We start from the raw sequence: 270,202 nt of genomic DNA on the forward strand, positions 1-270,202 counted from the left end.
TGGGGTGGGGGGGACAGCGTGGAATGGCAGAGAAAGTTTCAGGGTGGTCGTGGGGGGCAGCTTGGGAAGGGGGGGGCAGCCTGGGGTGGGGAGACACTGGGGGGACAGCATGGGATAGGGGGAGAAAGTTTCAGGGTAGTGGTGGGGGGCTCAGCATGGGTTGGGGCAGACATTGGGGGACAGCCTGGGATGGGGGGGACAGTGTGGGATGGAGGGAGAAAGTTTCAGGGTAGTGGGCTGGGGGGACAGCCTGGGGTGGGGGGACAGTATGGGTTGAGGGGGACACTGGGGGACAGCATGGGATGGGAACAACAGCGTGGGGTGGGGGGAGAAGGTTTCAGGGTGGTGGTGGGGGAGGTCAGCATGGGATGGGGAGGACAGCATGAGCTGCAGGGGGGACATGTCAGGGTAGTGATGGGGGGAAAGTGCGAGTTGGGGGACACACTGGGGACAGCATGGGATGGGGGGGACAGTGTGGCACAGAGAGGGACAGCATGGGACACTGGGGGACAGTGGCATGGAAGAGGAAAGTTTCAGGGTCGTGGTGGGGGACAGCATGGGATGGGGGACACTGGGGGACAGCACGGGATAGAGGGGGGTGGGATGGAGGGGGAAAGTTTCAGGGTAGTGGGTGGGACAGCCTGGGGTGGAGGGGGACAGAGGGGACAGCCTGGGTCGGGGGGACACACAGCATTAGGACCATGGGGTACAGATGGGGCAGGGGGTGCAGCTTGGGGACAGCAGGCTGCAGGGAGGGGACAGTGAGGGACAGCTTCGGGTGTAGGAACTGGGCTGGGCAAGGGGCACAGCAGGGACACTGGGGTACTGCTGGGGGACAGTGGGGGCCAGCCCGGGGAGGTGGGGTACACCCTGGGGTAGCGGGGGACAGCCCAGGGACATGGAGGGCAGCCTGGGGACAGCAGGGTCCAGCCTGAGACACAGCGTCCTGTTGGGGACACGGGGTGCAGGACAGGGGGCACAGCCTGGGGACACCGAGGTCAAGCCCAGGGGCACAGCCTGGGGACACCGAGGAACAACCTGGGGACCCTGGGAACACCAGGGCACATCCCAGGGACCCTGGGGGCACCAGGGCATCTCCTGGGGATCCTGGGTCACACAACCTGGGGACCCTGGGGCACATTCTGGGGACCCTGGGGCACCTCCAGAGACCCTGGGGTGCGGCCTGGGGACCCAGGGGCACCTCCTGGGGACACCTGGGGACCCTGGGGCACAGCCTGGGAACATTGCCCCCCCGCACCCCTCCCCCCCCTCCCCAGACCCTGGGGACACTGGCGATGCGGTCCGTGTCCCACTGGAGGTGCGGGGTGCTACGGGGACGCACTGAGTGCCCCCAAGACAGTGGGACACCGAGTGCCATCAGGGTTCCATGGAAGGGGGACCCCCCCTGCTTGAGGCTGGACCCCCGTCGCTGAGCCACCCCCCTGCTGCTCCAGGAGTCCTTGCTTGTCCTTGTCCCCCAAGCTGAGGGGGGTTCTGCGAGGAGGGGGGGACACACAGAACGGCTGGGGTTGGCAGTGCCACCACCCCCATCCCACCCTGGCGCTGTCCCCCCCGCTGCCACCCTCCCGCACGGGGGTGGGGGGGTGGGGGGCTGCCATCCCCACCTCCTGGCCGTGTCCCCCCCGTCCCCGTCCCCCCCCCCTTGTCCCCGCAGCCGAGGCAGGCAGCTGCCTGCAGGACGGGCAGAGCTATCGCGATAAGGACGTGTGGAAGCCGGAGCCGTGCCGTATCTGCGTGTGCGACACGGGGACCGTCCTCTGCGACGAGATCATCTGCGAGGAGCTGCGGGACTGCCCCAGCCCCGAGATCCCCTTCGGAGAGTGCTGCCCCATATGCCCCACTGACCAGCCCAGCGGTTGTAATTTATTTATTCCCTCCTCTCATTAATAAATAAATTACCCGCCCATGGATGGGCTTTGGGGGGGGGGAACATCCATGGGGACCCCAGGCGAAAGGCAACTTGGCCCCCGCAAAGGGCCTCAAAAAAACTCATCCCAGGGTGAAAAAAAGTAGGTTTGTTTTTTTTTTCACCCCAAATGGCAGCGGGATTCGCAGCCCGGATGGTTTTGGGGTGTTTTTTGGAGAAGCGGCTTGGGGGTGATGCTGGGGGGTGACCGTGGCCGTGGACCCCCCAGGGCATCCTGGCAAAAGGGACATTCGGGTGGTGTTTCCGTCCCCAAAGCCACCATAATTCACCCAGAATGATGGAAAAGCGCTGCCCGCCCCCCCCCCAAAAGCTGCAACCCCAAGTCCCAAACCCCCAAAACACCCCAAGTTGCCTTTTTTAACCCTTTCCTGCCCCCTCCGGGGGGTGTGAAGGGTTGAGCACCCTCCCAGCTGCCTCCCCCCCAAGACGGCACGGCCCCACTCCCGCATGCTGCACCCCGCTTTGCCCAACCCCACCGCCCTGCTTCGGGGGAGCCCCCACACTCCTGTGCCCCCCGGTTTGGCCCCACAGCCCCCCCAGGAGCATCACCATCCCTCAGGCTGGGGACAGGGGTGCCTCGTGTCCCCCCCAGCCCATCCCCCCTCTAATTTCTCTTTATTTCTTTTTTTTTTTTCTCCCAACAGGGCAACCTGGCCCCAAGGTGAGGATGATGTGTCCCCCCCGCGGTCCTGATTTCCCAGCCCAGGGTTTTCCCCCAAAATGGGGGAGGTGGGGGGTGTCAAGGCAGGACCCCTGCACATCTCCCTGGGGCGAGTAGCCCTGGGGTTGCCACCTCCCTGGAGGGGTTGTCACTTCCTGGGGGGGGGGCGTTTATCTCTTCGGGGGGGGGGTTGTCACCTGGGAGGGGTGTGGGATTTGGGGGGGGTGATGTGCCCCCCTGTTGCTCACCCCATGCTTTGCCTTGCAGGGGCAGAAGGGCGAACCCGGTGACATTAAAGATGTAAGTGTAGGGGGTGTGCTGGGGGACCCCCAAAACGGGGGGCCCTGCCATTGCAGGGATGGCCTGGATGGGGGGGGGGGTGTCCTACACTCGTCTCACCTCACCTTTTTGTTTACCCCCCCCAGGTTGTAGGACCCCGAGGGCCGCCGGGACCGCAGGTGGGAGCACGTTTCTCCGGGCGCATTGTTGGAATATTTGTGGGAGGGGTTTGGGGGGGTTGGGGGGAGAGCTGACCCCCCCTCCTCTCGCAGGGTCCGGCAGGTGAGCAAGGACAACGAGGGGACCGTGGCGAGAAGGGGGAGAAGGTGAGAGCGTGCCCCCACCCCCGGCAAACCGCCCCCCGGCAGTGGCGGGGCGCTGCAGAGAACTGTCACGCTCGCTGCATGGGTGACCCCCCTTTCTGTCCCCGCCACAGGGCGCTCCCGGCCCCCGGGGCAGGGATGGGGAACCCGGCACCCCTGGAAATCCTGGTCCCCCCGGCCCCCCCGGCCCTCCCGGCCCCCCCGGCCTCGGTGGGGTGAGTATCGGGGGGTTTGGGGTGAAATGAGGGGATTTGGGGGTGGGCTGCGTGCTCAGCCCCCTTCCCCCCGCAGAACTTCGCGGCGCAGATGGCGGGCGGCTTTGACGAGAAGGCTGGAGGCGCGCAGATGGGCGTCATGCAGGGACCCATGGTAAGGGACCCTCCCGGGGCCAGGGACCCCCCCCCACGCCCCAGGGGGACCTGGCAGCCGGTTGCGTCTTGGGACATGGAGGAACCGGGTCACCGAGGGTGGGTCCCCATTTTGGGGGGACCCCCTGGTTTGGTGGGGGGGGTGCCCCCGTGACACTGTTGTCTCTCCCCCCAGGGCCCCATGGGACCCCGCGGCCCCCCCGGACCCTCCGGCTCTCCCGTAAGTACCAACCCCCCGCCAGGCTCGGGGGTCTCTGGGTGGGCACCCCGCCACCCCACCGATGCCACCGTATCTCTTCCAGGGTCCCCAAGGATTTCAAGGCAACCCCGGTGAGCCCGGCGAGCCCGGCGCTGCTGTGAGTGTCCCCCCTGCCCCCCCCCCCACCCCGGGCTCGGGGACATGCCACCCACCAGCTCCCACTCACCCGCTGCCTCTCTGTCCCCTTTAGGGTCCGATGGGTCCCCGGGGACCACCGGGACCTCCTGGGAAACCCGGCGATGACGTGAGTCCTTCCCCGCTCGGGCTGAGAACAGGCAGCTCATTGCAGCGGTGGCCCCGGCCAGGCGGTGACTTTATTTCCCCCCAATCTCATCTCTCTGCAGGGCGAGACTGGCAAACCTGGGAAATCTGGCGAGCGCGGCCCCCCCGGCCCCCAGGTAAGGCACCCAGGCTGGATCGGGCGCCCCTGGGGCAGAGACCCCCGTGTCACCCCTTCGCCCCCAACCCGCTTTTCTCCGCATGCTCACAGGGTGCTCGTGGCTTCCCCGGGACGCCCGGTCTCCCTGGAGTGAAAGGCCACCGGGTGAGTGTGTGCCCCCCTCCTTGCACCCCCAGTGTCCCCATCACCCGGTGGCACGGAGCGTGACCCCCCCCATCTCTTTGTCCCCAGGGTTACCCCGGCCTTGACGGTGCCAAAGGAGAGGCAGGGGCTCCTGGAGCCAAGGTAGGTGGTGGGGTGTCGGGGCGGGGGGAGGTGACCATCTCTGTGGCATCGAGGCTGGGGGGATGACAATCCCCACGGCATCAGGGCTGGTGGGGTGACCATCCCTATGGCTTTGCAGCTGGCCCGGTGACCACCACCGTGGTGTCAGGGCTGGCCAGGTGACCATCCCCGTGGTGTCGGGGTGACCATCCCCGTGATGTTTGGGCTGTTGGGGTGAACATCCCTGTAGTGTCGGGGTGACCGTCCCCATGGCATTGGGGCTGTTGGGGTGACCATCCCTATGGCATTGCAGCTGGCCCGGTGACCACCACCGTGGCGTCAGGGCTGGCCAGTGACCATCCCCGCGGCGTCGGGGCTGTTGGGGTGACCTTCCCCGTGGCATCAGGGCTGGCCAGGTGACCATCCCCCTGGTGTCGGGGTGCCCATCCCCGTGGCATTGGGGGACCATCCCCGCGGTGTCGGGGTGCTCACCCCGGGACTCACCCTCTGCCCTTCCCCGCAGGGTGAATCCGGCTCCCCCGGCGAGAACGGCTCCCCTGGCCCCATGGTGAGTCTTTGGGCTGGGGAAGGGGCAAACTGAGGCGGGGGGGTGTCGCCCACCCCCAGCCCTTCACCGGGCAAGACGGAGCCCAACGTGCTTCTGTGTCCCCCCAGGGTCCCCGTGGGCTGCCCGGAGAGAGAGGACGTCCCGGCCCCTCCGGCGCTGCGGTGAGTGTGACGCTGCCTGGGTCCCTGGTGGCACCGCGGTGGCTGGGGGGTCCCCAGCCCCCCACCGTGCCCCCCATGACGTCTTGTCACCGTCTCCCCCCAGGGTGCTCGTGGCAACGACGGCCTCCCTGGCCCAGCTGGACCCCCGGTGAGTAACGGGCTGCCGGACCCTGTGTCACCCCGTGGGGGACAGGGGGGTCCCCTGGGACCCCCCAGAGCCAGGCAGATCCTCACCCCCCTCTCGCCCCCAGGGACCTGTCGGCCCAGCCGGAGCCCCCGGCTTCCCCGGCGCCCCCGGCTCGAAGGTAAGGGGGGGGGGGGGCTGCTCCCAGCAGGGGAAACTGAGGCACAGCGCCAGCTGCACCCCCTCACCCTGTTTTTCATTCCTCAGGGTGAAGCTGGTCCCACCGGCGCGCGAGGTCCTGAGGGTGCCCAGGGCCCCCGCGGTGAATCCGGGACCCCCGGCTCCCCCGGCCCTGCTGGCGCCCCCGTAAGTGCTGTCACTTGCTGTGACACCCCCCCGGGTGGCTTGTTGCCCTGCCTGTCCCCAGGCCTGGGAGCCACAGGGATGGGGCTGATGCTGTGAGCAGGGGGGAAACGGGTCATCCTCTGCGTGGCCGTGGGGAAACTGAGGCACAGGGGGGCTGCGGACCCTCTACCCCTCCAGACCCCCCCCAAGGGGAACTGAGGCTGGGGGTGCAGAGTCGGGCTCAGCACCGTCTCCCTCTAGGGCAACCCAGGGACCGACGGCATCCCCGGCGCCAAGGGCTCGGCGGTGAGTGTTGGGGGACGGGGTCCCCAGCCCCAGGGGGCTGTGGCTTGGGAGGGGGCTGGGGCGGGGAGGAGCTGGCATCTGGGGACACTTCGGGACACATGGGGACCCTGACGTGGGGACACCAGGATGTGGGGAGGATGCTGGGGGATCGGAGGATGCGGGATGCTGGGAGATGCTGGGGGATGTGGAGGGATGCAGGGATGCTGGGGGATATGGGGGGCGTGCTGGGGGACATGGGATGACAGGGGATGCGGGATGCTGGGGGACACGGGGGATGTGGGATGCTGGTGGGCACTGGGGGGATGCTGGGGGACACTGGGGATGCGGGATGCTGGGGAATACTGTGGGGATACTGAGGGATAGGGCATGCTGGGGGACACTGGAGGGATGCTGGGGGACACTGGGGGATGCTGGGGATGCTGGGGGATGTGGGATGCTGGGGGACACTGGGGGGATGCTGGGGGACACAGAGGATGCTGGGGGAGGCGGGAGGGGACATGGGGACGCTGGGTACCGTGCCCCCCTGATGGCGGCTGGCTGCCCGCAGGGTGCCCCCGGCATCGCTGGCGCTCCAGGCTTCCCCGGACCCCGCGGCCCACCCGGACCCCAGGGTGCCACTGGCCCGCTGGGACCCAAGGGACAGACGGTAAGACCCCGGAGAGCCCCCCCGATGGGAACCAGATGTGCCCCGCCCACTACCACATGCCACGCCTGTTCCCACTGACCACGCCCATTCAACCACAGGCCACGCCCCTGCTCCCAGCCTTGCAGGTCCCCTCCCTGTCACCCTTGGGTGGCTCCTGCGTCACCCTGTCCTGGTCCCCAGAGGGGCCACCTGGGACGGGATGGGGACAGGATGGGGACGGGATGGGGATGGGGACAGGATGGAGATGGGATGGGGATGGGGATGGGGACAGAGATGGGAGGGGGACAAGGTGAGATGGGGATGGGGACAGGGATGGGATGGAGGTGGGATGAGGTGAGGATGGGGACAGGGAAGGGAACGGAGATGGGATGGGGATGCTGTGAGGGTGGGGATGGGAATGGGACGGGGACAGGGGCAGGTGAGAGGGCTGGGCTGGGGGTGAGGAAAGGGATGGGGAGAGGCTTGGGAACAGGGATAGGGTTGAGGTTGGGATCAGGAATGGGGGACAGGAAAGGGGCTGGGGACGGGGTGGGGACAGGGGTGGAGTGGGGACAGGGGAAGGTGGCAGGATGGCGACAGGGATGGGGACAGGAATGAAGGTGAGGATAAGGCTGGGTTGACGACAGGGGTGGGGATGGGGACAGGGGTGGGGATGGTGACAAGGGTGGGGACAACAAGGTGGCGGACGGAGGGATGGGGCAGGGCCCAGGGACGGGGACAGCTGTGGGGACGCTGCGGCCCCGTCCCCCAGCACCCTCTCACTCCCCCCAGGGAGAACCCGGCATCGCGGGCTTCAAAGGCGAGCAGGGACCCAAGGGCGAGACGGTGAGTCCTGGGGGGCCACATCCAGCGCCCCCGGCCGCCGGGGGTCCCGGGGCCCCTCGCTCCCCACCGGGGCCGGAGCGTCTTGTTGGCGTCTAACGAACCTCTTCCCCTAACGAGGCCCCTCGAGGGGCAGCATCCCCCCTCCCGCGGGGGAACAATAGCTGCTGTGTTCGCCCCCCCCCCCCCCGCCCCCCCCCCCCGACATTCCCCCCTCGCTTCATTAACCAGCCTCAATGTGCGGGGCCGGATCCCCGCCGGTCCCCGGCGCCAGCGGGACACGTGGCACGGCGAGGGGCTCGCCCGGCACCCCTGGGGTCTGTGGTTTGGGGGGGGGCAGAGGATGCAGGCAGGGCTCCCCCAGGGTGCAGGGGGAGAAGGCTCCTGGTGACCCCTTTTCTTCCTCATCCTCAGGGACCCGCGGGACCCCAAGGTGCCCCCGGGCCGGCTGGTGAGGAAGGCAAGCGAGGAGCCCGCGGTGAACCCGGTGCTGCTGGCCCCGTGGGACCACCTGGAGAGAGGGTGTGTGGCCCCCCCTGCACCCCCCAGTGAGGTGCTGCCCCCCGAAACCTCCCCCCACTTCACTCCTCCTCCTCCTCTTCCTCCGCAGGGTGCTCCTGGCAATCGCGGCTTCCCCGGGCAGGACGGGCTGGCTGGACCCAAGGTGGGACGTCAGGGTCATGGGGTGGGGGGGACCCAGGGGGGTGATGCCCCCCTGAACCCCCAGACTCACCCCTTCTCCCCCCTCCCACCCCGCACAGGGTGCTCCAGGCGAGCGCGGCCCCGCTGGCCTCGCAGGTCCCAAGGGAGCCACCGGTGACCCCGGCCGCCCTGGCGAGCCTGGGCTGCCCGGAGCCAGGGTGAGACACCCCTGCGGGGGCACAGGGGGGCTGCTCGGGGGGCTCCCTGCTGCACCGGGGGGGCTCGAATGGGGCTGGACCACACAGGCACAGCGGGGATGCTGGTGGGAGCAGCAGGGAGGCTCTGTGGGGTTGACAAGGTGCTTTTGGGGTTAGTTAGGACGCTTTTGGGGTCGACAAGGTGCTTTTGGGGACAATAAACTGCTTTTGGGGCTGGTTAAGGTGCTTTTGGGGTTGGCCAAGATGCTCTTTGGCATTAGGATGCTCTTTGGGGTTGGTTCAGTTGGGCTTCGGTGCAAATGAAGTTCCTTGGGGTTAGTTAAGATGCTCTTTGCTTGTTCAGATGTTCTTTGCGCTTATCAAAGATGCATGTGGGGTTACTGAAGGTGCAATCTGGGATTAGCAAAGATGCTCCTTGGTGCTAATTAAGTTCCTCAGCGTTAGTTAAGATGTATTTAGGGTTAGTGAAGATGCTCCTTGGGGTTAAGATACTTACTTGGTGCTAATTACGATGCTCTTTGGGGTTAGCGAAGGTGCATTTGGGGTTAGCAAAGGTGCTCTTTGGGGTTCACCACCACGGGCAGGGGGTTAGGCAGACCCCTCTGCGCCTCCTCTGTGAGCCCCAGGCCCAGAGCAGGGGCTGAGAGTCAAGCAGGATGGGGTGCCCAGCACCCCCCACCTCGGTGCTGGCCCCCACAGCCCCCCATTGCTTCCCTCCGCTGCAGGGTCTCACCGGCCGCCCAGGCGACGCTGGTCCTCAAGGCAAAGTTGGCCCAACGGTAAGTGATGCTGCACAGGGGGTCGGGGGGCTGGGGGATGGCGCAGCCCCCGCTGATGTCCCCCTCCCCGCAGGGTGCTCCCGGCGAGGACGGCCGCCCTGGCCCCCCCGGCCCGCAGGGTGCTCGAGGCCAGCCTGGCGTGATGGGTTTCCCTGGTCCCAAGGGTGCTAACGTGAGTATGGGCCAGTTTGTAGCCGAAACGGGGCTGCAGCCTGGGCACGGGGCCCACTGCCACCCCCTCCCCCCTCTCTCTAGGGCGAGCCTGGAAAAGCCGGCGAGAAGGGGCTGCCCGGCGCCCCGGGGCTGCGGGTGAGTTGTTATCCCTCTCTTGCCACCCCCCCAAAAGCCCACCTTGGGGTCGCTCTGGCCTCGCAGTCTGCTGAGGCACCTGCAGGCTCCAAGTGGGGAAACTGAGGCACGGGGGCCGGAGGGTGAAGCGGGGTCGGCAGCGTCGCGCCTGGTGCTCAGCGGTGGGTTTTCTCCTCCGTAGGGTCTTCCCGGCAAGGACGGCGAGACGGGAGCTGCCGGCCCCCCGGGACCTGCCGTGAGTGTCCAGCCTGGTTCCCCCAGAGCCAAAACCCACTTGAAATTTGTGTGTGGGGGGGTGTGTCGGGGGTTGTAGCCCCCCTGGATCTGGGCAAAGGATAAGCCAGGTCTGCTGGGATGGAGCCTCTGCGCCCCCCAGCCCTCGCAGCAGATTCCCCCCGTGATTCTGGCTCTGCCCAGAACCCTGGGGTGGGGGAAGCCCACGGGGTCCTTCACCACCGTCCTTCCCACAGGGTCCCGCGGGCGAGAGGGGAGAGCAAGGAGCCCCCGGCCCCTCTGGCTTCCAGGTGAGCACATGGGGGGCGGTTTGTGGTGCCAGGGTGGGGGTGATGCTCGTGGGTGACCCTGAGTCCCCATCCCTGGGGGTCTCGCTGCTGCCGTGCTCACGCCGCTGCTTTCCCCCCCCAGGGGCTGCCCGGGCCACCAGGTCCCCCTGGAGAGAGCGGCAAACCCGGAGATCAGGTGAGACCCCATATTTCCCTCCTCTCAGGCATCCTCCAGCTGCAACAGGGGGGTCAGGACCCCAGCGGCCCCTGGGGCTGACCCCCAACTCTTTCCCTCCGCCACAGGGTGTTCCTGGAGAAGCTGGTGCCCCCGGTCTCGTTGGTCCCAGAGTAAGTGTCACCTGTCCTCCCGGCCGCAGGGACAGGATGCCTCTCCCTGTCCCGTGGGGGGGGTTTGGGGGGCTCAAGGTGGTTGGCAGGGCCTGGCTGCCCTCACCCAGGGCCATTGCCTGCCCCAGTCCTGGTGGCTCAGCCTCTGCTGCAGCCCATCCCCTCTTCTCCCAGTACATCCCAGTCCCCTCCGGGCAGTGTGGGATGGGTGCTGTGCCCACTGTCCCTGGGGACACCCATGCAGGGGACATTGTGACCCTCACCATGGCCTCGTCCTAACGCTGTTCCCCCCACCCCAGGGTGAACGCGGCTTCCCCGGTGAGCGTGGCTCTCCTGGCGCCCAAGGGCTGCAAGGTCCCCGTGGGCTCCCCGGCACACCGGGCACTGACGGACCCAAGGTGGGTGACAAGGAGGGACACGGCTCCGTGGCTCAGTGCCACCAGCAAAGCTGTGACACTGGGGGTCACACTGGCACCCCAATAACTGCACCTTCACTCTGCTTTAGGGTGCCACCGGACCAGCTGGCCCCAACGGCGCCCAGGGCCCCCCCGGGCTGCAGGGGATGCCCGGTGAGAGAGGAGCCGCCGGCATTGCTGGTCCCAAGGGGGACCGGGTAAGTGATGGGTGCTGGAGGTGTCCTGAGCGGTGTCAGGGCTCAGCTCGGCTCACACCACCTCCATCTCGCCTTGCAGGGAGACGTCGGAGAGAAGGGCCCTGAGGGAGCCCCTGGAAAGGACGGCGCACGCGTAAGTGGGACCACGGGGACACGGTGGGTGTGGGGTGGCCGGGGGGGGATGCTCATGGTGACCTCATCCTCATCTGTCTCCTCTGTAGGGTCTGACAGGTCCCATCGGTCCCCCCGGCCCCGCTGGCCCCAACGGCGAGAAGGTGAGAGCCCGGGGAGCCCCTTGGCTGCTCCCAACCGAGGGGGGTTCCGTGGACACCCCCCAACTCTCCATCCTTCCTTTTCCAGGGTGAATCGGGACCTCCTGGTCCATCCGGTGCTGCCGGTGCCCGCGGTGCCCCCGTAAGTGCCACCCCTGCAGCCCCCCGGGTGCCGGCGGTGCCCCCGCTGGCCTCGCTCCCCCTGTCCCCCCATTTAACTCCCACCTCCCCCACAGGGCGAGCGCGGTGAGCCTGGTGCCCCCGGTCCCGCCGGATTTGCCGGACCCCCGGTGAGTATTTGGCCCCGCGCCCCCCCAGCACGGCTCCAGCGGCAGCACAGCCTGCTCACGGCCGCTGCTCCCCGCAGGGTGCCGACGGGCAACCTGGTGCCAAAGGCGAGCAAGGAGAGCCCGGCCAGAAGGGTGACGCCGGCGCTCCGGGTCCCCAAGGTCCCTCCGGCGCACCTGGCCCACAGGTGGGTACAGTCGGGACCCCCGCAAAGGGGGATGAACCCCGCGGGGGTCCCAATTCCTGAGCAATCTGGGGCATCGCCTGGAGCAGGTTGCAGCCCCCCCGCCGTGTTTCTAACCCGTTTTACTCCTTTCCCCAGGGTCCAACTGGTGTAACTGGTCCCAAAGGAGCCCGGGGTGCTCAGGGCCCCCCTGTGAGTATGGAGGGGTGGGATGCAGGAGGGGGCACTGGAGGGAGCGGGGCAGCATCTGAGCCGCCTTTCCCCTCTCCTTCCACAGGGAGCCACTGGATTCCCCGGCGCTGCCGGCCGCGTGGGACCACCTGGCCCTAACGTGAGTTGGGGGGCAGCCAGGATCGCTCGGGGGCAGCTGGGATCACTGGGGAGAAGCCAGGATCACTCGGGGGCAGCTGGGATCACTTAGAGGGCAGCTGGAATTGCTTGGGGGGCAGCTGGGTTCACCCGGGAGCAGCCGGGATTGCTCAGCCCCGGGGCTGGGGGCTCAGAAGATGCTGGTTGTGCCGGGGCCAAGCAGCGGAGGGTCCCCGCTAACAGCCCCCAGCAGCTCACCAGCCCCTAAAAGGGGCTTCTCTGGGGGTCTTCAAGCCCCGGAGCCCCGGCTGGCACCAGGATGCGGGCGATGAAGGTGGAGGAGCCCCCCCCGTTTGCACTAACCCCGTCTTGTCCCCCCGCAGGGTAACCCAGGCCCCCCCGGTCCCCCCGGCTCCGCTGGCAAAGATGGTCCCAAGGGTGCTCGTGGCGACGCCGGTCCCCCGGGCCGTGCTGGTGACCCCGGTCTCCAAGGCCCCGCCGGTCCCCCTGGCGAGAAGGGCGAACCCGGCGAGGACGGCCCCGCCGTACGTGTTCTGGGGGTCACCTCCCTCCACGCTCCTCCAGTGCTGTGCCACCCCCCCGTGGGTCTGACCCCACCTCTGCCTCCCCGCAGGGTCCTGATGGTCCCCCAGGTCCCCAGGGCTTGGCAGGACAGCGTGGCATCGTCGGTCTGCCTGGACAGCGCGGCGAGAGAGGCTTCCCGGGGCTGCCTGGGCCCTCGGTGAGTCGGGACCCCCAGGCTCAGCCCTCCCGGTGCCCCTCCGCGGGCTGTCGGGGAGGCCGTTTGCCTTCCCCGAGCTCAGCACCCTGAGGTTGGGAGCTTTGAAGCACGGGGGGCAGCTCGGGGGCTGCAACGAGCTGCTCATGGGGACGGCAGCCCCCCAGGTGCAGGTCAGGCGCCCCAGGGACCCCCGTCCTGGGTGCAGTTTGGGGTTTTGCAAAGCCACCAGGATGCCGGTGGCATCGGGGCTGGGCGATAACTGGGGTGAGGTGGGCACGGGGGTCTGGGAGCCTTAAAGTGCGGCTGCTGCTGGGTGAAGGGATGCGCTGGGACCCCTCACTCACACCTGTTGTCTTCTCCCTTCATTAGGGCGAACCTGGAAAACAAGGAGCACCCGGCTCTGCAGGTGACCGAGGGCCCCCTGGCCCTGTGGGTCCCCCCGGTCTGACGGGTCCTGCCGGTGAACCTGGGCGCGAGGTAGGTGGGACCCCGGGTCCCAGTGTGACCCCGACGGCAGTGCTGGGCATCGCTGGTCCCGTGGCTGGGGGGCCTGGCACTTAACTCGGCTCCTGGCAATCGCCGGCACCTTTTCACTGACGGTTTTTGCTTTGAGAGGGGGGTTCATGCGTGCCCTGCTCCCTCCGAAGGTCAAGACTTAATTTCTCCCCTTCTCCCAGGGTAACCCTGGCTCTGACGGACCCCCGGGCAGGGACGGCGCGGCCGGCGTGAAGGTGAGCGTGCCCACGCACCTCCCCCGGCGCTCACTGTCTGTGCGCCCCCTCATCTGGCCAAACCCCCCGTGGGTCTCACCACCCCCTTGTCTCGGCACAGGGTGATCGTGGCGAGACCGGTCCCGTGGGTGCCCCCGGTGCTCCCGGTGCCCCCGGCGCTCCTGGCCCCGTCGGTCCCACTGGGAAACAAGGAGACAGAGGCGAGACGGTGAGTGCCGGCGCATGGGCGAGGGAGACGGCTCGTTGGGTTTGAGGTCTTGTTAGGGGAGACAGGAACCACCCTGAGTGCAGATAAATGAAGAAATAGCAGAGCCCCTCCAGGAGCAATTAGCTACTCGGAGTAATTGGGAGAGCCAGGCAGGTGCCGTTAGCTGCTGTCGCTAATTTGGCGGCGCCTTGAGTGCCGTTACCCGCTCCGAGCATCTTCCCCGGGATTCATGAGCACCAGGAGCCCAGTTCAGGCTCTGCCTGCGCACAGGCGCTGGCCGGGGAGCCGTTGGCACTGGGAGCCTTAACCGGGCCGGTTTGTTTGCAAGGGTCGTTACTCGGTGCTGATGCTCCACCTGAGAGTATTTAAAGATGCTGTTCGGCGCCGCAGCTGCTGGTCCCTGGTGCTGCGAGCAGGGCAGCTGGCAGGCGGCGGGGTGGTACGGGCACCCCCAAAGGCACAGGGCGCCCCCCCCAGCACCCTGCGCTCCTTTTGACTCCCCTCTTTTCTCTCTGCAGGGTGCACAAGGTCCCATGGGTCCCTCCGGTCCTGCTGGCGCTCGAGGCATGCCGGTGAGCAATGCTGGGTCTGTCGGAGCGTCCCCAGCGCAGCGCACGGTGTCCTGCGGCTTGTTGGGCAGGGGTCTGCCACCCTGAGCCCAGCACGTCCCCTTCCCCCCTTCCAGGGTCCCCAGGGGCCTCGTGGTGACAAGGGTGAGACGGGAGAGGCTGGAGAGAGAGGGCTGAAGGGCCACCGTGGCTTCACCGGGCTGCAGGGTCTTCCCGGACCACCCGTAAGTGTTATTTTTGGGACTCCAGCACTCAGCACCCCCCCAGCATCTCACTGCAGAGCTGGATGCGGCTCCTTCCGGGGGGCTGCGGCTGCGGGCAGAGCCCCAAGCCCAGGCAAAGGCTTTGCTAGGGCTGACCACCCCTCGACGCCGGCCGCGGAGCTGTGACCACCCACTCTCGCTTCCTCCTTAGGGTCCTTCTGGAGACCAAGGCGCTGCTGGCCCCGCGGGTCCCTCCGGTCCCAGGGTACGTCCTGCCCGTGGCACCTGGGGAGACGGGAGGAGAAGGAGGCGCCTCCGTCCTCGAGCCCCGCCGCCGGCCTCGCTGGCCGATGGCAGGAGCCAGCAGCTCCCCAGCACCGTCCCTGCCACCTTGCCACGACCTGACGCCCCCCCCCATGGGGCTCTCTCCTAGGGTCCCCCTGGCCCCGTTGGCCCCTCCGGCAAAGACGGCTCCAACGGCATGCCCGGCCCCATCGGTCCCCCCGGCCCCCGCGGACGAAGCGGCGAACCAGGTCCTGCGGTGAGTGAAAACGCTGTCAGTGGTGGGGCAGGGGAGTCCAGCTGTCAGCACAGCCCATCAGCGTCGCATCTCCTCCCTCCTGTAGGGTCCTCCTGGAAACCCGGGTCCCCCCGGTCCTCCCGGCCCCCCGGGCACTGGCATCGACATGTCGGCTTTCGCCGGGCTGGGTCAGACGGAGAAGGGTCCCGACCCCATCCGCTACATGCGGGCGGACGAGGCCGCCGGCAGCCTCCGGCAGCACGACGTGGAGGTGGACGCCACCCTCAAGTCCCTCAACAACCAGATCGAGAGCATCCGCAGCCCTGAGGGCTCCAAGAAGAACCCGGCCAGGACCTGCCGCGACATCAAGCTCTGCCATCCCGAGTGGAAGAGCGGTAGGAGCCCCCATCCCGCCTCCTGCCCTCCCCTCCTCCCCCCCAGCCCAGGAGGACAGCAAGGTCCGTGATGCCTTTTGCTCCAACCTCCCAAACCTCGTGTTCTCACACCGTTCACCCTCCCCACCGCAGGAGACTACTGGATCGACCCGAACCAGGGCTGCACCTTGGACGCCATCAAAGTTTTCTGCAACATGGAAACGGGTGAGACCTGCGTCTACCCCAACCCCAGCAGCATCCCCAAGAAGAACTGGTGGACCAGCAAGACCAAAGACAAGAAGCACGTCTGGTTTGCAGAGACCATCAACGGCGGTTTCCATGTAAGCGTCCCCCCGGGCTGGTGCTCTGGAACGGGAACGGGAGTGGAGGTTGAGCGGGGAAAGGTGCTGGGTGTCCAGTTGGAGGGCTGGGATGTCCACGCTGATGGATGTTACAGGAGGGACCGGCTGTGTTGGAGGCCTGGAGGTGGGTCAGTTGGGCTGGGATTTTTGCAGGCAGCTGGGAACGTGAAGCCTGGAAGCCCCCCCAAAAGGCGGCTGGAAATAGGGTTGTTGCGACCCCCGTAGGCTTCACCGTCTTGCCTCTTCCCCCCAGTTCAGCTACGGCGATGAGGACCTGGCTCCCAACACCGCCAACATCCAGATGACCTTCCTGCGCCTCCTGTCCACCGAGGGCTCCCAGAACGTCACTTACCACTGCAAGAACAGCATCGCCTACATGGACGAGGAGACAGGCAACCTGAAGAAGGCCATCCTCATCCAGGGCTCCAACGACGTGGAGATCAGAGCCGAGGGCAACAGCAGGTTCACGTACAGCGTCCTGGAGGACGGCTGCACGGTGAGTCCGTGGGTGCCTGCGGGGAAGACGTAGGTGATGAGTTGGGGTTCGACCCCTGAGGTTGCTGCTGGTTTGGGGGGGGCTCGGGAGCATCTCGTAACGCCCCTCCTCTTCTTTCCTGCCCAGAAACACACTGGCAAGTGGGGCAAGACAGTCATCGAGTACCGGTCGCAGAAGACCTCGCGCCTGCCCATTGTAGATATTGCACCTATGGACATTGGTGGAGCCGATCAGGAGTTTGGTGTGGATATTGGCCCAGTCTGCTTCTTGTAAAAATAATTGTTTTATTTGTGTGTGTGTTTGTTGTTGTTGTTTGTTGGGTTTTGTTTTGTTTTGTTTTTTTTTAAAAAAATCCAGCCCAATACTATAAAACTAAAAAAACCCAAACTGCCCAAGCCCCCCAAGGACCTGAGTACTTCCCCATTGCTCGTATGACTTCTGCACTGAATGGCTGCGACGACCTCTCGAGTCACGCCGTCCGTCGGGGACCACCGCCTCTTTTCAGCGCCGGCCGGGCAGGCTGCGAAATCAGAAAACCCACGGTCTTATTTATTTATTCTCTTCCCGTAAGACCTATTTTTTAGGTCAGGTGGAGGTGGGAATCTAACTGGCAGGTACGATGGCCCTTCCCTGCAAAAGGGATCTCACAAATCCAGGTATCACAAATCCCCTCCCGCCCCCCTCCCTCCCCCTCTGTATCACCAGCAGGAGTGCTAATGTATAATACGATAAAAAAAAAAAAATGGTGCTATTCTTGTAAAACAAGTCTGTATTTTTTAACATCCGTTGATACAAAAAACAAAAAAAAAAAACTTTTGGTGGAAAGTAGAAGTCGATCTGGGCTTTGCTTTTGTCGCTCTCCGGAGGCGGTTGCTGCGGTCTCGCTCCCTTCTCCGCGTCTCTCAGCCATGATAAAGGAAGGGTTTGGGTCAAATCTGCAGCTTTTCTGGGTTGAGGCTACCTCATGCTAAGGGAAAAAAAAAAACCCCAAACATATCAATTCCTCAAAAAGGCAAAAAAAAAGGGAGGGGAAAGCCATCTAAATTGACAGATCTTGGAACACCAGGAGCCGATCTTCTGTCCCGCTGCTCCCCTGAACAAAACAGGGGCAAGCACTGGGGACACCAGTAAGGAAACCAGTGGGGAGGGGGATGCTGAGACCAATCGTGATGCAAACCAGTACACCCATGGCCAGGGCCTGCCTTCCAGCCCCCCTCCCCACAGAATTTGTCCATTTTGTGCACGTAAAAATCTCATTCCAGGGTCTATTTAGCAATACAAAGGGTGGCAGAGCTGGCAGCCATCACACACTGACGTCTCGCAAGGCAGTTGTGCCTTTAAAGTTTCATAAAAAGTTACATATTTAAATTCTTCTCTTAAACAGGCTTGCTAATTGGAGAAAAAGCCTCAGTAGTTGAGGGGTTTTTTATTATCTTAAAGAAAATTAGCCCACTGACCCCACAGGAGTTACAAATGTGCTTGAGCTTTACGTGCAGGATGCAACATGCAGCTGTTGACTGGGGAAGTTTATGAGTTTCATGACAGTGCTTTTGTTAAAGCCTCGGCTTTTTGCATCCATTGATAGCCTGGGCGCTGCAGTTTTTCATTAAGAGAAATTACAACTTTAAAGGATTAAAAAAAAAAAAACACTTTTAAAAATGCTACTTTGGGGCCCTCATCTCAATTTTAAACACTCACAGCTGGCAACACAGCAGCAACTGTGCTAAAGCACCTGAGGCAGCCTCCGCAGGGCTGGGATCCTCAAAAAACATTGGCAGAAGAAATTCATTAAAAAGGATTGGGGGGATTAAGAAGGATTTTCAAAATAAAACGCCCTTTAAAAGGCCAAGTGCTTTGCCACATGACCCAGAGGGCACCCCTAATGATTAGTGCTCCGGCTCACCGCTGCCAGCTGCCACACAACTAACTCGGGGCAAAGCCCTTCCCCTGTCTAGCCAAGCAGCGGGAGCTTGTGGGAACCCCCTGAGCCCCCCAAAATCACCCGGGTAAAAGGCCCCCAGAGGCGGCTACTTTCCCAGCCTGTAGCAGGAGAGGCTGCGTCACCTCCGGGGCTGCAGCCGAGGACAGTGGCGCAGGTGGGAAAGGCAACGTCGGGGGGGGGTGGGGGTGGCGGGGCAGGAGGCAGGAGGCAGCATCACCCCACGAGGAGAAACCAAAGGGGCCAGGACTGAGCGGGGAAGCTCATGAAACCAGATGGATAAAGAGCAAAGTTTGTGATTTCCTCATTTTCCTGAAGAGTTCAACTCATAAATTGGGGAAGGGTTATAAGAGTCATGCGAGCAGCTCGTGATCGCATCACCCAGGACTGCACAGTGTGACAGCCACCAAAGCCGGGGTCACCCGTCCCACCAGCCCTGGGGGGGAAAGGAACTGCTGCTCTCTGGGCGAGTTTCTCAGCCCTCGTTCCCCCAAAGCCAGCAGCAAGAGGGCACGATCCCACCCAGAGCACCAGCTCCAGGACAAGGAGGAAGCCAGAGCTTTGTCCGAACAAAGGATACCTCGCAGTACCGGGCAACTCGGCTTTAACGAACAGAAATCAGTCCTAGAAACCCTGCTAGGCGCAAGTGCCACTTCTTAAAAAAAAAAAAAGCAAAAAAAAAAAAAGCAAGGGGTGGCTTTATTTCAAACTCACGCAAAATAAAGATCCTTCATTGAAAAGCACCAGCCCCCGTTTCCCTCGTAGCCTTTACCTGCGCTTTGTTTCCACACACACCCCCCCCTCCGCCTCCCACAGGCGCAGGCAGAGAGGAAACACGGGTGGCTGTAGTGATCACCTTCCAGAAAAATTACAAAGGGCAGAAGCAGAATTAACCCCTCCGAGCTGCAAACGGCGCGAGGCCGCAGTGAGAGCATCAGCAAGTGGCGCTTTCACATCTTTTTTGCCTTAAGAACATGCCAGGAGGCCGGCTCCTGGGAGGGAAGCCTTCCAAAGGCCCAACTCCCACAAAAATCAGTTCAACTCCGCGCTTGTTTGCGGCAGGCACAAGTACAAAGCAACTCCGAGCTACGAGCCCCCTGGTTCTGAACCCCTGAGACCCTGCAGCTGCCGAAGAGGAGGAGAGGAAGGTTTGGAGCAGTGCGGAGGAGGAAGGTCCAGTTCACCAGGAGCCTTCACAGTTCCCCAGCAGTGCTGCACTAACTGAGGCTGCCTTCATCGAGACGGGTGTGTTGGTAATGGTTTGCTGTAGGTGGCCTCAGCTGCCAGCAAACAAAATCTGCACAATAAAGCGTGTTTCAAAGGTTTCGCTTCCTTTGCCTCCTTCTAGTGCAACTCAAGGGATGGAAGCCTTACCTGTGCGCTCCTGACAAGGACTATCCCTTTTTAATCAAGGTCTGCTTTGAAACAAGCCAGTGACATGCTACCACAGAACAAAAGTGGAATAAATTAATTGCACAGAACTAATTAGTTTACCCTGAAAGGAGCTGACACGGTGCTAAGCTTCAAAACAGCTGCAAAAAAGGATCTTCAGACCCTAAAGCAGGAAGCTTGAGAGTCCAGTTTCCCTACCAAAAAGGTTCTTCAGAACCAAAGAGGAAGGTGGGCCGAGCAGGACCCTGGCTTTGGGGAGGGACCTGCCTGCTCATGCGTTAACAACATCCCAGGCGGGTTTTGTGGACAGGCAATGCAGCCCAGCTGCATGGGGAAGAGCGAGAAAGGGACACAGAGCTTTCAAATATCTCCTGCTAAAGTCACTTGCGATCCCTCTGCTTCCTTTTGAAAGTTCCTGCTCCCTTCTAGAAGTTCATGTGCACAACCATCTGCCCACGGAAAACATCAGCTGCACCCTCAGGGCTTGCTCTTGGCTTCCCTGGCTGCGCCTTGTGTCGAGAGGGACTGCAGAGGTAGCGGGTCCAGGGCAGCCGTGGAGTTGGTGCTGCAGTCCACGTAGTGGTACGTTTCCAAAGCGCTCTGTGTCATGTGGCCGATGTAAGAGAGCTTCACTGACGTCCTGGGAGGGGGGAAGAGCAGTTTAGTGGGGACAGAACCCGCAACAGCAATCCCTCTATCAAAATAAAAAAGCCCAGTGGGTTCTACCCTCATCATGTAACCCCTCTTCCCCCTCGAAAGCTGCAGATCCTCTCAGATCTTTGCTCAGGATAGATCACTGCAGTGGACAGGGATATGCAGAGCAGGCGAGCGCAGCCTCTGGTGCAACCACCCCTCACGTGAAAGCTCAGCGTGGAGCAGCCTGGTGTCTTCTCCTCCTCCCTATCTTACATTTCACCCAACTGTGTCAACTGGCCTGGATTAAAAGCTGACACTGTGAACCAGGCTGGGGTGCTTGCCAAGCGGAATTTTCTTCGTGTACCCTAGATTTGCTGTGGCAGCACTTCCCTTTTGAGTCAGGAGCCGAACACTGAACCACCTACCTCATGAAGATCACGATGTTATGTACCTTCACCTTGGGGAATGTGCAAAAGTAACTGGAAGAGACCAAAACAAAGAAATAGGTCAGCACAGGCTAAGCAGGGTTGTAGACACACTCGCGTTTCTTGGTATCTTCTGATGATATTTTCCCTGCAGTGCTAACTCAACTTGAGACACGGTCCAAAAGCCACGTCACAACATCCCGACAAAGTGGCCTGTCAAGTCATTTCTAGCAAACAGTTTCTTGCCAGGAAGTTAGCAGAAAACAAGTAATTTCCAGAACAAATTCTAATTAAGTGAGCTTAAACTTTCCCTCTTCCCCAACTATATACGAAGAGTAGTAAACCCTTACTACACATAAGAGAAGGGTCCTCCCAGCTCCGCCTTCACAGTGAAATTCACCTGTAAAAGAGAAAAATATACTCAGACACAGCTTTAGTACTCTGTTAAATCCACTCCTCTCAGAATACTCCCTGCTGGCTGCTGCCTTTCAGCTGGTGTGCATAAAGCACAGGCTGCTCTAGCCATAAGGCTGTTTTGCCAAGCAAAGGTGTAGACAGACTAATACCAGGTTAACTCACAGTGGTGCACAGGTTTCGTATATTATAAGCATCACCAAAACAAGTTAAGTGCAATGAAAGAGGAGTACCAGTTTGTCACTCAGCGGCTGGATGCTAGAGACGTTGGTGATCTGCTGGGTGCCCACCACAGTGTTCATGTACTGCACCTGGCTGGTCAGGCTGGTCACTGTCACCGAGTAGAAGTTGGAGTTCCTGATCCGTAAGGTGGCCTGGATGGAGAGAGCAGGAAGACACGAGTGGCAGCGACCTTCCTGGAAGCTCAGCACATTATTTATTCCCTCAGGAACACAAACACATGAAAATTTTACCGTGATGGCAAGAATAACAACGGAGTTCTTCTTGTCGAACCAAACCTGAACCACTTTAATACCGTCATCGTTGACCAGGACGGAGTGTGGGAAGAGGAAGAAGACCACCAGCCCTGATATCAGCAGGCAGAGCAGCACGGAGAGCAGGACATACAGCTTCCTGGAAGAGGCAGGGAAGGGTCACCTCCTTTGCCCTAACGCAGCATCCACGGCTGCAAGAGACATTAGACCTGAAACCCAACCTAGCCAGCACACAAGGCGTGTTTGTTCTTCCTTGGAAGAGACGCAGAAGTGCTGCTCTAACATTTTCAATATCTGAAATTGCTCAAAACCGTCACCCTTTAAAGAGGTTATTTTTCGGTAATGAGTAACCCAGCAATCATTTTTGCCCCCATAGACTTTTCGCTATCTGCTATTTTTGCTATTGTTAAGGCAGTTTCTTTCTGAGAGCTTCAGTAAAGGGTGTGGGGATGGATGAATGGTGTGAGTAGGATCATTGTTTCCACATTCACCCCACAGTGGGATTTCACAGGATGTATTTAAAGTTACACTTTAAATTGTATTTGTTGGCATACTCCGATGAAAACAAGCCACGAGATGAAGGGGAGGCTGCAGAACGTGTGAAGTGTTTAGCTGCAGCCATAAACGACAAAAGAGCCCTGTTCACTCTTTGCAGAGACATAATTACTCTCTTACTACACACTTACGTTCTCTGCGGACGAAGCCGTTGGTCACTGTAGGGTATCAGCGCCACCAGCTCATTTACCTGCTCTGGAACGCAAAAAGAACGCATTAACCGATGGCACGTGTGTGCACGGTCGCTCACGTAAATGACATTTGATTTTTGTATTTAAGTCACCTGTGGGAATGCAGCCAGTGCCTTGGCAGGTGGGGCAGGTGATGCTGTCCTGACCTGTGAATTCAACATACGGAAACTTGGCGATGTCTTCCACACGGCCTCGGCTGTTGAGTAAGTCATCATCATCATCCTCAGGCTTCTGCCTCTGCCTTGGGGGGGCACCGCTAACAGGGAGGGAAAGCGCAGAGCCCATCGTGGCCACCGCAGAAGTGCACGTAACCTGTGACAGAGTAAAAGGTTTTGAAGGAAACCCTGAACTGCGGCCATGGGGAACAGCACCCCCCCCCCCCCCCCCCGAGACCCGGCCCCAGACCCCTCAGGGGAACACCCCCACACAGAGACACCCCGGGGGGGTCCGGCACCCAGCACAGGGAGCCTGCCCCCAACTGACTTCCACAGCACCCTAGGAAGCGAGACACCCTACTTAGGGACACCTCAAGGGGGGGTTGCTGCCAGGCAGCCCCCTTAGAACAGAGGCACCCCCTCCCCGAGACAGCCGCCCCCCCCAACAGAGGTGGTCTCCCCCCCCCCCCGAACAGACCTACACCCCTGAGGACCCCCCAAGAGGGAGACATACCCCTCCTCCACAGCCAGCCATGCCTAGTAGACACCCCCACCCCCCAAAAACCCCCCAGGCACACGCCCCCCAACACCACCTCCTCAAAACACGCGCACACACAGACACCCCCACACACAGACACCCCCCAGAACGAAACTCCCCCCTCAAACGACCCCACAGTGACCTGCCCCCACGGGAAAGCCCCCCGCAGGGACAGCCACGAAGGGTGCCCCCAGCCCAGGCCCCACCCCCCCGACCCACGCAGCCGCTCAGACCCACCACCGCAGCCGCCACTGTGCCACCCGCGCAGCCGCCGTCGCTATGACAACGGCGAGAGGCGGCGGTGGGCGGAGCCAGCGCCGCCTCCACCCTTCGGTCCCGGCGCGTGCGCACAGCGCAGGGCGGGACGCGCCGGGCACGCCCCCTTGTTAACCCCGCCCCTGCACGCCTGGGCGGGGCATGACGTCACGGCGGGGCTGCCCCCCGCCGGGGAAATGGGCGGGGCCACTAGAGCCCCGCCTGGCCCCGCCCGGGCGTGCCCCTGTCTCAGTGCGCATGAGCATCCCGAGGGGGGCGGAGCCCAGGTCCCCGCCCCTTTGGTGGGGCCGCGGGGCGGGGCCGTGCGGCGCACGCGCCACAGCTGCGCGGGGGAGAGGTGGGCCGGGCGGGGCGGGGCTTTGTGCGCATGCGTACTGCGGGCTGCGCACGGCCCCGCGCGGCCCCTCCTCCCCCCCCTCGCCCCCGCCCCGCCTGCGCCTGCGCCTGCGCACACGCGGCTCCGGGACAGATGCTGGGCTGGGGGCTGCGCTTGCCGGTAGCGGGGGGCCCGGGCCAGTACGAGCCCTGCCCGCACCAGTACAGGGGCTCTGTACCAGTATGATCCCTGCGCGCACCAGTGTGGGGGGCTCTGTACCAGTGCAAGCCCTGCCCGCACCAGTACGGGGGCCTCTGTACCAGTACGAGCCCTGCCGGCAGCGGTATGCGGGCTCCATCCCAGTTCAAGCCCTGCCTGCACCAGTATGGGGGGTCCAGATCAGTACGAGCCCTGCCCACACCAGTATGGGGGGCTCTGTATCAGCATGATCCCTGCCCACACCAGTATGGGGGACTCCACCCCAGTATGATCACTGCCCACACCAGTATAGGGCTGTCCCAGTGCTTGTGCAAGCTTGTGCAAGCTTGGACCTGCTTGTGCAAAGCCACGCGTGTTTGTGCGAGACCCCGTGTGCTCGTGCACACTTGTGAGTGCCAGTGCCAGGTGGCGCGGCCACAGGAGGCTGCCCCTGCTGCTGCCAGGCTGTGCGGGACTGCATGTGCTTGTGCAAGACGTGCAAACCCGTGCACATGTGTGCGAGGCCGTGCCAGCCTGGCACGCTCCATCCTTTGCCGCAGCCTCACCGGGCGCCAGCTCACTCTCCCCTGGCGCTGCCTGGGGGGGGTCACTCCGGGGGTCTCGGCACTCCGACCCCAGGGTCTGCATCCCGGGGGATGCTCCCGCCCCAGGGAAAAGCTGCGGGAAAAACCCAGTTTCCCCTAGATCCCCCCAAAACACCCTGCGGGGTCCCTGCCCTGGTGACAGCAGTACTGGACACTCAATCTTGGCTCTGTCGCCTTTATCACACCCCCCCCAACTCTCCTGATGTTTTTATTTCTTGTTTTTTATCAGTTTTATGGCTCAAAGGCACTGGTGCAGCAGCCGGTTCAGCCCAGCATCGCCCCCAGCACCCTGCGACCCAGCCATGATGCGCTGCAGCATCTTGGGCATCTCTAAACCTCTAAATTTGGGGGGAAAAAGGGCCCAACCAGCCCTTTCCCCCCACCACCCCCAGCCCCGATGGCTCTGGGACCAGAGCAAGCAAAACCGCCCCGTTTAGGGCAACATTTATTTAATAAGCTCGCTCCTGTGCAAACACTGGTGGTTTTTTTTCTGCTGGTGGGTTTTTTTCTGCTGTGATGAACGTGAGAGCTTAGTGGAAAAATGAATTCCTTCCCCTCATAATCACCCAAACCATCAAAATAAAGTTTACAGCAAAATTAAATATTTCCACCGGCCCCGCGCACTCCTCCCGTGTGGCCGTCAGAGCTGCTCTCCCCTGCGTTGCCGATGGAAACTTTATGGATCATTTATTCTCTCCTTCCCAGGAGCAAAATGTCAGGGAGGGGGACGCTTCCCAGCTCGCCTTCCCCCCCTGCACTAATTGCCACCTCCTAATTGAGGGCTGTGCATCTCCCATCGCTCCTGAGGAGGTTGTTGGGTGCAGGACTGACCCGTGCGGATGGATGCCTGCATGGGTGGCACGGCAAACCACGTTGAGAGGGGATGGGGAGGGGGGAAACTCACACTGAGCCCCCTGGGGATGGGCTATGGGGTGAGCTCAACCCTATATTAGACCACAGAGAATCCCCAGAAGGGAAGGGAAGAAGCTGCCCCCAAAGACAACGGTGCAAAACCCCACAGCAGCCCCTCTTGCCATGTTGCATCCTGGGTGTAATCCCTTTTTTTCCCATTTTAAGCCTGTTCTCCCACCGAAGCCAGCAGGAATGGAATGGGATGGGGGACGGGGGGGGGGGGGCAGGCCGCACCCCACCGGCGCATCGCCACGTCTGGGTTTTGCAACCACTTCCCAAGAAACCTTCACTCACAGGGGGATGGAGCAAGCATGTGAGTCACCCCCGGGAGAGCCGGCTCCGTCCCCCCCGCCCGGGCGAGCAGGATGGGCTGTCACTGCTCCCGGGAGCCGCTGGCATGCAGCCCCTTCCCCAGAGCCGGTGGCATTTCCAGCCCCCTTGTCTTTGTGCTTTTTGCCCTCGTCCGTGTGTCCATCAGGGTTATCTGGGGAGGTGACGTGACTTGGCTGCACCCTTGGCTGAGGAGGGCTTCAGTTCCTCCCACTCAGCATCCCACCCTGCTTGCTGAGCCATCACCATCCTCCCCCAGCCCCGCTGATCCGCAGCCCCGACCCACCGGGCTGAGCGTCCTTTTCCCCAGGCTGGAGCAGCACAAAGGTTCATGGCTGCAGCTCCTGGCCACCGTCCCCACCCCAGAATTAAATCCTCCTGCATCTCTGCGCACCCCCTGGCTCCCACGTGGGAGGGATTTTGCAGCCCACGTGCACAAGGATGTGCAAGTCACGGGGGCACGATGGTGAGCAGAGCAGCACCTGGATTTGGCCCCGATTCCCTTGTGCAAGGTGGATCAAGGCGGGAGAAGCAGCGGGAGAGCTGCTGGAGAGCAGCTGTAACCACCGCAGGTCACGATGGAGCAAATAAAACCTCTCACCAGCTACAAGCCTCCTCTTAGCTGGGGGCACCAACCCAGTGGCGGTGGCAGGGGAAGGGGCTTCAGCAGAGCGATGTTTTACGGGGTTGAGGAGCACGTCACACCGGTCCAGGCAAGGCGAGGTCGGGGGGGTCCCCCTGTGCCGAGGCTTGGGATGTATTTTAACATTTAGGAGGCTGCACCGGTGCCCAGCAGCGGTGGGATGGGTACGTGCAGCCTCTCCCGTGCCAAGTCGCCCGACCTCCCCCCACAGCCCCCTCCCCAGCCTGCTGAAAAAGTTCTGCGCCACTAAATTGTCTCCAATGAACTCCCATTTCTTCCCAGACGTTGTTTTTTCTTCTTGGCCTCATTAAATCAATTTGAAAACAGTTAGCAGAACGCTTTCCCCACGCACACAAGAGCTGTTGATCCCGGTGATTGCAGCAGGGGGCGGTGATTGCTGTCTGCCTCCCTCGTGTGCACTGGGGGCTTATTTTCTCAGGGGATTTTGGGTTTAGGGAACACTTAATAAACTCTGGGAGCATCACACAGGCCTTTCTTGAAGCATTTCTTGCTGCTTTAGTGGGTGTTGCTGGTGGCCACACCCCGGGTGGGTTTTTGAGGATGGAAAGGGAAAAACTGCCAAGTGTCCTGAGTTCTCTAGACTGGGGGCATAATGTGCCCAGGCAACAGAGCAGCTTTGGGCTGGGGCTGTGACAGTGGCTGAACTGGCTCAGCCCAAACCCCTGTACTCGGAACCTGACTCACGTCACCGGCGAAGGAATTTTGGGTGGTCAGGGTCAGTACTGGCAACCCAGCTGGTTGCAGTATCCCAAATACCTCCAGGTCCCACGGGAGCAGCCGAACCCCGGTGTCCTGCAGGTCCCCGGACCTGCGAGGGCTTCACACAGGCTGTGTCCATGCTTGGTCCGTGGGACCCCGGGCTCTGCCACGAGCTGAGGGGGGCTGTGGGGCCGAGCAGAGGCTGCCAACAGCCACGGCTCTGCCAGGAACCTGCCGGCACTCGGAACCGCACTGAGGCCCTGCCTGCTGCCTGCAGTCCGGAGGCAGGGGATGAATCAGCTCTCTGCCCTTAATCTGATCTAAACACCAGGAAAGCACAAGGCAGCCATAATCAGATGGAGGTTTTGCAGTGTGCGATAGGGCTCTCGGGTGTCACCCTGAAAACAGGAGAGGAGGGAGAAGCCCAGCAAACGCTACAGCTGCCTGAGCAGGATGTTTTTTCTTGCCAGGCTCGAGTACAGGGTGGCTTCTTGCTTGGAAATCCAGGAGGGCAGCAGTCTCCAAACCGCCGCCAGCCCCAGGCACAGAGCTGTGCCATGTCCAGCTGCCAGGAGGACCCGGAGCAAGGGGAGTCTGGTGGGGGCACCCCAGCATGCCCAGGGCTGATGCTATCGGGGGACAGTTTGCCCGGGAGTGCTGGGGGGGGGGCACTATTGTACCGGTGGTGTTTGCCCTGCCCCAGTAAGGCACTGACCGCAGGCCAGCAGGACACGGGTAAGCTGCCCAAGCCCACTGGGCCTTCTGTAGGGGTTATGCTCCCCACAATTCCAGGCGGTGGCTCTCCAAAAGCCCCCAGCAGTGCCCCTGGAGCCCCCGGCAGACCACAGGGCTCCCCACAGGCCCCGGAAGCGGGGCAGCACGGGCAGGCTCAAGGGGGGCACCGGGCCGCGCAGCGGGGTCGCGGCGGGGGGGGTCCGCCGGTCGGGCAGCCCGGGGGAGCCCCGCGGTGCGGCGGCCACGTGCAATCTCCCGCCGTCCCCCGCCACGCCCCTAAGGGGCGAGGACGCACGCAACACAGACCTTATATGGTGCTGGTGGGCGGTGTCGGAGCGGGCACGCCCTCGAAGGGGCGGAGTGGAGGTATTGCCGCGCTGTCACTGGCTGGGGCGCGGCCCGGAGGCGTGGCCCCGACGAGGGGCTGAGCGCGGAGCCGGCCGGTTCCCGTCAAAAGGCGGCCCCGGGGCGGCGGGGGAGGGAGGGTTGGTCGGCGCCCGGAGCGCAGGTACCGGGGCCCGGGCTGGGAGCACCGGGGACCCGCGGGGACCCCGCTGTTGAGGGAAACCCCCCGCTCGGTGCCCACTGTGGGCCGGGTCTTGGGGGTGGCAGTGGCTCTGGTGGTCGCTGGGATGTGGGCGGACCTGACCGGGGGTGGGTGGGGGGCGGCTGTTGCTGTGGTGAAGCCCTCAGTGCAACCCCGCGGTCCGGGGGACATGGGTGTGGGTCGCCCCCGGGTACCCTCTGCACTTTCCCTGCCGGTTAGAGGGTCCTGTGGGGGTATGGGGGCGTGCTAAGCCCCCCTGAGATGTGGGGGTGCTGGGCCTCCCCGGGTGCTCTGTGTGCTCCCTGGTTGGGGGTCTCACGTGGGCATGGGGGTCCCTGTTTTCCCTATCTTGAATTGGGGGTCCTATGCATGTTTGGGCCCCCCATACTCTTTGCCCACCCCCAGGTTGGGCGTCCTGTGTGAGACCCCCTGACAGCTCGTGTCTCCCCTCAGCTGGGGGCTCACAGGGCAGACAGAGGCTTCCCCTGCCAAAACTGAGGTCCCTCTAGGGTTGAGGGGGTCAAGAGCCCCTCTCTGTGAGTTGTGGGGGTGGCTCCTGGCTTTAGGGGGGCCAGGGTCCCCCCAGTGCTGCTCGGTCTAGGGTCTGACCACCCCTTGCTGCACTCAGGAATGAGGGTTCAGCTTGGAGCTGGGGGGTGTCCTGGGGCTGAATGTGACTGTTGGGGGTGCTTTGCTCCCCCCCAAAATTCTGGCTGACTTAACCCTTTCTGGGCTGGTTGGCAATTCCCCCGGGGTCAGCATGAGGGTGGGGAGAAGCTGGACCCAGTCCATTGGTGTGAACCCTCCTGTTCCCCTCTGCGGCCCTGAGCCCCTTCCCCTTCTGTCCCCTATCATGGGATGTCACCCCAGTTCCCTCTCCCCATGCTCTGTCCCTCTCTGGGCCTCCCCAAACCCTTTTGGGGGGCCTCTGAAGCTGTTGAATTATCTGGGTGCTGTTGGGGTGCCAAAGTGATGTTTTAAGGTTTCCAGCCTGTTCCTTATCAACAGGTTTCTGATTCAGATAAGTGCCTGATCAGTGATCAGCTTTAAAATGCGTCTTAAACTTAATCTCTCAATTAAGTGTTTTTTGAAGTGGGGTGAGGAGAGATCTCAAAGGCCGGGCTGAGACCCCAGCGTGGCAGTAATTGCAATTGTTTGTAATTCCCCAGTGACTTTTCATCTGTCTGTGAGTGATCCCATTGGCCGTGTTGGATGTGACTGCCAGGATCTTTCATCTGCGAGTTCCCAGCATAAAGAAAGCGAAGGTACCGGGGATCTTCCTGCAGCTCCCGTGTGAGGGAGGGGGGTTCTTTTTCCCTGGGCCAGCACTGAGCACCCAAAGGGACCTGGTGGTTTGCGGGTGGCCGGCATAGGGCAGGTAGAGGTGCCTGCTCTCTGGGGTAAGCTGCTCCTTCCCCTCTTTTCCCCCTTACTTGAGCCTGGGGCTGGAGCCTTCAGCATTAAAAGTTTCTTCAGAAACTGGTTTTCACGAGAAGCCAGCCCTGGCTTTGCAGCATTTTGTGGCGTGCTCTCCTCCCACGTGAACTGGGCAGTGACTCATCTTCCTCCAAGGACTCGATTAAAGGAGCACCAGCGATTCGGGACAACGTGCCTCCTCTCCTGAGGGGAGGCAGATGTCTGCTCAGGGTCCTGCTCTGGTCTGCAGGCCCTGTTGGTGCCACTTCCATGTCTGCTGGGGAGTGACAGCGAGCCGGGCTGCCTTGGGTTAGCGCTCTGAGTGCCCCTGTGACAGGAGGGAGGAATGTCTAACCTGTCAGCTTTGGGGAAGGAAGTTAAGGCTATAATTGCTCATTTGAATGAAACCTCTTTTGCCTCCTCCAAAGCAGCCAGTTAAAACTGAGTCAAATCAGATCGGGTTGGTGGCTGTCGACTGCGCTGCAGCTTCCGGATGGGCCCTGTGAAAGTGCTTAACTGGGAGCAAGGGCAAAAAATATAACGTGCCAGGCTGAGGAGCCATGTGTTGGCATGGTGTGGCTTGGACGGCTGTCCCCTGGCACCACATGCCCTGAGGAAGAGGGTGAGGAAGGCCTGTCAGGTGCAGGAGGCATTGGCAGACGTCTGCCAGAGATCTTGCTTGTCTGTAAACAGATGGGGTGTAAGATCTTACAACAGGATTTTTGAATAACAAAGGCACAAATCACAAAAATAGGTTTTTCATCGGGCAAGAATTTGCCTCGGGTCAGTTAGTCTTTCACTAGATGTTTGTTTCCCGAGTCCCACTGTACTTAAGACAAAATAACTGGATAATCTAGCCTCTTTTTCCATTTAATAGCTAACTGTGGAGAAGCGGCTGTCCCTCTCTCCCTGTGGCTAGAGGTGTGCTCAGAAACAATTTTTAACCCGCTGTTGCTGAGCCAAAGCGAAGTCAGTCTGGCCCGAGCTTCCTGTGGTGTGCAAAGGGGAAATGCTGAAATGTCAAGTGATTGGGAGAGGAATAATTGGAGTTAAAGGTGGCTGGAAGTGGGTCTGTCTCGCGTGGGATGTCCCAGCGTGAAGGGGTAGGGGGGAAGCCGTCAGCCGAGCTGTGGCACATCTTCCCCTGCTTGTGCAAGGGAGTGTGAGCCCGTGACAGCGTGCCGGCTCCAAGGGGAAGGGGATGTGCACGTGGGGTGCAGGGTGAGATCTGATTGCTCCGCCGTGAACCTCCTCAGTCTAATTATGGTCACAAATGAGGGCAATCAGCTGATGCTGCAGCTGGAGAGAAGACATGCGTGGCTGCAGCAGGCATGGGGGCTGTTCTGTGGGTGGGCATTGGACACTGCTACGAGGGACTTTCCTAAAACTAAGTTATGTGGGAGGAATTAAATCCCACTTCTGTGGAAGGAGACGTCATGTGTGGGGTGTCCTGTTTTGGCAGTGTCTTGTGGGCAGTGGGTTTTATGTGCTGCCCTTCTGTATTTGAATATGACGCAGGTGGCAAGTGAATAAATGCAGGTGACATCTAAATAACAGTATCACGTTGGTGGGGATGTGTCTAGGTGCTGGGTACGGTCTTGTCCCATCCCACAGGACTGACCTCTCCCAGAGCTGTCTGCATCGCGGTTCCTCCTCGCAGCTGGAGATGCCGGGAACCCGTGATCCAGGCAGCATCCACCACAGTTACGGTTATCAACGGCAAGCCACTTCTGCAGGAGGTGGCTCTGCTTCCATCGACTCTTTCATATAGCTAGAAGGGGGTGGTTCCCCCTTTGGGTAACCTCCTGGTTACGTCTCTTGGGTAAGAGATGGCAGCGGAGCGATTCAGTGCTCTGCTCCGGGGCTTGCGTAACTCATGTGAAACGGCTCACACTCACCATGCATCACTGAGGCAGACAGATCGGGGGGCAAAACAACCGCTGCGTTTTCAGGCGGCGGGTGAAAGTTGTTGCGACAGCTGGCTGCTCACCTTGCAGCCCACGGAGGGCAGGCATGGAGCATCTGGTTTCTGTTGACTGTTTTCTTCCCACTCATGTGAGAGTGTGTTTCAGGAGACCCTGAGGTGACAGCTTCTTGGTTGCCTGCTCCAGTGTCATGGTGAACACGTTCCTGCACATGAACACCCCCTGCTACCTGCCAGCACTCTGTGGTGGGGAGGAGAGGCAGTGGTGTTAATTTAGAACCCTTTTGTGAAGGTGGGGATTAAAATGTAACCCCAAAATGAGAGAAATGCAAATGGAACGGCTTCATAAAATAAATACATAGACCTACAATTTACTGCTGACCATTAATGCAGCAATTAATTATGGAAAGCATCCTTCTGATTTGGGCTGTTTGTGTTAAATTTTGTCTCTGAGGTTGTACCCCCCATGGAGGAGGACAACGGAAGAACCAGGCAAAAATGGAGTTGGGATAGGTGATTGTAGGTCCCTTCCAGTTGAACTATGCTATTCTAAGAATGAAAATACCTTTTTTTTTTTTTTGGACAAGACCTGCGTGCCGGTGTTAGGCTGACAGCCTGTGGGGACAGCTTGTGCCCCTGGGGTTGGGAGAGGGGAGGACGGTTAAACCAGGGCTTGAGGAACATAAATGGCAAAGGGAGCAAAAGTCCAGGGAGATAAGGAAGGCCAGAGGTTCTCCAAGGCTTTAAAATGGAGCTTCTCAGCAGTGACCTGGAGAAGCAGATGTGATGGCTGGGGAATGGGTCTGTTACAGTCGAGAGACCTTGGTGTGGCTTGGCTGAAGGACCCGTGCAGCAGGGCATTTGCCGGTGCCACTCTCGCCTTCCTTTTAAGTGTTTGCTGAATCAGTTGCAACTCAAATACAGTTTTCTTGCCTGTGGTGTTTAACGGCAGTATCAGTGTAAAGCTCGTATGTGTAAGTGAATTTTTGCTACTAATAAATGGTAACGGGATGTAAAAGTGATGAAAAACAATACCTGGAACCTTTTATCTGTATATCTAAAAGTAGTTTCCTCATTGCCAGGAATACATGCTGCCTGCCCAAGGCGTCAGGACCTGCTGACGTGACTTCTGAGCTGTGATTATTTTTTTTCCTGGTCAGTGGGACACTGGTGAGTGAATCTTCTGTCTTAAAAGTCCTCTGTGTGTTCATGGTTCCCAGGGGTTTTTGGTGGGAGCATTGGTGTGCTGGATGAGGTGAGTTGTGTTGAAAAGGGCGTTCTTGGCACATGATGCCTTTCTGCTCGCTCTCTTGAAAAGTCTGTGCCTCTTCCTAAGGGTTTGCACGCCTGACGCCGGTGCTCCCCTTTGCCATGAGCCTTTCCATCCCGACTCCAGCCAGCTGGCTGCCCAGCTCGCGTAGGTGCTATTTCAGTTTCTCAATACCAGGCTGCAATGCACAACACCTCTTGCTTTATCGGTGCTCTTACTCCTCCAGCTCACTTGGGCAAGAAGCCTCCCACAATCGGCTGGTGCGATGGGCGAGGTGATCGATGGTGGGGGCAGTGATGGTTCCCTTCCCTCCCGGCCGTGCTGGCATCCTGTGCTGTCCCTGACCCACTGCCAGGTGCGGGATGGGGCTTGGGGAGCTGTGTATCACATCAGGTGAAGTGACGTGTCTGTAAAGGCTTCGCTTCTCTCTGCTGCAGGGATGTGGATAGTGCTGACTTGGAGGGTTCCGTTATAAATAAGCACTCATAGCTCCATAAATACACCCGTTCAACAGAACGCAGATAAGATACAAATGAGGTCTATACTTAGATTTGCTTAGTTTTGCGGAACTAAGCGTCCTTGATCAGACCTGGGAGTGTTGGCTCACCTTTGTGTCCCCAGAGGGGTGGTCAGTACGGGCTGCCATGTGTGGAGCTTGAACGTGATGCCCTGGGAGACACAGACCGAGAAGCACTTGTCTCTCCTCAGTTTGTGTCTTCCTGAGGTCCTTGTGCCCTCCTGGACAGGACACTGCGCTTGGTGCTATTGTCACCAGGAAGAGAGACTTTATTTCTGTAGTCTGGCTTATGCTGTATGTGGAGATGCTGCTGACTGGTTCCCAGTCCTGAGCTCACACCACTGTTCTGGGGACTCTTCCGTGAGGAGGAGAGCCCTTCCCAGCCCAGCAGTCCTGGCACGTTACTTTCCTCTGCCCTTTTGTCCTGGTGTCTGGGTGCAGGCAGTTCTTGAAAGTCCATTTATCAGACACAGACAGGTACAAGTTGTGCTCTCACTGGCACACTCAAAGGAGAGGCGATGGTTTTCAGAGGTCTCTGCTTCCTGCTCAGACATTCGAGTAATTCTGTGGTCTGGTCAGTGTTGGACAGAGGAGAAGAAACCTGTTTGTGCTCTGGGTGGCCTCCCACACTGTCCTCTGTGTTGACACTGCGTGTCACTGGGAGAGGGCACAAAAACCAATGTAGGTGGGTTGCCTGATGCTCTTGAAAGATAAACTGTCCTTCGCCATCGCAGGGTGGGAGACCCTGTGCCTGTACCAGAACCACTGACAGGCATGATGGGGCTACTGCACTGGAGGAAACACTTCCTTCTGTTTGTTTTACTTGTCATGGATGACAGAATTTCAAGCCAGTGAAGTATATTGTGACACTGTGACCATGGTTGTGTGATCCCTGCTGCGCAAAGTTGGCAGGGGAAAGGATGAGGTGGGATCTGAGGCAACGCACCAACAACACTTCTAATCATAGGAAGGGTGATGCTTAACTTCTGGCAGGTCAGAGGCAGCACTTAGTGGGTTCCTCTGCTCGCGGACACCGCAGTTGCAAGTGCAGAAAATGTAATTTCTGTTTCTTTCTGCAGCCCAGACATACCTGGTCGGAGTGCTTTCTGGTCCGGGACAAGCTGAACTGAAAATGGCTGATGTGGGGGAATGGGATTGCTACAGCTCATCTCTGGGAAGGAGAAAAGCAGAATTACCCACAGATTTCTTAGTAGAGGGAACAATTTTAACCCTGCTCGCTCACTTCCTTAAGTAGCAGTAAAATTGCTGGAGAAGGAACTGCTTGTCAAGGGCAGGGCATGACTCTGCCTTGGCATCACGTGCTGCGGCTGTGCTTAGCTCTGAATTTACCTGTCTGCTCGTCCAGACAGGCAGGAGGAGCAGAGACCTGGGAGCCAACTGCTCCCCGCAGGCTGCCCGGGCACCCGCTGCAGGTAAACAGCTGTCCCGGTCTGGGGGAGCAGCCTGGCTGGCTGGGGGTGGGGCGGGTGGGTCTGACCTCTTCTTAGGGCCCCTGGTCTGCAGCAATAGGCTGTGATTCTGACCAAAACTTCACTTCAAGGGGGAAAACGGCAATTAGTGCAAAGGTTTAATGGTCACTGGGCTTGTTTTAGCTTTTATCTCCTTGGTGAGAGATGATGTGTGGATGTCCTCTTAGTTTTGTCTGACTCCTGGTTTTCCTTTTGCTCTTGCACCCACCCCTTTTAGCTTGGTGCTTTTGCCTCTTCTAACCTGTGGCTGCTGCATTTCTACTTCTCCTTCAGTCAGCTGATAGAGATTGACTGAGAAATCACTGCTTTGCCTGTGGCTGTTCAGGAAACTGAAGTTTGCCAGGAGTGCCTGGGCCGGAGAGAGGTATGGGTGCACGGGCTGGACTTCAGCACGGCTGAAAGGTGAGAGACAAGAAAGAAAATAACCAAGTAATGAATGAGGAGGCATCGCTACAACAAGCTGAGCCTCTGGAGCTCGTGCACAAGACAGATCCCTTCTGAGGAGCTGGTGAGGGTTAGTCTGGTCATGGGGATGTTCACTTGTAGCTCCTATCCTTTTGCATCTGCGTGCATGCAAATATTCCTGGCTGTGGGATGGCCTCAGAGATGACATGACTGTGTTCCGGGTTTTTTTTCCTCCCATAAACTGGAAATACCCACTGTGATGCTCCAGCTCTGTCCCTCTGGTGCAAGCAGGCCCAGGGATACACTGATTTTTGGGTCTCATCTTGCCCAAAAGCTGGCAGTTTCCATGGTCATATTGTAACTTCCTGCTTGATTGCAGTCATGAGGCTTGCAGTCATGTTATGCTGTGTATTGGGAGCTACGTTTTATTTTCTAATTAACAACAGGATTCTTGTAATGCCACTTACTGTCTGTTGTAATACCAAATTCCTGGGAAATGTGCTCGATGGTGAAGCTGGATCGCTCTTAAAAAAGTGGGGAAGGCTTCTGTGTTTATCTAGGTCTTGTAATGAGGGCTGGTCAAGGCTTGTGTTTCTATGGTGTTGTTTTAGGGTGACTAATCCATCACAAATCAACTCTTCTGTCACTTGCTGCTTCTTAGACTGCAGCTTTCTCCAAGTCAGTGTCTTTCCCCACCCTAATAAATAATGGGAATAATAAATATTTAGGAAATAATGCAGCTGAGTAGGAAAGCTGTAACTGGAGCAGCTTGACAAGCCTAGATGGATGCAAGGGGCTTTAAAAGTTATTTTTCCTCTTTCATGAGAGGGTTTTGCTTGCCCCAAGGTAGATTTGTGAGTGTGGCTGAGTGGCACCTTGCAGCAAACATCTAACATAATCTGCTTCCAGAACAGGTTGACCAAAGCCGCCAGGTCTCTACTTCTGGGAATGACCTCAGACGTTGTCCTCTATCTCCAGGAATCTTAGTAAATTAGTTTATTATTTCAAAGGCCACTGGAGCAGATCAGCAGCCTCAGAAGGGCCCTATCTTTTCCATGTACGTTATGACCTCGTGAATCCCAAGACCTTGAATTCTGGACCCTTCCTGCAGAGCTCTGGGTTGGTGCCTTGCACAGAGGAGCTGTTCTGCAGCCCAGCCTTGATATCCGAGTGCTGCTGGCGTGGCTTGCCTGGCTTCATGCACTTATTTCAAGCAAGTCTGGGGAATGTGTGTTGTAATATCTGACCTGGTTGTGTGGGTTTAGCTGTGGTGTTAAAAGGATCTTGCATGGCTCTCCTGGGCAGTCTGAAACCAGCCAGGAGCCACTTCTGCTGAAGAGTGGACATCCAGCTCCTGGCACTTCCTCAGAGTCGGGGCATGAAGATTTAAACTCTCCTCTTCAGCAGAGTTTCAGTTCCTCTCCCAAATGTAGGGCATGTCTTCAGCAGATCATTATGTCTATGCAGACTTCAGTAGCATTTTGCAGCTTAATCAGCTGAAGTTTTTCCTCCATCTCTAGCAAAAAACCCTCAAGGTAGGCTTGATACAATAAATGAAGTATTTTCAGTATTGAAGTTGCTGGGGAGTCCCTGGGGGTTTGTGTATTCTTGGTGCATTTTCTCTCTCTGGTGGAGAGTGATCGAGCAATTTGCATTCTTAGCAAGAACCTGTTTGCATATATTTCGAAATAAGGGATAAGCTTTTAAGGAGTGTGGTATTTGCCACATGCAGGGACAGCTCCTTTCTGTTGGCCTTTGTCGAATTTCTGGAATACGAGCAGAAGGGTTCCTCATCTGTTTTTACCCTGGAATTAGTGGTTGGGAAACAAAGGCACAGATGAAGCACACAAGTGATTTGGAGCAAGAGGGAAGGGATAATTGAAATCTAGGAAGGGTTCAGGTGCCACTAAGTGTCATAGGGAGGCATCTGTGGAAATAATTGTTGTTCTGAATTTGTTTGAGCAGAATATTCCCTTTGACTTGTCCTTGCTGTGCCCTGCAATTACCGGGTGCGCATGTGGTGGTGTTACTTGGAGGCACAACGGTACAGGCAGAGCAACAGTGATATCAGCATGGAAATCATGTTGACTAAGCTAAAGACAGGCTTTCCATTGGAAGCATTAGCTTGGAGAAATAACTCTTCTAGATAACAAGTGAAAATGTGAAAGGAGGAAATAGCTATTATGTGCTACTCCTGTCTGTAGTTAAAATTATAAGCCAAAGGGGTAGGAAAAGCAGAGACATCTGCTGCCGATAATTTGTGAATGGGTTAGGGTTACAGCACCTTAATGCCAAATACTGCACAGTACAGCTGGTGTAGATTTAATTTAGGAGCCTTTTCTGCGGTTGGAAATGCTTCCCGCTCTGCGATCCTGCCGGATTGCCATCCAGGAGCCCGGGGTGAGCAAGAAGCAAGAGCTTCTGCATCCCTTGGCTGAGGACACAGACGTGCACGTGGAGGTTGCCATCTTTAAATGTCAATAAAACCATAGCAGGCCAAAGAAGTGCCGGCTGCACTGGCTGTGGTGCTGGAGGGAGAGGCTGTGTCGGTACACGTGTGCTTGTTCACTGCATCCATCCGAAGAGCAAACAAAGTTCTGCTGCTTATGGCTCAGCAGCAACAGCCCTGCAGTGGCCTCAGCTTGCCATGGGGTGCCTTCGGTAGCTCCAGACTTGATTTTTCTTTGGGATTTTTATTGATAGCTTCCCATAGCTAACTTTATTCTACAGCTCGTGAGTGCCTTAGGACAGTCGAACAGGATGTCCTGCAGTCAAGGATCAGGCTAAGCATGACTTTTCTCCACTTCCCCAACCGGCAGTAAGTCATAAAAGACGGGGGTGGGGGGAAGGTCTTAGTGGGACTAATTATTTTCTGTACTTTGTCCCTCTGTTTCTCCTGAGCTAATGAATACTTAGGGTAGGGATGATACTGGCTGATAGCTGGCCTGCCTGAAGCGGTGTCTCCCAGAGAAGCAGGTGGGGAGCTCCCTCAGCCTCCTCGGGAGCAGACCTGCCGTAGCTTTGCAGGACTCACGAGGAGGTCGGTTGGGTGTGCCGGAGGCTCTTCCCCCAAATCTGGGCAGAGTGTCTTGTGGGCTGCTTTGGTGAGTCAGAGGGGAAGTTGGACGGGGCTGAATCCTTCCCGTGAACTGGCATTTGTGCATCTATTTTCCTGGTAGCTTCAAAGCTGAATGATCCTCTTCCAGCATCTGCTTCAGCCCCTGGGTCACAAGAATGAGCGAAAAGTGGGTTTCGGCGCTGGTGCCAAACCAGCTGCAGCGCAGTCAGCGTTACACGCGTCCATCTGCGGTGGGAAGGAGCCTGTAGTAACTGCTTGGCTGACGTGTGGCATGTTCATGCTTGCACGTGTTTGCTGTGTCTGCAGACCAGTTTTGGCAAAGGGGAGCACTTGGGGGTAAACACACACAAACCAAACCCCTTGGCTGCAGCAGTGTTGACCATCTCCACCCCTGTGGTGGTTGCAGCACCTTTGGGCATAGTGACGCAGGTGCTCTGGGAAAAGCTGTGATGACTGCAACTTGTCACACGAAGCAGTCTGTCACCCAGCCTGCATCTTCCCTGGGCTCTCCATCTTGGCAGAGCTGCTCGCCAGGACGGCAGCCCACCGCAGCCTGCTGCTGGGAAGGTTCTAGGCTAACCCAGCTGTGCTGGAGAGCTGGAAAGCGCTCCTGTCAAGCCTCACATCAACTAAGCTGCTGAGGTGGTGTGTCTCCCGCTGCTGGGCTAGGTCTGGGAGAAGGTCCACGTGCACTTTCAGAGTGTGGAGTGGAGTGGGGGGGTCAGTAAGCTGGGAAAACCTGGTGTCTTTCAGGTTTTTCTAGCAGAATAAAAAGTAAAATGGCCCTGTCCTGTCCTGGATGCAGTGTAACAGGATTTGGCAGAGATCAAGGGACCATGTTTTAGGTAGTGCAGACAGGCAGTTGTGCCAGAATTTTAAACTCCGCTTGTAAATTCAGTGCTATACTAGGGCCCAAGCTGTTATTGGGGTAATCCAGTTTAACATCTTACAGCTGCCTTTCCCCTTAAATCGCAAACACATGCAGCAGCTTCAGAGCAAAAGAAAACCAACGCAGCTTCCATTGCGTGGACCCACCAAGCTTCCTGGCCCGTGAGGCGTGGGTTCGGCGGCCGCCGCTGCGTCTCAGTCATGACTAACATCCTCCCGTGGCACGGCTCAGGAAATGAGGCACTGTGCACCCGCTGGGCTGCAGGCACGGTGTCCCCGCTCCGGGAGATGCCTCGCGAGCTCTTTTCTTCGTGAGGTTGCTGTTCAGGTGGGGTGTGTTGAATGGGAAAGGGCTTTTGCTCCGTGTGGGTTGCGTACTGGGAACGCGGTCCCAGGAGGTGCTGCTTGCCTCAGTGAAAGGCTGTGGAGCAGACACCGTCTGCAGGCAGGGGGTCCTGGCTGGCAGGAGAGGCGTCCCTTGCCAAGCACGTGCCTGCACAGTTGGCTTTTTGCTCCTGCAATATGCGCAGGTTGGGCAGGGAAATCGTGGTCCATGGAGATGCCCTTTCTCATCTGAGGCGCCAGGGATGTCTATCAAATGGTTAAATACAACTTTTTTGAAGCGCCGGCTCCTAGGAGGATCTAGTGAACAAGGAATATTGCTGTGTTTGTGTGATAGAGAGGATAACGGGCTCTGTGGGGGCTGAATACCGTGCTTGGCCTCATCCAGCACGTGGGACCGTCGTCTCCTCCGTGTCTAACCTTGGCTTTGTGAGGGCCAGGAGCTCCGAAGCTGCCAGGCTTGTTTGTTCCCCTCTGATTTCCTGCTCCCTGCTTTCCCACTCCTGGGGTGTGCTGCCCTGGCACGGGTATGTTTGATCTGCCTTGCTGTTTGCTCTATCGGTTGGCAAACTTTCACCCTTCCCTCTCCTTATTTTGCTGTTCTTATCTCAGGAGCAGCCAGAGCTGCTGTGAATTGCCTCTTCCTCTGTGTCAGGGGGATCTTCTACTGAAGAACCATCTCTTGGGCATGGGGCAGGCAGCCCCTGTGGTTTGGGTACTGAACGGCAGAGAGGGTAGGGAAGGCTCAGATGAGGCTGGGAGAGGATTCTCCCACTTTCCTGTTCCACCTGAAAGCAGTCGTGGTTTCCCGTAACAGGGGAAATAGAAATTGTTTAGCCCATTCCTGGAACCCAGCCCTGCTGCACACTAATGGAAAGGGATGCCAGCTGCCCTGAGCGCCCACCCCCTCCCCCTCCCCGGCATCGTGGTGCTGCTGGAGCCCAACTCTGGGGTCACCAGTGCTCCCCAGTTTGGACCCAATTAGACCTGCAAAGGGAAAGGAGCCATTGCTCCAGTTCAAACTGGAGGTGGCAGTGGGGTGGGGAATGGCCAGTCTGTGGGAATGGTCGGTTGGTTTTTTTGGGTTTTTTTTTTTTGGTCTGATTGAGTAGTTTTGGATTTTTGTCCTAGAAAACAAAAATTCCTACTGCTGCGGTTGGTGTAGCTCATAGCCATGTATCCTTAAATAAATGTGTGGTACTTACAGGGCTCTTTTGCACGATGACAGGTTGTGAATCATTGCTCGCCGCTTTCTTTGAAATCCAGGTTCATGAGAGCAATGCTTTGCTGAAACCGTTCTCCTATCTCTAAGCTTGTTTTGGTTAGTTTTACTTTGGAAATGTTTTTGGGCTCTGAATTCCTAAAGGAATCAGTGTTGCAGATGTGAAGTGTTAAAATGCAGCAGCTCCTTCTCCGTGTGATGTTACAAGCAGTTTAGGGCCTTGCTTTATTTTTTTTTTTTAGTGATTGTGGGCATTAGGAGCTGGTTTAATCTAAAGAGGGAGTTTCAGACAAGGAGGCAGGGGTCTTGGATCAGGAGGTCTCTACTGAAAAGACTGCTCAGGAAGGTCAAAAGTCTGATGGAGCCCATGGTGGCCCGTGACTCAATGCTGAAGGACGCTCCACCCTTCCCAGTGCATGTTTCTAGTTCCCATGCTGCAGCGCTTGCAGGTCCTTCACCACATTGAAACTCGCTGTGTTCCAGGCTGGCTCTTGCCTCTTTGCTGTGTTTGCTCCTTGGGGCAGGGACGGGGGGGTCTGTGGGTGCTCCTGCAGTGCTGCAACTAAATGCTTCTCTCTGTTACTACTCTTATCAGCGACCAATGGCCCCTGCTCCAGGTGAGGTGTGCCAGGCTTGCTCATCCCGGTTGGCAGGCGGTCTTGAGACCTGGCTCTGTGTCTGCAGACTCTTACATCAAGCTGGTCCAGAGAGGATGCATGCTTGGATGAGGTTCATCGGTTGGGAATGAGGGCAGAGGCTGAGCCAGGCTGATGCCAAACAGCCCCTTTCCATCTTCCTGCAGCCAGCCCAGACAACATCAATAGGTACTGGCTTCTGCTGAAAAGCCACAATACAGCAAAGATGCAAAAAGGGACACTCTGCCAGCCTGCATCAAAGCTGCGGCTGTATGAAAAGTTGCTTTCATTTATTTGATGAAGGAGAGTTTGAGAAAGGGTGCATCACATAAAATTCCCTTATTAAAGTGACCCAGCTGCCACTAACACTGTGCTGGTGGGGTCTCCCTTGGTGTGCAGATCCAGATGTGTTGCTGCAGTGAGTGCTCAGTCTAATTTTTGTGGCTTAAATGACAGTGGTGTGCCAGCGAGGAGTCAGGTTGGAGGCATTTTTGATGCAGTGCCCGAGCTGTAATCTGGAAAACTGTTTACTTCGTTCCTTCCAGTCAGGGGAATGGCACTTAGAAGTATTTTCTCCTTTTTCCTGCACGTGTAAGGATTTGTTGCCTAATTTTAATGTAAGACCATTTAAAGATCCTTGGCTAACGTGTTAGAAGAGCTTGTAGATGGCCAGGTGTTTTTTCTGCTGCCTCTCCATGTTAGTGAAGCTGCTGAGGGTTTGCACTGTGGTGCTTGTCCCTGGCCAGCCCTCGTCCCTGCTGTACACCAGCTCCCTTGGCCCCTTTCCCAGGTCAATGAACAGGCTTCTCCTGCGCTTCCCATCCATGGTTGATGCAATTTGTGCCTGGGCTCCAGCCCCCGGCTCCTGCCTTGCAGCAGGTGAGAGGAAGCACGTCCGCCACCCTCACACCTGCCTTGCACACGTGTTTGCTTGAGGACTCCTCGCTGTGCCTTTGGATGCGGGAGGCTGGACCTGTTTTGCAGCCTCCCCGGAGGGTTGCACACTCTGCAGCTCCTGTGTGCCTGCAGGCTCTCCTGGTGCTGCTTCGACCCCTTTGGAGAACAATCATCCTTCACAAGAGTCGAGAAGGATAGTCCTGTTGTGTTGATGACCTTGGAAATCCAAACCTGGGAATCTGGGGCTGGCTTGTGCATCGCCTCTCCTCCCATCTGGCTTCCCAGGTTCTGGATGTGATGGCAAAGATGCCCAGATGCTGGAGCTCCAGGGTTACAGTGCGGCTCCAGGGGGCTGGTGAGAGCCCTGCTGGGCTGAGAGCAGACCCTGGTCTTGCTCTGTCAACACTTATTTTTTTTAGCTTTGCTGACAGGGAGGTGGCTGCTCAGATGTCTGTTCCTAACCACGTTACTGGGGAGCGCTGGGGGCCGTAATAGAGATCAGTGTGTCCCTGGGCTTGTTCTCTTCCATACCACAAAGCGTTTAGGCAGCCCACAAGTGCCTGATTCCTCACAAGAAATTAGATTAGCATCCTGTTCCTTACAGAGGGATTTTTTCTTTAAGTCTCTCTGACCTTCTTGAAACTCGTATTTGTAGCTTCTTTGGTTGTCACGCAGCTGGACCCTCCTCTGAATGCCTCATTGCAGTGACATGTTGTTTGCAGACTGGGAGTGTCTGGGCTCTCTGGGGCAGGAATTGTCATGCTTACGTGTTGCCTGGCATGGAGGAGCCTCCAGCCTTGGTCTGGGGGCGTTAGCAGAGGCTCCAGGAGGGTTTTACATCTAATCAAATTAATGGAGGAAGGGGTGGCATGAGCTGACTTGCATCAGGTAATAAATAGGTGCCAGTCTCGTGACACTGCCAGGCTTGCCAGATCTCCTTGCCTGGCTCCCAGTAAGTTGCAGCCACTCTGGGTCTCACAAAAACAACCAAACAACAACAAAACACACACAAAAAAAATAAACCCCCCGACCAAAAACCATCCTTCCAAACTAGAAACAGAGGTGAGCAGCAGCAAGAGGAATCCAACCATGCGGCAGCACAGGGAGCTTCACCTGCTCATCCATGCACATGCAGCGTGTAGAGCCACCATCCAGGCACGGGGTTGGTGCTGGGCTCGTGTAGGAGCAGTGCTTCATCTCCCTGGGAGGCTGTCAATCCGCTGTGTAATAAATCTCATGGAAAGCAGCTAAATAACAGGCCTCCCTGGAGCTACACAAGGATATTATTTCATTGTCTTTTTAATAGAGAAGGGGGTTGCTCGCATGCTGCAACTAGATGTTATGAATAGGCTGATTTGTACTGGAAAAAGCTTCTTAAAATGCAAGAGTGTTGCCAGAGGCTCTGCAGAGACTGTGGAGCATCGTTTTGTTTTGACATGTCAACAGTGGTGTTAATTGAGTGTGAGCCAGGAAAATAGTAAAACCTCCATGTTAATGAATGGGTCTCTCCAAGACAGCAGAGTCTTCAGTAGCAAGTCAGAGCAGTGCCAGGGGTGAGGATTTACTTAGACTTCAAAAACCAGCCTGTTCTTTTCAGGCCATGTGGGTAAAGTTGGGTTTTTTTTGTTTTGCTTGGCAAATGAATTAACCAAAAAAATACATTTTAATGGAGCAACAAAGATGCTGAGAATGTGACAAATACTTTCACAGTATTGTAACAGTTTTATTTTCTGCATCCTGAAAACGTTTGACGATGGTAGTCTCAAAACACCAAGGACTTATAAGTCTCTTTAATGAAATGTCAGTCTTGTTTTCTGGGAATGTTCAGCTGTTCCTTAACTGGCTTGGTTTCTTCCCCAGATTTCAGCAAAGCCTGAACCTCCTGGGGAGCAGCTGGCTGAATACAAACCCATATCCTTGGCCAGGCAAAGCCCTGGTCTGGCTTCTAGCTATTTCTTACGCTGGATGTTCATGTTAAAATGTATTTCTGGCTTTGCACATCAGGAAAGTGTGGGGCATCTGAAGCCCAGCTGGCTGCTGAGCAGCAGCCCTACAACCAGTGTCCCATCAGCCTCCAGCGCCGGCTTCTGGCTCTGGTTTTGTTTTGGCTTGTGTGTTGTTATTCCCAGCTCTGGTTATTGCTGTGGTTAGTGGGAGGCAGGCGGTGTTTTGGTGCTGCGATGCTCGAGGGAAACCTGCTGCTGTACAGATGCTGGATGCGGATGATGAGGCTTTCAGCGGGAGCAATTGTCCTCCGAAGCCTTTTCCCTTCTGCCAAGTCCTGGTGAGCTGTGAGGGGGACTTTTGCAATTCTGTGAGAGAAAAAGGAAAGTGATAAAGCATGAGAAAACGCTTCGGCAAAATACTTCGTACCGGTTTCTGAGAGGTTACTTAGAGATAAATACAGAGTCAGGATCCTCCTTTGGGCTCAGTATAAAGGAGGAAGAAGAGCACACGCTGTGCCTGCTTCCCTGTACGGGCAGGTAACTTTCTGGGCTCTCATTCCTTGCCCTGTAGCACAGGTGCCCCTCCTGCATCCCATGCCAGTGGTCCCAATGCTCCTGTAGCCACCCCATGGGCACTGGGCGATGGTTTCAGTGGCTGTTACGCCAATTTCAGGATGACTAGCTCAGTTTCATTTACTCTGGTTTGTGCTTAGGGAATGGCAAACCCCTCCAAGGGATGCTTTCCCCTTTCTACGGTTGTTTTGCTTCCAAGAGATGTCTTTTAGCTTCCCGACTGCCTGCTGCTTTCCCTGAGCCCAGCTGTTGAACCGCTGCTCACACCGGGCGCTCAGCCAGCAGCGAGCGGCTCCGTCCGTGCTCCACCACCAGCCACCTGCTCTGGGAAGCTGCCGCCCGCCCCCAGCCCACATCTGCGAGGCTCCGGTTAGTCAGGGGGGGCTGGAGGCCAAAGCTGGGACGTTTCCTGCCCAGGGTTAATGACTGTTCCAGCTGCAGCGGCGGAGGCTCTGTGTGTGTGTGTGTAAGGGTTGCGTCACCAGCCCATCGAACGCCGGTGGGAGACGGGCTGGCTGTGCCGTGGGGATGTACCGAGGGGGAGGCACGGCACCACCTGGGGCTGGGTCTTCCGGGCACTGGTGGCCAGCAGAAGTGAGTCAGCCCTCTGGGTACGGCAGGGAGAGGGGTGCGCAGGGGCAGCCAACTCCGGCCTCTGCCTTGCCACATCCTCCCGGCTTCCCAGGTACGAGGGATATTGCAGCCCTGGCCTGAATAACAGCTGCTGGCAGGGAGGCTGGGGGTGAGCCGCCGGCTGCAGCCCTTGCACAGCATCAGCTGGCTTATTTGTGCTGTTCTGCCCTCGCAGGGTGTCCCGCAGGTGAGCTTTTCCCATGTTTTTAAACCTTGACCGTGGTGGCTCCTTGTGCTGCTTTATCATCTGGCAGCTTCCCAGCGGAGGGCTCTGGTTGCTAATTACAATCACGCAGCCTTCCCTGCCAGCATCTTGTGGCTGTTTGAGCTTTGCTGCTGTGACAGCTCCATGCAAATCCCCAAAAAACTTGAAATTTCATGACCTGTGCATGGATGAGATGATGGGAAACATTAGATTTAGCGGAGCATGGCTGCTAGGAGCCAACCCCAGAGCTTCGCTGGGGTGACAGCTGGGATGCTGCAACTTTGCTATAACCAGCTACGAAACTGGTTTGACCTTTCTGGTGCCTGCTCAAAAAAGAGGTCAGCGCTTCTAACAAATTATTTTGCTTCTTCCAAGAGATGAAGGCTAAATGTCAGGTTTGATGAATGAGCAACCTTTCAGGGGACAGAGGGAAACTCCTATGCGTGCTCCACCCTGTGCACCAACGTCATTTCCATTATGGGGCTGAGTAACGTTTTCCAAGAAGTCAGAGATGGTAGGTTGAAGGAGTGCCATCATCCATGTGGGAATTGTATCTGGCACAGACTTATTACTCTCTAGTGAACATCGGTGACCAAATAATCTCTTGTTTCTTTAATTGAGAGCTGGAGAAAGCAAGAGGCATGACAAGGGTGGGAGACACCCCTCCAAGGTTGACAGGTTGCCATCAGCACCTGCTTTCTGCATCCTGCCTCATGATGCTGGGAGTGTCAGTGTCCCCGTGTGCGGTCCTGGGAAGGTGTGGGAGAGCAGGGAGCAATACAAAGCACTGGAGAAGTATTCAACGGTGCATTGGGATGCCTGTATGGCAGGGAGGAGGTTTGCCGAGGTCTCCACAAGTGTCTTCGCCCAAAAGCAGCCCCGCTGCTTGCTGGAGAGATGCCCTGTGTGACAAATGGAGCAGCTTCCAGCTTGGATGCTCAGCAGGTGTTTTGTTATGGCCTGGTATGCAGCGGCTGGCGGCACTCCTGGAATCCAGCCCTTCAGGAAGGCAAGCCTGCTCAGGGCTGTCTGCGCCCTACTTCCCCCCGAAGACCTCAAAACCTAGTGGGACGGAGGCGGATGCTCAGCAGAGTGCTTGGGAGCTGGCCTGAGCAGGTTTCTGCCAAGCCTGGGTGAGTCTTGGGCTTATCCTAGATCCAGAAGCTCCACCGTACGCTGCTTTCCCAGGGGAGATGCCCAAGTGCTGCTCCCGGCCGTTCACCTCTGCCGTGGCCCTTGGTGGTAGCTGCGGCACCATCCTGCAGTGCAGCACTCGGGGGAAATAAACCCTCTGGCTGGAGGCACGTGTTGTGAGCTGGCCGCTGTGGGACGTGGCTTGCACCCACGGCTCTCCTTGCTTTGGCCCTACATCGTGGCATCCTCATCGTTTAGGGTCAGAGTTTGCGTTGAACGGTGGGGTGATCCACAGGGACAAGCCAGCCCCTTGCCCTGCTGCTAATGCAGGTTAGCCAGGCCTGGGGGAGAAGCTCAAGGAAGGCAAAGCACCCGAGAACCTTTTCCTAGCTCTGTCCCAACACTGTGTTAGCTGGTGCTGGTGTGGCGTTTCCCATCCGTGAGCAGAGCTGCTGAAAGAACAAAATGACATGAGAAGGGAGGAAAAAATTCCACGTAGTCAGTGCTGCAGTGTTCCCATTGACTTTGAGCGTGCATGCTCTGTTGAATGAAGACCCGTGTTTATAGCAGCCATTCAGCTCTGCTTTATGCCATCCCACGCAAGCAGACAGGTCTCACGCTGCTGCATGCTTGACAGGCTGAATTGTGAAATTTAAATTTATAGGAAAATATTACTGAGGCTAAAGGAATGAGCTGAGCACCTCTCGCCGCCGTCTTTCCTTCCTGTGCCCTTGCTCTCGCCAAGGGTGGCTGCCGTGTTCACCGGTGCGTTCCCCCGGCTCCCTCGGCCAGCGCGCAGAGGGTGGCCGGCCCGTTGCGGTATCTCCTCCTGGATCTGCAGGGAGGAGGTGGGGGAGGTGGGGTGGGAACCAGACAAGCGGTACCCCAGCTGGCAGGCTGTGTCGAGATCACCCCACCCCAGACATGGTGTTCACATCTTGCCAAGGGGCTGGAGCGAGCCGTGACCAGGCTGTGTGGTTGGACACTCTCCTTTGACTCATCGACCTTGATCAGTTTTAAGCTGTCTCAGACTGTGTCCTGTCTGCCTCTTTAATTGCAGGTGGCTCCATGTCCCAGCTCCAGAGCTCCTGGGAAATGCACCAGCAGAGCGTGGCATATCTTCCTGATACAGGTAAATGATAACCCTCCTCTGCAGAGGATGTTCTCCTTGTGGTTGTGTCTGTCTCTTCCTGGGAGCTTTCTCCAAGCAGCATGGACAGCTAGGACTCCTACCTAACGGAGCCTGGTCCTAGTGCTATCTAAAGGTGCTAGGACTGTTGGCTGTGTGAAGTTTCGGGTGAGGTACAGGTGAAACCAAGGTTGGAGAAAGCTCCCAGTCCTGGGTTGCTTTGGGAGCTGTGCATCCTCAGGTGCTCCAGGGGCATCGCTGGCTGCCATGGGGCCTTTGAGCCTCGTGTGCGAGCTCTGCAGAGTTGCTGTCCCCTGGCAGAGGATCAAGAGGAGTCCAGGCTTTACTGGGATCGAGCAGTAGCAGTCTGGTAAACTTTACAGCGAGACTTAAATTGTAGGGTTGTCCTCTTGCTTTTTTCTGAACTCGCTTTTGCTCCAGTCTCACTGTCTGGAGTTCCTGGGTGACTGATGAGTATTTTACACAGCACAGCACAATTCCAGCACCTGCTGAAAACCTCGTGAAAGCAGACTGGACACAGCCAGGCAGCAGCTATCCGCAGTGCCTCTTGAGAAAACATTGAGCCATGCTTCAAACAAAAAAGCTTGTTTGAAGCTCTTGAATCAACTTAAAATTTCTCAGTCTGAGGTGTGCAGAGGGGATAACTCTGTCCCATGTGTGGGGAGGCTGAGGCACAGGAGCCGCTGAGAACGCACACACTGTCCTACCGAGCTGCTGGATGGTGCCGCCTGAAACCGCAGCCTTGGCGTGGCTTCACCAAGATTTGGCACCACGAAAACTTCTAACCTTTATTTGCCCCGTGCTTCTAGATGCTTGGTGTTTCTAATAGCAAACAGGCTTCTACCAGTGGATATTGGAAGCTAGGGGAAGCCTATTAAAAGCTTCATCTCGCTATTCATTTTGGGGATGTGCATTAGGAGCACTATTTCCGCCCTCCCTTGTTTAGGTCCCTGTTGATTTTTTTTTTTTTAAACAATGTTCACTTGACTCACGTTTGGGATTTTTCTCACTTACGGGAGCCGGTGCGAGTGTGCCGCTGCTGCTTCCTGTCTGTGCACGAGGGAAATTCTGCATCAGCGTGTCGGTGCTGTGACCTCTTTCCCTGTGGGTTCGCAGCATCAGTCTAGGTGAATTCTGGTCCCTTCAGGGCTCCCTGAAAACAAACACAAAGGAGTGGGGGGTGGGGGTGGGGAACCTATCTGGGTTTAGGGTAGGCTATGGAAGCTCTCCCAGTGAAGCACAGCGAGCCTCTGTGAGCATGTTCTGTGGTTTGTTTAAGGCTGGGGGCATAGGAAGAGGGGATCAGTCGTGGCTTTACTTGGGTAGATAAGCAAATGTGTACGCTTACTAAAAACGAGCTAGAACCTGCTTTTTGGTGGTGTGGGTACACAGAGCCAACGGGAACACAGAAGCTTCTCTTGCCAAATTGTGGTGAAGCCAAGGAAGAATCCTTTATTTGCATCTAATTTCCTTCTTGTAAAGCTGTGACAGTTTTACAGAATAAATACCTGGCTTTCTCTGCTCTCCCAGACATGGAGACCATGGCTGCTAGCACCTCGCTTTCCGACCCAGCTGGTGAGTTCGACAAGAACATGCCCCGTATCTGTGGCGTCTGTGGGGACAGAGCCACTGGCTTTCACTTCAATGCCATGACCTGTGAAGGCTGCAAGGGCTTCTTCAGGTGAGTGAGGGTCTCTGGGGAGGAGGACTCTTACCCCATGACCAGCAAGCCTGGAGGATGGGACCCCCAGGGTGCTGCCTGGCTGCTCTTCCAGTTACCTGTGTCCCTGCCCAGCTGGGCTGCGGACAGCCTTGCCAGACCTGTGCCCGCATTGCAGACAGCTGACATGCCTGCAGATCTTGATAATGGAGAGATCACGTACTATTTCCCTTCTTGTGGCTTGCTGTGGCACCCTGCTACTGGGAAATAAGTTGTTTTCTCCTTAGCCAGAGATTTCCATCTGTCTGGGAGCCTTGCAGACCTCCATGTGCAGGAGCGTAAGAGCCTCTGGCACACTACAGATGGTACCTGGGAAAATACACCTGAAAATATCAGTCTTTGAAAACTAAAACAGTGTTATGGCCACAAGCTTCTTTTCTTGAAAGCAAACTGCCCCCAATGTCTGTTCCGTGCACTTGTGTATGGAGACACATGTGATCCTCTGCCCACTTGCTGGAGTGGGCACCAACCTCTTCCCAAAACCAGGCAGTGGCTCAGCCACACCTCTCGTTCCTGGGGGTTTAAGGTAGCTGTAGGCTGTGTGTGCAGCTGCCTCAAGGCTTTTTTTTCCACTGTCAGGTGGAGGTCTTGAGTGGCCTTAAGCTGGACAGCAAGGCAGAAACCTCTCTGAAAGCTGCCAGGCTCCCCAAGTCTGGAGAGTGGCAGGTTTGCGGATATTTGTTAGAGGCTCGGTTTTACCCCTGCATTGCCCAGGTGATGCTCCTGTGCAGACAGTGCTGAACCATTCACGTGGGAGTTCAGATCACTTGCACCAAGCGAGAGAATGACTAAGCGCTGGTGAAATGAAGCAAGACAGTGACTGGCGTGGGACTGGCTGGGAAAAGCCTTGCTCAAGTATTTTGCGCTGTAATGAGATGGTGGCACAGGTGGCTGTGGGATTGCAGACACCAGAGTGCACAGCTTTACGCCTTGAACTGGGCTGTTACAGCAACCAGAGCTTGAACTTTCACAGCAAAGTCATAACTCCTCCTCTTGCAGGAATTTCAGGGCTCGATGGGGGTTTTCACATACCACAGTCTTGCAGTCTGTTTTTGAACAGGGCAGCTTCGATGCCGGGCCAACCTGAGCAACAACATTTTCCTCAATTACTGCCGCTAAATGAGTAACTCTTCTTTCAGCTGCTCTCCTCTGCGCTTTGGTCTGGTGCCCCTGACCTTCCCCATCCCTATTGTGGCTGCAGAGGCAACAGTCTGGCTTTTAACATCTGAAATGTCCAGGGCTGCTTGGCCAACCCTTCCTGGGTGTGATGTGGCTCTTGCACTAATGTTGTGAGCCCTGCTGTTGCGTTTCCCCATCTCGTATTGTCACACCATTGTAATCATGCAAGACGTACAACTATGACAGTATTTCTGAACAGACACCTTAATGATGCGAAAAGCTCTCATCTTCCACTAGCCCTTCATGCCCCATATAAAGCCTTTATTTTCAATTTAAGAGTCTTACTACATTTTTTTTAATCTTGCTTTCTAGGCACGCTCTCCCCAAGCTAGGCCCTGGTGTGTTTTCTCCTGCTTATATAGCCTTGTTTACATGCCACTTTCAATCACTGAATTAATTAATGCTTGGTGCTGCCACGGTATCTAAGTGCTTTCAGCATTAAAATATAGCAGCACTGGCATGGAGGAGCCTGGACCCCTAACACTACTAGAAAAGCTACGTGCCCCTTTGCCAGCGCCTCGGGGTCTGTAACAGGCTGTGCCTGTGTGTGCTGGCTGTTTTTCAGCTTTCAGCTTGTGCTCCCTGAGCAGATCTTTGAAAAAAAATCACTGTGCTGGTGACTGCTTACAGAAACAGGGAGGTCAGACTCACTGCCTTAGCTGGAAGGGGCTAAAAGAGAGCGAGCAGCTGTGAATATCGGACTGCAGCAGCAAAACCTTGGGAAGGTTCCACAGATTTTCTTAATTGCGCTCAGGCTGTAGACATGACTCTGTGGGCTGGACCAGGACCAGTTCTCCTGTACCCAGAGCCTTGGACACCGTAGCAGAGGGATGCAGCAAAATGCAGCCTGAGCCTTGGCTGGCTGAGGTGGCAGCAAAGCTGCTGGGGGGCCCCTGGGTGACACTCACCTACCTCTGTGACATGGCTCTCTGGTGTGAAGTCCTCCAGGAGGTCCTGGGTTTAATGACTCTATAAATGGGATTTGGCATTTATTGGCACCTCTGAGTGCTCAGATGTGCACGTAACCTGCAGCACAAACAGACGTGAGGCAACCTTTGGCTGCTGGCTTCAGAGTCCGCTGTTTACTAATGATGCCAATGGCAACAGGGGCCTTTTATTTGGCTCTGCTGTTTGCTCAGGAGCGCTTAAAAAGCAACTAAGCCAGAGTAGTTTATTCTGCTGTGACTTGGCTGGAGCATCCATGGTTTTCTCTGGTTTCTCCTACAGTCCTAGCTTTGCCCCGGTGCAGTGACATCGGGTGTTAATAGCAGAGCTGCTCAGAGGTTTTGAAATACCTAGAGCCCTTCTGAAGTTCCCACCCATCCTGTCTCCGTCACTGCATCTCCCACTCCTGTACTTTTCCCCAGTTCTTTGCCATGTTCTACATGAAATTTTAAAAAATCAATCCATCCCCTTTTCCTGCATACCCAGGGTCTCTAAAGATATTTCAGGGCAAGGTGCAGTGGTCTGGAGGGTTCCTGGCATCAGGAGTGGGGGATGGAGCTGGAAGGATTTGGGGGAGAAAATGCAAATGGATGCAAAATGAGTGCCAGAGAGCTGCAGCTCTGCTCCTGGCATTGACTTGGCCGTTGGCTTACCACGGGGCTTCCCTGGGCGGCTGCGTGTAGGTGTAACGGGGGAGAAACGGGGGATTATCCTACCCCAGGCAGTTTGCGATGGCTGTGCGAGGTGGTTCTGCGGCAGCCTCGGTGCCAAAATGACTCATCGTGTATTACCCATGTGGCGGGTGACGGAAAGGATGTGCCAGGGAGGTCGCTGGGGGGTCTGGTAATGAGTAGGGCAGCTGTCAGGAAACGGTATCGCACAGGTCCTGCGAGTGGGGGAGCTGGGTGTATTTAAAGCCCACTTCACCAACAAAAACTCAGAAAGAGTGACTTTGAAGATCAGCCTTATGTGGTGAAGGACTGAGCGCACCACTGATACCGGCCACACGATGCCGGTTCGGGCTGGGCTTTGGGGGCTGCCAGGCTGCTGTTCGCCATCTGGCTTTTCTGCAGCTTCACATTTCTGATAACCTAAAAGCTGTTTCATGGAGGCGCTGGGGTTTGCTTTCTCCTCGGGGTGCTAGGTCAGACCATCAGGTGTATGTCTACCAAAACCCAAGGATGGAGCTCAGCTGTTGCAGTTGGGGGGTGGTGGTGTGGGTGGTGGTTAGTGGTCAGGTTTCCCAGCTTGTGGAGCTGCAGTTAGGCGAACGGCAGCCCTCGCCGTGCCTGGAGCGCTCCTCCGATCTCTTGGGCAAGATAAAGCCAGGTGGGCTCAGATGGGTGTCCTGCAGGCACGGCTGCGCGGTGGACGTTACCCCTGGGTGCGCAGCAGCCTGTCCTTTGCAGTGCTGCACTTGCACACAGCAGGGGCTACATCGGAGAGCGGACACGGAAAATGCTGCCCCTGTTCCCCCCCCCCAGGTACAGCCACCCTGACCTGGGCACATCGCCCCCTGCTCAGCACACCCCCCTCCCCGGCTGCTGCCCGTGGCCGTGTTTGCTCTCACCCATGGGCTGGGCTGGCGCGGGGAGGGAGCTCGTTATTTTTAACATTTGGCAGCCTGCCTGGGACATGGATCTTAAATGAGCCTTGAAATGGCTAGTTCTGGAGCTTCGTAAAAATACACCGGAGCCAGACAGTGGGACATCCCGCTGCGGGTCGGACGGCTGCTCCTTGGGGCCCCGCGTAGCCGAGAGCCATGGACCCTTGGGGCAGCAAAGCGGCTGTTGTGCCCAGCCACCCTGTATTCTAATAAACTGCAATTTTCATACCAAACCCATAATGGTGGCTTGCCCTTGCACATGGGACATCTTTCCCTGCCTGAGGGCCTCCTATTTCTCTGGCTTGTTTGTGCATTCCCCAGCCTTGCCCTGTGCTGCGGGGGAAAAGATGAGCCGCCTGCCTGCCCCAGATGCTCAAAAACAGAGTCAATCACCAAAACTGGGGGGTTTTAGGCTGTTCAGGTCCAAATCTTGACTTGCCCCTGAGCTGAGCAACGTTTGTCCCTGTTCCTGGGAGATCAAAGGTCTTGCTGGAAGGGGAAAAACTCAGAGAAAAGTGATAAACTGAGAGCCAGCTGCTGGGTGAAACAGGAATTTCTTAGTGTAAGGCAGATTACGGAGGGCTCTGCCATCCGCCCCTCCTGTATTTATTTTCCTAAATACATTTATTCATGTTAGGTGCAGGGAGAGTAAAGCCTTTCTGTTTACATCTCCCTTTCTAAAATAGCCTCTAATTACATGCTACGTGCCCCTTGGGTCTGCAGCCCAAGAACATATTTTATATTTATACCCTATAAGCGCAGGCTTGGCACTCTTCCTGGGCTGGAGGGGCCCCTCGCCCTCTCAGCCTGGGGTCGCCCATACGTCTGTGGTGTTCACCTATGGAGCACGGGGGTCGTGTGCCATCAGCTCGGCATCCCGGAGGGGTGTTATTGCAAGGAGAGCAACTCTTCCTAGCAGGAGCCTCTTCATCCCAGTGCTGAAATACAGCATTAACTCGGGGGTGGATTTCTCACTGTTGTACCTGAATTGCACCTGAATTTACCCCTCTGAGCACCCTCACGCTGACTTTCTAGCCTGGAGGCACCCTGGCCTTGGTCTGCCTCCCTTCAATTTTCCTTTTCATTTAAACTGAGTGGCACCTTTAGAAATACTTGCAAATCCAGAGATAAGCTTCTCTTGCTGATGGCAGAGCCTTGAGTAACTTTCTCCAAAGCCAAGACGGGGCATCTCCCAAGGCAGAGGAGAAACCGCCCTGGATGGACCAGCTCAGCTATGCCTGTAACATGTCATTACCGTGCATCATGCCGGACAGCCCCGCAGAAAGGCCAGTTTTCGCTGGGAGCTCTGGCTTTGACCCTTTGTACTTGGAAGATGTACAGACCCGACTGCCACAGCGGATTAATGTGGCACGGTGTGGTTTTGGTGGAAGAGGGGGTTATTATTTTAAGTGTTGTTCCTCTCGTATCCTGCAGTGAGATTTCTTTCTCCTGCACACGCAAACATGTGCTCCAGCCAGTTATTCTAGCAAAGCTAGGCTTTAAAGGCTGGTAAATGTTTAATAACACGCACTGCTTTGGTACATGCCTGTCTCCACTCTGGTTTCTTCTGGTGGGGGGGGGTCTGCAATCCTTCCACCTTTCTTATGGCCTTCAAAATATCTGTTCAAAACCGGAAAGCTGCTTAACCTGTGGCTGAACCCCTCAGCTGTGTCCTTGTAAGAAGTCCTCCTTTTCCCTGCTGTGCAGCAATGCCTGAGCCCCTGAGCCCAAACCCGCAGATGCACGCAGCCGGGTACACCCTCTCCAACTCAATGCTCTCAAGCAGCCAGCTGAGCTGAACAGTCAGGTCAGGGATGCTCCCAGCACCCTCTTAGCCATCTCTCTCCAGCAGTTTGCGGCCAGAGAGCTGGATTTGTGCTGGTGTCTCCTCCCGATGTTCAGAGCACACTCAAAATGGTGTTGATTTGACCCAAGGCAACTTGAGGGTTTTTTTTTTTTCCATTCCTCTTCAGGAGAAGCATGAAGAGGAAAGCGATGTTCACGTGCCCGTTCAACGGTGACTGCAAAATCACTAAGGATAACCGGCGGCACTGCCAGGCATGTCGGCTGAAGCGCTGCGTGGACATTGGCATGATGAAAGAGTGTGAGTACACGGACACGCGTCGCGTGGGGAGCAGCGCAGCCGCCTGCCCTGCTGGCCTTTGGCTGCTCGCTTAACGTGCGGTGCGGAACGCAGGCACGGGAGTGCAAAACCTGAAAGCCCTACGAGGGTTCAAAGAGGATGCAAAGGGCAAGGGATGCGGTGAGCAATGATCGAGAGGAGCTCGTTTAACGATTAAGGCTGCTCCTGTGGTGATTAGTGATCTGAGGAGTTGCTTTTATGGGAGCCAGGTCACCTTTGCTGGCTCCTGGGGGGCAGCAGCTTAGCGAGAGCATCCGGGGCTGTTTCTGATTAACTCCCAGTTGCATCGACTGAACTTAGTCCCGTCCTGCCTTGTGCAAAGCCGTTGTCCTCTCCGACGCGTTCCTGCTTGCTTCCTCACTCCCTCCAGACAAGGAGGGTTGAACAGGCTTCCCGCAGCACCAGTAGTTTTCATTAGCATGGAACTGGCTCGTGTTTCTCGGCCGCACCTCTCGGGCTTTTTTTTGTTGGGGCCTTATTCATGCAACGTGGGTCTGCCCATCCATCCAGCCACGTGCACAGCAGAGGCTTAAGTAAATAACAGAGGGAAGTAAAGTAGTTCTTAACCCAATCCAAACACGCTAATGTTATCCAAATATTTATTTTCTTCTGCTATATTTATAGATAAGCAGCTTTTAAAAATAAAATCTGTTTGACATGCTTCCTCCTACATACACACGCTTTCCGCGTCCTAAGTCTTTGGGAGAAGGCTGGTGTTCGCGTAGTGTTCAAACCAAAATAACAGCCTTCTGCTAGGAGACACTGCAAACAGGAACTCACGTCGATGATTGATGAACCTGAAAATTTGGAAAATGGAAGTGATGCTGGTTTCCTTATGTGGTGAGCAGAGAGCAAACAGCGTCAGATGTCACAGGGTGCCACAACAGCTGCTGGGTCCTCCAGAAAATCAGAAATTGTAGGTGTTTCCAGGAAAAAATGCCTGATTTTCCAATTGTCCCAAAGATCGAGAAGATCCCTGGATCTTCTTCTTTTAAACTAGCAGCTGTGTCCCTTAAAGAGGGAGAAAAAGACCATGTAATGCAAGATACATATCCATATTTTGGGCGAGTTATGAGGACATGTGAGCCCATGGTAGCCAGTTGATGCGGTCCGTTTGGCGTACCCATTGCTAACGAGGGAAATGTGTTAAATTGCATCAGTTAATTACCTGGGAGAGGCCAGAAAATTCAGCAGCAGTGATGCACGGGGTGTTCGCACCCCGGCTGGCACCAGGTCCCAGGGATGTGCATGCTTTCCACAGGAGTTAACTTGTAAGCGACCCTGTTAGCGAACTGTTACTGGATTAACAAAGCCTAACCTGAGGAGACTAAAAATAGCCTTCCTGCAGACTTTGCTGTTGGTTAAATGAAGAAGAACAAGGTGTGCTGCTGTTATTTTTAGGTTGAATCATGGATCTTGAAGCTCTTGATGGGGGGTTGTGTCTTCCCCAGCCTGGCATCGAAGGCAACGAGGAGCCCCGTGGGCAGGGCTGGGCCAGTTTGACCCCAGTGCTGATGGGACCCGAGCCTGAAGCAGAAATGGGAGTGTGAGGCGGCGGTAAAGAGGAGAAGGAAGAGAGCAGACCCCAGCAGACCTTGTGCCTGTGTTAATTTGGGGTCTGGCGCAGGCAGACTGTTCACCATCCCCTGAATGTGGGGTGGTTGGAGGGCCTGGATGTATTCAGACATCACCTGCAGCCCAAACTATGCAGGGCTGGGACCTGTGGCAGTGTGGCCGTGCTGAGGGTCCCTTCCCCAGCACACGGTCCCAGTTTGAGTGCAGTCCCAGTTTGAGTGCAGTCGGACCTGCAGCCCAGACACTGCAGTGGTGGGCTGGAGGAGCCAGCGCTTGTCTGGGGCGCGCAGCAAGGCAAAGGGATCGTGTGTGTTCAGGCTCGTACAGAGCAAAAACCCTGAGCCAGCAGCACCCCCCGGAGAGCTGGGGACAGTGCCAGGGCGGCCACTGTCCGCTGAGAAGGGACCAGGAAGGGGAGGAGGTGGAAGCTGGAGGGCAGCCGAGGTTATGGTATGGAGCAGGATTTATAGCCCTGCCGCAACGCCTGGGTTCACCCCGCGCTGTCCGCAGCCAGCGTTAGCAAATATTTGTGGGTTTCCATCTGTCTTATCTGAGCAGGGTAAAGCACAGGGCAAGCTTGGGGGGCTGTGGGGCGCGGCAAAGTCCACCCCACACCCAGGCCGTGGCATTTGGGGAATGCGCCTTGTGCCATTCCTGGGAGCAGTTTCCCTTCGGATGGCTCCAAGGAGGGCAGGTCTCCAGCCTAGGGACGCCTTCGCTGCCCTGTCTGCTTGCTGCTGGGTTCTGCTAGGATGATGCTTAACACAAGCGTACTTTAAAGTGGGGTGAAGAGTCTGTTGCTGGACTATTCCACCTGGTTTGGCAGTGGTTTGGGTGACCAGAAGATGCTGCGGTTACCTCTTCTGCCCTGCAGAAAAACTTTTTGCCAACTGCCTGGAGCTCGAGAAGGGACATCCATCCCTCGGGGCTGTGTTGGCCAAGGCACAGGGCATTAGATGGACCTGGGCTCTGCAGCCACCCTTAACCTTTGGGTGATTCACCTCTTTTAGTGTCTCTGCCCCTTCTCCCCCAGTCTGTAACATCTCTCCAGTGTTCACAGCGCATTCACGCAGGGACGAGGGACAGGTCGACTGTCCTGCTCGGTCTAAAGGTGTTCCTGCAAAGCGGGAAGATAAATTATGCATCACCAAATCAAGAGGCTGGAGGGATCCATGGACTCCCCAGAGCTGCAACAGTCTCACAGCACTGAATTTCTCCTCTCCTTGCCACCTTATTTTCTGCTGGGGAATTTTTTTGTGCTTGACATGGTGCCAGTCAGCTGGGAATCAGTGAATCTCCTTGGGAGGGTCCCTAGCCATGTCCTGGGGCAGTCTGTCCCTCTGCAGCTGGGTCCTTGGGCATTGGGGAAGGTGGTTGCAGCTAATCCCCCTCTCTGGTGCCACAGCAAGGTCTATAGCTTGCCTGGGGTCAGCACCCCATGGATCTTCTCTCCCTTTTTCCAAGGAAGAGGCTTGCCGGGATCTGGTTGTAGTCACGGGCAGCTGACACTCAGCATCCTCGCCACGAGGCTCAATTTATGATCTCAGTGCTAAAAATCCCCAAGAGGGAGGAGAAAAATAAACCATCATCTCGGAGTCAGGGAGAGGAGCAGAAACTGGAAGGAGATTGTGTGGAGAGAGGGGGGGAATTTCCCGAATCGGTCAGGAGAGGAGCAGTGGCACTCAAGGGAGTGGGCAGCGCAAGGGCAGTAGGAGCTGGCAGGGTTACGGTTGTTGAGGGTGGGACTATGGGATGAGGGTGAGCAAGGGGGGAGGTGGCCTTTCCAGCTCTGCTCCACTTCCCCGAATAGGCGGTGATCCTCCAAGCAAAAAAAGTCCCTGCTGCTCCAAACATGGAACATGTTATTCCCCGGCCCGGGAGCTGCTGCAGCGCGGTGTTGTGCAATGCCGGCCTCTGGGACCCGTGCTGACGCCGGGCACTGGCCGAGAGGCAAAGCAGGAACACGAGAGGGAGGGAAGAGTCCAGGAAAACGTCACTTTGTGGTGGCCAGTGTTTGCACAATGACCGGGAAGCGTCTCTGCTCCCGGCAGGCTTGAAGCACATGCTATAAACATCCAGCGTCCTCTGTAATTAGAGCAGGCTTGGAAGCTGGCAGGCACTGAGCATCTGGAAAGCCCTCTCTGAAATCTGTGCAAGCATCGCCTCAGTTAGCCGTGGCTGAGCTGCGTCGGGGGGACGTGACCCTCTTGGTGGGGAGAGCAGTAGCCAGGGGCCCTGCAGCTGTTGTCGCTGCTCCAGTTTGCTCCGGTGTGGGTCCAGGACCTGAAATTTCAATTGCTGCTGCTTGCCTGTCGCTGCAAGCTTTCCTCCTCTCCGGTCTCCATGCAAACCCAGGTGCTCCAGGAGAAGCAGGCTGTCCGGCCAGCCCGTAGCACCTCATGACCCCCCACTCCAGCCATCACGGTGTTGGAGTGTCTGTTGTGCAATTTGGGTTTTTCTGCCCGTGCCACCCCTTGTTCCATCCCTGTCCCTGCCAGCTGTGTTGCCAGTTACACCTGCCTTGAGAAACGCTCCGTCTTCTGATGACAAAGGTGCCTCAGGACAGCCGCAGCCGGGGTGTGGGGCAGGTCAGCGGGGCTGAAAGGTGCGGGTTTGGGAGAGGGAGCAGGATGAGCTGGGCTTCGCTCCCTGGCTTTCAGGGCTGCATCTGGGGCGTTCATTCTGCGAGCTGGTGCAGAGTGATCCTGGGCATCCTTGGCCGTTAAGTGGGGTCACAGCACCCTGCCGGGCTGCTCCTGACCTTGATGTACCTTGTCCCCACGGCGTGCCGCGCTGCTGCTCTTGCTGCTTGACCCTCATCTAGCCATGCGTTCCCCCAAAGCTGCTGCTGCGAGGGGTGTTTCTGCAGCCCCTTGTCAACAGGGGACACAAGCTCGGCTTCGGATCACCACCGCTGTCCCAGCGAGATCCCAGATTCCACCCTGCCCTGATGGCCCTGTCAGGCTGGGGGAACAGCCATGGGGCCTTTTGCACCCCTGGGGCTGGACGGTGTCCCCGGCTCCAGCGGGGCAGGCAGAAGCAGCCACCATTCAATCTTCAGTGAAATGTTCAGACTGCATCCAGTGAATGCGTATCGTGCCTGACATTTCCTAAAATTTCACTTTTGCTTTATATTTGGCAGCTCTTTCCTTGCCTGATGGAGCGAGTCTGCCTTCGTGCTGCCCCACGCCGCCCTCCAGCATGGCCAAGCCCCTGGTTGTGGCTGGGGCTGCAGGTTTGGTGTCGTCGCCCAGCTGGCTGGGTCCTCGTGTGCTCGGTAACCTCGGCGCTACCCTCGGTGTCGGCCGTGGTTTCCCTGCTGCCCTTGTGGCGTCTCGCAGAGAGGGCCAGCGTCTGTCTGCAAGCGATGGGCCGAGGTTATCTCAGCCTCCGCGCGGACGTCGGGCCAGGGCAGCCCGCAAGCACTCAGCCACGTTGCCGGTTGTGCCAGGAGTCTGTGGCTGGACGTCTCCAGCTTGGTGTTTGGAAAGAGATTGGAGCTGGGGCGTGAGCTGGGGTCTCGAGGGAAAGGTGCAGGCGCTGAGCTGCCTCCTGGTGCCGTATTCCCCCTCCTGGTGCCGTATTCCCTCTTGAGGCAGGCAGGTATGTGCTGGGCAGCATCCATCCTTCTGCAGGTACAAACAAGGGTCGAGTCCTTTTCCCCAAGACTTCATAAAACAGGCAAGTCACTAGGCAGGCATCCCTTGTCCATGTTACCCCGGTCCTACCACAAGCCCGTTCCTCCGGCACGGCCAGGCAAGGTGCCGGGCAGGTTTACTGCTCCCCGGTGTCACCAGGAATGCCGCGGGTGGCTCTCAGTCCGCAGCGCTGATGCTGAGCTGTGCTGTGGCTTGCACGAGTACTGCTGTGTGGTGGCACTGGCCTTTGCAACACAAGACAGGCTGGAAGGGAATCACAATTTACCTCGATCTGCTGGCTTTTTTAAACACCTGCGGGGCTTCCTCTGGGTCTTAGTCTCCTGTAGGCTCCAGCAAGTCCTGTCAGAGCATTAAACACCAAACCCGGGCCCTGCTGCCTTCTGTTTCTGTCTGCATGGCTGGCAGCGGGCTCACAGCAACGTGCAGCCAGCAGCCCTGGGCTGTACAGCGGGTCCGGCTGCTGTGCTGCATAGATCCTGTACTGGGAAATCCTGACTGCCCGAGGTGGTGGTGCTGGGGGGAGCAAACTCTGCCAGCGTTTGTTCCCCCACCGAAGTAATGCTTTGCAAAATCCTCCTGGTTTTCAGCTCCTACCAGAGTGAGAAGTGCTGCTGCCTCACTGTTTCAAATCTGTTTGAGGCCTGAATTTCCTGAAGGCGGGTGGAAATCCCAAGCTGATTTCCCTTGCAGTCTTGCCCCAGCACAGAAACATCTTTTTCTTTCCAATCAGTTCTGTAGGTGCTTCCTAATTTTCATGGAATAGTTTGGGTTAGAAGGGACCTTTAAAGGTCATCTAGTCCTTGCATGATTGGAATTTGGCGTAGACACCTGCAATAATCCCTTCCGAAGCCCCGGTGCTTGGGGAAGACCCTGTTGGCAAAGACTTTGAACACCATGGCCACAGCTCAAGTGCTTGGCTGTTTGCCCCATCCTCGTTCCCAGCCCCACGTGGCTCTTTCCCCACAGATGCTGCCTCATCTATGAACGGTTTCCCTTCTTGCATGCAGCACCCAGATGGATCCGATGCTTTTGTAATAAGAACCAGGACGGGAGATGGCAAAATCCTAATTTTTCTCCCCAGGCAGCCTGCGCTGTCCCCGGCACAGCTGCCCGTAACGTGCCAATCGTGGGAGCAACCTTTTGGCCCGAGCCAGTCATTCCCCTGCCTCCCAGATCTTCAAGTCCCTCTGAGATTGTGCAAGTCTGAAAACGTATTGGAAAAATGCCGTCGGCTGGAGGTGGCGGAAAGGAGCAGGGACTGCAAAGGGTTCCTTGCCTCGAGCCCTGCGACCGTGGCTCCCGCTGCCCTTGGCCAACCTCAGCCCAAACTGCACCTCGACTCGCCCGGCATCAAACCGCTGTGCAACCCAACTGGTCATCAGATAACGTGCCTGGGGTTTTCTTTAATGACTGGGTCAAGGGCTAAAGGAGTAAGAGACGTTAAAGGGCAATGTCCTGAGGAGTGGGCATGGCTATTTTTAGAACCTGCCGGTGGACGTGTATTAATGCGCACTTTTGTGAATGTATGACTCTCTTACGAGGGTGAGGGGTTGCTACCCCAAGAGATTGCTGCGGCTCCCTGTCGCTTTTCTTTTCTTTCAACCCTGTGAGGCTATTCAGGTCTTTAAGTTCTTTTCCTAAAGATAAGATTTGAGCCCCAGTCGCCTGTGGGTGCTCCCCTTCCCTAAATAAACGGGAGAAGCCTTGCATATCGCCTTCGAATCCAACCCTTGGCCGCTGCCAGAGGCTGTCACCCATAATACAAGCCATAAATATGCAACCCTGGGATTATATGTCCCCTTAGTTTAAAAATACTTGCGATGCTGCAGAAGCGCTGCTGGGTACCCAGACTACGGCTGCTGTGGCTGGTAGCTGGACACGGAGGCTGAGCGGTGCCGCACCGGGCTCCCTCTGTTGTCAGGCTCCAAAAGTGGCACTGGAGCAGGATGAACCCACAGGCCTGAGTCCTGCAGGATCAGGATTTCTTTCACCTGAAAGCACAGAGCAAACAGCAAGTTTGCAGCACAGAGCAGACACGTGGCAGCGCCGACGTGGCCTTATCGCGCCCGGTCCTTGCCTAAAAGCACCCAAGTGGGCTCTGAACTGCGCTGGTCTCGTAGCGGGAAGCCCTGACCTGGCAGTTGAGGACAGGAGCAGGATGGGCTTGATGCAGGTTTAATACCTGATTAGCAAGGTGATGGGGATACTGGCTGCAGTGACCCAGGGTTGCTTCAGTCCCTGTTTCTGACACTTTCCCTGTCCCTGCAGTCATCCTGACGGACGAGGAGGTTCAGAGGAAGCGTGAAATGATACTGAAGCGCAAGGAGGAGGAAGCACTCAAGGAGAGCCTGAAGCCCAAACTCTCAGAGGAGCAGCAGAAAGTCATCGACATCCTCCTCGAGGCTCATCGCAAAACCTACGACCCCACATATGCCGACTTCAACAAGTTTCGGGTACGTCTGGGGCACGCCAACCCCCGTCCCCGTGCACGGGACCAAGCAGTTCCTGCCCAGATGCACCAAACCCATCTCATCCCATGACTTCTTGTTAGAGAGGATTTTAAAATCACAGTGCAGGAACCTTGATGCTGTTGGCAGCAGGCAAACGACTGCCGCCAAATTGCTCTCCCAGCCCTGTTCCTCATGTCCTGCTCTCTCTTCCAGCCCCCTGTGAGAAGCAACCCTGGCAACAGGGGGGCAGCAAGGTCCTCCTCCATCCTCACCCAGGACTTGTCGTCAGAGGACTCCACCGACCTCTTTGGCTCTGATGCCTTCAGCACATTTCCAGGTACCACGGCCGCTGCTCTGTAGGTGACAGGGGCAGGAGCGCAGCAGCTTTACCTAAGTCTGGCCGTTCAGAGCCCTGTTTTACCTCTGCTGGGGAGCTTACTTAACTGTAAGACCCTCCTGGGGGTGCTGCAAAGCCTTTTTGTGAGCAAAAAGCAGTAAGTGCTCAGCTGGATTGTGGCCCTGCAGACCGCTGTGTGTCTGAGCCCTCCAGGATGGCCAAGAGGAGGGCGAACACGAACGCTGGGCTGCGCCGTCACTGCTCTGGCTGCAGTTAGACTCAAGCACAGCACAGGAGAGGAGTTCAAGGCCCCAGTGCAAAAATCGTGGTGCTGTTGGCAGCCAGTGAATGACTGCTCTCTCCCTGCCTCACGTCCTGCTGTCTACATGCAATGCAGAGCCCTCCTGGCAGGATGGATGCCATTCCTGCTACGGGCTGGCGTTGTTCCCCTCTCCCGTAATGTCTTGCCTACAGCCGACGTACCCTCTGACCATCTCCCTCTCTCCAGAGTCTGTGGAGCCCCAGATGTTTTCGAACCTGGTCCTCTCTGAGGAGAACGATGAGACCACCTCCATGAATATCGACTTCTCCCACCTCTCCATGCTCCCGCACTTGGCCGACCTGGTCAGCTACAGCATACAGAAGGTGATCGGCTTTGCCAAAATGATCCCGGGATTCAGGTGAGATGTTTGCTCTCAGATCCGATGTCCACGGCGGTTTTCCACTCTCAGGAATCCCGGCCTACCCTTCACAGCCAGGTCATTTCTCTCTGTTTCATCTTCACAGCTCTCCTTCGGGCTTTGTTCCCTTCCCAGGTCTGTTCCTACTTTCATGTTCTCTGTCTCTCCTCCTTCCTGGGGTTACTCCTCTCCTATCTTTACCCTGATTCACCCAGACTCTGTCATAGAATCATGGAATGGTTTGGGTTGGAAGAGACCTTAAAGATCATCTAGTATCACCCCCCCACACCATGGGGACACCTCCCACCAGAACAGGATGCTCCAAGCCCCGTCCAACCTGGCCTTGAACCCTTCCAGGGACAGGGCACCCACAGCTGCTCTGGGCACCCTGTGCCAGCACCTCAGCACCCTGGCAGTGAAGAATTTCTTCCTAATATCTAATCAGATTTCCCCCTCTTTTAGTTTAAAACCATTTCCCCTTGTCCGTCACTACAGGCCCTGCTAAAAATCCCATCCCCATCTTTCTTATAAGCCCCTGGTAAGTGCTGAAAGGCCACTGCAAGGTCTCCATTCTGTCAGCACAACACTTGAGCTCCAGAGATGCTCGAGGCCATGTGAGTGGTCCCCATCCTGGTTTGAGAAGGATCTCAGGTCCCGTTTAACTCCAGGGTGCTGCCCGGGGCACTGCGTGGTGCCACCTGCAGAAATACCTGCTGCTTCATCCCATCGCAACCCCGGGTGAGGGAGAAGCCGGGGTGCCCCCAGGGAAGGGACTGGGCTGCTGATGGAGACCCCGATGCCTGGGTGGCAGGTTTCTGTTCCTTTCCTCACTGCACTGTTCTCACATCACCCCCTTGTCCCCCCCTGCCCAGGGACCTGACAGCAGAGGACCAGATTGTCCTGCTGAAATCCAGCGCCATCGAGGTGATCATGCTGCGCTCGAACCAGTCCTTCACCCTCGAGGACATGTCGTGGACCTGCGGCAGCAACGACTTCAAGTACAGGATCAGCGATGTCACCCAGGGTAAAGGCCACCAGCCACCCTCCTGCGTGCTGCGGGAATGTGGTCCCAGCCTGCAGCTCAGCCGGCACCCCCGTCCCTCACGGCAGCACCAGCAGCTTGGCAGTGTCATGGCCGGGCTGAGACCCCTGTGCCAGCCCCAGCCGCGCTCCTGCACCGCCCTGGCCCCGTGCTGGGACCTGTGCGTCCTGCAGCTGGGCTGGATGGCTGGGAAGGGCCAGGAGCTCCCAAAGAGCAGCGAAGCCAGAGCATGGCCGTAGCTCAGAGCTGTCTCCCACTCCTCCGCCTTGCCACCAGGGTTGGGTTCAGTTTGCTCCGAGCTGCCATGAGGGCCAGGACGCTGCTGGGCTGTCCCAGTGCCACTGCTTTGCAGCCAGGGAGCCCTCCTGCCAGGAAAGGTGGTGACTCCTGCCCTAGACCTCCCCAACCTGAGGCTTTGGGGACCAGCACAGAGAACAGGGTGTGCAGATGACACATACGGACCTTAAATCTTTCCCTGGGCTTGGAAGAGCCTTAGAGTAACCCAGGGATGCTGAGCTCGCCCAGTGAGGTCCCGAGGGAAGGAGGCAGAGCGAGTGGCGTGTGGGGAGCATGCACGGGCAGCTGGCACCCACTGGGTGCAGGGAGGAGATCTGCGTGCAGGGAGGGCTCTGGGCACGTGAGGTGGTGTTTGTGAGGCTTGTGCAGGTCACAGTGCAGCATGAAAGTGATGCTAAGGAAGCGAAGTGACCGTGGGTTCATTGTCTTTATGGATTTCAAAGGCAAATTCTACTCCGTAATCTCCTGCTTTAGAGAAACTACTAGGGAGAAAAGTCCAATTAAAAACCAGCGTGCTTTAAACTATATCAGAAGTCCTCTTCTGCTGTCCCGGGTCTCTGCTGTGCTGAAAGAGGAGCTGCTGAGCTCCCCGCCTGTCCCTCAGCTGCGGGAGCTCTTGCTCCGGAGCAGGCTGTGCTAAAGGTCCTTTCTCTCCCCAGCCGGCCACAGCATGGACCTCCTCGAGCCGCTTGTGAAATTCCAGGTTGGCTTGAAGAAGCTGAACCTCCACGAAGAAGAGCACGTGCTCCTCATGGCCATCTGCATCCTGTCCCCAGGTAGGAGCACGCTTGTCCCTCAGCGTCACCAACCTGCCAGGTTTTGGCTGCGTCCCCAAAACCATCACCACCTTTCCCTGCCCCTCTGTTGAGGAAAAGGGTAGGGAATCACGCTGTGTCCGTGGTGTTTTCTAGATCGCCCAGGCGTGCAGGACACCTCACTGGTGGAATCCCTTCAGGATCGCCTCTCGGAGATCCTCCAGACCTACATCCGCTGCAGGCACCCTCCTCCTGGCAGCCGCCTGCTCTACGCCAAGATGATCCAGAAGCTGGCCGACCTGCGGAGCCTGAACGAGGAGCACTCCAAGCAGTACCGCTGCCTCTCCTTCCAGCCCGAGCACAGCATGCAGCTCACGCCGCTGGTGCTCGAGGTCTTCGGCAACGAGATATCCTGAGTCTGGCCGCGGGGCCGAGCACCCCCCAGTAAAGGGATAAGTCAGCCTGGCCGCCCCGAGGCAGCGAGCAGAGAGATGTGGCCCTGGGCAGGAGTTCTGTGCACGGGCAGTTTGGTTTCACACTACTGGAGGCCCTGCTTTGTCTTCTCATCCCCAGCAGCCGAGGTTTCGCTTGCTTCGGAGCACTGACAGACCCAGACCCCTGTGGTTCCCCCACTCCCTGCGCAGCTTTTCTGCTTCCCTGCCGCCTGCGAGAGCTGACTTATCCCTTTATGGACAGCGTGAGGCTGGGCCGCCTCGAGTCACTTAGTTCTTGAGCTGAAAAGTCGGGCTGCTTGGAAGGGGGTGGTTTGTGTGGGAGACGGACTCGCTGCTCCCCTGCAGCACCTGCCCCTCTCCGTCCCCAAAGGGAGACGCCAACTGAGCTGCATGTGCCGAACGCTGGCAGGGACGGCCGCGGGCCATGTCCCCACGCCTGTGACCAGCTCGGTCTGCGCCGCTGTGAGGCCAGAGACACCCGCGTCAGCCCCGAGAGGGGAGATTTGCCCTCAGCCCCCCACGGAAGGTGCTGAGGGAGCCGTGACAGCCGTGACTCACGTTCCCCAGGCCACAGCCTGGTGTGGGGCAGCCGGGCTGGCTCGGGGCGATGCTGGAGCCGAGCCCCGTTGCCCGCGACCGCCCCACAGCCTGCAATGGCCTTGCAGTCCCGACTGCGGTCCCGGCTTGGCTTTGGCACCTTGTGGTGTCCTGTGCCCTGCTGGGACCGGGCACCATCCCCCCTCGGTGCCGCCACCCCTGCTCGGTGCCACCGTACCCACACAGTGCCACTGTACCCGCTCGGTGCCCCCCGGGGCTGGGGGTGGGAGCCCCCCGGGCCCTGCACCGTGTTGGGGAGGGGACCCAGCTCCTCGCAAATAAACTCTTGCTTGGGAACAGCGCCTGGGCTGGGGGTTTTTCTGGGGGGTGGGGGGCTGCGTGTCCATCTGACCCCCCGTGGGCTGCGCAGGACTGTGTCCATCTGTCTGGGGGGGCTGGCGGAGGTGGCCGCCTGGGCTGGGTGGTCCCGGTGCTCACGGACGCGTCGGTGGGTGTCCCTGGGCGTCTCCGCCCTCCCACCCCCGTGTCCCGTCGCCCACGTGTGAGCGGCGCCGGCCGCGGGGGGGCGCTGCCGCCAGGGAGCGCGGGCACAGCTCTGCGCATGCGCAGCCCCGGCGGGGCGGGGCTAGGGAGGGGGCGGGGCTGGCCCGATCGGCGCGGCGGACGGGGCATGCGCAGAGCGGCGGGGCGCGGCTGGGGAGGGGGCGGGGCCGGGCGGACAGGCAGGGTGCAGCGGCGCATGCGCAGGGCGGCGGGGCGGGGCCGGGCGCATGCGCAGGCGGAAGGCGGCGGGCGCGCGGGGGCCTGCGCGCACGCGCCGCGCGGGGGGCGGGGCCGCGCAGGCGCAGCGCGATGCGGAGAGGCCTTCGCCTCATGGCCGCCGCGCTGGGCAGCAGGAGCGCGGCCGGGCCTGCGCCTGCGCCTGCCTCTGCTCCGCGCATCGGCACCCACGACGGCACCTTCCACTGCGATGAGGTGCTGGCGTGCTGCCTGCTGCGGCTCCTGCCCCGCTACCGGGTACGGCCCCGCGCCACTGGGCGGCGTCACTGGGATTGCGGCCTGCTCGGCCCCCCCCGGAGCTCCCGCCCGGGGCCCTGGACCCTGCCCGCCCGCCGGCCCCGGGGCCTTCGGGGCCTCCCCTAGGTGCCCAGCCCTCCTTCGGGGTGCCCCCTTACCTGGAGGCATTGCTCGGGGCTCCCCTAGATCCCCAGTCCCACTTGGGGGTCCCTGCTCCCGCCCAGGGGCCACCTTTAGGTCCCCAGTCCCCCCTCGGGGTCCCAGCTCCCACCCAGGGGCTATTCTTAGGCCACCAGTCCCCCCTCGGGGTCCGAGCTCCCACCCAGGGGCCACCGTTAGACCCTCAGTCCCACTTGGGGGGCCCTGCACCCGCCCAGGGGCCACCCTTAGGCCCTCAGTCCCACTTGGGGGGCCCTGCACCCGCCCAGGGGCCACCCTTAGGCCCTCAGTCCCACTTGGGGGCCCCTTTTCCCAGCCAGGGGCTGCCCTCAGGCCCCCAGTCCCACTTGGGGGTCCCTGCTCTCACCCAGGGGCCACCCTTAGGTCCCCAGTGCCCCCTCGGGGTCCCTGCTCTCAGCCAGGGGCCACCCTTAGGCCCCCAGTCCCATTTGGGGGTCCCTGCTCCCGCCCAGCGGCCACCCTTAGGCCCCCGGTGCCGCCTCGGGGTCCCTGCTCTTACCCAGGGGCCACCCTTAGGCCCTCGGTCCCGCTTAGGGGTCCCTGCTCCCAGCCAGGGGCCACCCTTAGGCCCTCAGTCCCGCTTAGGGGCCCCTGCTCCCAGCCAGGGGCCACGCTTAGGCTCCCAGTCCCCCCTCGGGGTCCCTGCTCCCAGCCAAGGGCCACCCTCAGGACCCCAGTCCCACCTGGGGGTCACCCTTAGAGTTCTCAGTCCTTCCTCAGGGTCCCAGGTCTCACCAGCAGCAGCTCTCAGGGGGTCCCGGCCACTCCTGGGGACCACCCTAGGCTCCTCAGCCTCACTCCACCCCCCGGCAGGACGCAGAGGTGGTGCGTACCCGGGACCCCCAGCGCCTGGCCCAGTGCGACGTGGTGGTGGATGTAGGGGGTGAGTACGACCCCGAGCGACACCGCTACGACCATCACCAGAGGTGAGGCCCCCCAGCACTGGACACCAGGTTCCCCTGGATCTTGGGGGTCCCTCGGAGCTGACTCTGTGGCCCTGCAGGTCCTTCACACAGTCCATGAGGAGCCTCCGGCCTGACAAACCCTGGACCACAAAGCTGAGCAGCGCCGGGCTGGTCTACTGCCACTTCGGCTCCCAGATCCTCGCGGAGCTCTTGGGGCAGCCAGAGGACGGCACTGTCGTGACAGTGCTCTATGATAAGGTACTGGTGAAACTGGGAGGGTCTGGGGGGGGCTCTAACCCTGCCAAGGCTGCATAGCTTTCCCCAGGGCTTCTCCTTGGCAGGGGTCATCCCATAAAAGAGCATTCTGGGGAGGGGGGACCCCATAAAGGGTGGAACCAGTTTGTTTGAGCTAGTGGTGTGCCGCTGGGCTCCCAGCCAGGCTGACCCCCACTGTTCCCAGCTGTATGAGAACTTCGTGCAAGAGATTGACGCCATCGACAACGGCATCGCGCAGGCGGAGGGGGAGCCCCGCTACGCCCTTACCACCACCCTCAGCGCTCGTGTGGGCCACCTGAACCCCCGCTGGAACGACCCTGACCAGGACACCGAGGTGGGGACAGGGAACATGGTGGGGCTGCCCCGCTTGGGGCCACCCCACTGGGGGCCACCGCTGACCCCTCTGTGTCCCCAGGCAGGGTTCAGGCGGGCGATGGAGCTGGTCAGGGGCGAGTTCATGGACCGGCTCGACTACTACCACCGTGCCTGGCTGCCTGCGCGGGTACTGGTGGAGGAGGCCATCCGGCGCCGCTTTGAGGTAGTCACTGTGCCAGTTTTGGGGGGGTCTGAAAGTTTGGGGGAGGGCACTGGGATGAGGGGAGGCCAGGTCCCCTCGCATAAACTTCCCTGCGTGGCCCAGGGTGCCCCTTGCACCCCATATACCTACACACAGCATGCACCCCCTTCTCTGCCCCTGGGTACAACCATGCAGCCCCTCCTGTGCCCCTGTAGCCTTGCGTGTGGCTGTGCGCCCCCATACCCATGGCTCTGCGGCCCCCGTTCTCCCCTACGCATGGCCACGCACCCTCTCTGTGCCCTGTGTACCTGTGTATACTTGCAGACGCCCATATCCCCAGGCATGGCCCTGCACCCCATATCCCTGTGCCCCTCCCATGCACCCCCACATCCCCATGCGTCATCACACACCGTCCTGTGCTCCCCCCCCCCCTCCCTCTGCACCCCAGTATCCCCCCGCACACTCATGCACCCCCAGAGCAGCGCGCCCAGGCTCGGCAGAGCACCCAGCAGCAGACAGACATGGTGGGGGGGCACAGGACTGGTGTGGGGGCTGGGGGGTCGGACCCCCCGGGTGCTCAGCGTGTGTGTGTCCCCCCCTCAGGTGGATGCCAGCGGGCTGGTGCTGGAGCTCCCACAGGGTGGCTGCCCCTGGAAGGAGCACGTCTTCAGCCTGGAGCAGGAGCTGGCGCTGCCGGAGCCCCTCCAGCTGGTGCTGTTCCCCGACCGCAGCGGGCAGTGGCGGGTGCAGAGCGTCCCAGCGGGGCCACACACCTTCCAGAGCCGGTGAGACCCATCCCCTCACCGTGTGTCGTCCGTCCCCCCCGCCCCCCCCGCAGCAGCATCCCCCCAGGGGCAGGTTTTCACCCACCGCCTCCCTCTCCCCCCGCAGCCTCCCTCTGCCCGAGCCCTGGCGAGGGGTCCGGGACGAGGCGCTGTCCCAGCTCGCCGGCATCCCCGGCTGCGTCTTCGTACACACCAGCGGCTTCATCGGAGGCAACCGCACACGGGAAGGGGCCTTGGAGATGGCCCGGCAGACGCTGGCGCAGCAGCACGAGGGGGGAGCGCAGAGCGGATGAGCCCCCTCCCATCATAGCCACCCAGAAGGGACCCCTGGCCCAGCGGGGGGGGGTTCCAGGGATGCCCGAGACCATCCCCACTCAGCACATGTAATGGGATCGCACTGGGACACTAGAATGGAGCGGTTTGTCCGGCAGGGGGGCCAGGCTACCCCCAGCAGTGCCGCTGCTCCCCCCCCCAGCGCTGGACTGGTGTGAGCCCAGTCACAGCCCCAACCAAGAGACTCTGGACCTGTTTCTCTGAAGATTGTCCCCATTCCATTTGTATCTGCTGGCCGGTGGGTTCCAAACACCAGTAAAAAAAAAAGTGTGTTCCCAGTGCGTTTGTTGCTTAGGCAGTGGGGTCTGGGGGGGGGATGGGAGGGGTCCTTGGGGTGCCGGGGGGGCAGGACAGGACTGTGTGTAGTGATGTGGGGTTGCAAAGGGCTGTGAACTGGGGGTGAAAAAGCAGGTGCTGGCGTCACCCCCCTGCACGCCTCCCTGTGCTGGGAGACTGGGAGGGGAACCAGGGGCATCCTGCTGCCCCCCCCCGCCACAAACCTGTGCATCTGGCAGGACGAGGAGGGGGGGGGACACGGAGCCCCCCCTCGCTCCCAGCCTCCCGTTGCAGGGCGATGCAGGCAGCCTGGCTGCTCCTGCTGGCACTGGGGCTGCCCGGCTGCCCCTGGGGCTCCCGGTGCCCGGGGGGGGCCCCCCCGATGCTGCCCCCCACCAGCAGCCGCAACGAGACCTTGGTGGGGGGCAGCCGGCTGCGGGCACCAGATGTGGCGGTGCTGGTGGCTGTGGGTGGGTGGCTCGGTGCCGTCCTCGTCTACGTGGGCCGATACGTCCGGAGGAGCCGAGCCGAGACCCAGCTGCACCTGGAGTACCTGCGGGCGCTGCCCTGCGAACCGCCCAGCACCCAGGAGGAGGAGGAGGAGGAGGAAGAAGAGACGCTCAGCACCTTCCTCTGAGGCACCACGGGCACACCAGCAGTGAACCGGGGAGCCCGGAGGGGGTGAGGCCCCCCCAGACCTGCCCCAGCAGCTGGAGAAGGTTCGTACCGTGGTGGCTTTACCCCGTACCCTCGTGCCAGCCCTGCCCGGGGTCGGCTCCACTCATGCAGCCCCCGGAGGCGCTCGCTGCTGCCGTCCTCGCCCCTTGCACAGGGTTTTCCCCGCTGCGCTGTGGGGCTCAGCTCTGGGGAGGATTTTGGGGGTCCTGGGGCTGTTTGCAGAGGTGAGGGTGTGGGGACCCCCCCTGCTCTCCCCGTTGTATCTGCACCAGGCTCCAGCAGAGCCATTACAGCGTAATCCTGGGGATTAACCGCGTGTAATCCCAGGGTTTAACTGCGCTGCCCCCCCCCCCCCCCCCCGTTAATCCCTGCGCTGGGCAGGGGGTGGGTGGCCCATCTGCTCCCCCCACCCCTCCGGCACTGGGTGGGCTCACATGGGCCAGCACGAGCCCCCCGGGGCTCGGCCCGCAGCACCGCTTGCTGCCCCGCTGCAGCCCCCCATGGGCTCGGTTGGTCTTTGTGGGCCCACAGGAGTTTCTGGCCCACATTGGGTGGTCCTTCCCCGCCCCCCCCCCCGCCCAAGGCAAAGCCCCGAGGCTGCGCTCATGGCCGAGGAGCCCCCAGCCTCGGGAGAGCAGCAATTCACCCCCAGAGCAGAGCCCCGCAGGGGGCTCCTGCCCCGCAGCGCGACAGGCAGCCTTAATTCAATTAACGTAAGGCTCAGGGAAGGGCTGTTCTGCAGGTTCACCCCGAGCGGTTCCTGACACCCCAGAGCAGCCCCACAGCCCCCCAGACGTGGGACTTGCCCTACACAAACCTTCCAGCCCCCTGGGGTAAGGAAAGGGCAACCACGGAGACAGGAGGGGAGAGGAGCCCGCCTGGATCCGTCCCCAGCTTTAATCCCTCTGGCACCGGCCCCACGGACCCGAGGAGGTATGGAAGGCACTCGAGGCCACGCGGCACATCCTGGGAGGATGGTGGGAGCATCATCAGGGAGAGGAGCTGCCGAGCCACCGGCGGGTGGTGGAGGACCCCCGGGTGCTGTCACAGCTCGGAGAAGAGGGGCTGCTCCCGCACGCTGGCGCTGGCCGCCACGGGGCTGCGGCTGGGGCTGGCGTGGGGGGCGTGGGCACTCGTGAAGAAGAAGGGGACGTGGCTGATCTTCCCCGTGGACCAGCACTGGAGGGAGAGGACGCGAGGAGAGACGTGTGGACGGGGGTGACAGTCCAGGCATCGCCCTCTCCTCCTCCCTGTGACCCCAGCAAGGACGCCTCCCCCCCCCTGCTCCGCGGGGACGGGGCGGGGGGGGTTGAGGCTTTCCCACTCCCGGGCACCAACAGGGAACACCAAGACCCATTGACAAAAGCGGGGACCCCACTCACCACGGTCAGCAGAGCCCCTTTCTGGAAGCAGGGGTGGAAGGCGATGAGCTGGGGCTGCGCGCCACGCTCGCCCCGCAGGAAACCGCTGCGGGGAAGGGAAGAGCCGGGTTAGAGCGCGGCTGCGGGCACCGGCAGCGCGGCGCTTGGGGGGCAGCCTGAGTTAAAGGGGTGGAAGGTGGGTAACGGGCAACACGGCCAAAGTACAACCGATTCTGGGGTAAAACAGTGACCCTGCCCGATGCAGGGGCGCAGGATGGCAGCGTCCCCGCTCCCCCCGGCACCCCTCGGCGCCGCTGGCGTTTGGCCAAGCCCAACCCAGCGCTACGCACCACGGCAGGAGCTCGAACACGGGGCTGTTGCGGGTGCGAAACACAGCGATGACCGTCTGGCTCCCGGGAGCGTCGGGATTCCCTGCAGGATGGAGGAGGGGGAGAGGAGCGGTGAGGGTCCTTCTCAGCGTGGGGACTCCTGGGGCAGCCACCGAGGGGGGAGCTGGCTGTGGAGAACATTTCTCCGGCGCTGAGGCACACGGGATCCCGGGATGGGGCTTTCAAAGACCCTCCCATGATCTGAAGCCGGCTCGAGGTCCCGGGGCACCAGGCTGGGTTGAGGAGGGTTTGGGCGAGGATGAGGTGACTCCGTGGGAAACACCCCGGCCTGGCACGGGGCCCCCCCTCCAGTGTCAGGGTCGTTTTCCATCCCACCCCGGACCCACCTGGATGTGCAGAGGGAAGGGGAAGCCCTGGTACCCCCAGGTTTCCCCACCCAGCTTTAAGCTCAGCAAAAACCCCAAGACTGTGCCCGGCGGCGGGGGGGCGAGCTGGGGGGGCCAGCCCCAGCGCCACGTCCTGCTGCTCCCTCCAAGTCCGTTCTGTCCCGGAGTGAGGCCCATCCCGCCGCATCCAGGAGAGCCTGAATGGCACGATTATCCCAGGGGCTGCTGCTAAATAACGGAGCCAAGAGGCCCCGCCGGGCTCCGGGCGCGATGTGGGCACTGCGGGAACGCAGGGACCTCGCGGCGGGGCTGGGAGAGGGGATCCATCCCGTGGGACGTGGGGAGGGAACTTGGGCACATCGCGCTCCGGGGGATACGGAGAAGCGGAGTGGCAGGGAGGAGGGATGGAGGGCGAGTGCTGCCTCCCCACCCCGGTGGGGTTTGTGCCCCTTCTGCCTGTGGGGGGTGGGGGGGATGCTCGGGCAGAGCTGGGGCGGGGGGCAGCACCCACCTCTGATGATCACCGCGAGCCTCTCGCCAGTGGGGTCCCACACCATGGAGTGGACGTCACCTCCGATCCTGGAACGGGCAGGAAGGCCAGTGAGCTCCCCCTCGCTCCAGCCAACATCCCCAGCACTGGGGGGTGCTGCTGGGGGGGCACAGACCCCCGCTGCCTGCCGGGTGTCGCGTCAGGGCAGGGGGCACGGGCAGACCCACCTCTCCTCCCCATAGAGCGTCTCGAAGGTGGTCTCGGACAGATCGGCCACGATAGAAGCGGTTTTCGAGCCTCCCACTTGCCCTTGCATCTCCCCTGAAACAAACAGCCTGGTCACGTCTCGGCTCTGGCCGGAATCGCTCGGTGGGTCACCTCGCTCCGTAAATCACGTTCCCATTTGCGAAGTGGCACGTAAGTTGTGTCTGTTTCTTCGAGCCGCTGCCCCAGCAGCACCTGCCTGCACCTGGGGTGGGGGATGGGGAGGTGTCCCCTCTACACATCAGGACCAGCAACCTTCAAGGAAAAACGCCCCACGAGCCGGGGATTTAACCCACGGTAGAAGTTTCCCAGCAAACCATTTGTGGCTGTAGGATCGGAACTGGGAGCAAGAAGCAACGTGAGGGGGGAAAACTTTGGCCCCACAGAGATTCTGAGCTTTGAGACCCCTGGGGGCCCCTTCCCCCTGCGTGTCCTGGCTTTGCACAGCTGACGAGCAGAAAGCCCGTCCGGCCAAGCCCAGCCGCAGCCGGGGTCACTTGGGGACCAGCTGCTGGCTCCTGGGAAGCTTGAGCAGACTCACCCCGGTATTCTGAGAAGGACAAGGAGTAGATGACGGATTCCCCCAGCACCGTGAAGAGCAGTCGGCTGCCGTCTGGGCTCCAGCACCCCGTCTGCGGGACAGAGTGCCACGGTGAGAGCCAGCACCCCGCCTGGGAACGGGGCAGTGCCACTGCCACACCACGGACACCCCGACGGCCCCAGGGGCACGGGGCGGGGATGCCCCCACCCTACCTGGCAGCGTCCTTTGATGGTGGGCCACCGCTCGCACGTCCACATCTGAGCCTCCCACACTCTGGAAGAGAGATGGGCCGAAGCGAGCGGGATGAATTCCTGGGATCTGCCCCAGTTGTGATGCCCCAGGAGGAGCCCGAGGCCAGACCCACCCGTTCCCCTCCCCCCGATCGGATGCAAGAGGAACGGGAGCAGTTGGGGTGCAAAGAATCCAGACGGGTTTGGGGAAATGGCAACAAGGGCCAAAATACACCTGGCAGGTGGGAAGCTCACCGGAACACCGCCGAGGGGGTGGCCGCCAGGACCTTGCTGCCATCGGGTGACCAAGCCAGGTAGGTGACACCACCGCCCCCAAACCACTGCAGCTGGACACAGTTCTCGGTGGACACGTCCCACACCTGGGGGGACAACGTGGAGGGTAACGGCACCCGAACGCTGGCCAGGCGGCTGCCGCGGCTCGGGGGAAATTTTCGCCTGGATCAGGGAATTCGGACCGATTCTTTCGGATCTAGTTCAAGTTCGGGAGCTGCCTGATCCACCCTGTGAGGGAACGCTGCCGGTCCCCCTGCTGCAGCCAAACGGCCCCTTGGTGCCCCCGCGGCGCGCTCACGGACCCCCAGGGTGGCACCCCGGGACTCACCAGCATGGCCGTGTCAACCGGTGAGGCCGAGAGCAGCAGGTCCCCGCTGGGAGCCCAGGCCAGGCTGGTGACGGGGCTGTGCCCGGGGTAGGACAGCACCTGAGCGCAGCCGGACGATGGCCTGGCAGGGAGGAGAGGGAAACGGCCGCGGTTGGTGGTGGCAGGGCTGGTCCCCGTGCCACCGGCAGCCCCGGCGTGCCCGCTGGCAGGATGGGCGCCTGCCCGGGGACGGGGGCGGGGGGCGGCTGTCACCTGGTGGAGAGCGAGGTGGGGTCCAGGTGCCACACCAGGACGCAGCTTTGGCAGGCGACGGCGAGGATGGAGGCGCAGAGCGGCTTCCAGGCCACAGCGGCCACGTTCCGCTGCAGGCGATGCTTCAGCGAGGGGATGGTGGCGCTGCCGGGGGGGGGGGGCAGCGTGACAAGAGGGAAAATGGGGGATCGGGAGCCCGAGGTGGGCCAGGGGCCGTCTCCCAGGGTCCTCTCTCCAGCTCTGACCGCAGTGGGTGGGAAGGGGGGATGTGCCCCATGGTGACCCGCTTCCCCGGGGGACACAGAGGAGACCCCAGCCAGGTGACACCGGCGCTGTGCAGCAAGCCCGAGCGCACCGAGCCCACCTCGTGCGACCACCCGCCGTGCCCCGCGCCGCCCCCAGCCCGGCCCCGGCGTGGCAGAGGGCACTCGCTGGCCTGAAGTCCCAGCCGGGGCAGGACGCCGCAGCGAGGCGGCGCGGGCAGGGCCGCAGGACCATCCGGCAGAGCCTTCTCCTGAGGAGGGCTCGGCACGCCGCGGGGGAGCAGGGAGACCTGGAGGGGAAAGGGGACTCAGCGACGGCTGGGGCACGGCCGTGCCACGCCGGCTGCCCCAGGGCTGTGGGGCAGGGGGGGGAAGGGAAAACCAGAGCCTGGGCAAGGCCAGAGCTGCAGGGCGTCCAGGACAGGGTCCTGCTGGGGGGGCTGGAGCCCCTCTGCCGCGAGGACGGGCTGGGAGGATGGGGACAAGCTGAAAATCCCGTCCCCATCCTCCTTATAAGCAGGGCCTGCAGCAACAGGACAAGGGGGAATGGTTTCAAACTAAGAGGGGAGATTTAGATGAGATATGACGAAGAAATTCTTCACTGCCAGGGTGCTGAGGTGCTGGCACAGGGTGCCCGGAGCAGCTGTGGGTGCCCTGTCCCTGGAAGGGTTCAAGGCCAGGTTGGACGGGGCTTGGAGCATCCTGTTCTGGTGGGAGGTGTCCCCATGGTGTGGGGGGGTGATACTAGATGGTCTTTAAGGTCTCTTCCAACCCAAACCAGTCCGTGATTTCTGCTCCTGCTGTGCCGCAGGAGGCTCTGGGCACAGGCGCTGCCAGCGAGACCAAAGCCTGAGCGAGGACCAAGGCGGCGCAGGGCAGAGACACGGGGGAACCCTGGCAGGGGCTGGAGGGGGGGCGAGGGGGCGAGATGGGGAGCGGGGGTCTGCACAGGTGCCTCCGGGGGCAGCGTCTCACCTGTTGGAGTTGTAGACCCGGACGGAGTCATCGAGAAGGGCCACGGCGAACTTACTGGTGTGGGGGTGCCAGGCGAAGGCGCGGACGGTGCAGCCGGCCCTGCGGGAGCGACGGGCAGCGTGGGGCGCGGCGGTGACGGGCTCCGGGGTGGGACATGCCCGCCCAGCACCACAGAGGCAATTCCCAGAGTCACCAGTGAAATAAAACTTCCTTTTCGCTGCTGAGTGGGGTCATTTGCTCTAAAAACTTCCCATCCCCGGCAATTACCCGCAGCCCAGAGGCCGGTAGCAGCCCGGGGTCGGCACTGGAAGGACTTTTCCAAGCGCTGATGCGGTTTAACGCCATTTCCCCCGTGCGCGGGGCGTCGAGACACACTGCACCTCTCACCGCCGTGCAGGGGCTGGGGCAGCCGGAGGCAGCGGGGAAATATTTGCCCCAGGGTCTGTCTAATAGGGGGGCTACACAGAAAAATGGGGTGACGCTGGCCTCGCACCGCCACCACCCAGCACCACGACCCCGCTTTGTGGCACCCGGGCACGGGGGGCTTCACGACATGGGACTCACCAGTCCACGGCCTGGGAGAAGGCGGCGATCATGTCCTCGCTGGCGAGCTTCGGGGGAGAGTTATCAGTTATCACTGTGCCAGCTGTAGTGGGGACCCCCCCAGGGTCCAACCCCCCCCCCCCATTCCAGCCCCTCTCGCCGCACTCCCTGCCCCAACAACTTCCAAGTGCCCGTTCTCCTCCCCCTGGCGAGGGAACTGGCCGGGCACCGCCGGGAGGAAGCTTTTGCCGTTTCCAGCTGGGAAGCGCCCACCTACCACCCCAACCAGCCCCCAGCCGGCGTCCCGGGACGTGCCGCATCCTCCCCACCTCGCCAGGTGAAGCCCCCCGCCCCTAAAGACTCACGGAGAGGTGGGGGAACAAGGAGCCGTGCAGCGAGGAGAGCCAGTGGCACAGGGCCAGCGCGTGGCTCGAGCCCACCTTCGCCCACCGCAGCCCTGCGGGGAGCGGAGCAGCATCGGTGCCTGCGGCCGCGGCGAGGGACACGGCGGCGGCAGCGGCACCGGCGATGGGCCCCAAGGGAGCCGAAGGATCAACAGAAGGGCCAGAGGGACCCGGGGCATCGCCCGGCCCCCCGGCAGCAGCACAGACTCACCCTCCTCCTCGGCGCTGGCGATCTCCCTCAGCACCCCGCTCAGCCCCACGTCCCGCCTGCGCAGAAGGGTCGCTCAGCCCCCTCAGCAGGGACCCCTCAAAATCCCCCTCCCCTGCTGAGGGCCCCGCTGGGGTCTCCCAACCGGATTCCCCATCACCTGGGAGCACTGAACCCCCAGGTTCTACATCGTGCCCCCCCAGACCCTCAGAGGGAGCCTGGGGTGGGGTGGCAGCACCCCGGGGGGGTGACAGCAGGCTGTACCCCCCCGCCTCTGCCGTGCCCCAGGGTGGGGGGGCTGCCAGGCAGCCACGGAGAGGGGGTTTGAGTGCAGACCCTGAGTGAAGGGGCAGCCCCCGGCCCTGCCAGCCCCCACCCAGGTTTTGGGGGGGGGGGGGGGCAGCTCACCAGGCACTGAGGCAGCGCTTCCAGAGGGCCTCGCGGTGGTGGATGAAGGCCGGGCGGGCGCTGTGCTCCAGCCGGCTGTGCGCCTTGAGGGTCTCCTTGGGCAGGCTCAGCACCGGCAGGTCTGCCAGCTGCCAGCGCACGGGGGGGCACCCGGGAAGGGCCCCCCGCCGCAGAAATAGCGATGTGGTAAAAGGAGGGGCGCAAAGATGGGGGGGAAGGGTGAAAGAACGGGGGGAAGGGATGCAGGAAAAATAGGAAAGGATGGGGGTGAAGGGTGCAAGGACAGGGAAAAGGAAAAAGGGGGCAAAGGGACTGGAGGGGCGGCAAAGGGACCGGGAATGGGGGGGCGAAGGGACTGGTAATGGGGATGGTGGGGGGGGACGACAACTGGGGATGGGGGAGGCGAAGGGACCAGGGACAGGATGGGGGACAGGGGGGGTCAGAGGGACAGGGATGCCCCAGGCACGAGCCTGCACCTTTCACTGCCCAGGGTAACCGGGGTGGGGGGGGAGCCCCCGGGGCCGGGCTGGGGGGGCAGCGTGGCGCCCCCCGCCCGCGGGCTCACCTGGCTCTGGAGGGCGAGGGGCAGCGGCTCGGGGGGGCGCCCGCAGACCAGCGCGTTGCTGAGCTCGTAGAGGGTGACGGCGCCGGGGGGCGGCGGGGGGGGGAACAGCCCCAGGGAGCACATGGCGGCCGGGCCTGGGGGGGGGGGGAGGCGCTGGGGGGCTGCGCGGTGCGGGCACCCCGAAGGGCCGGGGTCGTCCCCCCCCCCCCCCGGTTAAGCCTGGGCACAGCAAAGGGGAGATGCTGGGGGGGCGGGATGCTGGGGGGGTCCCCGTCCACACCCTCCGCCCCCGGGGGGCGCTGGCTCCAGCCCCAGGCCCTCTCCCCACAGCCCCCCCGAGGCCTCCCCAGCCCCTCACACACCCAGCGCACCCCCCCCCAGCCCCCCCGTGCCCCCCACCCGCAGCCCCCTGTGTGTGCCACCCCCACACGACCCCTCCAGCCCCCGGGGCCCCCATGCCGCCCCTCACCCTTTCCCGAGTCCACAGACGGGTCCCGGCGAGGGCCAAACCCCGCCGCGGCCGCTCCCGCCGGTTCCGGGGGGGTGGGGGGGTGGAAATAAAAGGGGCCGCGGCTCCCGGGGGCGTCGCGGTGGGCAGGTCGGTGTGTCGTCGTCCCCCGCCCCCAGGCTGCGCCTTCTGTGGCTGCGGGACTCGCTCCGCGCACACACGCACGCACACACACCCCGCCGTGCCCTCCGCTGGGTGAGGGGCTTCTCCGCTGGAACGGGGGGGGGTGAGCGGGGGGAGGGGCCCCGGCGGACGTTGCCCCTTTAAGAGAGGCGGAGCGTGCCCCGCGCGGGCGGGGGGGCGGTGGCGGCGTGCAGTGGCTGTTGCTCACGTGGTTGCCGGGACCGGGACCGGGACCGGGACCGGGACCGGGACCGGGACCCCCCCCGGACACCCCCAGCACCGCCTGTCCTGCACCCCCCTCCCCCCGACCCTCCGGCGCACGGCCCCATGGGGGGTGCCCACTTCCGTGGGTGCCCCCCCCACCCCCGTGTGTGTGTCCGTCCCGTGGGTGCCCGTGCCCCCCCCCCCCCGCCCCATACCCGGGTCCCATGGGTGCCCATGTCATGTGTCCCCCCCTCGTTCCCGGTGCCGTGGGTGCCCATGTCCGTCCGTCCCCCGCCCCCGCTCCCGGTCCTATGGATGCTCAGGTCCCGTGGGTGCCCATGTCCCCCCTACCCCCGGGTGCCCATGTGCCCCCCAGGCAGGGCAGTGGGTGCCGCCACCCCCCCAGCCCCCATGGATCGTTCCACCACCACCCCCCCCCCCAGTCCCCCTTTTCGGCTCGCTTTTATTATATTTATCTCTGTGTTTTCCTTAGCGGCCGCAAAAGTTATTTTAATTTTTTCAGGATATTAAATCAGGGCTGCGGCGGGGGGGGCGCGGGGGGGCCCCGCATTCCTCTCCCGTTACGGAGCGGGCGGGTTCGGCAGGAGACAACGATTTGGACGGCGCCGCCACCGGAGCCGCCGCGGCTTCCCCGGACCCGGCGGCGGGAGCTGAGCCCCCCCCCGGCGGGACAGCGCGGCAGGAGGGTCTGGTGCTGCTGAAGCGGGGGGGCGGTCCCCGGGGGGGCGCTGGATGGGGCTGGGTCCGTGGTTTGGGAGGCTCCGGGCGGTCGAGCCCTCGGTTTGGCTGGGGGCTCCTGGGGGGCACTGGCCCACCCACGGCGAGCGGCAGCGGGGCTGGTGGTCTGGGGGGAAAACACCCCAAAAGGAGCAAATCGGAGGGGAGGGGGAGCAGAGGGGGGGCTACGCGGGGAGCTGGTGCCCGCCATCCCAGAGCCCCCCGGGAGCGTCTGTGTCGCCTCTGGCACCGGGCTCCGGCCACCCCTTGAGGCGGGGATGCCGCCGTGCCTCAGTTTCCCCTCCCTGCATGGGGGGGGCGGCGTGTGTCCCCCCCTCCCTGGGGACACCTGGGCGCTGGCCAGCCCTGCGGAGCCGTGGCCGACGTGACTCACAGGGCTGGCACGTGTGGCCAGGGGTGGCACCCAGGGCCCCGCCACGCTGGCACAGGGACCCACTGCTGGCCCTGTTCCCCCCGTGGGGCGGTGGGCGCTGGCAGGCCCCCCCCCCACCCCCCCCCCGCCTCGTGCTGGCACAGGAGCCTGTTTCCGCCTCCCTTTGCCTTTTTCCGTGGCTTTTTTGGTGTTTTTTTTTCAGGAAAATCCCCAAACCAGAGCTGGGCGCATCAAAGGGCTGGCGGGAGCCCAGGGATCCGGGGGGGTGCTCGGGGGAAGGGGGGGCCGGGTCCCTGCCAGCCCACGGCGCCCAAAATTGGGGTGTCCTTGGTAACACGTGGCCCCGCCACATGCCCACATGCTGCCACGTGGCTCCTGGCCACGATGCTGCTGTGGGGAAACTGAGGCAAGGCTTGGCTGGGCAGGGGCTGTGCTCACACGTGTCCCTGCGCACACGTGTGTGTGTGTTCCTGTGCATGGGTGTCCTGGGGACACACGTGTGGCTGGCCAGGGCGGGTGTGCGGGGCTGGGGCACATGCGTGTGCAGGGTGAGGCTGGTGTAGGTAGGGTCTCGTGGGGACATGGGGTCATGGGGACACGGAGCCGTGGGGTCCTGGAAATGGGATGACACAGGAAAAAGGGACGTGGGACCACGGCTACCCAAGGTCTTGGGGCTGTGGGGACAAGGGGATGCAGGGCAGCAGAGTCCTGGGGATGTGGGGACACGGACAGGGGACCACAGGGATACAGGGCCGCGAGGAGCCGGCAGCAAGGGGCTGCGGCGGGGACCCAGGGATGGGGGGCAAGGGGACAGAGCCAGATTGTCCCCAACTCCACTGGGCTCCTGCCACCCCCAGAGCTGGGGGGGGGGGGCACAGGGCCGTGTCCCCTCCGTGCCTCAGTTTCCCTTTGAGTGCTGAGAGCTGCCGCAGGGCAGGAGCGCGGGAGGACGCAGGACCCATCCCTGTGATGAAGCCGCCTGGTCTCAGCCCCACTGGTGCAGGAGAAGGGGGCACGGCTCTGCTATCACGCCTTAGCAATCCCTTTATTGCTTTTATTTTTGGGGGGGCAGCCAGCTAAAAAAAGGGGGGGGGGGTACATTACATTAGCGCCTAACGAACCGGGCGTATTAATGAGGCCGGAGGCGGAGGAGAAGGGGCGAACCCTGTCCCTGAGCTCTGTGCGGGAGTGCGAGGCGGCCAGCGGGGTTTTGGGGGCAAGAAGATGGGGGGGTGAGGAGAAAGAGGGGAGGGGGTCTCACCTCACTAACCCCCCCCCCGGTGAGCACCAGAGTGCTCGGAGAGGGCCCCCATAATTTAAGACATAAATTATAATTGCTAACAAGGAGCTGCCGCCAGCCCCGAGAGGGGATGCGGGGTTTGGGGGGGGCAGGGGGGGGCAACACCCCGTAATAAATATCCCCGGCAGCACACAGGAGGATGAGGATGACGGACGAAGGCTCAAATCTCCAACAAGCTGCCGGCCTCGGGACTGCCGGCGTCTTTCCCGGGAGAGGCCGGCGGCTGCCGGGGGGAAGCGGGGGGCTGCTCCCCGCCGGTGCCGGGGGGGGCTTTGGGGGTGCCGCTTTCCGCGTGGGTCTTCTGGTGCTTGCTGAGGTGGTCGCTGCGGGTGAAGCGCTTGCTGCAGAGGAGACAGGTGAACTTCTTCTCCCGCGTGTGGGTGCGGACGTGCCGCTCCAGCTCGTCGGAGCGGGTGAAGCGCTTCCCGCAGAAGAGCCAGTTGCAGACGAAGGGGCGCTCGCCCGTGTGCCAGCGCAGGTGGGCTTTCAGGTGCGAGGCCTTCCCGTACACCTTCCCGCAGCCCGGGATGTGGCAGCTGTGCACCGGCTTCCTTCGGGACCCCGCCGGCCCCCCCAGACGCTCCAGCTCTTGGCAATTAGGACAATCGCAGGCCGGACGCCCCCCTAACGAACCGCCGCGGGGTCCCTTCGGGGTTTCGCCCGGGTTGGTTTTAGGGGTGGGGGGTGCAGCGGGGTTGCTGGTGTAAGGGGGGGGGTTGAGAGCCCCGAAATCGGAGCCGTAAGTGGGAAGCGGGGGGCTGAGGGTGGGCTGGCCCTGCAGCGAGCCCTGCAGCCCCTCGGCGCCCGCCGGCCCCCCCAGCCAGCCCCCGTTAGGGTGCACGTCCCACCAAGAGGGTGCTGCCGGCCCCGAGCCCCCCGGCAGCCCCCCACCGATGCCACCCTTGTACCAGGAGCCGTAGGGATGCGGCATCTCCAGCGAGGGGTAGACGCCTGGCAGGCAGTCGCCTGGTGGGTGTCCCTTGGCCGTCACCACCACGGGGGCACCCAGCACCTCTTGGGCACCCGTGGGTGCCGGGAAGGGGTGGCCGAAGGGGCCGTAGTCGGGGCCGTAGGGGCCGGGCGATGCCTGGGGGCTGGCCGAGGGCGAGAGCAGCCCCGGGGCGCTGGGGAAGGCGGCGGTGTAGGAGTCACCCATGGCGCGGTGGTGGGGGGACGATGGCTGGGAGCACCCCGAGGTGGCGGGGGTGGCGTCAGCGGGGGCACGCGGCCATGGCGCCCAGCGGCCTGTGGGAAGAGGGAGGTGGGTGTCAGGGTGCTGGGGGGCACCCGGTACAATGGGGTACCCAGCACTGTGGAGCACCCAGTACCAGGGTGTTGAGCACCACGGGGCACCCAGCCCCGCAGTGACACCCGTCACCTCCCCCTCCACCCCACCACCCCCTAGAGCTCCCCACACCACTGTGCCTCAGTTTCCCCCCCCCCAAGCTGAGAACAGCCCATCTCCACCCACAGGGCACCGGCATCCTCGCAGGGACTTCTCTGAGGGCTAATAGCAGGGTTGTGCTGGGGGGGGGGGGGGCCCTCCCCGCTGCCCCCCAGCCTCCCCCCCCTCCCAGTCTCAGCTCCTTCTGCCTTTATGGCCTTTTAATCGAATTACGCTGTGGCCTCCCCCCTCCCCAGGCAACTTCCTCTGCTTTTATGCCCTTCATGGCTTTCAGCTGCCGCGGGCTGAGACCGGGCGTCACAAGCTGCCCCCCACCCCCCAAAACCCTCCAGTTTTTCCCTTTATTTTAATTTTTCTAAAATTTATCCCTCCCCTTCACCCACACTGTGGCTTTTCCAGCTTTTTTTTTTTTGGGGGGGGGGTGCCCCCCCTTTTGCCGTGGTTATTGCGCCTATTTTTAAGCCGGCCGGGGCGGCCGCAGCATGCTCCCGGTTTTCCAAGGATAACAAGGGCCAGGCCTGTGCCCCGGGAACGCTGCCCTGCCGCGAGAGCCGAGGTAATTAAAACCAGGGCGAGCGTCTAACGGAGGCACGCTTAAAATAGTGTAAACCTCCCATAAATCAGCTCCGCTTGCGCCGGGAAATTAGGAGCAAGGCAGGCGCGCGGGGAGCCGGGAGCTGCGGGCTGAGGACGCGCGAGCTCGGTGCACGAGTGGCAGCTGCCGGGGTGCTGGGGGGGACAGCTGGTGGCTTCATGGCCCAGCGTGGCTGCTGCTGTGTTGGGGACCCTGACCCTGCCTGTGTCCCGCCAACTCCCGAGCAGCCACTTGGGGTGGGATGGGTCCAGCCCCTGCCCTGGGGGTCCCCAATTCCCAGTCCCTTGTCCTCGATCCCCCGTGCCTGACTCCTGGTCCCCAGTCCCTGTCCCTAGTCCCAGTCTCTTGTCTCCAGATCCCAACCGTGGTCCCCTGACCCCCAGGTCCCCAAAGCCCAGCCCAGTCCCCAGCCCCTTGTCCCCCACCCCAGGTCCCCAGACCCCATCCCTGGTCCCCAAACCTTGGTCCCCGTCCCCAAAGTGCTACTGACCCCAGCCTTGACCCCAGCGGGTGGCCCCCCCCAGCCCATGCCTCAGTTTCCCCCTGCCAGCTTGCCCATAAGCCCCCAGGCCACCCTGCCACCACCACAGCCCCCATCCTCACCCAGCCCTGGCTCCCCCTTGCCCCGTCCCATGTCCCCAGGCATCCAGGACATCCCACCACCCTGGGCCCTGGCTCCCCCTGCTCACACTGTGAAGCTGTCCCCAGCGAGGGGACAGTTTGGGGCAGAGGTGGCACTCAGTGCCATCCCCGTGTCCTGGTCTCCCCCCGGGATGGCAGGGTGCAGGTCCTGCTGGGGTGGGGGACACCAGCGTGTCCCCTGTGGGCACAAGGACAGCCAGGGGGAAGATTAGGCCCCACGCAGGGATGGGGGACACCAGGTCCCCGGCTCCTGGTCCCCGCGGCTCCCAGGGACCATGGTGGCCTCTGGTGTCACAGGGCCAGGGCATGGCCCTGCACCGAGGGAAGATGTGGCCCCATCACCGGGGCCTTGGGGACAGATGTGTCCCCAAGAGGTGCTGGACCCCTGGGGATGGATACATCCCCATCAGCTGGTCTGGGGGTGCCACGGCCCTGGGGACGGATGTGTCCCCATCCCCAGGTCTGGGGTGCAATGGCCCTGGGGACAGACGTGTCCCCAGCAGCAGGTCTCAGGACACCACAGCCTCATCTAGCACCCACCCAGGGCTCAGCACCCTGGGGTGCCCCGGTGCTGCAGGACCCCAGCGGTCCCCAGGCTGGGTCCTGGTGGCCAGTGTGGTGGTGGCAGTGGTGACAGGGTGGGGCTGGGGGGGGACGCCGATCTAGAAACAGTCACGAAGTCCTGGGGCTGAAAATATCCTTGCAGCCACCCACCCCCCTGTCCGGACACCTGGGTCCTCTCCAGGCCGAGTGCCAGAGGGGGGTCCCCCTTCCCGGGGGGGTCCCATATCCCAGGGGGGGTCCCATATCCCAGGGGACCCCTCTTGACTCGAGGGGGTCTCCTTTCCTTGGGGGGGGTCCTGTCCCAGGGGGATCCCCCATCCTCAGAGGGTCCTGTATCCCAGGGGGGTCCTCCATTCCCGGTGGGTCCCTGTCCTGGGGGGAGGGGGGTCACCACCCCAGAAGGTCGCTGTCCTCGCAGGTCCCGTGCCCCGGGAGGCTTCCCCATCCCGCAGCAGCTCCCCCCACCCACCGAGTCCCATATCCTGGGGTCCCTGTCCGGGATGGGGGGTCCCCCATCCTGCTGGGTCCGATATCCCGGGGCTTCTTACCGTGCTCCGGGGCTCCGCGGGTGCGGGGGTGCCGCGGGTGCCGGCGGTGCTGGGGTCAGGATGCCGGGGTCGGGGTGCCGGGGTCGGGATGCCGGGGATGCCGGGGTCGGGGTGCCGGGGTCGGGGTGCCGGGGGTGCCGGGGTCTGTGCGGGAGGAGGGAGCGCCGCGGCGGCCGCCCGCCCCGCTGTGCCGCTGCGGCGGGGCTGGGCCGGGCCGGGACCGGGGCCGGGAGCCCAGCCCCGAACCGCCCCTCGCCGGGGGGGCCGGGGGGGGGGTCGGGGGAAGGGAGGGCAGGGCAGGGGGAAGGGGAAGGGGAAAGGGAAAAGGAAAAGGAAAGGACGGAAAAAGAGGAAGGAAAAGGGAAAAGGAGGGAGAAGAGTCTGAGCAAAAAGAACAAGGAATGAAAAGAGGGAAAGAAATGAGAAAGAAAAGGAAAAAAGGAAGAAAAGATAAGAGGGAAGGAGAAAGGAAGGGGAAAAGGAAAGGAAAAGATGTAAGGAAAAGAAAAGTAAAAAAAAGTTGCAAAGGGAGGAAGACAGGGAAGCTGAAGGCTGGGGTGGGAGGGGGGCTGGAGGACAGGGATTGGGGGGAGGGAAGTGCAGAGGGTCTGTGCTGGTGGGAAAAGGGAAAGGAAAAGGAAAAGAGTGAAAGGAGGCTGGGAAGGAAAGGGGGAAGCAGAGGAAGGAGAGGGGGGAGAAAGGGCCAGGAAGGAGGAAGGGGATGGAAGGGGGAAGGGGAAGGAGATGGGAAGGGGATGAGTGGGAAAAAGGCTGGAAAGGAGGGAAGGAAAAAGGCAAAACAGAGAAGAGATGGACAGGGAGAGGAAAGGCTGGTGCAAGAGGGAAGAAAGGGACGAAGCGGGCAGGGAAACCTGGGGGCACCCAGGGGTGCGTCACCCTGGGGTCTGCAGGGGCAAGGTGGGGTGAAACCACTCCAAAACAGAGAGGGGATGCAGGGGACAAGGGATGGGGACAGGGGGAGGAGAGGGATGGGGACAGGATGGGGACAAGACAGGATCCAGGACCCACTTCGAGGTACCAGCGATGGGGACGGAGCAGATGGGGACAGAATTGGATCCAGGATGGAGATGGGTGGACCAGGATGGGGATGGGATAGGGATGGGGATGGGATGGGGACAGGGATGGCATAGGGACGGAGCGGGGATGGGGATGAGAGGGAGCCAGGGATGGAGCTGGAGGTACCAAGGATGGGGCTGGGGAACCAGGGACAGGAGTCATGGACCGGCTGGGACTGGAGCGGGGATGGGGGGGGGGGGGGGGGGGGGGGGGGCGGAGGGCACCAAGGATGGGGCTGGGGGAGAGGGACAGGGGAGAGCAGGGAGGGAATGGGCTGTGGGGGGCCGACTGAGGACAAGGACAAGGGGCACTTGCAGGGGAGCAGGGTTGGGGACAGGGACATGAGCAGTGACAGAGATGGGGCTGGGGATCCCCCCATGCCTCAGTTTCCCCACTATGAGGGGCTTATTCTTTGCCCCCACCTTTTCTTTTCCCCCTCTTTCCCCCCGGCTTTTCTTCCTGTTTTCCCTTTCCTTTTTCTTTTCCCCCTTTCCTATTTTTCCCCCGCCCCGGCTGTTTGGGAGCCAGCGGGGCCCTTTCCCAGCCCTGAGTCAGGGCTTTCCGCTCCGGAGCCGCCGGCGCCGCGGCCGCCCGCCGAAGGCCACAACCACCAGCCCGCCCCCCCCCGGTTCCCCCCTCCACCCCCGGCTTCACCAGGGCTTCCACTGCCCACAAACTGGGAGCAAACTGGGACGGCGGCTCCATCCCTCTTCTTCCTCAGCTGGCAGGGTTTGGGAGGTTTTTCTGGGGGGTCACGGGGGGCTTGGCTCCCACTGGCATCGACTGGGGGGTTTGGTTCACTGCGGGGGGGTGGTTGGGAGTCACCCAAACGCCTGGGTCCCTGAGCTGGGGGTGCAAATTGGGGTGTGGGCCTCCCCCACTGCCCGGCTTGGGGGTGGTGGGGACCCCACCGTGTCTCCCGGGGCCCTTCAAAGGTTGGCGGTCACCCGGCGAGGGGAGCGGGGGGCTGCGGGGGCTGGCGGCGGCGGGGGCTGATTACAGGGCGGCACCGGGGCCCCCGCAATTACCCGGGTATTTATACCCGGCCGGACGCCTGGGTTTGCTTGCGGGGGCGGGGGGACACGGGGGGGCTCCTGCCCCACGGCTCATCCTCCGGCTCCACTTCCCTCCACTGGCTGGCACCCGCCAGCCCACCTCCCTCCCTCCCTCCATCTCTCCTTCCTTCCCTCCCTCCCTCCCTCCCTCCATCCCTCCTTCCTTCCCTCCCTCCCTCCCTCCCTCCATCCCTCCTTCCTTCCCTCCCTCCCTCCATCCCTCCATCCCTCCATCTCTCCTTCCTTCCCTCCCTCCCTCCATCCCTCCATCCCTCCTTCCTTCCCACCATCCCTCCATCCCTCCTTCCTTCCCTCCCTCCTTCCATCTCACCATCTCTCCTTCCTTCCCTCCGTCCCTCCCTCCCTCCCTCCCTCCATCTCTCCTTCCTTCCCTCCATCCCTCCATCCCTCCATCCCTCCATCTCTCCTTCCTTCCCTCCCTCCTTCCATCCCTCCATCTCTCCTTCCTTCCCTCTGTCCCTTCCTCCCTCCATCCCTCCATCTCTCCCTCCACCCTCCATCCCTCCTTCCCTCCCTCCACACCTCCCTTCACCCCTTCCTCTCCATCCTTTCTTCTCTCCTTCCCTCCATCCCTCCCTCTGCTCTCCTTCCCTCCCTCCTTCTACCCTCCATCCCACCCTCTCTCCTCTCCATCTCTCTTTCACTCCTTCCTTCCCCCCCTTCCCTGATTCATTTACCCCCAGCTGTCAACCCAGCTCAGCCCCCCAACACGAGTTTGGGGGGGTCCCAGCCCCATGGCATGAGTAGGGGGGCTCAGCCCCTATGACAGGAGTTTGGGGGGGGGTCCCAGCCCCATAGCATGAGTAGGGGGGCTCAGCCCCTATGACAGGAGTTTGGGGGGGGTCCCAGCCCCATAGCATGAGTAGGGGGGCTCAGCCCCTATGACAGGAGTTTGGGGGGGTCCCAGCCCCATGGCATGAGTAGGGGGGCTCAGCCCCTATGACAGGAGTTTGGGGGGGGTCCCAGCCCCATAGCATGAGTAGGGGGGCTCAGCCCCTATGACAGGAGTTTGGGGGGGGTCCCAGCCCCATAGCATGAGTAGGGGGGCTCAGCCCCTATGACAGGAGTTGGGGGGGGTCTCAGCAGGGCGGAGGTTGCTGTCCCCAGGCAGGGCTGGCAATGTCCCCGTCCCGGGGGACCCCCCTGCTCCCGTAACCGCGGCCCCCCCCTGCGGTAAGTGCCGGCAGCTGGGCCGGGGGCACCGCGGCCCTTCAAAGGGGAGCGAAAACCAGCCCACGAATCGCTTCCATGTGTGCGCTGGGGGCACTGGGAGCGGGGAGCACGGGCGGTGGGGACTGGGAGCACTGGGAGTGGGGACTGGGGCGCTGGGAAGGTGGTGTTGGAGGCAGTGGGGATGGCGGTTGGAGGTACTGGGAATGGGGAGCACTGGGAATGGGCACTGGGAGTGAGAACTGGGGCCACTGGGGCTGGGGAGCACTGGGGAAGAGGATTGAGGGGACTGGAATTGAGACTGGGAGCACTGGGAATGGGGACTGGGGGCACTAGAAATAAGGAGCACTGGGAATGTGGTACGCCACCCCCCCAAAACACAGTGTCTCCCCCCAGTATCCCCCCCAGTGCCCCCAAGCTCCCCACACCAGCGTCCCCTCACCAGGTGTCCCCACCCCCCCCCCGCCCAGTGTCCCCTTGGTGTCCCCAAGCCCCCCAGCCCACTGTGTCCCACCCCAGTGCCCCCCCCCAAGCCCACCAAGCCTCCCAGCAGGCCGCCAGCTGGGTGACCCTGGGGGTGGCCCCCACGCCCCCCCCTCCCTGCCTGGCAGCGGCAGCCCCCCACCCCCCCACCCCCCCCACCCCACGCCCCCCCGCCGCGCTCCGGCCCCCGGATGTTTCTTTTGCGGTCGGAGGCCCCAAAATAGCGGCGGCCCCAGCGGTGGGTGCGCCGGGCACCGCTTGCCAGCGCCCGCGGGCTCCAGCCGCCGGGGGGGCACCGGGGACTCTCGGAGGGCTCGTAGCAGGGTTGAGCATCCCCCCCGCCCTGGCACTCTGCTGCCTTGGCCTCCCCGCCGGGGTGGGGGCCCTAGGCGTCTGGGTGGCCCCCGGTATCCCCCCGGCCCACCGAGTCCAGCCCGCCTCCCCCCCCCCCCATGTGTGTGTGAGGGTCTGGGGGGACCTGGAGGGTCTGGGGGGACAGAGGAGATTGGGAGGGACCTGGGGAGTCCCGGGGGGGGCTGGGGGAGATTGGGGGGACCCAGGGGAGACCAGAGGAGATTGAGGGGGACCTGTAGGGACATGGGGGACCCAAGGGGACATGGGGGATACTGGGGAGGACCCTTGGGGACACAGGGGAACATGGGGGAGATTGGGAGGACCCAGGGGGACATGGAGGAGACTGGGGGGACCTGTGGGGACCTGGGGGAGATTGGGAGGTCCCATGGGGAGACTGGGGGAGTCCCAAAGGGATATGGGGGAGATTGGAGGGGACCCATGGGACACAGGGTGACCCCCAAGCATCACGAGCACCTGGGGTGAGCCAGTGGATCTGGGGGGGACCCAGGAGACACTGGGGACATGGGGGGACCCATGGGGACACCGGGGATGTGGGACAACCCAGGGGATCTGGGGGGACCCCTGGGGACGTGGGGGGACCCGGGGGTCCCCGGGCTGGGGAAGCCAGGGGCAGAGGTTGCCCCGGGGCCGAGCCGTGCCCACGCCCGCGGCACTTCCTTCCACCCTCTAATTATCCCCCGGCCGGGCCAGAAATAACTGCGGTGGCCCCGGGGGACAGGCCTGGCCCGCTGGGACGGCCAGGGGGGTCATGGGGATGGCCCCCCCTCCATGGCCAGACCCCCTCTGGGGTGACAGGGATGGAGGCTGGGGGCCACGGCGGAGGCCCCAGGGCTGCACCCCATCTGCCTGTCCCCCGCTGCCGTCCCCCCGCCGTCCCCCCCCGGGCCCCCCCCGGGCCATGTGTCTCTCATTGCGCTGCGGTGCAGAAGCCGCATCAAAGTGGTGGCGGTGGCCATGGGGGTGGCACTGGGGGGGTCTGACCCCCCCCTCCAGCTGACAAAGGACCCCCCCAAGTTGCCAAGAGACCCCCCCAAATCCTGCACACCCCTACCACCCACCGGCTGTCATGGTGCCCTGCCCCCCCCCCCAGTCTGCCAGAGAATCCCCCAAGCCAATCTGGGTGTCACCCCCCAGGTCCCCCCAACCCCTGGGACACCCCCCCCCCCAAGCTTCCAAAGACCCCCCCCTTGCCCTGGGAACCCCTCCAAGCTGCCAGGGACACCCAGTGGCCCTAAGCCCCCCACCTTGATGCCCTGGGACCCCCCCAAGCTGCCAGAACACCCCCCACCCAAGACAATTTGGGTGTCTTCCGCCAGGTCCCCCCAAGCCCTGGGATCCCCCCCAAGCTGACAGGGGCTGCAGGTCCTCCCAAGGTGCCCCCAAGCCCTGGGCCCCCCCCGGTGCCCCGGGCCCCCCGGCATGCCCTGCCCCGGTCCCCGTCCCTGTCCCCGCGGTCGGCCAGGGCTGGCTTGCGCCACGCTGCATTTCTGCGGTTCCCAACCCAAAATTGCTGGGAGTCGCCCGGCGTCGCCCTGATTCCGCCGCGGCCGCGACCTGCGGGGGGGCCAGGGGCCGGGGGCCCCAGGCTGCTCCCACTGCCCCCCACTCCCCAGGGCCCCCGGGACCCACCCCAGTGCCCCTCTTCCCTGCCAGACTGGGTGCCCAGTGCCCCCATTCCTCATCCCAGTGTCCCCATTACCTCCCAGACTGTTCCCAGTGGCTGCGTTACCACTGCAGTAGCCCCATTCCTCATCCGGGTGTCCCCATTCCCCCCCAGACCGGTCCCAGTGCCCCCTTCCCTGCCAGACTGGTCCCAGTACCCCCAGTACCCACCCCAGTACCCCCTGTCCTCATCCCAGTGTCCCCCTTCCCTGCCAGACTGGTCCCAGTAGCCCCATTCCTCATCCTACTGTCCCCATTCTGCATCCCAATGCCCTCTGACTGGTCCCAGTACCCACGTTACCCACTCCGGTGTCTCTGTCTCCCCCCAGACTGGTGCCAGCGGCCACATTACCCAGCCCAGTGCCCCCTTTCCTCATCCCAGTGGCCCTGTTCCCCCATAGATGGGTCCCAGTGCCCATGTTATCCACTCGTGTGTCTGTCCCACCCCAGACTGGTCCCAGTGCCCCCGGTCCCCCTCCCAGTTTGCCCCCATACTAGTCCACCCCCTTGGTCAGAGCTGAGTGCTCCTCAGTCCCCCATCCTGTGTCCCTAGCGCTATCGTGGGTGGTGTGAGGTGGGGACAGGGATGGGGGCAGGGAAGAGGGGAGGGGACAGGGACAAGGATGGGGACTGGAACTGGGTTATGGACAGTGTTGGGGACAGCAACAGAGGACAGGGTTGGGGAAAGAGTGAGGTCTGGGTACAGGGACCAGGCTGGAGATGGGGATAAGGACAGGGCTGGGGACAGGACAGGACAGGGCCAGAGCTGGGGACCCTGCTGGGAACAAGGCAGAGACAGGGTTAAGGACAGGACATACATGGTTGAGGACACTGTTTGCGACACAACAGGACAGGGTTGGGGACGGGACAGGACAGGACACTGCTGGGGACCCTGCTGGGAACAGGACAGGACAGGGTTGAGGACACTGTTTGGGACACAACAGGACAGGGTTGGACAGAACAGGACCCTGCTGGGGACAGGACAGATATGGGGACAGCGAGGCCAGGCGTCCCCGCCAGGCGGCAACAGAGACCCGCACGCGGGGGCGGCACCGACCCACTGCGGCCACAGGGGGGCGCCAGAAGGGGGCGGGACTGGGGACACGGGCGGGAGTGAGGGGATACTGGGGGGGACTGAGGGGAACTGGGGTGCTAAGCGGGAGGCAGTGGGGGGCTACTGGGACGGGGGAACAGTGGGATTCATGGTGAGCTACTGGGGGGCATCCCGATGGGGTAATGGGGTGGGGGTCCAACATGGTGGGGTACTGGGGGGCTACCAGAGGGGAGCCCAGTGGGGGATAATAGGGTGGGGGGGCGGTGGGGTGCTAACAGGGTGACGGTTAATGGGGGGCGTCCTAATGGGGTGAGGGGGTTACTGGAGGGGGCCCAGTGGGGTGTAATGGGGTGGCAGGCAATGGTGTGCTAATAGGGTGGGGGTTCACGGGAGGGGGGCTATTGGAGAGGGTCCCAATGGGGGTAACTGGGGGGGGTTAATGGGGGGGGGGCTACGGGAGGGGGGTTAATGGAATGAAGGTCCTGATGAGAGTCATGGAGTGCTGGGGGGGTGAGGGGTGCTAATAAGGGGGAGCCCTAACAGTGGGGTAAGGGTTTGATGGGGTGGGGGCCCTGCAGTGGTTCTCTCCAGCTCCCCCAGACCATCCCCAGCCCCCCTGTGGCCCCCCAGCCCCATGGCAGGGTGGGATGGGGACAGGACTTGTCCCCCTTCGTCCCCCCACAGCAGAGCAGGAGGAGGAGGAGGCGGCAGCCTTCACCCTGGAGAGGCGTGGGCTCTGTGTCCCCCTTGTGTGTCCCCAGGTGCCACCACTGCGGGTCAGGAGGGGAAACTGAGGCACGGTGGGGGACCCATCCCATCCGCATCTGCTGACGCCACAGCCAGTGGGACATGGGCCCAGATGAAAGAAAATGCTGCGTTCGCCCGGCACGGGGGGCACAGGGACATCCCCCTGTCCCCCACCAGCTGCGGCAGAAGTGACTCCAAGGCCACAGCAGGCTCTGGGGTGAAGTGGTGGCCGTCAGCCCCAGGGGGACAAAAGCCTGACAGCAAAGGGACCGCGGGCAGGACGGCTGTCCCCTCCCCGATGGCAGGGTTTTGTGGGACAGGTTCCATGCAGCGTGACAGCAAGAATGAGGGGCCATCCCCAAAAACCGCCAGCTGTGGCAGGGTTTGGTTTTATTTTACCTCCCCAGGTCGGTCTCTGCTCTTCGGCGTTGTTTTAATGACACCAGGGGTTCACAGCCGGCCGGTGGGGCCGGTGCCTCACCAAGAAACCGAAATAAAACAGTTCTGCTGGAAGCGGGGTGAGGTCGCGGTGAGCGACGGCGATTTTCCAGCTGCGGGATAAAGGGAATTAGGCCAAAAAAAGTGGAAAATAAAAAGGTCACGGCAAAGACGGCATCCGGGCAGCCGGCAGGGTGCTGGGCAAGGGGCTCACCGGCCTCGGCAGCGCCTCCAACATCAACAGTGGGGCCGTGGGGGGTGCTGGGGTGGGGGGTCCCTGCGGTGAGGCCCACCGTCACCGGGGGACATCAAAGGGTGGTGGCCGGCGGGGACAGGCAACGGGTGGGACGGCGGCTTCAGGGGCGGCTGGCGCCGTGCGAGGCCGATGGCTTTGATGCTGGAAAACAAGAACAACAACAAAAAAAGACATTAAATGTCATGTCTCGTCCTCCCGTGTCCCTCCCCGGCTCACGGCTGCCCGCGCCCGCGTCCCGACACTGGGGTGGCTGCGTCCCCGAAGCCCCTTGTGCCTCGGTTGCCCCCCAAAACCCCCTTTTTTTGTAAACCGGAGGGGGTTTGCTGTGAACCCCCCCAAAAACCTGCCACCCCCTATTGCCCAGAGCAGGCGTGACCCCAGGCCTGAGGGGGGAGAGGCTCAAGCGTCACAGCGGTCACAACCCCTGTCACGACATGGCTAGGTGGCGTGATAGGACATGGGACATGTCGCGGCAGGGACCCCAGGGCCAGCTGCGGTGACAGCGTCCCGGGGACATTTTACACAGCAACAAAGCCCCGCCGCAGGCCTGCGGCGACGTGTCGCTGCGGGATGGCAGCTGTCACGACAGCGGCTGGGGTGGGTCGTGACAGGAAAAGGTGACGGGGGGAGGGGGAAGAGGCGCTGTCGTAACACGGCCCGGCTTACCGAGCCGGCGGGACCGTCCCGGGGCCGCCGCTCGGCCTCAAGGGCCTGCACGGCTACGGGGAAAGCGGCGGCCGCGGCTGGGGCGGAGCCAGCGCCAAAATGGCGCCTTTTCCGCCACATTCCCGGCGCTGCCGAGCCGTCCCTCCAAGGGCGCAGCCCAGCCGCTCGCCCCGCCTCCCCGCGGCGTCTATTGGCCAGTTTGAGACGGATCGTGGGTCTCATTGGCGCGGCGCCCCGCCGCGGCCGACGCCTCCGAGCCACCATTGGGCGGCGCGCCCGTCAAAGCGCCAGCTCGCCTTCCCCCGCGGCTAGAACCGCGCAGCCGCTTGGCGGGTGCCGCCGCCAGTCACTACTTCACCCCGCCTCCCATCCCCCATTGGCGGCGTGGCGCGCCCATCACGCCGCAGCCCACGCCGCCGCGGCCGCTCCCATACGGGGTCTCCCTGCGAGCCCGCGCGGGCGCCGATTGGCCACGGCCACCACCGGCCCGCCCCCTCCGCTCCCCCATTGGCCTCCGCCCGCGGCGCTCCCCCTCCCCCACGGGGCGGGGCGGCGGGGGCGGAGTTCCGCCCTCCTCCCTCCCCCCTCCGCGGGCCCGCCCTCGCTTCCCACTGGCCACGCCGCCCGTCACTCTCGCGCAGCGGCGGCGGTCTATTGGCGGAAGCGGGCGCGGGGGCGGGTCGCGGGGCTGGGGCCGCGCCGCGCGGCTCCCTCCCTCGGCAGCCCCTTGGCGGTCACCGGCGGGGTTAGGCCGCCTCGTCAGCGAGCCGGGCGCGCCCGCCCCTCTGCCCCCCCGCCCCGCCGCCGCTCGGGCTCGCCCCCCCCCGGCCACCATGAGCGGTAAGGACGGGCCCGCCGCGCCGGCCAGGAGGAGGGAGGGGGACGGCGAGGGGCGCACGGCCGCCCAGGCACACGCAGAAGACGGCGCCCGCCCGCTCGGAGGGGCCAGAGGCGGCCCCGCCCCACGCCGGGCCGGGCCCCGCCGGGCCGGGCCTCGCCTCGCCGCGCCGGGGGGACCTGCCGGGGGAGGGACCCGTGGGAGGGGGAAGGCCTCGGGGGAGGGACCCGGGCCGGGCCTGGCTGGCAGCGGAGGAGGGGGCGGCGGGGGGGGGGGGCGATGGGGGAGGCCCCGGTAATCAGCGGGGGGGGAGGGGGGGAGGATCCCGGGGGAGCGGGCGCGGAGTGGAGGTTTTTTTCCGGGGGGGGGGGGGCGGCTGTGAGAGCAGATAACGGGGGGGGCGGGAAGCGCCCCCCCCCCCCCTCCCCTGCCAGGAAGGCGCCTTGCGGCGGGGGCGGATGCGTGAAGAGGGGGCCTCGCGGCGTGGGGGGGGCGTGGGTGGGAGGCAGCCGTGCGGGGGGGGGTGCGTGGGAGGGGGGGAGCCGGGGGGGCGTGGGGAAGGTGTGACCTGCTTGGGGGTGTTTCGGAGGGGTCCAGGGAAGCGGTAGGGGGGGGTTAACGGGGCCCTGGCGAGGGGTAATGGGGGGCCGGGGGGCGCTAGCGGAGGGTGAGGAGGGGCCGGGGGGTGCAGGGCTCCCCGCGCGGTGGGATCGCGGACGCGCCCGGCCGGGGCAGCCCGGTACCCGGCTCGGCGGCGGGGAATCCCGTGGGCAGGGCAGGGGGAGGTGGCCGGGGGGTGCGCGGAGGGCCGGGGCAGGGGGCGTGCTCCCCGGCCGTTGGCGAAGGGAAGGGGGAGGCCTGGGGAGGACCTCGGCGGGGGCCAGGGAGTGTCCCGGGCGGGTGGGGAGGGAGGAGCTGGAGCCTGGAGCAGGGCCGGGTCCTCCTCCGCTGTCCTGCTGCCAGCTCCCCTTGGCAGCTCCCTCCGGTTCCCAGCCCCTTCCCGAGCAGCAGACGGCCCCCCCGGGCGCCTGCCATCCCCCCTGCCTGCCCAGCCCTGCTGCCTTCCCTGCCCCTGACTCCCCCAGTGTCCTTGTGCTCCTCGTCCCCTTCTCCTGCCCAGAAATGTCTTTAACTCCCGCTGTCGTTTCCCGCCCGCACAGACCAAGAGAGTCCCGAGGAGATGGTGACAGTGAAGCCTGAGAAGGGCGAAGGAGATGCCAGCAGTAACAGCAGCACAGGCGGTGGGGAGGGCCAGGTGAGTGCAGGGAGGAGCAGCCCCGAGCTGGCGGCCCGCTGGCTCCGCTTGCCCTGGGGAACTCGCCGTCCCCGTGGCAAAGTCCAGGGCCGGGCTGAAGTGTTTGTTCGGCCCAGCCGAGCATTACACCGGCTCCTCTCCCCCGGGAGAGGAAGAGGAGGGCGAGTGCATGCCGGGGGATCATCATGATGCCAGACGACCCGCTGGAGTGCCGACCTGCAGCGCCCGTGGCTTCCCCTCCTCCCCAGCCCTGCACGGTGCCCCCAAAAATGTGACAGCTCCCCCACTCCCAGGAAACACCGCAGCCCCAGCTGGCCCTACTCCACGACGGGATGCCCAGAGACAACTGTACTTCCCCGGGGTTGTTCTCCTGTGGGGAGGTAACACCCACTTTGGGGTGGAGAAGAGACGTCTCTCCTTGACTTTCACATGCAGACTCCCTCCCCTTTCCTCTCTCCCGGAGGGTTTTTCCCTGTGGGTTCAGTCTGTCCCGGCCTGACAGCCCTGTGTCTGGCAGTTGCATTTTTCCGGCTGTGGGTGGGTTTTCTCAGGAAGGAGTGTTTATCTTTTCCAAGTACACTCCTCCCTGCTTTCTCTTTTAATGTTCTTTTCCCCTCCACCCCCCCCCCCCCCCGTTTTTTTATATTTGGCCTGCCCATCGGGCTGCCTCCTACGTCCTTAACTCCTCCTCTCCTTCCCAGGAATCACAGCCTTCCCCGCTGGCTCTGCTGGCAGCCACCTGCAGCAGGATCGAGTCTCCCAATGAGAACTCCAACAGTTCCCAGGGCCAGCAAGGCGGGAGCGGTGAGCTGGACCTCACAGCCGCCGCCGCTCAGATCGCCCAGTCCGCCAACGGCTGGCAAATCATTTCTGCCGGCTCCAGCACGCCGACAGCCTCCAAGGAGCAGGGCAGCAACGGCGGAGATGCCTCCAAAAGCCGGCCCGTGAGCGCGGGGCAGTACGTGGTCACAACCGCTTCCAACCTGCAGAACCAGCAGGTGCTCACGGGCCTGCCGGGAGTTATCCCGAACATCCAGTACCAGGTCATTCCCCAGTTCCAAACCATTGATGGGCAGCAGCTCCAGTTTGCCACCACTTCTGCCCAAGTCAACGTGCAGCAGGATGCCTCTGGTCAGCTCCAGATCATCCCCGGCACAAACCAGCAGATCATAACGAGCCGAGCAGGGACGAGTAACCTCATCGCCATGCCAAACCTGCTGCAGCAGGCCGTCCCCATCCAGGGTGTGGGCTTAGCCAACAACACCCTCTCAGGGCAAACTCAGTATGTGGCCAACGTCCCCGTGGCTCTGAACGGCAACATCACCTTGCTGCCTGTCAACAGCGTGGCCACCAGCCTGGCCCCCACCTCCCAGACGGTCACGCTGAGCAGCTCCGGCTCACCGGACAGCAGCTCCCAGCCAGCCACCTCGGGCACTGCCATCAGTTCCACCAACACGGCCACGTCTCATGCCAGTTCCAGCGCCTATTTTACCAACGCAAACAGCTACTCCACCACCACCACCACCAGTAACATGGGCATCATGAATTTTTCCACCAGCACGACGGTGGGAACCAACGTCCAGGCGCAGACGCCCCAGAGGGTCAGCAGTGTCCAGAGCTCAGACTCTCTGCAGAGCCAAGTTTCTGGGGTGGCTTTGCAGCCAGGGCAGCAGAAGGAGGGGGATCAGAGCCAGCAATCGCAGCAGCAGCAGCAGATCCTGATCCAGCCGCAGCTAGTCCAAGGAGGGCAGGCCATCCAAGCCCTCCAGACCACCCCTCTCTCTGGCCAGACCTTTGCCACTCAAGCCATCTCCCAAGACGCCTTGCAGAACCTGCAGCTCCAGGCTGTCCCAAACTCCGGGCCCATCATCATCCGAACGCCTACGGTGGGTCCCAACGGGCAGGTGAGCTGGCAGACCATCCAGCTCCAAAACCTTCAGGTTCAAAACCCCCAGGCTCAGACAATCACCTTGGCCCCCATGCAGGGAGTGTCACTGGGGCAGACGGGCAGCACCAGCACCACGCTCACCCCCATCGCCTCCCTCCCCAGCGGCACTGTCACGGTCAACGCTGCCCAGCTCTCCTCCATGCCAGGCCTCCAGACTATTAACCTCAGTGCCTTGGGAGCGTCTGGGATCCAGGTGCATCAGCTGCAAGGGCTGCCACTGGCCATAGCGAACACTGCCGGTAAGTTGTTTTGTCTCAGTTCCTTTTCCGTCACCGGGTGGAGGAAATTGAAGGCGAAACGATGTCACCCAGGCTGCATGCAGCCGGCTCCATGCGCCGTCTGGACTCTGGGGGGATTCAGGGTGCTGGCAGAGCTGTGCCAGGGCTGTGGCTGGGTGTGGTCGATGCCAAAGACAGTTGGCAAGCAGGCTGGCATTTGTGCTGGCCCTGGGAAGGAAGTATTAAACCTCTGCCGATTGCCAGGATGCACTGAAACTCGTTCTGGGGATTTTCTGATCTGATTAACTCCTGGGCAGCTGATTGCGTGAAAAGAAACGGAGGAGATGCCAGTGAACGAGGAAGGAGGGAGATGTGCAGGGAGGAGAAGCAAGGGAGGAGGGAGACACCGCATGTGGCATGAAGGGTGAAGGTTTTGTGCGAGGCCGCTGTCCTGCCCCCATGGCTGTTGGGGAGGGGGGGGGTCTCGGCTTGGGGTTGGGGCATGGACCTGAGTCCGGCTCAGCTCCTCGGCTGCGGGAGCCTGCAGAAAGAGTCACAGCCTTATAAAACTCAAGAATAACTGAAATCCCCCTGTCCTCCCCCTAGGAAACAAACAAAAAGCCTTGGGGAATTTCCTTGCAGGGGCGGAAGAAAGGGCTCTTTAAGTGTATATTTAGCCTCAAGTTGGGTGCTGGTGTGGGACACTGTGATCTCATTGTGGTCCAGACGGTTCCATGTTCACGGCTGGTGCAGGGCACCGTGCTCGGTCCCACCTGGATCAGTCCTGTCATCTCCCAAAAGCTCCCACCAGGCCGGGGATGGGACACAGGGGGGTGTGGACGCGAGGTTGTGTGCTTGAGGCTGCGTGTCTTCCCCTTGGAAATGCTGTGCCTGCCTGCACGAGGGGGCTGTAAGCTCCTGCTGTGGAAGAAATCGGTGCTGAAAAGGAGCTCCACTTGCTTTTCCAGTGTTTTTCTTCTTCTTCGTCTTTTTTTTTTTTCTTTTTTTCTTTTTTTTTTTTTTGTTCTGGCTCTGGCTAAAAAGGCAGTTGCTAGATTTAGTCACAGCTGAGAGGCAGCAAAAAATGTTGCTCAATCCGACTCGTGCTTCCTTCTCGCGAGAGGAGGCGGCTGCTCTCCTGGAGTTGTTTTGCAGCATTATTTTGGGCTGTTGCTACAGCAGCTTGGCTTGCAGGCATCCACGGGTTTATTACAGACTGCGCTGCAGTCGGGATTAGCCTGATCCTTGGACTTCCCTGAGTAGAGAGAGACCCACTTGTGCTAAAACACGCTCGTTTTTGCACCCAGAGGGGAGCTGACAGCGTGTCACCTCTTTTATACGTGGAAGTGCAGGTGGCAGAGGGTCCCTGTGGCCTCTGCCCACCCGAGTTCGGTGGGATCCCCTTGCCCCACAGCCCCTGGGGCTGCTTGTGTCGAGGCGTGCTTGTTTCTTGTTTTGAAGGTGCCTGGAGAAACGCATGGGCAACTCCTAGTTCCTGTATTTGTGCCTGACTCTGCCCTCAGAGGTGGGGCAGGGAGGAACGTTCCAGAGACCACCCATCCAACGAACTCACACTGGGAAGCCACCTCCTCCTCCTCTTTTTTTTTTTTTTTTTTTTTTTGGCTCAACAGCACATTTAGCTCTTGATCCGCGGTGACGAATTCACCATCTGATGCTGGCAGCCGCACCAAGAGCCGCAGCCGAGGGCCTTGCTCTTCCTTAGCTTGGAGGAAGTGACGTTCAGACGACGCTTTTGATGTTGTTCAGTTTGAAAAGCCAGAGCAGAGTTCAGGTTTCAAAGGGCTGGTGGGGACTCACTGAGAGCCCCATCTCGAGGGAACCGTAGGTTGGGCTTCCAGGACGAGGCCCCAGAGGCTGCGGCTGGGACAGAAAGCTTTCTGGCGCTGATCCAGTCGTATGGTTTGCGTGGTGTAACTCCGAGCTGGAGGAGGTTTTTTCTCTTAGCTGGGTCTGTCAGGATGTGGTGATGGATCTGTTTGTCCGCCTTGCAAATGGTCCCTCTTCCGTGGGTGCTGAGCCCCTGTGGACCCTACACTGGGTGCATCACCTCCATCCACAGCATGGCCTCGTAGCTGAGCCATCCTCTGCCGTGCTGGGGGGCTGCGAGTGTGGACCCCTCCCGGTCCGAGCTCTCCCGATGGCAATTTAAGGGAGCAGTTTGTTGCCAACTGTGCCTGTTGTCCAAATCACTGAACATTTTTCCATGAGGAGCCTCCTCTTCAGCTGCCGCCGGCTCTGTGAGTGCACACCACGTGTGCTGGAACTTTCTGTGCTCGCTTTCTGCTCGAGGCTAAGAGTTGGGAGGGCTTTCTGTAGCAGAAAAAGCTCCTCTGCTTCCAAGGGAGGTGGATGGGAAATAGAACCCAGGTTTGCTTGGGAGGAGAAACTGGCAGCTGGTCGTCCCGGCCCCTTGGGTTTTGCCACGTGTGGCAGGGAGAAGGGGGTGTGTGGCGAGGGGTTTCGGTAGCAGAGCATGTGCCCCAGCTGCCTCCCTGTTTCGCAGCCGCCGTGTTTCCTACCGCTTCCCTGCAGATCTGCTTTAGTGTAGCTGCCTCGAAGAGCTCTGCTCGGCTTCAGGGCTGACAGCCGCTCCGCTGTCCTGGCTCGGCCGCTGCCAGGCTGCAGGAAGCTCCAGGCCGTGGGCAGGGGGACTTCTCCGGGCTGTGGCCTTCAGCCCCTCGTGAGGTCTGAGGGTGAGTTGCTGAGGAGGTTTCTGCTTTTCACTTTCCATTCTGCAAAGTGACAGGGGGAAAGACCCCCCTGGAGAAAAATGACACCTTGAAAAGGTCTTCAAAAATCAGATTTTTTGCTCCTGGGTGTGAGGCAGAGCTGGGTGCTCTGTGCAAATGTAACTCGGCCTGTGTTTGTATTAATTAGGTGGTTTGCAGGCTGCCACCTCCGCCACTGCCGCCTCCTCCTCGGCCTTAGATGGGCTGTGAATTAGCCCTCGTGGCAGAGGCATGAGAAGGTCTGTGACCATCATGGGTTGGTATGTGGGCCAACAAGCCTTGTGGCCGGCTCTGCTGCGAGGGGAAGGCAGCCCCGGAGCGGGTGAGGAGACGTCCTCGGCTGGCGTTGCCCAAAACCTGTGCGTGGGCTTGCACGCCGCTGCTCCCCACGCAAGTGGGCAGCAGGGCTGCCCCTGGGTTGAAGGGGAGAGGTTTTTGGGTGCTCTTCTGTGGGTGTACTAGTGCAGAGGTGGGTGTTGTGACACAGACGCCTCGGTGGGGTCCTCACCCCAGAGAGCAGTGTCACCCAAATGTCACCCCAGCACTGGCCTGCTTGGGGGGGTGACGTCGTGCATGAGGCCCCTTCGTGTGGAGGCTTTGTGGCAGTCGGGGTGGGGGCGATTTCAAGAAGTTTGCGACACTGGGGTTTCTCTTCCCCTTTTGACTGAGCTCTAGGGAGGAGGAGAGGGACTTTTTTTAGCTCCGTGTCCGTGTAGTTTTGCCAGTGAAGTGGCTCTGCCCCACGTACCTGTCCCTGGCAGCGTCCCGCTGCTCGGAGCCACGTGCCTTGGAGATGGAGCCCTGCCTGGCTGAGGTATGTGCTGGGTAAACAGGCGTCTGCCTCTGCCTTCCCATTAGGTCAGCACTGCAGTTCAGCCCCTCATCTGAGCCCCTTGTTTTGTGAGCGCTAAAGGATGTTTTATTCCAGGGGGAGGATGGATGGGGCTGGTAGGGTGTCTGGAGCACTGGTGGCACCAGGGAGATGTGCCAGCCCCAAGCCGTGCTCCTGCCCGGGGCGTTTTGGCAGCACCAGCTCCCTCTCGGGGCTCTGTCTATCATTTGGATGAAGCTTGTGGTCTAATCGAGCAGTGGGGCATAGCAAGGACATCCTCCTGAAAAAAAGCCTTCGTGGGGGAAGTAACCCTTCGAAATCTGTTTACCAAATGCATCCCCAGCTCTCTGCTGTGACTTTGTTCTTACAGGGCTTTTCCCAGCCGTCGGGGCACTGACACAAAGACCTGATTGTCTCCTATTTTCTGTTTTTAAGGGAAGCTTTGTAGCAGGGCCTTGATGAGACATCCACATGGCATCGTCTGCAGAGGGGAGGGGAAAATCGGAGTCAATCGCAGGCCAGCAAGCCCTGACAGGATCTCTCCTTAACACGCTGTAATTGTTTGTTTCATTACACCCATGACATCGCGTCACAAAATAATTATATTGTGAAATTTCCTTCTCTAAACTCTAGCTGGGCTGGACTTTAGATATGCTCCCAGCTTCCTTGGCTGACCTCTCTCTTGGCCATAATAAAGAGGGTGGTTTACTGAGGAAATTACACAAATCCCGAGAGATCCTGGGGTCTGCTTGGCAAAAGGGAGCGATCCCAATACAGAGCTGCTGCATGGCTTCGTCCCAGCGAGGTTGTGCCCCACACAAATCTGCCGTGGGCCTGGGACTCCATGGGGTGGCTCTGCTCCTCCTCCTCCTCCTCCTCCTCCTCCTCCTCGAGGCTGGGGCTCGCCCGCCCAGGAATGGGAGCAGGTTGGCAGCCGTGCTGGTTGGACTGGTTGGGTGCTGTGTACCCTGTGACTCCCTACAAAAGGGTTTCCTCGCCCAGCCCCGGACCGTCTCGCTGGGCCCTAATCTTCCCCTTCCTTTTATCTGTGCTGACCTCAGCCCCGCCGCCTCCTCGCCGGGGAGCATAGTCTTTATCGCCCCTTCGCAGGAGCTGGAGCCTGGCGCCCGAGGACCAGGGGTGGTTTCAGTGTGGCTCCTTTCCCCAGCATCGGCTCTCAGGGCACTGGCTCCCACCTCAGAGTGGCTCAGGCCATCCACCCATCTCCCCATCCCAGCGCAGGACATCTAGGATAGATGCCGCGAGCGATACGGGCACGAATTCCCCCGCTCTGCAGAGGGGCGTGATTAAAAACACGGGCTTTGTGACTCGGAAAAAGCATCCGCCCTTGACTGCGGTGGGGAGGGAGACAGACAGAGGTTCAGGTGCAGCGAGAGATGCCTGCGGGGATTTCCCTGTCTCCTGGGTGTGCTTTGGGCTGGGCTCGGGCTGCAGCTCTCCTCCTCCTCGGTGGTCACGGGGATCGCCCTTCCCCATCTCAGCTGGGCACTTTCTTCCTTCCTGTGCTCTTGACACATCATTGGGGACTTCTCTTTTTAACTAACCTGATTTCTTTTCTGGAGTGGTTTGGTAGGACCTGCCTATGCGGCGGGGTGATGGTGGTCTGGTTCACCCTGGCAAGGCCACCCCAGTGAAGGCTTTGGCAGGTCTAGAGGCTTCATCCCAGTTTTGCGGCAATCCAGATGGGAATTAAAAGGGCAAAGGAGATCCGTGTTTCAGTTTGCAGCGCGACAAAGGTATTTAGCAAGTCCTGGGGGGTCAGGGATCACGCAGGTTGGACGGGGTGATTTCCCAGCTCGCCTTTGCCTCTGCCCGTGCGTCACAGGGCTAGGAGATGCAGCTCTGGCTCCCCTTGCAGCCCACCTCGTTCTTGACCCAAAGCTCCGTCCCTATTTATTTCTTCTCCAAAGGAAGTGTAATTTATTGTGACGCACAGAAACCTCTAACAATTAAAGGATATCACAGAACTTGCCGTGTGGCTTTTTAAGTCATTAAACTCCAGATTAAAACGCAATTACTCAACGTGCTGCAGTCAGACTTCAAAACTGCACCATCTTACGCAGCCGGGCACCGTGTGTTCCCTGCTCCACCGTCCGTAACCTGCCGTCCTAACTCCGAAGAATTACTGAGAGCTCAGCTAATTTACATGAATGACTTCCTACTGCAGATTAACTCATTTTGCAAATTAGCAAGGAAATCAAACGAGATAAAAATCAAGGGGACTGCATTACAAAACCTGCTTTGTTCCTTTGTATGTAGCAAGTGCAGCTTAATTGTCTTTGATCTGTCTGGAGCAGAGCTGGTGTGTTTTGGGGAGAGCAGCAAGCACCGGCGAGGTGCTGCCACGCTAAAGAGCAGGAGGGAACAGGGAGAACTTGAGCTGTGAGCTGGAAAGGTTTGATTTTGGGGTGGTTTTTTTCAGGCGCATGCCTGCTGTCTGTTGTCTGCTGCAAGAGATGTGCCGAGAGGATGGGGGAGCCCCAGGGCGGCGTGCCGCTGGGTTTTGCTGCCCTTTCTTTTCGCCTTAAAACTTCCTCTTGCCTCTTTTCATTGCGCCTGGAAGCTGACACCGGTTTGTCATTCGTGCCCCACTTTGCGTGGTGACGACTTACCCCGCTCTTCCTCTCCTGCCTCTGCAGCGTTGCAGCTGCCAGTGTTGCAGAATTTGCACAAGAAACTGCGTTGTTTGATTGGGTTGGTTTTTTTTTTTCCCTAGAACCTTCCTAAAAATGAACATTGAGTCTGTTTCCCCTCTCCTAAGGTCAGCTGGGGTGGATCTAAAAATGCTCCTCTCTTCTATCCACAGGGCATTTCTCACCTCATTTTAGTTTGCTAAATAAAACGACTAAACTGAAGTATTTTTTTCTCCAACAAGCAGTTAGAAGACAAGAAACACCTTGTCTTGAGAGAAGTCGCAAGCCAAGACTTGGGTGCTTTGGTCTTTTTAGTGTAAGACCAGCAAATGACTCCCCCTCTTCTGGGGAGGTCTCGGCAGCCGGTACCCCCACCCCGTGCTGCTGGAGCAGGGGCTCCTTCGGGCAGAAACAAGTCCGGTGCCGCGGCCAGGCACGGCAAAGCAGGGTCAGCTCCTGTCGCCTGTCTTCACAGGGAAGTCCCACTTTGCTCCCCAGGGTTTTCCAAGGATTAAATCCCCCTCCTTGCTCTATTAATGTATTTTTTTCAGGACTTCAATGACCTGAACATGGACCAGGGGCTTGGCAGCCTTCATGAAAGCTTTAGTCTTAGAAGTAATCTATATTAGTGGAGATAATAAACATAAATTATCCAGATGATTTCTCTCTGCCAAGCTTTCCCCTGAAACTGCAATATTCTGGAGACTTCGGCGCGTCCTGATATGCGAAGAATGAAGCGTGTATGTACAAGATCTGTCTTCTCTCGCCGTAATTTATTTATACCTTAATTAGATGTGAGCCATAGATTACCAGAAGGAGGATTTGGGTTTTTTCCCCTCCATATGACATGCCAACAGACTATAAAATGCTGTGTAGGCTTTTGCATGTTTGAAGGTTGAAGCCATTCCAAGACATCAGGGCTGGATTCTCCCCCTCCCAAGCGTATTTTGGGGAGAGCGTGTGTGTCTTCTCCTTCCTTTTTACAGCAGCTCTCCCTGGACAGCGCATACGTGACAGGGAAATCTCTATAATCTGTCGCTGTAATGCAAGCTGTTGTCGTTGGCTTATAAAGCTTAAAAAAAACCCCCAAAGCCTTCCTGGTTCCCTCCATGCTGGTTTTAGACTGTAAACATATGTTGCAAGAGCTGGCGGGGGGGACCAACTGAAAAGGTTTTGTCCTAAAATTGCTGGACTTTGCAGGGAGCGCAGGAGTTTTGCTGATGAGGTACGGGAGGACCTAGCCAAGATTTCCGAGCGGTGCTTAGAATTGTGTCCCCTTTGGAGGGACAAACAGTTTCCTTCCTCCTGTGCAGTAGTGCGCCAGAGCTGGCCTGGTCGCTGCTGCTTGTTGGCCAGCAATATTCCTCTCCACTTTGGTGTCCCAGTGCAAGGGCAGACACAACCTACGCTGTTGCAGTTACTAGTGCTACTGCCGCGCGGGAGCCCCGTGCCGGGGCTGGACTGGTCCAGGCGTATCGGTCATGGGTGTTACCTGCAGCATCTTTCAGCCATGATACAGCTGAGCATTCCCTCCTGCCCTGGTGCGGACCGGAGGGGACCATCCGTGGGGTTATATCATCTTTGGGGCCAGCACCATCCTTTGACACGTGATGCTGGGGCCCCGACATGCCGGCACAGCCCCTCGCCACACCACAGATGACATCCTGGATTCTGCCTGGGATGGCGGCACGTGCCTCGTCCACCTGCGGACAAACGGGCCCCAGCGTGATGTAAGTAGAGATGAGGCGAGCAGATGAGTCAGGCTTCGTTGCCTCGATTGCAGCCCTTCTGGTTGTTGCTTTGGTGCTCTGGGTGTCTCGGTCCTCAGTGGCAAAGGCTTGCCTGGCACTGCCCTCTCCCAGGAAATCTGGACCCCTGCGGACGTGGGGGGCAGAGCAGCCAGCCCTAATCCCGAGCCTCCCTGTGTGCGTGCTCCTGCCTGGGAGAGTGAAGCTCCTGTCGATGCCGCTGTGGCCCAAAGGAGTGGGATCAAAGCTGTTCGTCTCGCTGGAGGAAGCTCAGCGGTGGAGCACAGCTGGGCTGTGCCATGCAGGTCATTGGCAATGCCACCGCGGAGCTGTTGGGCATCGCGGCGCGAGCTGGCCGGTGGCCCAGGTCGCCAGGGATCTCTTCCAGGTGGCTCTGGTCCCTTCTGGAGCGAGGGCCCCTGCCCCAGCCCCTCCGTCGAGCTCTGCCAGGGTACCACTGACACCTGCTGGTAACAGCCGAGCCGTGGGGCCGGGGAAGGCTGCCAGCTGCCAGAAACTTCTCAGGCCCCCCTCGCTGGCTCCAGGCTCTCAAAAACTCCCTTGCAGCCGCAGGAAGAGCCCAGCGTGCGGCCAGCGGATGTTTTGGGCCAGTGTAAGCCTAAAGTTTATCCTCCTTCAGCGCCTCTCCTGTGGATGCTTGCTGTGCTGCCTCCTGCATGGCTACATGGAAAAGCAGGTTTTTAAAGCAAAATTTCACCGCTTTGCTGAAGGTACTTGTCCCAGCAGGGCTTCTCAAAAGGCTGTGCAGACCTCCTGCGGTACCACCACCAGCGGCAGCATCTCGGTCCCCATGCTGGGGAGGTGGCCTTTGTACCTGCAGCCCTGTCATCACACGGCTCTGGATTGTATTTTGGGAACGCCAGCTCTGGAAACCACAGCTCTGTGATGTTTCTGCTCCCTGTTTAAGAAGCAGCTTCCAGGTGCTGGGAAGAAGAGATGGAGCAAGTGAGCCAGTGTTCCCAGGGCAGCACGACATCCCTCACGCCCCAGTGTCCCCATCAGCCTTTGGCAGGGCTGGCTGGCACGGTGCTTCCCCTTAACTCATCCTCGCTGGAGCCAGCCGGGCAGCTGCTGATCAAAGCAGCATCAGGAAATCCCCCAGATGGGTGTTTTTGGGCAGGACTCGCCCTGACACCCTCGTTTCCCAGCCATGGGAGAGGATCTCTGGAAGGAGCAGCAGAGCACGGTGTCGTTCGCTGTGGGGGACAAGCGCACCCATGTATGTGTTTGCACCCACGTGTGTTTTTTCTCAGCCCTGTGTTCAGACACCACCGTGTTTGGGCAGCGGTCTCAACCCTGGCTGCCTGCTTGCGAGGGAGTTGATAGGAAAAAGGTGAATTTTGGGCTTGAATCACAGCCTGTAGCCAGCCAAGGATGCTGCCACCCATCCGGCGGAAGCGTCTCGGCTCTAAATCTGCTGTTAGACCTATTGGCATATGTTAATTGCAGCTGAAAAGAGATTACTCAGCCTGTCATCTCTGCGCCCGCTCTGGCTTTTCAGCATGAAAATAATCAAGCAGCGGAGCTTGAAGGGAAATAAAACACTTGTGAAGTGTAGATGGGGTTATTGGAGAAGCAATTAGATGACAGCATAAGCGTAGAGCAATAAAATGGCAATGAAAACTGATAGGCTTAAAAACTTCCTACCCCTCAGCCCCCCCGTTACGAATGGTTTATGTTTGTCTGCATTTGGGAGCTCGTCAGCACTACCCTGCGGTTCCTACGGCTTTTGTAATTGGGAATTGCTCCTCGAGAGAGGGAGGGACCATGCTCCGCCAGCAGCGCCAGATGATTTTTCAACTTTATATATATATTCCTTTCTGTAATCGCAGTAATTAACCAGTGAGCGCGTGCCGATAATATCTTTGCTGATGGATGCTGCTGAAGACTACGGTCTTCCTGCCCACTTTATTTATCGCTGCCTTTTTTTGGGGGTGGGGGGAGTGGTTGGCAGGAGGGTTCACATCTGCTCTGTAGATTTGCTCCTGGATTGTTGCTTTCGTCAGGTTTAAGCCGGAGAGATGTTTGCAAAGGGAAATCTGCCTCTTTCAGCCCAAAAACACAAAGAGGGGGGGGGAGGAGGGACCCTGGTGAGGTCGGTGACACAGTGTGATTTGGAGAAGCCCGGGGTTCCCTCAGCAATGTTTTGATGCTCAGTTTAGGTTTTTGCTGTTTTCCGTGCTAGGTGAGCTGGAATAGCCGGAATAGCGGGCAGGCGGCTGGGGGGCGCAGGGGGGGCTGTTTCTCCTGAGACACAGCTCTCGTCTCTCATCTGGACAAAAGCAGAGGACACAGACCAAAATGTGGGGCGACACTGGGGGGACCCCACTTTGCTGGGGGCTGTGGAGAACACGGAGAGCTCCAGGGCTTTAGGGAAAGCTCAGCGGGGGATTCTCGGGGCTTGAAAACACCGGAGCCGGTGGAAAGCCAAGGGAGAAGCTGGAATTAATGACTTCCTACGGCTCGATCAAGCTGAGACCCTCCCGGCTTTGCAGCTGCAGTGGGGAAAGGCTGGGAAAAGCCCCTCTTGCTTCCCTCTTGCTGCTGGGGGCTTTGCCGATGAGGACCCACAGTAACCTCCTGTGTTTTCTTCCAGGTGACCACAGCACTCAGCTGGGTCTTCACGGCACGAGCGGAGACGGGCTGGGAGACGAGAATGCAGCTGTGGAGGAAGGAGAGACGAGCCCGGACCCGCAGCCTCAGCAGGGACGGAAAGTGCGGAGGGAAGCATGTACCTGCCCCTACTGCAAAGACAGCGAGGGAAGGTAAGGCTGCTCCACCACGGATCTGGCAACCTCCGAGCCCCTGGAGAGGGCTGAAACCCCAGAAGTGCCTTGTTTGGTCCCATTTTCCCTCCCTCCAGCCAGCTGGAGCTTTCAGGTTTGTTTTAACTCTTACCCTTGGACTCTTGGTTTTTTAGGAGCTCTGGGGATCCAGGTAAAAAAAAGCAACACATCTGCCACATCCCGGGCTGCGGGAAGGTGTACGGCAAAACCTCTCACCTGCGGGCTCACCTGCGGTGGCACACCGGGGAGCGGCCCTTTGTCTGCACCTGGATCCTCTGCGGGAAGCGCTTCACCCGGAGTGACGAGCTGCAGCGGCACAAGCGCACACACACAGGTAGGGCCTGGGATGCTGCTTCCCCTGGGATCCTTCATCCTCCTGCCGGCCTGGGCTGTGATGGGAGCCAGCCTGGCCACCGCCTCACCCCTCTTTCCATCCCTTCTCCCAGGGGAGAAGAAGTTCGCCTGCCCGGAGTGCCCCAAGCGCTTCATGCGGAGCGACCACCTCTCCAAGCACATCAAGACCCACCAGAACAAGAAGGGAGGCGCGGCCAACAACGTGGCCATGAACGTCTCTGCCGTCCCCATGGACACGGGGGCCTCAGCGGAGGGTAACGGCGGGGCCACCCCCTCGGCCCTCATCGCCACCAACATGGTGGCCATGGAAGCCATCTGCCCCGAGGGCATCGCCCGCCTGGCCAGCAGCGGCATCAACGTGATGCAGGTGGCCGACCTCCAGTCCATCAACATCAGCGGCAACGGGTTCTGAGGGCGAAGCGGGACGTGGGCACCGGCGGGCGACACGGCGGCGCCGGGCGGCACAGGGCCGAGAGGCAAGCGGAGACGGAGACGGGAGCTACTTTCACCACGAGGGCGGCTCTCCCTTGTCGCCCTCCAGCACTAAAGCCCAGCTCCTCTTACCTGGGATCGCAGCCCTCGAGCTGTCCAACCTCCGGGGCCCGGTGACCACACACGAAGGCCAGAGCTATATATATATTTTTTTTTTTTTAATTTCGGCTTGACCTTATTATGATTATTTCCACTCCCCCTCCCTCCCTTCCTCCACTCCCCCCCCCGAGATCCGTCTGCCCCTCCGTAGCTAGCCTTCAACGCCATCATGCCTTGGTAAAAGTATACAATTCTTGAAATACTTTTTAGCAAAAAAACCACAAACAAACAAACAAAAAAACCAAAAAAAGAAAAAGAAAAAAAAAAAAGAAGAAAAAAAGATTCTATATTATTATTATATATATAAAAATATAAAATGTGTTTGTTTGAGAGAGGAGAGATTTTGCTGCGACCATGGCTTGGTCTCTTTGATGCCTTATTTTGGAGCAGGTTGACCCTCTGGGGCAGTTCAGACAGTGCCTGAGCTGTCTTTCAGACCTTGTATTACATTTTACATTGTAATCTTAAAGGAAAGAAACCACCCCAACTCCCCTGGCCTTTTTTGTACGCTTTGCTTTTAGGTTGTTCTTTAATTTCTTTGTAATTATTTGGGTGAGGGTTTGTTTTTTTGTTGTTTTTTCCAACACCCCCCCCCCCCCCCATCTGCCCCTTGTAAAAACAGCTGCCCTCTCCTTGCTCTTCACTGGACTTTTTGATCTTTATTTTCCAGCCATCTTCTTTGCGAAGATCCTTTTCCTTTGGCTTTTCTAATCCTCGCTCTGGCAGGCTGAGCGGTGACTCTACACGTGGAATCGATTTGTTAAAGGGTTTCGTGCAGGTTCACTCAAACTATTCAGCAGAGGGTCTGGGACCCGGTACGGTGGGAGACGGCTCGGGAGGTCCTTGGGGAAAATGTCTATAGTTTGGGGTTTTTTTCCGGCCGCTGTTGGTCTTAAGAATAATAATAATTACAGAAAATCAGCGCCCGCAGAGCTGGTCAGTGGAAGACGATGCTCTTCCACCCCGGAGAGGTCCCAGTGGCGAGGGTGAAGCATGGAGGGGACACACGATGGGGCCGTCACCTCTTGGGTTTTGCTGTGAGGCTGCTGGAGGTGGCTCCTCATGCTTCCTCCTTAAAAAAAAAAAAAAAAAAGAAAAAAAAAAAAAAGAGGAGGGGGTGTTGGAAATGGGGACGGTTCCAGGAAAACCCTTTTGGTTTTCCAATGCCCAGCTTTTCCCACCCTGGGAGGACCAGGACGGCTCAGTCCTCTTCCGTTCTTCCTCCACACCCTCCTCTTCCTGCTCCGCTCGAGACAATATCTGCCCTTTCCCCTCTGGCTGTAAGCAGGCAGGGGCTCCCTGCCCGCCGCGGGGGGGTCCTGCGCCGCCCCCCCGACACTGGGGGGGATTTCATCTCAGGGTGACGCAGAGCTCATGGGGAACCTTCACCTCATCCCCGAAACAAGGCAGCGGTGGGACATGGGTCCCTGCTGCCCCCTCCCCGGCTGCAGGGAGGTCTCCGGTGAAACCTCTTCTTGTTTTCAAGCAGAAATTTTGGGGTGAGACGAGCACGAAGCGGGTGTGAGCGGCCAGGAGAGCGCCCGGGGGGGCTCGGAGGGGGGCTGAGCCGAGGGGAGCAGGCTGCGGCGGTGGGAGCGAGGTTCACGGGAGGAGAGGGTGCTGAGCTCCCGGTCCGCGCAGCCGGGGCACCGCATCTCCCTCGCCGCCCCACCTGGGGGTCTGCCCTGGAGTTTTCTAGAAGCGTGTGATTCCCCTGCCTGGGGACAACCAGGAGGCTGCTCCGCCCGGGGGGCTCCAGCGCAGCCGGGACCACCGGGAGGGAGGTGGCAGCTGGCAGCGGGGGGCCAGGGTTGCTCAGGGGGGCTGGGAAGCCCCTTGGAGAGGAGTTCAACCTGCGCCCCCCCCCCCCCCCCCGGGCCCCCCCCCAGACCCCCAGGGGCCCAATTTTCTACCAGACTGCTCGGACGCTTCCCATGGCAGGGTGGGCTCGCCGGAGCCGGGGACTCCCCCCCGAATCCGAACCAGGACCCCCCGGGGCTGATCCATCACGGCAAACCCCAGCCAAACTGTGAAGCGTGAAGGTGTTTTTACCTTGTGGTTGGTTTGTTTTTTTTTTTTAATAGAAGAAGCTCTGCAGGGAGGGAGGCGGCGAGCCTGGCAATTCCTCCGGCCGATCTTTCCGCGCTCTCTCTCTCTCGATATATATTTTTGCATTTGTATATTTTTATATAGGAAACTTTAAGCATTTGTATTTTAATAATCTGTGAAGCACTATGAGTTCCCCAGCGCGTCGTGTCCGTCTCCTCCCCTCCTCAATACTGGAAGCTACAGAGAATTGGTAGAAAATAGGATATTTTTTTTTTTTATTTAATTGTTGATAATTTCTTTTGGGTTTGGTTTTGGTTTTTTTTTTCCCCTCACCCCCGTTAACGTGGGGGTCCCCGAGACCCCCCCAAGCCCCCTGCGCTCACCGGCTCTGCTCCGTCCCAGCCCACCCTGTGCCGAGCGGGAGTCAAGTGCCAAACCCCGATCCCGAGACCCCGCCGAGGGGACGGGCTCTGCGTGGGGTTTTGGGGTGTCCCGTGCTGTGTGTCCCCCCCGGTGATTTCCCTGTTGTCCCTGATGGAGCTTAATTTTCCTATGGAAACGCAGCTGGGAGGGAGGGGGAGCCCTTGGCGGGGTCCCCCCGGGGTGGGCTGCGCACAGAGCCTGGGGTCTTCACCCCCCTCTCTGTTTTGGGGGGTCAGAAGATCGGGGGGTGGGGGGTAGGGGGGAGCAGCTGGACCACCCAATCCATCCCCATTTTGGCTCTGCAGCTTCCGGGCCCCTCCCCTGCTCTGTGCACCCCAACCCCCCTCCCCAAATTCCCCCAGCAGCCCCCCAGAACACCTCCAGCCATTCCCGGGCTGGGGGGGGGACACGAAAACGTGCCTTGACGAGGGGGTGACAGGCTGGGGACAAGCCCCTGCTCCGTCCCCACCTCCCCCAGACTTTTATAGGTGTTGGGGGGGCAGGGGGGAGAAACTGGGGGGGCCGGGGCCATCCCCAAGGCTTCCCCCATCTCCCAGCTTTAATCCACCGTTGTCACCCGTTAATCTCGGGGGGCTGGGGCCAGTTGTCTATGCAGCGCGGGGGGGGGGCGGGGGGTCCCGCAGGATCTGGCCCCTCCACACCGGCAATAATTTCTCTCTCCTTGTCAAGACTGTTTGATCTTGTCATGTCTGTGCTATATATAATTTTTTTTGGGGGGGGGTGGGGGGTTATTTTTTTTTTTTTTAAATCTGGTGGCTGATGTAATAGCATTCAAAACGTGTTTTTGGGGGGTTTGTTCAGGTTTGTTCTCTCCCCCCCCCCCCCCCCCCCCCCAAGTGCTATTTTTTTGTACAAAAGAGTTAGATTAAAATGTTAGTTTTTTGGGGGCTCCTTTGTAAATGGGGAATGACGATTTCTTTTTGTAATAAACACGAGTCGCTGGCATTGTCTGGAGATCTGCGGGGGGTCACCTGGGGGAGCACGGCCCGGGGGGAGGGGGGGGTGCGCTGTCTGTCCCGGGTGGGGAAACTGAGGCACAGCACCAGGTAGAGCTGGGGCGGAGGGGGGGAACTGAGGCAGGGTGCTCAGTCTGGGGGGGCGGCAGTGCCTTGGGGGGGTGCTGGGGCTCTGGGTGATGCAGGGTGGGGGTGGCTGCTACCCAGGGTACCCCATCCTGTTCTCCTCCCTGCTGCGGGGGCAGCACCTTCCTCCTCCTCCTCCTCCTCCCCGGGGGCTGCCTCCGGCCAGGGCCTGCTTTCTTCTTCCCACCGGCCCCCGCACGCATCCTGCCAGCTCCCTCCTGCAGCCGGAGGCACCCATGGGGCTGGCGCCGGGGCCACCAGGTGGGTGCCGGGGACCCCCCACCCTAGGGTGCTGCTGGTGGTTGTTGGGGGGTGGGAGGGGAGGAGAGGAGGATATTTTTGGGGGGTGGGGGGCGCGGCTTGAAGCCATCATCACCGTGTTCTGCCCCCCCACCCCAGGCCCCCACAATCTCAGCTGCGTCTCCTACAAGCATCCCAGCGTGCGGGGTGGGTTGGGGGGCCCAGGGGGGGCCAAGGCTGGCACCGTCCGCTGCCCCCCCGGCCAGTGCTGCATCGGCATCTGGAACCAGAGCCACGCGCTGGTGCAGGGTGAGACCCCCCCACACCCCCCTGGGGATGTATCCCGATATGGGGGGGCCTCGTCCTGTCCTGGGGGGGAGAAGGGGCCTGATCCTGTCCTGGAGCGTTGGTGGGAGAGGGGCAGGGGCCTGATCCTGCCCTGGGAGGGTACTGGGGGGGGCAGAAGGGGCTGGGGCAGGATAGAGGGGCCTGATCCTGCCCTGGGAGGGTAGTGGGGGGGGGGCAGAAGGGGCTGGGGCAGGATAGAGGGGCCTGATCCTGCCTTGAGGGGCCGTTGGTGGCCGGGGGGAGGTGCTGGGAGGCCAGAGCCTGGGTCCCTTCCCAGCTGCTGCGCTTGACCTTGGCCTTGAGAAGCAGCTACAGAGGCGCTGGGACGGAGCAGCGCTGCGGGGGGGGCCTGGGGAGGGGGGTCCAGCCTGGCCCCCTGCCCCTTCCCTGGGCTTGGGGGTCCCCTTGCCAGCACCGTGGGGTGCCCCAGTGACGGTTGCGGTGTCCCCAGGCTGCTGGGGGGGTGGGGGGGCCACCTGCCCCTCTCCCACCTGCGCCCCCAGCCCCGCGGGACCCCCCGGCGGTGCCGTCCTCGTCTGCCTCTGCCACGGCCACCTCTGCAACGGCAACGCCAGCGGGACAGGGACGGGGCTGGGGGGGCCCCAGCATGGCCCAGGTGCTGGGGGGCACTGGGGGGCTGGATATGATCCACCAGGAGGCTGGGGGTGCTGGGGGACGCTTGGGGAGAGGGGCTGGGGCTGCATGGGGGACTGGGGGGACCCATGGGGACCTTCAGGGGACACCTAGTGGGCTGTGGGACCCATGGGGGGGCTGGAGGCCTGGGGGGGAGCGACTTGGGACACATAGGGGACCTGGGGGCGGACTGGGGGACCCATCGGGGGGACCTGGGACCTATAGGGGACTGGGGAACCTGTGCGATCCAAACAAAAGGGGGCCACACACCCGGCCACCTGCGTCCCCACCAGGCGTGGGGGGGCCCCGTGTCACTGCAGCCTCTGTCCCCAGTGCCCGGCCCTGTGGGGGCTGTGGGGCCCCTGTGGCTGTGGGGTGCTGGCCCCCTCCTCCTCCTCCTCCTCACCTGCCTGGCCATCCTCGGTAGGGATGGGGACATGGGGTGGGATGTGGGGACCCCCAGGCACAGCCCACCCCCTACCCTGTGCCCCCTGGGTGTGGGTGTCTCCAAATGCTGCGTCCCTGGTGTCCCCAGGGTGCAGGTTTCCCAGGGTGGGGGTGTCCCCAAGCATCATGTCACCCCTGGGGCAGGGGGGTCCCTGGTGTCCTGGGGAGCCCTGGGAGGAAGGTGCCCGGGGGGTTGTCCCCGGTTTCCCCTGGATGCAGGCGTCCCTGGGTGTGGGGGTCCCAGGGTGCCACATCCCCCCTGTCCCCAGGGTGGGGGGGCTCCTGAGAGTCTCTGGTGTCCCGAGGTCCCCCCGGGTTATGGGGGGTCCCTGGGGGGCGGGGGGGGGGGGCTCTGTCCCTGTGTCCCACATGTCCCTGTGCCAGGGCTGCGATGGGCAAGGACCCACGCAGAGCAGCCACCCCGGGGGTGCCAGGGGATCGAGGCTGCCCCAGAGCCCCCCAGCCCAGACCTGCCTGCACTGCGCTTCCTGCAGGTAACAGGGCACCTGCGGGACGAGGGGCACCCATGGGGTGGGCACCCACGGGCTGAGGGACACCCATGGGGAATCCCGGGGGGGCCACCCATGGGTGCCTGGGGCTCCCTGGGTGTGGGGTGCCAGGGGACACCTGGGGCTAGGGACACCCATGGGTGCCTGGGGATCCCTGGGTGAGGGGGTACCTGGGGCTGGGGACACCCATGGGTGCCTGGGGATCCCTGGGTGTGGGGTGCCTGGGGACACCCATGGGTGCGGGGGCATCCCTGGGTACGGGGGCATCTGGGGCTGCTCAGGAGTGGGAGGCACCTGTGGGTGCCCAGCACTGAGGGTAGGAGCTTGGGGCTCCGGGGGTCACCCATGGGTGCCCAGAGCTGCTTGTCCCTGGAGCTGGGGCCACCCAGCCCCGGATGGGATCCCACCACCCAGCGGGGACACGCTGGGTGTCATGATGGGCACCCATGGGTGCTGTGTGCACCGGCAGGTGCTGCAGGCCGGACGCTTCTCAGCAGTGTGGCAGGGCACCCTACAGCAGCGGCCGGTGGCCATCAAGGCCTTTGTGGCCGGGGCGGCCGGGCGCTTCGCAGCCGAGCGAGCCGTGCACGGGCTGCCCCTGATGGAGCACGACAACGTGGCACGGCTGCTGGGCACGCGGGCGGCCGGGCCTCGTGCCCATGGGGGGCTCCTTGTCCTCCAGCTGTACCCCGCCGTGAGTGAGGGGGGGGGGGGGGGCACGGGGTGCCGGGGGTGCCCATGGGTGTGTGGGGGGGGCTCAGGGTGCCCATGGGTGTGTACAGGGTGCTGGGAGCGTGCATGGGGTGCTGGGGTTGCTGAGGGTGCACATAGGGTGCTCAGGGTGCACTTGGTACGCACAGGGCGCTGAGGGGTTGTGCATGGTGTTCTGGGGGTCCTCAGGGTGCACATGGGTGTGCACAGGGTGCTGGGAGGTTCTGCATGGGGGGCTGGGGGTGCACATGGGTGTGCATGGGGGTGCTGGGGGGAGCGTGCATGGGGTGCTGGGGTGCACATGGGTGTGCACAGGGTGCTAGGGGTGCGCATGGTGTTCCGGGGGTCCTCAGGGTGCACATGGGTTGCTCAGGGAGCACACGAGTGTGCACAGGGTGCTGGGAAGTTGTGCATGGGGGGCTGGGGGCGCTCAGGGCACACACTGGGTGCTCAGGGTGCATACGAGTGTGCACAGGGAGTGCAGGGGGTGCTGGGGGTGCTCTGGGGGTGCATGGGTGCTCGGGGTGCCTGTGGCTGCAGCGGGGGTGCTCTGGGGTGCACAGGGTGGTGCGTGGGCTGCTGGGGGTGCTCACACAGGCCGTGCCACGGCCACGCACCCACCAGAACACGGGGTGCCCCCGCAAGCAGCGGGGGGCAGCTGGGTGCATGGATGGGGGGGCGGCTGCCCTGTGTCCCCACGTGTGTCCCCACGCGTGTCCCCAGGGCTCCCTGCGACACTTCCTGGGGCAGCACGTGGGGACGTGGGCCGGCAGCGTGCGCCTGGCGCTCTCCCTCGCCCGCGGCCTCGCCTTCTTGCACCAGGAGCTGTGGCGCGATGGTGAGTGCAGCCGCTCCTGCACCCGCCCAGCCTCTGCAGGGGTGTCCCCCTCTGGTGACCCCCCACAAATTCCCCCCCCCCCCAGGCCTGTACAAGCCCAGTGTGGTGCACCGAGACCTGAGCAGCCAGAACGTGCTGGTGCGGGAGGACGGGACTTGTGCCATCGGTGACTTCGGGCTGGCTCTGGCGCTGCCACCGCGCGCCCAGGCTGGCGCCCGCCATGCCATGCCCATCCGCAAGGTGACAGGGACAGGGACACGGGTGGGGCGGGGATGGGACCCCCTCACACTGCTGGTGCGTGTGCAAGTGCAGCCCTGGTGCAAGCCAAGCCCTCGTGCATGTGTGAGGACAGGCGCAGTGCTGGGGGGGCTGGCAAGCACACGCACGGCCCTGGTGCAAGCTGGGACCTGGTGCACCTGCAAGTACAGCCACGGTGCAAGGCTCACCACGGTGCCTATGCACGCATGGCCCTGGTGCAAGCCTTACCCTTGTGCATGTGCACACAGCTGCGGTGCCGGCTGGGACCTGGTGCACGTGCAAGCACCACCCTAGTGCAAGCCTTACCCTGGTGCCCACGCATGCACGGGCCTGGTGCGAGCCTCACCTGGGTGCAGGCCTTACCCTGGTGCATGTGCAAGCACAGTCCTGGTGCAAGGCTTACCCTGGTACATGGGGCCTTGGTGTAGGCTGGGACCTGGTGCTCATGCAAGCACGACTCTTGTGCAAGCCTTGCCCTGGTGCCTGTGCATGCACGGGCCTGGTGCGAGCCTTACCCCGGTGCCTGTGCATGCAGGCGGGCACCCAGCGGTACCTGGCACCCGAGATCCTGGATGAGAGCCTGGACCTGCGGGCATGGGGCCGGGCGCTGCGGCAAGCGGATGTCTACGCGCTGGCACTGCTCCTCTGGGAGATCCTCTCACGCTGCCAGGCCCTCAGCCCTGGTGAGCACCCATGGGTGCCCCCCTGCTCCCTTGGACCCCCCACATGCCAACTGACCCCCACCCTCTCCCGCAGGAGCACCCGTGCCGGCATTCCGGCTGGCGTACGAGGCGGAGCTGGGTGCCAGCCCCACGGGTGCCCAGCTCCGGCGCTTGGCCGTGGAGGAGCGGCGGCGGCCACTCATCCCCCCCGCCTGGCACTGTGCCCCCCAGGTCAGCCCTGACAGGCACCCATGGGGGGGGTGTCCTGCCCCAGGGGGGTCCCTGCCTGGATGCCCAGGGGTGTTTGGGGGGGTCTGGGGGGGGTTCCAGCCCTGGTGAGGTCCCTGCCTGGGTACCCAGGGGTGTTTGGGGGTGCCCAGGGGTGTCTGGGGAGAGTCTCTACCCTTGGGGGGTCCCTTCCTGGGTGCCCAGGGATGCTGTGGGTGCCCATGGGCAGTGGTGACGCGGGGTGTCCGTGCCCAGAGGGTCCCGGGGTGCCTTCGGGTGCCCATGCCTGGGGGGGTGTCCCTGCCTGGGTACCCAGGGGTGTTTAGGGGTGCCCAGGGGTGTCTGGGGAGGGTCCCTACCCTGGGGGGGTCCCTGCCTGGGTACCCAAGGGTGTTGGGAGTTGTGGCTGGGGGTGTCCAGGGTGCCCTGGGGTTCCCCTGTCTGGGGGGGGACACGACAGCCCAGAGGGTCCCAGGGGTGCCTGGGGGTGCCCTTGCCTTGGGGGGGTCCCTGCCCAGGTCCCCAGGGGCACCGAGGGTGCCCCTGCTCGGGGTGGGGAGGGGTGGTCTGTTTGGGGGTTCCATGCCCGGCGTGAGGGTCCCTTCCCGGAGCTCCCCACGTGGGGGCTCCGCGCTGAGCGGGGGTCCCGCAGCCCGGGGGGGCGCTGCCGGAGCTGCTGGAGGACTGCTGGGACCCCGACCCCGAGGCGCGGCTCTCGGCCGAGCGGGCGCTGCAGCGGCTCCAGCGCTTGGCAGCCGCCCCCGCGCCGCCCCCCGGCGCCCCCCGGCAGGTGCGTGCGGGGGGAAACTGAGGCACAGGGGGGCGGGCGCTCCCGCCCGGCAGGGCCCCCGCCCCGCCCCCGCCCCGCCCCCGGGAGGAGCCACTCGGCGCCCCGCCCCCCCGGTACCCTCGGGCGGGGCCGCGGCCGGAGCGCAGGCGGCAGGTGGGAGCGGAGCCCCCCGGGACCCCCAACTCCCCCCCGGGACCCCCAACTCCCCCCCGGCACTCCCAGACCCCCCTGCTCCACCTGTGCACCCCCAGATTCGGCCTGCACCCCCCTGGCACCGCCCCGCACCCCCAACTCCCCCCGGCACCCCCCCCCGCGCCCCCAACTCCCCTCCCGGCACCCCCAGACCCCCCTGCTCCGCCTGTGCACCCCCAGATCTAGCCTGCACCCCCCTGTCACCCCTCCGCACCCCGAAATCCCCCCCGGCACCCCCCCAGCACCCCCAAATTCCCCCGGCACCCCCAACACCCCCCAGATTCTCCTACTCCGTCTGTGCACCCCCAGATCTAGCCTGCACCCTCCTGGCACCCCCTGCGCCCCCAAATCCCCCTGGCACCCCCCAGATTCCCCCTGCACCCCTCTGTCCCCTTCTGCACCACCAGGTCCCCCTTGTGACCCCCCAAATCCCCCCTGAAGCCCCTGTGCACCCCCTGTCCCTTCTGCACCCCCAGCCCCCCCCACCGCAGCCCCTGTGCATCCCCCATTCCCCCCGGCACCCCCAAATCCCCTGAGCCACCGACCCTGCAGGCCCTGACCCCCAGAGACCCCTGAGCCCCCCCAGCCACCCCCCGCACCCTGCAATATCCCTCTGCCCCCCTCTGCTCCCCTGGATCCAGCCGGGGGGGGTCCCCAGGGACCCCTCCTGGGGTGTTCGGGGGCCCCCACTCACCCCTGTGCCCCCCCAGGTCCTGGAGCTGCCAGCTGCCATGTGGGACCCTGGTGCAGGTAAGGGGGGGGAGGGACCCTCAAAGTGGTGGGGGGGCTGCCCTGACCCCCTCGGGGCAGTGAGGGGCTCTGGATCCCCCCCTCAATTTTCTTTTTTCTCCTCCCCACAGGGCAGCCGCCCCCCCTGAACCCCGTGTACCCCCCAAACCCCACGTGCCCCCCTCAGCCCCACCCTGCCAACCCTGTGTACCCCCCCCCGGTGGTACCCCCAAATCCTCTGGGGGGACCCGGGCACCCCCCATACCCTTCGGGGCCCACCCCATGCCCCCCGGGGACTCCCCTGGCCCCTTCGGGGCCCCCCCTGTGCCCCATGGGACCCCCAGGGTGCCCTCCCCTGCAGCCCCCCCACCCCGGGGTGCCCCCCCCATACCCCCCCGGGCTGGACAAGAAGGCGGCAAAGAAGATGAAGAAGAGGATGAAGAAGGCTCAGAAAAGGCACAAGGTGAGGAGGGGGACATGGGACAGACATGGGACACAGGACATGGGGGACATGGGGGGGTGCCCCCCAGCCCACCCCGGGGTGCTCATGGCTGTCCTGTCCCCCCACAGCGCTCTTCATCGTCGTCGTCGTCGTCCTCCTCCTCCAGCAGCTCCGACTGAGGCCACCAGCACCACCCAGCACCCACCTCCTGCTGTGGCCACCTGTGACCACCTGCGTCTTCCTGTGACCCACCCGTGTCCTTCCATGCCCATGCGTGTCCTCCTGGGTGCTGTGACCATCTGTGGCCAGACGTGAACACCCAGGACCCTCTGTGTCCTCCTGTGCCCAACCACGTGCCCATGACCACCCAGGATCAGCCATGACCACCTGTGACCTCCCTTGTCCATCCATGACTGCCTGTGACCAACTAGGACCACGCATGACCATCTGTGTCCACCTATGACCACCCGTGTCCACCTGGGACTTCCCATGTCCACCCATGACCACATGTGACCAGCCATGACTACGTGTGACCATCTGGAACCACCCATGTCCACCTGGAACCTCCTGTGTCCATCCATGACCATGTGTGACCAACCATGACCACGTGTGACCACCTGGGACCACCCGTAACCACCTGTGTCCCCCTGGGACCTCCCATGTCCACCCATGTCCACCTGTGACCATCCATGACACACATGACCAACCATGACCACGTGTGACCGCCCATGTCCATCTGTGCCACCCTGTGTCCCCCCACCCGTGGGTGCCCCCCCGCCCCGTGCTGAGGGTGCTGGGTGCCCCTGCTGCCCCCCAATAAAGCCCTGGGACATCCCACTGTGTCAGCATCTCCTTCGTGCCACTGGGGGCTGGGGGGTCATGAGCACCCATCAGCCCCTGGGGGGGGGAAACTGCCCCCCCAACTGCCCCCCCATGGTCCCTCGTGTCACTATTGCCCCCTGATTCCCTCCTATTGCCCCCCGACCCTCCATTACCCCCTCTTCCCTCTTTTCCCCCCTTATTACCCCTTGCCCCCCTCCAGCCCCCAATCCTTATTGCCCCCCTCCCCTTTTGCCCCCCATTCCCTTCTATTGCCCCCCGTTTCCCCCATTACACCCCTTCCCCTTCTTCCCCCTCGCCCCTTATCGTCCCCGGTCGTCCCCCCCGCCATTGCCCCCCATTCCCCATGGCCGCCCATTGCCCCCTCCTGCCCCGTTGCCCCCCCCATACCCCTTCCCTCCCCAAGTCCTCCGAGGTGCCGGCGGCGCTGCGGTCGTGCGTGGCCACTCTACCCGCGGGGCGCCGCCTCGTTGGTAGGAGCCGGGCGGGGCGGGGCGGGGCGGGGCGCGGGGAGGGGAGGGGGGAGGCCTCTCTATCCCCGCCCCGCCGCGCCTCGCTGGTGCGCGGCGTCCGTTTCCGGGTCGGGGCGGGGTGTAAATCGGGCCGCTCCCGCCGCCCCCTCCCAGACCCGCCGCGGCCGCCGCAGCAGGAGCAGCCGCCGCCGCCGCCTCCCGCCGCCATCCCGCCCGCCCGCCCCGGCGCGCTCCCTCTCCCCCCCCACCTCCCTCCCCTCCTCCCCGCCCTCCCTCCTCCCGCTCCGCCCGGAGCGCCCTTCTCCTGCTGCCGTTACCGGCGCCGCTCCAGGTAGGCCCGACCCCCCCCCCCCCCCCCCCCCCCCCCCCCGCCGACCCCCCTCCCCTTCCCGAACCCTCCCGCCGCCATCCGGCGCCAACTTCTACACCGGCAGCCGAGCCGCGGCCTCGCGTAGCGCCCCCGCGCCGCCCGGCGCCGCCCGCCGTCGGCCGCGCCCTCACGCCAGCCCGCGGCCTATGTGCGGCCTAGTCGCGGCCTAGGCCGCGGCCTGCGCGCGCGCCGCGCCGCCGGCGGGGGGGGGTGGGGGTGGGGGGCGCTGCTGCCCCTCCCCCCCCCCCCGCCGCCCCCCGCCCCCCCCCCCCCCCCCCGCGGGAACCGGGACGCGGGGGGGGGGGGGGCCGAGGAGCAGCGTGCGTCACATGGCGCCGCCACCCCCCGCCGTCAGTACCGAGCGGTCGCGAGGGGGGGGAGGAAATTTTTTTTTGCCTTTTTTGTGGGGTTTTTTTTTCGGCTTTTTCCCCCTTTTTTTTTTTTTTTTTTTTTTTAACGGTTGAGCCTGTCTTTGCCGCCATGCCGAGTTGTTTTGCTCCCGGCTTGGCTCGCGACGCTGCCGCCCGAGGGGGGGGCGCCCCACACGCGGGGCTGGGACGACGGCCCCGCCTCGGGGTCGGGGGTCTCCTCCTCTGCCCCCCGGCCCTGCCCGGGTTGGGGCCGCGATCCCCGGCCGGGGCTCGCCCCGCCGCGGCTGCTGGGGTGTTTTTAGAGCCCCGGAGCCGGTTCTTTCCCAGGCCCGGTTGGGGGTCCCGAGCCGCCTCCCCAGCTCCTCGGGACCGAGCTGGGACTGAGCCGCGCTCCCGGGGCTCGGCCCTTGTTCCCCCTGCTGGGGTCTGGGGCCAGTTTTGAGCTGCGATCTTGGCAGTGGGGACCCCCTGCCCTCACCCCGCTTTGTGGATGGGCCTGGTTCAGAGGCTCAGTCCCAGCCCGGAGGTTTGGTCCGTGCTCCCTCATCCCACCGCGGGCCAAGGAGCCCGCTTTGGAGCCGGGATCTCCAGCCCCGGACTTTTTTTTCACATCCCCCCCTGACTTCCGCCACAGGGATGAGCCAGTGGTGGAGCCACGTTTCCTTCCGCCTCAGGGACAAGCTACTTTTGGAGCCAATTCACTGCCCTGGCAACTGGTTCCCCCCACATAATGGTTCCAGTTTTGGGCCAGGATCCTGAGTGGGGAGGCCCCGGGTGGGTGTTTGATCCCAGTACAGGCAGTGGGCAGGGGCTGGGCCTTACACGTGCCCCGTGGGGGCAGGCAGGGCTGCCGGATGGAGGTAAGGAGAACTTTGGGGGAAGTTTCCCTGCGGAAGAGCCTCTCAGCAAGTTTGGATTGGAGCGATGGCTACTCGCCGGCCTTGGCCTGCCCCGCACGGCTTCGCTTCTCCCTTTGCGTAACCCCCTGGCAGGTCTGGTCGGCTCCTTTTGTCCCCGGCGGGCTGTGAGGCAGCCCCGTAACCAACCCAAGCTCGTTTGACTGGCAAAACCGCTGCCAGGAAAGCAAATTAATGCTAACGAAGGCGAACTGGGATGCTGAACTGGTGGGAGGAGGAGTGGGTTTAGAGCCAGAGAGACGGCGGCGGGTGCCAGCGAGGCTCCCGCCACCTCCGGTGAACCGGGAAGCTCGTAAACAACCAACTCGTGGGATTGGGTCTAGACTTTCCTCCTCACTCTACTGCTGCTGGGCTCGGATCCTGAGCCCTTCTTTCCAAACTAGGCAAATAAGCGCCTTTTTGGATCTGATGGGATGTCAGTGTGAGTTTTATGGAGGCCATAACTCCTCGCTGGGGGTGGGGGGGTGGGTGGAAATCTTCAGTGCCAGTGGCTTTCCCCTTAAAAGAGCATTAACCCAGAGCATGGCAGCGTTGCTTGCTTGGCATGGTCCCCTGCCAGATTAATGCCCCTGCCCTCACCCTGGCTTCTTCTTTCCTGGGGCATGGTTAAACTTTGATGGGGTGGTGATCAACTGGACTGATTAAAAACAAGAGCTAAAATTTAGTTTAATTTATTTTTAAAGTTAAACGGCTGACTAGCTGAGCTGGTGGCCAGTTGTGTTTTGCAACTGCTTTCGACTCGGCCGCAGATTGTTTGAAACCTGATCGTGTGCTCATGTGGCCTTACCAGGTTTGAGTAAATCAACTTGGAAACTGGTCTGAAAGACCTCCCCCCCGCAGGTTCAGGCCACAGATAAGTTCATATATTTTTATTTTCTCAACAGCCTGGCTCCTCAAGCAGGTTAAACTGAAGGGGAGCGGGGCGGTCACTCTGTCTGGCGTGTGTGTCTATACGCAGCTGCGGAGGAAAGCTTGTAATCTAGATTAAGGTACGGGGCTCGCAAGCAGAGGCAAGTTCTCTGGAGCTGTAAGCAAAGCCTCTGTGAGCAGCGGGGTTGGAAAGAGGCAGGGGATGAGTGAGACCCGTATGGCCCCAGCTGGAGGCGGGATAGTGTCAGCTTAGCCCGTCCACTCTGGAAAATGCCTTAGCAGGAGGAGCAGCCTGTTGGGGAGCTGAACCATCATGGATCAGCTCTCCTAATCGCCACTTGAAGAGGAGCGTGGCCCTAAAACTGCCAGGGGGATATTCAAGGAGAGAAGAAGCATAGAGGGGCTTCAGGCCCCCTGGAATGGGTCTGAAACTGGCCAGGGAGGGTTGGCACAGCTCCTCAAATGCAATCCCTCTCATTTGTAGCTCTGCTCGACCAGTGACCAAAGATCTGAGCACTGACGCAGCCTGACTCAACCCAACGCAGCTCAAGATGGACACTGGTGTCATTGAAGGTGGTTTAAATGTCACACTCACCATCCGACTACTCATGCATGGAAAGGTACGTGTCCATGGGACGTGGCTTGTACTGACGCCACCTCGCCCAACGTGGGGGTGGCCCTTCTGGGAGCCCGGAGGGAGGCTGGGTGCTTCCATGGCAGTAAAGCGGCGTCGGTCGGACCTCTTGGAGCTGCGTCGTTACTGCAGCCATTAGGCAGCGGTGTTAGGAATGTGCTCCTTGGCACTGGGCCGGCTCCTGGATATCTCATGACGAGCGAGGCCGCCCTTTAAAAGCCTGATGCATCAATAAAAATATCAGCTTCAGGGGGGTGGAAGTGACTCGATAGAGGGGCTCAGCTGGGAGAGAGGTGGCCAAATGGCTTGGGGGGCATATCTGAGGTGCAGAGGAACTTGTTCTGGCTGTAGCAGGGAGTTGTTTAAGCTTGGGACTCCCGGGAGTGTTTTTAAGCACTGACTAATTGCTGCTTTTGTTTCCATCCCAGGAGGTGGGAAGCATCATTGGGAAGGTAAGTGAGCAACAAACCCCCTTGCCCTGCATCGCTCTCCCCCCTCACCGCCCAGCACAGCCACGCTAACGCCTCTCCCTTCTCTCCCCCTGCACAGAAAGGAGAGTCGGTGAAGAAGATGCGTGAGGAGGTGAGTCGAGGGGGGCTGGGAGGGTCGGGGCGGGGAGCTGGGGGGGGCCGCGGCTGCGCGGGCCTGAAAAGGAATTTGCAGGCAGTGCGGGCAGCGGCACCGGCAGCAGATGGGAGCCGCGGCGCGGGGCATGCTGGGAGGTGTAGGCAGGGCCGGGCAGGAAGCCGAGCGGGCTAAGATGGCTGCCCGGAGCCGAGGGAGGGAGGGAGGATTCGTCACCAGCGGGGGTTCCTGGGGGACCCTGGCTGCCCCATGCAGAACGCAGCTGGGCACGTGGACCTGCTGCTGCTTTTGGGGGTCTGAGCTGGGGGCCGGGAGCCCTGATGTCTGCCCGTTTTCCTCCTGCAGAGTGGTGCTCGCATTAACATCTCAGAAGGGAACTGCCCCGAAAGGATCATCACCCTCGCTGGACCCACCAATGCCATCTTCAAAGCTTTTGCAATGATCATTGACAAACTGGAAGAGGTGTGTCTGCGGCCTCGAGTCCCCCGGTGCTGCCCTGCCTGCAGTCATCCTTTACCCCCTCCCTGGATAAATTTGCCCCAGAGTGTGTGGGGTGGGGGGATGTCTGGAGCACGAGGGAAAGCTTTTCCCTGAGGATGAGGAGCAGGATGGGCTTGTTCCGCATGGGCTGGTGGTGTTTTCCCCATGGGGCCTGATCTTTGCCCAGCTGTGAGCAGGTTCAAGGTCCAAGCAGGGACACTTCCCTGTGTGCACTCAGCCATCCTTAAGTGACTGCTTGCCGAGTGCCAGAGCCCTGCAGGGACTTTCCCAGGCCAAAACCACCCTGTGGCCACAGGTTAAACAGCTTAAAACAGAACAGGGCTTTGAAACTCACTTGGCTTTGCTCATCCTCCTGGTGCTGCTTCCCCTTTGGCACGCCTCGGTGGGTAGCGGGGCTCGGTGCCATCTCCAGCCCTGCCAAGGAGGGGACCCGGGGGTGCAGCTGCATGGCACTGGAGGAGAAGCTGCATTGTGCCCCTGGTTCCACTGAATCGATGACTTCCAGAGGGAATGTTGGTTCTAAATAACCAGGAGCCTGGCTGTGGGCGTTAGAGCCTGCTCAGGATTGTCTTGTCAAGGAGCTTTGCATCCTGCTCTGCATTGTTTGGAAGGCATGAGCGCTCCTTGCCTGGTGTGAGGCAGAACTCCGTGGCCCTCGCCTTGTCTGTGGGGGTAGAAATCCTGTTGCCCTTTGGATTTGGGGCCCTTCCGTGGAAGGAGATGAGCCAGTGCTGGCAGATCTGACCTGGTGCCCCTCTGCTTTCGCTGCCACCTAAAAGGCTGCTGAGCCTGGAGCTGTTCCTGCTATACCCCGAGCACTGGAGTCCTCTGAGGGCTCCCCATCTGAGCGTGGCTCCTGGCTGCTGGTGCTCAGAGTGCTGGGCTTGGAGTTAAAAGCTTTTATTTTAGTAGGTCAGTTGAGCCGTGGCCTTGTGCCTTCCCCTCCCCCTGCCAGCACATGACCGCTGTAATCAGCGCTGGGCTTGTTTTCCCTGGAGCTGCTCCTGCCTTGATCCCCTGTTACGACAAGAGGCTCCGTGCTGAGCTGGGAGCTGTGGGCACACGGAGCCTCCAGCCACTTGTTCCACTCCAACATGGGCACAGCCCGTTCGCGTTTGGCTGCAGTGTGACCCAGCCGATGCCTCTGCACTGGGCCAGTGGGGGTTAAACCCCCATTGTCAGTGAGATGACAGAGCTTGGCGCCTTCATCCTTCCCCAAGACGTGGCTGTGTTGTTTCTGGGCAGCTAACAAAGTCTGGGAAATGGGACTGAGAGTGCCCTGGGGTCACCTTGGCCTGGCCTGTCTGTGCCAGCGACATCCTCCCTGTCCCTCTGCCGGGCACGTCACCACCCGCGTGCCATTCTGGCGAGGGCAGTGCACCAGGCTGACCCCTCTGAGTAACTCCTCTTCCTCGCAGGACATCAGCAGCTCCATGACTAACAGTACAGCTGCCAGCCGGCCCCCGGTCACCCTCCGACTCGTTGTACCTGCCAGCCAGTGCGGTTCCCTCATTGGGAAAGGAGGCTGCAAGATCAAAGAGATAAGAGAGGTGTGTGTTGGCCACCCTGAGGAGAGATGCACCGGCTCTAGGTGCCCCCAGGGATGAATCCTTGGGTTGGCCCCTGCTCTGGGTGGTGCCGCATGGCACCACTTGGCTGTTTTGGACCTCCTTGTATTTTTAGTGCTTGTGAAAGTGAGACTTGGGGCAGACCCTCCCCTTCCCAGCACTGTCCCTGGCGGTGGGATGCAGGGGTTGTTGCTCCCCGACTTCCCTGGGCTCCTGATTGCCCATCCCAGCTTTTTCCCAGTTGTTGGAGGAGGGGGGAATGCACTGGCAGGCCTGCACCGCCCTCAGTAATGCCATTTAGTGCACTGGGCGCTGCCAGCTCTGGACTGCCAGTGGATTAACTCTGCCCAGCTCCACTGGCTGCGGAGACAGGCTTGACTTGGGTTACAGGAAAGGCTGTAGCCCAGGTCCTCCTCTCCTGCCCTGGGCTCCTGATGGCCAAATTATTTCCAGCTAGGATTAAAGGACTTTATTTTGGGGGAAAGCAGGAGAGGGGGGCAGTTTTGACTATGTATAACCCAGCTGCGGGGTTTGTCGCTGAGGTCACAGCTCTCCCTGAGGTCTGACTGCCTATTTTTAACCGTAAACTTTGCAGAGTACGGGGGCACAGGTCCAGGTGGCAGGAGACATGCTGCCCAACTCAACTGAGCGAGCCATCACCATTGCTGGGATCCCACAGTCCATCATTGAGTGCGTCAAACAGATCTGCGTCGTCATGCTTGAGGTAGGGCCTCCCCTTGGCCCCATGGGCCTGTTTTTCTCCGGGGGAAGCACGTGCCGCACAGGAATCTCCACTGCCCTTGGCAAGCCACGTCCCTCCTCGCGAGTGGAAACTGCTGAGGACGGAGAAATGGCTGCTGGGGGATAAAGGGATAGCTGGGGATTACAGCCTCATCCAGGTGAGGCTTGGAGCTGCTTAAAACCGGGGTCGAGCCAGGCCTCTAGAGCTGCTGACCAGCTAACGGTGTCGCCTGTGGCTCTGTGCTGACCAGTCGTGCTGCCCAGCATGGTGACACTGAGCAGTGGCCTCCTGCCGTCCCGAGCCTCCCTCGCATGCTGCACTGCTCCTCGCATGTCCTCCCTTGGCCTCATGCTCGGGATGGGGAAGAAAGAGATTGTGCTTTGCGTCCTCCCAAATGGCTGATTTTTAAACCCAAGGCAGAGCGTTGGTGTCTGGGGTGCAGGGAGGGGATTGTTGGTGCCAGCAGTGCTTGGTGTCTAACCTCTCCTCTCTGCCTGTCACCCAGTCTCCCCCGAAGGGCGTCACCATCCCGTACCGACCCAAGCCATCCAGCTCTCCCGTCATCTTTGCAGGCGGTCAGGTAAGGCCTCTCCTCTGCTCCTGGGGTGCAGGGTGGGGAGGGGAAGGGGGTGTCTTACCGAGCTGCCACGCTGCCAGCGCACATCAGCCGCTCTGCGTGCCTGTCACCCACGCCGCTTTCTCTGGCGGAGAGTGGCTCTGTTGGGCCTCGGCCTCCCAGAGCCTGCTCCCAGCCTTCCTCGCTGAGCTCACTGAGGGATGGAAGAGGGCAGAGGTGGGATGGGGTGGGAGGTGGGAGGGTAAAAGGGCTGATCTGGAGAGGAGAGGGTGCTGGCAAACAGTCCTGGAGTTAACCAGAGGGGGGAAAAAAAAATAAAAATCCCAGTGTGGTGGGGGATTTGAATCAGGCCGATGCTCCAGCTGCCAAATCCAGGCTTTGCCCCTCTGCCTGCAGCTGGCTCTGAGGACTCAGCACGACCTGTTGTGGGTGACCGGCCCAGAGGGTTGGGGGGGTTCTCTGCTCTCTGGGGCTGGCTTTTGGGGTGCAGAGGCTTAGCCTGTGCTGTGGGTAGGGTTGGGGTGTGGAAAGGCTTCATCTCGTATGAGGGGAGGGTGTCAGATAGGAGTAGCCATCAGGTGATGTGGGATTTAGTCCCTCCTGCACTGAGCTGATCCAGGGGAGTTGCTTGCTCCCTGCTGCCCTGCCGCCGAGCCAGCTTACAGGTGACAGGGCTCCCTTGGGATCCTGTCTGCTGTAAAGCCCTGAATCCCCCTGGCCCTGTTGGGGCTGTTGGGGTGCTGGCTGGGTGTCCTCGCCCACGGTCCCATCCAGGCCACTGGGCAAGGCAGGAGGCTGAGGCCTGGGTGCGGGTCAGCCGTTCCCCACCCTGCGGTTCCCAGGGCTGCCGTAATGCTTGGAGAAAACACAGCGACTTGTGCAAACGCATCCGCTGCCTTCCTGCTGTCAGGGAGACCCCTCGGGGGTGTCTGGCAGGGCCTGGCGCCCATAGCCAGCCCGGGGACCCGCGCAGGCAGGGTCCAGTATTGCCGATGGAGGCCTCTGTAGGCAGGGAAAGGGGTAGCTGCTGCCGCCGGCCTCCCCGAGAGCCAGGCCTGACTCTGCTCTTCCCTGCCCCCCCACCAGGCTGGCATGCCATGCTTGTTTTGGGGACTGACCTGCTGCCGTCCCCTTCCTCGCCTTGGCCCCCCCCACCCCTTGCCCTCCCTGCCTCTTCCTCCTCCCCTCCCTGAACCTGGTCAGCCCCCCCCGCCTCTCCGACAGCTTCTCCTGCCACTCTGCACCCCGGGGGAAGCGCCTGGCCGGTACGTCTGTGCCCCCCCGCGCCTCTTGCAAGCGGAGGGCCGTACCATGTGGCCCCCCCCGTGGCGCGGGAGCCGGCCGCCTTCCCCGTTAGAGCAGTGAGGAGCAGGCTTCCCACGGCCACGCATTTCTTCCCTCCCTTCCCCTTTCTTCTCCCCCTTCCTTCTCTTCCACCCCTCTCCCCTGGCCCAGGGCCGCGGCCAGCCCGACGCAGCCCTCCCGGCCCCGCTCCCGGTGGTGTTGCGCTCTGTCTTTGCAGCTCAGAGTCGTGCGTAGAGCAGGGTTAGCCCTCGAAAAGCAGAGCTAATGTCGATGTGACTTTGGTGTTAGCGGAAGGTTTCGGATTGACAGCCCTGGAGACTGAAGTCCTCTAATTTATCCACAGGACAGGTACAGCAGCGGCAGTGCGAGCTACCCCCACACCGCCCCATCCATGTGCCTCAACTCTGACTTGGAGGGACCACCTCAGGAGGTGAGAGGGGAGTTCAGTCTCCACGGCCCGTTCAATCCTTGGCCTCTCTGAGACTGCCAACAAGGGTGGCATCCCCGTCCCCCAAAACCGTCAACGGTGGCTTTTGTGCTGTGGACTCCTGTCCACTGGGAACTGGACTCTGAGCCCACCAACCTCTCCTCACGCAGGCCACCCGGCAGCCACTGCATGGCAACGAACTTGGGCCAATTCCAGCCTGGGCTGCAGTTCTTCCGGTGACCTGGAAGTGAGGCTGTGTACCCCCCTCTCCCCTTCCTATCCCACCCACCCCCACCTGCCCGGCCCCCCCACCCCCCCAAACCTTAGCCAGCCAGGCCCCAGCCAGTGACTCGCCCTTTCTGGGTAGCTTCAGGAGGAATCTGAAGTCTGTGGCTGTCCCTTAACCTCAAGACATGGAATTGTGGCAGGTCAGGCACTCAGCCTTGTTACCCCCCCCCGAATGCCTCTCTTTTGCCTTGTCTAGCATTGGTAGCCAGCTCCAGCATTTACCTCTAGCTTGCCCGGCGACGTTTTCCTAGGCGTGCGGAAGTGACGAGAGGACTCAGAACGGGACTTTTTTTTTTGGGGGGCTGCTGGGCCGGGGAGAGGAGGGGCCGGGAGCTAGTAGGGCTGGCGGGGGCATTGGAGATCTTCCCCTGTCGGCGAGGCGGGGGGCGCAGGGCTAGAAGCATTGTCGGACTCCACCACACCATACATCTTCATCAAGATCCCAGCCGTTCTGTTTTTGTCTGCCACTTTTTTTTTGGGGGGGACGGCACCATACTGTCCACTCCCTCCCTGTAACCGCCACGTAAGGCCAATTTGAGTAACCGCCCGTCTAGAAACTGCTTGTTACAGCATTTATCCGTCCCCTGCCTCTCCCTGCCCCACTTCCCTCGCCCCGGAGAACTCTCCACCTTGGCTCTCTGACTTCCTGGCTAGTTGAAATCTGTCTGTCCCTGGGTGGCTGTCCAATGGTTGTTAATAGGACTGTTTTCCTCCTTTTGTAGGCCTATACCATTCAAGGACAGTATGCCATTCCACAGCCAGATGTAAGTTTTGTTTACAACTTCTTGTCTTGAAATCCACCCTCTTCCTCCCCCCTTCCAAAATTTTCTCCGTGCTTTCTCGACTCGAGCCATTAGCCGTCAGCTTGGGCTGAATGCTCTGTCTGATCCGAGCTCCCCCCCAAAAAACTTGTCTCCCTTCAATTCGCCCTCCTGCAGCCAGCTTCACCCGGTCTCAGATCTCTCCTTTTTCCTTCCCCCACCTTCTTTCTGACACTTCCCTCCTCCTATATATATAATTTATTTTTTTTTTTCCCCCCAACCCGTCTCTCCCCGGCTTGGCATTTCACACCAGCTTCAGCTCTTCCCTTGCCCCTCCACCCCCCCCAAATTTGGCCCGCAGCCTGTCAAGAGAAAACAAAAACAGCACATGATGGTTCACTGTCATGGTGGTTCTCCTGGGGCAGGGGACAGCTGGCCCAGCGAGCAGTCGCAGGTGGCAGTCGCGGGGGGGGGTTGGATCCGGCCCGGCCCAGGCTGCTGCCAGCCTGTCGGGGACCGTTTGGGAGAGGAGTGACAGTCCAGGCAGGGGCCGCCTCTCCCGCGGGCGCTGTCCCAGCTTGCTGTTGGACACCACCATCCTCTGGCACCCATGTTCATCCTGTAGGCTCGTTGCAGGCTCAGTGGGGGCCGATCTCTGCTCCTGGCACCCTTAGACCAGCAAGGGGGGGCGGCTCTGACGCACCAGGCCAGGGAGAAGAAGGGCTAGAAGGAAGCTGGGCTAGAAGAGCTACTCCGGCAGCTGAACCGAGCCGGGCTCCATCCCCATCTCCCGTCATGGCACCCCTGTCCCCCCTGCCACTCCCTGCATGGTGTGGTGTGAGCACCCTGCTGTCTCGTCTCCTGCTCCTCTCTGCTTTTCTCCGTTGAGCTCCTTTCATACCTCGCTTCACCAGGGGGTGGGCGCAGCCCTGCCCCCACAGCCCACCTTGGCCTGGCGCCTTCCCCCTCTCCATGTGGAGAGGGCCATGCCGTGTACGGAGGGGCCGGGGAGGGGACCCGGTGCCACTGGCAGTGTCTGTGTTGATGTGCGTGCTGTGAGTCCTGGCCCCCCCGGGCTTGGGAAATGGCTAACATCAGCCTTTTTCTTTCTCTTTTTCCCCTCTAGCTGACCAAGCTGCACCAGTTGGCAATGCAACAGTCACACTTTCCAATGTCTCATGGCAACACTGGATTCAGTGGTATGGAAACTCCTTCTCTCTTCTGTACGCTAGCGTGGGCCAAAGGCCAGCCCGTGAGCCGCCGCTTGGCTCCTCTCTAACGGGGCCTCCGCTTGGGTCTCGCGCTCTCAAAAAAAAAAAACCAACCAACCAAAACCAAACGTTCCCCCAGAGCTGAGCCCAGCCAGGTAATGACTTCTGTTGCGACATCTCTGGGGGTGACTTGGTATCGGCCTCTGCAAGTTGCGGTGGGCCGCAGAGGGTAGAGGAAAAAAAAACAACCACCAAAGAACCCCCAACCATACACCAAAAAAACCGAGCAGGCAGGGCCTCTGTGCTGCTTTCCTTCCTCTTCACTCCCATCCTCCACAGCTCTGCCAATGCACCGGGAGACCCCCCCCAACATGCAGCACCCTCTCTCTCCCCTCCGGCTACTCCAGTCCTGAGCAGGCAACTGTTGAGTTGTACCAAATTTGCTGTAGATTTGCTAAGATGGCTAAAAATACCCATTTGGGGCTCTAAACTTGAGACAGCCAAACTCATTGTCACTTGTATCTTAACAGGCATTGAATCCAGCTCTCCAGAGGTGAAAGGCTATTGGGGTAATGATTAAAAAACAAAATCTGTAGTAATTCTATTGTGTATTAATACTGACCGGGGTCTCATTCTCCCTGTTAAATGCTGCCCGCCTTTGTGCACGGATGGGAGGGGAAAGGGGGGGTTAGGGGAGCCTTAGAAGGGCTGGAGGTACCGACTGGCTTGGTTGTACGTGCCCCAGAAGTCAGCTGGACAGTGGAGAGCAGCAGGACTTGTTGGAGGGCTTGCTTGTCCAGCACCTGAGGCTGTTAGCAAGCCTTGGGCCCCCTCGCTTTACCCTCCCCAACCATGCGCTGAGGGGGGAGCGATTCCCCCTGCCAAAGGAGTTGCTGGAGCGGATCGAGCCCCGTCTTGCTGCTGGTGACAGAATCGCTGGTGAGGGAGGGGACAGCACCCCGTTAACTGCCTTGGCTGCTGGTGTGTCCCCAGGCTGTTTCACCCCTGCCCTGGGGTGAGGTCTTGAGGCTCCCGCTGCTCCCTGTAGCAGGGAGCGAGCTGGGGAGGGGGGCAGAAAAATTAAAAACGCAAAAAAAAAAAAAAAAATCCGCTTAGCACATGCACTTGGCCCCAACTGAGGCGTGAGTAGCCTTGCAGCGCCTGTGCCGGCCGGCATAGCACTGCCCTGCCGGGGCCGTGGCGGCGAGGAGGAGGAGGAGGGGGGTAGCGTAGCCCTTGGAAGCTGGTAACAGAGTGGGCAGCAGAGCTGAGTGCCCGCATGGAGCCCCTGCAGTGAGCGCGCTGCTCTGGGACTGTCCTGACCAGAAGGAAGATCCTGTGGTGATATCGTGGGGAGGGGGACGAGAGGGAGAGAAATCGGGGTGACCCAGCTGGGGGAAGCAGGTGGTCGGGGAGGAGGTGTGGGGAGCAGCGGGGAGGGTTGGAGTAACCTCACAGCTTGCTCTGCCCTTCCCCTCCTGTTCTAATTGTCTTCAAGGTAGCCATGAAGCTGGCAGCAAATGCTGGCTTGACTGCTCCGGTCTGTCTGTGCTGCACCCCCCATCCCACCGCCTCCCCCTGAACTTCTCTTGCCTTTTCCCTGTCTCTAAACAGGTTTGGATGCCTCTGCTCAAACCACCTCTCATGAACTCACCATTCCAAATGATGTGAGTATGCACATGGGGTCCCTCCTTCCCAGCCCGCCTCGGGGAGGGAGGGTTGGTGGGCAGCGGGCAGGCAGCTGCCCCCTCATCCCTGTGGGTCACCGGGATCTGCCCCCCTTTCTTCAAACAAGATGGGGTGTGGGGCTGCCCGTTCTCAGCCTCAAAGCTGCAGGAGGGCTTGTGGCTGCACCCCAAACCGCCTCCTTGGACCACTCTTGGTGGCCATGCATCCCTTCTCCCCTTGCAGCCACCTCTGAGGCAGAACCCCCCTTCTCAGCCCCTTAACCCCCCCAGTAGGTGCCAGCCCTGTCCCCGTGGAGGACAGACACTGGGCAGGGAGGAGGATGAGGACAGGTTAACACGCTTGGCTCTTTCCGCTAACAAGGCGCTTTCCTCCCCCAGCTGATTGGCTGCATCATTGGGCGTCAGGGCGCCAAAATCAATGAGATCCGCCAGATGTCTGGGGCGCAGATCAAAATTGCCAATCCAGTGGAAGGATCTACTGACAGGCAGGTTACCATAACTGGATCTGCAGCGAGCATTAGCTTGGCCCAGTATCTAATTAATGTCAGGTAAGTCTCTGGACGAGGAGACTCGGTGGGTCGGGGGTCTGGCTCTGCACGCCCGTGCCGTGGGGTACTGCTCCCCGGGCTGGGACCTTCCTCATGCCCTGACACATGGAATGAAGGGGTTTTCTCTCCTGTGTTGTTGTTTGGTTTTTTGTTTGTTGTTTTTTTTTTTTTCCTCCCCTCCTTTTCCTTTCCCCCCTCCCTGTGCCTGCTGTCCCATTTTCCTGGTGCGATCGCCTCCTGGTCTGTGGGAAGCTGTAGGGTGACGGACCCGGCTGGGGAGGGGCCTGGCCACGGGGTCGAGGGGAGCACGCGGCCGCTTAAAAGCCGTGCCTGGCCCTGTCGGGCCCTCGGCAGTTTGAGCTGTGCTGTTCCGACCTGGCGCTTGCGTGGCGAGGGCTTTTTCATGGGGTGATAGAGGAGGGACACCCCTGGGCCTGCTGGCGGAGATCCTGGCTATCTCCCAGCGGAATGTCGTGATCCTAGGGAGAGTGGTCGGTGCTGCTGGCAGCACTTGGCTGCGCTCCGATAACCTGGGAGCGGCCGGCGAGCGCCAGTGGGGGCACGGCTGGCTTGCGTGGGGCCTGGCCGCTTGCCCGCCATGCGGCACGCTGCGGCGAGCGCTGCCGCAGTGGGGACTGAGGGCCCGGCTTGGGCTCCCCGTGCTCAGACCCATCTTGCTGTGGTGTCCTACGCTCCCTGCGACGGGCCGGGCTGGGAGCGATGCCCTCCGTGGTCCTCAGCCCCCGGGGCTCTGGATGGAGGCGAGTGGCTGGGAGAGCCCCGCACTGGTGCAGGGACTTGTGACCGCTCCGTGTCGTGTGGGTCGATGCTGGGCTGGTGTGGCAGCTCCAGCCTGCTCCCAAGGGGGAGCAGAACAGAAGCCACTTGTGATTTCTTTTTTTTTTATTTTTTTTTATTATTTTTACTTTGGCTCATGCCACTTGCTCCACACTGGTTGCGTTGAGGTGCCTGGCTCTGGGGCACTGGGATGGCCTCGCTGCTGAGCCAGTGGCTTGGCCCAGGGTTGCGGGGGGTCCCGGTGTGGCTTGGAGGGTGCCGCTCCTTCCTTCCCTCCCTCCCTCCCCGAGCTCGGCTCGTGCGATTTGACGCTGTTTGTCCTGTGCTTTTTTTTTTGTGGTGTTCCCTTCCACCCACCCGTATTTTTTTTTTTTTGTTCCTTTCTCCTCTGTTACAGTTTAGAAAGCGCTAAACCCTCCTCCCAGGCAGCCTCCGTCACGATCCCTGACCACCTCAGCATCAACCTCTCTCAACCCTCCACCCCTTCTTCTTCTTCCTCCTCCACCACCACCCCCTCGCTCGCCACAGCGGGGGCCTCCGAAGCACCCGCCAGCCTCCCCAACCCTCTTCCGACTGCCCCTTGTGTCTCCAGTCTGCTTGGCATGAAACCTGTCCCTCTCCTGGCTCTAAATGTTGTGTCTGCTGCTAAGGGTACCTCCGCTCCAGCTGTGCCATGTGTCACTAACAAACTGAAAGCGGAAAAGCAGAGATTTTCTCCTTACTGAGTCTGCTTGTGGCCTTAGAGGACCAGCAGATTGGTGGCAGCATGGAGACCCCGTAGAGGAGACTTGGAAGAGCAATTTTTTTTTTTCCTCTTTTTCTTTTTGTGTTTTTTTTCTTAATATTTTTTTTTCTCCTCCTCCTTTTTACTCCAAAGTGAGCTTGTGATGTTTCTTAGAGTGGAGTTTTCTTGCTGGCTGGGAGACTATTTTCCCTGTGTCCCAGCCCGGCATCTAGTGATCTGTTTGATTCCTTCTTGATCCTGCTAGCTTGTAGCTGTTGCTTTTTTTTTCCTTTTCCTCTTTTTTTTTTTTTTTTTTTTTTTAGTAGCTTGGTTGCAATCGTGGTTTTGGGGAGGGGGGTGGGGGGGTGGAGGGAGGGGGTTCGTTACCGAATAAACAAGTTGGGATTTAATTGCATTCCTGGTGACATTGCCCACGGGGCTCGCGGCCTCACCTGTCTCTCTTTAATGTCTGTACCTGTAATAAAGTTGCCACGGTGAGAATCTGCTCTGCTAGATCTGTGCCGACGGCGGGGGGCTGAGCCCCGGGGAGGGGGCCTCATGGGGTGCCCTCTTGCTGGGGGGGTTCACTGCCACCCAGGTTGGGGTGCCCCCCCCAAAAAAAAAAATTGCAGGGAGGGAGAAGCTTTGAGCCGTGGAGGTGGCAGCTCCCCGGGATGCTCTGTGTGGGTTGGGGGTGCTGGTGTTGTCCCTGCTTGCTCGGGGACCCCCTTGCATTGTGCGTGTGTCCCCCCTCCCTCTCTGTTCTCCAGGGGGTCCCTGGTGGGGGTAGAGCCCCCCTGCCCCTTGTGCTCTCCCTTCCCTGCAGGAATCGCTGCCAAATTCCTGCCTGCCTGCGCCCTGGGGTGCCCAGGGCACCTCGGCGTCCCCCTTCTGCTGGGTGTCTGCACCCCAAAAGCTTTGCCCTCGCTGCTTGGAGCAGAGCCTGCTGGTGCCCTCGCTCCGGCCGCAGCCCTCCCTGGCAGAGTCCCCAGGGAGCCCCTGGCTCTGTTTTGGGGAGGACAGTCAGGGGGTGCCCCCCTCCTTGCTGCATCTCCCCTGCTGCTTGTGCATAAAGCAACTCCCCGCACCCCAGAAACCTCCTCCCTTCCCTCCCTGGGGGACTGTCCCCCCTCCAGCGCGCTCCCCACGGGGAAGCCTTTCCTCCCTTGCGCCCCATCCTTCCTCCTCCTGTTCCCCCCCCCAGCCGGGGTCCCCTCTGACGCCCTTTTCTTCGTTGCAGGCTCTCCTCGGAGACCGGGGGCATGGGAAGCAGCTAGGGGCCCCGACGCGGACCCTCGGCCTCACCTCACCATCCATCTGTGTAGTCCCTTAGCAGCCAGCCCCAGGTTTTAACTAGTTTGTAAATTTTTTGGTTCCTCCATGCTCTCCGCGGCCACTCATGAGGTTTATTTTTTGTTTTGGTTTTTTTTTTTGTTTTGGTTTTTTGTTTAAATTGTTTTGTTTTGAATTACAAGCATTTTAATTCCTTTCTCTGTTCAGCTGTTAAAATGCTGAGCCCCAGATCTTAGTTTTATAAAGCTTCTCTCTCTCCTCCCTGCCCCCACCTCACCCCCCACCCCACACCCCCTGTTTTTCGGCTCATGAAGTTTGTTTTGTCATGAAATGTAAGAGTGGAAGAGAAACATTTCAGTTTAGTTCTGTAATGTCAGGAAATTTTTCAAAAAAAAAGTTAATAAAAAGATGGACTGGAGCTTTTCCTTGTGAATAGAAACTGGAGGATATTTTGGTTAATGGATCTGCCTGTCTCCGTCTTTATTTGAACCCCGCCCCCTTTCCCAGTTCTTCCCAGGTGGTCCAGCTGGGGTTTGGGTTCCTGCTGGTGGTGGAAGGGGGTTCCCCAGGCTGCATTAAACCAGCCTCCCCCGGGGTGGGGGGGAGGGGGGAGGCTTTTTGATACTCCAGCTGCATTTTGGGGGGTTTCCCTCCTTTTCCCACTACCCTGCAAACTGGTCTTTAATGGAAACCAGTGTCCCCGCTGGGTGTCTCTACCTCTTTACCTGCCCCCTCAGCCTGACGTCCACCTGGGACCCTCCTTTGCTTCACAGGGGTGAAAGCGGCTGTCCCCCACTTGGGTCTCTGCCACCACCCAGTGTTCCCAGTTCCACTGGTAAAGGAGCAGTGGGACTGTAGGGGGGCTCAGCTCTTTATATGCTGCCTCCCTACCCCCAAAAAACAGCTCACTGGGTTGTAACCCCTCTGGGGTGGGGGTTATTATGGTAGGGGCTACGTAAACAGAAAAGGGAGGTAGTCAACATCTACCCCTGCTCTTGCTGTGCGCGCCCCCCCCCCCCCCCCCCCCAAAAAAAAAACCAACACACCCGTTGTGACCCCTGTGCCCCCTCCCTGAGCCCTGTTCCCCCCCCAGGCACAGAGACAGCACAGAGCTTTCTGTAGAGATCGATAGATATTTATATAAATATTTGGGGCTGTACAAGTGGGGGGTGTGCAGGGTGGTGGTGGTGGGGACAGGTCACAGGCCGGGGGGGGCTGTGGGCCGGGGGGGCCCCTCGCCGCTGCCTGAGTGGTCCAGCTCTGCGCTGTCGCAGTCAGAGTCCTCAGAGACCTGGGGGTGGGGTGGACAGGCATAAATGGGGGGGGGGTTAAACATCTTCAGGGTCTCCCCCTGCCCCACAGCTGGTCCTGGGGGTGTTGGGGACCCCCACCTCTGCAGGGCAGAGACCTGAGGAGCCCCCTCTCCATGGCCTCTAATGTTTGGGGGATCCCCACCCCATGGTATCTGTCCTGGGGGGGGGCCTGGGGGACCCTGCCCAGCGATTTAGGAGACCCCTCCCTCCCCACAGTACTTCATCCTGGGGGACACCGGGGACCCCCCCCCCCCCCCCGAGATACCTGGGGTATGTCCTGGGGAGCCCTTGAGACCACCTGCCCATGATGTCCACCCTTGGTGGGGGGCCCTGGGATATCACCCCCTCCCCCAGTACTTGGTTCTGGGGGGCTCTGGGGACCCCGTTCCCCATCGCACCTGGTCCTGCCTTCCTCAGTGGGTCCCCCCCTCCCCATAGAGGAGGACTCCCCTCTCCTTCCCCTTGCTAACCCCGTCCTGGGGGGCTCAGGGGACCCCCTACCCCATAGTGCCCAGCTCTGGGGGACCCTAGGGACCCCCACCCAATGGCACCCATCTCTGGGAGACCCCTTTCCCCTGACTAACCCCATCCTGGGGGACCTTGAGGACCCCCACCCCATAGTTCCAACCCTTAGGGACCCCCACGCAATGGCACCCATCTCTGGGAGGCCCCTTTCCTCTAGCCCCATCTTGGGGGACTTTGAGGACCCCCACCCCGTAGTTCCAGCCCTGGGGGGCCCTTAGGGACCCCTCACCCCATGCTGTCACCCATCCCTGGGGGACTGTGGGTGCTCCCTGGCACCCACCCCGGGGTTGGGGCATCACCTTGGGGCTGAGCCCCCCATGACGGCGGCCGGGACCCTCGGGGGGTGCGGCGGCATCCAGGGGGATCTCGGAGCCCTGGGAGAGCAGGTCCTCGGAGCGGTCGTCGGGCCGCTCGTCCGTGTTGGTGCTGCCCACGTCGGGGGTGGCACTGTGCGAGGGCTCGCTCGTGTGCCCCTCGTCCCCGTCCCCGTCCGAGAAGTTCTCCGAGCTGAAGGTCGACAGCGACTGGCGCTTGCTCATGCCCGGGGGCCACCTGGGGAGGAAGGGGTGTTGGGAGCGGTGAGGACCCCCATGTCCGGGCACCCACAGACCCCCCTGCACCTACCCCAGGTGCCTGAGCACCCACAGACCCCCAAACGCACCCGGGGAGGCGGGGGTGTCAGCACCCACCTCTGCCGCAGTGGCAGCTCCACCTCGCTGTCCACTTCACCCTCCTCTTCCTCTGATGAGACCCCCCGCTTCTGGTGGAGGGGCGGGGAGGGGCGTTGGGGTCCTCCTGCTGCCTCTCAGGAGGGATCCGGGGGTCCTCACCCCCCACCACCACCCCAGGAAGGACCCACGGGTCTTGGCCCCCTCCTGCCCCCCCAGGAGAGACCCAGAGGTCTTGGCCCCCTCCCCCCAGGAGGGAGCCAGGGGTCCTGAAACCCCCCGAGGATGGACCCAGGGGTCCTGACACCGCCCCCCCCCCCCCCCCCCCCCCCCTCCAGGATGGACCCAAGGGTCCTGATCCCTCCTTTGCAGGAGGGACCCCCCCTCCAACCCCTCCCCAGAAGGGATCCATCCCACTTCCCCCTGCTGGGATGGACCTGGGGGTCCTGCCCCCTCCCCAGCCCCCCAGGGAAGGGACCCAGGTGTCGGGGGCTCTCACCTGCCCACGGGTGACAGCCGCGCGGTACAGCAGTGCTGCGGGGGTGAGGTGCTGCCCGGCCCCCACTTTCCCCCCCCGGCCGGCCCCGCTCTCCCGCTCAGGCTCACCGGGCACGGGGGGCTGCGGTGGGGGGGACCCTTGGGAACCTGTTGCCCCCTCAGGTCCTGCATCAGGTACCGTGGCTGGGGGGGCACCCACAGCCTCCAGGGTACCCCCAAGGAGATCGGGGCCGGTGGTGGTTGGAGGGGGGCCGGCGAGCCCCCGGGGGGGTCCAGCCTCGGGGCCTGGCTCCCCGCAGCCCCCCCGGGGTCCCGCTTTGCGATGGCGGCCCTTGGCCCGGCGGCTGCGCCCGGGCGAGGGGGGGCCCTTGGGACACCCCGGCAGGGCCACCTGTGCCATGGCCGCATCCAGCTTGGGCAGCAGCACCTCCGGCTTCAGGATGTCGGGTCTTGGGGGGGGAGGGACAGACAAGGGGAAGGGCTGCGGACGGGGACCCAGGCGTCTGCCAGCCCCTAGGACACCCCCCAGCCAGCCAGGAGGGACCCTCATGTCTAGATCCCACCCCTCCAAGGGACACCCCCCAGCCAGCCAGGAGGGACCCTCATGTCTAGATCCCACCCCTCCAAGGGACACCAGCATCTGCACCCCCAGACCCACCTCCCCAAAGACCCCAGGGATCTGCACCCGCAGAGCATCCCCCCCGCAAAAGGACCCCAGCATCCACACGCCAGCCCCTCTCCCCAAAGACCCCAGGCACCCAAGCCCCCAGAACCCCCCGCAAAAGGACCCAGGTGTCCGGGCTCCCAGCCCCACCAGGACCCCCATGTCTCCAGACACACCCCCAACCCTGAGGGACCCCCATGTCCATGCTCCCCCCAACCCAAAGCACCCAGGCACCTGACCCGCCAGCCCCCCCACCCAAAGGACCCAGAGTCCACCCCCCATCCCGTCCCAGGCGTCCGGCCGCACCGCTTGCCGTGGGGTGAAAGCTTCTGGGGGACGTTGCGTTTCTTGATGAGGGTCTCGACGGCGTTGCCGTGCAGGAGCCCCCGTGGTGCCCGCGGCTTGAAGAGCCCAGGGTAGCGCTTCTCCAGTGCCTGCTCCCGCCTGCCATGGGCCACGCGTGGGCACCCACCCCCGGGGAGGCAGCGTGGGGTGGGGTGGCCATGGCCTTGGGCTAGTGGCCATGGGGTAACGGCTGGCCATGGGTTCAGGGAAGCCACAGGGTGGGTATAGGGGTGCTCATGGCCATGGAGTAGGTATCAGGTTGGCCATGGCCATGAGGTGGCTATAGGGTTGGTCACAGCCACGGGGTAGATACAGCGTTGGCCATGGCCATGGGGTGCTATTGGTTTGGCCGTGGCCATGGTGTGGCTGTAGGGTTGGTCACGGCCATGGGGTGGCTGTAAGGTTGGCCATGGCCATGGGTGGGTGTAGTGTTGACCATGGCAATGGGGCGGCCATGGGATGGGCAGAGGGGGTGCTGGTGGGTGCGAGGGGTGCTGGTGGGTGCTGGAAGGGCCCCCTCACCTGAGCAGCTCTTTCTCCTTGAGCTCCAGCTGCAGCATGAGGGCGCTGAGCTCCATGTAGAGGTTGTTGGCGCGCTCCAGCTTGCGCTCGTAGTGTTCCCGGATGTCCAGCGCGTGCCTAGCGCCCAGGGCACGCGTGGTGTCAGCACACGCGTCCCATGGCACCCACCACACAAAGTGACAGGGACCCAACAGCTCTCCCTGCGCCACGGCACCCTCCGATACCCCCAGCCCCTCGCCCCTCTACGCGCCCCTGATGCCCACAGTGTCCCCAGCATTCCGTGTTCCCAGCGTCCCCGTGTCCCGCGGACGGGCCCCACCGGAGCTCCTCGCGCCGGCGGTTGATGAGCTCCTCCTCCAGCCGGTGCAGACATGTCCCCTCCGACTTGATCTTCTCAAAGTGCAGCTTCACCTCCTCCCGCCACTCCGCCTGTGGTATGTGGGCACTGGCTACCACGGGCACCGGCTACCGTGGCCACCGGGCACCCCGGGCACCGGCTACCGTGGGCACTGGGCACTGGCTACCACGGGCACTGGCTACCGTGGGCATGGGGCACCCTGGGCACCAGTTATTGCGGACACTGGGCACTCCAGGTACTGGGCACCAGCTATCCTGGGCATGGGGCACTCCCGCCACCAGCTACCACGGGCACCAGGCACCCGGGGCACCGGCTGCCATGGGCACTGGGCACCCTGGGCACCAGTTACCCCAGGCACTGGGCACCACCTACTCTGGGCACGGGGCACCCTGGGCACAAGATACCCCAGGCACCAGGTACCCTGGGCACTGCATGACCTGGCTGCAGCTACTCGAGGCACTGGGATACACTGGGCATGGCTACCACGAGCACTGGGATATACCGGGCATCCTGGGCACCAGCTGCTGTGGGCATCAGTTGTCCCTGCAGCAGCCCTCACAGTCCCTGGGATTTGCAGCAGGTCTCCTGCAGGGTTTGGGGGTCCCGGGGTGCCGGCGGTCCCAGGGTGCTGGGGTCCTGGGGTGCTGGTACCTGGGATTTGAAGTAGGTCTCCTGCGGGGTGGAGAGGACATCGGCAGAGGCGATGTCGAGGTGCAGCAGGATCTGCCGGAAGGACGGCCGGTTCCGGGGCTTGCTGTTCCTGGGGGGAGTGCCAGGGTGCTGGGTGCGGGTGGGGGGGTGCCTGGGTGCTGGGGGGGGGGAGCTATGGGGGTGTTGAGGCTTTGGGGGACCACAGAGAAGGGTGCACAGGCCACATGGGGTGCAGCTTGGCATGGGGTGGCCCTGGGCACACCCCTAGGGTGGGGGTACCACTGTGACCAGGGTCCCCCCTGCGCTGCCCGCGTTGGGGTGCCAACGGCAGGTCCCTCATGGTGGTCCCCACAGTGGGGTGCCCATGGTGGGGTCCTCCATGGCATGACGCATCCATGGCATGGGTGCCCATGGTATGTCCCCAAGGGAGGTGTCCCCATAGTGGGCTGTCCCCGTGCTGTGCTGTCCCCATGGCAGTGTGCCCCATGGTGGGGTGTCCCCACAGACGCACTCACCAGCACTGGCGCAGCAGCACCTTGAAGCCGTCGGGGCAGCCGGAGGGGACGGGCAGGTGGAGGCTGTTGCTGCCCACCCCCCAGATGATGGCCGATGAGTCCACATCCTTGTAGGGGATCTCACCCGTCAGCAGCTCCCACAGCACCACCCCGAAGGACCTGGGGGCACCAGCACCCATGGCCCCTGTCACTCCCAGCGTCCTCCCACTGTCCCCTCATCCCCCTTGCCCTGTGTCCCCTCCCTGCCTCTGCCCATGCTGGTGTCCCCTCTGTCCCCTGCTGCTCCTGTGGTCCCTGATGTCCCCTGTCCCTGCAACATCCCTCCCAGTATCCCAAATGTCCCCATCCCTGGTCCCCTGTAGTGCTCCTGAGGCCTCACATGTCCCTGATGTCCCCGCAGTGTCTCCCGTTCCTATTGTCCCCAGTGCCTCCTGTGCCCCCCAGTGTCCCCACTGCCTCCCAAAGCCCCGTGTGTTGCTGTGTCCCCAGTGCCACCACAGCTCCTTGGTGTCCCCAAGGTCCCCATGTCCCCAAGGTCCCTGTGTCCTCACCAGATGTCAACTTTCTCGGAGACAGGCTCGTTGCGGATGACCTCGGGTGCCATCCAGGCCACGGTGCCAGCAAAGGACATCTTGGTACTCTTGTCAATGAGCTCCTTGGAGGTGCCAAAGTCCGAGATCTTCACCACGTCGTCGTAGGTGATGAGCATGCTGGGGGGCACCTGCTCAGTGCCACGCCAGCACCACACCAATGACACACGATTGACACTGGCATGGCACCGACATGGGCACGCAACTGCTATGAGCATCACCAGGTCATGGGCAAGCCACCACCATGGGCACAACACCATCGCAGATGTGGCACCACCACAGCACCAACATGGACGTGGCACCACTGCGGGCACGGCACTGTCATGGGCATGTGAATGCCATGAGCATGGTCCTGTTGTGGCATGCCACCACCGTGGACACAGCACTGCCACGGTCAAGCAATTGCCATGGGCACGGAACTACCACAGGCATGGCACTGCCGTGGACACACAACTATCATGGGCAAGCAACCAGCACAGTCACTGCACTGCCACAGACACATCAATGCTGTGAACGTGTCACTGCCATAGACACACAGCCACCGCAGCCATGGCACTGCTACGGGCATGCAACTGCCATGGACATGGCACCACCATGGGCACAGGGCACCAGCAAGGACATGCCACCACCATGGACATGTCACCACCATGGACACGGCACCGCCACAAGCATGCGACCATCACTGGCATGCAGCCACCGAGGACAAGACACCACCACAGGCATGGCACTGCCACAATCATGCAACTGCCACATGCATGTCCCCACCACAGGCATGCCATCACCAGGGTCACCCACCCCAGCACCCATGGGTGCTGTCCGAGCCCCCAGCCCTCCTCACTTGGGTGACTTGAGGTCGCGGTGGATGATCTTGTGGAGGTGCAGGTAGTTCATGCCGCCGGCGATGCCCATGGACCAGTCGACAAGGAGGGAGGGGGTGACCTTGCGCCCGGCGCGCAGCACCTCGTAGAGCTGGCCCTGGGCGCAGAACTCCATGATGATGCAGTAGCAGGGTGCCTGGGTGCACACACCCCTGCGGGCACAGCGGCACCCTCAGCACCTGCTGCCCAGCACCGCCAGGGCACCTGGCAGCACCCAGCACCACCAGGGCACCCTTCTTCTCCAGGGCACTCATCTGCATGGGTATCTGCCAGCACCCACCAGTGCTGGGGCACCCACCTGCACCCAAGCCCCCCCATTGGCACTAGGAGCACCCATCTGCACCGTGGGCACCCCTCTGCACCCAGACTCCCAGTAGCACTGGGATACTGGGGCACCCATCTGCACCCACATTGCACTGCCCCGAGAGTGCCCTGCCTGTGACAGAGCTGTCCCATGTGTGGCCGTCCCCTGTGCCACACGTGGGACACGCTGGTGTGCCCCGTGCCCATGCTGTGCCCTGCCCACCAAGGTCCATGCCATGCTGGTGCTCCCCATGCACACGCTGTGTTGGTGCCCCGTGCCCATGTCATGTCCATGACCTCTGTGCCCATGCCCCTGCCATGTCCATGCCAAGTTTGTGTCCATGCCCACACCACGTTCATGCTCATGCCCCTGCCGTGTCCATGTCATGTTTGTGTCCATGCCCCTTGCCTGTGGCACGTCCATACCTCATGCTGTGCTCACGCCCAGGCCGTGTCATGCCCTGTGCCCATGGTGTCCTCCATGGCCACGCCACATGCCATGCCCTCTGCCCATGGCGCATCCATGGCCCATGCTGCGTTCATGCCCATGCCATGCACATGCCTCCATCCCTCACGCCCACGGCATGCCCGTGTCTATGCCCCATGCCCATGGCATGTTCACACTCCGCCCCACACCCGTGCTGTGTCTGTGCTCTGTGCCCACATGCCCCGTGCCCATGGCTTGTCCGTGCCATGTCCATGCCGTGTGCCCATGACCATGGCTTGCCCATGCCACATACACAGTCCATGACCATGCCCCATGCCACGTGCATGCTGTCCCCATGCCTTGTACCTGCGGTGTCCCCATACCCCTGCCCACACCCCACGCCGGTGCCAGCAGCACCCGTGCTCACTTGAAGGTGATGATGTTGGGGTGCTTGAGCTTGCGCAGGTGCTTGATGTCAGTCTCCTTGAGGTCCCGCACCTTCTTCACAGCCACCTCCTCACCATGGAAGCGGCCCAGGAAGACGGCACCCTGCGCCCCACTGCCCACCCACTGAAGGTCCAGGATCTCCTCGAATGGCACCTCCCAGGGGTCTGCGGGCACTCACACCCATGGCACCCAGGCACCAGCACCCCTGGGGCACCCACGGCCATGGTACCCACACACCAGCATCCTTGGTGCACCCACGGCCGTGGTACCCACACCCCGGCACCCCTGGGGCACCCACATGCTGGCACAGCCTGGGTGCAGGCCCCCCCTTGGCACCCTCAGCCCAGCCCTACGGCTCCCACCCCACCGCACTGCACCCTCTGCACCCCAGCACCCCAATCCCTGTCCCATAGCATCCTCCCTCGCTCCCCCCTGACCCCGCAGCACCCACGCTGCACCCCCTCACCTTCCTGGGGGTGCTTGTGCTCGGCGGCGTAGGCTTTGCCGATCATGGTCCAGACGGGCTTGAGGCAGCCAAAAAGCCCCTCCAGGAACCCCCCCCCAGCCTGGCACCGCAGGTGGGCGGCCTCGGCGGCCAGGGGTCCCGCACCCTCGGGCCCCAGGTCAGGGTGCCGGGGGGGCCCGCGGCGGGGCCAGGCCTCGGCGGGGGCGGCAGGGGCGGCGGGGGCGGCGGGCAGCACGTCGCGCAGCACGCACTGCGTAGGGGTCAGCTCCTGCTCCGGGGTCCCATCCGAGGCCAGCGCCAGCGAGGGCGAGGGCGTCCGCGTCTCGTGCAGGCAGGCCATGGCGGGGGCCCCCCGCGCCCCTCCGCTGCCCCCTGGCCTGCGGGAGGGGCTGTCAGTGGGATTGGGGGTGCAGCCCCCCCCCCCCTCCTTGCACCCATAGGCACCCCCGTGCAGCCGCCTGCGCCCTTCGTGCCTCTGTGCAGCTCCGCCGGTGCCCCTCCCTGCATGCACAGGCACCCCTTGGCACGCGTGTGCACCTCTGTGCACCCCATGTGCAGCCCCACACACGTGTGCACCTCCTTGCACCCATGGGCACCCCTTTACATGCACCTGCACCCCCTTTGCACTCCTGTGTACAGCCCACGTGTGTGTGCATCCCCAGCACATATCAGCACCCCCTTGCACCTGGATGCTCCCGTAAACACACGTGCACCCCCTTACACACACGTGCACTCCCTTACACACACGTGCACCCCCTTACACACACGTGCACCCCCTTACACCCCCATGTGCAGCCCTATGCCCGTGGGCACCTCTTGCAGGCACGTGTAGCCCCTTGCACACGTGTGTGTACCCCTACAAGTGTATGCACCCCCTCTCCTGATGCCACACTGTGTGTGCACCCCTAGTTTAGGCATGCATGCCCCCTTGCACACGCGCACCCCTCCTCACACCCGCATGCACCCCTACGCTTGTGCGCCCCGCTTGGCTGGGAGGAGGGCTGGAAGAGGCCCTCCATAATGCACAGAGGGCACACGAGCGTGCAAGAGGAGGTATGAGTGTGCAAGAGGGTGTATGAGCAGGTAAAGGTGTGCCCAAGTGTGCAGGAGTGTGCAGGAGCGTTCAGGCATGCGCACAAGCACGCAGGAGCGTGCAGGAGCGTGCAAGCAAGTGTACAAGCATGCAAGAGCACGCAGGGGCCTGCACGAGCTTGCAGAAGTGTGCACAAGCGTGCAAGGCCACACACGGCGAGCAAACGTGACAGGGGAAACTGAGGCAGGGCTGGTGGGGGACCCAGGTGGCCGGGGGTGGGTCAGACTCGATCCAGCTCCCCAGAAAATTGGGGGGGGGTGTGTGTGTGTGTGTGTGTGTGTAGAGTTGCCATGGCAACAGTGGAACCGGCAGATGAGGTCATCACTAAAATTAGGTGTGGGGGGGGTGTGAGTCACCGCGGGGGGGCGTGGGCGGGGCTTACTGTCACCCCGAGGGACCCAGCCGTCCGGGGCCGGGGGAGGGGGGGGGGACACAGGCGACAAGACGCCCCGCCCCTCCAGGTGTCGTGTCCCCCCCGTGGTGACATCACGTCACGCGGTGACGTCATCCCGGTAAGGGATGCAGCCTCCTCCCCGCCGCACCCCCCCGGCAGCTCCGCACGGGGAAACTGAGGCACAAGTGGGGAACCAGCATCCCGGGGGGGGCGGGTGTGTGGGTGTGGGTGTATCTGTCACGACATGCGACAGCCCTGGCCCCATGTCGTGACAGCGCGGAGCTGGAGGAGGGAAGTGGGGAAGAGAGCGCCCCCACCGACATGGCATGTCGGGACATGGCGCCCTGTCGCGACAAGGAGAAGGGTGGGGGGAGCGGGACGGGCTGCGAGGGGCTCACGCCTGTGCGTGGGGGGCACACACGTGTGCAAGCGGCTGCACAGGCCTGTGACAGGCGCACACCCACGGAGCAGGGCACACGTGTGTGCACAGGGCTGCGCACGCCGCAAGGGTGCACACGTGTGTGCAAGGCAATGCAGGTGCCGGGGAGGGCACAGGTGTGCAGGGGCGCAGACATGCGTGCAAGGGGTGCACACACATGCAGGGTTGCACATGCAGGTGCGAGGGCATGCACAGACACGTGAGGGTGCTCACGCGTGTGCAAGGTGGTGCAGGTGTGTGTTAGGGGTGCACAGGTATGCACACATGCATGCAAGGGGTGCACACACATGCACGGGTGTGCACAGCAGGTGCAAGGGGTGGGCACTCTTGTGTGCAGCGGGTGCACACGTGCATGCAAGGCGGTGCACAAGAGTGCAAGGGCCGCACATCCATGCAGGGGGGCATGCATGCCTGCGGGCGTTGCACGCGCGTGTGCAAGCACGTCTGCAACGGAGGTGTCATACGTGTGCACGGAGCTGTTCACGCGTGTGCAAAAGCAGCTCACGCATGCGGGGGGGCACGCGCGTGTGCAAGAGGCCGCTGGTGTCCCTGGGCCCCCCTTCGCCCGCCCGCGCCTCCGGGGAGGGGGAAGGGGAGGGCGCGGCCCCCCCGGGCCCTGTGAGGCGGGGGAGGGGAGGGGGCGCGGCGGGGGGAGGGGAGCACGGGACACCCCTTCCAACCCTCCATCCCGGCCGCATCCCTGGTCCTACCCCCCCACACCGCCGTGCCCCCCCCCCGGCCTCCCCACCGCTGCCCGCGGCCCCGCGCCGGTACCTGGGGGGGTGCGGGCCCCTCGGCCGGGGGTGCCGGTGGTGCCGGGGTGATGTCGGCGGTGCCGGGGGTGCCGGGGCCGGGGCTGGGCCCGGCGGGGCCGGGGCGCGGGCGGGCGGGGCCGGTACCGGGGCCGGGGCCGCGGTCAGGGCGAGCGGCGCGGAACGGCCCCGCCCGGCGCTCGGCGCGGCCCCGCCCCGCCCGCCCCGCCCCGGCCCGGCCCCGGCAACCGGGGACCCCCGGCACCGCCGGCATCACCCGGGCACCACCGGCACCCCAGCACCGGCACCACCGGCACCACCGGCACCGGTACCACCGGCACCCCGGCACCGGCAACCGGGGACCCCCGGCACCGGCACCACCGGCATCCGTACCCCCGGCATCAGCACCGGCACCCCCCAGCACCGGCACTCCTGGCACCGGCAACCGGGGACCCCCCAGCACCGGGACCGCCCGGCACCGGCACCCCCGCTGGCACCGGGGCCCCCCAGCTTCGGGACCCCCCTGGCTTCGGGGACCCATCAGCTCTGACGAGCACCAGGACCTCCCATGGGCCACCAGCACCGGGAACTGGGACCCCCCCCAGTGTCCCCAGGAGCTCCCAACACCAGGACTAGGACCCCCCCGGTATCCCCTGCTGGCCCCAGCATCACACCAGGGCCCCAGTGCAATTCCAGTGCTTCCAGTCTGCCTGTGCCTCTGTCCCCAGTGCTCCCAGTCTGCGTGCGGTTTTGTTCCCAGTGCTCCCAGTTTGCTTCCAGTGCTTCTAGTTCAGGCATCTCTGTCCCCAGGGCTCCCAGTATGGGTGTCCTACTGTCCCCACAGCTCCTTCCCTGTCCCTGTCACACTTTGACCATCCCAGCGGGTCCCAGTCTGACCATTGTCACCGCTGGCCTGTCCCCATCACTGCCCGCCCTCCCCCGTCTGTCCCCACCACATTGTCCCTGTCCCCATCCGCCCCCTGTCGTCATCCCACATTGTCTGTCCCCATCCATCCCAGTCCCACCCAGACTGTCCCTGTCCCACTCTCCCAGTCCCTGTTGTCCCCACTCTATCCATCCCTGTCCAGCCCTGCCTGTCTCCATTGTCCCCAGCCATTGACCCCTGTCCCTCTCCGTCCCATGCTGTCCGTCTGTCCCTGTCCCACCATTGTCCCCATCTGTTGTCCCTTGTCCATCCATATCCCATCCTGTCCATCCCTGTCCCACCTTGTCCGTCTGTCCCTGTCCCACTCCATTGTCCCCACTGTCCCCATCCACTGTCCCTTGTCCCTCTGTCCCACGCTGTCTGTCCCTGTCCATCTGTCCCCATGCCACCCTGCCTGTCCCCATTGTCCCCATCCATCATGCCCTGCCCACCCCTGTCCGTCTGTCCCCATTCACTGACCCTTGTCAGTCCCTGTCTCCCCCCATTGTCTCTATCCTGTCTGTCCATTCCCATCCCACCCCATTGTCCCCACTGTCCCTTGTCCATTCCTGTCCCTGCCACCCCTCCTTTCCCCGTCCAGATTGGGGAAACTGAGGCAGGCCTCCCTCCCCCGACATGGCTCCGCCTCCCGTGTCCTCCACCTTCCCAGCGGTCCCTGCCGCGGGGGATTCTGGGACGCGTAGTCCCAGAATCCCCCTCGGCACCAAGTTCCCATCGTGCCCCGCGCCGGCGCGCAGCGGCCGCCCCCTGGCGGCGCGGGCGGCGCGGCGGCGGGACGGAGCGCGGCGGGGATGAGCGAGGAGGGGGCGGGCGGCGGGGCCAGGCGGAGCGGCGGCTTCCCCAGGTACCGGACCCACCCCGCCCCCCGCCATCCGGGATAGACCCCCAAACCCGGGATCCCCCCGTCCATACCGGTTCTTAATGGGGAGGGGTGGGCTGGGGCCTACACCGGGCCCAGCCCTCAGGCACCGGGCCTGTGTGAGGGGGCTTCAGCCTGGGGCGGGGGGCTCCGGGCTTGTCCCCGTGTCCCCAGGCTGCGTGGGGGGGCTCAGGGCCTGTTCCTGTATCCCCAGGCTGCGTGGGGTGGCTCTGGGCCTGTCCCCAGGCTGGGGCGGGGGGCTCCGGGCTTGTCCCCGTGTCCCCAGGCTGCGTGGGGGGGCTCCGGGCCTGTTCCTGTATTCCCAGGCTGCGTGGGGGGGCTCTGGGCCTGTCCCCAGGCTGGGGCGGGGGGCTCTGGGCCTGTCTCCATCCCCGTGTCCCCAGGCTGCGTGGGGGGGCTCTGGACCTGTTCCCAAGTCCCCAGGCTGCGTTGAGGGGGCTCCATCCCTGTCCCCGTGTCCCCATGCTCCATGGGGGCTCCATCCTTGTCCCTGTGTCCCCATGCCGTGCGGCGATGCCACCCCTCTCCCCACATCCCTATGCGCCATGGCCGTGTCAGCCTCTCCCACCACCTCGCTACCCCCAGCCTGTACCCCTGCTGTCCCCGCTGACCCTTGCGTGGGCTGGTGACAGCCCTGTCCCCAGCCTGGAGCAGATGCTGGCCGCCAACCCCGGGAAGACGCCCATCAGCCTGCTGCAGGAATATGGCACGCGCATAGGCAAGACTCCCGGCTACGACCTCCTGAAGGCCGAGGGACAAGCCCACCAACCCAACTTCACCTTCCGTGTCACTGTTGGGGACATCAGCTGCACTGGTGGGTCCCCGACACCCTCGGAGTGGGGGGATGGCCTGGAGAGGGTGGCCTGGATCTGACTTGCTTGGGATGTGGCAGGGCGGATGGCGAGGACATGGGGATTGTCCCCAGGATGGTGGGGATGTGCTGGGGGAATCACCTTGGATCCCGATGCTTGGGACACTTGGGGGTCCCATGGGGCCCCAAAAAGTGGGTTGTGGTGGGGGATAGCTTTTGGATCCTGATGCTTGGGACACGCAGAGATCTCTTGGGGCCCCAAAAAAGTGGATCCTGGGGGGAAGATCGGCTGGGACTGTGATATCTGGGACATTCAGGGATCCTCTGGGACCCCAAAAAGTGGGTTGTGGTGGGACATCATCTCAGACCCCCATGCCTGGGACACCCAGGGATCTCCTGGGACCCCAAAAAGTGGGTCATAGTGAGGGATTGCCCTGTACCCCAATGCCTGGGACATATGGAGATCCCATGGAACCCCAAAAAGTGTGTTTGGTGGGGGATCCCCTGGGACCGTTATGTCTGGGACACTCAGAGATCCCTTGAGACCCCAAAAAAGTGGGTTCTGGGGGGGATTGTCTCAGATCCTGACGCCTGGGATGCTCGGGGACCCACCCTGGCACCCTGCTGCTGGGGTTATGGCAGAGGGATCCCCCAGGACCACCCCCCAGCAGCCCTAATCACAGCCTGTGGTCTGCGAGGGGTCTGGGGGGGCCCCAGGTGTCCCCCCCCTCCTCACTCAGCCAGTGTCTCCCCCAGGGCAGGGGCCCAGCAAGAAGGCGGCAAAGCACAAAGCAGCCGAGGTGGCCCTGAAGCTGCTCAAAGGGGGGGACATGCTGGAGCCCACCGCCCCCGAGGAGCCCAGGTGAGGGGACACGGGGTCCCCAGGGTGTTGGGGGGTCAGGGTGGGGTTCAGGATACAGTGCGGGATGGGCTTGGAGGGAACTGGGGGGTGTCTGGGGGGGTGACGGGTTCCCAGGAGAGGGCGCTGAGTGTGTTGAGGTGCTGGGGGGAGTGTGGGGTGCTCTGGGGTGCTGGGATGCCCAGGCAGTCTGGGGATACCCAGGGGCTTGGGAGTACCCCAGGCGTGCTGAGCACCCAGCGCCGGGGGAGTTGGGGGGGGATCTGTGGGGGGGTTCAAGGCATCCAGGGGAGTTTGGGGTTACCCAGGGTGACTGGGGATTCTGGGGCAGCTTGGGCATTCCAAGGGATCTGGGGGGGTTGGGGGTTCCTGGGTAGGCATTGAGGGTACCCAGGCAGGTCTGGAGGTGTGTGGTGGGCGTTTGCAGGTGTCTTAGGGGAGCCAAGGGAATTGGTGGTGTGTGTGGGGGAATAACAGGGGGTCTCTGGGGGTCGCAATGGAATTGGGGGTGCCTGGCAGGATTTGGGGGGCTGGGGGCCCCAAGGAGTGCCGGGGAGAGGGTGCTGGGGGGGGCCGGCTCAGGCGTTAACGTCTCACCTTTTATCCCCAAGCTCTCCTTTCCCCCCAGAGCCCCCGGTTGAGCTCGGCCCCACGGCCGCCCCCCTGGCACCTGTCGTGCCCCCACCCTCGCCCAGGTAATGGAGTGGGGGGCCAGGTGCCGGGGCTGGGCAGAGTGGGGGCACAGTCCTGTCCCCCCCCGGCTCCCGGCACCCTCTGACACCTCTTTGCTTCCCCAGTGCGGGGGTCCTGGCTTGGCGGGGCTTAGAGCTGCCTCCCGCCGTGCCCCCCTCATGCTGTGCCTGTCTGCCCCACGCAGGGGCACCCCCCTGGAGATGAAGACGCCCGTGTCCCCCCCCCAGTCGGAGTGTAACCCCGTGGGGGCTTTGCAGGTGGGTGACACCATAGGTGGGGACAAGAGGGGACATACCCCCCTCCAGCTTGGGGGCTGACCCCATTTTGGTATTGAAGAGCCTGTTTTGGGGATGCTAATCTCTGTCTGGGGGGGCCCATGCCCCTTTGGGGGTGACCTTACTCATCCTGGGGGTGGCAGTGACCTTTGGGGGCTGCCTCTGCCTGGCCAGGGGGGCTCTTGTCCATTCTGGGGACAGTTATCCCTGTTTTGGGGAGAGTAGACCCATTTTGGGGCTGGCTATCCCTGTTTCAGGGCTGGTTATCCCTATTTTGGGGATGGTAGATGCATTTTGGGGACGATTGTCCCCGTTTGGGGGACAGTTATACCCATTTTGGGTATATATAACAGGATGGAAACACCTGTTTTGGGGATGGCAGACACATTTTAGGGACAGTTATCCCAACTTCAGGGATGGTTATTCCCATTTTTAGGGCAGCAGACCCATTTTGGGGCTGGCCCTGCCCATTTTGGGGCTGGCAGCTCATTTCTGGGGGCAGCTGTCCCCGTTTCTGGGAGGGGGGATCTGTGGCCCTGCCCTCCCTGGACCCCCACATTTGCGTCCCCCTCCCAGGAGCTGGTGGTGCAGAAGGGCTGGCGCCTGCCCGAGTACACGGTGACGCAGGAGTCGGGGCCGGCGCATCGCAAGGAGTTCACCATGACCTGCCGCGTGGAGCGCTTCGTGGAGATCGGTAGGGGGCTGGGGCACCCCCTGGGTGCGTGGGGGGACACGACGGGGTGCCAGGCTCACCGTGGTGTCCCTTGTCCCCTCCCCGCAGGCAGCGGCACCTCCAAGAAGCTGGCGAAGCGCAACGCGGCCGCCAAGATGCTGGTGCGGATCCACAATGTCCCCATGGAGCCGCGGGAGGGCAGCGAGGCCGAGGTGGAGGAGGACCAGTTCTCCATGGTACCCCGCAGCCGGCAAGGGGTTAATGGGGGACACGGGCACCCCGAGGCCACCCCGGGCGGGTTAATGGGGACATGGCTACCCCGAGGGGTCAGTGGGGGATACTGGCACCTCTGTAACCCCTATTTTGGGGCTTCTGGACCCCCAGTGATCAAAGTCCGGTGGCAGTAGGGCAAGGGCTCGCCCAAGGGTGACCTAGGGGGGACCCTCTGGATTTGGGGTCCCTGGGTGGCTGTGGGTGTTCCCCATGGAGGGTCCCTGAACTGGAGGGGGGTCCCACAGTTTCCAAGCCCCCGTGTCCCCTAGGAAGACACTGAGGGGGTGTGTGTCCCAACAGCCCCCACATGGGGGTCCCTGAGCCATCTTGTCCCCAAGGGGGTCCCCGTGTGGGGGGTCCTGGCAGTGTCAGAGCTGCTGTGTCCCCACAGAGGGTCCCCACAGAGGGTCCCTGTGGTTCCTGAGCCGCTGTCCCTCAGGGGTGTCGCTGCACAGGGGTCGTGGTGCTCCCCAAGCCCCCATGGGTGTCCTTGTGTCGGGGTCCCTGCAGTTCCCATGTCCCCGCTTGGGGGTCCAGAGGTTCCCTGAGCCCCCGTGTCCATTGGGTGTCCCTGTGTGCAACTCTGGGTGGTCCCTGAGCCCCTCACATCCCTGGAGGGGGGGTCCGGATGGTCCCTGTGTCCCCACTGGGGGTCTGGCGGGTCCCCAAGTGCCCTGTCCCCGCAGGCGTGCCCCAGGCTGGAGGGGCTGCGGGGCCGAGCGCCTGGCTGCACCTGGGACTCCCTGCGCAACTCAGCGGGCGAGAAGATCGTGCAGCTGCGGAGCCACCCGCTGGCACCCATGGGCGCAGGGGCCTGCGCCCTCCTGCAGGAGCTCTCCGAGGAGCAGAGCTTCGCCATCAGCTACCTTGACATCGGTGAGTGCCCCCTGCCCTGGCACCCCCCTGCCCTGCCACCCCCCCAGCCCCATGTGTGCCCCGGCTCACGCTCGGGGGTGTCGTGGGGCGTTTGGGGGGGCTCTGTGGTGACGGTGGCTCATCCCTGTGTGTCCCCCCCTGCCGCCCCAGATGCGTTGAGCCTCAGTGGGTTGCACCAGTGCCTGGTGGAGCTGTCGACACAGCCGGCCACCGTGTGCCACGGTGCGGCCCCCTCCCGCGATGGTGCCCGCTCCCAGGCTGCCCGCAACGCCCTCCAGTACCTCCGCATCATGGCGGGGGGCAAGTGAGCCCCCCACCCACACCTGGACAGACCCACGGACACTCTGAGGGACCCACAGACGAACCCCTGGATTCACTGACGGACGCGCAGAGCTCTGGATGGATGCTGGGACCTACTGGTGGACACCCAGACCCACCCATGGACACCCAGACCCCCCCGGCCCCAGTGATGCACCCTGTGGGCCCCTGGACCTGCTGACAGACAGATGGACAGACGTGGCCCCCCAGCATGGAGCCCGGACAGACCTCAGGGCTGGGGGCACCCTCCGTCCTGGCCCCCCCGGGGCGAGGAGGGTCCCCGGGCGCCAACCAGCCCCTGGGAATAAAGCTGGGGGGTTTGTAAACTCCCCGCGTTGGTGTCTCTTTGCGGGGGGGGGTGGGGGTGGGGGGCACAGGGGGCAGGTGTGGAGTGTTGGGGGGCAGAAAGGTGGGAGGTTCCCCCCCTCCATCCCCCAGAAGCAAAAGCAGAGCGAGCGTTCAGGGGTGAGAGGCACCAGTTTATTGGGTGGCAGATGGAGCCGCGGACCGATGGACGGACGGACGGACGGACGGCTTTCTAGACAGACGGCTCCGGGACAGACGGACGGAGCTCAGCGGCGGCGGCCGAAGCGCTGTGGCGTTGCCATGGTCCAGAACGGGGCAGCCGGGGGGTCCCAGCTGCGGGGGCTGAGCCGGGCCTGGGCCCCCCCCTGCCCCAACCTGCAGTGGGGACACGGCACTGCTGGCACCCGCCGGCCGGCCGGCCGGGGATGGATGGACGGATGAAGATGCAGATGCTTGGATGGATGGGGCCGGACAGATGGGGACAGAGGGACAAAAGGGGACAGAGGGATGGAAGAAGATGGACAGACGGACAGGGACAGGTACGATGGGGATGGGCAGGGACGGGGCCGGGCAGGGACAGGCAGCGGGGCAGACGGGGGGGGGGGGGGGCGGGGGGACAGTCGGGGGCAGTGGGACGGACAGGGACACGCGTACGGAGAAGTTCAGGGACAGACACCAAGGGGGACCCCCCCCCCGGCCCCCCCGCTGGTGCCCTCAAACCACGCGGGTCCCCCCCAGCCGCGGGGTCCCCCCGGGGTCCCCCCGGTGTCCCCCCACCCCCCGTCCCGCTCACCTCTGCGGCTGGAGGGGCCCGGGGCTGCGGCCGGGCCGCTGCAGGGAGCGGAGCAGTGCGCCCAGGACGGCGGCGGGGGGCGGCCCCGGGGGGGCGGCGGCGGCCTGTGGAGGGGGAGAACGCGGGGGGGTCACGGCAGCCCCGGCCTCCACAAAGCCGGCCCCCGCCTCCCCGAGAAGCCCGAACCCCCGGTCGGGGCTCACCGGGCCGGTACCGGGGCTGGGGCAGCAGCGGGCGGCGCGCAGGGTCCCCGCCAGCAGCAGCAGCAGCCGCGGCCCCGCCATGGCCCCCCCCGCCAGCGCCCCCCGCCGCCGCCTCTTATGGCCGGGCCGGGCCGCCGCGGGGGTCCCGGGGGAGCGGGGGATGGCGGGGATCAGTCCTGGCCCCGCCGCCGCCGCTAATGAAACCCATTTACCAGCCGCGACAGCCGCCCCCGGGGACGGAGGGAGGGAGGGAGGGAGGGGGGGGGCGGCCCCGCCCGGGACCCCCCAGCCCGTCCCACCGGAGCTGCCCGCGTCACCGGAGCGAGACCCCCACCCGTCCCCGGTACCCTCCGCCCTGTCCCGGGACCCCCCAGAACCGGGCCCCCTGCCCCGCATCGGCCCCGTTCCCGGGCCAGGCCCCCCGGGGCGAGGGCCCCCTCCCCGCCCCGTCCTCAGGACACCCGGCCCCCGCCGCGGCTCGTTGCCGCCACCCTGTGGCCGCGCTGCGCTCCTGCAGCCCCGACGGGGCGGCCCCGGCTCCGCCAGCCCTGGCCCGGGTTTTAAGGGCTCCCTCCGACCCAAAACCAGCTGAAATCGCCCCAAACGCTCGCCCCGAGGGTGGAGCCTGGACCACTGCGGCGGCGTCGTGGCCCCCCAAGCGGCCTCACCTGCTGTGCCACCCAGGTGGGTGACAGCCCACGGTGTCCCCAGCAGGTCTGAGGGCCAGATGGTGTCACCCAGGTGATGGCTGAGGGTTGTCACAGCCAGTGCTGCCACCCCCTGCCCTGTGACACCCACCCTGTGACCCCCAGGCAGGTGACGGCCAAGAGTGTCGCTCAGGACAGGTGACACCAGCGTTGTCCCCAGCCGAGCCAGTGCCAGGGCCCCTGTGAAGCAGAGGGCGGCAGCCACCAGCTCCTGGGTAATATTTTAATGTTATATTTGCAGCATAAATAAAAGGCACATTACATGTTTGGTACGACACGGCCGAGGTGGGGGGCTGGGACGTGTCCCCCCGCGTCCCCAGGCCCCCGCGGGGGCTGTGAGGACCCGCTCACAGGAGCCCGTGCGGAGGGGGGGGTCCCTCGGGGCCCGGGGGGGGCCGCAGGAAGGGGTTACAGCTAGAAAACCATTTCGTTGCATAAGGAGCTGCGCATCCATTCAGGAAGTTGATATATGTCTATATAGGTCTGTATATACTCATAGATAAGTATTTATTTATTTTTTTTTATAGATACTACACCCTCGTGGTTATGCTTTTGGGGGGGTTTCCTTTTTCTTGGCTTCTTCCATTATTGATCGTCAAAGCTCACCGTACAAAGCAGCTGGGACACACACACTCACACACAATCCAGGACGCTCCTCCCGTGTCCCCAGGGACTGTCACATCCCTGTCACCTCCTGGGCTCGTTTTGGGCCAGGAGAGCATCACCGCTGCCGCAGCCCACGCACGCATGGAACTGGGGGGGAGAACCAAACTGAAACGGGTCCGCAAGTCCAAAAATGACAAATCTGCTGGCTGAGCCATCGAAATCCAGAACCAAGGAGCCAGTCTGGGGGGAAAAAGGAGGCACCCCCACCCCCACCCCCCGCCCCCTCAATCCTGAGGGATTTGGAGGTTGCTGAGATGTTCTTCTCCCCTGGAGGAGTGGAGGGAGAGGAGGGAGTGCTCCCCTCCATCAGGAGCCCTCCCAGGGGTCGGCATTGCCCCAGGACACGTTTTTCAGCCGTTTGTTTCTATTCAACATTACAGCGAAGCCGGATCGATAAAGCCCTGACTCCCAGTGGCCGATGCCACCGTTCGGGCTCTCCCTGCCTCGATCACAAGCTGAACGCGACATTTAGACCCCGTACAGCTTCTCCACACTTGCGCCAGGAGCCCCAGGATCACTCTCCCCCATTAACTGGAGGGATGGAGCTCCCTGGCGCTCCACGCAGGGCTACCGGGTGGGCTTTGTGGGAAGCCACAGGACTGACACCGGCACCCACCAGGGTTTCGGTCAAGGCACTGAGGCCCGAGGGCTGGCAGAGCAAAGTGCAGGTGCCCGGCAAGCTGCCGAGCGGAGCGGCCTGGTGGCTGCCATCCCCTGAGAGCCTCTGAAAGCAGGAGAAATCAGCCTAGAGCAGAAATCGAGGGGTTTTGACCCAGACAAAGGCGTCTGCAAAGTTTTCAAGTGAGAATGGAGCCAGCATAGGAAGACGAAAAAGCCACCTTCACCCTCGCCCATCCTCACGGGTCTGGGGGGAACCCTGCATCACCGACCTGCCAGAAAGTCCGTCTTCCCAAACAGAACACCCCTGACCGCCACCAAAAACCAGAGCACATCCTCCACAGCTACTGCCACGCCGGCCTAGAGAAGCCGCCTCCAAAGAAGTGATGACGTGGGGCAGAAACCCAGCAGCCGCTGGGCTCCTCGGAGCTGCCTGGAGGGCTCCCCAGGGCTCCCCAGAGCGGCACGGGCAGCTTGGCTCTGAGAGGTGACCACATCAACCCCGGCTTTTAACCACAACTGGCAGCCCGATGCATCCACACGTGGCCGCTCCATCAGCGTGGAGGTGCTGGAAAAAGCACTGGTGGGAAGATGCGCTCCCTATGTACCCTCCTCTCTGGGGAGCCCAGAAACGAGTCACCTCTTCAAAACCAAACCTGTCCCTCCCGGTGGAGAAGTGACAACCACCCCGTGACATTCAGCTCCTTCTGAGGTTTAAGGCTGGCCCAGCATCAGCTCTGACGGGCACATTCTGCGACCTCAACACGGGACAGACCTCACCCACCTGCTCCACAGTGATGTTTACAGCTTGTGACATCCATCCATCCACCAGGGTGGGACCAGAGAACTCCCCCGCTGCCCGAGGCTGGCTGGGGCAGAGGTGCCAGCTAAGGGCCATGCTGAGGTTTTGGCTACCTTCCTCACCGCTGGCTCAGCCTGCTCGGGCTGGGTGAATTCCTGCTCCACCTCTGCCCCTGCAAGCAGGGACGCTGGTAGCAAGAGACACGGGGACCTGAAATCTGCTCCGGCACCTGCTTTTGCAGCAGCGGTGCCGGTATCAAATGCTGCTGGTGTAAAACATACCCGAAGGGGACAAGAGAAAGCTGCAACCCTGTAGATTAAAAAAAATAAAATGTTAGGGTATGGTCGAACACTTGTTCCCTGATTATTGCTGCCCAGGTTTGGAGCTTTACAACTGCGTTTTCATGGGTTTGCAGATTTTTGAAGGCACTAAGCACTCACAAGTGGAGGGGAGCTGAGACAGGGAGATGCTGGAATGGGGGCAGCACCGACGGCATCAAGAGCACCGAGGCACGGGGGGATGGGGAGAAAAAGCCGCTGTGTCCCCCACTCGCTACTGGCTGAACTGATGCCTGGTGGGGTGATGAGGTTTCAAGGGTCGGGGCAGGGAAAGTCTTTTTGCAGGATGCAGACACGTCGTGGGCTGGCGGGGCGACCTCGGGTCTCCGAGCACACAACATCGGGTTACTTTCAGTCGCCAGGGGCAAAAACTAAGGGTCGGGGAAGCTGCTGCGTTTGATGCCAACGCTGCCATGCGTGTCTCTGTCCCAGAGCTGCTGCCTCTCCAATGTCACCTTCCGCTCCTTCCTCCCACCCTGCCCACAAAGCCCCCGGCTCCTTGCCTTGCCTCATCCACCAGACCCTGACGCCAGGAAGCAAACAAGGAACCAGTGGTGGGGTCAGCCCAGTTCCTCCCTTCTCTTCTTTCTGCAAACACGTTTCCTCGACAGTCGGGTTTCTGCAGAGCCGAACCCTTGGCGAGCCTAGGAGGAGCTGGTGTGCTGCATTCGGAGCTGCCGGAGGCACCACCGCTGTCGCGGCTCCTGGCTCCCAGCTCCTGGCCACCGAGGGATGGGACCCGACAGCTGCCAAGCCATGAAGCAAATATGTTTACAACACATTTTTGTCATTCCTGCTATTCCCGGTCAAAGAAAGCAAGCGAGACACTTGTTTCCAAGCCCCCTGACGCAAACTGAGCAGCTCTGACGACGACAGCAAACCCTCTGCTGCAAGACAGGTCATTTTTATGACCATGCGAAGGTGCGTGGGGGTTTCTGCCATCCCCCCTTGCTGCGCTACAACCTGTATCCAGCAGCAGCTCCAAGAGAGGAAGCCGAGCTGGCTGGGCTGGATCTTGTACCTCCTTCAAACCCTCTGCCCCCCCAAAAAGCTCCTGACCCTCCGCTGTGCCTCACCTGGCTGAAATCCCTGTTTGTCCAGGTCGCACATCTTTAAGACACGCCAAAACCCTGTGTCCCTCTTGTCACAGCCCGCTCTCGCGGCAGGAGCACCCCCCGTATTGGCACAGCAAGAGCTAAAAGATCTGAACACGCAGACTCTGCAGAAGCAGCTTTACAGAAACAAAAGGCGGGTCTGGGGGGGCTACGCAGGACCTGAGGGGCAAACTGCCGAGGCCGAAGTGCCCCCCGTTACGCACAGGACTCCTCCGGAGCCGCCCAAGAGAAATGAGGGAAGCACACGAGCAGCACCGCCACGAGCAGCACCGCACCAAGACAAACCAAACCCAGGAACGCCGTGGCCGATACTGCTGGGAAGTCAAGGAAAACCTGAAAAGGAGGAGAGGGGGAGAGGACAGATCCCATCGACCGAAAAAACCAAACCGCCGGACTTCCCCATCTAACGGGATCCGGTTTCTTTGCTTTGGGTTTTGCTGTCCCTGGAAACCTCCCAAGTCTGGGTAAGCCAAATGAAATGACTTCGACAAACAAACTTGGCTCAAAAGTGGCGAGTGCAACCTGAGGGGGTGAGAGCTTGGGTGAGGGGGGGCGTCCCGAGGAGGAGAGGAAGGCCAAGGGCCGAGGCAGCTCCCGGGGCTGTGACGAGGTTCCTTCCAAGACCCGAACGTTCACAGAGCCCCTTCCTGCTCCCTCCTATTTCCAAACTATCGACTCCAACCACCCGCCCAGGGCCAGCGGCAGCCTCGGGATGCACACACAGACACACACGCATGCTGCGCCCGCCCAGCAAGAAAACGGACCCGATTTCAAGCGCCTTTCAATGTCAAGGCCGGGTTTTTAACCTGTCCTATGAAACTGGAAGCTCTGCGAATCCTTTGTTTGCCCTGGCTGGGAAGCAACAGGCGCTCCACCACCCAGAGCAGGAGCTAATCACAAGAAGAGGTACAAGATCAGCGAGCAGACACACTCCTTTGTGCTCCCTCCCCTTGGAACAGGCAACTAATTCATAATATTTAAGGCCACCATTATTAAGGTCATCAAGGTTATGTGTAAAGGAGGTGATCCTTGGAAATGGAGGGATTTGTTTGCTAAGATGGACAGTGAGGTTGGGAGCAGATGATGAATCCTGGGACTCAGATTATTCCTGCCTGGTGGGCCGGCTCGTCCTCTCCTGTGCCTCCTGGAGCACCTTTGCACCAGCCCCAGCAGACACAGGTCAGCACCCATTTACTGTAAGGAGGACTGAGCGCAGCCCCTCCGCTGTACAACAGACGGTACCTTTTCCCCAGTGACCCCAGCATCCCACTACGAGTGCGGCACGTCAACGGCTGCAGATCCCAGTGCAGCACAAGCGACAAGGAACACATGTACCCCCCAGCCCCGTGTCCCCCTCTCCCTCTCGGTGGGCACACAGCGATGTACAGTGCCTACACTGCCACGGTGGCCAGAATCTGTCGCTGGTGTCTTGGGAGTGAGTGGACGACAAGACTAACCTCGATCGCTTTAACCTCGGAGCTCAAGGAGGCTTCTTGTGCGAAGGTGCAATGTTTCAGGTAGCTAGAGCAGAGGGGGGAGCAGATGCCTGGAAGCAGCATGCTGTTAAAAATAAAATACATTGACAGCACGACTAAATGTCACAGCCTCCCAAGAGCTATGTTTTCCTTTGCCGAGAGTGGAGGAGGAGGGAGGGGTGGGGACTTGGAAGAGTGAAAGCGCCAAGGGGATCCACCAAGCATGGAGGTTTAGTGTTAATGTAACTGATACCTGAAAGCGAACCTTTCAAGGTGCTTTTCAAAGAGGCTCTGTCTGTTGGGGCGACTCTGCGAGTTGACGGATCGTCAACCCAAGGATGGAGAAGAGCGCTCAACCCGCGGCTGCCCCGCGGGGACAGGGCTGGCAGGGCAGCGGCGGGGGCCAGGATCTGTACAGGCTATGCAGTGTAAGAAGCGCCATAGCTGCCCTTAGCTCACTTGGAAAAAAAAAAAAAAAAAAAAAAAGAAATAAAAATCCTTATCGGCCCCCACTCGTCAGGGACGTGGTTATGGTCGGTTTCTCCGGCTGGGAGTTCGCGGTTAGCTCCGTGTCACATGCACAGGCTGTGACATCATCTGCCAGCAGACTGCGACTGTGGAGCCATGATGACGTGTGAGGGAATCGGCATGCTCAGTTCTGTCCTTTGGCTCGCCATCTGCGTGAGCACTGAGGTGGCAACCGCTTCCGCAGCCGAGCGGACGCTGAGCCCGTTGGGGGAGGCCGTCACGGAGCTGTGCTGGATGACGGGAGCAGGGGAGCCGGTGGGCTCGGAGCTCTCCTTCGGGCTTTCTGCTTGACCAGAGAAGAAGGGGATGGGGTGGGGGAAACAGAAAAAAGAAGAAACCAAGGTTAGAGAGAGGCTGTGCACGTTGCTGCCAGTGTGAGCAGCAGGGCGATGTGCTGGGAGGCTGCTGCTGCCTCAGCGGGGGCAGAAACCCGTTCAGGTATTTGCTTAACACTCACCTTCCCGGCCAAAGCAGCCTGGAGCTCCCTACAGGAATCCCAGCTCCCCGCCACCATGCTGCGCACCCCCCCCCCCCGCCCCAAGCAGCTGTTTGGCAAAAGCAAGTGAGGACTGGAAATAAAACTGATTAGAGTTGGGACATAACGACCCACCGGGTCCGGCTGGCCCCGTCCTGCGGAGACACCACCGAGTCCTGCCGCACTGCTGCCAGGGAGGCACGAAGCGCGGGCGTCACACCAGGGATGGCAAACCCAGCGTAACCTTTATCGTAATAAATCTGTTTCCTCATTATAAGAAATGAACTTTCCTACATGTTGTTTCCTGGCGTGGTACTTGGTTCAAGGCCATTTAGCCCAGAGACTGCACAGTTCCTTCAGAGTCCTCACCATCTGGTGGGTGAGCAGGCAGCAGACACCCCTCTGCAAAGGCAGGGCTGGTGGTTTGGGTTTGCTGGGGTGGTTTTTTTGGCCATTTTTTATATAAATTACCTGGTTTGCTCTTTATTGTTCTCCAGAACATTAAAATCAATTACAGCCCATTACAAACTGTTTGCTCACTCGCTTTCTTTCGGTAACTTGAAGCAGTACGATCGAAGGGATGGGAGGCAAACAAAGGCAGAGAGCTTCTTCCCTGCTCGTTTCTGAGCGACGCAGATTGCTTTCCAAAACTTTGGATTCTCTCCCACAAACAGCCTGCTGCGCCCAGGCAGAGCTTCTAACACACAGGATAATTTGTGACCTATCAAATGCCAAGGCGAGAGCAATCAGACCTCTCTCTTTAGGGGTATACACTCATTATCTACAGATGTCAGGAGGAAATTCCCTCCTGTGCACTTGGCTAGATGAATTACGGGTAAGATGCGGTCACCTTCCTTTAAAAGAGCAAAATAATGGCATGAGCTGGGGTACTTCTTCCACATCAAGACGGTAAACCCCATGACACCGGGGGTGGGGGGGCGGGGGGGAAATTAAAAAATCAGGAAAGAGGTTTACAACCTTACCAGGCACCAGCAAATGTACTTTAGGGCTCAGTTTTCGACCAGGTGCCAGAATATTGTACCCCCTTCCCAAACGGGTTTTACCTTCCCTTGCGAAACCTTGGCTTGGCCTTCGCCGGCGTGCTGAAAGACGCGGCTAGCACAGCAGATTTGAAATCTGACTTGGCGGTGAGAGAGAAGGTCGAGCAGAGCCATATAATAGTTTGGCATCCCAAAAAGAAGATTTACAAGGTATTACAAATAAAACAACCCAACTGTACATGAGGCAGCTGTAATTCCATCGAGGGAATCTGGCATTTTTGTTTAAGGACCTGCTTAGTCACAAATCTCAATAATAAAAAAGGCAGCCAGGAAGGGGGGGGGCACGGGGAGGGAGGTGTGAATTTAATTTTTATTATTCAGATGTGTGATGAATTCCTATTATTGGAGTAGACAGACTGTGAGGAATAATAATAGGAACTGTAAACTTTGGAAGTTAACAGGAAAAATCATGTTGCCTCTCTGCATTATACACAGAGTGAACACCTGTCTGCAAGGGCTGGGGGACAGCGAGGATTTTCACGACCACATTACTCAAGCTCTGAGTCACTGTAATGAGTGAAAATAAACTGGCTGTGCTGGGCCCCGTGCAGCATGTATTCGTGCCTCACCGCACAGGAGAGGAGCGTTTCGGAGACCCAGGAGGTGGGGATCGGGAGGCAATCAGGAAGGACAGTGCCTGCTTCCTGGGCTTTTGTTTTTTCTCCCCTGTCATTACTTATCTCCATCCATCCCTGCCTCTCATCCTGTTAATCTAGGCGACGCTAGGGGACTCCAGCATCCTCCCAAAGTCTTTGTACGAACACCGCAGCGTGGAATTGTTATTGCAGAGATGACATAAGAACCCAGGCATAATGTTTAGCTCCTGGGTTGATTATAATGAAATAGGCAGCATTAAAAAAAAAAAAAAAAAAAAAAAAAAAAAAAAGGAAGAAAGAAAGGAAGATAAAAAGAAGCCTTCTTACTTCCAAACCCGAGCCAATTTGATGTGAATTGCAGAGAATGAGATATAGAGCCCCATGATGTCATTTATAGAGTCTGGCCTTTCCTGACTCTGGCTTCGCTTCCAGATCAGCAATAGTTTTTAACTTCAAAGCGAATATCAAGTGCTTGGCTCGCTGCCTGGGAGCCCGCGCTCCCGGGAGAAGCAGACGTATGGATCTGTCAAATATTCCACTCTACCCAGGCGTGGAGGGAGACGCGCCACCTCCTTCCCTCGGCGCTTTCATGCTGCGGCTGCCCTGGCCACCTGGATCTTACACACCAGGTTCAAGTGCCGATTTGCAGTGTGGATGTGCGGGTCCACCTGCATGGATCCTCCTCCGTGTGGAGGCTGTGGAAGCCCTACCAGCAGAAGACACAGGACCAAGGTCTGCCCTGTCCTGCCAGCTGCAGCAGCTGGAAGCTGATGGAGCAGACACTAAGACAAAGACTCCCTTCCCTTACGTCGTAAGGCAGGCTGCATCTGCTTAGACCTACTTAAAGGGTAGTAAGGACCAGCAAAAGTCATCACTCACCGAGATAGCCCTGTGTTTTCTTCTGTAGTGCAGTGACGGGGCAGTCCTTGTGAGCCAGCAGGAGCTGTTTAAGTTGAGCAACTTCATTCCTCAGTAGCGTGACTTCATTCTGAGATTGAAAAACAAACACGTGCGTATGCATCACTCACGCTCTTGACAGCAGCCTCCAGCAACGACAGGACGTTAATTTATGTGCCCTGTAAACTTCAGATTTGTTGTCTAATCTGAGATGCCTCTGGCCCCAGAACACCAAACAAAGTTTCTGGGTTCAAGGAATTCAGTGTGCAAGCCATGGACTGCAGCGTTTCCCTCCAGCAGCCCCCACCGCGGGCTGGAAAGCCCCTCGCTGTGTTAATCATCTAATCCTGGACATAGATTTGCCTGAGCCCTCCCGCTAATGCCAACTGCTGGAGGCAGACACTCCGGCATGCTGCTGGCTCTGATGGAAAACTAAAACAGAGCAAGAAGCTGAGTGTACAACCAGCTCAGCCACGCCAGGCTGTGGGGAACAGCATCGCTCCTCCAAGCTCTCGGTACCTCTGTGAGCTTCTTCCCAGGTCTAACTCCCCTGAAAACTTTGTGCAGCATACTACTCCTCTGCTGAAACGTTTGGAGAAACAGCTGAAACCCAGTCAATTGTATTTCAAAATCGCCTGAGGAAACAGTTTCTATAATTATCTTGGGAAGAGAATAAAAATACCATGATCAGTGCTATTGAAAAAATCCCACCGCATGAGTCACTGGCCACCAGCAACAGAAAAAGCCCAGAACAGACACGGGTTTGGTCTTTGCAGACCCTTCGGTCCTCGGCCAGTGCTGGGAGCATTAACAAGGGGGCTAATGGCAATGGAAATGAAGTCTGTATTTTCAGATGCGCTGCACTTCTGCTAGGCAGGCTGGGGGTGCTGCCAGAGAGCTGGGGAAACCCAGTTCTCCAGAAAACAAAAAAATGAGCGTGGCTGCAGGCCACAGCTGCAGAGCTGCTCACCCCAGTGCCAGGTCCACTGTGCCTGGAAGGGAACTGGGACTGCTGGTGCCTACCCCGCACCAGCAGAGTTCTCCCTCTCCACAAACACAGCTGCTCCTGGGGCCTCGGCTCTCTGCTCCTGAGGCCGCTCCAGCTACTGTCCCCACGGGCAGAGGCAGAGCCCTTTGGAGGGGGACAGGGAGGGAGACCAAGAGCGCCAAAGCACTCTGCCCCCATGGCCTGCTCGAGGCAGGGCACCAGGATGGCAAGCAAGGAGTGAAATCCAGGCAGAGAGGCAGCGATCCCGCTCCAGAGAGCAGCATCCAAGCGCATGCTGTCTCCGCAGCACAGGGAAGACGTTCCCACCCGACGGTCCTAAGGCTGTGCTCAGCCTCCACAGTTACATACTCACGCTCAGCTGGATGTTCTGGGTGGTGAGCTCCTCGGCCTTCTTCTCCAAGGAAGACACCCAGAGCTTGCGTTTCTGACGGCAGCGGGACGCAGCAGCCCGGTTCCGCTCCAGGAACCGCTGCCGGCGCTCGTCCGGGTCCTCGTCAACCGTACGTCTCCGTCGCCCGCCAGTGCTGGGGGTGGGCTGGGCAGGGGAAACCTGGAGATGGGGCACGTGGGAGAGAGAGACTGAACAGAAGCTCTGGTGCAAGCAGGCAGGCGCACACTGGTGTAACCAAGGTCTGGCCGAGGAGAGAGCAGCTCCCGCGGCGGGGGCAAATGGGGATTTGCTTTTGCAGAGCAGCCAGGACCGTGCGGCTGCGATGGGCGAGCTGGGGGCAAAGCCCCTCTCACAGGTGACTCTGGCAGCCCTTCCTCAGCTGAACCTGCAGCGCCCGGCAAACTTCAGGTGGGAAACCCCACCAACTCCCCGAGATCCTGAACCCAGTGAACATGTGAGTGTCAGGGGAACCAGTGAAACCCCAAATCCTACTGGTGGCACTGGCAGAGACGCCTCCTCTCCTCCGTGCTGAGGCAAAACGTGGTGAATGACCACAGGCCACGCAGAGGAAACAGCCATCCGTTTAATGTCACTTAAGAGACTTTAAAAAACACTTCACCCTGCAATGACAGGAGATTCCCACATGGCCAGCGACCACGTACCTGCTGACAGAGGGTAACCTCCAGCTGCAGGGCTGGGAGTGCTCGATCCCGCTCTGACGCACGTCACCACACGTGGCCAAAGCGCCGTCTCCATTTGGGTTCGGTAACTCACCCCCGGAGCACAAGCAATTCCAGTTTTTGAGTGGGCAATTGGCTTTAAAAATTAATTTGGGTGAAATTTTTCCTGAGTACCTTCAGCCAAAAAAGCTCTCAGAGGCAACTGGTACAAAAAGATTTAGTAACGCCGTACATTTCCCAGTTTTATTTTGGGAGAACAAAGGAAAAGTCTGCGAGGGCAAACAGTTGTGCAGACACAGGCTCGCCGGCGCTTCTGCGAGGGCTCTGTAATTACACTGCCACAATCGGGGAGTGCAGTTACACTTCGGTACTCACTGTCAGGCAGCATATGGATATTAAACTTTTGGAAGCCTATCTAACTGACGGAGCAGGTGGCGATCCTGATGGAAGGCTGGCATTTGGTTAGCTGGCAGGAGCCAGTGGAGTTGATTGCCTAAGAGGGGAGCGTTTAACCCCAGTAATTGAGCAGGGAGAAGAGAGCGAAATACTCTTTCGAAACTCCAGACCTTGTCAAGCAAATTAACATGTTGCTGAAGTTCTCTGCCTGGTGGCGTTTGAGAGCATTAGTGCTGAAGCGGCACTGAAAAAACAAGGTGTTTAACCTGTTCTGCAAACCGGGAAGCTGCGAGGTTTTCCTCCTTTTTCCCCAAAGCCCAGACCCCCCCAGCACCTCCAGCCCAGCCTCGCGGGCTGAGCAGCAGCAGACCTGCGGCTGAGCTGGGGAAGGGGCGTCAGGGTGCTGGACCAGTATCTGACTCTGCTCCGGACGTGCAGTCACCATCGTGCTGGCTGATCCCACCACCAGATTGCTGCCATTCAGTGAGGAAGATGCTGTCAAGCTGGCCTTCAGCCTCTGTTAAAGGAGAAAAAATGGATCAGTAGACCTGTCCTCCACACTCTTCAGGCTTTCACCAGCTCCTCTTATCATCCAAGAAGCCACGCCGCTGGGGAACAGGCTCTTCAGAGACTGTGGCTGAGTCAAATGCAACTGAAAGCCATCACCATCTGGCCTACCCAAAGACAGACAGCAGCTTCCTACTTCGGCCCAAGCAGACAGGTGTCCGCATCCCAAAATTGCTACTGCAGCTGGCACCAACCCACCCCTCAACTGGCAGGCTCTGCGGAGGGACCATGGACTGAACAGGCTGCGGAGCCCAACCGTCCTCGAGCACCCGCAGAGGGTCCTCCCGCGGCAGAGAAGGACCTACGCGTGATCCAAGACCATGTCTTGCACGTCCCTTCTCTGGGCAGCCAGATGCAGGATGGCTCTTTCATACCCCAGAATTTAAGATCTCTCACCCCTCTGGTCTGCCCAGGAATCCTGCAGACACCAAAGCAGGGTGTAACGGGAGCAGTGACAACGCAAGGGCAACGGCAAGCAGCACTGCTGCAAGAGGTGGGTTTGCAAACACCTCCACCCTGTCTTGGACACAAAACCTGGAGGGTTTCACTGCTCTTCATTCGCAGTTTGCTTCCCCGGCTCTGTGCGCACCTAGTTTGAGCCATGAAGAGCCAAGAGAGGAATATTCTTTTGTAAACTTTTAGTTAGAAAAGGCCTACATGAAAACCATTACCAGGATCCTTGGATTACAATGCAACAACTCTTCTCTTGGCTCTGCCTTCCTCAAACCCACCTCCAACCCATCTGTCATCTTGGAACTAGAAGCACCAGCTTTACAAAACAGCCGTGTTTAGGATGGGGCTGAGGTTTGTCTTGACAATAGTACCCCTGCTCTGCCTGCCAGAGCCACAGCGCTGATTAGTCTAATATTCCTGGTGGCATTTGTAACACCTGCTCTTGGTGCGGGGAGGTGTTCCGATGGCTGCACAGGATTTTGGAGAAGCAGTGGCTCTTCACGAAGGCTGCAGGGGAAAAGCCTCCATATGGAGTCTCTCCTGGAGGAGCTAGTGACTTAGGGACAACGCTGTGGACACAACACCCTCCCCAGCACGCCTCTGGACACTTACCATTTTGGCTTCAGAGTGCACTGGAAGTCCTGATGGTGAAATGGACCCGCTGCTGTTGATGGGCGGCCCAGGAATACCAGGAATGTTCGGCACCATGGACATTGGCCGAGCCAGCTATTGGGGACGAAGCAACACATGGGTTTGGGAAGCTGAGGTGCTTTTGCAAGCATGCTCCGCGAAGCGGCTCTGTAATAATTCCCCGGCCAAGCACATTTATAAATCTTGACAAACGTTCAGCGTTTAACTACTGCCATCCATTACGCCTGCTGTCACTGAAGGCCAGCAGCCACTCCTTTGGTGGCCATGGTGGCTGTTTCGGAATCAGCCAGCCATACCAGCCCATCACTGCGGACAGGGAGGAGGGCAGCTCTGAAGCCTCCCTTCCTTCCCTGCCCTCCCAGCGGGCTTTTCCCCACCAGTGCAGGAGAGTGGATGGAGAGGGAGGGTACGAGATCCCCCCTGGTTTGCTCTATTGCTCTGGCAGCGCTATTGCAAAGCTGCCACAACACCAAGGGTGAGTCACAGCATCCCCTCCTAAGCACGGAGGGTCTTCTCCCTCACCAAAGAGGGGAAACAGCCGAATTTGCCTTCACTTTTATAAGCCACTTCTATAAGCACCACAAAGGCAGGTCGTGTTTCCAAGGATCAGGAAGGTGCAGATATGTTTCCATGCCCACAAGCTATGCCAAGCTGCCTGCACATCTGCCTGCTTTGACGTCAACACTCCCGTTACCTGAGGCAGAAGGTTTTGGCCATTACTCACTCAAAACCCAAAAGACATGCCCAGCAGGACAGACAGGATTCACACAGGCTGCCTGGTCGGGAGCTGAAGCACTCGGAAGACCTACAAGCCACCCACCAGGCAAATCTGCTCCCGAGTTCTGCACCATGGAAAATTCTCTGTATGCAAAAAGCAAACCCGCAAGGCTGATATTCAAAGAGCTCTTTAGCGCGCTGGCGAGGTTAGGGTGGCTTTCCTGGCCTGCAAAGACCAACATGTTCTCTGCAAGCTCGAATGGTTTCAATTGAGGCACACTGTTCCAAATGGAAGCAGCTAATCAGGGATCCTACAGTTCCCAGCCCTGGATCAGCGGCATGAGCCATCTGTCCAGGCAAGGCTTTGGTTTTTTCCAGACTTATTGCCCTCCAGTGTGATCGGCATGTTATTACTACCTTGCCAGAGCTGGCCCCCCGCCTCCTCCTCCTCTTCCAGTCTTATCTTGCACAGAGGGGGAGATATATTTTAATTTTTACAAAATGGAAGTGTCTGCGTAAATTTGGCAAGGGGAAAGCGCTGTCCCCTCCTCTGCCGTGCAGAGCCATGTTGGAAGTTTCTCTCACCGATATAACAGAAGGCATCTGTACGGGAGGGCCTGGAAGGACGGGCATGGTCTGTCCGTTTGCAAGCTGCACGACAAGTGGAAGGGAACCTGTGGGAGACCTGGAGAAACAACAATTCAAGTTCTCATGGACTATTACAAGTTTACACTGTCCCGGCAGCCCCGTGAGCTCAAGGGCAGAAGCACGAATTAATTCTGGCTAGAACTCGGGCTCACTTTCCCATTTCTGAACGGCCCGTTCTGAACGGGAGGGTGCCAAGCCTAGCAGAGCTTGTGTGAGGGTCCCTCAGCCCCCGCACACCCCCTGCACGTGCCAGTGTCACGCCGAGGTGACCCAGGCTGCTGCTCCTTGCTCGGGGCTGGCTGCAACACTGGTGGCCAGCGCCAGGATGTGCCCTGGCTGACACCTGGGCATACACCCACCACAGATGCCAAGGCCCACCTGAACGGGCAGAAAAGCACATCCAGGGGTTGCTGCAGCTCCTCCTCGGGGAGATTAAAAGTGCTGTCCTGGGCTGAGCCTGGTGCTGGGCAGATTGGGGATCTGGGCAGCTGCTCCAGTCACTTCTCAGCCTGTGAGCCGCACCAGCCAAGCTCCCGTGAGAGGGTTTACAAGGGTTTAGCTTTCCGTTAACAAACGCTTCTGACTCCAGAGAAAACCTCCTAAATACGGAGTCGATGCAGGGCTGGGCTGCGTCCTCCCAGACAATGGCTCTGGGGGATGGGAACGGCCCCGGCACCGCAGGCTCGGGGAGGCAGCGATCGTGCCGGAGCCTCATTATGACAGATTGAAAATACCAACAATTTTTTCCATCGCAGGTCACTTTGAAGCGAAAGGCAGCGTTTCTGCATGTGGGGACAAGCTGGCACACCACCCCCCCCCTGCCCCTTGCCTTCATTTTGGAGGGTCACAAACCTCTCCGTGCTCTGGCTCCGACCCTCCGGACTCTGCCTTTCTAGGAGAGCGGAGGAAAAGCCGGAGCCGATCTGCTCGAGCCAACGGGAGAGGAAGGAAACCATTCCTGGCAGCAAGGGCTGATCCCTGCTCCTCCTCCCTTCGCGGCAGGGAACCGAATGGAGGCAGAGACGAGCCGGGGACAGCAGAGCAGAGCTGTTGGGAGCCTGGCTTTGGGGGAGGGAGAGAAAAAAAAAAAAGTCGCTGCTGCCTCCTCTGCCAGCCCAGGGAAAGGGACAGAGGAGGCTGGGCTGCCTGGGATCCTCAGAGGAAGCTCTGCTGGCATGGAGTAACGGCAGGGTGGGGAGAAGCAGGGGACGTGGGTCAGAGGGGGGAGTTCATCGTGCCAATAACTCAGGCTGGAATTTTTAAGGCTGCCTTGGGAACGTGAACGCTCGACTCTCATTCATTTCTATTGGGCATCCCAAATCCTCCAGGCTGCTTTGAAAATTCCAGCCTAACAAGCCGAGTTACAGGGAGGTCACAGCCTCCCCTCCATCTCTGTCACGCTGACAACCCCACCACGTCCGCAGTGGCCCTAAAGCAGGGACCCTTGCTACAGCTGCAGCCCCACCTCTCCATAGAGTGCCCTAGGAGGGATCTACCCCTGTGGGCTGCAAAGGGCACATAAAATCGTATTAAAGTCTAGCTTGCTTACTCCAGTTCTGATTTTTTCATGCCTCCAAGTGCAAGGGGACTTGGTTTCCAAACAGCCCTGTGAGTCTCTGCTGCGCTGGGTTACAGAAGGAATATAACGCCCTTTCAAAACCCCAGGACAATCGCTTAACCCCTTAACGCCTCAAGACAGGATTTAAAACTTTCCGTCAGGAAGTCTGGATTGATGGTGCCAGAGGGTCAAAGCAAAAAACACACACAAAAATATGAACTGACAGCCAAAAAAAATGGCCTTGTTAATGTAAGGAGCCAGCCTCAAAACAAGGGTAATTAGAAAGAGGCCAGGACCACAGCAAAAAAGAAGCATCCTGACACCAAAGAATAGAAGTGGGGCTAAATATACGTCTCCTGAGGGCTCATTGTAATGTGTTTCCTGCATCCTTCAGGCTCCTTCCTTTTATGTGCGGGGCCGGAGCTACCTAGCAGTGTGGCAGGCTCATAACTGCGGCAGCCAGCGCTCTGGAGCCTCCGATCCAGATTGTTAAAGTGGCAAAAAGGAGCAGGTCATTAGATCTGCTGAAACAAACAGCTCCCGAGGCAGAGGCTGACCATGCAGGAGGCCAGCAGGTTGCAGGAGAGGTTACACTTCAGAGGCAACAGCTGTCTGAGAAAATCCCAAAGCCATTAAAGAACCAGACAATTTCCTACCACCAGTTTAGCCGAGCTCTCTCCACCGCGTCAGGCTGCAAAAGCAACTTGGGAGTCCCCAGTCAGGCCACACTCCCATCGTAGACAGCAAGTGTCATGTCAGCGTGTTTGGGGATTGGGTTTAATTTCTCCCCGCGGTGAGTTTTGCCTCGTTTCGTTACACTGCGACAATTAGTTCCTGCTTTCTGCACTTACACCCCATTCTGCTTCTGCAGACAGCGCTGCAACGAGGCCCTTATGCCCAAGCAGCCGCAGCGGGAATCATGGCATCTCGGTTGTTCTGACAATCAGGGAACTTATTTAGGTACCTAATTACTGCCCAGGAAGCCTGACGGTATGGGAGAAAAACCTCGGCGTGCGTGTCCCTCTTCTGTACTTACCCAAGCTGTCTGTTGGAAGGGGGAGCCTGGGTAATGACAGAGGTTGGGGAAGGCAGCGTGGGGTGCAGCGGGTCGTAACCCAAGTGTAGCGGCAGCGAGCCTGGGCGCACAATGGTTGGAGTAGGCGTAGAAATGATTACAGGCTTGGAGGTGATCTCCTGAAGAGGATCAACAGACAAAAGGAGACATGCTGTTACTTATTAGCTTAATAATCACCAGGCTGTCTCTTCCTTCTGATGACTTACAAGTGATTTAGTGAAATAACTGAGGCACAGAGAGGAGCAACGTACCCAAAGCCACACTGATCTGATGTCGGCGCAGGGAGCGCGGCACAGAAATTCAGACTCCTGCCGCCCGCAGCAGCCTCTGGGCAATAATTCCCCTCCCTGAACTACTGCTCCAGCCCCAGGCAGCAGGAGGTTCTCCTGATGGAGAACGTGTCAGCCAGACTAACCCGTTCTGAATCACCAGCCCCCTCTGGACACAGGGAGACGGTTTTGGAGAAGACACGTTACTTGCCTGGCACTTCTGCCCTGCCAGAAAAGCGCTCCCAGGGTGAAAGGCAGGGCCTTCTGCATTAGCCAGATCCATGCGGAAACTTAAGGGCAGCAAGCGTGTATTGCAGCGAACAAGCTTTCCTCTTTCCTTCTAAACCAGGAACCTCACAAGCCCAAACCAGGCCTTGGCACCCAAGTGGAGAAGCTTGTTCTCCTCCACCAGACCTCCGCAGGGCATGGTCGGGGAGACCCACCTTCTCTTTGTTCTGCGGCGACTGCGGGTTGGACGCAGGGCTGTCCGGCGGGGACGAGTCCACCTCCACTGGCTCCTCTTCCTTTATCTTGATGTCCGGCGTGGAGGGCAGAGACATGTCCAGGGCTCCGGCACTCTACAGGAAAACCAGCCACAGATTGAAAGGACAATTAGCTCATATTGTTTGTGAAACATTCGGCTGCTCCCAGAGGAAGAGCTACAGCTCTGAGCTCTTGCCAAATTATTATTATTTATTTGTACTGAAGCAGCATCTGGGAGCCCGAGGTGGAGATCGGTGCTGTGCTGTGCCGGCCCTGTCCAAACAGAGACGGAGGCCTAGGAAAGACAGTCTCTGCCCCAGATGGCACCATTTTGTGGTTTCTCAGTCACACACACACACACAATTCTTTCCATGGGTTAGGTTTTTTGGGGGTTTTTTTTGTGTTTTTTTTCATAAAAGGGCTCTGCTAAGGAGAACAGGTAACAAAGCCAAATGCCTGTGAGTTACAGAAGGCACTTTCATTCACAGAAGAGCTGTAAAGCATTGTATAAATCAGCCTGAATTATTTTATTACCCGATTATCAAAAGCAAACAAAGAGCCATGCAAGTTATTAAATATCTATGAGCGCCCCATTAAAATAAAACCCAACCATATGCCTGAACCTGGCAACTTGCCACCACCCTGGGTTCCGGCAGTGCCATGTGCCCCATTTTAACCAGTTAATGACTTGCTGGGGACGGGAAAAGGGCAAGGTGACAACCAGGTGGGGGAACGACTAAACTGAGCGGCCACCTCTCCCCTCCCCAGACCTGGAGGAAGACAAGACCTGGGAGAAGATGTCATGCAGGAGCATGGGAGGAGCACGCGACGGAGCAGGATGCTGCATTCAACTGGGCTACAAGAGACCTCACAAATCACCCGGTCCCTCCTTCCGTCCAGGGCAGGAGAAACGCTCCCTAAATCAGTCCTGACAGCTGTTGTCCATCCTGCTCTCCCCCTCTCCACAATCAATCCCAGTGCCTTCCTTCACTTGCCCGACCACTGACAGTTCGTCCTAGCGTCTAACCTAAACCTCCTCCTTTGCTGCATTTTAAGTCCTCTCCAGGGAGGGAAAATTGTGGCAAGAGGGTAAATCCAGGCGTCCACGGATGTTCTTGCTGCTCTTGAGTGGGGTGCGGCTCCAGCACCACTCTGCACTGATTTACGCAGGAGCTTTGCTTGCCCTACGTGCAGTAGTAACCATTTACCTGCCCTTTTAAGCAGAGATGTTGCACTGGGAATCACAAAGGAGAAGGGATTAACATGCAGGAAAGTTTCAAACCACTTAAAGTGCCTCCAGGGAAGCTCCTGCTGTGCTGATGTTTTTAATTAACATGCTGGTGTCGAGACCACCCTTGGAACTGGAGGACAAAACACAACAGCAGCAACTGGGCTTGATACAGCCAAATGTCGAAAGCATCTCAGAAATGCAGCAGGCAGCCCTGGCCAGGGTCGGGAGTGACAAGCCATCTGGGCCCGGGGACCTCGCCTGGGCAGAGATTTTCTAGGAGGGATGATGCTTTCCCTAACGCCTGCACCCACCCTGAGCTTCACGCCGCCCCATTTGCCCAGCTGCCGGCAGAAATATTTAGACTGCAGTCATCCGAAAGCAGAAAAGGAAAACATCTAACAGCCTAAGGATCTCCGCTCTGGCTATTAGGTAGCGCAGCCCAGGAGATGGGTGGTCTTACATATAAAACGACTGGCTAGACTGTGGGCTGCTCAACCATTTACATGTGAAACCACAAACGAAAAGCAACCACCTTCTCCCAGCACCGGGGTCTGGGCTGCGGAGAACAAAAGGCAGGGAATTCAGAGCATAAAATGCCACGCAGCCCGACAAGGCCCTGCAGCATACCAATGAGAGAGATCAATTTATGCTTTAAAGAGCCCTGTTATTGGGAGAGCGGGTGAAAGACAGTTTTCAGTTTTAATTCTGAATTCCTCCGTTCCCCATCTCAGTGAAGATTTACGCGGCTGTGCTCCTGCAGTTTATTTCCGAGCAGCGCCGCTGACTGCGAGTGTATGTACATACATATATCAATTTAGTAAATGTATGTGCCAGTCTAAGAGCCCAATACGCATCTGCTGCTCCTCAGATCCTGGAAAGGGGAAGGGGGGGAAATGTCCTTAATTAGCTGCTATCTGACGAGATCCCGTTGTCCTTCAGACCCCTGTGCTCCTGAGGTTGGCAGGGGCAGCCTGAATCGATATACCGCTTGCATATGAGGGAGCTCTTTGTTCTCCTCCTGGAGCCCCTCTCTCTTTGCATGAACCCTGACACCCTTCAGATGCCAAAGGCACGGGGCTGAGCTCATCCCCTCTCCCCTGACTGCACCTTAAAGGCACCATCCTTAAGGACCCCCATCCCCTGGGAGGCTCTGAGTGAATTTTTGCTCAGACCCTGAGCGCTTAACAAAGTCCTGCTCTTTTCCCGCATCTCCTTCCCAAGGTGCGAGGTATTTCAGGTCCTGCCTTTTTTTTTTTTTTTTCTTTTTTTTTTTTTTTTAAGTGAAAAGCCAAAGGAATAATAAACCATTAAAATCTGCTCTCACCAGGCCTTGGATTGCAGGATAGCCAGCCAAAGTCACTCAAGTTAAAAAAATAAAGTCCCAAGCAAGGCAGCATATTAAATCTGAGACCACACTTCGTTAGCCTACAACATATGCCTTTCATCAGAACAGCACCGGCCCCACTCCAGCCCCCACAATATGCGCCCGGCTCAGTTTTACGGCAACGGTGGCCTTTGCCTCTTGCCTTTTTCTCGTCATCCTCCGTGGCTTTCTTGAACTCGTGCTCAAAGGAGCTGGCCAGCTCATTGAAGAGTCCCACTTCTTCGCAGTTCTTCAAGAACCGAGTTGGGGTCGGAGTCTGATCTGTTTGGGTTGTAACACCAAGCATTGGTCAAAGAGAGGCTAGAAAATTCATTTTAACCACCTTAGTCCTCTCTGGGAACCCCTAGCAAACATGGCCTCTGTTTTGTGGAAGCCTGGATGCTTTTCTGCTAAGGCACGCATCGTGTTTGCAAAGCAAGTGGCAATTCAGAAATGGGAAAATCAATTGATTTTGCAATGCTCTTCAAAGAAATAATGACTGCAGTGAGAAGCGTGGAGTGATTTCTCTGAAATTCCGGCCTGTGGGTCGTGTCCTGTCCCTCCCGCCCCAGGGTTTTGCCTGTCCTCAGCTGAATTGCTGCTGCAAGGAAGGAAAACAGCAGGGTTTGATCTCCCTGAAACGGCAGATCTCAAAAATACAGAGCGACAAGAGGGGAAACAGCTGATCGGAGCAGCCCTGCCGCTGATGTGGAATAGAGCTGGGCAGCGTTGCTTCCCTCCCTGTGCCGGCTTCGTACATTAATGCACATCCTAGGACAGATGGCTACGTGGGAGTGCTAATAATTACCACCACTGTCCAAAGCAATCCCTCTGGGGCCCGTTTTCCACCATATTAACACGTTGAGTCATGATCTCTCTGGCCATCACCCAGGCTATAAAGCAGAACGCGAGCTCCCCGCTCCCAGCGAGCCTCGTTTTTCTGCGTGACGCTAGGTCAGGAGTCCAGGTACTAGCGGGAGCCCGACACGAGCACATTACACTGAAAGAATCCATCTGACAGAAAGCTACACAGATTTTTAAGCACAAAGGGGATCCCCAAGATAGTTCCGCCTGACCTCCTGCACAAAGCATCGGCCGTTTGGCACGGATGCTCCCCGCTCCGTAGAGCTGAAGCATCTATGGAAAACATCCCATTGGATTTCAAACTGGCCGGTGGTGGAGAGGCTCCCACAGCCTTCAGGAAGCGACTCTGGCGATTACTTTGCCTTGCTGTCGCAGAACTACACTTTATTTCCAGCCTGACTTCAAACCCTACTTCTTGGGTTTGCTAATAAAGCAAAGGCCTCCTCTGAGCACACTTCGGTTCCCCCCAAATCTCTCTTCATTAAACCAAGGAACTTTATCAACTAAAGATCTCAGCAGGAGGCTGTTTTTCCAGTGCTTTAACAGCTCTCGGGGCTCTTCTCGGGACCATTCCCCACTTAGCAATGTCCTTCTGAGCTGGGCACGCCAGCCCAGGGCCAGATCTCCGGCAGAAGTTTGCACAATGCCACAAAGCAAAGCTGTATAACCTCTCATCCTACCCTTCCCCAGTCCGTACCTCCAGGAATGGCAGCAGCTCTTCCACCCGCAGCGACACCCCAGAAATGCACGTTCCCATTTAAATAAGTCTCTCTGCTGCCAGCTATAACCGGCAGAGAGAACAATTCTTTATGACTCTCTTTAGCTTAACCACGGAGTTGCGGCAAGAGATGTTCGCTGAACCCTCCTGCTCATTAACACACGGGCTGCTGCCCTGGACTCGGCACAAAGCAAGAGGGAGGGAGAGAACAAGAAAATCCAAAGACAAAATGGTGGCTTAAAAAAGAAAAAGGATGTTAGGAATGTAGGGCAATAACGCCCTCGATCTCACTGCTCAAAGCCAGCATGCTTTATAGCCCTTGCAAACCCCCCGGCTGCTCTATCTGCCATCAAGACCTCAGCCAGGCAAAGTCGGTGTTAAATAGGCTGGTCTTGCACTGACCACAGCTAAATAAGTTTGGGTGTTTTTTTGTTTCCCTTGTGGTTTAACCCAGAGCAACCCACTGAGCGTCAGCCCGGAGGAGCTGGGAGACAGGGCTAGACCTTGTTCCTGGTGGTAAAACTGGAGCGTTTCATCCCACCCATGGTTTCACCTGTGACAGCTGGTGCAGAGGAGGGACATGCAGCTCTGGAAGTTGCGCAGATGAGGGCTTTTAATGCTGCATCCCTCTTAAGAGCAGGTGGGACTTCGGCTGGAGATGGGACCGTGCCCCATTTCTGCTCCCCCATCACCACCTGGCCCGTCTACACCCTGGGTTCATCAGGCAAAAGCTAACCCTCCTGCCGTGCACCCTGCTTCAAAAAGGGGTGAACCGAAGCAAAAAATGACCTTTAGGAATCTGAGGGTTTTTTCAGCCCCCACTCCAAATTCTTCACCATCCACTCCCATTAGTCTGATCCTGTTTGGAATTAACTCCCTCTCCGGAAGCCCGTTTTGTCCCAGGGAGCCCTCCCCGGGGAGCAGCTTTCTGTCCTTCCAGCAATGGCTGCATGAGCTCGCTTACGACCCTACCCACAGCTGCAATTAACTTGGAGGCTTTAAGAAACCAACCAAACTGCTATTTCCTACTTCCACACCGAATTTGGGCTGGAGATGAACCTGGGAGAAGGGTGCCAGGCTCTTGCAGCAGACGTGTTTCCCCTTACGAACTCTCCAGGCTTCAGAACGCGTTTCCTCCTCTCCTCTCCTCTCATCCTCAGCAGCAGCCTTTTCATCCAGCGGGAACACAAACCTCACGCCCTTTTAAGAAGCCCAAACGAACAAGGACTGACAAGGCAGGAGAGTATCTGTAGCCAGCAATGATCTGCTGCCAGACAACAATATATGTGGGCTGGTTTTTTTCCCCCCAGTGTTATAAAGGCTGCATTGACTGTGTACTGCCATTTGCGCTCTGCAAATGCACTCTCGGCAGTAGCCAGTGCACTCGATGGTGTTTTAATTTATTAACTGCTAGCCTAAAAGCTCAAGAAAATTGACACCTGGGCTGAGGAGAGGAAGCTGGGTTTGTCAGATTTTGTTCATCGTCCTCAAAGCACATGCAGAAATGTGAAAGACCTTTTGTCCATAAATCTTCCAGTCTTAATAAAAAGGGTGAGAGCTAAAAAAAAAAAAAAAAAAAAAAAAAAAAAAAAAAAAAAAAGCCAAACCCCACAAAACCTGATACTACCATAAAAAAAGAAAAAAAATAGAAACTTGGAAGCCTCTGGCTTTCCTTTCCTCCTGATTAAATGCAGATCACAAGAGCTTTTTATGGGAGGTAGAGACGTTTTTCAGTGCATCTGGTCCCTGGTATTAATCTTGCAGTCATGCTATATTAATGTGCACCATTTTCAGAGCTGGCCTGGATTGAGCGCCACATACCTGCTATGATGACTGAGTCAGTTCGAGCAGGGCCGAATTTCAATGTCATCTCATGCTTGTGTTTATGAACCGCCAGGTGGTCCTCGTTTGTAAACCTCTGAAATGAAACAATTTAGAAAATCGTGAATAAATGCATTTTGTGTTTTACGGGTACATCCTGCAGCAGGGTGGGGGAGAGAGCCGCCCGGAGAGCAACTGTAACAGAATCGCTGCCGAGCATTAAGCAAAACCAGAGCGGGACAGATTGTTTGAGAAGCGGTGTGTGAACACATTGCTCAAAATGAAAAAGCCATTACATGGGGCTTCTGGGGAACGGGGGACAAATATTTTTAATAATCCATTTTTTTAAGTGGCGGGGCCATGCGGCGGCTGCAACCAATGTAGGAAACACAAATCTGCCGCGCTCGGTGAGATGCTCCGCTTTATTGCTGGCTAATGGAGGGATGAATTAGGTGCTATTAGGGGTCAGGCAACTTTTTTTGGATGGCATGCGGCAGAGCTGGCACCTGTCCGGCAATTCAGGCTGTGGCTTTATGGAGCAGGATGGAGGCGGCTGCCCACCGTCCTTGCCCGTGCCTCTTTGTGACAGCACGGTGCAGCGCGAAGCACCACCGCCATCCACCACCATCGAACCGGGAGGGGATGCATTTCACATGCCGTTAAAGATGCCGTCTGAAATTCCACCTGCAGGAGAATGGCAGGATAAAAACCCACCTGCAATGGCTTTAGGGATGTGCTGCAGGGGGAGGCTCACATCCTCCCGTGAGAGCACGGAGGCAGGGCTGGGTGCGTGGGGGCATTGCCAAAATCCCAACAAAAGGGCAGCATCGCCCGCTGCGGGGCTGCTCTGAGCAGCTGCACCAGCCCCAAGCATCGAGATCGAGGAAAGGGGGGGGAGAGGTAGGGACAGGGTTAAAGCAAATAATCATAAAGACCCGAGGATGGATTGCGCCTCTCCTAATAGACTGCGACAAACCGGGAGGCTGAGGGCATTGCACGGGCCGTACTGCAGGATTTTTATGCATCCAGGAGCCGTGCAACATCAGGCTGATTTCTAGAAAAAGCTGCTGCTGTAGCAAAGGATTTCTGCCCTTTTCCCCTTCCTTTTTTCTCTCTCTTTAAACCATCCAACAAACAAGCCAACCCAAAGCCACCTGTTTCTGTGAATTAGTTCAAGCGTGACACCCTGGGTTCCCTCGCTCTTTCCAATGCTTATTTATGACTCATTTTTTTTATCGAGCAAATCTGCGTTTTCCAGGCTGGAAGCCACCACGGCGCCTTCCCAGGAGCCGTGCAGCAAGGGGGGGGCACACGTTAGCAGAGGCAAGGGACCGCACTGCCAAGACAACGGCTGCATCCACGTATGTCCCATCCATCTTCCCCCTCGGTGCAGTAACAAGTGTATTATGCATAGCGTCCTTCAAACACGTCGTATCAGAAGGTGCTTTTGATGCTGACTCGTAACTGGGGCTCAAATTAAAAGAAATTAGAGCTGGTGGGTCTTAACATGCTTGCAGGGAGAAAAGCAAAGAGGCTTTTGCCCATCTAACTCGAGGCACACACGCTCCGGCTTTCCCAGCCACCCCTCCCCAATCTGGTCCGCAACCTTAAATAAAATTTCTCAACAGTTTTGCTAAAGATACATGTGTTCTGGGTTTCTTTCTTCCCCGCAGCTTCCGAAACCCTCAGCTCTGCTCCAGCCCAAATGTGACTCATTCCCAAACAGCATTACAAATCTTGGCGACGCCAAAATGCCACCGAACAAAGGAGAAGCGAGCGAACCACCGCCGTTCTCCGAGGGAGACAAAATTTGCGGCGGCGTTTTGCATCGCACCATAAAGTGCTCGTGGAAGGGGGGACCGGGGAGAAAGGGTGGGCACCGACTGACACTTTGTCATGTTTCTGGCCCAAAACCACCCTGGCTTTTAATGTACTCTGCTGCCAACTCCGCTCGCCCCTTGCGATGCAGTGACAAGCCGTTAGTGGAGGAAAATAGGTGGGTTACGGTAAGCGGAGAAAAATAAATCAAGTTTTTTTTGTGAGGACAGAGGAGCAGCCGGTTTCAGATGAATATTTAGCAGGCAAGTGGCTGCTGCTCCAGTGGTGTCTCAAAATACTAAACATGCAGAGACAGAGAGAAAAAAAGGAAAAGGAAGAAAATTCCCCAATTCTCCGACTCAGTTTTGTACTAAAGAAATGGGAGATTTTTAGGTCAATGAGGGAAGTAGCAAGAAGATGAGGTGGAGAATGGGGTCACACTTCTCTCCCCCCTCACCCTCTCCCCACCAGCCCTGGCTCCACGAGGGGCACGTTTCAGCCCAGCCTTGGCACCACTGAATTTATTTTAATCTTTCATTTTGCTCCATTTCAGGATATTTTTTTTTTTTTTTTTTTTACTTTTTTTTTCTAGGGCACTTTTCCTGCTTTCGGTGTGCGTTACAGCTCTATTTAACATCTTTATGTGGTCTCACTAGCTTGGGAGCTCTCTCTTTCTCTGCACAGAAATGCTCACAGACACAATATATCTTTCTACATACATTTCCAAACGCCGAAACCTAGAGGCTGAGTCTGGCACTTCAGTTCTAAATCATGTCATTTTACACAGAGAAGAAAAGCAGGGGGGGAAGAAAGGGGGAAGAGTAGGGAAAAAAAAATGGAATGAGTTAAAGCCACAGCACTGGCTTTAATATTTAATCTCCTTCCATCAGCAGCTGACATACAGCAGTGTTATTTCAGCCTGCTATTTTGCGGGTGTCTGAATTAAGAAGATGTAGGCTGTAAACTCTTTGGGGCGAGGGACGGGCACTGGGATAACGCTGCTGCCTCCGCGCTGCAAATCAGCCCCAAAACCAGCAGCGACCCTTCATGCCGCAGCGGCGAAGGGCTGCGTAAAAATAAAGAGTTTAAACAGCACGCACAGCCCCAATTTCTGCCTTTCTCTCCCCTCAGGATGACCCTACAGCTGCCTTAGTGCAGGGGACGGAGCACATGGGTGACATTTGGGATTTGGGTAAACATGGGGCTGGGTTTATTTACCCCAGAGACTGTCAGAGCTTTTTGGAGAAAACAGATTTGAGGCAGACTAAGGCTGGCCAGTCTGCATTCTTTACTCAACAGGCTGTGACAGCTCGATGAATAAATGTGCTCATTTAAGAATCTTTATTTGATAGGACACAATACTTCCAGCTGGACCAACGCACCATCTCCATTAGGAGCAAGAGCCAGAGAATAAAAGCAGTAGGCTGAAGCCCGGATCTTTAGTCAGAAGGAGATTTTTTCCAACAGTTTAATAAGCACAACATGAGAAACAAGGGGTTGCTCAGGGCTTTTCCTTGCTTCTGTAAAGCCTACAACTGCACTCGATGCAAAAGGAGGATCAGGCAAGTGCTGAACCCACCGTATCCAACACTCCAGCCATGCAGGAGCCCAGGTGCTCGCTGGCTCTCCCAGCAGCTCCAGCACACAAGCTGCACGGCTATTTTTTAACTTTGACAGTAATTTTCAGAGACCATAAACACTGGCTGCACACCGTGCCAGTCACTAGCCAAAATTCGGCTTTAATATAGACTGGGTGTAGGTTGCCCCAGCACAAACTGTTCCAGGGGTGCACACTTGCAAAAAGGAGACTTTAGCTTGCTGAAAGCACAAGCTCTGGTACAGCCTCACCAGACCTGAAAGGAGTGAGGAGCCAAACCTGCCTCCATCAGGCTCCTCACACGGCTGAATTAATAAGCTGTCATTAATAAAGGGAAGCCAAAACGCTGCTCCAGCCCCAACTCCAGCACAGCGATGTGTTACTCTGCCCACGGACACCACGGTACTGCCGTGACATGGTTGAAACACCTGGATACCAGGGGAAACAAAAGAAAACAGCACGTGTCTTGCAACTGCAGTGCGGGAGGTAAATGACTGCACTAAGCGCTCCAGCATGGATAAGCTGAGCTTTGAAAGAAGCCACCGCAAGGTTTCACTTCCAAAGCCCGTCCAGCTGCTGCGCTGCCCTACAGCAAGCGATTGTGGTGCGATCAGCCCGGGGCGAGGGGGCTAAGGGAATGTCCGGGGGTTTGCCTGGCTCTCCTGAGCTGAGCGGTACCAACCTCCTTCGTTTGGGGACCTCCCAGCAGGCAGGGCACCCACACCAGCTGGGAGGCAGTGGCGTGCAGAAGGCAAGGCCAACGGCACGAGGAGATGCCGGACCTCCTGCACGCATCCCAGCCCACCCAGTGTCCGACACAGCGCATCCTCCTTGTGCTTCCCAGCTGCGGCAGACCCGCTGCCTACGCCCCATCCATACATCTCACCGTGACAGGGCTCAGATGGATTTCTAGCCACGTGGCAGGCTGGATAGATATTCCCCGTTCACTCGGCACAACTGCAGAGGTAACTAATGCAGGGTCACGGATGCCCCCAAGGGCTGGGTGCCCAAAGGTTAGCTGTTACGGCTGTGAGTGATGTGACCCCCTAGTTCTGGCGCAGATCTGGGCTCCATCTCACCCATTTCCCATCTGAGCAATGACAACGATAATTCCCTCCCTTGCAGAGAGGCTGTAAGGATTAATTCACTAATGTGCATAAAGTGCCCAGATACTGGAGTGATTCATAGATTTTAAAGGCCGGGGGGACCATTACAATTATCTGCCTGGGACCACGTGAATCCCCAGATGGGCCCATTTCCATAGGAAAGGAGGTGTCATGAGATGACTAGGAGGTAACACCGCAAAGACTTGTTGGTTTGAAAGAATGCAACAATAGCATGGCTACGTTGTCTTATTTCTACACTTAGGAGAGACAGCACACAAGTATTTTGGACCCAGTTCCTCTCAGAGGGCTCCCCATAAGGCAGTGCTCACCAGGCCAGGTTTCAGAAGAGCTCAGAACCTAGCGGCTCCCACCAGAAAGCTCATGACTACATTTTTGAAAGCAGCCAAGGCATCAAGTCCATGCAGCTCGAAGGTGGCCGCAGCAGCTCTGGTTACTGAGCGCTTCTGGAAAGCTGGTTTTGGTGGCAGCGTGCTTCTGCTAGAGGAGGGAAGAGACAGCACCTCCCGGAGCCTGAGCAAGGAGAAACGAGAAGAAAAGTGAAGGTTTACGAGTGATCAGCTCCAGAACAAATAAAAAACCAAACCCAGATGATGTATTTCACATATAGGTATTCAAAGAGAGCTCTGCCGCTCCCGCTGTTGCACAAAGCATTTGGCAACAGGGGGAGCGGCTGCTTGGTGGGCTGCGAGCGCAGCTCAGGCTTTATACACAGAACGCCCCTGAGCCAAGGTCATTTCACCCCACTCGGTGCAGGGGAGAAAAGAAAACCTGAAAGAGGGCTGAGAGGTAATCTCCACGGCCGCATCAGCCAGGGGATGTCAGCTCAGCATCCGCGTCAGGGCTCTGCTTTGTCGCTGCCGCAGCGGGGCCATTTCTTGCATTGCAGCAGGATGCTCGTCTGCAAAATGTTTGGGCATTAAGTGACCAGTGCCCCTCCCAAGTCACAGGCAGCAGGAAAAGCTTATTTCTGCTCGCTCAAGTCCTGTGACAATCAGAAAGGCCACAGCCAGCTCAATCACCTCGGAAAGGAGCAGGCTTGGATGCATTTTGTGCAGTGTCCCCCTGCAGCTTCCCCCCCTCGCCCCCCTCTGCACTAAAACTGCATCAAGATTAAACCTTGAAATGTTATTTTTGGCTCAGGCAACTCCAGGGACCCATGTGGCTATGCCTTTTACTTTAAAAATCTGCTTACATCCTGCCCTGTGATTAATTCACGTTCCTTTCCTTATTTAAAAAAAAAAGAAAGAATAAGAATAATAATCAGAAACTCCAGCCTATTCACAGGCAGCACTGGGTGCTGCTGTCAGCAAGCCACGTCCGAACAGCAAAAATGCCCTTTAACAAACACTTTCTTTGGGATGAACATTGTGCAAACCACAAAAACCTGGCTTTTTTCCTTTTTTTCTCTCTTAGAGAGAACCATCTGCCTGCAGATTTTGGTTTTCTGCAGGACCGTGTGTTTTGCTGCTGAGCTAGCTGTCACGGATAGGAGCTGTGCAGCAGCATCTTCCCTGTGTCATGCAAACCGCCCTCCCGATGCAGATGGCTCCGAGACCCACTTCTCCAGTCACCAGCAAGCAAAGGGAGAGCGACAGCAAGGTGAAGGTGCCAATGCATGACACAGGCCACTTCGCCTTCCCTGAGACCAGCACCTGGGAGGTGATAGGCATCCTACGCTTTTCATAAGGCAGTGATGACGAGGCTGGAGGGAGCAGATCTTTATGGGCACTTTGGTATTTGGCTCCTACCAAACCACTGGCAATTAGCGCCAAGAAACTCCGGTTGCTCCACAAACTTCCCTGCAATTTAAACAAAGAGTTAAGCAGGTTCTGGAGCCCCTCCCATCCCATTCCTCCTTGGCCAGAAGGGCAGAGCATTTAACTCGGAGTAGGTAAATAATTTAATTTACATTTCTATAGCTTCACTTATCCCAGAGGGCTTCTCATACACATGCCCCTCCACTGAAATGCAGGTGTTTCAGCAGGGGGGAAGGCAGCAACCATCTGGCCTACAGCACACCGTGTAGCAGTGAGGAGGCCAAGGACACACGGGGCAAGCTCTTTAATAAATTCTGTATTCAAGTTCACTTTTCTTTATTTTTAAATTTTAATAAAGTCTCATATGGTAGACACAGCCTCTCCTTCATCTCCAGCACACCCGCGCTGAGCATCAGCACACCTGGGTGCAAACAAAATCAACCAGCAACCCTCCGGAGCAGCCAGCAGCCACCCTGCTCAGCCAGGAAGGCATTTATCCCAGCGGGATCTAATCTGGGTTGGACACTGGGCACTTCAGCTATCAAGCCCAAGCCTCCAGCTACCAAGGGATTTCTCTGCAGCACACCAAAGGACCACAAGCCAACCTCCTCCTCTCCTTTTTTAAAAAGCAGGTGGTTGAGGTTGCTTTATGGAGCAGCCCCTCTTTTTGCCCAAAGTATACCCGGTCCCACAGACAAGGAGCCCTCAGCACCTTGTAGGCACAGCTCCTCCGGGATGGCCGCTGGAATTACAGCCAAAACCCTGGGATGCAAACATAAGCTGGGAAGATCAGGCTCCTACATCTCCAATGGGTCTACACTAGGTGAGAGCAGGCAAGATTTTCTAAGGCACTGATACCCTCCTCTCCTGCTCGAGTGATGCTTGAGGGGGACGGACACCTCGAGGAGTCAGTCCCGAGCTCCCCATCCGTGGCCACGGGCTGCTCCGTGCCGCTGGCAGGTCCCTGCAGCCAGGCACAGCCAAGGGATGCGGGGACCTACCCAGCCGAGGGATTCGGGGACCTGCCCACAGCCACACAAAGCTGGCAGCGCTCAGCCAGAACCTGGAAATGCAATCATTATTTACTTCCACACGGTGGAGCATTTTTAGCCTTGTTTCGGTAGAAGTGAAGGTTATTAAAATACATGTATTAATTACCGCTGCCACATAACTTAAGAGGAGAGGCACAGCGGTAATTAACGGAGGTGAGCGAGGGGGTGGAGTTGCAGAGCGTCAGCGACTCCACAGCTTGTGCCTATGGATACGCGCCTGCCCCATGGGAACCCCCAGATAGCTCCAGTGTGGATGTGAATCATTATTACGTTCCCGGCTCGAATCCCAGCAGCACCACAGGTTTTCAGTGTGACCTTGGGCAAGCCATCAATTTTTCCCCTACCTACCAGACAGAGCAAATAAAAAGGGAAAAGGCACCATACTTCACGAGGGTGTTAGGAGAGGAAGCCGACCGCGCATGCAAGCACCAGGAGCCATGCGAGAAGCACTGCAGGAAAAAAAAAAAAATATATATTAACAAAGGCTATTACAGCTGTTTCCCTGACTGTATTTCAAGCGCGGGCGTTCAGTGATTCATTAGGAGCTCAGCATCTCTTCCCATCACAAGAGCCGGGGAGTAGAGAGCAAGAACAGGGGCAGAGGCAAGGTGGTGGGCAGGGAGCTCGGGCTAAGTGAAATTCCTGCTTTGCCCTACCGCAGCGAGCTGCTCAGGCTGAGCACTTTAGGAAGTTATGTGGCATTGCAGGAGGAAAAAGGTGAATTATGCAGCCGCGCTGTCGTGTTATTTGTGGGGCCTGCCCTCACGCAATGCAAAGAACGAACTGTGAGGCCGTGGAGCTCTACCTGGTGTGGTAGAGAAGAGAGGGTAAAAAAAAAAAAAAAAAAAAAAAAAAAGGACAAAAAAAAAATTCCCCCCACCAAAGGCTTCAGATCTACCACTGAAACCCAATCTGTGCTCCTGCCTTTCCCTGCAAGCCTCTGCTGTTTACCAAATGAGTCACCCTTCCTGCCTTGAACGCTCCACAGCTCCTGAATGAATAATCTGGGAGCAAAGACTCTTTCTCAGCAAACAAACAGCATCGGCAGCAAGCCCCGTGCAATGCATGCATGCCAGAGATAATTTATAGAGTGAAAAGAAAAGAGTAACAGGAAACTCCTTCTCTGCATACCCCGAGAAACAAGAATGTATGTGTAAAAATAATTAAATGTGAACTGGAGTCGATTAATTTGTCTACAGGGCTGAGGATTTGTGCTTTGGGAGGCTGCACCGGGATCTTAAAAAGTCTCTGGACAGTGGCCAAGTCTGTCAATACCGCACGGGCCTGGAGAGGCTTTGGCAGCAGGTGCCGGCGCACATGCAGCTCCAGCAGTGCCGTGGTACAAGCCGCTCTGGCTCCCTGCTCCCTGCCAAGCCATACATCGCAGTCGAGTGCTCGGCCTCGGTGCAAACGCAGCCCTTAAGCCCAGGGTGACAACGGGGGGGTCTTGCAGCCTGAACGTCCCCTGCACCTGGCGGGGACACTGCGATGCTCCCCCAGCAAAGCAGCGCTATCCATGCCAGGCAGGCGAGCTTCACAATGTAGGCACGGGGAAAGCGAGCGGTTCGAGCCAGCAGAACTCAGCCAAAGCCAGGACTCTGCTTTCCCTCGGATCTCGAGATACCCAGCGCAGCTGTGTCGGAGCAAGGGTCTGCAGTCGGGTCCTGAAGCAGCAGGACAGCGCTGCGGGGAGGATGTGCCCACGCGTGGGACGGCGATACCTCCCTTTTTGTACTTACCCTGGGGTGAGCGTAAGAGAAAGCTGTGCTGGGAAAGCAGGACTCCAGCAGCGGACTCTGCTCCGAACAGCTGGTCCCTCAACTCCAATCCAACCCCCTTACGGTCATTTCGAAAGCAAATTCTCAAGGGCCAAGGCAGCAGAGGTTAAATTTGGTTTCATCCGAGAGGTTTGGTGGTTGTCCTCTCGGAAGATGCCTTGCACCAGGCTAACACGATCCTCTCTGCTGCACTATTGTTTCAGGGCTACGAGAAAGCTGATCCTAAAAAAAAAAAAAAGTTCGCTCCAATGGAAAAAGCACTCATTGTGCCAGTATGCTGCAGCTTGAAAAAGTCAACGTGACTCAGCCTTGACCTTTGAACAACACTACAATTAGAAAAAGGATGCCATGGTCCCCATTCAGTTTTTTTACGCATTATAAGGTTGATTTCCTTCAATTCATTAGCGATATTGGGTATGCACCCACCCATTCACGGTGTGCGAGCCTCTCCTTACAGGCTTTATTGCCTGAAAAACAGGGTGGGTTTTGTGGACCTGTGCAAGGACCTCGCTTGGGGAAGCTCCAACAGCAACAGCCTGGAGAGGACATCACATTAAATGAAGGCAGAATTCCAGTGGCTTGGAGGCTTGGGGTGTTTCCTCTTTAACATTGGCATTTGCTAGATCGAGGGAACAAGCTCTAAAGAAGCACAGACCCACGTAACTGGTGCACAGGCACGACTTAAACGCACTCATGCACTCTAAAAATGGGGAGGGTCATTACTGAGAGCGGTAGACGGGATATCATCAAGTGGAGAGGGACAAAATGCAGGAGGCAAATTTAGATTTATGGATCCTCGGCCACCTTGGAGAAGCGACTGGGGCATTTTGGAAATAAGCTGTAGAAATAGGAAGGGTCTGGCCCCCTTCGTGCTGAGGGGTACGAGCGCTCTGCAGAACTCAGTGGTGATCCTTTGCCCAGCTCCCATTTCCACACCTCCCAGCGCAGGATGTGAAAAGGGAGTCCAAGGAATTCACCAAACCCCTGCAGCAACTCCCGCAGGGGCAAAGCCACTCCTGCCCTTGCACCCCTTCCCATCCATCCTCATTTACAGACCTCCCAGATCTCATCCTAGGGCATGATTTCCCCCCATGACTAACCCCATCCTGCAGCTCCTTTGTTTATATTTCAAGGAGCCCTTACAGCAAACAGCTTTCTGGCAACGATCGCATCAATTGCCACATAAGAAAATGCATCCCCTCTTTGTGTCCCCCCTTTCTCCCAGGATTTTGGCCAAACTGCAGAGCCCCTTTATGCCTTTTCTACCCTGCTTTCCAGACACGGACACAAAACTAAGTCCTGTATTTTATAAAGGACCGTGATAGCCCATGATAAGTTGTCAGATGTCAGCGCACCATGGTAATTAAGCTTTTAAAAGGAGAAAGGCACCAGTAGGGAAAAAAAAATTCCGGGCGTTTGACTATTTTTGCCTCTTGGAAGAGCCACCTGTTTTATCGTAACAGGTAGATTTATGGGCATATTAACGTGGCGCTGCTGCTCCCACCCTGATGAGGTTCTCAGTGACCCTCTTCTCTCTCGAGATTTATGATTTCTCAGAGCAGACTGCTGCAGAGGGGTCCAACTCCAAGCTCTTTTCCCGACTCCATCCTGTACCCAGAGTGCTGGGAGATCTCCTGCACCAAGGATCCTGATCCTTCCCCGCCCCCCCCCCCCCCCCCCAGATCATCTGCAGGCATTATGCAACTGCACCGGCTTTCAAAAGGTGCCAAGTTTTCCCCAGCAAGTCAGGTCAGGTTTATGGGGAAGCAAGTCTCCTCGCTCTTCTCACGTTCGTTTCCAAACGCCTCGCAACGCCTGCCATTATAGGAGCTCACGACAGGGAGGTTTTAGCCGTCTACACAACAGGATTAGGTTCAAGGAGTGCATTAACACGCTCCCAGCTCTCTGGCACTTGCCTGCGTACTTAGTGACCCGACAAAATCCCCAGCAAAAGCCCTTCTGCCGCTGAAGCGGACTCCCCAGCTGCAATTCGCACCAGCCCAGAGCTCTCGCTCGTTTCTAATTGCCTCCTCAGCCGCTCCTAGCTAATGGTAAACCCCTCTAACATCACTTTCCACTTTCCTGCAGCCCTTAATAAAAATTAAGTGGATAAACTCTTAAGTGCAAGAAAAATCAGACGAGATAGAGCCAAGCATAACGCAAGCAGCTTTCCCATAAGCTTTCCCCCACGTTGTTTGATCTACGGCTCTCCCCCCAGCCCCAGCGGTGCTCCCAGCCTCGCAAGCAGCAATTGCCCCTGCTGAGGTGCCAACTGGGTGATGATTCAGCGATGTAGAAATATACAGCTGAGGTCACCAAAATCGCTTTACTCGCATCCTTAGGGTCTTAACAATTTTTCCGCCTACGTTATGGGCTGCAGATAATAAAATTTCACACGCAGTCAAAGCAAAATGCATTTAATTTTCTTCTAAAGCTTACAAATGTTTGAGGTTTATAGCAAACATCACACAAGCCTCTTAAAAGGGAGACGAGTTAACACAGCAATCACAAATTGGTTTTAATACCTAAAATGCATGCAGGAAACACCTCCCCCAGCCACAGAAACAAAAGCTTGGATTAATACCCCAGCGAGTAGGTGAATTAGCAGATTTTACAAGTGCAGAAGCCAGAATTAAGATGTTGACAGCGATGCTGTGCACTGAAGAGCTCGCACCTGTACCTCCGGCACTGCAAGTATCTGCTAACACATCGCACAGTGACTTTGCAGATGTCTGGGGCAGTAGAAGAAGTGGGGAAGGCAGGAGTCTCGCAACAAGAAAAGCAAAGCAAAGAGCCAGCAAGATACACACGAGCCAGACATCAGTGGAGTGATCTGGCTCCTTACTTTTAAGTCTAGCTTGGACTGCTTAAAATCCGCTCCTTTGAATATTTATTCTTATAAATGAGCTTTTTTTGAGACCAAACAGCTCATCTCCCTGTCTGAAGCCCACATTAAGGGGATTTAATTAGATAAACGTGACAGGTGATGCTTTGAATTCCTGCCCATTATTCTAGTGACCATAAAGCCCTCCCTGTCTATCCCCCAAAATAAACACCTCTTCTCTGCCTAAAAGCGGAGACTGACACAGCTACACAAGGCACATCCACTATTAATAAATAACCTGAAGAAGTTAAGAAGCCAAAAATCTTTAACTGCCCCAAAGACAGACTGATTCAACATTTTACAAGAACTTCATTTTATGAAATGGTTTAATTTAGCAGGCTTTACTGCTGAGATTAATTTATAGCTTGTTTTGCACTGCTGCAAAACTCTCCCACCCCATCCCCTATACACACACAATTCTTTATTGTCTAGATGTTTACTCTCAGGGGGAATTTTAGGACTTTAATGTTTTTATTGTTTTAATCCGGCATATAAAAAAATTATTTGAGCAAAACAGCTGGTACAAGTGCTTGGAAAGTGGTAGTGCAGCTTCTCAGCTTGCATCATTAAGCAGGTGTTAAATAAACAGGATGCCACGCTCCTCCCGAGATTTACCATGGCAGGAGATTTGCAGGGGATCTTTCAAGAACGGCAGGGATGTTACGGAGCTGACAGCTCAGCTCTCTCCTGCATGGACCTTTGCTTTTCTGCCAACACACCCAGGACCTGCTTTAGCCTAAATTTGTCCAGACAGTACCACCAACCCAGGGAAGGGGTGAACCGTGGCAAAGAAACAAAAAAAATCCCCATGTGCTACCTCTTGTACACAAAGGGGGCTTCTGCAGCTCGGCCACGTGCCCCGTTCTTTACGCACTGAGAAGAAAAAGCCCTAAAGGTACTTTTTTTTTCTGACACACACATGCCAGTCCTTTGTGCAGCTACGGCACCGCAACCCCCCCAGCGGCAGGATAACGCAGCGTTTGCCCAGCGAATCCATCGGTCCTCTACAAACCTCATGTTTCCTCCCATGTCAAAAGCACTACTAGAAATAAACATATTTACGGTGAGCTTTAACACCTCAACCCAAGAACTGACTCTTTAAGGAAGGTTCTCGTGCAAAGCAGCGACCACCAAGGGGAGAGAAGTGTTAGCCAAAAACCCCTAAAGCACAAAAAAACCCCAGCATGACTAGAAATCCCTTCTACACACAGCTCCACGTTCTAGAGATTTCATGTGCGATTTGAGAATGAAAGGACCTGAGATATTACAGCTTAAAGGTTTTTTCCCACCCTGCTCTCCAGCAATGAGATGCTGGGGGAGGGTGATTCCCACCAAGTATGTAAGGACACGGCATCTCCTGTTCACCCACGCTCCGGCATCACCGCCACCGCCCAGGAGAGCTGCATGGACCACCCGACGCCCCGCTGTGCACCAGCAGCCGTGCCGGCCTGGCTGCCAGAGGGGCGGAGCGGCCTCCACCATCCAACAATGCCCGGCGAGCATCCCTGGGAGAATAAAAGAGGATTTTAGCTGCCTTTCCAATTGCCGAGAGCCCTCTCTGGCTGCCTACTCGTGTCCTTGCAAAGCTCAGTTGCATCTGGGATTAGAGAACAGAGCAGAGGAAGCGGGCTTATGGAAAAAAAAAAATCCCCTGGTTATTTAGATATTGAAATAAAACCAAGTCACAGGCTTGTTGGCTACTAGTAACTCTGCCCAGGGCCTAAGGAGCTGAAGGAAAACACGCCTGCCTTTCTCCTTACGATCAAAAGCAGCCCCCTCAGCATTGTTTTTGCTGGGGAAGGAGATGGAAGTCCCAGAACAAGTCCCCGCTACTTGGGTTTTTGTCCTTAAGCAGCAACTTGGCTGAATTTTATGCAAGAAATCTGCAGAAAATCCTGCAAACTCACATACCTTCGTGAAAATTAAACGTATACGCAACAGCATGATAACGGGGTCTTTGTCAAAGCCACAGGCTGCATCCGCACTTGGGAAATAAATTATCTGTTTGTGCAGTAAAATACAAAGCATTTGTAATTTTCTCAGGCATTTAGCAGACAGGTAGCAAGCAAGGCTTTGAACAACTACAACAAAAAAAAAAACCAACAAACCCACAAAACCAAACAGTCATGTCTTCAAAAGACCGTTTTTAACATAAGGAAATATTTTACTGGCCAAGAAAAAACCCAGAGCTCAAAAGAGGCAGGAAGAATTCAATCCTGAGTGTACGACTGGCTTTGATTGCACCTTAAGATGTCTTCCTTGTTTCCAGCCAACCTGCCTCCCTCCCAGCCCTCCAAACCCAGTGCCCTATTTCTCATTTGCTTTACGAGGGACAGTGGCTGCCACACAGCACGGATGAAAAACAGGTTTTGCAGTTCTCGAGATAAGATCATATGAGGTTAAACTCACATGCCACGGTCAACATGGCAACACTCGCAGGTTTGCATTCGGCTGCAGGAGCATGCAGCCACCGGCAGCTTTCTGCTCCTATTAAGCTCAAGACCACAAGCTTGCTTTTAGATGAGTCTAATTTCAAGTTAATAAAAGAGCCTGGCTCAATTTATGGCTTCGTGCTAGCAGCACACGCAGTTTGCATTTCTGATACAGAGCAAGAGCTTTAGGTAAGGACTGGGCTGAGATTAGTTCATTCAAAGCAGAAACTCCACGGTTGTGAAACGCCCTTAAATCAAAAAGAGAAGAAACCATTCCCTGCAAGTACATGGCCATGTTCCTTTGTGGGTATTTTTGCAGCCCTGATCACATTCCCAAGAAAGGGGAAACCCTCCCTCCTCGTTCCCCTCCACTGCAGAAAGTGGAAACCGTCCCATCATCTGGGAAAAGCGAGGATATGGCTCAGTAAGAAACAAAACAAAACAGAAATTTAAATCATTAAAGAACCCCAGCAGCACCTGAGAGCCTCCAGGCCTGGGTGGGCTTTGCCAGCCTGCAGGCAGCACAACCGACTGGCGCTGCAGGTGGGAGATGGGCAGGGGGCTCTTGTGCTGCCAGGGGAGGCGAGAACAGCGAGAAGGTCTCTGCAGCAGCAAGCCCAGAGGAGAGCGTGCCCATCAGCGGGCACCCTGCAAAACCCGCGTCCCCCCTGCACCTTTCGAGGCCCCTGTTCAAGCAGGGGGTGCCCTCCTACACCGATGTCCAGAGCAAGGACTGCTGCTGACTTTCCTTCCCGCTGCCCCAGCACGGGCCATCAAATGGCCCCAGTAAAGGGCGACTGGTGGCCAGGATACGTTTGTGCTTAGGTAAATATAAATGTAGATACACATATATGACTATTTATATAGGAACACATCTTGGCGTGCGCCCTGTCTCTACACGTATATGTATTTATAGTTGCTGAGTCTGCAAACCACCCATCAAAAAGCAGATGGCTTAACAGTCCATCTTTCCCTGGAAATCAGGCTCGATGCCCCGCGGCGCTACTCGGTGCCCTTCCTCTGAAATGAGGAAGGTTAAACGAAGTTTTAAGCGGCTCTGAAGAAAAGCGTGCCGCTGCCGCCGAGCTCTCAGCCCCCACCTCACTGGCAGGAGGGGCTCCCTTTGCACAGGGGACCAGCAACGCACCGTCCCCAGCGCCACAGCTCCGTGGTAGGTGCATTTCTGATGTGATTTGTGACCGCTTGAAGAATCCTTTGGGACAAGAGGTGCTCCAAAAGGGCAATTAGATCCATTACTGGCCATTCTATTGCCACATGAAATAGGTTTACTAGTTGTGTGCCGCCTCATATACTCCATTTTTACGCCAAAATGAACAAGTATGCTAATGAAGCGATTGGAGAGCGTGCCTGAAACGGCGGCGGTGGACAGTGAGCTGACGCTTTGCAGCACGGCTCATCCTCTGATAATGTTTTCTTTGACAGGACCTGCATTAAAGCCAGCTTGTGCATATTTTAAGGCATTATTAGGTATTCTGCAGCCTCGGCACAGCATCTCTGAGATGATAGAGGGGAAAACCATGCAGCTATTTCTTCATTTTAATTGCTGCAGCAGCCAATATGGCTAAGAAATCCTAATGAGGGCTTGTTCTAGAACAGCCATTCACCAAAACAGAAATGTAAAAGCTATTGCCAAACCTCACTGCATCTCCAGAGCAAGAAACCAAAGTCACAGCCCCATTGTTTCTGAGAAAATCCAAACTGGAAAGGAACTAACATGAGTTGAAACGTACCTCCTCTACATACACGTTAAACCAATTTGTGCTAGTAAGCAATTACTTCACAGAAAAACCCACCCCCACAGATACATTTAATCAACCAGATCTGGGAGGTTTCTAGTGAAAAATGCAACAGAGACTGATCGAGCATGTCCACTGCCGCTTCCAGAGAGCTTTTGCCAGTCAAACCCCAGCGCTGCACGCACAGCACACACAGGAGGACACTGCAACAGCCCAAAATGTCTATTGTCACTTCCAGATAAATTTTGCTTCAATGCCTGCCCTTTATAAAAAACAGCCCCCCCCCCCCCCCCGAATGGCCTTGGGGTGGACATCCCAGTTTGTGGCCATCCCCGAATAGAAGGGAAAAGCTGCTCTTACACACCCAGCCCTTCACGCGTGGCTGCGGAAGGGAGAGCAACTCCTGCGGCTTCCACGAGGAAGGAGAGGGAGGGCAAGCAACAGCGCCTGCACATACAAGCGTGCTTGTAGCATCGCAGAGTTTGACCTACAAACATTCCCAACTTCCAGGTTACATTGCTTTCTACTTAGTGCCATTTTTTTAAAAAGAAAAAAAAAGTATACAAAACATATCACCCCAACAGATTAAAGTGACTACTTCAGAGGTCTCTGCATCCTGCTGTCAGCATCCCCGATAACAAAGGCTGAGCTGAGAAGGTACGCAGCAGCAGGGGTAAAAGCAGGGAGCTTATTCAACTGCAAAAGGGAGAGCAGAAAGCAAGAAAAGCAGCAGGAAAATGGAGAGGACACCATGCAGTAACTGGTGCTCTCCCGCTGCCAGTTCCACTTTCAAGCCAGCGCAGGAACCGGGTGTTGCAACAGCCCCTGCATCTGTGGCACTGCCGCAGCCATCCAGGGGCTATTTTTAAACAGCAGCACTTCACGTGAGGAAGGGGGGGGGGAAAGAAGGGCAGCGAAATAGAGGAATTGGTGAGTCCAGGCAAGGGGGCAGGGATGAAAACCAAGCCCCACACTGGGTGGGGTGTGACAGCTGTGCAGCACCATCCTGCCCCATGGCACGAGGCCATTGCACCAGCGCCAGTAGAACGGGCAGCGGGAGGAGAGCAGAGCATCCCTCTGGGAGCAGGGAGAAGCCCGAGCAAAGCCCCTGCAAAAGAAAAGCCTTTTCTTTTGCTGGCAAGGACAGCTCTCCAAGCTGCTGCGCTGCAGCGTGAGCGGCTTCCAGATTCATCACGGCCAAACCGGCTGCTCAGTCCCCAGCTTTCCAAAGTGCCCCGAAAGGCTGTCAGCATGTGCTGAGAACACCAAAGCAGCCATCGCGCTAAAAGCACAACTCCTAATTAATACCTAGTCAGCCAGAGGGGATGCAAACATGTTTGCCTGCAAAGAATGAACCACCGGAGTTTCACGTTATTAAAAGTTGAGTCCTTGGCAGAGGCTTACGTGGCAGTTTCTTCCCAGCACCGCAGGATTTGTGCGGAGGTCCAGTGAGCCCTTTGGCATCCAGGCTCTTATTTAGAAATGGGGAATTTGGAAAGCTGTCCAGACCCATTTCCATTTGACAGACAAGTGTCTGTGTCGGTTCAGCACTGCACGCGTGCTTCAAATGCAAAGCAGAGCTGGCATTCGCAGAACTGGCAATGAATCCCAGCCATAGGAATGATAAAGATTTTAACTTACAGGAAATGCTGCTATTAAATAATATTTAAGTCTTAATTATATTTTAAAACAGCCATTTTATAAAAAAAGAAGTTCTATTATAGTGCTTTTGTAGTTAAAGGTCTGTCAACATTTCCATTTTAAACCTTCATTTCTAGGGGGTTTATAATTTGGTCATAAAAATTCATTCTAGGCTGGAACTTGGCATACAGGGGCTCAGCCTAGGAGCAATATTTTTTATTATCCAATTTGGTTTAAATTGGTTTGGCCATTTTTAAGTTATAGGAGTGTAAAAAATAAACGTTTACTGGTTTCAGATGCCTTCTCAAGCTTATTATTATTCAAAATTAGCTTTCCCCTCCCCACCTCCAAAAATACCTTCAGCAAGAGGTGGGAGATATCATTTTACTCTGCTGACAATACATGAGTTACAATTCAAATTAATTCACTTCTTTTGATGCTAACAACCTAAAGAGTTACTATAACCAACCACTACTTTTACGCAGACCCATTACATACTGTAAACGCTTGGAGATTTGTGTAGCATCTGCCATTTTGTGCTTGACGTACAATGTACAGGTACTGCAGCTGTAAAGGCCTTAATTTGAAATAAATAATTAACTCTGGAAACCTGCATTCCTGGAAAATAATAGAAGACCTTTAACCAAGATGTTTCTCTGTAGAATTTTATTTCAGCTGTGGCAGCTTCAAATAAAAAGCTGCAGATGTGAAGCAAGCAGGCGTATACAGCTAGGAATTCCTTGCCACAGAGCTTCAGACGTTTCCTTCAATTTAAAAAACAGGAGAGAAACTCTAGTTTATGGCTCAGCTCTTCAAATCATTTGGGTGCAGTAGGGACACAACACATACGTGACTTTGCATGCTAACTACAGACAAGGGGTATCTGTGCCCAAGCATAACAAAAAGCTCCGAGAAGGATTTTATTCGCACTCCATCGTTAACATCCACAGTTTTTCCTTTTAGTATTTGGCTGGTGTAGAGGGGGGCGTCAGCCGTGGCTCGACCCCAGTGGGGAGCAAGCCTTTTGGGCACACAGGGGAAGTCTCAGTGGCCCAGGGCCACCTGCAAGGGCTTGCAGGTGGATGGGATCTGCCTCCCGTGTGATCCAGCCCTTGGCCTCAGTCCCCCAGTGACACACCGCACCCAGCCCCACGGCATCCCGGTGCCCAGGTCACCTGGGGGCCCCTGGAGCCGAGACCCCGATGTCAGCTGTGCCACGTAACCCTGGCAGGGGCCACTGCATGTCCTGCTCCTGGCTCGCCGCTCTCACCAGCCCTGTCCAGGGTGACAGACACTACCCACCCTGCTCCACAGAAGCCATTCTCCTGATTAATGAGGCTCAGATTTCCAAAGACATAACGGTTCCTACCTCATTAAATCAGTGGGTGTTAGGAGCCTGAATTCTTTAGGAAAAACACCCTGTGCCAGCATCCAAGTCCAGTCCCACTCAGTTCCTGTGCCAGGACAGTAACAATTTCTACTGGAGGACAGGGTGTCATAACTCTGCTTAATAACCATTTAAATTCCTGTTTACTCTAACAGCAGGTAGCCAATTGGGCTGAAGTTTCTCAAAGAATCAATTTTAACTCTGAACTTCTTAGGCAGTTTGTCTGGCTTCCCTTCATAAGCTGCAGGAACAAAGTCTCAAGAGGCAGACCCTAAAGAGGCTGTTAAATCAACACACAAGTATTCCTTTCTGTACACGCTCATACTGAAACCGAACACATTCGTGTCCTGCGCACGCGTGGTCCCAGCCAGGGTTGGCAGGGAGCTCCAGCAGGGCTGAGACATCCCTTTGGATTTTCTCACACGAGTAGAGGCGGCTCCTGGCACCTTTGAGACGGGGAATGTTTTCTTACCTTTTGCTTTATGCAGTAACTGGAAGGAGAGAAGGACGGTAACAAAGCAAACCTTTGAAATTATAGCATGAGAAAGATGCTTTGTTGTAAAGCAAATGGGCATGGGCACTTTCTTCTCGTTACCTCTGGGCTGCTCTACAACACCTACCTACTTGCTTCACTGTATTATTCTGCCTCTTAATCACAATGGCTCGTCTTGAACAATCTGTTTCCACAAAGGGCATTCAGTCACAGACAGAACTGCAGAGACAGGGACAAGACTCATTCCTCGCACTGGTGGAGCTGGTCCCTACCTGAAACCGGGATGAAGATAAACTGTACAAATCGTAGCTCAGGCTGCCGACAGGGTAGCTCCAGGGCTGGAAATCCCAAGGCAGACCTCCGAGCGGCCAAGGCATTATGCACATCCTGGGCCACCTGAAAGTTTGAACCGTGACAAGGAGAGCTCGCCGCTTCTTGGAAAGAGACTAGGGCCATTTTTTCCTCTCTACACCAGCACTCATATAAAAGGAATAATCTATATTCGTTTGGATTATACAAGCTACAAAACACACCTTAGCTTCAGTTCCACATTTAACCAATCGCAGAAGCCATTTGTTGCCTCGTATATTACAAAGCAATAGAGATTTAAGGGATAATGGTCATGGCGGCAGAGTATACAAAGCAATAAACTGCTTTTGAGGTTGGTTAAATGCCAAGTGATGCTGAGGCCTCAATGCCATAAACATTATTTCTATTATATGACAAGATAAGAGGATACAATAAACCACAAAGAAGAAAAATCATTTTCTGGCCTCGTGAAAGTTCTGGGCTTCGCGTTTCTTGGACACTGCACGAGCATCACCTCAGTGGCATGGGTTTAAGGGGAATAAATTGTTAAATTAAGGGTGGGTTTAAAAAGCAAACGATTGTTTGAGGAAATGGCCTGTATAACTGTAGCACTGGAATTAGGACCTGAGTGATGATTTGTGTCACTTTTTATAAAAGTGAAACGGCATGGAGTGGGGAGGCAGGGGCTCGGGAAAGTCTTGCTCCCAGTAGAATATATTCGGTATTATGGCCCCTCCATTAGTTTGGGCAACAGGAGTGGACCAAACAGTTTTATTAATAAAGATGTTCCTCCATCATGACACTTCATAAAGCCTCAAGCATCCAGCACTCCCAAAGCCTTCAGGAGAGGAGCAGAAGAGGCACGACTGCCGGGGAGGCACATCTGTCTCCCCACCAGCCTGCATTTCACGCTGCCAGCTCGCCTGCCCACATCAGCCACCAGGCACCCCGGGAAGGGTTTAACACCATTTTAGAAGGGAGGATACAGAGCCAGACAGAGAGCGACTTCCCTCTGCCACCACCAGCTCATGGTCATGAAGCAGCACTGGAGCATCCAAAGCTCCCACCTTCCTTCCAGACCTTTGCTCTAGATGCCTTAGACAGGACGGCCGAAGTTTTAATTATCTTGTGTTAATGAGTCAGAGCTGTCTCATTATACAGACTTAGTTAATACCTTTCAACTTTAATGGCAATGCTCAAGTTTACAGCCAACACTTGGTTGCGCTAAGGCCACCTTTCATCACTCAGTATGTTTTAAATGGGATTAGAAGATTTTAATAATGATTAGCAGCACACACCACCCCCAGATTAGTTTCACTTAACAGATTCAACTAAAGCCTTACTTGAGGCATTGCTCTACATCCCCTGCAGACATTTTGGAGGCAGGGGCTTGCCTCTGCCTCCCTCCTCACCTCCACAGTGGCACAGGGGGGCCCGTCCCCGTGGCAGAATAGCTCTTCTCCATCTACGCAGAGAGGGCCGGGGAGAGGGGCTCGGGGAAAAACATGTCACCTGTCCTCTTAGAGAAGAAACCAGATAAATGACCTTGAGAAGAATCTTTTTTAAAAGCAGTATATGCAGCACATTTAGAAGTCAGCTGTGTCACAGCAGACTCACTGTTGGGAAGCGATCACATACAGAATCCAAAAATAACAACCATTAAAGACCTAGCAACCAAAACATGTTTACATACCCACTGGAAGTCCACTAGCTGCAATGATATGGGGGGTACAGCAAGATCTGCTCATCTATTTTCGGTGGCCGCTCCCTCTTGCCCCTCCTCGCTTCCCTGAAAAGTAAGCTTTACAGCCTTTTTCTACATAGAAGCAGTGAAGGAAAAGGAGGAAAGAAGGGCATACAGCATAAAAAAAAACGGGGCTGGTACCAGCTACAGAGGGAAAGCAGCAGCTAATGGTTCAAAGAAATTACACTGGGAAGCAAAATATTTTTTTTTTTCCTTTAAGGGGGAAAATCACCACTGACTTTGCAGTAATTCTCTCCAGTCTCCTGTTCAAATTAATTTGGCTCTGCTCTCCCTTCTCCCGCGACCTCCTATGCTACTGTGTGTCTCAGCCCAGCATTTGCAAGAGGCAGATCACTAATTTTAGCCAGCAGAAAAGGACTGGGTGATTTGTCCCCACACCTGCTGGCCCACCTGACAGTAAAATCCAGAAGCCCATCCCAATTTACTCAGGACCAAAGCAGCCAGTTCCCATGGGAGCAGCCCACCAAAACCAGAGCGCACCCCTCCAACAGGAGTATCCAAAAGAACTGGAATATGCAGGGATAAAAACTTGCTAATGGATTGGGCACGGGATCAGAGGTTTATAAACAAGAGAAAGGAACAGAGGCTGGAGCCACAGCAGCAAAAGGATAAATCCCAATATCCTGGCGTTATCCCAAAACCACTGACCCTGATAACCCAAGAGGCTCAACAGCCACCGACATCCTCCCACTCAAGCGGCTTTTTTCCTAAGCAAAATGCACCCAAAGGTCTTAAAAGAATGAGGCGGGGGGGGGGGGAAGGCTTAATCCTGCAAGGAAGTCTCCCTCTGCAGTGCCAGCCACAGTCTGGCTGGCTTTTGAGCTGGGGAAAAAAGAAAAAAAGTTTCCCGTGCTGTAAGCAATACAGCACTGCTTGAGAGTGCATTTGTGTGCCTGGGTGAAGAAAACACAATTACCCCCCGGAAAGCTCAAACCTCTGGATCACACAGACTCTGATGGGATCCATAGGCACTGAGCGCCTGTGGAAAGGTCAGGATGTCTCTGTACCAGAACACACTGAGCTGATGCCTCCCTTCTTGCCCCCTATGTTTGAAGACAGGGGTCTTGATCTTTAGGAATGAGGGAATGAACCAAGATAGGTTCACACGAAGAAGCCATGTCTGATGGGATGATCCACAGCGGCTTGTCAAGGGTCAGGGTTTAGTGCCAAAAGGCAGCACGAGCTGCGGGGGAAACAATGCAGCATGTGCTTCAGAGGCTGAGCCCTGCAGACAGCTGCTGGTCACCACCAGCCCCCCAACTTCAAATTTGGATTTATTTTTAATATTCAAAGCTACCAATTGCTCTACCCTGTCCAGCTCGTCGCAGCGATTGTACTCTGCTTGCCCCAGAAAGCACATCTCACCAAACATTAATTTTAGCTGATGATCCTTCTATGACTGTCTGTACAGCTCTTGGGTACCACTGCACTTCTATGGCAGTACTGCTGCATGTTAGCGATGAGCTGGATTTGTAAGTGCTCTTAAAAACCTTCAATGTGAAGCTGATATGTACATATTAGAGGACAAAAAAAAATGCACAGAAGACACCAGGACTTACAGGAAGATGCTCAGAGCTCTGTGTATTTAGTTAGTCTGAATGACTGTTTAAGGGATGACTCGGTCGATCAGCAAACACCTACAGACATCACAAATTTGATGGGAAGGATCTTCTGTCTGACAAACAAAAATTAACAAGCTCCATAGCCTGGAAGCTGCAGCCGAACAGGTTTAGACTGGAAATAAGGCATAATTTTTCCTTACCGGTGAGAGCAATTAACTATTAGAAAAACTTAACCAAGGGCTGTGGTGAATTTTCCATCACTGGAAATATTTTAAATCAAGCTTGGATCATCACTGTTTAATACATGCTCTGGTTTGAACAGGTATTGAAGGACGTTCTAGGAAACTGTGCATGAGGTCAGGTTAGATCACAATGAATCATACCGGTATGAATTACCCGGATTCTAACATTTCAATATTAACATGAAGAATTGTCAGAATTACCCATAAGCAGCAGTCTGGAACAGCGAAAGGAGGAAGCAACCACCTTTATATGTCATTTGTGGGAGATTGTGGGAGATTAAATTTAAATACATTGTTGTTTGCCTTAATTGCTTGTTTGAATCCGATTTTAAGGTTGTATGATTGAAGTCCTCACATCATTAAGTGCTCAAATACAGCTAATACATTTTATAAATGACTTGCACAATTTCACAGGCAAAGAAGTTCAAGATAAAAAGCAGCTTCCAACAAAAAAAAAAAAAGGGGGGGGGGGGAAGAGGAAGATCACCTGCAAGCGGATAGAGAATGCTTCAGACGAGACTAGTGCCAGAATGATCAAAAAGCTGAGAAGTCCTAATTGTGTATTTTTAAAGAGCCCCCATCTCCAAGAGTTACCAGATGAGATTTTTGACCCATTTCTGTGCTATAAAAATAAATGCGTCACAGAATTCACATGCAGTCTCAGAGGACGTGCCCTGGGGACGCAGAATTATCTTTAATTTCAATTGAGAGACCCACAAGAGACATTTAAGGTATTAAATACACTGAAGAACTGAGGGGGAACAGGGGACGGGGTGAGTGCCCTGGGATCGGTTAGAGCTCCCAAATGCGTCACAGCCATAACAGTTTGGCAACCTGACATCCAACGGTTGCAGCCAGGAAAACTGTGTGCACAGCACTTAATATCTAATTAAAAGCCACAATTCCTTCCCCCTCCTTCCCCTACAAAAGGCATCTTAGCATTTTGAGGTTCAAATGCTTCAGAACAGACAAACCGAATTCTCCCTGGACTCTCCACAGGGCTGTACTTCCACAGAAGCCCCAATTTCTAATGGCTCCCATTAAAACAGCCCCAGCAGTAATTGCACAATCCCCCTGTTCCTCCCATTAACACGGCGTGCGAGCTGCCAAGACACCACTGAGTGCCGGAGTGACCCTGAACCCAGCTTTGGGGAAGCGTTAGCTTCATTGCAGAACCAAGCAAAACGCAATGGGAAGGTGCCTTCGCAGGCAGGCGAGCCCACGAGGAAGGTCGGATGACTGAAAAGGGGATGTGACTCATTCAGAGCAATAAGCATTTGCCCTAGGAAAGGGACAAAAAGTTTTGCAAGGCCATAGCCAACTCTAGCATGCTGTCCGCAGAGGAAAAATTCACAATGGGTCGTCTTTTTTTTTTTTTGCAAGCCCAAAATAGACTACGGCAGTTTGGGGTTCGCATAACACCAACCATCAACTGTCACATTCTCAGCTGCTTTACAGAATATGCTATAGCTGCTAACTCATCCCAGCAGAGAAGGAATATCTGTCCTTTGGTTAAACAGCCTTGAAAGAAGATGAGCAATGTTATCAGAAAACATTAACAGGAGATCAGCATGTTTTCTCTGGGCTGGATGGGTCTCACGGAAAACACCAGCAGAATAACAATACGCCACAAAGCAAGGCAGATTTCATTACTTTGGAGTGCCTGCACTTGCTCATAACCTGGATTTACACACTGCAAATCCTCTGATCTGATTACCTCCAGTGATCACGTAAAACACCGGCTTTAAACTCTTTGCCTCAGTGATAAAACAGCCACTTTGATTCACAACGACACATTCACAATAAAGTATACTGTAAACGTACCTGTCCACAGCCGGGGGCATTGCACACAAACGGCCTGTCGTCTCCCATATTTCATGCAGCTGAGCTAAGCTGAGGAGAGAGGAGAGAAGAGGAAATTGTTAAATAAGCCAAAAAAAATTAAAAATATCAAGATCAGAAGCTGCCCTTTGCAGGGCTGTAATTAATCAATGCTGTGCTTGCAGAGAAGGAGGATCTCATTGTGCCCTAGACACAATCAGGGAAGAGAAATTAATGCAACCCAAGTTTGAATAAGACTTCGGAGGGCCCAGTCAATTTTTCACGTATGAAGAGAAGGTGCTGCGTCACACCAGAAGGGCTCATTGGGAACTGTGACAGTGAGACAGTGCGGGCCAGTGGGTAGGGAAGAAGCAGGAGCTCTCCACGCCTGGGCTCCCACCAGGGCCCACCAGCAGTTCTCCGGAGGGCCACAGGACTTTCCCAGCTCACTGTCACCACCTGCAAGATAGGCACAACGCTCATCTCTCACAAAGGACCACCTGGCACTGCAAAGACCTACAAAAGACCCCCCCCAACAGCGGGTGCTGAGGAAGGGCCCAGCCTGCTTCGCCCTCCCGCAGCGTTTACAGTAGAAAGCACAGACACATAAGCAAAGACAGTGACAATCTACAGGAAAAAAAACAAAGTGCAACCAAGAAGTGATCAAATAAATCCAAGTCCTCTCTATGTACAAGTTATATTTTCAATGGGAGAGAACTAAAATTTGTCATTTAATTAATTAAGGGATTATAGGAGTGGTGCTCCGTTTTACAAGGCAATAATCTGGCTCCCTAGTGGGTAAACTACAAGGCTGATGGCAGGGGTAGTTTATCACAGATTATAGCCAAGGATAACAAAACACTCAGTCCTATTATGCTACAAGTGAAGCTATTCTTATTAATAAAAAATAAGAGTAAATAAAGTAACCCCCACCACCTCAAATTCAAGAAATAATGGTTCCCTCCACCCACTGATATTTTTATAGCAGGATTTTAAAAAGCTATAATAAAGCAAATGCTATCTCTTCAGGGGGTTTACTGTGCGAACATGTTCTGGCTGTTCATGTTGCTTCCAGCATCTCTTACTCCAAGTTCGGCACTTGGCTGCAGCGACGCATGTCAGCTTGCTACAGCCAAGAGCAGAAATGAAACCCGAATGCGGCCAAAACGCGTTCACGAAGACACAGGCTCTTTTAGTTAGCTTTTTGCATTTCTAACCATTAATACATGCACACGCACTGAGCAGCAGCAAGAGGGTGGGGAGACTTGTTATTTTTAGGAGCTATATGAGAAAGTGCTCCAAGAATGCAACTTAGCAGCAGAGGGTGAATGCATGTGCTACAGAGAACAGTCCCCTTTTGCTTTTATTGAAAAAGACACCGAAATCAATTATTGCTCAACGTGAAAAAAAAGGTTATTTTTCTATTGCCACATGCTAGGGCAGTGTGCAGCTAAAATGGGTGGCTACAGGAGGTGGAATTCCCCTCCTCAAGCACTGGCTCAGCCGCAGCACACATCAGCAACAACCAAAAGTTATGAGAAAGCAGCTGCCAGTTCTTCTCCCACAAAAAGGGGAGAGACTTCCACTACACTAGACTATGTTTGGATTTTTTAAGCAAAACTGCATGGCCTATGCAAACACGAACTCACAAAAGGATAAATAGCCCTCTCACAAATGGAACAGGCGAGCAGCCAAAACGCTCCCTAGCATAGGACGAGCGTAATAATAAAAGCAATAAAGATGGCCAGGAACATCCACCCACAACAGCAGCCCCCTCAGAAAAGCCCACAGAAGTGACAAGGGGCTTGCAGAACTCGCAGGAGATAACAGCAGCTCCGTATCTTCACCAGAAGATTAAATCCTGGCGAAGGCTAGCCTTGAGGTGACACAGGCACAGATGACAGCAAGACAAGGACACGTTAAAGACAGGACTCTTTGTACCATCCTTCTGAACTTCTGCAAGAGCTCTAGACCAGGAGAAACCAAAATACTGAACCATTGCTCTTGCCTGCTAAACAAACTGGGATCTCACCTCCACCCACAGCAAACTGATCCTCCTCCAAGAGTAATCTCCTTCAGGCCCTGACGTAGCTGACTTCCATGCATCTGCTGCATCTAACAGTGGACACAGGAGCTGCTGTTACGTATGACCTGTTCTGAAGGCACAGAGAAACCCAGGCTTCCTCAGGAAGCTTTAACATGCAAAAGCAGCCTCCAGCAAAGAGGGATGAAGAGGCCAAACCTTCCTGTAGTACCAAACCACTGCTCAGACCAACTCTCTGACACCGCAAAGAAGAGAAGCACAGAACTGATTAAACACTTTGTCACCTGTGCTTGGGGTCCAAAAACCACTGCAACCGAACCTTCCAGGTAGCTGCACAAAACGCTGCAGCTCTGAATGAGTCAAGAGTGCTCAGCCCTTCATCACCCACTCCTAGCAGAGGGCAGCCTCACTACAACTCTCTCTGTAAGAAAATAACCAGAGAAGTCAGATCAGACAAAGGACACATCAACTTGATGACTGCTAGAGTTATTTTACCATCACCTGTGCAGTATGGTGGCAGGTAAGACTATCGTATCAGGATACAGACCAAATAAAAGTCAAATATTGCTGTCTTGGGCAGCCTGGGCGTTAGTTTTCCCCCTCCTGACAGTCACATCATCACTCATCTCACTGTGCACCCGTCTTCCTTGCCCATAAGAGACAAGGATCTGTCCCACGGCTCCTGGCACGGCCCAGGCTCCCAGAAGCTGCAGCCAGTGTTGTCTATCAAGCTGAAGGTAGAAGCATGTGTCATTAGTTCCAGAATTCTTAACTCCTATTCAGTCAACGATTTGTGCAGGCTTTGACAAACAGGTTACCTGCCTACAAAAGCCAGGGCCACAACTCTGCGCTTGGTGGGCTCACAGGTTTGTGTTTGAACGGCACTTAGAGTGTAAGCAGCACCAGGCGTGACCATACGTACCTCCAGCAAGCTGAGCACGAGGCCACGCGAGAGCCTGAAAGCTCCTCTCAAGAGTCCTTGCAGCCAGGTATGCTGGTGAACTGGTCTACAAAGGGAGCCTGGGGCGTCAGTTTTTACAGTTTGTTCTCAAACTAATCACAAACCCCAGAAGTCTCTGCCAGTCCAGCACCGCATTCAGCAACTGTCAAGTGATGAAGCAGCTTCAAGTTAGGAGCTACGACATTGAGACAGCAGCAAAGTCACAAAACTTTAGAGGACAGTTGTTATGCCCCTTCCTGTCAAAGTCAGGCTGGTGCTGGAGGTGTTTGAAGACTGTTTAAATCACCCTCCTACATTTAAACTCAGTTGCGTGGGATGAGGTTAGGGATGTGTTTATTCCATCAACAAACAAATCTTATTGTTAAACACGCAGCATAATTATTACGGAGGGAGACTGCTGTATTTCACAGGGCAGCCAACCCTATGCTTTTTTAATTAACAGAGGTCAGAGATTGTCCTTACCACTGTCACTTAAGCAGCCTGCTGCCTTCGCCAACATGAAGAACTTCAGGGGTCTCTCTACCTCGTATTTATGCTTCCAATGTATAGAAAAGCTATTTAGGAAATTAAAGAAATGGATCAGCTGTCACTCCCAGTGCTTCGATAACACTAACTGAAACTGAGAGCAGGAAAACAAAGCAAAAACCCAATGGCATTTCAGGCTGCCTGCCAGCTACTTCTGATAGCAAAACAAGCAGCTCTATTAAAAAAAAATCGGAACCAACACATGGCAAAAACCTCAGTTTACTCGATCTTGCAAAGTGTCAGGAGGATTCACTCATTCTTTAAAGAAAGATTTAGCTGCTCATTCACTACAGAATATGACTGGTATGTACATACATGTGCTCAGATTTATATCACATTTAGTCAGGATAAATTGCTTCAATAAATTCTATTCTTAAGAACAGGCAGAATAAGCAGATGATTGGATACTGGGAACACATTCTCATTCCTCTTCCTGCAGCCGCGGGACAGTATTTCACTGTTTTGATGATTTTTAGCATGTTGGAAACAGCAAGGGGAAGCAGAGAAATGCAGACAGATTACTGAAGCGTGCTTCAAAGTTCTGTCAGCACAGACCTGACAAGCAGCTGCCGTCTCACAGAAAACTGAAGAGACCATTTTCAACCAAAACAGACTGTGCTCCCCAAGTCTGTATGTGTTTTTCTTCCTCCCTTGCCTTATTAACTCATGCAAATAACCTATAGGCTGTCTGTAAAAAGAAGCAAACCCAAAGCCACACTTCAAAGCAGCAGTCTCAAGTGTGTGTTGTGCTGATAATCAGGCACCCCTTGGAGTTTGCACAGGGTATTTAAGATACAAATTTTCTGATGACTAGCTTGTATAGAGCAGCGCTCTCAACAGAAGCAACTCCTCTGGAGCAAGCACAGCATGCAGAAAAACAGAATAAACACGAGCTTTGCTTCCAAGAGTGCATCTGCTCTGTAATGGATCTCATTCCCAGCTCCAACCGCACCTTTTAACTCCTCACCAAAGCAACTGCAGCATTGCAAGAGGATGTTTGCAAAGCTGGACAAGTGTGGCCAGGACAACTGCCACACTTCACCATTTCTCCAGCAATGCTTATCCAAGGGTGTCAGCACCGAGGCAGCAATGACAACTTTTTCCTGAAGTTAATCTTGTTCTTTATTTGTTGGGAACATCGCCTCTTCCTACTTCTGGCATTGAGATAAATGAGAAATACTCTGCGGAGTGGCTCAGTGCATGCCAGGATGCTGGGCTGACACCGAGCTGACACAGGAGGTATGTGCCGTGATAGCATCCGTGAGACAAGAGGCTCTTTTTGCAAACAAAGTGAGACAGAGTCAGAGAGCGATGTTCACCCAAGCCCCACTCCCAGCTCCACCACTGCCATCTGCTGTGATCCTGGCCATCCCGCTTACGATTGCTTTGTGGCTAGAGAAAACGAACCCTCTAGATTAAATGCACACCCATGCAGGCTCCACTTATTCAGTCGCTGCATGAACTGCATTTGTAGGGTATGAAGATACTCAAAGTTTTGATTCCACAAGGAACCTGCGCGCAAAGCCACTTGTTAATTCAGGTCCTTAGCTGGGAGGGATCACATGCATTTCTACCAGAAAGAGTAATCAAGTCACAGCTGATGTGCAATAAAGTTAAGTATTTTGCTGCATGTGCTATGAGGCAGCATGTTTTAAATGTCCATTAACAAGAGAGCATTTGGGCAGCCTGAGGCCTTACTGATAGCAGAGGGCTTCTATTAAGTTCAGAAGAACTACAAGACATTGTTTTGGAGATCATTATTGGTCTGATGAAGAAAGAATTGGAGGCAATCTACTTTGAGGCTTTGGAAAAATCTGAGTCAAGAGTGTGAACGTGGTGGTGCAGACACCACATCAATTTTGTGTGCAATACACCAAGCATGCTGCAGATTACTTAATAAATAATTCAGTCAGCAGACCCACCTGAAACTTGCTGGAAGAATTCCCTCGTGAAGAGTCAAGAGAATTAAAAAAGAAAACCCCCAAACAAATCAAAATATCAAATTAGCACCTGCAGAACTCAAACCATACAAAATTCCCTTAGAACCATGGAGGCTCATAAATGAGAAATCTATCACTGGCTAAACCTGGGTGCAAGAGCTTGCTCTCAGCAATGAAGAAGGTGGCAATTCACCCCTGCAATGGGTATGAGGAGACCTACAGGCCGTGATACAGCTACACTGACAAGGCTACTTACCACTTCTGAACTGTTTTCTCCTCTCAAAGTTTAAGCCTAACAGAAGGTCTTCTTCACGTTTCAGAATATATACCTATCACCTCAGATTAAATATATTTAGAACTATGTTTTAACTAACCTGTTTGCAATGCCTGGCATAGACAGGATCAACTGCAATCCAAGGCTGCCGTGAGGATCCCTGATCTAGGCAAGCCCCTGCAAAGGGAAGGCAGACAGATGGAGGTGAAGAGTTTTACCTGCAGCATCAGTGCCAGTACAGGAGGAGGCTACATGCCACAGTGCCCGCTGCGCCTCCTTCTACATGATGGAAGGAAGAGAGGAGGGTCTTCCCAGAGAGCTGCACGAGGCCCCAGTCAGAGCTGGACAAGCCTTTGCCAATGTCGTGATGACAAAGAATATCGCAGTTTGGAGGAGATTCACACACACCTCTCCACCACCGTTTTAGGGACATAAAGCTCCACATGCTTTTGAAGTTGCTTTATTGTCCTTCCCTATGACTCTTCACAGAAGTCCACCAGGAAGCAAGAGTGCAAACGAGCTGCAGGGATGGGAAGCATGAGGGAGTTCCAGTCTGGGACCTTCTACTTGTTTAGTCAACAGCCTGTTTCCTCCCGCCAGGCTCCCCATCTCCTGTTGGCCAGGGAGAATTGTGCGCCAGAAAGTTCTGCCTTTTCCCACCGTTACTGCTGAATTTCTGTCATGCCTTTTCCCCCCGCCAGCACCCACACACACACAAGCCAGTCATGCCGATTCCCTACTCCGTCCCTGCATAAGGGCATTAGCTGGCAGGTACTTTAACAAAAGGTATAATTTTAAAGTTGGCAGTGAACCACAACCTAGGTGTGAAGTTCTAGAGGGGTTAACAGTGATGCCCAGGTTCATACATAGACAGGACGATGTTACAACCTTTAAAATATGTATTTTACCCATCTCAACAGGCTGTTGGTATTTGCAGGAGCTGGAAGGGAAAAGGCTGCAAGTATCTCATGAAAGCTGAAACCGCCCTGTCCCATCCAAATGAACTGAGCTGCCCACCACACCCTCTTGTTTCCAAGGAAGAACTTGACTGGGACACTGGTCTGGGGATAAGCTGGTTTTGCTTACCTCAATAATCAAAATTTCCACTTTTCTTCCTACAGATATTAAAGTCAGCCCATATGCTACTTTCCCCCTGGTATATCAGTCCATAAACTGAAGTGGTCCCAAAGCATGTTAACGAACCCATTAAGAAAAAACGAAGCCCGTTATCCTAGTCTAGACAGACACCTAGGGGTAATATTTTAACTCCCTCAAAAGGAATTAAGACATATTACATGCATCAACAACAGCAATGAAAGACCAGCCTTCCTGAAAAGGATTTCCCCCAGGATGTGCATTGGCACCTCATGGAACCCATTTTCCAAACTTCAATTTGGAAACAGTTTAGGAAGAGACACCAGAAGCAGGATACACATTTTCAAAAGCACATTTGGCATTTATGGATCCTTTCATCCACGATGCTCTCTATCCTTTCCAACGCACTATTGTAGCTTTACAGAGGAGGAGTTTGAGGTATGTCTGTAGCCACAGGTCAAGTCATGGTTTTGGCTGGCAGCACCAGGCTGATGCCACAGAAAGGGCCACAGTCAGATTCTTAATTGTCTTTAGTAGCATTACCCACAGCCACATGTTCACAAGTGCACGTTCCCACAAATACCCCGTGCCCTGGTGGTAAGGACACTCAGCTGCCCTAACGCGCGTCAGGATCCAGATATGAGCAGCGTGGGTTTTTGTGTTCGTAGCTTTTATGGACCTGTTCCAGCTGAACTACTGACAAGCAGCTGAGGTCTGGAATCAGTCTCAAGCCAAGATTTGTAAGTCTGAGTCACGCCTCTTCTGGTTTGCGAAAGTCATGAGCAAGTAACTCTACATCCCCTCTGAGGACCCTCCTATGTCCAGCTGCCTCCGATGGTGGCCCAGCATCTCCTGTGTCCAACACTGGGACCCTCACAGCTCCCAACTGGAAAGCACTCCCCACCCCCGCCCCGATCACCTCAAATCCCTGAAAAAAAAAAAAAAAAAAAAAACAAACCCCACCCAAAAAACCACACAACCTTTTCCTTAAACCTCAGTGGTAAGATGGAAGAAACTGCCAGGTCATTAACTGCTGAACATTGGGGGAGAGAGGTGGTATGAAAAATCCTCTAAAAATAAAGCTCTATTGTCATACTTGCATGTGACCATTGTTATTGCAGGCATGCTTGTGCCCAACACTCTTGCATCTGTGCCTTGCAGACAAACTGAAATACTTTAAATCCAATGAACACTTGGGTGTACATAAAAACTGTTCCACTTTGAGTCTGCCAGCATGGCTCCCCTCTCCAGCACGAATGCGCTTACCAGTATACCAGTACCAGCCCATTTAAGGTTTATTCCCATAAATCATAAGGATAAACTTTACATTAATATGACCACAAAATTAAAGCTAGAGGTTGCACCAACTATGAAACAAAACCAAAAGAGCTGCAGAACAACCTCCTAAAAATAGACTTAAAGTAGAACAGAAAACAAAAGCAAACTGCATGCTCTGCTGACAGAAGTCTCTCTCTGCTAAGATTTACTCGCCTAGGAAGACCTGATTGAAGAATGAGCTGCAAAATGAGTTAGAAGAAAGAAAATTGCTAGAGATAGGGACATCAAGAGAAAGGACGTACCTAGGGAACTGACTGTAAGTTAAGATTGTCAGTGAAAGGTGCAGCACAGAAACAAAAGGGCTGTTAGTGTCCAAGAGACAGCAGACACCTGCAGGTAAGATCAAGCCTCCCTCGCTCTATATTCTGCCTGTGTATGAGTTTATCTATAGTTATTTTTCAGATTCCAGTAAAAGGCTTCAGTCTCCCATCGTGCTCCCTCACCCCTCAGATTTGCAGCCTCCAAAAGAATGAATTGCTCAAGCGTTGTGCTGTGAAAAGGGACAACTTGGGGAATTTTGGCATCAGTTTTAATAGTCTGCCAATAGTTATGGCAACGATGGAAGGAGAGGTGGTGAGGAAAAGCAGACAAATCACACAGGATAACTGCATGGGTGCCTGGTGTCAGGGTCAGCACTGACACTGTGGTGATTGTGGCACCCGGTGCCCCAAAATGGGTTTTAGCAGGGGCTCTAGGGTGAGTGAGTTCATCTGAGACATCTGCAAGCAAAAAGAGGGTACCCAGATGGTTCAGTGCAGCTGCCCCATCCTGTATCACTGCAGGACATGTACTGGCGCAGAGATAATAACTGTTTTACTCTCCAAAATGAAAAAGCGCCCTTCAGAGTCAGATGCAAAACCCATCACAGACACCAGCCTCAGGCACGCAGGAACAAGTCCAAGCAAAGGTGCAGCTAAAGGTAAGACGTCTTTCAACCCACAGGGAATACAGAAAACCAGTTAGCAACTGTCCCAGGCTATTAAACAGGGCAAAGACTTTTCAAGAAGGGTGCAGGACCCAGGGAGGGCTGTGACTTTTGTAGAAAAATTACAGTATTTAGCTGACAGCAGGAGAAGCAAAGGCAGAACTGGATCAGAAACGGTGCTCTTATGACCATAGAACGCTTGAGTTGGAAGGGACCTTAAAGACTGTCTGGTTCCAACCCCCCTGCCATGGAACACCTTCCACTAGACCAGGTTGGTCAAAAAATCATCATAATACCCATATTCCCCCGAAAAAGAGAAAGAAGTCTCCCCACAGAAGGTTTCATTACCTGGGATTATTGCAAGGTACAGGCCGGGTACTACTACACCTGTGGCAGGCAAAGCGTGTTTTCTCCTCGATCCAGTCACTGTGCTCCTTGCTGCGCCTCTAGTTTTAGCATGCCAGTTTAATGCAAAAGGTAAAACAGAGCTAGGAGTTAACTTTTTATGAGACTGAGCTACATGGGATTAATTCTCAGAGACTAATGAGTCGCAAGGCCATCCCAGATCAATTTGGGTAACTTTGTTGAGACCTGGGAGCCATGCCAAGAGCATTAACAACCAGAGCTGCAATACAAACAAGCCTATTCAAACACAAATAGTGCTCAAGACACTAGACCAAGCCCCAAGGACAGGCAGTACACTGCTACTGGGAAGAAGAGATAAAACCACAATAAACTAGATTATTATAGATGGCTGCACAGAATCTGTGCTGTAGCATACATCTTACTACAGGAGAGTATACAAGATCGCAGACTTGAGACAGAATCTGTAATTGCCACTGGGAGCTGGAACTGGAAGAGAGGTTGGTTACAATCAAAACCCAAACTGCTTTCTGGCAAGTACAAGGGAAAGAAAGACTAAGACAGCCATTTCTACTCTGCTAGCCAAAAGAGAAGGAAGCATAAGGCACTGCCCCAAGCTCTCAAAAATAGTAAGAGATTTCCCACTAAAATGCAAGGAAGGAAACATGTTGCTTTGAGACTGTTCCAGGAAAGGCTCTTTATTATTTTTCTAAGTGCAGTCATTAACAGCTCTATGCCTCGAGCTTCCTGACAAATCGAAATGAATATTCAGCACACAGTGCTCTGAAAAGGCTGGGATCGGCAGGGTCACAGAGGCAGCTGCACCCCGAAAACGCATGGAAGGGAACCCCGTCCTGCCATAGCACTTGCCTGGGGTTCGGCATCAGCGTTCCCCATGCTTGCCTGGATTAACATACCACATCGCAGAGATGGCTTGGAGCACCGTAACCCACCATGAAGTGCGGAAAAACCAAACAGGTCAAGTTCTTTCTTAACAACAACAAAAAAAAGCCACTTTTAACATCTAGGCTTCCTTGTTGCAGGGTTAGCTCTGCAAGGCAGAGGGCTAGGCACCCAGCCTGCCTAGTAGTCAATTTGGCACCTAATTTCCACTGGTGAATGATTGCTGACTCTCAAACTACATTAGGTGCCTGTAGGGACTTAGGAACAGAGCTGTTTCTGCACCTTTGGGTGCCCAGATCTCCGTTTGACTATTGCCAGCTACTACACACATTGCGAAAGATTTTAAATTTTATAGGGAGAGGCCACCACCAAGCTTAGTGAAAACGCACAGGCTGCTGTCAGTCCTAGGCTTTGACTTTAAAGTTATTTTGGGGTGTAAGAGAAGGAGTGCGAATGTTTGCTTTGTAACCAAAAAGCTACAAGAGAGCTTAAAATTGTCAACTGGGAAAGAAGGCCAAAAGCCGACGCTATAAAATCTGCTTTAGCGGCACAACACCCTTATGCTTTATAAGCTTGATAAAGCAAACCCAACTGTATAAACTGGAATATTGGCAAGGAACTCACTTGAAGTAAATCTCCAACAGACATACAGTATTTAACAAGTCGTTACAAGTTAACCTACAGCAGAGGGTGAAAGCAAAGTCCAACCACTTACCACCTGACTGTACCTTTCTGGGTGCTCAGTGCTGCTGAGAAGCTCGTAGAGGATCTCCGAGCCACAAGAGCATCCCCAAACAGTCAGAACTATCACCTCGATAGCATCAAAGATGCACAACACCCTCGCTTCTCACTTGCTAGTGCCTTAAAACAGCCTTGGAGCTTCACCACCCCCATGAGCTGCACTTGCTGCTATCAGAAGAACGATCTTTCCTACCAAGCAGGACATTTGGCCCTAAAGTGACAGAAAAAGCAGCTTTCCTCAGCTCACACCGGAGCAAATTAACAGCCTGAGTGCAAAGAGTATTTCTACATGCTTTGGGAAGAGGGTCAAACCTCACATGAAGCAACAGCCATGAGCGAGAGTTGCGCCCTCCTCCTCTCAAGTGTGCGAGCAATGGGATAGGGAGGCACTGTCAGCATCCTGTCAAACGTAAACCAAACTCCAGCAAAAGGAGCAACACGGGCCCCAAACCATGTGCACCAGCCATGACGGACTTTGCTAAGACCAGGAAAGCTTTTCCCTGCAGTTACAGCAGCAAACCCCCCTCACAGCCAAGAGCTCCAGACAGCTAGGAGGCTTTTCCCACCACAGCTTCCACCAGCCCTCCCAACCACACAACTTACACCGTTTATAACCTTTTTATAAACAGCAACGAGTTTACCGTTACCATAACAAGAAGTGTAATTTGTTAACGTTGCCTCCACATTAGGTTCTGGCAGGATAAAAACCATTATAGAAGCTCCATTGTCCAAAAGCCTCCTCACACTGGCCAGCCTCCAGATCAGATCTGGCCTGGCCTCCAACTCCAGAGCAAGGTGTCAGAGAAACTCTCATGTCATCTCAGCATGGCTGGGGCCCAGCTGAGCCACAGGTCTGGGCTGCACAAAGGGAAGGATACTGGGATTTTTAAAATCTCTGCGGAACACCGTGATGAGAAAAGCCAAGTGAGACCAACTGCGAGAAGCTCGAGCAATCTAGAACTATCTTTGCGAGGTCCTTATGCTCTCCGACATGAGCTGAGGGACACCGGTGTGCAGATGCCTCATGAGCACTTCCCGAGTTTGGTACCTTTGAGAGGTCAGATTCCATCACACTAACAGCACAATCCTCATGCTCCTCCTTTCATGATCAGATTTCTGAGAGAGAAGTAGCTGCTGCTCTTCAAATACCTACTTCAAGTAATCCTTGCCAAACGTCGCTGAGGCAGCCATAGCTTGGCAAAACATGCTTTAACACAAGCAAGGTTTCTCTAGTGAGGTGCCAAGGACTAGATTTCTAATATGAAGAGGCATCTGTCCAAAGGGTTTTGAAGCCTTTGATGAACACAAGACAAAATCCAACCTAAACCAGCAAGTCAGCAACCTCCCCAGGCAAGAAGATGGAGAAGGACCATCTACCAATCACTCACATGCCAAAGCTGTGCTTCCCCTCCCAGCTTCTGGAAGAAAGATGGACTGTACAGGATGTCCCCAAGGTATTTACCCTAAGACACCAGGGAGAATCCAAACTGCAAGACCCCGACAGCAGACAGAGCAGGACTCATCGGCAGCACCTAGGCAGAGCATTTGATGGGAGCACCTACCAGGTCCCATCAAACACAGCACCTGGCCTCCACGCTGCAACAAGCAGCAAGGCCCCAGGCACGATTTATCATGAACTTGCTGTTCCAGGACCTCCTCCAAAATGGGAGGAATTACCTGGAAGTCCCTGAGGCTCTCCACTGAGGTCAGACAAGCCTCCACTTAATTCCCACCACTGCTGTCACCTTTGCTATCAGAGCAGACCTTGCACCTTTGGCCAGACCCAGAGGTAACAATCTAAGTGTGAACCTGGAGCAACAAAGGTGAGAGCACATCCACATCCAACTCTAGCCAAAGCAACATGGCACAAATGTTCCTCACAGCCTCAGGCAACAAGCTTTTCCTTCCTCCTTCATACCACAACCAACTGAATCCTTGCAGCCTGCAGAAAGAAAGGCTCCAAGCGGAGATCACCAGGTAGGAAATGCTTCTGGCATTGCTTCCAGCAGGTTCAAATTTGTAGCACGACAGCACACAGAGTAAACAGACACTCTAAAGGCAGACTCTCCAAGACGCACGCAGGCAGCTTCTGGATCCTGACACTATGGCTCTCGGGTCGCCTTGTGGTTCTTCATTAGCGGTGATACATCTTCAGCTGTATACTTCTTCACAGCAGGGACAACATATTGCAAGATATCTACTACAGGAGACAGAAATAATTCAAGTTTAAGAAAGGAAGGAAAAACCTAAGAGACTCACCGTTTCTCACTGAGCAGAGATAATTACAAGAAAGACATGACAAGCCTTAGAGAATGCATTATTTTACCTAGGAAATGCCTAAGTGACCTAGAAACTCTAGTCCCATTTCCTGAAATTATCTAGCTGCTTAAGAGCTCTTGTTTCAATGAAAGTGAGGAAGAAAAAGGCTGCTGAAAACGGGACGTAAGAGCCCAAGTCAAGCTTGAACATATTTTCCCCACAATGGTGTGTGAATAGTTTTAAAGGAAGATCAAAGTCAAGGCTGCACCGAGTTAGGACTAGGAGAGCCTCTTATGTAAGTGACAACCTCCAGATAAAGCTCTTGTCAATGAATTAAAACAACTGAAACAGCACCAGCGGGACAGGGGACAGAAAGGCACGACACTCCTGTATGTATGTGTGGTCATAAAATAAAAATATTTAGTCTCACCTGTTATTATTTACATCACATGTGGGCATTTTTATTTATTTAGCATTCAAAGGCACACACATTTTATGGTGTCATTATTTGATATGCGAGCCCTAAAATCAGAAGGGAGCAAGAAATATTCCAAATATAAGCAATGCCTAGAAATTTGGTACATTATTGTGAGTTGTTTAACTAGAACTGCATTCTGCCTTCAGAATGATTGTGTTTTAGCAGTGAACAAAGCAGTGATTTCCTATATATAGTTTACATAATTCAAAACATGAAATCTTACATCAGTGAAGGATACAGTATCCTAAACGTGGATCATACAAACGGGCACTCTATATGCATTAAAAACAGACAGGTTTCAAAAAAAAAAAAAAAAAAACCAAAGGAAAAGAAAGCAATGTAAGGCAGAAGGATGAAAAACATCCACACAAAGAAAAGCGAGCATCCCTTAGGAACTTTCTTACCACCTGCACCAGAAAACATACTTGCTCATTAAAACACTGCCAGCACATTCAGGATTACGTTTTAAAAAAAAATAAAAAAAATCACATTTCATCACATTTGCTTTGCCCACGGCTCAGTCAGACTGAAGATCTGGACGATGAGCAATGCTTGCTCTTGTATAAACTCTCCAGGTTTGTAACAGTGCACTCTTCCATATAAAGACTTCTGATCCGATTAACATTGTAGACAAACTTCCTCAGCCCCGTTTTCACACAGTACATCTACCCTGCACTGTGGGATGCTCAGCTAAGTCTCTGCTTTCACATTTTTGAGACCCAGCGGTTGATTCCAGGAGACCTGGCACCCGGCTGCAGTCACCCCTGGTGACAATCTGCCTTTGGATCTCACCTCCCTCTGCTCACCCTCCAGCTCTATTTTACTAACACTCAAAAAAACATAAGGGATTATTCCTAGTGCTGGAACAGCAGAAGAATGGCCCATGAATGGCTGCCAAGCCTACCTTCAGACCCTGCTGCAACAAGAACAGCACAAGATTGAAGAAAACTTCACATTTTGCAAATTTGCACATTCTGGCAAAGCTTTCTCTCCCCACATGCAACCTACTTCCAACTTCACCAGTTCAATCTCACTTCCAAAACTTCTTCAGACTTCCAGCATCTTCAGCTGTGGACACGACCAGCTGTACCTCTAGAAACAAGTCTATTTTAGATGCCAGCTATTTTAAATAATTGCAAGCATTAACTACTTAGCAATTTGAAGATTTGTTTCCTTCATCTCAGCAGACTCAGCACCAGCAAGAGCTTTTTGGCAGAAAACCCAGAAAGCCGTGTTCTGCTCCAAGTCTGGTTTACTCACTTTGGAAACAGTTAAAGGGCATAAGACAGCTCGGTACGGTTACACAGGTATAAATACACTCATTTGGGCATTGCTTATTCCCTAGCACTGCCAAGTCCACGTCTAGCCAAGTCCTTAATACACTGAAGCCTGTGAAAGACTGCTTTTTTATTATTATTATTTTAAATAGTAACAATGGTATTCAGAACGAGGTCTCTGCCAACCAGGGCTGAAAACATTCTCCATAAGCACAAAAAAATGAAAGCTGTGCAAGAGCTCTGCTAATAGCAGCACTACAAGTGTGGCAGCGCATCCCCAAAAGGCAGGGAAGTGGTGAACTTCACAGCTTTACTGTCTTTTCAACTCCAGGCACAACTTGCATTTCATACTAAAGGAGTTCAAACATCTGTTTTTCAGGAGAAGGGGAGGAAAATGTCTTCGTACAGCTTCCCTTGTAGGGTTTTTCAGTAGCCGTGCCTGACAAAGAGAGCTCAGAGCTCTGCCGAGCGCGCAGAGGAACACCCGCAGTGGGTAGCACGGCCTGTAGCTGGCAGAGGAGCTTTGTTTATTCATGAACCAGCTTGCAATGGCTGGCACCATGTCTCCACTCTGCTTCATTCTCTCACACAAGGGTGGGACAGCAGAGTGGCATTCCAGACCTCTGCAGGCTCTCCGCAGGCTGGCTTGCTCCTGCAACCAGAGCGGCAGAGCCATCTGTGATCCCCATGAGCTAAAACCACGTTGTTTTCCTTGGGAAACTTCAAGAAATGGTTGCTGTCGCCCGGGAGCTCAGCTCCATGCTTGTCCTGCTGCGGGACTGCAGCCCCTGCTCGTGCACAACAGCAAAACAGTGACAGGGAGGCAGGAAAACTCACCCCGGCCAGCTTGGCCTCTCACTGCCACCCCAGCAAAGCATGCCAAGAGCTTAGACGAAAGAGGTACAAGCCAAAAATCCCTTTCCACTAAATAATTAGCCTACATCAAAGTTAGGTTTAGCCTCGGTGAAACCACACCGTGTTGGGGCTGGTTAAGGCGCTGAATTTATCATGTTTCAAAAACAAACGTCAAACTTGGGCACGTATTAAAATACAGCATGTGCTGTACAAAGGGCACTGTATGGCCGACTTCTGCATCAGCACGTGCCCCAGCAGGTGTGTCGGGGAGGTGGAAAAAAGCAAGAAGCATCTTGGAAGATTATGAAATCGAACTTCAGAGAAGCAATTAAGCCAAATTCCCACGAGCCAAGACTAATTGCAGCAAAACACACTGTTAATATCAGCTCTAAAGAGGGAGAACAAACCCGATCACACCAACATCAACCAGCGGCTTGGAGAGGAACCTCTGTGGATACTGGCACCTCCATGGGCTATAAATTAGGAAATGCTGGTGTCCTCCAACACATGAGCTCGCCATGGCCCTTGCAGCTTCCCTGCCCCCGTGTGCATCGCTTGGTGGAGGGCTGAGGCCACGGACGCAGGGCAGCGGGCCTCAAACACCTGCTCCAGCCACCACCAGAGCAAGGCTGTGCACAGGTCGAGCCTTAAGTCCTCACAGCTGGGCAAAGCAATTTGAAGAAGTGAAGGAGCAGCAGAATTACAGGATTTGCTGAGGACTTGAAGCGACATGATGGAGAAATTCATCAGCCAGACAAAAAGATGTGACAAATATTATGATGTGAAGGCTGATTAAAACCTCAGTTTTATATTCAAAAGGAAGCAAGGCTATAAATGTACTTTTATTTTAGTCTCTATAGACAGCTTCCTACACACTTCTACACCAAACAGAAACCATTTCTAGCTCCCCAGGGAAACCCAGCCCCCTGGCCTGTTTCTCTGCTCAGCCTACACCACTCAGCATTCACCTGCTGTATTACAAGTTCCTTGAAACCAGAATGGAGAAACTATATTACTTCAAAAGGGTAGAGAAAAAATTAATAAAGTTATAGGAAGCAACAGGTCCCCAGTCCTGAAGGTGTGTTACAATGCATTTTGGGAGGAAATATTTTATTGTAGCTGGGTGCTAAATGACTAAGGAAAGAGCAGTTTTGGAAGTCTGGCCTCAATTCTCAGTGCTAGGAATGTAAAAAGGCAAAAAAAAAAAAGAAAGGCACCAAGAAATTCAGAAGGGTAAATAAAACCAAGCAGAATGCAAAAAAGCATCACATGTGATGCAGCAAAAAATTAGTCCAAAACAAAATCCAATCCAGAGATCCTCTGCTAACACATGCTGCGAAAAACAACACATGCACCACAAGGCCTGCCAGAAGCTGAGTGTATTTTACTTAGCCATTTTTTAAAAGTTTCCACCACAAAAAGGCGGTGACTGGCTCTGGGTGAGGACATGTCCTAGTCACCCTGATCCCCACTGCACGCCCTCAGAAGAGCTCCAGTTCCTCCTGGCTGCTTCATCATGTGAGACCGGTGGACCCTACAAGCAGGCCCCTGCGTGCTCAAGGAGGATGGAAGGAGGATTTGGTTTCTTCCCCCCAACCATCCTCTCACATCCATCCACTCATGCTTCCTCTCTCAGACTTCCCCATCTTTCAAAACAGGTAAGGGAAATTTCCTGCCTGTCCCGCACCACGTACACAAACCCCCTTTTAGCCATCCTGAGAATGTCCTCTGCAGTCAGCATCTCTTCCAGTCAGGCTCCGAGGGGTTTCAGAAGAGATGGAAATAAAGACATTAATGAGAAGTTTGATTTTTTTTTTAAGCCACATCCTTCTATTTTTGTCACCTTCCTACACAGCATATCTACACAATCACCACCAGATCACAGTCGTGCCACACAGATTGTACAGCATTTCCAAGTTAACTCAGACTAGCAACTGTCCCATCAACCAGCTTAAAAAAAGTAGTGACACTTGCAACGTACCCAGGTGGGCTGAGTGTCTAACAGTGGGACTCAGCAAGTCTCAACAGCGAGTTCATTTTCGCCTGACACCTTCGTAAATCACACAGAGGGAAAACATAAAAATAAAAATCAAGAGTACTAGAAACATACAGTAGGAAATGCTGGAGAAGACCAGAAAATAAGAAACCTCGGGAAAACAAAAATAGGAGCAAGAGTAAGTAGAAATTAACGTTAGAAATATCTCTCAACATGGAAAAAGTTAAGGTACTTAACTTAAAGTTAAGAGAAAGACAAATTGCAAGTGGGCGCTTTAACATACTCAAAGTTTGTGTAAAGCTTTTCCTTCTTTAAATCAGAGCAGGGAGCAAGGAGGGAAAGTCCCCATCTCCAACACTCTGATGCAAAACACGTTCAACTCCAAGCTATTCATTATCAGAAAGATATTGACAAATTGGAAGGCATTCAGGAAAATATAGTTAAGCAGCCGAAGGGATTGATTTACAAGGAAAGATTAAAATAACTAGATGCCTAGTTTGGCTAAGCAGTAAGTTGGACATGGTATGTTTGGTTTTTTTACCATTAGTTGACAGGCAGGTGTCAAAAAGGAGAGGAACTGTTTAACATACTACAGTTAGGTATAACCAAAAGATTGGCATGCAATTAAGGAAGTTCATGGCTGTATTAAAGTTCTCAAAGCAGTGAGGTCTATCGGATACTAAAATAGTCTTCCACTTCTCAATTCCCAACCAACTTCTAGGATCAGAAACACTCTTCTGAGAAAAAGACCATCCCAGCTGCAGGTAATCATTACAAACCTCGCAGGTCGATGGCTGACTAGCTGCTTCCACCAGCGGAACCCACACCTTTTTTGTTTGTTTGTTTTTAACACTAAGAGCAAACAAGCACTCCAGCACCCTCCAGCCTGAAAAGTGATTACAGCTGGCAACAGTAATTACCCCACTCAAGTCACAGAAGGTGAATATGATCTCTCAATTTAAGGAAACAAGGAGCAAGAATGTTAACCCTATTCATTTTCCAAATGGGATTCTGGCTGTTCAATCCACCTCCCACAAACTTCTCCACATTCAAACACTGAAGTTATTCTTAGACTCTGCTGAGAAAACCCCAATCCAAAAAAACTGTCCAACAAAGCCCGTGGTTGAGAACTGCTGCTGAATTCCTCTCCAGAAATGACTGCATTTCAGTCACAACTATTTTTAAAGCCATTTGCAAAGAACTAGACAACCCCTTCAGACCATGCCTGGTGGAAGAAAGCCCAACGAGCACTGCAGTGAAGCAAAATAAATTGTAAAGTCCACTGAAGTGTTAGCAACACTTTTATGTTGTACTCCTAGGTGTTAAGTGGAAATGTTGTCTTTAGAGGGACCTGAGCAGAGAAAGAAGGGATAACTTCATGAAGAAACAACATAATGATGGGACCTGGCAAAGAAGAGCCAGCAAAGAGGCAGAGAGGGCAAAATAGCAAAAGCTGAGCAGAACAAGGAGGTTTTGTTGTCACACACATTTCGTCTCACACCTGAACCAGCCGATCTCTTTTCCTTAGTAAGGCTGAGGGACTCCATACCAGCACTCCTGGCAGTAGGAACAAAACAACTTTGAGACGTGACCCAGGCTCTGCTCACAAAGTTGGAGCTACTGAAAGGCAACGGATTTCACAGCGCCAGCAGGGAAGATGAGCAAGTGCACAGTGAAACCTCACCACTTTGAGAGCTCAAACTTCTGAGAGTGTGTCAAAGTGCCCCAGTGAAAATTAACCACTGTTTCAGACTTCAGAAGAAACTACTTCATTCTCTAACCCCTGCTGTTCGCAGGTCGCAGGTCCTCCTTCGTGCAGTGCTGTGGGAGTCACTGATGCCCCTGCGACTGCGTGGGGCTGACAGTCCCCCACCTCCCAACACTCTGCAGACCCGAGTCCGTACCCCAGCCCACACCCTGCTCCCCATCACACCCCCACAGGCACCTACAACCTCTCCACATCCTTTCTACATCAGTTTGCCCCTGGGACCCCACACACACGTAGGCCTGCGTCCTCCCCAGCTGCCCCAGAAGAGCCACAAGCCACCACACTGAGCCCAAACCCCGCTTCACCCAGGAGGGCTGAATCCCAGTCAGAGGGGCTCCCCCAGCACCTGCACCTCAGGGGGTCCCCGCAGGGTCCCCCCCCAGGCCCCTCTAATACTCGAGATTCCCCCAGGACCTGCACACCAAAGGGCCTCCCATACCTACAACCTCCACAGACATGTCCCCCCTCCAATTTACTCCCTCATCTTCCAAAGCTCCCCCACCCCCCGTGCCCTCGTGCCCACAGTGCCTCAAGACTCCCCAGCACCTCTCCAGGGTCCACCGTCGCCCCCAAATCCAACCGCCAGACCACTGTCCCTTTAAAGCCCCCCATAACTACAACCCCCTCAAGCCCCCCCACCCATCAGCACCCCCCTGTGTGCAGTCCCTGAAGCCCCCTCACCCTCCCCAGGATCTCCCGAGAGTCCCCAGCCCAGAGGCCCCCTCCAGCCCCCCAGCCCCGTGGCCCCCCCGTACTCCTGACGCCCCGCATCGCGCAGACCTCCCCACGCCTCCGCCCCCAGCCCCCCAAGCCCCTCAATTTCCCCGGGATTCCCCCCACCCCGGGGCCCCCCTGGCCTCCGGGCTCCCCCCCTCAGGCACCGCCCGGGCCCCTCGCTGCCTCCAGCAGCCCCGCCCACCTAAGGAGGGGCTTGCGCCATCGCGGCGCCCCCTAAGCCACCATTGGCCACGGCTCCCGCCACTCCGGACTTGACAGCGCGCCGATTGGCCGGAGGGCGCTATCAATCAGCGATGAGGCGGCGCAGGGGAGAGCGGCTGCTTCACGAAAACTCGGGGAGAGTTGTGGGGGCAGGGGCCGGCCGGGGCCCCCCGCAGACCCCCCGGCCGCCGCCCCGCCACCTCCCTCGCCGCCGCCGCCCCGGGGCCGCCCCGCGCCCCGCCGCGCCCGAGAGCCGCCGGTTACCTGAGGGAGGGCCGGGCCGCGCCGCTCCGCGCCGCCGCCGGGGCCTCGCGCTGGCTGCCTCTCGCGCTGGGGCTCCCGCCTCCCCTCCACGAGCCCCCCCTCGCGCCCCATGCGCAAGGCTCTCGCGAGACCCGAAGGAGGGTATAACGGCGCCGGGGCCAATGGGGGGGCTCCGGGGGCGGGGCCTCGCCTCGGAGGGGCGTGGTTAATCACGCCTCCTCGGGTGGGTTCAGCGAGAGGGAGGCCTCCGGCGGGCCAGAGGGACCGCCCACGGGGCCCTCCATCCTGCGGGGACAGCGAGGCGGGTACACCTCGATACCGGGACACCAGCAGCCAGACACACCACAGCCCCCGGCTCCGGGGCTGCCAGGCGGCCGGTCCCCGCTAAGGTGTCCCCAGGTGGGGGGACATCCTTAGGCAAGGGATGGATGGAGGTGACAGCCCAGGCTGCGGCCCCGAGGGCTCCCAGCTGCCCCCGGGGACCGACGATGTGCACGATGTGCACAGGTGGCTGAGGGCTCAGGGTGGCAAAGGGGCTCAGCCCCTGCCACCTGGTGTCCCCTCCAGGGACACTGCCACCTCCCCAGAGTAACCCCAGCAGGGAGGAAAGTGAGCCCAGGGCAGCATCGTCCCCTGCTCCACAGTGCCAGCCACAGGCAAGTGACACAGGACAGGGCGACCAAGGAGACACAAGGAGCCGAGACCCCGATACCAAACCGTCTTTATTCCCTGCCCGCCCATGGCGGGGGGCCGGGGCTCTCTCCTGCCCCCCTGCTGGCATTCATGGCTTGGGGGGGGGAGGGGGGACGGGCACAGTGGGGTGCTGGCTCCATCACCATCACTGTCAGTGGCTCCATCACATGGCAAAGAGGATGAGGAAGGCCACCATGAGGCAGAAGAGCCCCATGGCCTCAGAGAGGGCAAAGCCCAAGATGGCGTAGGAGAAAAGCTGCTGTTTAAGTGAGGGGTTCCTGCGAGGAGAGGACAGGCCTGTCAGCAGGGGCACAGCTGGCAGCCAGCACCCCATTCCAACCCCTCCGGTGCCCCTGCTGACCTGGCATAGCCAATGATGAGGCTGCCGAAGACGGTACCGATGCCAGCGCCGGAGCCAGCTACCCCCACAGTGGCAGCACCGGCGCCGATGAACTTGGCAGCGGTGTCAATGTCTCGGTGGGCCGTACTCGTCTGGATGGCTCGGTGGGCGCCCAGATGCGCCTGGGCGACGGGAGGGTGGGCAAGGGCTAGGGAGGGATTAAGACTACCGCAGCCCTGCCTAGAGCCTGTCTCCCCCCATCAAGCCCCCTACATCCTCTCAGGGCATCGCTTCCCCACACCCCTCCCACGGCCAGTGCTCAGCACCCCCCAGCATCCCCCAATCCAAGCTGGGCGCATTACCTTCTCTGTCCGGGCCTCGGGGCTGCTCAGCATGGAGGCAGAGAGGGGCTGGGACAGCACCCGTGAGCTCCTCACCTGGAAGGCACAGCCACCCTCAGATTTGGGTGGGATACCCCACCCCCCGTGATCACCCAGGGCAGTGAAATTCCAGCCAGGGGCTCCCTGAGGCCACCTCCGGTACCTCCCAAACATGCCCAGCTGCCTGGGGTGCCCTGTGAATTGGCAGCACCCAGAGGGAAAAGCCTGTCCTGGCACCCACTGCTAAAGAGAAGCTCCCAGGCACCCCATGGCCTTGCCATTGGCACCCCATGGCCACAGGCATCAATGTACAGCTCCAGCGTGCCACCAGGGCCAGCACCCAGCCAAAGGCACTTTACTCCCAGCACGTGGGTAATTAGTAACCATTAAGGGATGGCAAATGATCATTAACCAGAGCAGCTCATCGCTCCAGGCTTTGCTCACCTTCGTTGTGGCCCAAGGTGGCTCTAAACCTGCAAAAAGTGTCCCCAAACCTCTCCCCCTGTCTCTGAGGGGGTCACATGCTTTCCCTCCGCGCCCCATGTCCCACAGAAGGGATGTTGAGGTTGAAGGAGGGGTCTGTCACTACTCACTAGTGCAGGAGTGGAGACGAACTTTGCACAGGCGTACATGGCGAGGGACGGAGGGGCACACACACAGGACTCAGCTGGAAGAGACACACAGACACGAGGGTGTAAGGAGCCACAGCCTGTGTGATCCAGCCTCACGGATAGGGGATGGCTCCCAGGACAAGCAGGAGACTTGGGGATACACAGGAGGTCTGAGCCATGCGGGAATGGTGGGGCAGGACATGTTTTTGTCACCGAGGTGACAGCTCCTGGCTGAGTGTCACCATGGGACTCAGGAATTTGGGGTCCTAGGGTTGCGCCACTGCAATTCCCGGGGGGGTGTCACCCACCCGGGAGGCGATAGGAGCTCAGGAGGTCCCTGGTGCCCACCAGGCAGGGCAGGCCCTGGGGATGCCGCCTCGGCCCTGCAGACAGAGAATGGTGCAGCTGGAGGCGGCTGCTGGAGGACCATGGGGGGGTCACGGCCTGGGGACCCTCAGCCCTGGCAGGGGACGTGGGAGCTGCAGAGGACGGAACATGGCGGGGGGGCAACCCAGTGTGGAGGGAGATCACCTCAAAGGCAGCGGGAGGGAACGTCCCCCCGAACAACGGCGGGTCACCCGCAAAACACACTGAGGGGCTGCCCCAGCGCCAACCGGCTCCGGGGGGCGGGAGGGGCGCCCGTCCCTGCCCCACCCGAGTGAGGGGTCTCTACTCGCCCTCCCCCACCCCAAGATCTCCCTCGCCCTCCCCCGCCCTGAGGGGGTGTCGCACCCCCTCCCCTTGCCCCCCGCCAGGGGCTGCCCCCCCGCCGCGGCCCGCCGCCCTCACCTGCCGTACCGGCGGCGGGCAGGTCGCGGAGGTAGCGAGTGCGCAGGCGCGCCCGGAAGTGCGGCCCGGAAGCACCACCGAGAGGCAAGAGGGGGCCGCCGCCCAGAGCGCCCCATGCCCCGCGGCGCCGCCTGCGGGCCGGGAGGTGGCGGGGCCGGGGGCTGCGCGCCCCCTGCGGGCGGCGGGGCTCAGCGCCGCGGGGCGGGGCCGGGCGGGGAGGGCGGGGCCGGGCGGGGGCGGGGTCCGCGCCCCACGCCCCCTGGCGGCCAAGCGGAGCGCTGCGGGCGCAGTTGGGGGGGCACACGCAGACGTGGGGGGTGCATATGTGTGTGCACGTGTGTGTGCGCGTGGCTGCACCTGTGTGCGCATGTCTATGGTGCATGCACACGTGTACGTGTATGTACACATCTACATGCGTGACACGTGTGCGCTCCCAGGTCTGTGTACATGTGTGTGTGCAGGAGCATGTGCATCACCAGGGTCCATGTGCTTACACATGCATGTTTGCACATGCGTGTGCAAGGAGCATGCTTGTGTGTGAGGCTGGGGGGCACCATGTCAACCCTGCAGGCAGGGGGGCAGGGACACCCCAGGGTGCTGGGGGACAGCGCCACCACAGGGTGCTGGGGACCACTCAGGCTGCGGGGGGACAGCATCACCCCAGGGCACAGTGGGACTCTGTGCCACCCCAGGGTGTTGGGGGGTCCCCAGTGTGCAGGGGGACAGCATCACCCCAGGGTGCTGGGGACCCTCCAGAGTGCATGGGGATATTGTGCCACCTCAGGGTGCAGGGCCCCCCAGGGTGCTGGGGACCTCCCAGGGTGCAGGGGGACAGTGTCGTCCTAGGGTGTTGGGGGACAGTGCCACCCCAGGGTGCTGGAGGGTCCCCAGGGTGCAGGGGGACACTGTGCCACCCCAAGGTGCAGGGACACAGCGTCACCCCAGGGTGCAGGGCCACCCCAGGGGGGCTGCGGGGCTGCACGGGCTGTCAGGCAGCCATATTTATAGGCAGCCCTAATGCGGGAAGCCATAAAGGCAGAGAGAGCCGCTATTAATTAAATCATTGTTATAATTAACTTTCATTAAAGGAAAATCAATAACAAGGAGCCAGGATTGAAAGGGGGCCATCCATCACCCTGCCCCGCCGTGTGGGGGGAGTGAGGGGGCTGCACGTGTGGGAGGGGTGCATGTGCATGGGGCTGCGCGTGCACAGGTGTGTGAGTGCATGTGTGTGCACGTGTGCGTGCACAGGGGTGTGAGGCATGGGGGTGTGCATGGGGGTGTGCACAGGGGGTTTGCAGAGAGATACATGTGTGTGCACAAGGGTGTGAGTGCGTGAGTGTGTGCATGGGGGTGTGCACGGGGGTGTGAGTGCATGTGTGTGCACGGGGGTGCGCACAAGGGTGCTGCACAGGGCTACATGTGTGTGCACATGGGTGGGGGGAGTGCACATGCTGTGTGTGCACACAGGGGTGTGCATGCGTGTGTGCACATGGGGACGTGCGTGTGTGTGTGAATGGCGAGGTGCACATGGGGGGTTGCATGTGTGTGCATGAGTGTGTGCGTGCGTGCCCAGCGCACAGGTGTCTGCACATGGATGCGAGCGGTGTGTGTGCATGGATGCGTGTGCACATGGCAGGGGTGCATGTGCATGCACATGTGTGTGTGTGCACCAGGGGGGTGTGCGCGTGTGGTTGCACACTAGGGTTGCACGCGTGTCTGTGCACGTGTGTGTGTGCGCGTGCACGGGGGGGGATTGCACAGGGACACGTGTGCGCGTGCAAGACGCATGCCCCCAGCCGCCCCCACCGAAAGCCCGGGCCTCCTGCGCCCCAAGGCGGGGGGGGGCTCCGCGCATCCCTCCCACCCCCGCCCCCACCTCCCCTGCACCCCCACCCCCGCGGGGAGCCCCCTGCCCCCTCCTCCGCCCGTCTTTGCCCGCCTTTCCTCCCCCCTCTGCTTTTTTTTTTTTCCTCCTTTTCCTTTTTTTTTTTTTTTTTTTTTTTTTTTATTCCCTGATTTAAACCACGGCTCCATTTGCTGCCACTGACCTTAACGGCTTAAATTAAAAAGCAATGTTCTGTGCGCGCCTCCAAAGCCGCCGAGCCGGGAGGGTGGGCCCCCCAACCCCCCAACCCCCCCCCCGCTTTTCCACCCTCCCGCCCCCCCCGCGGGCTCTGATGGGTTTAATATCCCCGTAATGGCTTTGACCTTGCGATTAATAGCGGGATTTGCGAAGCCGCCGCGGCGTGACGGCGGCCGCCCTGCGGGGTGGGGGTCCCAATTTTTTTGGGGGGAGGATGGGGTAGTTCTGGGTGGGGAAACTGAGGCACAAGCCGTGGTGGGGAATTCCCCACGGAATGGTGGGAACTGAGGGGGTGCTGTAAATTGGGGGGGGGGGGCGATGGGGGGCTGGAGGGGTATTGGGGTGCGGGAGGGTTTTGGGGTGTTGCAAAGCGGGGGGAGGCGGGACACGCGTGTGGCTGGACATGCGTGTGCTTCTACGCGCGTGGGGGGGTGTGCATGGCTGTGGGGGGTCTCTGGGGTGTGGGTGGCTGCCGTGGGGTGCCCCCTCCCCACGTGGTGGGGGCCGGGGTGGCACATGGGGGGCTCACGGGTACGTAAAGGGAGTACGGGGGGCTGGTGGGGGCGGATGCCCCCGGGGGTGTTACCGGGGGGGGGTTCCGGGGGGTGTGTGCGGCTGCCCCGCTCGGGGCCCGGCCCCGGCGCTGGCGCAGTCGCCGCCCGCGCTGCATCCTAATGAGGCGGCGGCGGGAGCGGGAGCGGGGACGGGGCTAGGGACAGCGACGGGGACAGGGATGGGAATGGGGACGGGGATGGGGATGGGGACGGAGACGGAGACGGGGATGGGGATGGGGACGGAGACGGAGACGGGGACGGGGACGGGGACGGGGATGGGGACCGGGACGGGGATGGGGATGGGGATGGGGATGGGGATGGGGACGGGGACGGGGATGGGGATGGGGATGGGGACGGGGACGGGGATGGGGACCGGGACGGGGATGGGGATGGGGACAGGGACGGGGACAGGGACGGGGACGGGGACGAGGACGGGGACGGGGACGGGGATGGGGATGGGGATGGGGATGGGGATGGGGATGGGGATGGGGATGGGGACGGGGATGAGGATGAAGACAGGGACACAGACAGGATTGGGGACAAGGACAGGGACAGGGACAGGATTGGGGACAGGGATGGGGAAGGGGACAGGGACAGGATTGGGGACAAGGACAGGGACGCAGATGTGGATAGGGACAGGGACAGGGATGGGGCTAGGGCCAAGGCCAGGGATGGTGTCAGGGGTAGGATGATGGGGACAGGGACAGGGATGGCGCCTGGCTGCCTTCCACTGCCTCCCTGCTCTGACAGAGCCCCCGAGGGGCTGGGGGACTTTGGGGGGACTGGGGGATCCCCCCTGCACCAGGGTTCTGGTGCCAAACAGCGGAGGGACAGTCACACACACCTGGCACAACCGCTCAAGTGTGAGCACAGGCACCACCTGGCCCTGCCACACCCGCACAGCTGGATCGGGGGTCACCATTACACCCACAGCTGGATCAGGGGCTCACCACCACATCCACAGCTGGATCCTGGGGGTCACCGTTACATCCACAGCTTGGTCAGGGGATCCCCGGCACATCCACAGCTGGATCCCAGGCATCACTGCCCCCAGCTCCCACCTCCCCTCGCCGGCTGGCCTGGCCCAGGGGGTCGGGGCAGGGGTGGGGGGCTGCCGGGGGGCAGCTGCCGTTTTGCCGTGGGAGGGTAGAGGGCAGTGGCGGTCCAGCCATGCCGTGCCCGGGCCCATTTCTGGACAGTGGGTGCACCGGACAGTGGGTGACACTGGGCTGCAGGTGACACTATGTGTGTGTGGGGGTGTGATCCTGCACCCAGCCCGGCCCTGCTTTCCCTGGATTTGGGTGGCACCCAGGCAGGGGGACCAGCCGGTGTCCCCAGGGTGGCATCCGGACAGAGGGACACAGCATACATGGAGCTGGGCGGATGCTGTGCAGGAGCGGAGCAGGAGTGCTCACCCCACAGCACCCACCAAAGCACCCAAGACCCCCACCCTCTGCCAGCAGGGAAGCACCCAAGGGTGCTCACCACCGCCCTCCACATCTCCCAACTCCTGCCTCCTCCGTGGTGCTGGGGGGCACTTCCCCACCCACACGTCCACCATGGGGCACGACCAGCTCTGCGCTGGAATGGGGACCCCAGGGTGGCAGCCAGGACCCTTGGGTGCCACAGCCACATGAGGAGGGTGCTGCGGGTGTGGGGAAGTGCTGGCAGCCGCACGGTGCCACCACACACCTACGCGTGAAATACGGCCCCATAAATCCATGCCCTGTTGTGTCTTATTGCTTAATTAGTACATGAAACGACATGATTCAGAAGAGCCCAAATGGGATGGCGTCATGGGAGGCATTAAAATGGAGGGGAATTAGCAGCTGGCGAGCCAGGCGGGGAGAAAAAACTAGGGGGGTGGTGTCTTTTGGGGGGGGTCGTGGTTTTTTTGATCTCCCTGGTGGTGCTGGTGAAGGGTTGAGATGCGCCCAATTTATCCACCAGGATTTGGGGTGCCCACTAAGTCACCTTGCCAAAACACCCTTAATCCCCCCACCGTATGCCCAAGCCATCCCCATCCCCTCCCATCCCGGGAGCAGGGGTGCTGCAGAGCCCTTTTGGGGTGGGATGGGGCTAAAATGGGTCCCCTCCACACACAATCCAATGGGAAGGGGGTACACAGCCACCCCCCAGTACCTCCAGATGCTGCCACACTCCGCTCTGGCTCCCGGCCTGCCTCAACAGGGTATTTTCTTTTTTTTTTTTTTTTTTTTTTTTACAGGGTTTTTTATGACAAACTTTACTTTATGTTTGACATTTAAAAGCTGATCAGATCTTCCCTCCAGGACAGCAGGAAATGGAGATATTTATTGGGGTCTCGGCGATGCTGGGAGAGCTGCGAGATTTACTCCGACAGCGCGGCAGGATTATAGATATCGTCTGTCCAGCCAGGACGCCGGTGCCGCGGGATGCGCCACAGGCGGAGGACAGCGATTTACTGGGGGCTTGGGGCTTGTTTTAGTCCCCCTGAGAAGGGTTGTCAGGAAGGCGGCGAGAACCTGGCTGACCCAGTGGGGATTCTCTGGTGGCAGGTGTGAGGCTCTGCTTGGGATGACCGTGCCACCTTGCAGAGGGGTTCTGCTGTCTGAAGACCAGAGGTTTGGCTTTTTGGTGTCACCCTGCAGTTCCTCTCTGCCCTCCAGACTCCTGCCTGCTGCTTTCTGCTTCCCTGCTTGCCCCCTGGCTCTCCAGCATCTCCTACTTGGGGAATGCCCTGGGCTGGGGACAGCATCTAGGACCTGGGGACATGTCCAGGGTCAGGGCTGATCTCTTGCACTTGAGGACATGACATGAGGACCATGTCTTCAACCTGGGGATGGTCCCTCAGGCTGGGGACTGTGTCTCAGACCTGGGGTTGGTGTCTTGTGATGGTGTCTTGGAGCTGGGGACACATCTTGGGCCAAGGGACAATGCCTCAGACCTGGGGACAGTGTTTTGGGAGAATCCTGGCCTGGAGGATGGTGTCTCTGGTAAGGGACAATGTCTTGGACCTGAGGACACATCTTGGCTTGAGGGATGGGGTCTTGGGTCAAACGATGGGGTCTTGAACCTGGGAATGATATGTGGGGACAAGGGACAGTGTCTTGGGTTGGGGGACAGTGTCCTGGACCTGCAAAGAGTGACCTGGGACAGTGTCTTGGACCTGGAGTCATGTCTAGGGTCAAGTGACAGTGTCTTGGACCGGGGCATGGTGTCTCAGACCTGGGGACATGCCTTGGGTGAAGGACATCTCAGAACAGGGACAATACCTCACATCTGGGGACACACTGGGGCCCTCCAGCACTTTGGGGACATGTTTGAGGACACAACGTCTCGCAGCTGGGGACACCAGCAGGATTTGCAGTGATGGGGCGGGCGGGGGAGACGGACCTGCCATGCGTTTCTCCTCTGGCACCGTCACGCTCCACCTCTCCAGCAGCCACCAATATATCACGCTCCCCTCCTCGTGCCAGGGCAGCTTTCAAGAGCCCGCCTCGTAAAAAGACACAAATAAAACATTATCGCTGCCTTTTCGTGCCCGCGCTGCTGTTTTCTGCCACTAATGAAGGAGATTTCCCCTGCGTGGGAGGCAGGTCACCACCACTGCCAGCTCCGCAGCCCCGGGGACCCCTCAGGGACCCCCCGTGTCCTCTTTACGTGCTGCATTTAGGCACAAATATTCCCAGGGACACACACAGAGGTTTTAATGCTGCCGCAGAGGCAGGGGACGATCAGCCTTTCCCCTTCGGCTCCGGCCACCCGGCCAGCAGAGCAGGCAGCAAACGCCCATCGCCGAGGTGTCTGATCACCGGGGTGTCTGGGCCAGAGCTGCAGCCATGGGGTGGGAGAGGTGACGTCACTGCTCACCTCGGTGACGCCATCAGTTATCTCAGCAAGCCTGTGATGTCAGCAGCCCACCGGACAAACCCTACGAAGGTTGTTTGGCTCCTGGGCCCATCCAGCCTCTGCCCAGAGGCCAGGAGAGCCCTGGGGGTACGGGGTCAAACCTGGGGGGACAGCCCCCCAAACTGGGCTGCCTCCAAGCCCAGACCCCTGCCCCGATCTGGGCAGCTCTGGGAACCCCAGGATGGATTTTGGGTTAGAAACTGCCAGGCCCCGGGCAGACGGCCCCGCTGCGGGGGCTCCTGGGGGAGCGGGGCTGAGCCCCCCCAGCCTGGGGAGCAGGGGCAGGCCCGTCATGCCAGGAATTGGGGGGTCACTGCTTTCCTTCACTGGGAATGCAGCAGAACTCGCTTCACCCCTTCCTCCCTTTCCCTTTTCCTTTCCTTTTTCCCTCCATTTTCCTGTTTCCTTTTTCCTCGCTCTTCCTCTTCCCCTTTTTCCCATGCACAAGCCGGATACCCCTCTGTGTGAGTGTGAATCCCTGCCGTGAGAGCGTGATACCCCCCCGTGTGCATGACGCCCCCCCCCCGTGTGTGTGATACCACCCCCCGCCGTGTGGGTGTGATACCCCCTGTGTGAGTGTGATACCCCCCGTGTGCGTGATACCCCACCACGTGTATGTGATACCCCCCGTGTGACTGTGATACCCCATATATGACTGTGATACGCCCGTGTCAGTGTGATACCCCATATGTGAGTGTGACCCCCACGTGACAGTGGCCCCGCCACGAGCGTGGCCCCCACGCGAGGCGCTGCGGCGGGGGGCGGCCGGGGCCCGGGGGTCCAGCGGGGCCGGGGATGCTGCGGGCTCCATGGCGACGGTTGCCGGGGCGACGGCGGGGCCGGCGCGGCGGGCGCGGAGCTGCGGGCGGCCCCGGGAGATTGATGGGATCGATGCGGCCGGAGCGGGTGAGTCACCGCCCGCCGCCGGCCCGGCCGCCCCGGGGGCTGCGCCGGGACCCCCGGGGCCCCCGGGACCTGCGGCCGCGCCGGGCCGGGGGGGCGGCGGGGCGCGGGGCAGGCTGGCGGAGGGTGCATGTCGGTGTGTGCGTGGGGGTGTGTGTGCATGCATGTCTGTGTGTGCACGTGTGTGTGCAGGGCCCTGTGTGTGCGTGTGCATGTATTGCTCTGTGCACGTGTGTGTGCGTGTCTATGCGTGGGGCTCTGTGCGCATGGGTGGGTGTACACGTGTGTGGGGGGCTGGATGCATGCATCTGGGGTGTGTGCATGCATGTATGCATGTATCTGCATGCAGCTTTGTGCATGTGCATGCAGCCGGAGGTGTGCCTGCATCCCTGTGCATACATGTACCTATCTGTGTTTGCATGTCTATGCCTAGACAGGCACTTGCGTACATGCACGTGGGTGTGCGTGTGCAGGCGTGCATCTGAGCACCAGCGTGTTTTGAGAGAGCAGGGTGTGTGCAGGCACATGTGCGTGAGTCGTGTGCAAGTGTGTGCACTGGCTCTGTGTAGGCAGGCATGGGTGTGCATACATACATCAGCATATGTGCGTGCACAGGCACCTGCGTGCAGGTAGGTGTGTGTGTGTGCAAGCACATATGTGTGCACATGTATTGACACATGTGTGTGTGCAGGCATGTGAGTGTGCATGCATAGGTGTGCCCAGGTTGTGTGTGTGTGTACACCTGCACATGCATGTGCATGCACGGAGTGGTGCAATCACACCTGCCCTTACAATTTATGACCCCTTCTCCACCTCTCAGGAGCTCACCCACTGCAGGGGTACACATGGGGGGGCTGCACAAAGCTCACCCCAACTCTGCTCCCAGGCAACCCAGGAACAGGTATTTTTTTTCCCCAGCTGCTGTTCTCCCCTTATTTTTTGGGGGGGGAAAGAGAAGGTTTTGGGGGCTCCCTCCACTGGTGTTGCTCTGCAGAGCATGGGGGGCGGCGGAGGGGGGCGACGGCTCGGCTCTTTCTTCCTCATCTGCTCTCTGCACTGCACCACCACGCTACGGAAAATAATATCCCCGCAGCGGCGAGTGGGAGAACATAAAAAAAAAAAGATGGGAAAAAAAGCGAGGAGCGAGGGAAGGGGGAGGCAGAGCAAGGAAAGGTTGTCCGCTCTGAGCAAAGCCATTTGGGGACGAGTCGGGTCCTTCCCTGAGCCTTGCTGTGACCCCCCCTTTTCCCACTCACCCCTACCCCACAGCTGGGAACCCTGCAGAGCCCCCAAACTGCCCTCACAGAACCCAGCCCTTTATAAATACACCCCTTCCCCAGACCGACCTCGGGTTTAGGTGCCAGTGGATGCCCACGGTTGGGAATTGGGGTGCTGGCGCAGGGGCAGCTTCATTAGGGCCCCTAATTACAGCAGCTGAGTGAGGTGCAGTGATTTACAGGCACAAAGCTCACACACACACACACACACCACAAACCTGCAACAAAAGACCGGGGCAGGGGGCGAATCAATCCAGCATTTTTTCTCCCAATATTTTCTGCCATTCCTTTGTTCTCCTAATGAAGGTCTTGAAATGTGCGTCGCTGCGGGGATGAGCAGCTCCCGCCTGCAGGGTCTTCAGCTTTTCCCACGGTTTTAATATTTTCCCCTTCTCCTGAAGTGTTTCCACCTAAACCAGGATATTTTTTTCCCCTGTTGTCCCAACCCCAGCAGTGTGATGGGGGTGGAGAGAAGGCTGAAGGTTGATGAACACAGGGATGGGGTGGTGGGACATGGGATGGGGTCATGGGACATGGGATGGGGTCGTGGGACATGGGATGGGGTCGTGGGTCATTGGATGGGGTGATGGGACATGTGGTGGGTTATAAGATGGGGTGGTGGGTGATGAGATGGTGTGGCAGGTTGTGGGAGGGGTGGTGAGCAATGGGATGGGGTGGTGGGTGATGGGGGGTGAATGTATGGAGAGCCAGGGGGTGGGATGGGACAGGGCGGGGTGCGGTGGGACAGGATGCAGTGTCCCAGGATGGGAAGGAGAACCACAGGCCAGTGTGGTGGCTCATGGGATGGGGCTGTGTCACAGGATGGGACACAGGCACCCATGGGTGCTCCCCAGGGAAGTGATGGAGCACCTGGAGCCACCCGCAGGTGCTTGGGGTGAGCGATGCAGGACAGGGCCACTGCAGGGACAGGGGGTGACCCAGGGCACCCGGGAGTGCTCAGGTGACACCCAAGGACCCGACGCGGGGCAGAGCTGACCCCCCTGGCAGCTGGGTCTCCCAGGCTGGAGTCCCCCTGAACTGGGGAGGGGGGAGATGGATCTAGCAATTCCCATTTTCGGGACAATTGCTCCACCCTCAGGGCTCGTCCAGGAACGCAGCAAGGCGGCTGCCCCTCGCCCCTGGGACCACTTGGGGGCCTGCCACCCAGCTGGGGGGGTCCACGGGGGGCTGAGGCTCCCCAGCATCCCACCATCTCCCCAAAAAACCAGTGACCCCAGGCACAGCACAATCCTCCCCAGTACCCAGCCACAGTGGGTTCTCTGATGTCTAATAAAGGTTGTGCTTGCTGGGATGTTTCCCCAGGGGGTCACGCCAGTCTTTGCCTAATTCCCCCCACATTTGGCCAAACTGGTGAATTCTGCATTTTTTCTCCCCATCTCCCAACTCTGACTGAGAAAAGCCAAAAAAAGGAAAAAGTTATTAAGCAGGGGGAAAAGCTGAGGTTTGGGTCAGGGGGTAGCAGTGGGGCTGGCTGTGTCACATTCTGAACCCCCTCCTGCCATCACCCTCAGCCCTGGCTCTGTATTGGGGTATCCCAAAGCCAGGGCAGAGGCTCTGACACACACACCCCTCCCCTTCCAGCAGCTTTTTGGGGGAGCAGTGAGTTCCCAGGTCCCGTGGCCACCCCGGTGCTGCCTCTGAAAGCCACCCGTGTTCAAAGCGAGCTGGGAAATGGGATTCGTTCCACCAGCCCTGGTGACAAAAGGAGGGGAAAAGAGCCGCCAAAGCTGCTGGAAAATGAATATTTAAAAGAGAAGGAAACCCATTAAAATGGCTTCATTTTTATTCCCATTACAGCCCATTAAATCAATGCTGGGGCAGGCAGAGGCAGGGTGACTGCGGGAGGGGAAGAGGGAGACAGCCCTGCACCGGGTGGGGGGGACAAATTCAGCCACTAGCTCTGCCCTGGGGACACCTGTGGCAAGGCGGCCCCTCCTGTGCCTCAGTTTCCCCATGTGCAAACCCAGAGGAGGACACCCAGCTCCCTCCAACTCTCCCTGTTTTCCCACCCAGAGGTGAAAATCAGGTGTGGGTTAGTGGGGCCGAAGCTGCCTCAGGGTCGGGAGCTGCATTTCGGGGCTGGAGATGGTTCCCCCACACCCCAATGGCATCGAGGCCACCAGGCCATGGTGCCACCTGAACCCCAAGCCCGATAAAACCAGAGCTGCCCAGTACCATCACCTCTGCGGCTGCTTTTATGGTGCTGAACATCAGGACTTTGGGTAATACAGGCAGGTCGTAAAGCCGACATGAGCAGAGCTGCAAAATGGCCGGGGAGACCCATTTTGGGTAAAAACAGGGCAAAATAGGGAGTGGTGCCTAAGCTGCTCTCACCTTTCCCTGCAGGAAAGCTGCCTGGAGGAGTTTATCCTCCGGGGATGCTGCAGGGATCTGCTCCACCCTGAACCCCATTTCTCATCCCTGGGGTAGGGGACACCCAAGGTCACGGTCACAGCTGTGTTGGGAGCCCAAGTGTCCCAGGCTGCTCTTGGGGCTCCATCCGTCGCTCAGCACATGGCACGTCCTCACTCATCCCCGTGAGTCCTTGCAGAGTACCACGGGGACCACTTTCCAGCTGAATGGCCGCCACGTTGGCCAGGGATGCTTGGAAAGTTGAAGAGCAGCCGAGGGAAGGTTTCCACGGCAACGGCCAAAAAAAAAAATCTACATTTCTCCATTTGGGGGTAAAGGCTGTCATTTGTATGCAGGCGGGCACGCGGCGCCTTTGAAATTCAAGCAGAAAATCAAAAAGGCGAAGGCAGGAGCGTAGCTGCCGGGTGATTATGCGGGAGGTGGGAGAGCAGCGCAGCCCGGCTGTTATTTAGTGCCATCCCCGGCAAGGAGGACAGGGATGAGGACAGGGATGGGGACAGGGATGGGTATGGGGACACGATGGGGACTGGGACAGCAGGGTGGTGTGAAAGGCAGAGGTGCTCAGGCCAGGCTGGTGTGGGAGCAGTGGAGGTCAAGGTGAAGGAGAAGTGTGCTGGGGAGGATGGAGGTGCCCAAGGAAAGATAAATCCTTCTGGCCATGTTTCCGTCCTATCCATCTGTCCTTCCCACCTACGTATCCTTCCTGTCTATCCACCTACCTATCCAGGTATCCTTTCTCTCCTTCCTCTCCTTCTGTCCTTATCCATACAGCCTTCCTACCCCTGTATCCTCCCTATCCTTCCTACCCACGTCTATCCTTTCTGTCCACCTGTCCTTCCTACCCATCCATCTCCCCTTCCTATCTATCTATCCTTCCTATCCATCTATTTATCCTTTCCATCTGTCTGCCTGTCCTTTCCTTCCATCCATCCTCTATCCACCTAGGCTACCCAGCTGTCTGTCTGTCCTTTCTGTCCATTTATCCATCTCTGCTGTCTGTCCTTCCTATCCATCCCTCCATCCTTCCCATCCACCTGCCCCTCCTGTCTGTTCTCGGGCTCCATCTGTCCTGTCCTTTCATCCATTCCCTCTCCACCTGCCCTCCCACACTCTCCATCCCTCCAGTTTGTGCTCTCCCCTCCCCGTACGCCCCAGGCCAGCACTGGGGGTACCCCCATGGGACCCCACCAGCACCCACACCAGCTCTGAGGGTGGTTTCCAACTCTTGGTTGCAAAATCTGGATTATAGCCCTGGTGGTGCCCCAGGCTGGTGGGGCTGAGCCTCCCAGCCCCCTCATCCTTATCCCAGTGGCTTTGCCCCGTCCCAGTTTCCAACCAGTTTCCTGCAGGTTCAGTGAGCTGAACCGTCCAGGGCAGGGACCAGGGACAGCCCAGACGGACACATGCACCTCTATTCATCCATCCATCCATTCTCAGTGATGCCAAGGCAGGGACCAAACCCCATCCGGGGGTGGGCGATGCTGCAGACCCCCCACCCTGGGGCACACGGGTGCTTGGCAGGGGGTGACACTGAGCCCGGACATCCCCAGACGCCCCCCACACTTCCAGCCACGGGGATGGGGAGACACACCGGCCGTGCCGTGATTTAATAGCGGTGGCTCCTCGGGAGACATCTGCTCCTGTCAGGCTTTGTTTCAGGCGGGCGCTGCAGTCCTTTGTCCGTGCCGTGCTCCCAAAACTGGGGGCTGAACCTTATGTTTTTCTTCCCACAGCAGTTTTTCCTTTCCCCACAGCTTTCCTAGGGAAATAGGAGTGGGGATAACAGAGAGATGGGGGTGCAAAGCACTGGGATCGGGGTCTCACCTTGGTTTTAAGGCTTGGGATGCTGTGGGGATGCAGTCCAGGTTCCACGGTGAGGGGTACCTGCTGCCTCTGCCCCCAGCTCACATCTTTCCCTTCATCCACCCACAGCAAGTGTCCGATAGGATCCATTTGGGTTAGAAACATCCCAAAATACTGCAGAGAAGAGCATCTTCATCGTTGCTTGGGCCAAAATGCCTGTGGAGCAGCACCCACACCCTGGCCAGGCGCCATGGGATGGCTGACAGGGGGAGTGAGGGATGAGAGACCCCGATTCCTCCCGAGGCTTCAGATCTAATCCTATTTTGCCTGAAGCAGGAGTCAGCAGCTCCTCTGAGGCATTCCAGGGGCTTCCTTCCCCCCACAACCCACCATCTCCCACGGGTGCTCCCCAGGCTTGGGTGGGGCCTGGATGAGGCAAGGTGTGCTTTGGGCAGGATGCCCAGCTCCATCCCCTGGGACTGGGACTTTCCAGGGAGATCCTCCCTCCTCTGGGATGGGATGCTCCATTTTCACCCAAAACACCCAGCCTTATTTTCTTACACCAATTCATCTCCAGCATCGCCAGCAGCGACACTCCCAGGAAGATGCCAAGATTAAAAAAAACGGGAGGATGATGGTGAAATAAAGGGGTTTTTACCATCATTTTGCAACCATTGTTTTCCTCTGCCTCATTTTTGGGCATGGAAAATGTTGTTGGAAGCATGGCTTCCCACAGGGAAGGCTCATTTTTGGTGAAAAAATCCCAAATTTGGCCACTTTCAGCCTCAAGGTGGAATTTTTAAGAAAATTTGACCATGGGTCCAGTTACAGCAGCCTTGATGGCTATGGTGCATTTTCAACCACAAAATCTAAATTTTCTATTGTTGGAAAGAGAATTAAAGGACATTTTTGGGTCCTAGATTTTGCCCTGGCAGCTTTTGAAGCCTCTCTGGGTCCAGCCACTGGTTTTGGGTTATTTTTCCATGCTTAAAAATCCCCATTGCAAATGGTTTTACATTCCCCAGCCTGGAAAATTACCAAAAATCCCAAATATTCACCCAAAAGCGTATTTTCTTCAGCCTTTTCTTCTAGCCAGCATTTCTGCTCCTTGCGACAAGAGGAGGTGAAACCTTTGCTGATGGGAGCTGGGTGGAGGTTGGCTCTGTCCCTCTAATATATCATTTTTATTTCCTGTTGTAACTGACAAATTGTTCTGTATTTTATATCGGATCCCTCCAGGCAAAGGGGCTGCGGGATGTACTTTTTTTTTTTTTTTGGTATTACCTAGGAAAAAAAAAAAAGAGTCGTAAAATCAAATAATAAAATAAAAAAAAAAAGTTAAAATAGTCCGAAAGAACAGATACGGTGGTAATGAGCACCGCAGAGATGCTCTATAAACCTGAGCAAGGCTGCAGGGATGGGGAAGGGATGGGGAAGGAGGGGGAATAAAAAGCGACAGGGCAGAAATCTCCCCCCGCCCCCAAACCCGTTATTGTCTCTAAAAAACTCTGGGGAAATTTTCGGCCCCCGCACTGCACCCAATTACCATCATCAGGTGCAAATGCACCCAAAACCCCACTTATTTCCCCATAAACCAGCACTGCTCACTGCATCATTTCAGCAGGCAAAAGAAAAAAAACCTCCTTGGGAAAAAAAAAAAACCCTGATTTTATTATTTTTTTTTTCATGCAAATCTTTGATTATTCTCCTTAAAACACCGTTTCCGTCAGGATTTTAATTGTCTTTGAAAAGGTCAGGCGACGCTCCTTCCCACAGGTTTCATTTTGCTTTATTTATTTGCCCCTGGAGAAAAACCATGTTGGCTGCGTTCTGCTTGAAAATCTGCTGCTTTCGGGAAAAAAATAATAATGTTAATAAAATTAAAAAGAAATTAAAAAAAAGAGGGATTTTTTTTCTGGTTTGAAATCCTCATATGGCTTTTGCTGATCTTTGCTGCCAAGGGCTGGCTGGCTCCGGGCTCCCTGCAATGCTTTCCCCTATATCCGTAGGTTTTCCCCCATTTTATGGAGGTACATGGGATTTTGTGCACCTTATTTAATTGGGGGCGATTAATCAAGGCACAAACCCATCCCCACCCATCCAGTCTGGTGCCAAGCTTGGACACGTACGTGATGGGACCATCCTTTTCCCATCACCCTGGCCACGAGTGACCCCAGATCCCTGAGGATTGCCCCACTTTGCCTTTCGTGCTCCCTTTCATGTGACTCTTAGCTGTTGGCTCGGGCACCGTGTGCCGGGTGTCGTTTGGGGTGACACTTGCCCTTTCGGGGTGTTTTGGTGTCCACCACTCTGCTTTCAGTAGCTGTGCAGCTGTGACGAGCCCCACAGAGGGACACCCATATCTAAGAGCCACTGAGACCCTTGGGGGCATTTTTGGGTGGAAAACCATCATTTTCCAGCCTGAAGAGCCAAATCTCTCAGGGGGGAAATGAGCAACCCCCCATGTCCCGATGCCCCACGGCCAGGAGATGCTCCATGATGCTGCAGTCCCTCTCTTGCTGTGTCCACCTTGCAAATCCTATTTTTATGGGTTATTCGATCCGTTTGGAGCATTTCTGGCTTGTTTATAAATATCCTTGTCTATAAATAGCAGCACGGGGAGAAAGGAGCTGTTAGCCCAGGGCTCTTCAATCAGGCCAGGGAGCTGCAGGTAAATAAATTCAAGTAGGAAACAGGATGCTCCTCTCTGTCGAGGCAATGGCATCGTGGTGAATATGGATTCACTGGGCCAAGAGGCTTCTTATTTGAAATAACGTGCTGAAAAATGTCACCCGTGGGAGAGCTGTTCCCCTGGGGACCCTGGTGGTGCTGGGGAAGGGGACCGTGGCCGCATGCGGTGGCAGTGGCAGAGGGACATCCCTGTTTGCCCCAGGGCTGGCTGATGCAGGGTGGCTTGCCTGGGTTGAAAAAAGCAATTAAATGGTTGATCAAGGGTAAATTACTAATTAGTAATTAAATGCTACCTGTGGGGCTGTATGAATACAGATGCAGGGGCCCCGAACTGGTGGAGAAACAGCCCCGTGTCCCTCCAGGCCCCCCAAAAAGGGCTGTCAGCTGAATTAATGCCCCTTTTCCAGCCTGGCATCCCTCCTCAGCTGCTCTTCCCTGGTCTGAAGCTGCTTCCCTGGGGTCAAACCTCTCCCCACAGCTTTATTTCTTTGGGGGAAAATATCTGTGAGATGAGGAAGAGTTGAAACCCTGAAAATTTGGGGGTGCTGTAGCCCCCAGGGTCGAGCAGCATTTTTGCAGTTCAGCTTTTCCCTTCCCAGAGCTTGAAAAGGGCTTGGGGGGTGGGGGGGAGCGGGGTGGGGGCAGGGGGCAGGTCCAGCATGTCACGACAGAGACAACAAGGTTTTGGGGGTGACCCCCTCCATTCCCAGCCCCATTTTCTCCCAGCTGGGAGCAGCCCTGGCTCTGCGGCAGCGCCGGTGGATGGATCCCGGTTTTCCAGCCGGTCTTCGACAGGGGGAGCGTTGTGTCCGCGCATCCAGCCCTGCGTGTCCCTGCTTGCAGGAGGGACACCACCAGCACCCGCAGCCATTGGCACCCACAGCACCCCTGTGGCACCCAGCATCCTGGGGTGCTCCTGGTCCCCCACTTCCCCTTCCTAGCTCTTTTTTCAGAGCATTTCTTTAACTCTCTGAGCAAGCATTCTTGCAGGTAGCTCATCCCTTGCCAAAATCAAACAAAATTTGGCCAATTCTCAGCCATGCTAATAGCAGCGAGAAAACCTCTAAATTATCCTGAATGAGGCAGCTGGGAAAAGGGGAGACATGGCACCGATGTCCCCTACAGAGGGCTGGAGCACAACCTCATATTAGACACTAGAGAAGCCAAGCAGAAGGCAGTGAGCCCATGGGGGCAATCTCAGCTAATGGTACCTTGCAGCCTGGCCGAATCCTGCTCCAGGCACTCTCCAAAGGGCCAAATCCTGCAAAATTATCCGTTGTTTGCAGAGGGGCCATTGCCAGCGGATGCAGGACCCAGCTGTTCTGAGTGGAGAAAAGAAAAGGAGGAAAATAAAAATTAGAAAGACTGAAATCCCCGGGTTGGTCTCTGTGCTGACCGGGGGAAAAGAAAAAAAAAAAAAAGACAAAAAAAACCCCTGACTAATTATATTTTATTTGCTGATCAAAAGGAAAACGACTCGCTGCAGGCAAGGAGGGAGCGGGGTTTGTAAGGGTGTTCGGTGGAAAAGGCGGTGTCTGAAGGTTTGCACAATCCGTGAGGGTTTTACCTCTCCAGGGTGCATTTTCTGGGCAGCCGCCTCCTGTCTGGGCTCTGCTAGTCCCAGCTTGCTGCCACGCCGAGGTTTCAGGCTCTGCGGCGGGCTGGGCTCCTTTGAACGCCTTCCAAAGTGGCTGGGATGCAGGAAAACGCACCAGGGCACACGGGGAAAAGCCCCTGTGTGGAAATGCTGGGGTAGGAGGTGGTGGGTGCTGGTCTGTGCAGGGCTGGGGGCGTGGAGAGACCACGGGACCTTCCTGGATTTGCTTTTGTGTGGTGAGGGAGCGTCCCAGCCTTGGGTTTGCTTTTGCATGGAGGGAACACATCTGCCTTGGTTTTGCACCACAGGAACATCCCCATCTCCACTTGATTTTTGCACTGGGGGAATATCCCAGCCTTGGTTTTGCTTTTGCACCAGGGAAGCAATCACATTGCAGCTTTGTTTTTGCACCAGGGGAGCCTCCTGACCTTGGCTGTGCTCTTGCACCACTGAACATCCCACCCTGGCTTTGCTCTTGCCCTGCGGGAGCACCCAACCTCTCACCCAAAGCTGAGCAAAGACCTCACCCTGGTTCTGCACCCACTTTGCACCAACCTCTCCGCAAGCGCCGCTGGGCGATCCTTCGCAAGAATTGCATGGGGATGCCAAAGGGGGAAAAAAAATTGAGAAAAAAATGTGTGGAGAGCACATTTCTCCATCTCGAGCAGAGCCAGGGCAAGCTGGGCGCAGCGGGCGGCTGTAGCCTGGGCGACTCGGCTTGTTGTAGCTTGTTCCCTGTGTGTGGAGTTTACGGATGCATCAGTGAGGTTCTGGCTCCCTTTGGGGCTTCGGGAGGCTCCAGAGGCTGGAAAACAATTACCCCCTCCTTGCTCCCGCAATTTTGGCATTCCTGCCAAAAGACAGCCCCAAATTTCCCTGCCTGCCCCAAGCGGGGCCGGATCCTTCCTCCATCCTATGCCCCATTTGCAGCCAGGATGGAGCCCCTTGCATCAGGTAGGCAGGGGAAGTTCTGTGGCTTGCTTTTTTGCATGAAAATGACTAAAAACATTAAAAAATGATGGAAATAAACCCGCCAAGGGCCAATGTGCACCCAAGCCACGGCCGTGCAATCACCCCTGTGTTAACCTGTAATTAATGCCGTGATGAAATCCAAACAGGTTTTGCTCCATGGAAAGTCCATCTCTCCTTCCAGTAAACTCTGTGTTGCTTTAATTGGTTCTAATTTACATGAAAACAATTATCGGCCGCGTTTTGCCTCTGGAAAGGTTGGGAAAGTTATGGAAATGTCTGGAAAAAAAAGGATTTGTGAATCACCAGCATCGGCAACGACATTGCATCCAGGGAGAGCTGGAGCCTTTATGTCTTGGGGTGCAAAGCTTGAAATATCCCGTGGGGTCAGAAAGGGAAGGGAAAGGATGGGGTGTGTCTGAAGAGAGTTAAGGATTGATTTGGGGGTGAAAAATAGGTGCCCTGATGCCCCAGTGATGGGCTGGGGGATGGGGAAGGCAGGCCCAAGCAGTGCCATAGCGGGTTGTGATGAATCAACCCAGAACCAGAACACTCCCTCAATCCCCACGTCACACTAAAGGGGAAAAATTGGGGTGAGAATGCCTAAAATCAGGGTGCCACCAGGTGCCTGGGGGTGCTCAGCACCGGTGGGTGCATCCCCACCTTGTTCCCAGCTGCACCCTCCAGATACCGAAAAATCCTTGCAAGCAAAGCAAATATTTGCTTTTTTATTTTTCCCTTATTTTCTTTTTAAAGCCAAAAAAAGCACTGTGCACGGTGCAAAAAAAATAAACCAAACAAAAATCCACCAAAAATCCCCCTTGCACATCCCATCGGCCTCTGCTGGGATTTCGGGGGCTCAGGGCGGGCGCCCACGGGAGCTTGGCCACGTGGCAGCGTTTAGGCGAGAGCTGTAAATCACAGCCAGCTGCTGAGTGGGGAAAGCAGAGGAAAAACCCCGCAGCGGCTGCGGTTGGAGCTGCCTCATGCTCAAGGCCTCCCAGGGTGGGGATGCCTCGGGGTGCCCCACAAGCCCCCAGCCTGAGCACACACAAGGGATGTGACCCCCCCCTTGCCTTTGCACGGCTTTTGGGTGGATCGCAGGGGTGGCGCATCCAAGCCCCCACCCGAAAGGTTTTGATTTTGCAGGGGTGTTTTCCAGCAGCTCTTGTTCCGTCCGGTGTTTATTTGGCTCCTAAATAATTTGGGAGCATCCCAAATAATTTGCGGCCCCGTGCATCTTGCTATGCGTGCTGCGGTCACTAGATGGGGAGATAACAGCTTAGCATGAGCGTGCGGAGCTGCTGCCTGCTCCTGCTTGGCTGCCAGGGCTGCTCCAGCCCCGCGGAGCTGGGATCTCCAGCCATGAGCTGGAGACGGGTGGGTGCTGGACATGGATGGGTGCTGGAAATGCAGCCCAGCACCCCTGCATTGATGCAATGGGCACCCACCAGCACGTCCAGGTCCATTGAGATGGGGGTTTATGATCCAGGGTTTGTCCCAGCCCCATGGGCACCTGGATCCTGCTGCTCCTGGTGGTGGGAGATGATGGAGGATCCCCCCAGCCCCTAAACGTCTGGCCCAACAACAAGACCCAGCAGGAGAAGCTGCAGGAGATGCAATGGGAGGCCAAGCAGCAGCAGCGGGGTGCCACGTACCGCCTCCCCAGGAGGTGAAGAGGATGGCAAAGCCACTGCACAGCACCTCAGACAGGATATTCAAACTCAGCATCCCTCCCAGACCCTCCCCTTCCCCCTCATCCCCCATTTCCCAGTTCCCATGGCCCTTGAGGGTCCCTGGCTGGGGCACCGAGCCCTCCCTGCCATCCACCTGCGGCAGCTGGGAAGTGGCAAATCCTTGGCGGCAAGCACTGAACATCCGGCTGGAGCCGTATCTTCCCAGTGCCACGAGACTCCTCTCTATCTCGCCTCCCCAGGCATGAGTTATAATGTGCAATAAAAAGAAAATCAGTGCATTGATGCCAGTTAGTGTGACTAATCCAAGACCCAGCCTATTAACTGGTGAGTGGAGCATCCGTCTTGGCTCTCATTAGAAAGTCAGCCAACTACCCAGGGATAAATCTTTCAGCGCATGTGGGAGTGCAGCTCAGTGGTCAGAGCATCCAGGTTACTGGGGTTTTGCTCCTGGAGCTGGATTTGGTGCTTTGAAGGAGCCAAAGGGTATTTGGATTCTGGTTGGGAACTGGGGGATGCACAGGGATGGGTGGGAATGGGGGGGCTGGTGTCTTGCAGCAGGGGATGAGTAAGCAGGAAAAGTCCCAGAAGCATCCCGTGCAGATGGAGGTGGAGAAGGGAAACTGAGTTATGGAGCAGTGAGAGCTCAGGCAGTGCTGGATGGCATCCCATTGCTGATGACCTCCCATCACCAACAGCATCGCATCACCAATGGCATCGCATCACCAATGGCATCCCATCGCCAGCACCATCCCATCACCAACAGCCTCATCCACCTTTCCCTGAAGGACACAGCAGCACTGCCGCGGCACTGTCGCTCCTACACGTGCTCTTATTTGCTTTATCTTCAGCTCTCTCCATTAATCTCAGTGTGATTTACGGGGATGTGTTATTTATCTTTTTCTCCCTCCTTTGCCAGGCTGGACTGGAAGGTCCACACCTTTTTATAGCGCAATAAAGCCTGCACAATGAAGAGGATTTCGCGAGGTTTTCCAGCTGCGGGGGAGCAAGGGGATGTCACAGGAGGCACATCGGGGACCTGGGACACCACGGTTGCCCATGTGAGGAGGCAAGGGCTTATGGATGGAGGCATAACCCATCCACATTGCCTCCTGGAGATGTTTGGTGGCATCTTGCAGAAGGCTGTGGCTGGCCATGAGGGATATTGGTCCTTGTGCCTCAGTTTCCCTCCTTGCCCCATGCATTTGGACATTGTGGCTTTACCAATCGGGACATCCCTCCATATGCAGGGTGATGCGGTGGGGGGATCTCTCAGCCCAGTGATGAGCATGGTGGTGTGGTCACAGTGGTCCCTGCTACCCATCCCAAAGCAACGGAGCTTGGGCTGGACCCCCAGATTCATTCCCTTAAATTCAAAAGGCTTCCACAGCCCCTTCCTCCCTGCACAACTTGGCCTCCAAACCCCACCTTTGTCTTGAATTTTAAATAAAATCCCACCACATCTGCTTCCAGCCCAGGAATGGTGCAGACGCTGGCTTCCAGATGACCAGCACTTTACGGGAATACCTCTCTATTAAGCTGCCAGTGCCAGCGCTGCCTTGGCCAGGGGCATTGATTTAAAAGCACCTTATGGCTGCTTAACATAAAGAGATCGTCTACTGACTTCAGCTAAATCAATAGAAAGCAGGTTCAAATCAATTTGAAAATACCCAGATCCAGGGACTGGGTGCCATAAATCAATATCAAAATCTGACATCAAATTAAACAGGTGCAATCTGGAGGGGAGATGGGGAGTTAAGATCTTCCTGTGCGTTTCTGAGGACAGCCAAGAGGCTGGCTGAGGAGCACGGCTGGTCTCACTCACCGTGGCTGCACCGCTCTGGCATCGCCTGAGGAGCAGTCCCAGGGTCTGAAGGCCAGTGCAGGGTAGCAGGGGGTGGAAAGGGACGTCTGGTGCCTCCACGCCAACTAGGAGACAAATCTGGGCTCTTGTTGAGGCTCTTTGGTGTGTCATGGTGGGACTGGGCTCAGCTGAGGTTGCAGGGAGCCGCGGTGGGCTGGAAGGGACGCTGAAGGACTTGGCTGACCTTGGACCACTGGAGACAGCCAAGGCTTGGAGACCTCAAGGGTGATGATGCCAAGGATGGAGATCATCCGTTTGCTCCAGGGCTTCCACCCTCCTTATCCCATGCAAGCATCGGGAGCTGGGATAGAGTCAACGGGGAGTGCGAGGACCTTCACGGTGGTTCTTCTGCCCTGGTTTCGCCCCTCAATGAGACAGGCTGGAGGATGCCCTGGGCTAGAAACCACTGCTGAAGATCAGGGATGTGAGACCCAGCCAACGCATCTTGGGCTTTAATAATGTCCTCTTCTCTCCAGCCTGGAGCAGACCTCACCGTTGGTCTTGAATTGGCCAAATTTGGGAGATTTTCCAAGTCACCTGCACGCTGTGGCAGACGGGGAGCCGTCATCCTGCTGCCTGCCACCGGACCTCCTCCTGGAGGACCTAAATCTTCTTGGAAGCAAGTCATAAAATCCCAGGCACAGAGGTGTTTTTACAGCCCCCCCCCCCTTTCCACCCGCGGCTGCGGCTGGGGCCAGCATGGAGCAGTGTCCCTGCAGGGAGCTGGCCGTCGCCTCTTGGCCAGGGCTCATCTGGCATCTCTGTGTGTGAGTAGTCGCCTTGTCAAGAAGCTGGAGTGTCTCCAACCTGATGTTTTTCATTTCGTTGTCAGCTCCTTGCCAGCATCCGGCCGCATTGGCTCTCTGGCCGTGGCTGCCTGTGGGGGGAGCGGCCATCGGGTGGGAGAGACCTGCCAGAGTGGGTGGTGGTATCATCCTGACTGCTGCTGAGCGCCTCCCAGCCCAGGCTACCCCACCAATTGGTTTCCCCCATGTGCCCTTTTTTTATTGTTTGTTGCAGAAATACCACCTGGGCAGGCTCTGGAGGTGGAGTCGTGGTTTCTGGATGGTGCCAGAGCATCTCTGCCACTGCCGAGGATGTGTGCAGCTCTGGGATGGTGCACATGTGGTGGGACCAAGACGGGTGGGGGGCCAGGCTTTTTACACACCTCTGTTGCCCCACGCACATGGTCACCTTTGGGTGATCCTGGCTGCTCTTCCCAACGCCAAATGCAACAGTGTCATCAACTCAACAGTGCTGACTTGGTGGCTGCAGGCTGTCATGGTGGATCAGGTGACCTGGGGGATCCCGCAGGGGTTGTGCCAGCCCCGCGGGTGATGGGGACACATCTCAGCTCCTCAGCAAGGAGCCCGGCTCCTCATCCTCAGCCAAACAGCAGCCTGGCTGTGCGCCCACATCTCCCACCTCGTTAACGTCAGGGGGATTGATGGGGCTTTGGTATCGCCCCAAATGCCTTGACCTTGGAGAATCGGCCATTTCACATGGGCTTAACGGATAAAACGATGCTTGAGTATTGGCCGGGCTCGAGCTGCCTTATCGCTTTTGCAAGCTGTAGTGTTTGGGGCTATTACAGTAGCATACTGTACTGCAATCGCTTTATAAGGATGGATGGTTAGATAGAGATAATAAAGCCCAAGAGCATTAAATCTTTGCGAGACACCGGCCACACTGCCTCATCCACCAGGCTGAAAAGGCTATATATGTTTTTCATAATTTGTAATTACTTTTTTACAGTTCTCTCCCATAACTCTGTCCATCATCTGGGTCAAAATATACAATGTGTGTGGGAGTAAGAGTCATAAAAATGTGAAAACAAACAGTTTGTCTTCAGGGAGATTAACGCACAGTTAAAAGACCCATTTTAACACCCTCTCCATGCCGTCAGCCAATTAGCCGATATAATGGGCTCCACTTGATATTTTAGTTTTATTTTATTTCACAATGATACCAATGAGCTTAATTGTGAACACATGATCCCTAATTGGCGGTGGTGTCATCTCTGAGGTATGCGGCTTATGCAAGAAAGCAGCAATTTGGGGCTAATCCGGAGGGGATCGGTCGAGGGAATTCTTTCTGAAATTCAGCCACTGGAAAAAGGCATCTTGAGAGGAAAAAAGAGAATCCTGAACAGCAGATGGGGCAGCAACGGGTTCACAGTAAGTGACTGCGGAGGATACACTGTGGTGTGGATTCTCTGATGTCTATAAGGGGTTGAGGGTCCTCCTTTGGGGAAATTTCTACCCTGCTGGTTCAATGAAATTCGGCAGATCTGAGCATTGGTACCTAGTCCAGTTGGTATCAGCTTCCAGGCTGAATTTATTAGGTGACGCACACACCCACATGCAGAAAATAATTGCATAAATAGCCATTTTTTACCCCTTCACCTTTTCACTTTTTCTACTTCTAAAATAAATGACATCAGAGATGTCTCTCAGAAAAAAAAAAAAACCAAACAAAAAAACACCAACCACCCTGCAGCCCTCCTCCCCTCCTTCTGCTCTTTGAGAATCCCTTAAAAAAATTGTAACTGGTTTCCAAATATCCCATTCATGGGAGCTGGAAAGGGGCCACATTTGGCTTCAACGGAGCCGTGTCTTTTCTTGGCTGCAGCTGGAGAGATCTGGGGCGAAATATCATGTGTTTCATTTCTGTGCTGGCTGGAAGGGATGCTGTGATGGAGGGATGGGGGTAGGGAATGATTTTGCCCCAAGAGAGGAAGCCGAAAACTGTAACTCATCGTGAAAGAGATATTTTTGGAAAGTTTGCTTCGGCTGGTGGTGCTGGAATGTGGCTCCTCGCAGCGAGTGACAAGAAGGAATTATGCTGGGACAGAAAATGGTCTTTCTTCACCCTTCTGCCCAGCTCGCATCAGGGCTGACACCCAATATTATTTTTTTTAGGAGAGGAACGGCTGTATTTCCCAGAGCGGTCCTGGCTACCTCCCACCACCATGGCTGCAGGCCATGGGGATGCTCAGGGACAACATCGTCCTCTCGGATGTCCCATCCCATGTTGTCCTTGCGCAGCAGCCGCCCTCCTCCCCTCAGCCCCCATCTCCAGCCCCACAGCCCTTCTCTGACCATGGAGAACCACTTGCTGCGGTAGATGGGGACACCAATGGAGCTTTTCCACTCTCTATACCCTTCCCAGGCGATCTTTGCTACGAATTTCTTTCTTTGCTTTAGATTAATCCATCTGAGCAGGAAAGCAGCCCTGAGCAGGACAGATACAAGCTTTTTCTCTTAAAAAATAAAAGTTGGTTGCTGGCAGAGGATGACTCCCTAATGCCTCCCCCACCCTGAGCAGCCCAGGGCCCCCTACCCATGCTGGGAGGACTGGGGTGGAGCAAAGTGGCTGAGAGGGACCTTTGGAGGATGTTCTGCTCCTTGGGCACCCCTGTGGCCAGTGGGTTTGGGGTCCTGACTTGTTTCTATCCCCTGACATTTAAAGGCAGATTTCAGCCGATGGGAACTGCCAGGGACAGGGCTGGGGGAGGTTATCCCCAACGGATGGTTGGGGTTATCCCTGCGTGGGAGGAGAGCGCATGTGGGGCTTGTAGCTCAGTAAGAAAAGGGGGGTGGAATTCATATGGGAAGGGAAGAAGGGGAAAAAATAGAAAAAAAAACATTAGGAAAATGAAAGCAACTGATGACTAAATTGCCTGGGTTGAACATCTGCACAGTGTTACGGACACAGCGCTGTCTTCCAACCAGACACGCCACTCCAGCCGCTCTGCTTCGCCTCTCCAAGACTGTGTGAGCCCTCCTCACTCTCCCACTCGGCTCTAATGAAAGCAGAAGCTTTTATAAATAGCAGCTGAGAGGTCCTGGATGGGAATTTGCCCAACTTAACAATCCTCTATTTAGACTAAGTTTTGCCAGCTCCTGCAAAGGAGAATCAAGCGTGAGCTGGCACCCCAGGTGACCCAATCCCACCTGCCCAGCTGGTGGGAGATGAGGGTCCAGGGCAGAGGGGCAGGTTGAGTTTCCATCTCCATGGCTTGGTGGCGCCTCTGGCATCTCCTGGCCACCCACAGCCATGACCCACGGCTGGGCTTCATCATCTCCAATGTCAGAAGCTCCCCGCAGAGCCATGAAAAAAGGTGTAATTTGGGCTGGATCACCTTTCTGCTGCTGCTGGATAATCTGGGGGGCTGTAGACCAGATGATGACCTTGATGTCTCCTGAAACTCATCCCGGGCTGAAATTGGGGCTGGTGGCAGGCGAAATCCCTCCCAGCCGCTCCACTCTTTAGTCCATCTGGATGAATCTTGGGCTGCTCATTCACAGCCGGGTCCCCGGCAGCCCCCAGGCGCCCACCCTCATGGGCACAGCAAAGCCCACCTGCATCCTGCCAGGATTTCAGGAGCATAGCGAGGAAGGACCGCAGCCGCCGGGTGTCCCTGCTGCAGCACGGAGCAGCCAAACCCCCCACGGAGACAGGGATGCTCGGTGGCCAAGCAGCCGTGGGACAAGCCAAGAAACTGTTTATATCCAGCAACTCAAAATCTGGCAGTGGCTCCGTCTGCGCAAAACTTTTCACTTGGCTACCAGGCTGTTTTCCATCCTCGGGTTATTTCTCCAGCTTGGTTCATGTTTATAGTGGATTAACCTGCTGTGAGGAGCCTAGGTATTATTTATGGCTAATTATTGGCATTTGGCTGGCTGGGAGGATTGCAGGAATACGATACCGTGGTGCTTACACGGCTTGTTCCAAACTGCGTTCGACTCCTCTGACTGAGTGTGCGTGTTTACGATGCCAGCTCACGTTATTTTCATTACCCCCTTTCCACTAATAAACTTTTGGTTGAACCAGACTTGAGAAGAGAAAATCCTTTGCAGAAGATGTTTTGGTGTCTTTCCAAAGAGCCATTGTCAAGGAATCAAGGGCGCAGCCTTACTCCGGGATGTAAGGAGTTCAGCTGCAGTGGATTCGCCGCATTTGCATCGTATTAACTCCGGCTGCCGGCTGCCAAACAGCTCGCTTTTTGCATCTGAAAATAATAAGGCTGCGGGAATAATAGTCCTAAAGTGAATTTTTCAAAGCATCTTTTAAAAATACCAAGGCCAGGCTTGTGTTTACACTCAAGGCTTTCTGCACAGTCAGGAGACGCTGCCTGCTTCAAAGGCAGGAAGAGAAAATGTCTCTGGGAAAGAGCTCAACCTGCAGAGCTCATGGAAGGAGATGAGCAAGCGGTGCTGTCCCGCAGAGCCCATCTCTGGGACAAGCTGGAAGGGGTTAAATGCAAAAATGTATGTAATGGCTCGGGAAATTCAGGATGGTTTCACTGACTGGTGGTCAAACACATTCCTGAAGTGGCAGCAGCTTCTTCTGTGGGCTGGGTGGAAAACCTGTCCCTTTTGGCCAGGAGACCAAGTAAAAGGTGATTCAGCCCTTGGGCCAGTGGCCAGTCAGTGCCAGGCAGCTCCAGCGCAGCTGCCTCCACCCAAAATCCCCAGATCCTGCCCCAAAACACCGAGTGCTGCTCTGGAAGGGGCATCGTGCCAACGCGACGCTGGGTGATCCAAGGGGAAAAGGTGGGAGCGGCGAAGCAGCGAAGGAGGCTGGGCTTGGGACTGGGTTTTGAGCACGGTGGCTGGGGAGATGCTGCCCATACGGTGGCAAGAAGAGGCAGCATTAAGAGGTTTGTTGTCCATCATCCTTGGCACCTGCCTCTGCTGTGCCCACAGCTCCAGCTGAATGCTTTTTCAAAATTCATTTTGGGTGAGAAAATTACCCTTTGCTGACCCATCTCCATGGACGTGACCTCTCTGACCAAAGGAAAAGCTGCACAACCCTACAAGCCATCAGAGAATCCACACCAGGGAGAGACACAGGGACATGGGGGACTGAGCAGAGGAGGGGTTTTTCGGGTGGGTAGTGGTGGGTGGGCTAGCAGGGGACCGGCTCGCTCCCACAGCTTCTCCATTTCCCATTCAGCTCAGTGGAGGGACACGAGGTCCAGCAAAGCTGACATTTTTTGTCCCGACTGAAGCCAGGCACGTCCCATCATTGTTGGGGACAAGGGTGTCACAGCAGCAACACATCTCCCAGATTTTTTTTAACTACTCGGGGTTAAAAACCTGCCTAAAGACCCCAACGGAGTGGCCAAGCCCTTCCTGTGATGTTCAGCTCCCAGCTCTGAAGCACCTCCAGACCCAAGCTCCCTGGAAAAGCTTCCCTGCTCTGCAGATGGATGCACAGGGTGTGTTTTCAAAATTAAAAAAAACCCATTTTTAAAATGTAATTATCTTGCCCTAAGTCCTGGCTGCAGCTGGCAGTTCCTCAAGCTCCACTTCTCTGTAGCATCCTCAAAATCGACAGCGCTGAACACGTTTTCAGGGAATGTTCTCCCACAGTGGTCACCAAACCAGGGTCTTTTGGAGGCCCATCACCCACACGTGGCACATCCAAGGGGCATCCACAGCTTGATGGGCTGCATCCATCAGGATATGATGCTGGAGCTCTCTTCCCAGGTTATCCCATGTATTTCCCATTTCTCCCCAGCTGCATCACCTGCTTGGAGAAGATCTTTGGGATGTTTTACCTGAGCTCGAAGTGACGGGCAACCTGATGACCTCCAAGTCCACACTTGCCTCTGGCAGAAGCTGCTTTTTGTTCTCCACATATCACCAAAACAAAATACCTTATTGCTGCGCCTTCCTGAGCATTTTTTGTTTATTTCTTCAAAATCTGGTTTTGAAAAGTACCTCTGGAACAAGGGAAATGTATTATTATGGTAATTGTCTTGTGCTAATTATACTTATTACTATAATAACCGTTTTGTTGTCACACAAATAAAGTGGATTACATCATTTGTAAGTGCCAGAGGCAAGTGATGGCTCTGCAGCAGTGAGCAGGCGAGTTATGTGGGTTTTCTCCCTGGGCTGGGGTGAGATGGTGCCCAGCAAAGGCACCTCCAACCTGGGATCCACAGGGAGCTGGCAGATCTGTTTGATGGGGAGGATGGAGCCTCTGCGGAAGCAGAGCTGTTTGTAGGGACATGGAGAGGTAGATGATGAAGGCAAGGAGAGGCGAGCTGTCGTTGCTGTGACACTGCCTTTCTGCTGGCCTTGTCTTTGGGGCACTATCAGGGACATGATTGCAAAAGCACCTGCTATCTCATCCACCTCACGGTTGCTTGAGTAGATGGTGAATGAGATGCCACCTCTCCTCTGCGCTCACCGCTGCACACATTGCGTGGCTGCCCGGGACTGGGGATCCCATGGCCACAGCTCCTCTGGAAAATCCCAGACGCGGTGCCAGGGCCGCGGGTCTCCTCTCCCACCCAGCCCCTTTCCTCACCCAAAGCCGGGAGCTGCGAATGCCTCGGCATGTTGCAGCAAGCCGGCTTTGCCTGCATTACCTACGTGACTGTTTCAGGAGGATGCCGGCGGCCAAGCTGGGCCATGCCCACATGCGCCTTCCTGCCGACCATGGGATTTGGGTCTCGCATGGCTTTGGGGGCAAGTTTTGCCCGGCTGCCTTCAACTTTGCACCCACAACCACCCAGCCATCCCCCGGTGCAACCCCACATCATCCCGCCCTTTCACTTCATCCTCCCCTTCCAGCCTCATCACCTACATAAAAAAACCACCAAGCCCCCAAACCACCAGGTCCTGATTTTCCAGGGTATTCGGTAAAAGCAGGTGTTTTGCCTTTTTTTCTGTGTGTGTGCACATGTGCGTGTGTCTCTCGCCTCCTCTCTCACGCTGATGGGCCCCTGGAGCTTATTTTACACGAAAGCAACACAGGTTGATGTATTTTTAAATGGCTTGATTTTATCACCCTGCTTAATGATTTGTCGCGTTATTTATTAGACAGTGTGATATCCAGAGGGATTCATCGCATTAACGTATAAATAATGTGGCAAATAGTTCAATAGAGCCATAAAAAAGGGGATTTAGAAATAAATTGACCTATGTTTGCTACATGTAAACGAAGGTGGTGAATGATAATGTGTGTCATGCCCTTAAGCATGAAAAATGGGGGCCAAGAATAAATCAGTAAGTTTCTAGTGGGCAAAACTGCAAAGCAAAAAGAAAAATCCCAAAGTCTTGAGGTTTTTACCCATCTTGTGTCCCCTGCTCCAGCCACGGCAGTGTTTGATGTGGCCATACATCTCCCATGGGCTCGGAGACGCTGCTTAGCCTCTTGCCGCGAAGGCACGTGGAGCTCTGTCCCTGCCAGGAGCTTTGCAGGATCTGGCACGGAGCCGAAACATGCTCTCACCTACACAATAAATAAGACCCCACATCCTTATCGACACCCTGCAACGCTGATTAAAGCAATAACCCAACCACTCCGCTTTCCCACGCTGAGTTATGAGTTCACAATATCGTCTGATGTTGGGCAATAATTATTTTTGAATATGTTTTTCCACCCCCTGAAAAAAAACCCTTCCACCATGGCAGAGTCGGAGAACTTTTCCTTCTACTGTGGGGGCCAAATCCAGCACCAGGGTCATCCGAAATCCCACAGATCTGCCGAGCCACCAGCCACAATCCGCGCCCAGCTTTGGCACCGTTGCCTGCCAGAACGATATCTGATCTCGGCATTGGTGCCAAATGATTTTATTCCGCAGCTGTAAGACAGATCACTGTTTTTTTCTCTTTTACAACGTGCTATGGTTTAATTATTTAACACCATGGGGGTACATGAGATGACACAGACAGTTGTGAGGGAGAGCGCGCCAAGCTAATTGATGGATGAGCTTGATGAAGGATGGATCACGGTGCCAAGCAGAAAAGGAAAAGGGAATTTTCTACTGGTGTTGCAAGGCACAGCCAGGAGAGCCGGAGAGAAGAGCTGGGCACTCTCAGGTGGATCTCAGCCCCCACCCCCAAACCTCTTGTTTGTTGGCACCAGCCTAACTCAGACCATGCATGATAGCTGGGGTAATTGCAAATGTTGGAGATCTCCACTTTGAAACGCTGAGGTTTGCAAGCTCCAGGCTCAATTTTCAAAGTTATGCAAAATTAAAGCATGAAAAACCCCTGCGAATTCCACCCCAGGAGCCTCCAACACAGCCCAAGTATCCCGGGGCTGCCAGAATTTCACATCAGACCCCCGGCCAGAGCCCGGCTCTTCTCTGTGCCCGGTGCTGGCTGCAAAACCAGGGCTCCAGCTTTGGCCTCGCTCCCTCTGCCCTTGCCAGCACAGCAGGATCTGAGGCTCTAAGCCGGTGAGTCAAACTCACCTCCTCCTCCTCTACCATCTCCGCTTTGCACGCACAGAACTGGCATCGCTCATGGCCATGGGCTGGGAACAGCCCTTGGCTCCTGGTTCCAATGCCTGTGCCTCAGTTTCCCCTGCTCCAGCCCATGAACCCACTGCTGAAGGGCACGAAGAGCCTATGAATAAGAAGAAATTAATGTTATTCACACTTCAGAAGAGCTTAAGAGTTGGGCAACCAAATTTGCCCCTTTTTTTGCCAACACAGCTCTGTACAGGGGGGTTATTGTCTCCCAGCCACGTTTCTGGGTCTCACTGAAGTTAACACCAGCACTGAAGTTCGCCCCCCAGCTTGGGCATCTTGGGCTCCTTTGCAGCATATTTATTAATCTTGCTCATGGGATGGGTTTTCCAGCAGGTAAATGCATCCACTAGGCAAGCATTTCTTTCCTTTTTCCCCGCTTCCTGGCTGCCTCTGGCTTTGTCCAGCTCTCGGAGAAAAACAACCCTCAGTGGCTAAACCTTCCCAAAACCTGGAATCAGCTTGGAGATCTCTTCCAGGAGAAGGAGGACAAGATCTTCCAGCTTCCTTCACAAGGAATAAACACTCATTTTAGTAGCCAATTTGATTCACTTTTCAAGGAACAGGTTTTCATGCTTTGTGCATTTATTTCCTAATTTTATTATGCCATTTAATTAGATCATGCACATTGGTTTTATTGTTAAAACATGTCCTTGTTTTCTTTATAACTGGATTTCATGGCACTACAGGGACATTTAGGAAAATATCACATTCCAGCATCGACCGTCGAAATCAGACCTAGATCTGAACGGTGCTGCCGGGTCATAAATCTAGTCACAGATGGAAAAAGCGGAATATTATTCACAGCATGCGGAGCGCCAGCGGTTCCAGGAAGGGACGCACACCCCCTCTGAGCCCTTAAATTACAGCCCGAGGAGGGACGAAGCAGAGCAGCAGCTCCATTGGAAGGACACTGAGAAGTTGTTTGCAGGATTCCTTTTTATGGGCTGACAACGGTTGGGGCTGGCCCCCCAAGACACCCTGTTTCATGACACCACGGATGCTACCGAGCTCACCCTCTCCCCCATCCAGCACTCCCCAAAAGCTTTCTGCTTGCTCCGGGTTTCCTTTGAGATCCTCTCCTGCCGAGGAGCTTTTTCCCACGTCCCTTGCAAAACCCATGTGCGACCCAACCGGGTTGGATTAATGTGGTTTTTAAGGGGAGTTGGGGAGGAAGGGAGACTGTTCTCGCCGTGGGTCAGAGCAGATGGCTGGAAGAAATGAGGAATGGTTCTGGGAACTGCCCTGGGGATGCCTGAGAAAGGGGAAGAAAAAAAAGAGAAATCCACACAACTTAAGACACTTGATCAGATGTTTGGAGGTTGACTACAGGAAACTGAGACCCTGGGGCTTTATCTCCGGGTTCCTGAGGGCTGGAGGCTAGCAGGGGGCTGAAAGGGAGCTGGCTGCAAGCAGAAATCAATTAGTGCTGGGGAGAACTTGAGCCGGTTCAGACGGATTCGTTTGGAGAAGGCACGCAGCGAGCTGGGCTGGGCCGAGCTGCAAATCATCGCCACGCCGAGAGGCACCGGCAGGTCCTCACTGGGCTGGGACTCAGCAGCCCTGCGGCTGTAATTCATGGCAGAGCCGGTGTCCCGGTCCCATCCTGCTCCCTTTCCTGGCTGTGGACCATGAGGTGGAGGAGCTGCGACCTCAGCTTGCTCCTGTTGGGCACCTAAAGGTCTGGCTGATGGGTGCAGTTTGGGGTGGTCCCCCTTGGATGGGGTGCTGTGCAAGGCGATGCCCTTGAGCACACTGAAACCAGCCCAGCTTTGGTGGCCACATCAGGTGAGAGGAGCTTTGGGGCGGTTGCTGGATGCTGGGAGAACTCAGCTTCTTCTTTCTTCCCAGCTGCCAGCACCCAAGGAGACATCACAAAAACACAAGGGCAACCAGGTCTGGCAGACCCAGCAGAGCAAAGCAGAAGACGTGTAGTAGATGCTGGATGGATCTAGAGGGGAAAGGAGACCCTGGGGAGGTGACTGCTCACCAGGAAAACACCCCGGGGAAATCGCATCCCCTTTCGAAGTCAGACGTGATCCCCAAGGGAGAGGGTTCACCCCATGCTCTGACAGGGAGCACAGTCAAGTGGCTAAAGCACTGCCTTCCCTGCAGATCTTTCTCCAGATGGCCCACTGCATCACCTGGGGCTACGCAAAAGTTTCTTGTTTTAGTCTTTGACCCCATCCTGGTGTCTTTCGCCTCTTGGAGCCTGAAGAACCGGAGCCTGAGCTTGGACATGGCACATGGCATCAGCACCTCCAGCCAAGGTGCTTGATCCCTCCTAATACCCTTCATTCCCTGCAATACCCCGGCAGGGTCTCACTGCGTCCCCCCTGACACAGGGCCCTTCGCCGCAGCCTTGCCCTCGCCCCTGCTGCTGGCTCATGCCAAGAACGGGCAGCTCATGGGATCCACCGGCCCTGGGGAGCAGCCCCCAGCCCCGACCACCGCGTCCTTTTGCATCTGCCCAGCCACAGCTTTTACAGCCCGGTGTAAACCCAGTGGCTCAGGACGTGTCAGCCCTGATTTATATCAGCATAAACAGCAAAAAAGCCCCCGCCGAGGCGCAGGTACTGAGCTCCGTTACACTGGCAGCAGGCTGCAGGCACCCGCAGCAGCGTCGGTTCAGCTCCAGCCAAGCTGAATTTGGCCCGACTTGTTTAAAATTCCTTTCTCTGCACACGAAACCATTTTCTGTGAAGTTTAGCCTTGGGGAGATTTATTTCCTTGTTAGCTCAAGATTTTCCTATTAGCCCATCTCAAAGAAACATGGCTGCATTTTCTCCAGTGCACCAGCTGTTGTGCGAGATGCAGGTACATATTACAGCCGTCATTAAACGGCCTGTCATTCCTAGCTTTCTAATTACCGTATGAATAGAGAGTAGCACGAACAGAGCAGCCGATTGTTCCACTGTGACTTACAAGGGGAATCAAAAATGGAAGATGCAGCCATCGCGCTTGGGTTTTTTCCCTTCCAAATCTAATTGACAAGGAAATTCGGGTTGGCTTTGGCTGCAAGCGTAGTGCCGTGCCTTGTTTTTGGAGATGATTTTGTAAAAGGAAAAGCCCTCGGTGTGTTTCCAGTCTCCCCTCTCCTCCTGCCTACTTTGGATGGCTTTGAACATGTAATTTAGCAAAGCAGCACAACATAAAATGAGGGAGGACAAACATATGGTAAAGTAGATGCAGGGAATATTCCAATAAGCAGTAATATACTGCAAAGATGTGTCCTGGTTGCAGTCAGCAGGGGTTTTTTTTTTGCAGTAATAGCTCCCTCCTTTGTTGCAGGAAGTCATGGTTTAGTTTTGCAGAGAAATTATCTTTTCCAAGCTCTTTTCTGTGGGAAAAAAAAAAAAAAATTCAGCATCGCTGCGCTGGGGTCACAAAAAGCCCATCGGCGGGTGGCAGTGTGTTTAGCGTCCAGACACCCTTGATTTGCAGCACCTATTACTGCCATTTTATAGACTGGGAAAGAAATAAAAATAAAAATACAACAAAAGATGGCGCAGAGGTACCAAAGGCTGGTCCTGGAAAAGGGAGAGGTTAAGTTCTGCTCAAAATGTGATCCAAAAATGAGGTGAGAGCCAGCCAACACACGGGTTCATGGCACAGGGGAGATGCCGGCAGCTCTCCAAAGGCTTCAGCATCCATTTTGGGAAGGTCTGGAGGAAGAGTTCGCTTGGACGTGGTCTGATTTCACCTTTGCTAAACCATTCAATGAGTGGAGATGTCCCACAATGTCCCTTCTCCCAGAGATGCCACCCCTGCCTCAGCCGTGTGGACTTGCTGATGTCTACGGGAGGTTGGGTGCACGGCTCAGCCATGTATGAAGGGGAGATGCCAGGATGTCCCCTGCTCTCCCCAGCTGCCCAAGTGCATGAAACATGTGAGAAATGAGCACTTTTGGGGGTCCTGCCTAATGCAACCCATCCCACCCTTTACAGGGGCAGGTTTTGTCCTGCACAGTGAAACATGAACTTCACAGCATCCCCTTGAAATCAGCACGTCAAAGGTTTTGGATCCAAGGGAGGGTCACTTTCAGGGGCCAAGGGAAGCCAAGCAAGCAGATCTCTGCAAAGACATCTCTCATCTCTTCCTCTCCCACATCAGAGAGAGAAATTGGACCAAATGGGGCCACAGCAAGGGCCACGTCTCCACTGGATGATGGGGCTACAGGTGGGCAGGCATCTAACCAAGGAGTCCCACCAGGATGACAAACACCTGGAGATGCAGTGGCCATCAGGACAGACTCAGGAAAGCCGAGAGCCCGACCTCTGCCGAAGAGGCCAAGGTGAGGAGGAGCAAGCTCACAAACCACCCGCTTTCAGGCTGCTCAGGTTTTATAGACCAACCCCATCTCCTTCCCATTGCGCCAGAAACCCGGCGGCATTCTTGGAATTAACAATTTCCAGACATCCCCGCCTGGAGCCCAGGAGGGGAAGGCACAACACCAGCCAGTGGCCTGGGCTGGAAATCGGGCAGATCTGGAGGACAACAAGGCTTTAGTGGGTTGGGGGAACAGGCCGAGAGGGCTGCCTATGGGGAGCGGTGCTACACCTCCCAGTGCCCTCAGACGGAGATGCCAAGGCTTTTTCTTGAAGATGCATGAACCCACCCGAGTCTTAGCCATCCCTGGGTGAAATGGAGTGATCTGGGATGCAGGTGGAAAACCACCTCGTACCTTTTGCTCTCCCCATCGTGCCCCAGCCCTTTCTTTAAACAGAGCTGAGCAGTTTTCGGACACCTTCAGCCCCACAGTTTATACTCACAGCAAACCCCCAAATCCAGCATCTCCCGCTCTCACACCCCGGCTTTGCGGCACAGCCCTGGACCACTACAGCCGCACAAACCCGGGTGTTTCCATCCCTCCCTTCTTTGTTTCTCACCAGCTCCATCTGCCTGTCTCCCCACCTGAAGGCAGCACAGTCCTCTGTGGCATCTCAACACGTTGCCATGGAAACTATAATGTCACAACCCAAGGATGATGGGTTGGAGTGGGAAGGGAACAGCAGGAAACAGTTTCCATGCAAATATCCTTTGCAATAAAAGGCCAATAAATAAACAAGCAAAGGAACTGGGGAGAATCGAGGAGAAATAGGAGGCAGGGGGCGGAAATATAAAATTAAAAAATGAGATGCTGGCTCGCTCCTGAAGAGCTCATTACCTGGAGCTCAGCATGCAAATGGGCTTTGTTTTAATTGCAGCTTCATGAAACACATTGGCAGAGCAGTGACACTGGGCAGGGGTTAATGAGACCCCCCATGTCTATCTTAACTCTGAAAGGCAATTAGCACCAGGCCCTGAGAAGCTCAGGTGGCACTGAAGCCATCAGAGGCAGGGAGGAGGCCTCATGGGGTTCAGGGACCCCCTTTGCCCCAAATGGGGGACAGGTTTGGGTGCTCTGGGGTGGCCTCGCTAGCAAAAAAATTAAAAACCACAAAAAAAAAAAAAACAACACACAAAACCAAAACCCCAAAACCTTTTACCTGAAAAAGAAAAGGACACCACAGCCCACACAAAGCCTCTGGGGCAGTGGCTGCTGGGGCTTTATATACCCCTGGGAAGTGAGGGGGGGCAGCTCGGGATTGGCTGGGAACATGGGTGGCAGCACAGGATTGGCTGGAAGCAGAGCCAGGTGGCAGCATGGGATTGGTCAGGAAAACAGCTGTGTGGGAGATGGTGATGCTGGGGTGGGGTGGGGGGGTTGGTTGGTGTCTCCCTGTGGGGACCTAGAGGGATGGGGTGGGATGTAGCCCCTGGAGCAGGATGCGGCCCTCTCCAGGGCAGTGCTGACAAGGGGAGATGCTCTGTACCATCTAGTCTGTAACCTGCCCTCCTGTCTGGATAAGTAACCCCTTC

At 57.8% G+C, this 270,202-nt stretch overlaps 14 protein-coding genes and 2 long non-coding RNA genes across 40 annotated transcripts in view; 7 read left to right on the top strand and 9 right to left on the bottom strand.

The window, feature by feature from the left end:
• COL2A1 (collagen type II alpha 1 chain) overlaps nt 1–16,969 on the top strand; it is a 17,826-nt gene extending 857 nt beyond the window's left edge. Inside the window, exons 2-54 of one of the 3 annotated variants that reach the window (XM_037371253.1) lie at nt 1,676–1,879; nt 2,593–2,609; nt 2,877–2,909; nt 3,035–3,067; nt 3,161–3,214; nt 3,325–3,426; nt 3,503–3,580; nt 3,755–3,799; nt 3,882–3,935; nt 4,029–4,082; nt 4,183–4,236; nt 4,329–4,382; nt 4,470–4,523; nt 5,026–5,070; nt 5,178–5,231; nt 5,335–5,379; nt 5,483–5,536; nt 5,623–5,721; nt 5,962–6,006; nt 6,554–6,652; nt 7,424–7,477; nt 7,889–7,996; nt 8,085–8,138; nt 8,236–8,334; nt 9,060–9,113; nt 9,187–9,285; nt 9,369–9,422; nt 9,604–9,657; nt 9,893–9,946; nt 10,068–10,121; nt 10,229–10,273; nt 10,573–10,671; nt 10,779–10,886; nt 10,966–11,019; nt 11,108–11,161; nt 11,247–11,300; nt 11,395–11,448; nt 11,526–11,633; nt 11,769–11,822; nt 11,908–11,961; nt 12,323–12,484; nt 12,574–12,681; nt 13,051–13,158; nt 13,359–13,412; nt 13,513–13,620; nt 14,139–14,192; nt 14,306–14,413; nt 14,604–14,657; nt 14,826–14,933; nt 15,019–15,307; nt 15,440–15,627; nt 15,902–16,144; nt 16,271–16,969. In XM_037371253.1, the coding sequence (XP_037227150.1) occupies nt 1,676–1,879; nt 2,593–2,609; nt 2,877–2,909; nt 3,035–3,067; nt 3,161–3,214; nt 3,325–3,426; nt 3,503–3,580; nt 3,755–3,799; nt 3,882–3,935; nt 4,029–4,082; nt 4,183–4,236; nt 4,329–4,382; nt 4,470–4,523; nt 5,026–5,070; nt 5,178–5,231; nt 5,335–5,379; nt 5,483–5,536; nt 5,623–5,721; nt 5,962–6,006; nt 6,554–6,652; nt 7,424–7,477; nt 7,889–7,996; nt 8,085–8,138; nt 8,236–8,334; nt 9,060–9,113; nt 9,187–9,285; nt 9,369–9,422; nt 9,604–9,657; nt 9,893–9,946; nt 10,068–10,121; nt 10,229–10,273; nt 10,573–10,671; nt 10,779–10,886; nt 10,966–11,019; nt 11,108–11,161; nt 11,247–11,300; nt 11,395–11,448; nt 11,526–11,633; nt 11,769–11,822; nt 11,908–11,961; nt 12,323–12,484; nt 12,574–12,681; nt 13,051–13,158; nt 13,359–13,412; nt 13,513–13,620; nt 14,139–14,192; nt 14,306–14,413; nt 14,604–14,657; nt 14,826–14,933; nt 15,019–15,307; nt 15,440–15,627; nt 15,902–16,144; nt 16,271–16,417 (4,376 nt within the window). In that variant the 3' untranslated portion in view covers nt 16,418–16,969. The remainder of the gene's footprint in view (nt 1–1,675; nt 1,880–2,592; nt 2,610–2,876; nt 2,910–3,034; nt 3,068–3,160; nt 3,215–3,324; nt 3,427–3,502; nt 3,581–3,754; nt 3,800–3,881; nt 3,936–4,028; nt 4,083–4,182; nt 4,237–4,328; nt 4,383–4,469; nt 4,524–5,025; nt 5,071–5,177; nt 5,232–5,334; nt 5,380–5,482; nt 5,537–5,622; nt 5,722–5,961; nt 6,007–6,553; nt 6,653–7,423; nt 7,478–7,888; nt 7,997–8,084; nt 8,139–8,235; nt 8,335–9,059; nt 9,114–9,186; nt 9,286–9,368; nt 9,423–9,603; nt 9,658–9,892; nt 9,947–10,067; nt 10,122–10,228; nt 10,274–10,572; nt 10,672–10,778; nt 10,887–10,965; nt 11,020–11,107; nt 11,162–11,246; nt 11,301–11,394; nt 11,449–11,525; nt 11,634–11,768; nt 11,823–11,907; nt 11,962–12,322; nt 12,485–12,573; nt 12,682–13,050; nt 13,159–13,358; nt 13,413–13,512; nt 13,621–14,138; nt 14,193–14,305; nt 14,414–14,603; nt 14,658–14,825; nt 14,934–15,018; nt 15,308–15,439; nt 15,628–15,901; nt 16,145–16,270) is intronic. The other 2 variants (XM_037371254.1, XM_037371255.1) reach the window with 2 other exon arrangements.
• A 2,585-nt stretch (nt 16,970–19,554) lies between these two features.
• On the bottom strand, nt 19,555–23,211 carry TMEM106C (transmembrane protein 106C). Its single transcript, XM_037371339.1, has 8 exons — nt 23,121–23,211; nt 22,283–22,502; nt 22,131–22,194; nt 21,424–21,583; nt 21,184–21,324; nt 20,887–20,936; nt 20,537–20,590; nt 19,555–20,115 (listed from the first exon to the last, which is right to left on the bottom strand). The coding sequence occupies exons 2-8, from the start codon at nt 22,473–22,475 to the stop codon at nt 19,953–19,955; spliced, it is 825 nt and encodes a 274-aa protein (XP_037227236.1). The 5' UTR covers nt 22,476–22,502; nt 23,121–23,211; the 3' UTR covers nt 19,555–19,952.
• A 4,870-nt stretch (nt 23,212–28,081) lies between these two features.
• Nucleotides 28,082–67,628, top strand: VDR (vitamin D receptor). 2 transcript variants are annotated; one of them, XM_037412054.1, is made up of 12 exons: nt 28,082–28,126; nt 29,335–29,430; nt 32,588–32,675; nt 47,802–47,873; nt 49,422–49,572; nt 55,315–55,445; nt 62,987–63,171; nt 63,382–63,505; nt 64,014–64,185; nt 65,058–65,209; nt 66,184–66,300; nt 66,436–67,628. In XM_037412054.1, exons 4-12 carry the CDS (start codon nt 47,810–47,812, stop codon nt 66,693–66,695), a joined length of 1,356 nt encoding a protein of 451 aa, XP_037267951.1. In that variant the 5' UTR covers nt 28,082–28,126; nt 29,335–29,430; nt 32,588–32,675; nt 47,802–47,809; the 3' UTR covers nt 66,696–67,628. The 2 variants fall into 2 exon arrangements, with proteins under 2 accessions (XP_037267951.1, XP_037267952.1); XM_037412055.1 differs by lacking the exon at nt 32,588–32,675 and having other exon boundaries at nt 28,088–28,126.
• Nucleotides 43,953–51,803, bottom strand: LOC119159343. The gene is made up of 3 exons (XR_005108075.1): nt 51,703–51,803; nt 48,906–49,044; nt 43,953–44,551 (listed from the first exon to the last, which is right to left on the bottom strand). It is a non-coding gene; the product is annotated as an uncharacterized LOC119159343 (long non-coding RNA).
• A 501-nt stretch (nt 67,629–68,129) lies between the features above and the next one.
• MYG1 (MYG1 exonuclease) lies at nt 68,130–71,580 on the top strand. Of its 2 annotated transcripts, none has more exons than XM_037412056.1 (7): nt 68,130–68,309; nt 69,303–69,415; nt 69,493–69,652; nt 69,855–70,004; nt 70,086–70,208; nt 70,791–70,972; nt 71,079–71,580. In XM_037412056.1, the coding sequence occupies exons 1-7, from the start codon at nt 68,145–68,147 to the stop codon at nt 71,263–71,265; spliced, it is 1,080 nt and encodes a 359-aa protein (XP_037267953.1). In that variant the 5' UTR covers nt 68,130–68,144; the 3' UTR covers nt 71,266–71,580. The 2 variants fall into 2 exon arrangements, with proteins under 2 accessions (XP_037267953.1, XP_037267954.1); XM_037412057.1 differs by having other exon boundaries at nt 68,193–68,309; nt 69,210–69,415; nt 70,090–70,208.
• Nucleotides 71,581–73,114: 1,534 nt separating this feature from the next.
• Nucleotides 73,115–80,660, bottom strand: AAAS (aladin WD repeat nucleoporin). 3 transcript variants are annotated; one of them, XM_037412052.1, is made up of 17 exons: nt 80,591–80,653; nt 80,122–80,255; nt 79,557–79,684; nt 79,152–79,207; nt 78,902–78,993; nt 78,558–78,604; nt 77,994–78,092; nt 76,756–76,899; nt 76,504–76,624; nt 76,137–76,261; nt 75,864–75,924; nt 75,652–75,742; nt 75,074–75,167; nt 74,868–74,935; nt 73,971–74,052; nt 73,642–73,726; nt 73,115–73,438 (listed from the first exon to the last, which is right to left on the bottom strand). In XM_037412052.1, exons 2-17 carry the CDS (start codon nt 80,242–80,244, stop codon nt 73,304–73,306), a joined length of 1,551 nt encoding a protein of 516 aa, XP_037267949.1. In that variant the 5' UTR covers nt 80,245–80,255; nt 80,591–80,653; the 3' UTR covers nt 73,115–73,303. The 3 variants fall into 3 exon arrangements, with proteins under 3 accessions (XP_037267949.1, XP_037267948.1, XP_037267947.1); XM_037412051.1 differs by having other exon boundaries at nt 73,115–73,726; nt 80,122–80,340; nt 80,591–80,660; XM_037412050.1 differs by having other exon boundaries at nt 73,115–73,726.
• Nucleotides 80,661–83,121: 2,461 nt separating this feature from the next.
• SP7 (Sp7 transcription factor) lies at nt 83,122–87,185 on the bottom strand. Its single transcript, XM_037370802.1, has 2 exons — nt 87,143–87,185; nt 83,122–84,633 (listed from the first exon to the last, which is right to left on the bottom strand). Exon 2 carries the CDS (start codon nt 84,542–84,544, stop codon nt 83,549–83,551), a length of 996 nt encoding a protein of 331 aa, XP_037226699.1. The 5' UTR covers nt 84,545–84,633; nt 87,143–87,185; the 3' UTR covers nt 83,122–83,548.
• Nucleotides 87,186–95,161: 7,976 nt separating this feature from the next.
• LOC119159290 lies at nt 95,162–98,230 on the bottom strand. Of its 2 annotated transcripts, none has more exons than XR_005108073.1 (3): nt 98,147–98,230; nt 95,439–95,621; nt 95,162–95,337 (listed from the first exon to the last, which is right to left on the bottom strand). It is a non-coding gene; the product is annotated as an uncharacterized LOC119159290 (long non-coding RNA). The 2 variants fall into 2 exon arrangements; XR_005108072.1 differs by lacking the exon at nt 98,147–98,230 and adding an exon at nt 96,147–96,266.
• SP1 (Sp1 transcription factor) lies at nt 96,868–115,579 on the top strand. 4 transcript variants are annotated; one of them, XM_037412002.1, is made up of 7 exons: nt 96,868–96,986; nt 98,145–98,239; nt 98,941–100,125; nt 100,225–100,426; nt 111,007–111,175; nt 111,331–111,530; nt 111,643–115,579. In XM_037412002.1, exons 1-7 carry the CDS (start codon nt 96,980–96,982, stop codon nt 111,960–111,962), a joined length of 2,178 nt encoding a protein of 725 aa, XP_037267899.1. In that variant the 5' UTR covers nt 96,868–96,979; the 3' UTR covers nt 111,963–115,579. The 4 variants fall into 4 exon arrangements, 3 of the variants coding, with proteins under 3 accessions (XP_037267899.1, XP_037267897.1, XP_037267898.1); XR_005108071.1 differs by having other exon boundaries at nt 96,869–96,986; nt 98,941–100,426; nt 111,643–112,956; nt 113,056–115,579; XM_037412000.1 differs by having other exon boundaries at nt 96,869–96,986; nt 98,941–100,426.
• A 373-nt stretch (nt 115,580–115,952) lies between these two features.
• On the top strand, nt 115,953–123,578 carry LOC119140212 (anti-Muellerian hormone type-2 receptor-like). The gene is made up of 15 exons (XM_037371297.1): nt 115,953–115,977; nt 116,116–116,265; nt 116,756–116,920; nt 117,271–117,360; nt 117,769–117,878; nt 118,363–118,587; nt 119,328–119,442; nt 119,528–119,682; nt 120,236–120,383; nt 120,457–120,593; nt 121,243–121,380; nt 121,468–121,533; nt 122,283–122,322; nt 122,433–122,764; nt 122,872–123,578. The coding sequence occupies exons 1-15, from the start codon at nt 115,953–115,955 to the stop codon at nt 122,920–122,922; spliced, it is 1,947 nt and encodes a 648-aa protein (XP_037227194.1). The 3' UTR covers nt 122,923–123,578.
• A 658-nt stretch (nt 123,579–124,236) lies between these two features.
• PCBP2 (poly(rC) binding protein 2) lies at nt 124,237–140,695 on the top strand. 7 transcript variants are annotated; one of them, XM_037412083.1, is made up of 16 exons: nt 124,237–124,387; nt 127,069–127,204; nt 127,647–127,670; nt 127,768–127,800; nt 128,149–128,265; nt 129,723–129,854; nt 130,468–130,596; nt 131,120–131,194; nt 132,840–132,926; nt 133,094–133,159; nt 133,934–133,975; nt 135,099–135,171; nt 135,714–135,752; nt 136,798–136,850; nt 137,250–137,419; nt 140,182–140,695. In XM_037412083.1, the coding sequence occupies exons 2-16, from the start codon at nt 127,136–127,138 to the stop codon at nt 140,216–140,218; spliced, it is 1,146 nt and encodes a 381-aa protein (XP_037267980.1). In that variant the 5' UTR covers nt 124,237–124,387; nt 127,069–127,135; the 3' UTR covers nt 140,219–140,695. The 7 variants fall into 7 exon arrangements, with proteins under 7 accessions (XP_037267980.1, XP_037267981.1, XP_037267982.1 ...); XM_037412084.1 differs by lacking the exon at nt 135,714–135,752 and having other exon boundaries at nt 124,238–124,387; XM_037412085.1 differs by lacking the exon at nt 133,094–133,159 and having other exon boundaries at nt 124,238–124,387; nt 140,182–140,693.
• A 673-nt stretch (nt 140,696–141,368) lies between these two features.
• MAP3K12 (mitogen-activated protein kinase kinase kinase 12) lies at nt 141,369–152,187 on the bottom strand. Its single transcript, XM_037371354.1, has 14 exons — nt 152,105–152,187; nt 149,405–149,781; nt 148,919–149,102; nt 147,722–147,913; nt 146,845–147,003; nt 146,294–146,452; nt 145,779–145,887; nt 145,089–145,198; nt 144,770–144,886; nt 144,209–144,346; nt 143,240–143,687; nt 142,762–142,832; nt 142,372–142,624; nt 141,369–141,525 (listed from the first exon to the last, which is right to left on the bottom strand). The coding sequence occupies exons 2-14, from the start codon at nt 149,742–149,744 to the stop codon at nt 141,433–141,435; spliced, it is 2,373 nt and encodes a 790-aa protein (XP_037227251.1). The 5' UTR covers nt 149,745–149,781; nt 152,105–152,187; the 3' UTR covers nt 141,369–141,432.
• A 1,632-nt stretch (nt 152,188–153,819) lies between these two features.
• On the top strand, nt 153,820–159,012 carry TARBP2 (TARBP2 subunit of RISC loading complex). 2 transcript variants are annotated; one of them, XM_037371213.1, is made up of 9 exons: nt 153,820–153,872; nt 154,541–154,722; nt 155,476–155,581; nt 156,190–156,273; nt 156,456–156,528; nt 157,123–157,240; nt 157,328–157,455; nt 158,179–158,368; nt 158,519–159,012. In XM_037371213.1, the coding sequence occupies exons 1-9, from the start codon at nt 153,820–153,822 to the stop codon at nt 158,674–158,676; spliced, it is 1,092 nt and encodes a 363-aa protein (XP_037227110.1). In that variant the 3' UTR covers nt 158,677–159,012. The 2 variants fall into 2 exon arrangements, with proteins under 2 accessions (XP_037227110.1, XP_037227111.1); XM_037371214.1 differs by lacking the exon at nt 156,190–156,273 and having other exon boundaries at nt 153,828–153,872.
• A 73-nt stretch (nt 159,013–159,085) lies between these two features.
• On the bottom strand, nt 159,086–160,069 carry LOC119140214 (extensin-like). The gene is made up of 2 exons (XM_037371299.1): nt 159,786–160,069; nt 159,086–159,535 (listed from the first exon to the last, which is right to left on the bottom strand). The coding sequence occupies exons 1-2, from the start codon at nt 160,067–160,069 to the stop codon at nt 159,259–159,261; spliced, it is 561 nt and encodes a 186-aa protein (XP_037227196.1). The 3' UTR covers nt 159,086–159,258.
• An 835-nt stretch (nt 160,070–160,904) lies between these two features.
• On the bottom strand, nt 160,905–230,621 carry LOC119159344 (cyclic AMP-dependent transcription factor ATF-7). 7 transcript variants are annotated; one of them, XM_037412058.1, is made up of 15 exons: nt 230,528–230,576; nt 215,427–215,503; nt 213,050–213,141; nt 211,911–212,047; nt 209,586–209,654; nt 184,161–184,257; nt 180,921–181,039; nt 178,124–178,258; nt 177,373–177,530; nt 174,716–174,815; nt 173,375–173,488; nt 172,113–172,259; nt 170,628–170,825; nt 169,249–169,357; nt 160,905–166,523 (listed from the first exon to the last, which is right to left on the bottom strand). In XM_037412058.1, exons 5-15 carry the CDS (start codon nt 209,631–209,633, stop codon nt 166,303–166,305), a joined length of 1,446 nt encoding a protein of 481 aa, XP_037267955.1. In that variant the 5' UTR covers nt 209,634–209,654; nt 211,911–212,047; nt 213,050–213,141; nt 215,427–215,503; nt 230,528–230,576; the 3' UTR covers nt 160,905–166,302. The 7 variants fall into 7 exon arrangements, with proteins under 7 accessions (XP_037267955.1, XP_037267959.1, XP_037267960.1 ...); XM_037412062.1 differs by having other exon boundaries at nt 160,905–166,520; nt 230,528–230,574; XM_037412063.1 differs by lacking the exons at nt 211,911–212,047; nt 213,050–213,141 and adding an exon at nt 193,251–193,511 and having other exon boundaries at nt 230,528–230,575.
• Nucleotides 230,622–231,231: 610 nt separating this feature from the next.
• On the bottom strand, nt 231,232–233,429 carry ATP5MC2 (ATP synthase membrane subunit c locus 2). 2 transcript variants are annotated; one of them, XM_037371329.1, is made up of 5 exons: nt 233,341–233,429; nt 232,534–232,607; nt 231,923–231,997; nt 231,582–231,742; nt 231,232–231,498 (listed from the first exon to the last, which is right to left on the bottom strand). In XM_037371329.1, exons 2-5 carry the CDS (start codon nt 232,570–232,572, stop codon nt 231,384–231,386), a joined length of 390 nt encoding a protein of 129 aa, XP_037227226.1. In that variant the 5' UTR covers nt 232,573–232,607; nt 233,341–233,429; the 3' UTR covers nt 231,232–231,383. The 2 variants fall into 2 exon arrangements, with proteins under 2 accessions (XP_037227226.1, XP_037227227.1); XM_037371330.1 differs by having other exon boundaries at nt 233,350–233,413.
• Nucleotides 233,430–270,202: the final 36,773 nt, after the last annotated feature.

This window comes from Falco rusticolus, chromosome 19, assembly GCF_015220075.1.
Source record: "Falco rusticolus isolate bFalRus1 chromosome 19, bFalRus1.pri, whole genome shotgun sequence".
In the NCBI taxonomy this organism is placed as follows: domain Eukaryota; kingdom Metazoa; phylum Chordata; class Aves; order Falconiformes; family Falconidae; genus Falco; species Falco rusticolus.

Coding starts and splice junctions, on each gene's coding strand:
- ATP5MC2 (XM_037371329.1), bottom strand. CDS start 232,572: ATGTACGCCTGTGCAAAGTTCGTCTCCACTCCTGCACTA. Junction 231,743..231,922: donor CCGAGGCCCGGACAGAGAAG/GTAATGCGCCCA, acceptor CCCGTCGCCCAG/GCGCATCTGGGCGCCCACCG. Junction 231,499..231,581: donor CTCATCATTGGCTATGCCAG/GTCAGCAGGGGC, acceptor CTCTCCTCGCAG/GAACCCCTCACTTAAACAGC.
- TARBP2 (XM_037371213.1), top strand. CDS start 153,820: ATGAGCGAGGAGGGGGCGGGCGGCGGGGCCAGGCGGAGCGGCGGCTTC. Junction 155,582..156,189: donor ACCGCCCCCGAGGAGCCCAG/GTGAGGGGACAC, acceptor TTTATCCCCAAG/CTCTCCTTTCCCCCCAGAGC. Junction 157,241..157,327: donor GGAGCGCTTCGTGGAGATCG/GTAGGGGGCTGG, acceptor CCCTCCCCGCAG/GCAGCGGCACCTCCAAGAAG.
- SP1 (XM_037412000.1), top strand. Junction 100,427..111,006: donor GGCCATAGCGAACACTGCCG/GTAAGTTGTTTT, acceptor GTTTTCTTCCAG/GTGACCACAGCACTCAGCTG. Junction 111,531..111,642: donor GCACAAGCGCACACACACAG/GTAGGGCCTGGG, acceptor CCCTTCTCCCAG/GGGAGAAGAAGTTCGCCTGC.
- LOC119140214 (XM_037371299.1), bottom strand. CDS start 160,069: ATGGCGGGGCCGCGGCTGCTGCTGCTGCTGGCGGGGACCCTGCGCGCC. Junction 159,536..159,785: donor GGGCCCCTCCAGCCGCAGAG/GTGAGCGGGACG, acceptor CCCATCCCCATC/GTACCTGTCCCTGTCCGTCT.
- LOC119159344 (XM_037412060.1), bottom strand. CDS start 209,633: ATGGGAGACGACAGGCCGTTTGTGTGCAATGCCCCCGGCTGTGGACAG. Junction 184,258..209,585: donor ATGCCCCCGGCTGTGGACAG/GTACGTTTACAG, acceptor GTTTCATTTCAG/AGGTTTACAAACGAGGACCA. Junction 170,826..172,112: donor CTTCCCCAGCTCAGCCGCAG/GTCTGCTGCTGC, acceptor CCCCATCTCCAG/GTTTCCCCTGCCCAGCCCAC.
- AAAS (XM_037412051.1), bottom strand. CDS start 80,244: ATGTGCTCCCTGGGGCTGTTCCCCCCCCCGCCGCCCCCCGGCGCCGTC. Junction 75,168..75,651: donor GTCCTTCTCAGAATACCGGG/GTGAGTCTGCTC, acceptor TGTTTGTTTCAG/GGGAGATGCAAGGGCAAGTG. Junction 74,053..74,867: donor GCTCGCGGTGATCATCAGAG/GTGGGTGCTGCC, acceptor TCCATCCTGCAG/GGAATCCCGACGCTCCCGGG.
- LOC119140212 (XM_037371297.1), top strand. CDS start 115,953: ATGGGGCTGGCGCCGGGGCCACCAG. Junction 115,978..116,115: donor GCTGGCGCCGGGGCCACCAG/GTGGGTGCCGGG, acceptor CCCCCACCCCAG/GCCCCCACAATCTCAGCTGC. Junction 122,323..122,432: donor CATGTGGGACCCTGGTGCAG/GTAAGGGGGGGG, acceptor TCCTCCCCACAG/GGCAGCCGCCCCCCCTGAAC.
- MAP3K12 (XM_037371354.1), bottom strand. CDS start 149,744: ATGGCCTGCCTGCACGAGACGCGGACGCCCTCGCCCTCGCTGGCGCTG. Junction 147,914..148,918: donor CCCAACATCATCACCTTCAA/GTGAGCACGGGT, acceptor CTGTGCCCGCAG/GGGTGTGTGCACCCAGGCAC. Junction 143,688..144,208: donor CTTTCACCCCACGGCAAGCG/GTGCGGCCGGAC, acceptor TCCCCCCCCAAG/ACCCGACATCCTGAAGCCGG.
- MYG1 (XM_037412056.1), top strand. CDS start 68,145: ATGCGGAGAGGCCTTCGCCTCATGGCCGCCGCGCTGGGCAGCAGGAGC. Junction 68,310..69,302: donor GGCTCCTGCCCCGCTACCGG/GTACGGCCCCGC, acceptor ACCCCCCGGCAG/GACGCAGAGGTGGTGCGTAC. Junction 70,005..70,085: donor ACCCTGACCAGGACACCGAG/GTGGGGACAGGG, acceptor CTGTGTCCCCAG/GCAGGGTTCAGGCGGGCGAT.
- VDR (XM_037412054.1), top strand. CDS start 47,810: ATGTCCCAGCTCCAGAGCTCCTGGGAAATGCACCAGCAGAGCGTGGCA. Junction 63,506..64,013: donor TGCCTTCAGCACATTTCCAG/GTACCACGGCCG, acceptor CCCTCTCTCCAG/AGTCTGTGGAGCCCCAGATG. Junction 64,186..65,057: donor AAAATGATCCCGGGATTCAG/GTGAGATGTTTG, acceptor CCCCCTGCCCAG/GGACCTGACAGCAGAGGACC.
- PCBP2 (XM_037412083.1), top strand. CDS start 127,136: ATGGACACTGGTGTCATTGAAGGTGGTTTAAATGTCACACTCACCATC. Junction 131,195..132,839: donor TCATCTTTGCAGGCGGTCAG/GTAAGGCCTCTC, acceptor ATTTATCCACAG/GACAGGTACAGCAGCGGCAG. Junction 133,976..135,098: donor ATGCCATTCCACAGCCAGAT/GTAAGTTTTGTT, acceptor TTTCCCCTCTAG/CTGACCAAGCTGCACCAGTT.
- TMEM106C (XM_037371339.1), bottom strand. CDS start 22,475: ATGGGCTCTGCGCTTTCCCTCCCTGTTAGCGGTGCCCCCCCAAGGCAG. Junction 21,325..21,423: donor TTGTTATTCTTGCCATCACG/GTAAAATTTTCA, acceptor CTCTCCATCCAG/GCCACCTTACGGATCAGGAA. Junction 20,591..20,886: donor GGACCCTTCTCTTATGTGTA/GTAAGGGTTTAC, acceptor GGTCTCTTCCAG/TTACTTTTGCACATTCCCCA.
- SP7 (XM_037370802.1), bottom strand. CDS start 84,544: ATGGGTGACTCCTACACCGCCGCCTTCCCCAGCGCCCCGGGGCTGCTC.